The following is a 288,358-nucleotide window of genomic DNA, read 5'->3' as shown; positions in this document are numbered from 1 at the left end:
GTTTTCTGGTTGAGTGACCAAATGTCTCTTCACAGGCACTGGCTATAGAGGCCTGAAGGGAAGACCAAGCACTGTGGGCATTCAGCATCTCAGGGTCATCAAGGCACGCCAGATTGGCTGTAAGGCACTGGCTGTATAGGGCTCTCTTAGCTAGGTCTTTAAGTGCCCCGGCATTAACTTTTTTGCGGCACTGCTTCTGCTGTCCCCTCTGCTTGGGACAATGTTAATGTCGATAATGGATCGGATTAGGTGGTTGTCCGTCCAGCTGTCATCAGCTCCTGTTATGGCACGGGTGATGCGCACATCCCTGCGATCCCTGGCTCGGACAATGCCACAGTTGAGCAGGTGCCAGTGTTTGGAACAAGGGTGTTGCCACGATGCCTTGTATTTGTCCCTCTGGCGGAACAGGGTGTTGGTGATGATGAGTTCGTGTTCTAGACATTTTGTCAGGAGTAGGGTACCGCTGGAGTTGGCTTTTCCTAACACCTCTCTGCCAATCACGCCTCCCCAGAGGGCTGTGTCTTTGCCGACCCAGGCATTGAAGTCACCTAGGAGGATCAATTTGTCGCCCGTGGGGATGCGGGACAGGGATGTCTTGAGGTTGGAATAAAAACCCTCTTTAGTCTCATTCGTTGTATTGAGTGTTGGGGTGTATGTACTGATGACTGTGGCGCATTGGTTCCGGGATAGCATGAGAAATAGAGTCATGAGGCGTTCGTTAACCCCACAGGGGGAGTCTTTGAGGCAGTTGACCAGCTAATTTTTGATGGCGAAGCCAACTCTGTGGAGGCGGCATTCTTCCTCTGGTTTTTCTTTCCAGAAAAAGGTGTAACCTCCACCTTGTTCCTTGAGCTGGCCTTCCCCTGCCTGCCGGGTCTCGCTTAGGGCGGTGATGTCGATGTCAAAGCATCTAAGTTCCCGGGCAACTATGGCGGTGCGGCGTTCCGGCCTGTTGCTGTTGGAGTTGTCCATGAGGGCCCTGACATTCCAGGTCCCGAACTTCATGTGCGTGAGTTCTTTTAACGTGGGGTGGTCGCTGCACACAGGTAACCACACGGGCTTAGCTGAGCAAGGTCTTGGTCCAGTGGCAAGGGGGTCCAAGATGACTGGAGACCAGGCACTGCTCTATGAGCCTAATTGCCTACAGCGAAGTGTTGGCTGCAAGCTCGGCGCTGAGTAGCGCCCTTGATGGTAGGTGGCCCGAGGCTTGGTTGGAGGGCAGGCATTAGGAAGGTCAGCTGTCCGCTGGAGTTCCAAGGGATGTTTTAAAAGTTTCCTCCAAAGTTTTCCAAAGTTATTTAAAAGTTTCTCCAGAGGTTTCAAGGCAGAAATTCTCCCAAGTTGTTTAAAAGTTTTAAAGTTTTCCCAAATTGTTTAAAAAGTTACTCAGGTTGATTAAAAGTTTAAAAATAGATTAAATGTTGATTAAAATTTGGTTAAAAGTCAAAAATGTAAATCAGTAGTAGGTTACTCCTGTGGCACTGCTCCATGGGCGCCGCCAGCCCTCTGTTGTCCTGGGCCAACCCCGGAGTTCCTTCGGCCAGTTAAACGCCAGCCCTGGAGTCCCTTCGGCTGGTTAACGCCTGCCACAGAGTCCGTTCGGCCAACTCGGAGCCGGCCTCGGCAGCGACCCCGGAGTCCCAGTGGCCCAATCTGCAGAGTCGAAAGCAACTGGATGTAGTTTCCTGTGTTGTCCTGGGGAGTCGGTAAGGCCCTGAGGTCAGTGAGTCAGGAGGTCGGTGAGTTGTTAAGGCCCTGAGATCGGCGAGTCGGGAGGTCGGCAAGTTAGTAAGGTCCTGAGGTCGGCGAGTCGGTAAGGCCCTGAGGTCGGCGAGTCGGTAAGGCCCTGAGGTCGGCGAGTCGGGAGGTCGGCGAGTCGGTAAGGCCCTGAGGTCAGCGAGTCGGTAAGGCCCTGAGATCGGCGAGTCGGGAGTTCGGCGAGTCGGTAAGGCCCTGAGGTTAGCGAGTCGGTAAGGCCCTGAGGTCAGCGAGTCGGTAAGGCCCTGAGGTCGGCGAGTCGGGAGTTCGGCGAGTCGGTAAGGCCCTGAGGTCGGTGAGTCGGTAAGGCCCTGAGGTCAGCGAGTCGGTAAGGCCCTGAGGTCAGCGAGTCGGTAAGGCCCTGAGGTCGGCGAGTCGGTAAGGCCCTGAGATCGGCGAGTCGGGAGGTCAGCGAGTCGGTAAGGCCCTGAGGTCAGCGATTCGGTAAGGCCCTGAGCTTGGCGAGTCGGTAAGGCCCTGAGATCGGCGAGTCGGTAAGGCCCTGAGGTCAGCGAGTCGGTAAGGTCCTGAGATCGGCGAGTCAGGAGGTCAGCGAGTCGGTAAGGCCCTGAGGTCGATGATTCGGTAAGGCCCTGAGATCAGCGAGTCGGGAGGTCAGCGAGTCGGTAAGACCCTGAGGTCGGCGAGTCGGGAGGTCAGCGAGTCGGTAAGGCCCTGAGATCGGCGAGTCGGTAAGGCCCTGAGGTCGGCGAGTTGGGAGGTCAGCGAGTCGGTAAGGCCCTGAGATCGGCGCGTCGGTAAGGCCCTGAGATCGACGAGTCGGGAGGTCGGCGAGTCAGTAAAGCCCTGAGGTCGGCGCGTCGGTAAGGCCCTGAGGTCGGCGAGTCGGGAGGTCGGCGAGTCGGTAAGGCCCTGAGGTCAGCGAGTCGGTAAGGCCCTGAGATCGGCGAGTCGGGAGTTCGGCGAGTCGGTAAGGCCCTGAGGTTAGCGAGTTGGTAAGGCCCTGAGGTCAGCGAGTCGGTAAGGCCCTGAGGTCGGCGAGTCGGGAGTTCGGCGAGTCGGTAAGGCCCTGAGGTCGGTGAGTCGGTAAGGCCCTGAGGTCAGCGAGTCGGTAAGGCCCTGAGGTCAGCGAGTCGGTAAGGCCCTGAGGTCGGCGAGTCGGTAAGGCCCTGAGATCGGCGAGTCGGTAAGGCCCTGAGGTCAGCGAGTCGGTAAGGTCCTGAGATCGGCGAGTCAGGAGGTCAGCGAGTCGGTAAGGCCCTGAGGTCGATGATTCGGTAAGGCCCTGAGGTCAGCGAGTCGGTAAGGCCCTGAGGTCAGCGAGTCGGTAAGGCCCTGAGGTCGGCGAGTCGGTAAGGCCCTGAGATCGGCGAGTCGGTAAGGCCCTGAGATCGGCGAGTCGGTAAGGCCCTGAGGTCAGCGAGTCGGTAAGGTCCTGAGATCGGCGAGTCAGGAGGTCAGCGAGTCGGTAAGGCCCTGAGGTCGATGATTCGGTAAGGCCCTGAGATCAGCGAGTCGGGAGGTCAGCGAGTCGGTAAGACCCTGAGGTCGGCGAGTCGGGAGGTCAGCGAGTCGGTAAGGCCCTGAGATCGGCGAGTCGGTAAGGCCCTGAGGTCGGCGAGTTGGGAGGTCAGCGAGTCGGTAAGGCCCTGAGATCGGCGCGTCGGTAAGGCCCTGAGATCGACGAGTCGGGAGGTCGGCGAGTCAGTAAAGCCCTGAGGTCGGCGCGTCGGTAAGGCCCTGAGGTCGGCGAGTCGGGAGGTCAGCGAGTCGGTAAGGCCCTGAGATCGGCGCGTCGGTAAGGCCCTGAGATCGACGAGTCGGGAGGTCGGCGAGTCGATAAGGCCCTGAGGTCGGCGCGTCGGTAAGGCCCTGAGGTCGGCGAGTCGGGAGGTCGGCGAGTCGGTATGGTCCTGAGGTCGGCGAGTCGGGAGGTCGACGAGTCGGTAATGTCCTGAGGTCGGCGAGTCGGTAAGGCCCTGAGGTCGGCGAGTTGGTAAGGCCCTGAGGTCGGCGAGTCGGGAGGTCGGCGAGTCGGGAGGTCAGCGAGTCGGTAAGGCCCTGAGGTCGGTGAGTCGGTAAGGCCCTGAGGTCAGCGAGTCGGTAAGGCCCTGAGATCGGCGAGTCGGTAAGGCCCTGAGGTCGGTGAGTCGGTAAGGCCCTGAGGTCGGCGAGTCGGTAAGGCCCTGAGGTCGGTGAGTCGGTAAGGCCCTGAGATCGGCGAGTCGGGAGGTCGGCGAGTCGGTAAGGTCCTGAGGTCGGCGAGTCGGGAGGTCGGCGAGTTGGTAAGGTCTTGAGGTCGGCGAGTCGGTAAGGCCCTGAGGTCGGTGAGTCGGTAAGGCCCTGAGGTCAGCGAGTCGGTAAGGCCCTGAGATCGGCGAGTCGGTAAGGTCCTGAGGTCGGCGAGTCAGGAGGTCGGCGAGTCGGTAAGGCCCTGAGATCGGCGAGTCGGGAGGTCAGCGAGTCGGTAAGGCCCTGATGTCGGTGAGTCGGTAAGGCCCTGAGATCGGCGAGTCAGGAGGTCAGCGATTCGGTAAGGCCCTGAGGTCGGCGAGTCGGGAGGTCGGCGAGTCGGTAAGGCCCTGAGGTCGGCGAGTCAGGAGGTCAGCGAGTCGGTAAGGCCCTGAGGTCGGCGAGTCGGGAGATCGGCGAGTCGGTAAGGTCCTGAGGTCGGCAAGTCGGGAGGTCGGCGAGTTGGTAAGGTCTTGAGGTCGGCGAGTCGGTAAGGCCCTGAGATCGGCGAGTCGGTAAGGTCCTGAGGTCGGCGAGTCAGGAGGTCGGCGAGTCGGTAAGGCCCTGAGATCGGCGAGTCGGGAGGTCAGCGAGTCGGTAAGGCCCTGATGTCGGTGAGTCGGTAAGGCCCTGAGATCGGCGAGTCAGGAGGTCAGCGAGTCGGTAAGGCCCTGAGGTCGGCGAGTCGGGAGGTCGGCGAGTCGGTAAGGCCCTGAGGTCGGCGAGTCGGGAGGTCGGCGAGTCGGTAATGTCCTGAGGTCGGCGAGTCGGTAAGGCCCTGAGGTCGGCGAGTCAGGAGGTCAGCGAGTCGGTAAGGCCCTGAGGTCGGCGAGTCAGGAGGTCAGCGAGTCGGTAAGGCCCTGAGGTCGGCGAGTCAGGAGGTCAGCGAGTCGGTAAGGCCCTGAGGTCGGCGAGTCAGGAGGTCAGCGAGTCGGTAAGGCCCTGAGGTCGGCGAGTCAGGAGGTCGGCGAGTCGGTAATGTCCTGAGGTCGGCGAGTCGGTAAGGCCCTGAGGTCGGCGAGTTGGTAAGGCCCTGAGGTCGGCGAGTCGGGAGGTCGGCGAGTCGGGAGGTCAGCGAGTCGGTAAGGCCCTGAGGTCGGTGAGTCGGTAAGGCCCTGAGGTCAGCGAGTCGGTAAGGCCCTGAGATCGGCGAGTCGGTAAGGCCCTGAGGTCGGTGAGTCGGTAAGGCCCTGAGGTCGGTGAGTCGGTAAGGCCCTGAGGTCGGTGAGTCGGTAAGGCCCTGAGATCGGCGAGTCGGGAGGTCGGCGAGTCGGTAAGGCCCTGAGGTCAGTGAGTCGGTAAGGCCCTGAGGTCGGTGAGTCGGTAAGGCCCTGAGGTCGGTGAGTCGGTAAGGCCCTGAGGTCGGTGAGTCGGTAAGGTCCTGAGGTCGGCGAGTCGGGAGGTCGGCGAGTCGGTAAGGCCCTGAGGTCGGTGAGTCGGTAAGGCCCTGAGGTCGGTGAGTCGGTAAGGCCCTGAGGTCGGCGAGTCGGGAGGTCGGCGAGTTGGTAAGGTCTTGAGGTCGGCGAGTCGGTAAGGCCCTGAGATCGGCGAGTCGGTAAGGCCCTGAGGTCGGCGAGTCTGGAGGTCGGCGAGTCGGTAAGGCCCTGAGGTCGGCGAGTCGGTAAGGCCCTGAGATCGGCGAGTCGGGAGGTCAGCGAGTCGGTAAGGCCCTGAAATCGGCGAGTCGGTAAGGCCCTGAGGTCGGCGAGTCGGGAGGTCAGCGAGTCGGTAAGGCCCTGAGATTGGCGCGTCGGTAAGGCCCTGAGGTCGGCGAGTCGGGAGGTCGGCGAGTCGGTAAGGTCCTGAGGTCGGCGAGTCGGGAGGTCGGCGAGTCGGTAAGGTCCTGAGGTCGGCGAGTCGGGAGGTCAGCGAGTCGGTAAGGTCCTGAGGTCGGCGAGTCGGTAAGGTCCTGAGGTCGGCGAGTCGGGAGGTCAGCGAGTCGGTAAGGTCCTGAGGTCGGCGAGTCGGTAGGGCCCTGAGGTCGGCGAGTCGGGTGGTCGGCGAGTCGGTAAGGTCCTGAGGTCGGCGAGTCGGTAAGGCCCTGAGGTCGGCGAGTCGGTAAGGCCCTGAGGTCGGCGAGTCGGGAGGTCGGCGAGTCGGTAAGGCCCTGAGGTCGGTGAGTCGGTAAGGTCCTGAGGTCGGCGAGTCGGTAAGGCCCTGAGGTCGGCGAGTCGGTAAGGCCCTGAGATCGGCGAGTCGGGAGGTCGGCAAGTCGGTAAGGTCCTGAGGTCGGCGAGTCGGGAGGTCGGTGAGTTGGTAAGGTCTTGAGGTCGGCGAGTCGGTAAGGCCCTGAGATCGGCGAGTCGGTAAGGCCCTGAGATCGGCGAGTCGGGAGGTCGGCGAGTTGGTAAGGTCCTGAGGTCGGCGAGTCGGTAAGGCCCTGAGGTCGGTGAGTCGGTAAGGTCTTGAGGTCGGCGAGTCGATAAGGCCGTGAGGTCGGTGAGTTGGTAAGGTCTTGAGGTCGGCGAGTCGGTAAGGCCCTGAGGTCGGTGAGTTGGTAAGGTCTTGAGGTCGGCGAGTCGGTAAGGCCCTGAGATCGGCGAGTCGGTAAGGCCCTGAGATCGGCGAGTCGGGAGGTCGGCGAGTTGGTAAGGTCCTGAGGTCGGCGAGTCGATAAGGCCCTGAGGTCGGCGAGTCGGGAAGTCGGCGAGTCGGTAAGGCCCTGAGGTCGGTGAGTCGGTAAGGCCCTGAGGTCGGTGAGTCGGTAAGGCCCTGAGATCGGCGAGTCGGGAGGTCGGCGAGTCGGTAAGGCCCTGAGATCGGCGAGTCAGGAGGTCGGCGAGTCGGAAAGGTCCTGAGGTCGGCGAGTCGGGAGGTCAGCGAGTCGGTAAGGCCCTGAGGTCGGTGAGTCGGTAAGGCCCTGAGATCGGCGAGTCAGGAGGTCAGCGAGTCGGTAAGGCCCTGAGGTCGGTGAGTCGGTAAGGCCCTGAGGTCGGCGAGTCGGGAGGTCGGCGAGTTGGTAAGGTCTTGAGGTCGGCGAGTCGGTAAGGCCCTGAGATCGGCGAGTCGGTAAGGCCCTGAGGTCGGCGAGTCTGGAGGTCGGCGAGTCGGTAAGGCCCTGAGGTCGGCGAGTCGGTAAGGCCCTGAGATCGGCGAGTCGGGAGGTCAGCGAGTCGGTAAGGCCCTGAAATCGGCGAGTCGGTAAGGCCCTGAGGTCGGCGAGTCGGGAGGTCAGCGAGTCGGTAAGGCCCTGAGATTGGCGCGTCGGTAAGGCCCTGAGGTCGGCGAGTCGGGAGGTCGGCGAGTCGGTAAGGTCCTGAGGTCGGCGAGTCGGGAGGTCGGCGAGTCGGTAAGGTCCTGAGGTCGGCGAGTCGGGAGGTCAGCGAGTCGGTAAGGTCCTGAGGTCGGCGAGTCGGTAAGGTCCTGAGGTCGGCGAGTCGGGAGGTCAGCGAGTCGGTAAGGTCCTGAGGTCGGCGAGTCGGTAAGGCCCTGAGGTCGGCGAGTCGGGTGGTCGGCGAGTCGGTAAGGTCCTGAGGTCGGCGAGTCGGTAAGGCCCTGAGGTCGGCGAGTCGGTAAGGCCCTGAGGTCGGCGAGTCGGGAGGTCGGCGAGTCGGTAAGGCCCTGAGGTCGGTGAGTCGGTAAGGTCCTGAGGTCGGCGAGTCGGTAAGGCCCTGAGGTCGGCGAGTCGGTAAGGCCCTGAGATCGGCGAGTCGGGAGGTCGGCGAGTCGGTAAGGTCCTGAGGTCGGCGAGTCGGGAGGTCGGTGAGTTGGTAAGGTCTTGAGGTCGGCGAGTCGGTAAGGCCCTGAGATCGGCGAGTCGGTAAGGCCCTGAGATCGGCGAGTCGGGAGGTCGGCGAGTTGGTAAGGTCCTGAGGTCGGCGAGTCGGTAAGGCCCTGAGGTCGGTGAGTCGGTAAGGTCTTGAGGTCGGCGAGTCGATAAGGCCGTGAGGTCGGTGAGTTGGTAAGGTCTTGAGGTCGGCGAGTCGGTAAGGCCCTGAGGTCGGTGAGTTGGTAAGGTCTTGAGGTCGGCGAGTCGGTAAGGCCCTGAGATCGGCGAGTCGGTAAGGCCCTGAGATCGGCGAGTCGGGAGGTCGGCGAGTTGGTAAGGTCCTGAGGTCGGCGAGTCGATAAGGCCCTGAGGTCGGCGAGTCGGGAAGTCGGCGAGTCGGTAAGGCCCTGAGGTCGGTGAGTCGGTAAGGCCCTGAGGTCGGTGAGTCGGTAAGGCCCTGAGATCGGCGAGTCGGGAGGTCGGCGAGTCGGTAAGGCCCTGAGATCGGCGAGTCAGGAGGTCGGCGAGTCGGAAAGGTCCTGAGGTCGGCGAGTCGGGAGGTCAGCGAGTCGGTAAGGCCCTGAGGTCGGTGAGTCGGTAAGGCCCTGAGATCGGCGAGTCAGGAGGTCAGCGAGTCGGTAAGGCCCTGAGGTCAGCGAGTCAGGAGGTCAGGGAGTCGGTAAGGCCCTGAGGTCGGTGAGTCGGTAAGGTCCTGAGGTCGGCGAGTCGGGAGGTCAGCGAGTCGGTAAGGCCCTGAGGTCGGTGAGTCGGTAAGGTCCTGAGATCGGCGAGTCGGGAGGTCAGCGAGTCAGTAAGGCTCTGAGGTCGGTGAGTCGGTAAGGTCCTGAGGTCGGCGAGTCGGGAGGTCAGCGAGTCGGTAAGGCCCTGAGGTCGGTGAGTCGGTACGGTCCTGAGGTCGGCGAGTCGGGAGGTCAGCGAGTCGGTAATACCCTGAGGTCGGTGAGTCGGTAAGGCCCTGAGATCGGCGAGTCGGTAAGGCCCTGAGGTCGGTGAGTCGGTAAGGCCCTGAGGTCGGTGAGTCGGTAAGGCCCTGAGATCGGCGAGTCGGGAGGTCGGCGAGTCGGTAAGGTCCTGAGGTCTGCGAGTCGGTAAGGCCCTGAGGTCGTTGAGTAATTATAACAAACAATCATCATACATAACTTGCATGGTTATACATAACAAACGATATGGACTTATTTTGCCATATTTACAAATCAAACTTAACCACCGGTCTTCTGTTTGGATGAAGGGACCGAGTGTAATATAGTCATGTTTGTTGATGATACAAAGATAGGTGGGAAAGCCACTTGTGAGGAGGACACAACAAATCTGCAAAGGGATATAGACAGGCTAAATGAGTGGGCAGAAATTTGGCAGATGGAGTACAAAGTAGGAAAATGTGAAGTTTTCCACTTTGGCAGACAAAATAAAAAAGCAAATTATAATTTAAATGGAGAAAAATTGCAAAGTGCTGCAGTACAGAGGGACCTGGGGGTCTTTGTGCATGAAACACAAAAAGTTAGTATGCAGGTACAGCAAGTGATCAGGAAGGCAAATGGAATGTTGGCCTTTATTGCAAGGGGGATAGAGTATAAAAGCAGAGATGTCCTGCTACAACTGTACATGTATTGGTGAGGCCACACCTAGAGTATTGCGTACAGTTTTGGTCTCCGTATTTAAGGAAGGATATACTTCATTGGCGGCTGATCAGAGAAGGTTCACTAGGTTGATTCCGGAAATGAGGGGGTTGACTTAAGAAGATAAGTTGAGTAGGTTGGGCCTATACTCATTAGAGTTCAGAAGAATGAGAGGTGATCTTATCGAAACATATAAGATAATGAGGGTGCTCGACAAGGTAGATGCAGAGAGGATATTTCCACTCATAGGGAAAATTAAAACTTGGGGGCATAGTCTCAGAATAAGGGGCCGCCCATTTAAAACTGAGATGAGGAGAAATTTCTTCTCTCAACGGGTTGTAAATCTATGGAATTCTCCACCCCAGAGAGCTGTGAAGGTTGGGTCATTGAATATATTTAAGGTGGAGATAGACAGATGGGAGCGGGCAGGGAAGTGGAACTGAGTCCATGATCAGATCAGCAATGATCTTATTAAATGACGGAGCAGGCTCGAGAGGTCAAATGGCCTACTCCTATTTCTTATGTTCTTATGATAAGTTGGAAATAATTGAATTATTCCAACTTTCAACTCCTGTAGGTAAAATATGATCAATGTGAACAAACCTCACCTGTCCATGATCAAACGTCTTGACCAAATATGTGCGAGGACAAAATATCTTCACTACATTTCATGGTAACCACTTTAACCATTTATGGTGATGGTTCTTCACTTTCACCTGCTGATTTAATTTCATACTTCTCTCTCTTACTCGACCTCTCATGATTCTCTTTAGATAGGTCATAGTGAACTAACATGGTGCTCTCTACCAACTGGCTTTACATTCCTTAAATGCTGCGTCGCATTCTTCTGACCATTTCCAATGGACCTGTTTTTTCAACAGCTCATTCAATGGATGTAACACTGTAGCCAACTTTGGTAGGAACTTCCTGATAAGCTCATAATAAAGGATGAAACTGAGTACTGTGTACAATGAGCAAGTGTGACCTTAGCTCCTTGAATGAGATTCCTGAGTGCAGGTGGCATCAACAAAGTGTTTACCATGACAGCGCAAATTTACCACGCAATATTGAGATCAATGATCCTGTGTTTGTACTCAATTATGGAAATGATCCCAAATGGCTCGCTGGCACAGTCACAGCCAAAGAGGGGAATAGGGTGTTTCAGGTCAAATTGGCCAATAGACTAACGTACAGAAAACATTTGAACCAAATCAAAGGTACCTCGTGGGTGGCCTGCTTATATACCGTGCTCCCAAGGGATGCTGGGATCCCTTGGGACTCCAACAGGTAGGCCCTCTGGTGGTAGTGCAATACAGGTTGCAAGGGGTTAAATACATAACATCACTCCCCTGTGAAGTCAATAGTACACTTATTTACAAGGTGAAGCGATCTGGGGCTTTTTGCTCCCTTGTCGATCGCCTCGGTACAAATGCGGGTGTGGGTGAGTTGGTTAGTTCTTCACCGAGCTGCTGGGGATGGTGAGTTCGGCTTCGTGGTCAACCATGATGTCAGTTGCCTATTGTGTGTGTGTTGGAGGGTCAAAGTTGGTGGTGTCTTCTTCGGTTTGTTCATAGCTGTTGGTGAACCGCAAGTTGATTTGGTTCAAATGTTTTCTGTACGTTCGTCCATTGGCCAATTTGACCTGAAACACCCTATTCCCCTCTTTGGCTGTGACCGTGCCAGCGAGCCATTTGGGATCATTTCCATAATTGAGTACAAACACAGGATCATTGATCTCAATACTGCGTGGCAAATATGCGCAGTCATGGTACACACTTTGTTGATGCCGCCTGCCCTCCACGTCGTAAAGTCCTTACTCTACAGCATGAAACCACACGAGGCACATTCTGGGGACAAGGTCACTCTGTGACCTTGACTCTTTATTCACAGGACTCCAAAGACCATGACCCTGTGTGGGACCTCCCTTTTTATACCTGTGAGATCAGGTAAGGAGTGTCTCCCACAAGTTCACCCCTTGTGGTCAAGGTGTGCATCTGGGTTGAGTGTATACAGTAATACAGTGGTGTTACATTGTGGTTACATACATGACATCACCTCCCCCCAAAGTCTTATTGGGATCATAGGTTTAGTCTTTCACGTGGTCTACGCTCCCTCGTGGAGCGCCGCAGTTGGGGCTCTGGTTGTTGGTCACTGACGTGAATGTCTGTCACCTGTGGTGATTCCGGCCTGTCCGGGCTGACCTCACGGACTGTGCATTCTTCTGATTGCTCTTGTTGCTCGTTCACTGGCAGTGGTGTGAACTCCATCTCATGGTCTTCTTCAGGTTCCTCCGTGTCGATGCTTAACCTTTTTTTTTACTTAGTCCAGATGCTTACGTCATATCTGACCATTGTTGAGTTTTAACACGATGACCCTATTCCCCGCTTTGTCAATTAGAGTGCCCTCAAGCTATTTGGGCCTCATGGTGTGATTGAGGACGAATACAGGACCATTTATTTCTATACATCTCCCCCCTCGAAGTACGATCATGGTACTCGTTTTGTGACTTGTGCATGCCCTCAACTATATCGGTCAGGACTGGGTGAATGAGGGACAACCGAGTTTTGAGTGTCCATTTCATTAGTAGCACTGCGGGCGGGACCCTCGTGAGCGAGTGCAGTCGGGATCTATAGGCCAGCAGGCGACACAATATTGTAGGGAGGGTCGTTGAATCCTGAGCATACCTTGCTTAATGAATTGGACCACACGTTCCACCTGGCCATTGGAGGCCGTCTTGAACGGCGCAGTCCTGACGTGATTGATGCCATTGCCCGACATAAACTCTCGGAATTCGTAGCTTGTGAAACATGGGCTATTATCACTAACCAGGATGTCCGGCAAGCCATGGGTTGAAAGATCGCACGTAGGCTTTCCACAGTGGTGGATTACGTGCATGAATTCAGAATGATGCACTCGATCCATTTCGAGTACGCATCTACCACAATAAGGAACATCTTACCCATGAACAGACCCGCATAGTCAACATGAATGCGTGACCATGGCCTGGTGGGCCAGGGTCACGGGCTGAGCGGAGCCTCCCTGGGGGCATTACCCAGCTGGGCACATGTCGTGCACCTGCGAACACAGTGTTCCAGGTCTGAATCAATTTCAGGTCACCAAACGTGTGACCGGACAATGGCCTTCATCAGCACAATGCCTGGGTGCTCGCTGTGGAATTCCCTGATGAATGCCTCCCTGCCCTTCTGGGGCATAACTACCCGGCTTCCCCATAGTAGGGGAGCTCATCCATCCATCTGTGGAACGGTCTGACCTCCTCAGGGCATGCTCCGTGTGTGGGCGCCCAATCCCCAGTCAGGACACATTTCTTAATCAGGGATAGGAGGGGATCTCTGTTTGTCCAGCTTTTGATCTGGCGGGCTGTGATGGGGGAGCCTGCACTGTCAAAGGCATCGACAGCCATGACCATCTCGGCGCTTTGCTCCGCTGCCCCCTCAGTAGTGGCCAGTGGAAGCATGCTGAGCGCGTCAGCGCAATTTTCAGTGCCGGGCCGGTGCCGGGTGGAGTAGTCATAAGCCGCCAGTGTGAGAGCCCATCGGTGTATACGAGCTGATGCGTTGGCAATGATAGCCTTGCTGTCTGACAACAGGGATGTTGATGGCTTGTGGTCCGTCTCTAATTCAAACTTCCTACCAAAGAGGTACTGATGCAATTTTTTTACACCACAGACACATGCAAGCGCTTCCTTCTCGACCATCCCGTATCCCCCTTCTGCTTGAGAGAGCAACCTGGAGGGATAAGCCACCGTTTGTAGTTGACCCTCAGCATTGCCCTGCTGCAACACGCACCCAACCCCATAGGACGATGCATCACATGTCAGAACCAATTTTTTACAGGGGTCGTACAGGGACAACAACTTGTTTGAACAAAGTAGGTTTCGCGCCCGATCAAAAGCCTGTTCCTGACAGTCCCCGCAAAACCAATCAGAAACCTCACGCAGGAGCACGTGTAGTGGCTCCAACAACGTGCTCAAGTTGGGCAGAAAGTTCCCGAAATAGTTCAACAGTCCCAGGAATGAACGCAACTCCGATGTGTTGCAGGGCCTGGGTGCTTGTCGAATCACCTCTGTTTTGGATTCGGTAGGCCGAATCCCATCTGCAGCAATCCTCCTGCCCAGAAACTCAACCTCAGGAGCTAAAAACACACATTTAGACTTCTTGAGTCGCAGGCCTACCCGGTCCAGTCAGCGTAGCACCTCCTCCAGGTTGTGGAGGTGTTCCTCGGTGTCTCGACCCGTGATGAGGATGTCGTCCTGGAATACGATCGTTCCAGAAATGGATTTAAGCAGCCTTTCCATGTTTCATTGAAAAATCGCGGCCGCTGATCAAATGCCAAACGATCACCTGTTATAAGCGAACAGTCCCTTGTGTGTGGTCATGGTGGTCAGTAGTTTAGATTCGTCGGCCAGTTCCTGGGTCATAGAGGCTGAAGTGAGGTCCAACTTGGTGAATAACTTGCCGCCTGCCAGCATGGCGAAGAGGTCCTCCGCTCTTGGGAGCGGCTATTGATCTTGTAGGGACACCCGATTGATGGTGGCCTTGTAGTTGCCACAGATCCTGACAGAGCCATCCACTTTTAGGACGGGAACGATGGGGCTCATCCAGTCGCTGAATTCAACAGGCGAGATGATACCCTCTCTCAACAGCAGGTCCAATTCGCTCTCGATCTTTATCCGCATCACATACGGCACCGCTCTGGCTTTGTGATGCACTGGCCTGGCGTCCGGGGTGATGTGTATCACTACCTTAGTGCCTTTGAAAGTCCCGATGCCAGGTTGGAATAGTGAATCGAATTGTTGAAGGACTTGTGAGCACGAACTTCGCTCCACAGATGACATTGCGTGAACGTGCCCCCATTTCCAGTTCATCTCGGCTAACCAGCTCCTCCCCAACAGCACGGGACCATTGCCCGGGACAATCCAGAGCGGCAGCCGGTTCACTAACCCATTGTGTGTGACAGCCATCATTGCACTGCCTAGCACCGGAATGATTTCTTTAGTGTAAGTCCGTAATTGTGTCTCAATACAGGCTAATTTGGGTCTACTGGCTTTAAGTGGCCATAGCTTCACAAATTGCTGAATGCCCATGAGTGACTGGCTGGCCCCAGTGTCCAGCTCCATGCGTACTAGGATACCGTTTAATAAAACCCTCATCATCATTGGTGGCGTTTTGGTGTATGAACTGTGAATATTCGCCACATGGACCCGCTGAACCTCGGCATCCATCGATTTGCCCCAAAAGTCATCCTGCCTCAAAGAACTCTCTTCTGGTCCATCCACCTCATATATTCGTCTGGTTGCAGACTTCCTGCACATTCGAGCTAAGTGGCTACTGAGATTGCAGTTCCTGCAGACAAACTGTTGAAATCTGTAAGATCTAGCTGAGTGTTTTCCCCCACGCCTCCAGCATGAGTTAAAGTTTTCATTGTTAGGAACAAAGGGACTATGGCCAGGCATTCCATGCTGACTGTCCCTTTGACTGCTCTTAAGTACCCTATTGGTGGGTGTCAATGGCCCCATCCCGGGCCACATTGTCCACTGTGATGCCATGAATGCCCGTTCAGCCTGCCATTGTCTCTGTTGAAGTCCTACTCTGGGGTCTATTGCTGCCTGGGGAGAGTCGGACTGCCCCTGCCTGCCTGTGGGGCTTTGAGTCGTATTGATGATGTTGGCTTCCTGATCCACCGCCGCGTTAGAGGCAGAATTACGCGTATATTATTTTCGTCTCTTCCTCCCCCCCCATGAAAGTTTGAGTTATCAACGCCGACGCTTCCAAGGTCAAATCCTTGATCTCAATTAATTTGCGGAAAATTCCCGCATGACCGAAGCCCTCGATAAAGAAGTCCCTTAGCATCTCTCCACTGTAGGCGTCTGTGAACTTACAGAGGCTGGCCAAACGCCGGAGGTCCGCTACGAAGTCCGGTATGCTCTGTCCTTCACGACGTCGGTGGATGTAGAATTTGTGTCGGGCCATATGTATGCTACTTGCCGGTTTGAGGTGCTCCCCGATCAATTTGCTAAGTTCTTCAAAGGTTTTGTCCGCCGACTTTTCAGGTGCTAGTAAGTCCTTCATGAGCGCTTAAGTCTTTGTCCGCAGCTGGTCAAAAGATGAGCCCTTCGCTTGTCGGCCGCTGCATCCCCCAGCCATTCTTTCATAACGAAGCTTTGCTGAAGCCTCTCGACAAAATTGTCCCAGTCTTCCCCAACACAGTACCGTTCCTCTGTGCTACCGGTGGCCATTCTTGTGGGTCGTGAATTCCCATTTCTCGTCGTCAATGTAAAGTACTTACTCTGCAGTATGAGACCATACGAGGCACATTCTGGGGACAAGGTCACTCTGTGACCTTAACTCTTTATTCACAAGACTCCAAAGACCATGACCCTGCGTGGGACCTCCCTTTTTATACCTGTGAGATCAGGTAAGAAGTGTCTCCCACAAGTTCACCCCTTGTGGTCAAGGTGTGCATCTGTGTTGAGTGTATACAGTAATACAGTGGTGTTACATTGTGGTTACATACATGACACACGTGATCATGGAGATCAGCATGGACAAGTGAGAGTCTTGTTTTGAGTGTCCTTTTCATGAGCCGCTCGGCTGGGGGAACTCTGGTGAGTGAATGAGGTCTGGTGCGGTAGCTGAGCAACACTCGGGACAGCCAGGTCTGCAGGGAGCCTTCTGACACACGTTTCAAGCTTTGCTTGATTGTCTGAACTGCCCGTTCTGCCTGGCTTTTGGATGCGAGTTTGAACGGGACAGATGTGACGTGCTTGATCCCATTGCGGGTAATGAATTCCTTGAATTCAGCACTGGTGAAACACGGCCCACTGTCACTAACCAGGACATCAGGCAGGCCGTGCATGGCAAACATGGTTTGTAGGCTTTCAATAGTGGCCATGGACGTGCTTACAGACATTATCACACATTCAATCCATTTTGAGTAAGCATCCACGACAACTGTAATGTCCTTGTTCAATGGCACAAAACCCACACGAGGCACATTCTCTGGACAAGGTCACTCTATGACCTGAACCTTTATTCACAGGACCAAGAAGTGATGACCCTGCATGGGACCTCCCTTTATATACCTGGATGACCAGGTAAGGAGTGTCTCCCACAAGTTCACCCCCTGTGTCAAGATGTGCATTGCTTAAGTATATACAGTATTGCAGTGGTGTTACATAGAGGTTACATACATGACATCACCTTCCCCCCAAAGTCTTATTGGGATCATAGGTTAAGTCTTTCAGGTGGTCTACGCTCCCTCGTGGAGCGCCGCAGTTGGGGCTCTGGTTGTTGAGCCTTGGCATGAGTGTCTGTCTTCTGTGGTGATTCCGGCCTGTCCAGGCTGACTGCCGGGACTATGCATGCTGCTGAATGTTCTTGTTGCTCGTCTACTGGTGGTGGTGTGAGCACCATTTCATGATCTTCCTCGGGTTCCTCAGTGTCAATGTTGAACCTTTTTTTTACTTGGTCCAGATACTTACGGCATATCTGCCCATTGTTAAGTTTAACCACGATGACTCTGTTCCCCTCTTTTCGATTACAGTACCCTCAAGCCATTTGGGCCCCACGGCGTGATTGAGGACAAATACAGCGTCATTTATTTCTATACATCTCCCCCTTGAATTTCGGTCATGGTACTCGTTTTGGGACTGGCGCTTGCCCTCAACTAGGACTGGGTAAATGAGGGACAACCGAGTTTTGAGTGTTCGTTTCATGAGTAGCTCAGCGGGCGGGACCCCCGTGAGTGAGTGCGGTCGGGACCTATAGGCCAGCAGGAGGCGCGATAGGCGGCATTGAAGGGAGGGTCCTTGAATTCTGAGCATGCCTTGTTTAATGATTTGGACTGCACGTTCCGCCTGCCCATTGGAGGCCGGCTTGAACGGTGCTGTCCTGACAAGGTTGATGCCATTGCCCGACATGAACTCCTGGAATTCGTAGCTTGTGAAACATGGGCCATTATCGCTAACAAGGATGTCCGGCAAGCCGTGGGTTGCAAAGACCACACGAAGACTCTCCATAATGGTGGATGTCGTGCACGAATTCAAAATGATGCACTCAATCAATTTCGAGTACGCATCTACCACAATGAGAAACATTTTTCCCATGAACGGGCCCACGTAGTCTACATGAATACGTGACCATGGCCTAGTGGGCCAGGGCCAGGGGCTGAGCGGGGCCTCCCTGGGGGCATTATCCAGCTGGGCACACGTTGTGCACCTGCGAACACAGTGTTCCAGGTCTGAATCAATTCCAGGCCACCAAACATGTGACCGGGCAATGGCCTTCCTCAGAACGATGCCTGGAGTTCCCTGATGAATGCCTCCCTGCCACTCTGGGGCATGACTACCCGGCTGCCCCATAGAAGGCATTCAGCTTGGATGGAGAGCTCATCCATCCGCCTGTGAAATGGTCTGACCTCCTCAGGGCATGCTCCGTGTGCAGGCACCCAATCCCCAGTCAGGACACATTTCTTAATCAGAGATAGGAGGGGATCTCTGTTTGTCCAGTTTTGATCTGGCGGGCTGTGATGGGGAAGCCTGCGCTGTCAAAAGCATCAACGGCCATGACCATCTCAGCGCTTTGTTCCGCTGCCCCCTCGGTGGTGGCCAGTGGAAGCCTGCTGAGCGCGTCAGTGCATTTCTCGGTGCCAGGCCGGTGCCGGATGGAGTAGTCATAAGCAGCCAGCGTGAGAGCCCATTGCTGTATGCGGGCTGACGCGTTGGCATTGACAGCCTTGCTGTCTGACAACAGGGATGTTAACGGCTTGTGGTCTGTTTCTAATTCGAACCTCCTGCCAAAAAGGTACTGATGCATTTTTTTTACACCATAGACAAATGCGAGTGTCTCCTTTTCAACCATCCCATATCCCCGTTCTGCTTGAGAGAGCAACCTGGAAGCATAAGCCACAGGTTGTAGTTGGCCCTCAGCATTACTCTGCTGCAACACGCACCCAACCCCATAGGACGATGCATCACATGTCAGAACCAGTTTCTTACAGGGTCGTAGAGGGTCAATAACTTATTTGAACAAAGTAGGTTCCACACCTGATTGAAAGCCCGTTCTTGACAGTCCTCCCAAAACCAATCACAACCCTTACGCAGGAGCATGTGTACCGGCTCCAACAATGTGCTTAAATTCGGCAGAAAGTTCCCGAAATAGTTCAAGAGTCCCAGAAATGAACACAACTCCGATGTGTTGCCGGGCCTGGGCGCTCGTCGAATCACCTCTGTTTTGGATTCGCTGGGCCGAATCCCATCTGCAGCAACCCTCCTGCCCAGGAACTCAACCTCAGGAGCTAAAAACACACATTTAGACTTCTTGAGTCACAGGCCTACCCGGTCCAGTGGGCATAGTACCCCCTCCAGGTTGTGGAGGTGTTCCTCAGTGTCACGACCCATGATGTGGATGTCGTCCTGAAATACGATTGTTCCAGGAATGGATTTGAGCAGGCTTTTCATGTTCTTTTGAAAAATCGCGGCCGCTGATCGAATGCCAAACGGTCACCTGTTGTAAACGAACAGTCCCTTGTGCGTAGTGATGGTGGTCAGTAGTTTAGATTCATCAGCCAGTTCTTGGGTCATGTAGGCTGAAATGAGATCGAACTTGGTGAACAGCTTGCTGCCTGCCAGCATGGTGAAAAGATCCTCCGCTCTCGGGAGCGGATATTGGTCTTGTAGGGACACCCGATTGATAGTGGCCTTGTCGTTGCCACAGATCCTGACAGAACCATCTGCTTTTAGGACGGGAACGATGGGGCTCACCCATTCACTGAATTCAACGGGCGAGATGATGCCCTCTCTCAGCAAACGGTCCAATTCGCTCTCAATTTTCTCCCGCATCACATACGGCACCGCTCTGGCTTTGTGGTGCACTGGTCTGGCGTCCGGGGTGATGCGTATCACTACTTTGGTACTTTTGAATGTCCCGACGCCAGGTTGGAATAGTGACTCAAATTGTTGTAGGACCTGTGAGCACGAACTTCGCTCCACAGATGACATTGCGTGCACATCCCCCCATTTCCAGTTCATCTCAGCTAACCAGCTCCTTCCCAACAGTGCGGGATCATTGTCCGGGACAATCCAGAGTGGCAGCCGGTTCACTGATCCATTGTGTGTGACCGCCAACATTGCACTGCCTAGTACTGGAATGATTTCTTTGGTATACATCCGTAGTTGTGTCTCTAGTTTGGGTCTACTGGCTTTGAGTGGCCTTAGCTTTTCAAATTGTTGAACGCTCATGAGTGACTGGCTGGCCCCCGTGTCCCACTCCATGCGTACAGGGATGCCGTTTAATAAAACCTTCATCATCATTGGTGCGTTTTGGTATATGAGCTGTGAATGTGTGCCACATGAACCTGCTGAACTTCAGCGTCCATTGATTTGCCCCAAGAGTCAATCCTGCCTCACAGACCCCTCTTCTGTTCCATCCGCATCGTAAATTAGCCTGGTTACAGACTTCCTGCACATTCGAGCTAAATAGCCACTGAGGTTGCAATTTCTGCAGACAAATTGTTGAAACCTGCAAGTCCTGGCAGAGTGTTTGCCCCCACAGCTCCAGCATGAGCTGAGATTCCCATTGTTGTGAACAAAGGAGCTATGCCCCGGCATTCCTCACTGATTGTCCCTTTGACTGCCCTTGAGTACCCTGTTAGTGGGTGTCAATGGCCCCATCCTGGACCGTATTGTCCACTGTGATGGCGTAAATGTCCGTTCACCCTGCCATTGTCTCTGTTGAAAACCTACTCTGGGGTCTATTGCTGCCTGGGATGTGTCAAACTGTCCTTGCCTGCCTGCAGAGCTCTGAGTCACGCTTATGATATTGACTCCCTGATCCCCCACCGCGTTGGAGGCAGAATTGCGCGCATATATTATTTTGGTTTCCTCCTCCCCTGCCATGAAAATCTGAGCCATCAACGCCGCCGCTTCCAAAGTCAAGTCCTTGGTCTCAATTAACTTTCGGAAAATCCCCGCATGACCGATGCCCTCAATAAAGAAATCCCTTAACATCTCCCCCTCTGTAAACTTAGAGGCTGGCCAAACGCTGGAGGTCCGTAACGAAGTCTGGTATGCTCTGTCCTTCACGCCGTCGGTGGGTATAGAATCTGTGTTGGGCCATGTGTATGCTGCTCGCCGATTTGAGGTGCTCACCGATTAGTTTACTGAGCTCTTCAAAGGTTTTGTTTGCCGGCTTTTCGGGTGCTAGTAGGTCCTTCATGAGCGCGTAAGTCCTAGGTCCGCAGCTGGTCAGCAGATGTGCCCTTCGCTTGTCGGCCACTGCATCTCCCAGCCATTCTTTCATGACAAAGCTTTGCTGGAGCCTCTCAATGAAATCGTCCAAGTCCTCACCAACACAGTACCATTCCTCTGTGCTACCGGTGGCCATTCTCATGGGTCGCTGATTCCCGTTTCTCATTGCCAATGTAATGTCCTTGCTCAATGGCACAAAACCCACACGAGGCACATTGTCTGGACAAGGTCACTATGATCTGAACCTTTATTCACAGGACCAAGAAGTGATGACCCTGTGTGGGACCTCCCTTTATATACCTGGATGACCAGGTAAGGAGTGTCTCCCACAAGTTCACCCCCTGTGGTCAAGGTGTGCATTGCTTAAATATATACAGTATTGCAGTGGTGTTACATTGAGGTTACATACATGACAACAACCAAAAACATTTTGCCTAGAAATGAGCCCGCATAGTCCACGTGGATCCTTGACTATGGTTTGGAGGGCCACGACCACAAACTTAACGGTGCCTCTCTGGGTGCATTGCTCAGCTGAGAACAAGTGTTGCACTGGTGCACACATGACTCTAAATCTGAGTCGATGCCGGGCCACCATACATGGGATCTGGCTATGGCTTTCATCATTACAGTGTCTGGGTGGGTGCAGTGCAGTTCACAAATGAACGTATCTCTGCCTTTCTTGGGCAAGACCACGCGATTGCCCACAACAGACAGTCCGCCTGCAGGGACATTTCGTCTTTGCGCCTGTGGAATGCCTTCATCGCCTTCTGCTTCTCCATTGGGACGCTGGACCAGCTCCCATGGAGGACACAGTTTTTTTTAACCAGGGTCAGTAAAGGATCCTGGCTGGTCCAGATCCTGACCTGGCGGGCCTTGACGGGGGACTTCTCGTTCTCGAATGCATTCATTACTATGAGCAAGTCCACTGGCTGTGCCATTTCCACCCCGGTGGTGGGCAATGGCAGCCAACTGAGAGCATCTGCGCAGTTCTCTGTGTCTGGTCTGTGGCGGATTAAATAGTTGTATGTCGACAGCGTGAACGCCCATCTTTGGATGCAGAGGCATTGGTGTTAATCCCTTTGCTCTCAGAGAACAGCAATATGAGCGGCTTGTGGTTAGTTTCAAGCTCAAACTTGAAGCCAAACAAGTACTGGTGCATTTATTTCACCCCGTAAATGCACGCCAGAGCCTCTTTTTCAATTATGCTGTAGACCCTTTCGGCCTTGGACAAACTCCTGGATGCAAGATCCCCGATTCGTTAGCCTGTTGTAACACATACCCGACCCCGTATGACGACGCATCGCAAGCTAGCACTAAACTTTTACAAGGGTTATACAGGACAAGCAATTTGTTTGCATACAACAGATTTCTGGCTTTCTTAAAGGCAGCCTCTCGTGAATTCCCCCATACCCAGTCGTCTCCCTTGCGCAGTAGAGCATGTAGGGGTTCTAGCAGGGTGCTTAACCCAGGTCAGAAATTATTGAAATAGTTAAGGAGTCCCAGGAACGACCGCAGCTCCATCACGTTCTATGGTCTTGGCGCGTTCTTGATGGCCTCCATCTTGACGTCGGTGGGTCTGATGCCATCTGCTGTGATGCTTCTTCCCAAGAGCTCGACCTCCTGCGCCAGGAAAACACACTTCGAGCATTTCAACCTGAGCCCCACGCGATCCAACCGACTAAGAACCTCTTCCCTGCAAGTGTTCGATGGTGTCCCAACCTGTAACAAGTATGTCGTCCTGGAAAATCACGGTGCGGGGAATCGACTTTAGCAGGCTCTCCATGTTCCGTTGGAAGATTGCTGTGGCCGACCGAATCCCAAACAGGCATCTGCTATAGATGAACAGACCTTTGTGCGTGTTGATGCAGGTGAGGCCTTTCGAAGACTTCTCCAGCTCTTGCGTCATGTAGGCCGAGATCAGGTCCAGCTTGGTGAATGGCTTCCCTCCAACCAGGGTCGCAAATAGGTCATCTGCCTTGGGTAGCGGGTACTGGTCCTGTAGCGAAAAATGGTTAATCGTTACTTTATAGTCCCCACAAATTCTGACCGTGCTGTCCTCTTTAAGTACCAGGACAATCAGACTAGCCCATTCGTTGAATTACACCGGCATGATGATGCCTTCTCGCTGCAGCCTGTCCAGCTCGATTTCCACTTTCTCACGCATCATATACAGTACCATCCGTGCCTTGTGGTGGATGGGTTGCATACCGGGAACCAAATGGATCTGTATTTTCGCCCCCGAGAAGCTTCCAATGCCTGGCTCGAACTACGATGGAAATTTGCTCAGAACCTGGGCACATGAGGCATTGTCGACGGATGAAAGCGCTCGGATGTCATTACAGTTCCAGCGGATTTTTCCCAGCCAGCTTCTGCCAAACACTGTGGGGCCATCCCCTGGCACAACCCACAGCGGGAGTTTGTGTACTGCTCCCTTTCAGGAGACTTTGACTTCTGCACTGCCAATTACAGGGATTAGTTCCTTGGTGTAAGCCCTTAGTTTGGTGTGAATGGGGCTGAGCTTGGGCCTGTGTGCCTTGTTGCACCACAGCCTGTCGAAGGTCTTTTTACTCATTATGGACTGACTCGCACCCGTGTCCAGTTCCATCAATACTGGAATTCCATTCAGTTCAACTTTCAACATTATTGGTGGACATTTCGTGGTGAATGTGTGAACCCTGTACACTTCTGCCTCCTCGGTACAAGTTTCCAATTCAGTCTGATCCACAGTGGATCGATCTTCCTCTGCAACATGGTTTGCAGGCTTTGCAGGGTTTGCAGCTCGCCTGCACATTCGCTGGAGGTGTCCCATTGTTCTGCAGCCGTTGCACGCATAGTGCTTGAAGCAGCATTGATGGGGCCGATGATCACCTCTACAGCACCAACAAGGTGTTAACTGCCTCGCATTAACGATTGATGGCGGACTCTGGGTCATCTGAGGTCGTGCAGCAGCAGCCGGTGTGTACGTTCTGCCATGTATATTTCTGCTCGAAAACGATGTTACTTTGTTCATAGTACTGGCCAAAACTTCTTTGATCTGTGAAATCTGTTTGTTGTTGCCGCTGGTGGACATAAATGCCAGGGCTATCATTATGGCTTTACTTAGATTCGGAGTTTCAATGGTTAACAGTTTGCGAAGGATTGCCTCATGGCCAATGCCCAGTACAAAATAGTCTCTAAGCATTTGTTCTAGGAATCCCTCAAATTCACAATGTACTGCAAGGCGCCTTAGTTTGGCGACATAGCTCGCCACTTCCTTGCCCTCCGACTGTTGACACGTGTAGAACTGATGTCTCGCCTTCAAAATGCTTTCCTTAGGATTTAGGTGCTCCCGGACCAGCGTACACAATTCTTCATAGGATTTAGCTGTTGGTTTTGCTGGAGCTAGGAGATTCTTTATGAGGCCATAGGTTGTTGCCCCACAGAAAGTTAGGAGGATCGCCCTTCGTTTGGCAGTGTTCTTGTCCCCTTCCAGCTCATTGGCCATGAAGTATTGGTTGAGTCTCTCCACAAAGGCTTCCCAATCGTCCCCTTCTGAGAACTTCTCCAAGATACCAACTGTTCTTTGCATTTTCGCACGGTTGTTCGTTACCTCATTGCCAATTGATAAGCTCATAATAAAGGATGAAACTGAGTACTGTGTACAATGAGCAAGTGTGACCTTAGCTCCTTTAATGAGACTCCACTCATGGGTGGCCTGCTTATGTACCAAGCTCCCAAGGGATGCTGGGATCCCTTGGGACTCCAACAGGTAGGCCCTCTGCTGGTAGTGTAATACAGATTGCAAGGGGTTAAATACATAACACTTCCCATAATAGTTCAAAAGATCCAAAACTGATCGAAGTTCAGCGACATTCTTAGGAGTGGGTGCATTTCTGATTGCATCCAGCTTTCCCTTGGTTGGATGTAAACCATCATTGTCTACTCTGTGCCCTAATTACTCCATTGAGTTTTGAAATAACTCACACTTGCGAGCAGTCACTTGTAATTTGTGCTTCTCTAGCCATTTGAGGACTTCATTCAATATGTTATTATGGATTTGCCTGTTTGATGCTGAAATTAATATGTCATCTAAATAACATACTATCCCTTCAATACCTTGCAAAATCTGATTCATTACCCCTTGGAATATGGCGGGGGTGGAAGACACTCCAAATGGTAGCCTATTAAATTGATATAGCCCTAGATGAGTATTTATAGTCAAGCATGATTTGGACTCCTCATCTAGTTCCAGTTATAAGTAGGCATTTGTATAATCCAACTTTGAGAACATCTGACCATCTGTCAGCGTTGTGAACAAATCTTCTACATTTGGCAATGTTTTGGGTAGATTACCCTCTAGAACCTGGTTTATGGTTACTTTATAATCACCACACAACCTTACCTTACCATCTGACTTAGGTACAACAACAATGGATGTAGCCCAATTACATAGGCCCTGAAATTCCGGTCGGAAGCTTCTATCGGACGAACACCGTTGACCAGAGAATTTTTCTGAAAGTACCTGGTGGCCCCGGTGGAGCATGATGTTCCGTTGGGGAGGCCTTCTCTTCCCGCGCAGCGAAGCGTGCTCCCATCCTCATGTTTCCCACACAGAGGATGCAGTCACGTGTGACTGCTCAACAATCAGGTAAAGTATTCTCAATAAATAGCAATGAGAACTCCACATCTACGAGTTCTCATTGCTATTAATTGAGAAAAAAACTAAACACAATAACACCAAATAAAAAATAAAAAACACATGTGGAAAGTATTTTTATCTAAGCTGATACCATACGGTATTTGTGTGCCTTTTGATTAAAATGGAGTCCTGGCCCTTCCAGAACTTTCTGCATTTTAGCAGTCAGCTTGCATAAACAGCTAAATCTGCTGTGAGATGGCTGATGGCCATCAGACAGCTAGGAGACAAGTCATGCTGAGACAAGTAACCCCCATGGTGCTCTCCTATTGTCTACACTACAGGAGTTCCATGTCACCCCACCCTTATCTTCTAGCCATTATCTCTTTCCGAGACCTCATCCATTTGATGCAAATAGATAAACTGACCAGGAAATTGAAACAATCCTGACACAATACAAGACAGGTGATAGCCCATTACCTATGACTCATGGAGTAATGGCCGTTTGGCTTTCTGATAACCCTGACAAAAGGAAATATCTGGACACCATGTCAGGACCAGGATATAGTAATTAACTCTTTATCTGTATTCACTGACTGTGAGACAGAGCAATACACAGGGAGAGGCCAGAACTTTGGTTTTACTGTATAAATATCTTGTTAAACTGAACCATTTCGGAGGTGTTCATTTAGCCCTTGACTGAGTGAAACCTACCCCTTGCGAGCAAGTAAATTAAAAAGGAAACTTCTACCGGAGCTGTAAGTGTCGGAGTCATTCTTTTCGGAGGTCGAGATTTCGACAGTTATTGGAGGTTCCACCGAGATGCATACTCTCTGTTCTGTGAGTAAAACGGATACAGGCATAGTGCCTCTCCAGTGAAAGGCTTCGGTGGCCAAACAAGGTGAGCCTTTGCTCACAAGAGGTTTCTTCACTGTTGAATCGCAGATGTAATCTGTTGTCCACAGCTGAGGTACTGCATCTACAAGACTCGGCATTTAAAAGTTAAAGGTATTTTTTTTTATAACCATTTCTTTCTCAGCTCGCCAGCAGAAGAGAACAGGTTCTGGAAAAAACCTCGAGACAGCCCGGGGAAGGTTTCAGTAGGTAAAGGAGCGCTAGTCGATCGAAAAGGGTTCCAGGTTCTTATGTGATAAGATTTTTATTGTTTTTAATTCGGAAGGGGTTCTTATGTGATAAGACTATTAAAAAAAAAAGAAAAAAGAAAGCGCTAATCGATCGAAGGTTCTTATGTGATAAGATCTTTTATTGTTTTTAATTCGGAAGGGGTTCTTATGTGATAAGACTATAAAAAAAAAGAGCGCAATCGATCAAAGTTTGGGTACGGAACCTTAAGTTTTATCAGTTTTTATTAGGATAAGTTAAGGACTCGGTCTGTAGTGGCGTACAACGCAGACTGAGAATTTGTTTAGAGGTTATGATTTGTGTACTCACGGGAATATTGTTTGTTGTCCTTGTATTACTGTTGGGTGCAATACCTTTATGAGTCATTGCCATTAGAGAAACGGGAAGAGTCACGAGGGAAAGTTGTGATTCGAAAAAAAAAAAACACAAGGATTGATTAGGAAAAGAAACAGTAACTGATTGATCAACTACGATTGGTTCATGCCAACATATCTCACACACCCAGACTGAGCCCGAATTAAGAGCCTTTTCAGGCCACGTAACGGCCAGGAGAAGTGGGCGTAGAGAACTCGGTTGGCCGAAAGGATTGTGAGATCAGAAACTGTGGAAAAATCTTAAATCATCCAGAATGGGGGCTGGAGCAAGTAAACCACCACCAAAAGGGACCCCAGCCCATTTTATGCTCCAGAATTGTGGTCAGTCTTCAATTGACCACCTAAGAGAATGGGTAAAATGGACTAAGGGTGAAAACAGGCCATTTCCACCCGATGGTTCATTCAATTTAGAGAGAATAACCTGTCTAGAAGAATGCCTTATAGACAGAGACCCAGGTAGAAGAGGGAAAAAAAAAAAGTGAATTGGTCAGCGTTTGGAGATTGGAAAAGGGAAGCTGAGGAACGACACGAGAAGAGCCTAAGAGTTAGCAAGCAGTGTACTAGAGGGAGAAAGCAGGGGGATGAACGGGTAGAGCAGGTGAATCGCCCTCGACATAACAAACACCCATCCGTTATGGTTGCTAAAGAGACAAAGGCACACTCACCTAGGGCTCCGGAGGGTTGGGATAAGGATGAGGATGAGGACTGGGATGAGGATTGGACTCCCTACAGCCATCGACCACCGCCGTATGTTCCATCTCCGGGGGGTGCTCCAGGCCAAGGAGGAGACGATCCTCGGGCCGGAGTACAGGGAAACGGGGTAACACCCGCTCCCAACAATACAGGTGCGGCTGCAGGAAATATAAGTCAGTCACAAGGGAATCAATACCGTGACGGCCCTGCAGGTGGCACACGAAGTCTTACCCGTGGACCAGAGCCCGTTGCCCTGGAGCCATCATCATCTGCATACCCAGTAAGACTTTTTCCCAGTCCACTCTCTGGGGGGGCTCCGGTCCCTATTTATCGACCATGGTCACCAAGTGAATTAAGAATAATTGTGGAAGGATTGGCAGACCCCAAAACCAATATTGAAAAGGCCATAGACCAGTTAAAAGTAATCATCTTGTGCCACGAACCCAGTAGATTAGATGGTCAAATCTTATTGAAAGCATGGTTAAAGGACACAAAATTTGCCGAACTTGAGATAAAATTCAAAGATTTTAAAACCCATCGAGAGGCTCCGGATGCAGATCCCAGCACGAAGCCAGGAGAGGGGTTCTGGGGAAGATGTTGGGAAGCCTTACATTCGGTGTTCCCGAGGAAAATGAATTGGTCCAAAATTATGGAAACTACACAAAGAAAGGAGGAGGATGTTGAGGATTATGTAGAAAGAGTGCGAGAGATCATGAACCAATGTTCAGGCATGAAAATGGAGGAGGTAGAAGCTCCTATGATCAGCGCCGTGGTAAACGGGCTACGACCCGAACTCAGAGATCCCTTTAAACTAGTTTGTCTCGGATGGCGACAGGAATCGCTATCCAAGGTTGTATCTATGTTAAAGGACATACAAGAGCGAAATAGAGAATCTAGAAGCAAGGTCACCATGTTTGTAGGACAAGCAGCTCCAATAACACCCACCCCAGCGACACCGTCCTACGCCCCCCCCCAGGTTGGAGGAAGAGGGCGAGCCAGAGGAGGATATTACAGGGGAAGAGGGAGAGGAGGTGCAGGGCAGGAACAATATGATACCTGTCACAATTGTGGTCAGATTGGACACTGGGCTAGAACTTGCCGGGCAAAACAGCAACAACCAAATCATGATTGGACTCAACAGGCAGGTAATAGAGCACACCCTCCCCCTTCAGAACCCAACCCGTATGTGACCCAAGTCCAGGTACATGCTAGACCTCAGACTAATTTCTCTGTGCAAGATCCATTTGGATCACAGAATCAAAAGCAATTCGGCCAACAACCAAATTGCCCGTATAATGATCAATGACGCCCAATCCCAGACCCGAGTGCTGCGAACAAACAGCTACCCGTCGTTTCGTTAAATGCCATAGGAGAACCTGAAGTAAAAATACGAATACAAGGAAAGGATATCCCATTCCTAGTGGATACTGGTGCCACCTATTCGGTCCTTTCAAGGGAGGATACGAGGGGAATTCCCACTTCCACTAATCAAACCTCAGTGATTGGACTATCTGGACACGCACAGCAAATGTTTTTCTCCAACCCTATCAATGTACAATTAGAGGATTACGAAGATAGTCATTCATTCCTACTGTCTAAGTGAATCTGTGTGGACCTGTTATGTAAAATGAATGCCACGATCCTCTGTTCCCCAGCTGGTCTGGAGGTTCGAGTCCCCATAGATAAATGTGGCGCATATCCACTACTTCAACCCACAACTCCCATATTGTATGCCTGGAAAAATTTGGACCCCACACTAAGCAAAACTCTATCCTATTTGGTTGGTTCATATTGGTGTGTAACAAGGTTAATCACAGACTACCTCAAATCTCAAACCTTGGGCAAGTGGTACGAAACATTACACTGCACAGCATATTGTGACAACACGGGATCAGACGCTACAGCACAAATCTTTTATCAACCATTCCTGCACCAGAAACATCAATTGATGATCGAAAAAAATCTTTATCGGACCCGAAGGGATAGCGGCAGGGGTTGAATTATCCTCCCACAGTCAGAGCTTGTTTAGGGTTAAAGGGAGCGTTCCACACTGCACCCTTGCGGTTGCAGGCACGTATAAATCCCAGGATTTAGGACGAATGGTTAAAAGAATGCAAGGATCCCCAGTACAAGAGGAATGGCACACACGTAATGGAACTTTGGGGCAACATGAAAGGGGGGGAGGCTATTCGGTCAAGTTGAATGGGAAAATATACTTCGATGCTGTCTTAGAAGAAAGGATGCTCTCAGCCACAAGCTTCCCAGTACGACAAAGCACAGCAGAGCTTCTTGCTAAAGTTCCAGAACAACTATGGTCTACACACGCTAATGAAGTAGGAAGGATGCTCACCGCACAACCCTATAAGGTAGCGATCAATTCAACCGCCCCGCTCCCCAAGAAGCCTCAATACCCCTTGTCCCCAGCCGCAGAACAAGGTATTGAGCCAGTCATTAAGTCCCTGCTGGCCCAGGGAGTAATCGTTCCAACTAGAAGTCCATGTAACACACCGATCTTTCCGGTGCAGAAGCCCAATAGTGACAAATGGAGATTTGTCCAAGACCTACGAGCCGTGAATCATTCGGTATTCCCAACTTATCCAGTGGTACCCAACCCGGCAATTATACTTGCCAGTATTCCGGCATCCTCAACGTATTACACAGTAGTTGATCTGTGTTCAGCATTTTTCTCAATACCCATTCACCCAGAGTCTCAATTCCTGTTTGCCTTCACGTATAAAGGACGCCAATATACGTGGACAAGACTCCCGCAGGGATTTACCGAGAGCCCTACCATATTCTCACAATGCCTAAAGAGGGATCTGGAAGATGTAATTTTACCAGCAGGTTCTACACTTGTGCAGTATGTTGACGACTTATTGCTCGCCTCACCCTCCAAATTGGCCTGCGAAACGGACTCCCTTGTGTTATTAAAAGCTCTGGCCTCGAAAGGACACAAGGTGTCAAAGGCAAAGTTACAATTTGTCTCAGAAAAGGTTCGGTATCTAGGGCACGAATTGGTCAGAGATACGAGACAATTGACACAAGACCGAGTAAAAGCAATCTGCTCTGCCCCACTACCAGTAACCAAGAGAGAAATGAAACACCTCCTCGGCATGACAGGATACTGCCGGCAATGGATTATGAGTTATTCCGAGATTGTTAGACCACTGTTAGACATGTCCATGCCCGCACTACCAGAGAAGTTGATTTGGAATGAGGTATCCCGGAATGCTTTTCAGAACCTCAAACAGTCCCTCACTTCAGCACCCGCCTTGGGATTACCAGATTACACTAAGCTATTCAACTTATTTGTGCATCACAAGTCGGGTTTTGCACAATCTGTTTTGACTCAGTTACATGGGGACAGGCAGCGACCGGTAGCGTATTTCAGTACCCAACTAGACCCAGTGGCACGCGGACTACCAGGATGTCTTCCTTCGTTGGCAGCAGCTTATTATGCTATGCAACAGGCTCAGACAATAACTCTAAATCATCAGACCATTTCGGAGGTGTTCATTTAGCCCTTGACTGAGTGAAACCTACCCCTTGCGAGCAAGTAAATTAAAAAGGAAACTTCTACCGGAGCTGTAAGTGTCGGAGTCATTCTTTTCGGAGGTCGAGATTTCGACACACACCTCACATGATTAAAATTAATTGCAATTAAAGTTAATAAATATCTTAGAGAAAAAATGTTTGTCTGAGTTTTTTTTAAGTTTTTTTAATTATGGTATAAAATAAATTTAACGTAGTGGGCAGGGTTTTTTCAAACAAAATCTTTTTTAAATTTTACTTTTTAATGTTTTAAGTGTGTTTTTAAACGCTTTAACCTGCAGGTAATTCACCTTGGTTGTCTGATGACGGGAAATGGTACAAAATTCTCGGGAATATTGGTTGGCCACATCTATTGACATAGCTGTCTGACAAGCTAAATCAAAAGAAAAGTCAAGTTATGAGTTGTCAACAACATTCTTCTGATCGCTTCATTTGTCATCCCACAAACAAAGCAGTTACTCAATGCTCAGTCTTGAAAGTTTCCGAAATGACAGTGAATAGATAGCTTCTTTAATGCTACAACATACTCACTGATACTTTTGTCAATGAATTCATTTTGTATTCCGAAACAATAACTTTCAGCAATTTCCAGGGGTTCAGGACTGTAGTGCTGTTGTCCATAAGCGATGTGTCCTTTGGCTTCACAGGAACAATCACATTTTTCAGGGTTTCATACACCTCGGGGGCTGCTTCAGTCAAGAAAATAGCCCATTTTCTTTCCAACACCACTCAGTTACGATTTTCATCATCAGGGACTTCGATGATACTATTCACGGTGAAAAACATTTCTAGCCACTCCACATACACTCCGAAAGTTTCATGGTTGCGATGGAATTCATCCAAGCGCCCTATTATTCCCATAGGCACAGCCTTCTGAACTCTGGCAGTTCAGCCAAGTGAGCTTGTAATTTACCTTGGATTTTTAACTGTTCTGCAAACAAAGGACCTCTCTAGTCTCTCTGTTGTTTGGCTGGAATCATCCACCAACAAAATTTCAGCAAGGGCATCCAGGAATCCTATCCTTCATCGCCAATGTGATATATTCTTTATGACCTCACAAAAAACACAGACTCCAAGATGGCTGTTAACTCAGGAACTTTCAAGTGACCTGTCACCTGATGTCTTTATTGCATTTACAGCAATGGCTGCATTACCACAGTAGTCCACTAGGTGGAGCAGTAAGTAGTCCACTAGATGGAACTATATTACAGTATACATCTCCCAAAACAACAGTAACATTCCCAGGCTATCATGTAATAAAAATCATATTTAACTTATTCAGTCACCATAAATCAATGGCCCTGATTTTATGCTTAACCTAGCATAACATCCCTATTTTTATCAGAAGTGGGAGATCTGATGGTAATATGATTAAAAATGGTTTGTGTGTGCACATATCCTATCACATCACACTTCATATGTTACATTTAATTATAGGCACATTTATTCTAGGCAAATTCCTTGCAGCTAAATTTCTTTCAACAATCTTTAAAAAGGAGAGAGAAATCTAGTGATTGGGAACATACAGAGAAACTGCACTAACAGAAATATGTTATTAACACAGAAAATCAATGACTGATGCTGATAAAAATTCAAGTGCTGGTGAGTAGAGAAATTGACTTGGAGTCATGTTCTAATGTGAAAAAGCATGGGATATTGCACCACAACAAATTACTTGGCCTAATTATAATACTTTTTGGGCTAGAAATTCGGTATCGCCCATTTTGAGATGTTAATCCTGTCAGGGCGGTAACTATAGTGTCCCCTGAAAGTTTGCGCCACCTACTTGGAAATTAGGTTTCTGCGCACCAAGAGGGAAAGGGAGCGCTAAATCAGATGTTGCATAATTCTCTTAGGGTGGTGGAACCGAAAATCACAGCGGTAACTTTCCAGAGCGAATGCACTTGCTGCAAAGGTCGCGATACATCCCGTGGACAGACAATTCTTAAAGGCGTGGCAAGATAAGTATGCACATCCGCAGTTCCAACTTCTCAGTCTACTCAGAGCAGGAAAATGGAGAAGGAAGCAAGTCGACAGCGTGCCCATCGCTTCTTGCCCACGACCATCGAGGCATTAGTGGAGGCAGTGCAGAGGCAGTGGAATGTATTGCAACCTTCCATTGGAAGGAGGCCTGCTCCTAGAGTCTTCATGAGGCTTTGGAGGGAGGTGGCCCAGTACGTCTCCGCCAGGAACATGGTGGCCAAAACTGTGACACAATGTTGCAAGAAATTCAGCTACCTCACTCGGGTCATGAGGGTAAGTACCCTTTCTATTAAAATTACAATGTCATAATGTGAACCTCACTGTCTCACACAATGTCAAGTCTTTGCAGTACCTGCTCCTTCACTATGTGTACAAGGCCATGGTCTTCAATGGTGAAGACATCATTAAAGTTCAGGATCAGTTCAGCAGCCATGCCCTGGCCATTCAATCGTCACTGACCTTCTTGTTCCCGACTCAGCCTGACACCTCGCACTACCATTTCACTCTTGATATGTGTTCGCAAAATTTCAGCCTCTTCCTTCATCTTAGATGGTTGTCACCTGATCCCACCATTCACACAGCCACTCTGTGCAGCCACGCAAATACAAATGGAGATCTGCCATGTGGTAGCGGTTGGCAAAGCTGAGCCCCCTGGGGACAGAGATGGTATGTTAAGGCCCGTTGCGTTTTATGTGAGACCCTTTACCCTTGATACCACATGCCTTATCCCTTTTACATATAAATATCCAATCACACCTCCTTCTTCCCTTCCTACCCCCTTCCCTGCTGCTAACCACAATTCTGTTGCTTTGTGCTAATAGATGATGAGCCAGAAGCACAACAGTCTGTCTGTGAGGCATCCATCTCCATCGGCAGTAGGGATGAGGAGGAAGGGGAAGAAATTGTTGCGACAGAGCGGGAAACTCCATCAGCTGAATCGAGTGGGGACACCACCTCAGTGGAAGACACGCCATTCCTGGGCTTTATAAAGCCTGAGGGTCTTGGCCCCAGTGGCTTGCAGCAACGCCCGGTGTGAGGGGAAGTTCAGGGGCCAGCTCCCCAGAGGGTGAGTCAGCCCATGAGTCCTGCTCAGACACTCAGATGTGAACCTGGACTTGGAGGCTATGTCGAGGGACTCAACAAGTGACAGTGGAGTCCCAGAGGTGATGGTGCATGCCATGGTTGAAGTGGGAACAGCTATCATATCACAGACCAAAACCACGCAAGGTCTTTGTGATGTGATACAGTCACTGTTGCTGGCATCATCTCTCAGACTGCTGTGTTTTAGATTCAGTGTGCTGTGAGTCAGTCTCAGATTGATGCCATGCAAACACTGACTGCTGCCATCCTCTCTGTGTTCTGGAGCGTGGACAGGTACAGCAGGAGCAGCTCGGTCGGGATGAAGGAGCGGCGAGGTCGGGACGAAGGAATGGCGAGATCACATGGAATATTGTGTACAGTTTTGGTCTCCTAATCTGAGGAAGGACGTTCTTGCTATTGAGGGAGTGCAGCGAAGGTTCACCAAACTGATTCCAGGGATGGCTGGACTGTCATAGGAGGAAAGACTGGATCAACAGGGCCTTTGTTTACTGGAGTTTAGAAGGATGAGAGGAGATCTCATTGAAACGTATAAGATCCTGATGGGACTGGACAGGTTAGATGTGGGAAAAATGTTCCCGATGTTGGGGAAGTCCAGAACCAGGGGACATAGTCTTAGGATAAGGGGTAGGCCATTTAGGACTGAGATGAGGAGAAACTTCTTCACTCAGAGAGTTGTTAACCTGTGGAATTCCCTGCCGCAGAGAGTTGTTGATGCCAGTTCATTGGATATATTCAAGAGGGAGTTAGATATGGCCCTTACGGCTAAGGGGATCAAGGGGTATGGAGAGAAAGCAGAAAAGAGGTACTGAGGGAATGATCAGCCATGATCTTATTGAATGGCGGTGCAGGCTCGAAGGGCCAAATGGCCTACTCCTGCACCTATTTTCTATGTTTCTATGTTTCTATGTTTCTATGAAGGAGCGGCAAGTGTTCGTAGAGCGACGTGATCGCGGCCCGGGAGAGGTGTGAGTTGGGGCCCAGAAGAGCCGAGGACCCAGGGGCAGCACAGGCCAACCCACATTGTGATATGTGTGGGCACTAGGTCTGGACAGCAGAGCTGGTCCCCAGTTGTCTTGGTTGATCCTTGCCGCTGGACCAAGACCTAGCTTTGTCAAGCCTGTGTGGTGGCTGGTGTGCAATGGCCACCACACGTTAAAAAATTCACGGACGGGCATCTTTCACCCTTCAAGATGTAGTTCGGGATCTGGAATATTAGGTCCTTCATTGAAACCCTATGAACTCATCCCTTTTTGGCGTGGAAGCAAGTCATCCTTGATTCGAGGGACAACCTATAATGATGTGTTTCCCACAGTCCAACGGGGAAGTGATGGTGCTGAAGCCGGCTAGTAATGTGCTCCCATTGCTCTGGATGATGAGGCTCTGCCCTGGGGGAGTGGTAGTGGGCCGCTGGAAATAGAAGGTGCTGTCCTTGCTCAAGATGACAGCATTCCAGCTCCCATCACTGCCACTTCGCCTTTGTGTCTGCCGTGGTCTACACCCCAGCTATCCAAGACTGCTGCCGCGATGCTGAGGCAGTGCATTTCGCAGCTGGGTCTTCCAGGCCCAGGGCTGGTCCAGGACATCCTGCTAGGCCCGTCCTTACTGTCTCCCTTACACACAAAGCAGCGCTCAAGCAGCCTTGCTGCAGGCACTGCAGCCCCATTAAGGAGGAGCAGTAGGCATGGGAGAGTGGTTGAGGAAAGGGGTGGCCAATCGCAGAGCAAGTCTCAATAAAGGCTTTGGCCACCATGGACAGATGTCATCATCCTGTAAATATCATTGTAAATCTCTCCATTGTCATGTATCTCACACTACTGTATATAACTGTATCTTACCATGCTATACATGACTGTAACTCAATATGACCTGTAACCACAAGCATACTTTACCACCAGGGGTGCACTTGCAGGAGACACTGCATACCTGTTCCACACAGGTATATAAAGGCAGGTCTCAGGCAAGTGTGGCACTCGAGAGCTGTGAAATAAAGGTGCAGGTCCAGAGTGACCTTGACTTCAGCATGTGCCTCGTGTAAGTCTGTACTGTAGGGTCAGGACTTTACAGTGGCGACGAGTTACGGGATCACAGAATCCACAGAATGGCTACCAACGGCTCAGATGAGAAATACAATGCTGGAGACAATTGGGAGGACTTTATAGAAAGGCTCCAGCAAAGCTTTGTAACCAAAGACTGGTTGGGCGACAATAAGGCAGACAAGAGAAGAGCCCATCTCTTGACCAGCTGAGGCTCGAAAACATACGCCTTAATGAAGGATCTGCTGGCACCCGAGAAACCAGCAAGCAAGTCATTTGAGGAGTTGAGCACACTGGTGAGAGACCACCTGAAGCCAGTGAGCAGCCTACACATGGCCAGACACAGGTTCTACAACTACAGACGCTGTGTGGGCCAGAGCATACCCAACTTTGTGGCGGAACTTCGGAGGCTGGCTACTTTATGTGAGTTCTCCGATGAACTGAGGAAAGAAGTACTGAGAGACTTTTTTACTAAAGGAATAGGCCATGCAGGCATATTCCGAAAGCTTATAGAGACCAAGAACTTGACCCTAGAGACAGCAGTACTGGTCGCACAGACATTCTTGGCAGGAGAAGAAGAAACGAGGTTGATCTATACTGCGGGTATGACAACTAATGAAACATCGGAACAAGGGGTTCACATTGTGAAACAAGCTGCTACCCCCACACACAGACAAAGGCAGGAAAGCAGGCCTTCAACAGCAGGCAGTGGCGCCAGAAGCCATCAAGAGCCACATGAACGGCCGTTCACACCTCATCAACCCACAATGCGAGCAATCAACTACAGACTGAGAGAAGCTCAAGAGAGATCAGCCAGACACAGCTCATCCTTCGGAAACAATGGAAGCGGTCTGTGCTCGAGATGTGGGGGAAGGCACTCAACAAGGGGGTGTTGATTTCAGCATGCCGTTTGCAGAAACTGCAACTATACAGGGCATCTGGCTCGCATGTGCAGAAAAACAGCAGCTCGGCTGGTATACGAATCGAAAGGGTCGGAAAACGGACCAGAAGATGGTGGGGACAGTGCCCGGGACACCGAGGTACAGCGGGTCAACACGACCAATGTCCACTGTTCTTACAACAAGACGCCTCCAATAATGATGAGGGTCCTACTCAACGGGATACCCATCAACATGGAACTGGACACGGGAGCTAGTCAATCTCTCATGAGCGTCCAACAATTTGAACAGCTGTGGCCGCACAAAAGCAACAGACCAAAACTCACAAGGATCTACACCAAACTAAGGACCTATACCAAAGAAATCGTCCCAGTCCTTGGCAGCGCCATGCTCTCAGTCACACACAAAGGGACAGTGAACCGACTTCCCCTGTGGATTGTCCCCGGGGATCTCCCAGCACTGTTGGGGAGAAGCTGGCTGGCAAAACTAAACTGGAAATGGGATGATGTTCACGCTAGCTCATTGAATGTATTCAAGTCACAGATAAATAGATTTTTAACCAATAAGGGAATTAAGGGTTACGGGGAGAGGGCGGGTAAGTGGAGCTGAGTCCACGGCCAGATCAGCCGTGATCTTATTGAATGGCGGAGCAGGCTCGAGGGGCTAGATGGCCTACTCCTGTTCCTAATTCTTATGTTCTTATGTTCTTATGTTCTTATGTTCTTATGTAAAATCTACATCACACAGAATGTCAGACCGATCCATCACAAGGCTAGAGCTGTACCCTATGTGATGAGGGAAAAGATTGAACACAAACTGGACCGGCTTCTGCGGGAAGGCATTATATCACCTGTGGAATTTAGCAACTGGGCAAGTCCCATCATCCCCGTCATGAAACCTGATGGATCCGTACGAATCTGTGGGGATTACGTCTACCATAAACAGAGTCTCCCTACAGGACCAATACCCACTGCCCAGAGCGGAGGACCTATTTGCCACGTTGGCTGGAGGAAAACTTTTCTCGAAACTAGATCTCACATCTGCGAATATGACGCAAGAACTGACCGAAGAGTCTAAGCTACTCACCACCATCAACACACATCGAGGCCTTTTCATGTACAATCGATGCCCATGCGGCATCAGGTCGGCAGCTGCTATATTCCAGCGCAACATGGAGAGTCTGCTCAAGTCCATCCCGGGGACGGTTGTGTTTCAAGACAACATACTCATCACGGGCAGGGACACCGACTCCCATCTCCGCAATCTTGAGGAAGTACTAAGTTGATTGGATCGGGTAGGCCTAAGAGTTAAGAAATCCAAGTGTCTGTTTCTCGCGCCAGAGATTGAATTTTTGGGCAGAAGGATTGCCGCTGATGGAATCTGCCCAACAGAATCCAAAACCGAAGCAATTCATCTGGCACCCAAGCCCCGGAATGTCTCGGAACTGCGCGCCTTTCTCGGGCTACTCACATACTTTGGGAACTTTATGCAGAACTTGAGCACGCTGCTGGAGCCTCTCCACGTGCTACTCAGAAAGGGGTGCGATTGGTTTTGGGGGGACGCCCAAGAACGCGCCTTCAATAAGGCACGCAACCTTCTATGTTTCAACAGTGTTTTAGCCTTTTTTGACCCAGGTAAAAAGCTAGTTCTTACATGTGATGGGTCAGCGTACGGGGTCGGGTGCGTTTTACAGCACATCAATGATGCGGGTAAATTACAACCCATTGCTTATGCCTCTAGGTCACTTTCGCGGACGGAGCACGGTTACGGTATGGTTGAGAAGGAGGCGCTCACGTGCGTGTACGGTGTCAAAAAGATGCACCAATACCTTTTCGGGGCCAAGTTCGCGTTAGAAACTGACCACAAGCCCCTCACGTCCCTGCTATCCGAGAGCAAGGCAATAAACGCCAACGCCTCGGCGCGCATTCAGCGGTGGGCACTCATGCTGGCATCTTACGATTACACGATAAGGCACAGACCAGGCACAGACAACTGTGCCGACGCGCTTAGCAGGCTACCCCTGGCGACCACGGAAGGATCCGATGAACAGGACTGTGAGATGGTCATGGCAATCAATGCCTTTGAGTCCACAGGTTCGCCCATGACGGCTCGCCAAATCAGAGCCTGGACGACCAGCGACCCCACGTTATCCTTAGTCAAAAGATGTGTTTTAACTGGTGACTGGGCAGAGGCTCGCGATGCCTGCCCCAAGGAGATCAAACCTTTCCATAGGCGCATGCATGAACTATCACTACAGGCAGACTGCCTGATGTGGGGCAGCCGAGTAGTTATGCCCTTGTGAGGCAGAGAGGCGTTTGTCCGGGAGCTCCACCGCGAGCACCCGGGGATCATTCTCATGAAGGCCATAGCCAGATCCCACGTCTGGTGGCTTGGCATTGATGCGGACTTGGAGCTCTGCATCCGGCAGTGCACCATTTGTGCCCAACTCAGTAATGCCCACTGGGAGGCCCCCCTAAGCCCCTGGCCCTGGCCCACCAAACCGTGGTCGCGGGTGCATGTAGACTATGTGGGCCCATTCATAGGCAAAATGTTCCTCGTGGTCGTCAATGCATTTTCAAAGTGGATCGAGTGCACCATTTTAAACTCGAGCACCACCTCCACCACTGTGGAGAGCCTTAGAACGCACGGAATTCCTGACCTATTGGTCAGTGATAATGGTCCGTGCTTCACCAGCGCAGAATTTCAAGATTTTATAGTTGACTACGGCATAAATCACGTTAAGACGGCACCGTTCAAGCCGGCCTCCAATGGCCAGGTGGAGCGAGCAGTGCAAATTGTTAAACAAGGCATGCTTAAAATCCAAGGTCCCACGCTGCAGAGCCGCCTGTCGTGACTGCTGCTGGCATACAGATCTCGTCCGCATTCGTTGACTGGGGTTCCCCCCACGCAACTATTGATGAAACGAATCTTAAAGACTCAGCTCTCGTTAATCCTCCCAGACATGCATGAAATTGTTGAGGCTAAGTGTCAAAATCTAACTGAGTACCATGACCGAAATTCGAGGGGGAGGTGGAATAAGATAGGAGACAAAGTGTTTGTGCTAAACTATGGTAGGAGTCCCAAATGGCTTGCAGGGACAGTATTAGGCAAGGAAGGAAACAGGCTACTGGTTGTACAAATGGAAAATGGCCAAACCTGCCAGAGGCATGTCGACCAAGTAAAAGGTAGATTCACCAACAACACTGCAGAACCAGAGGCCGACTACAATGTGGAACTCACACCACACCTGGTGGACAGACAGAGGGAACAACCTGAGGAAAGGGCAGTCTCAAAAGACAGCCCAGGCGAGATACCAGCAATCATACTGAACAAAACAGACAGCCCAGGCGAGATACCAGCAATCACACCGAAAGAAAAACAGGCACCAAGGCAAACAACTGAACCACAACTAAGACGCTCCAAGCGAGAGCGAAGACCACCTGAGAGACTGAATCTATAAAGACAATAAGACATTGGGGGAGGGTGATGTCATGTATCTCACACTACTGTATATAACTGTATCTTACCATGCTGTATACATGACTGTAACTAGATGTGACCTGTAACCACAAGCATACTTTACCACCAGGGGTGCACTTTCAGGAGACACTGCATACCTGTTCCACACAGGTATATAAAGGCAGGTCTCAGGCAAGTGTGGCACTCAAGAGCTGTGAAGTAAAGGTGCAGGTCCAGAGTGATCTTGACTTCAGCATGTGCCTCGTGTAAGTCTGTACTACAGGGTCAGGACTTTACATCGTTGCTGTTGGTTGACATCTGCTATTGATGTATGGGTCTGGGCCTAATATGGCACATGGAAGCTGGTGTGGAATTACAAATGCGTCATCATCGTCATCATAGGCAGTCCCTCGGAATCGAGGAAGGCTTGCTTCCACTCTAAAAATGTGTACTTAGGTGACTGAACAGTCCAATACGAGAACCACAGTCCCTGCCACAGGTGGGACAGACAGTTGTTGAGGGAAAGAGAGGGTGGAACTGGTTTGCCGCACACTCTTTCCGCTGCCTGCGCTTGATTTCTGCATGTTCTCAACGATGAGACTCAAGGTGCTCAGCGCCCTCCCGGATGCACTTCCTCCACTTAGGGCGGTCTTTGGCCAGGGACTCCCAGGTGTCAGTGGGGATGTTGCATTTTATCAGGGAGGCTTTGAGGGTGTCCTTGTAACGTTTCCTCTGCCCACCTTTGTCTCGTTTGCCACGAAGGAGTTCTAAGTTCCGAAATGGCAAGGGCATTTGTACACATATTGCTGAGTTTGATTTTGTGTTATGATGTTTTAAGGGGCATTGGTTACATTTCTTATTCGTTGCAGGTGAGGGGTTTTTGGTGTGCTGTTTGAGGCGAGACTTTTGATGCAATTATTAAAATGTTAATTTGACCATTTGGATTCCCGTCTTGTGTATTAATGTGGAATTTCACTAAGATGTGCCATTATCGTAGCACATAGCCCGGTCAATATCAGCTGCATTTGTCAGTTTCCTCCATTCAAGAGAAGCGATGCTATGAGCCGCTTACATGTGGCCCTCGCAGCGGCAGCATTGCCACAGTGCCTCCTCCATGGCTGTTGCTGCTCCTCCTCATCTGGCTGGCCATTCAGGACCTCGGCAGGCTCCTCTTCCTCAGCTTCTTAAGGTAGGGCTGCAATTCCCACTGGCAATGCCTGGGCCCTCTTTATGGCCAAGTTGTGCAGCATGCAGCACACCACAATAAATAGCGACACCTGTTGAGGGTATTGTTGAAGGCTGCCTCCAGAACGGTCCAGCCATCAGAAATGCTGCTTCAGTGCACTTATTGTCTGCTCGGTTATGTTGCGGGTGGCTGCATGGCTATCGTTGTAACAATGCTCCGCTTGGGGTTGCGGAGTGGGGTTCCTATGGTATGATTAAAAGAATTTGAATTAAAAAAATTAATTGAGTTCCCCTGTTGTCAAGGTCAATATTTATTCCTTAACCAATATCATTAAAAAACATTTTGTTTGTGGGACCTTGCTGTGTGCAAATTGGTGTTTGCCTACATTACCACAGTGACTACACTTCAAAAAGTACTTAATTGGCTCTGAAGCATTTTGGAATGTCCTGAGGTAGTGAATACCACTATCTAAATGCATGTCCTTTTCCTTTCCTTTCAATAGGAAACTATTTTCACCATGGTAAGGATTATTGCTTAGTTGTACAGCCTAATCAAATAATTCATTTGAACATTGCAGCAAAAATGTGAAATAAATATAAGAATGCAGAACAAGTAATTCAACATATGTCTTCCGATTTAGGCTATAAACCAAGGCCCAGTCTATCTTCTTAGGTGGATATAAAAGATCCCATGATACTATTTGAAAAAGAGCAGGGCACATTTATTGATGTCCTCACTAATATTTATCCCTCAATAACATCACTAAAAAAAGATTTTCTCGTCATTTATCTCATTGCTAGTTGTGGAACCTTGCTGTGTGCAAACTGACTGCCACGTTTGCCTACCATCATCATAGGCAATCCCTCGGAATCAAGGAAGACGTGTTTTCACTCTAAAAATGAGTTCTTAGGTGGCTGAACAGTCCAATATGAGATACACAGTCCCTGTCACAGGTGGGACAGACAGTGGTTGAAGGAAAGGGTGGATGGAACTGGTTTGCTGCACGCTCTTTCCGCTGCCTGCGCTTGATTTCTGCATGCTCTAAGCGACGATACTCGAGGAGCTCAGTGCCCTCCCGGATGCACTTCCTTCACTTAGGCTGGTCTTTGGCTAGGGACTCCCAGGTGTCAGTGGGGATGTCGCACTTTATCAGGGAAGCTTTGAGAGTGTCCTTGCAACGTTTCCTCTTCCCGCCTTTGGCTCGGTTGCCGTGGACGAGTTCTGAGTAGAGCGCTTGCTTTGGGAGTCTCATGTCTGGCATGCGAACTATGTGGCCTGCCCAGCGGAGCTGATCAAGTGTGGTCAGTGCTTCAATACTGGGGATGTTAGCCTGGACGGGGATGCTAATGTTTGTGCGTCTGTCCTCCCAGGAAATTTGTAGGGTCTTGCGGAGACATCGTTGGTGGTATTTCTCCTGCGACTTGAGGTGTGTACTGTACATGATCCACGTCTCTGAGCCAGACAGGAGGGCGGGTATTACTATGGCCCTGTAGACCATGAGCTTGATGACAGTTTTGAGGGCTTCAAACACTCTTTCCCTCAGGCGGCCAAAGGCTACACTGGCGCACTGGAGGCGGTGTTGGATCTCGTCGTCAATGCCTGCTCTTGTTGATAAGAGGCATAAACGACCCCGGACTAAAGTTGCTGAAATTCGCATTTTGTGCTGCAAATGTTTGTGCAATACATCCCTTACCGATGCACCCCTGGCACAGATATAAAGGCCGAAAGTTCAACCTAAAAACGGTAGTGCAGCAAAAATGTTAAGTTTCACGTATCGTGACCGTTTTCGCCGAAAAACCACGAAGGGTGAAAACCCGGCCCCAATTGTCTTAAGATATCAATTTTAACTGAGCTTTCTGGAATACTTGAGGAATACAAATTAACTACTAATATAGTTTGAGCTTGAGTTTATTAATGAATGGAGTTATTGAGCTTAAAAGCTTAGAAACAAAATATTTTCACCTGTATTCGTATCTCCATTTCAGATTGTTTAATCTATCGCCAACATTTATTGTCAAACCAACCTTAAAGATCTTTGATCGTTCACTTTTGAAAATATGTTACCCTTCTATGAGGGTATGTGCCATCTATTTTTCTTTGTTTTTGTTGTGAGCTCCTTTGGGTCATGAACCTCCCAGAGACCAGGTCAGATGACTTGGTCAGGCAAGTGGGGTCTGATAGAAATTACATAATCCAATTTTGTGAACCGATTTAAAATTAGAACAGAATAACTTTTATCTTAGAGATAAAATCATCTCCAAAAATGTAAGCAATTCAAAAATGTGCAAATGTGTCATGGAATTAAATCATGTTCAACTCAGATGCTTGAGATTTAAAACACAACCAGTTGTAGAAACAGCAGCTTGGCCATGAAACTCCTGCTCCTATCATATGAAAATATCTAAGTATTCCACAGGGAATATCATAGGCGGTCCCTCGAACAAGGATGACTTGCTTCCACACCAAAAGGGATGAGTTCACTGATGTTTCAATGGAGGACCCGATATTCGAATCCTGAACTCCAGGGGTGGAAGATAGCTGTGGGTGGATTTTTTTAATGTGTGGTGACCATTGCACATCAGCCACCACACGGGCTTGACAGAGCTAGGCCTTTATCCAGTGGCAAGGGTAAACCAGGACCTGGAGACCTGCTCTGCTGCACGGACCTAGTGCACACACTTATCACAGTGTAGGCTGGTCCGTGCTGTCCCTGGGCCCCGCACCCTCATTTGCCGCACCTCCTGCATGATCTCTCGCCACGATTTCTCGCCGCTGATCCCTTACCGCTCCTCCGCCACGATCTCTCGCCGTTCCTCCTCCACAAGCATTTGCCGCACTTCTACCACGATCTCTCACCGCACCTCCACACCAAACTTTGTGGCACCTCCGCCACGATCTCTCGCCACTCATCTCTTGGAAAGATAATAATGTGTCCAAAGCACAACTTGTGCAAATGTCCTGAATATAACGTTCAACATAAAAAGTGTACTTTCTGAAAGTTGTATTCTACTGCACCACCTCATCAATCATATTTATGGAATCTCATTTCAAGAAGCCAAAAATATGTTTTGTAATGCTCCTTGCAGCATGATGTCTCACAGCAGTTTTCATTTACTGGAGCCTGTGATAAAGGAATGAGTCACCAGCATTTGTATTTATCGTCATCAGTTCAGAAAGTCACAAGACAATGAATGAATTTAGGAAAATTGTCTTACTTGTACCTTTTGGAACGATAAGGGTGGATGTACTGATCTAACAACCATTGCACGTTGATCTTCAAATTGAATCTATTTCAGCTTCAAAATGATAAAAAAGAAAATGCTTTGTGTGACACACAACCATCATTAAAACCTCTGTTTACAGGAGTTTGGAAATGACAAAACTACTTGCATTTATATAATGCCTTTACCTTGTAGATGTCCCAGTAGCATAACGGATGATGAGCAGCAGTTGAGAAGAATTTGGAGAGATGATTGAATGCATGGTAGAAAAAGAACAAGATGGTAGGGGATTAGGGGAAAAGAGTTCCAGAGTATTAGGGCAATAGCAGAACAGGAGTAGGGCACGGATGGCAGTACAAGTAAGTCGAAACAAATACAGTCCTTAGTGAAGATGTCACTCCAAATTCATTCAGACCTGTGCAAAAAGAAAAAAGAAGAAAAATAGGAAGAGCGTTTTAATATGTACATATTAAAAACAGAAAATGCTGGAAATCTCAGCGGGTCAGACAGCATCTGTGGAGAGAAACAGAGTTAATGTTTCAGGTCGATGATCCGTCGTCAGAGCTGGCAAAAGTTTGAAATTAACAGTTTCTTAAGGAGCACTGAAAGGGGAGGGGAGGAAAGAACAAAAGGGAAGGTCTGTGATAGGGTGGAAGAGAGGAGAGATTTGAGAGACAAAAGGGATAATGGGCTGACTTGAGATGGTAATGGAAGAAGTTAGAAAAAGATGAGTCTAGATAGGGTGTGAATGGCGGAATAATTACCAGCTGTCACGGGAAACAGAGAGACAAAAAATATAAACGATCGATGGGGGGGGGGGGGGATTACAAAAAAGGAGGAAAGGGAGCAAAATACGGGCAGAGGTTACGATCTAAAATTGTTGAACTCGATGTTGAGTCCAGAAGGCTGTAAAGTGCCTAAACGAAAGATGAGGTGCTGTTCCTCAAGCTTGCATTGAGCTTCATTGGAACAGTGCAGGAGGCCGAGGGTGGAGAGGTAAGAGCGGAGAATTAAAGTGACGGGCGACCGGAATCTCAGGGTCACACTTACGGACTGAATAGAGGTGTTTCGCAAAGCGCTCACCCAATCTACACTTACATCGTGAGCAGCGAATACAGTACAGGGTATACTAAATTGAAAGAAGTACAAATCGCTGTTTCACCTGGAAGGAATATTTGGGGCTCTGGACAGTGGGAAGGTATTGTGTTCTTAACACAGATGAGACAGCACACAGGGAGGTTAAAGTAACAGTGACCTCAGTCTTTAATAAGACACTCCAGAGTGAGGAACAGGCCTTAGGGGCCTTAGGGATGCTGGGATCCCTTTGGACTTCAGGGGATGAGCTCCCTGGTGGCGGAACATGGGAGTGCATGCTTTACATTTACACAACATCACTCCCCCACCAAAGTCAAAGTGAAAACTATTTACAAGGTGAGGCGGTCGGGAGCCTTTCTTTCCCTGGTGGACCGCCTCGATACAAATGTCTGTTCTGGCGTGTTGGCTGTGCCCTCGCTGGGCTGGCATATTGTTGGCCCTGCAGGGCTGCTGAGTGAGCCTGGCCTTGCTGGGCTGTTGGGCATGATGGGTTCGATTTCCTGGTCCGGTGGGGTATTGATCCTTTGGGTGTGTGTTGTGGGCTCGAAAAAGGTGGTGTCTGCTGTGGGTTGTTCAAGGCAGTCTGTGAACCGCAGCCTCGTTTGGTCCAGGTGCTTTCTGCAAATTTGTCCATTGTCTAGTTTGACTACAAACACCCGATTCCCTTCTTTAGCTATCACCGTGCCCACGATCCACTTAGGACCATGTCCATAGTTTAGCACATACACAGGGTCATTCAGATCAACTTCCCGTGACACAGTGGCACGACCATCGTTTACATTTTGTTGCTGATGCCTGCTCTCTACCTGATCATGCAGGTTGGGGTGAACCAGCGAGAGTCTGGTTTTAAGTGTCATTTTCATGAGTAGCTCAGCCGGGGGCACCCCTGTGAGCGAGTGGGGTCTTGTGCGGTAGCTGAGCAGTACTCGGGACAGGTGGGTTTGGAGTGAGCCTTCTGTGACTCGTTTAAGGCTCTGTTTGATGGTTTGTACTGCCTGCTCTGCCTGCCCATTGGAGGCTGGTTTAAACGGGGCCGAGGTAACATGTTTGATCCCATTGCGGGTCATGAATTCTTTAAATTCGGCACTGGCCAGTATGTCAGGCAGGCCGTGGATGGCAAACATGGCCCTCAAGCTTTCAATGGTGGCGGTGGCAGTGCTTCCCGACATTATTTCACATTCAATCCATTTTGAAAAAGCATCCACCACCACCAGGAACATTTTACCAAGAAACGGGCCCGCATAGTCGACATGGATCCTCGATCATGGTCTGGAGGGCCAGGACCACAAACTTAGTGGTGCCTCTCTGGGCGCGTTGCTCAACTGAGTACACACGCTGCATTGCCGTACACAGGACTCTAAGTCAGAGTCGATACCGGGGCCCCACACGTAGGATCTGGCTATCGCTTTCATGATTACTATACCCGAGTGTGTGCTATGGAGATCCGAGATGAACGTCTCCCTGCCCTTTTTGGGTAGCACTACGCGGTTACCCCACAACAGGTGGTCAGCCTGAATGGACAGCTCGTCCTTTCGCCGCTGGAACGGCTTGATTGGCTCTTGCATTTCAACGGGGATGCTGGCCCAGCTCCCATGCAGTACACAGTTTTTTTACTAGGGGACAGCAGAGGATCTTGGCTGGTCCAAGTCCTAATCTGGCGGGACGTGACAGATGATTTATCATTTTCAAACGCTTCCATGACCATCAACAAGTCTGCGGGCTGCGCCACCATCAACAAGTTTGCAGGCTGCGCCATTTCCACCCCCGTGGTGGGCAATGGTAGCCGACTGAGAGCATCCGCACAGTTCTCGGTGCCTGGCCTGTGGCGGATGATATAGCTATACGCTGATAGCGCGAGTGCCCACCTTTGTATGCGGGCTGAGGCATTAGTATTTATCCCCTTGTTTTCACCGAACAGGGATTCGAGGGGCTTGTGTGGTGACGCGTCACATGCTAGCACAAGTCTTTTACACGGGTTATACAATACAAGCAGCTTGTTGGAGCATAAAATGTTTCTAGCTTTCTCAAAAGCAATGACTTGGTTTTTTTCCCCATACCCAGTTCTCACCTTTGCGCAATAACATATGTAGGTGCTCTAAAAGGATGCTTAACCCCGGTAGGAAGTTACCAAAATAGTTGAGGAGTCCCAGGAACGACCGCAGCTCTGTGACGTTCTGTGGCCTGGGCGTGTTCCTGATAGCCTCTGTCTTGGGGTCTGTGGGCCGAATACCGAATGCCATCCGCCGCGATCTTTCTCCCCAAAAACTACACTTTTGTTGCCACAAAGACACATTTCGACCTCTTCCGTCGCAGCCCTACGCGATCCAGTCGCTGGAGGACCTGCCCCCAGGTTTTGTAGGTGCTCGGCGGTGTCCCGACCCTTGACCAATATGTCGTCCTGAAATACCACCGTATGTGGTACTGACTTGAGTAGGCTCTCCATGTTTCTCTGGAAGATCGCTGCAGCCGACCGAATTCAAAACGGGCATCTGTTGTAGATGAACAGTCCCTTGTGTGTGTTGATGCAGGTGAGGCCCTTCGAAGACTCCTCCAGCTCCTGTGTCATGTAGGCTGAAGTCAGGTCGAGCTTGGTGAATGTCTTGCCTTCTGCCAGCGTCGTAAATAGGTCGTCTGCCTTAGGTAGCGGGTATTGGTCCTGTAGCGAGAAACGATTAATAGTTACTTTATAATCGCCGCAAATCCTGACCATGCCATCACTTTTGAGTACTGGAACAATCGGGCTGGCCCACTTGCTGAATTCCACTGGGGAGATGATGTCCTCGCATTGCAGCCTGTCCAGCTCGATTTCCACTCTCTCCCTCATCATGTGAGGTACCGCTCGCGCCTTGTGGTGAATGGGTCATGCCTCTGGGAACAAGTGGATCCGTACCATTGTCCCAGAAAAGTTTCCAATGCCTGGCTCAAAAAGGGAAGGAAATTTGTTAAGAACCTGGGTACATGAGGCCTCATCGACATGTGATAGCGCTCAGATGTCATCCCAGTTCCAGCGGACTTTGCCCAGCCAGCTCCTTCCAAGCAGTGTGGGGCCATCGCCCGGGACAATCCAGAGTAGCAGTTCGTGCACCGTGCCCTCGTAGGTGACCTTGACCATGGCGCTGCCCAGGACAGTGATAAGCTCTTTGGTGTACGTTCTCAGTTTCATGTGGATGGGGCTCAGGGCTGGTCTGAATGCCTTGTTGCACCACAGTTTCTCAAACATCTTTTTTACACTTTAGCGCCAGTGTCCAGTTCCATGGCTACGGGTAAGCCACTCAATTTTACATTTAGCATTATAGGTGGACATTTCGTCGAAAATGTGTGCACCCTGTGTACTTCAGCATCTGCCTCTTCTCTCTGAGGCTCGAAACTGCTTTGATCCACTATGGACCGATCTTCTTCTGCCATGTGGTGGTTAGTAGGTTTTGCAGAGCTTGCAGCTCGTTTGCAAGTCGTTGGAGGTGCCCCATTGTTCCACAGCTCTTGCAAACATACCCTTTGAAGCGGCATGAATAGGCTGAATGGATGCCTCCAGAACGCCAACAAGGTGTGAATTGCCTTGCATTCATCCTTTGTTGGGGACTCTGAGTCACCTGAGGCCTGCTGGCAGTTGCAGACTCGTGGGTTCTGCCCTGTACATTTCTGCTCGCAAACACAGTTCCAGTTAATTTATGTACATTGCTAGCACTTGTGTGCTGAGAGATTTGTTTGGTGTTATCACTGGTGGACATAAACGCCTGTGTTTTGCAATGGCCTTACTGAGGGTCGGTGTCTGTACAGTCAAAAGTTTTCATAGGATGGTCTCGTGGCCAATGCCCAGAACAAAAATTCTCTGAGCATTTGTCCAGGTAGTCATCAAACCCACATTGTCCTGCAAGTCGCCTTAGCTCGGCGACGTAACTCGCCACTTCCTGACCTTCCGATCGATGGCACGTGTAGAACTGATACCTCGCCATCAGCACGCTCTCCCTCGGGTTAAGATGCTCCCGAACCAGTGTACACAGCTCCTCATACGACTTATCTGTGGGTTTCATCGGAGCCAGAAGATTCTTCATGAGGTTGTAGGTCGGTGCCCCGCAGACTGTGAGGAGGACTGCTCTCGGTTTTGGAGTGCTTCCTTCTCCGTCCAGCTCGTTGGCTATAAAGTACTGGTCTAGCCATTCGACATAGGCTTCCCAGTCCTCACCCTCCGAGAACTTCTCCAGGATGCCCATAGTTTGCTGCATCTTTGCGTTGGATTCGTATTCTCGTCGCCAGTTATTGTGTTCCTAACATAGATGAGGCTGCACACAGGGAGGTTAAAGTAACAGTGACCTCAGACTTTAATAAGACACTCCAGAGTGAGGAACAGGCCTTAGGGGCCGGCTTATATACAGTGCTCCCAAGGGATGCTGGGATCCCTTGGGACTTCAGGGGATGAGCTCCCTGGTGGCAGAACATGGGAGTGCATGCTTTACAGATATACAACAGAAGGGAGGAGGTAAAAAGGCAGGTGTTGCATCTCCTACGCGTGCACAGGAAGCTGCGGTGGGAAGGGGAGGGGTGCTGGGGGTGGACTTCAGAATGTACCAGGGTGTCGCGGAGGTACATAATATACATGTTATTCGATAATATACTCGCTGGAAATGGGCATGTATTTCAATGTAATGTATGTGCAATCTTTTACTCTCGGGAAGTTAGGGAAGCCTGTAAGTGCATGGATATTCTGTTTCCTAGTGCTACATGTTTGTGTTGGGAAAACAGAAATTGCAAACTGGCACCCTAAGCACAGCTGTTATCATATGATCTGCACATTTGCAAGGGATGGGCTTCCAGGGGCCTGTAATAACATATGTAGGAAATCCCAGAATTGTAGAAAGTGAAAGTTGTTAAGTATGGAATAACTCCACGAGGCTAAGTATGGTGAGCTAGTTCAGGCATGACCTTACTCCAGTTTATTTATTCTCAAAGTGAGGATTCAACATTATATACATGGCTTGCACATGTCTGCCAGTGACGCCCTCCGGTGGCAGGTAAAACCCAGTTAACATACATAACAAAAGTAGCTGTCGCATTTGCCTCCACTCGCAAGACCCTCCAGATCAGTCTTCCGTTCCTCAGAAAAACATCAGAGCCAATATGCTTGCACTGGGAGAAATCTCTTCCTCTATCTCATCTCACAATTGTTTGCTTACATCTATTTGGAAGAAATGAAAGTTAAACATACTTCTCTGTACTTTATTCTTGAATGCCATTTGAAACCTGATTTGACAGACATGATTGACAGGCACCAACACACCATCTATGCCAGGGAGCAAGGGCTCAGAAGTTCATACCTATCATCTCCACGGATGAGTTCCCGCTCTCGCCTGTGTCACTTTGGGGAACAGAAACCAGAAGGAAAATTCACTGAACAATTTCAGACTTCTAGAAAAATATTATCCAGAATGTTTGGTAACTTTGATAGTAGAACATTGTAATACAAGTTATTTTTATACATGTGTGTGTGTGTGTGTGTGTGTGGAGGGTCCGTCGGACTATCAAGTTAAACATAACCTCCTTGGAGTTAGTGGGGGCAGCAAATGGGTGTTTCTTGTGGGTGATGGCAGTATGAATAATGCCTCTGAATCCGTTCAACCTGTTGACAATGTGTTCCAGAACAGAAAAATGTAGAGGGACTGAAATTAGACACGCCCTAAACTGGAACCTACTGCAAGTTGGGACGGAATAGAGCCAGCGCTTGTGGAGTTAGGCTGGAAGTTCGGCTCTGCGGAAAAGAAGTAACGTTCTGTGCTCGAGTCGCAGTACATATCCTCCAACATGTGGCAGCGCAACAAAAGAAAAGGTGGAGGGTCCAGAAAGGTAAATGTGAGGGAATCGGTCGCTGGTAGTTAAGCAGCTCGGCTCGGCCCGGATTGTCAGCTCGGAGAGTCCAGGCCGAGCCGAGCGTCCCTCGCTGCTCCCAGTTGTGTTTTGCTTAAATGTATCTTCAGAACGAAGTTTGCAAGTTTATCTTTCCTGTAATTACGTTGAGAAGAAATCCGCCGCGGGGCGCTAGCTATTAATGAGAAACACCACCGGCATTTGGGTGAGCGGGCAGTTGGGGGAATAAATTATGTGAACTGACATTTCGCCTGGATTCCCCGCCCGGCCCGGCACCCGCCCCGCCGTCTCCTGGTGCTTTGGGCAGTGGAGCTGCGCCCCTCTGGGTCTGACTGACGGAGGGAGTGTCCGAGGGATGTTCAGTACACGACTTGCACTGATCCGGAAGGACTGAGAAGCTGCGTCCCTTTCTTCCAGGTAACCCTGGCTGAAACAGTGTTGAATATTAAATATTGCTGGGGGAGAAAATAGTTCCGTAGCCATTGCTGGGACTGTTTTGACACAGGCCGGCTGGAGAACTGCAGCTGTGCTTTGAGCTTTGGCACAGCCAGTATATTCGGGGCAAACGCTTTCAATGTTGGCTGGTTGAGAGGATTCCGTACAGCTGGGCGTCATTTTCGACCTCGCCATGTAGACGTGCACATGATGCCGCAGTATTTTTGTAACCGGATTTTCCCGTCGATTGTCTCAATTCTATGATTCTATGTTGGGCTGATAAAATCGTTTGCGAAACACTTCCGCGAAGTTGTGTCACCCGTTTCAGTTGCCGTGTGTTGTATAGGAAGTGAAATGGATCTTTTCCAAAGGTATTTGATCAGTGCTATCCGTGGGCCTGACTAAAAGAGGAACTTTGTGACTTAGAGCCTCACGCTCAAGCATTCCATGTTCTCTGACACTGTACCTCATTGGTTATCATTTGACCAGATCATAATATCAACAACTGTTTTAATTTTCAGGTATTGTTATCCCTGTGGTGAGAAATATAAGCGCCCAAAGGCTAACTTAAAAAAAAATACTCTTTGGATGTGTCCAGCCTTTATTGCCCAACCCTCGTTGTCTTGAGAAGGCAGTGGTGGTCAACAAGTAACTAGCTGGACTACTTAAGAGGGCAGTTAAGAGTTAAGTTGGTGTGGGACTGGGTAAGGATGACAGATTTCTGTACCTAAAGATCATGAGTGAACCAGTTGGTCTGCAATGTCAATCTTAAATTTTTGTATGTCTTGGATGAAACATGATGCTTTTTGGAAGGAGAGGAGGGAGAAGGAGGCAGTGTCTCTTTTTTTAAAAGTTTAGTTCTGTAGTCGTCGTGCTGCCAGTAAAAGTAGTAGCAAGGCTGTATCTAATTTGTGGACACAACGCATGTAGGTTGTGAAGACATAGATGGGTGATAAAAAGAGGGAGGACTAAAAAGCATCAGGACATAAAAAGGATACAAGACCAAGAACAATATATTCAAAGACTGATGACGGACAATTGTTTCATTTTAGAAGATTTAAATGCAAATGGGCCTTGAAAAGATGGACCCGACTGGCCTGATGGTAGTGCACCTTATTTTATGTTTACAACATGGAGTGTCATTGAGGAATAAAACTCTAAGAGCTCTGATACCTTATGATTTATTCATACACAAAGACAAAGTTTGATACTTATAAGCCTTTAGTAAATCCTGCATGCCATCAAGTTGAAATATAATTGTATAACCATAGAATGTGAAACATAGAAACATAGAAAATAGGTGCAGGAGTAGGCCATTCGGCCCTTCTAGACTGCACCGCCATTCAATGAGTTCATGGCTGAACCTGCAACTTCAGTACCCCATTCCTGCTTTCTCACCATACCCCTTGATTCCCCTAGTAGTAAGGACTTCATCTAACTCCTTTTTGAATATATTTAGTGAATTGGCCTCAACAACTTTCTGTGGTAGAGAATTCCACAGGTTCACCACTCTCTGGGTGAAGAAATTTCTCCTCATCTCGGTCCTAAATGGCTTCTCCCTTATCCTTAGACTGTGTCCCCTGGTTCTGGACTCCCCCAACATTGGGAACATTCTTCCTGCATCTAACCTGTCTAACCCCGTCAGAATTTTAAACGTTTCTATGAGGTTCCCTCTCATTCTTCTGAACTCCAGTGAATACAAGCCCAGTTGATCCAGTCTTTCTTGATAGGTCAGTCCCGCCATCCTGGGAATCAGTCTGGTGAACCTTCGCTGCACTCCCTCAATAGCAAGAATGTCCTTCCTCAGGTTAGGAGACCAAAACTGTACACAATACTCCAGGTGTGGCCTCACCAAGGCCCTGTACAATTGTAGCAACACCTCCCTGCCCCTGTACTCAAATCCCCTCGCTATGAAGGCCAACATGCCATTTGCTTTCTTAACTGCCTGCTGTACCTGCATGCCAACCTTCAATGACTGATGTACCATGACACCCAGGTCTCTTTGCAACTCCCCTTTTCCTAATCTGTCACCATTCAGATAATATCTGTCTCTCTGTTTTTACCACCAAAGTGGATAACCTCACATTTATCCACATTATACTTCATCTGCCATGCATTTGGCCACTCATCTAACCTATCCAAGTCGCTCTGCAGCCTCATAGCATCCTCCTCGCAGCTCACACTGTCACCCAACTTAGTGTCATCCGCAAATTTGGAGATACTACATTTAATCCCCTCGTCTAAATCATTAATGTACAGTGCAAACAGCTGGGGCCCCAGCACAGAACCTTGCGGTACCCCACTAGTCACTGCCTGCCATTCTGAAAAGTCCCCATTTACTCCTACTCTTTGCTTCCTGTCTGACAACCAGTTCTCAATCCATGTCAGCACACTACCCCCAATCCCATGTGCTTTAACTTTGCACATTAATCTCTTGTGTGGGACCTTGTCGAAAGCCTTCTGAAAGTCCAAATATACCACATCAACTGGTTCTCCCTTGTCCACTCTACTGGAAACATCCTCACAAAATTCCAGAAGATTTGTCAAGCATGATTTCCCTTTCACAAATCCATGCTGACTTGGACCGATCATATTACCTCTTTCCAAATGCACTGCTATGACATCCTTAATAATTGATTCCATCATTTTACCCACTACCGATGTCAGGCTGACCGGTCTATAATTCCCTGTTTTCTCTCTCCCTCCTTTTTTAAAAAGTGGGGTTACATTGGCTACCCTCCACTCGATAGGAACTGATCCAGAGTCAATGGAATGTTGGAAAATGACTGTCAATGCATCCACTATTTCCAAGGCCACCTCCTTAAGTACTCTGGAATGCAGTCCATCAGGCCCTGGGGATTTATCGGCCTTCAATCCCATCAATTTCCCCAACACAATTTCCCGACTAATAAGGATTTCCTTCAGTTCCTCCTCCTTACTAGACCCTCCGACCCCTTTTATATCCGGAAGGTTGTTTGTGTCCTCCTCAGTGAATACCGAACCAAAGTACTTGTTCAATTGGTCCGCCATTTCTTTGTTCCCCGTTATGACTTCCCCTGATTCTGACTGCAGGGGACCTACGTTTGTCTTTACTAACCTTTTTCTCTTTACATATCTATAGAAACTTTTGCAATCCGTCTTAATGTTCCCTGCAAGCTTCTTCTCGTACTCCATTTTCCCTGCCCTAATCAAACCCTTTGTCCTCCTCTGCTGAGTTCTAAATTTCTTCCAGTCCCCGGGTTCGCTGCTATTTCTGGCCAATTTGTATGCCACTTCCTTGGCTTTAATGCTATCCCTGATTTCCCTTGATAGCCACGGTTGAGCCACCTTCCCTTTTTTATTTTTACGCCAGACAGGAATGTACAATTGTTGTAGTTCATCCATGCGGTCTCTAAATGTCTGCCATTGCCCATCCACAGTCAACCCATTCAGTATCATTCGCCAATCTATCCTAGCCAATTCACGCCTCATACCTTCAAAGTTACCCTTCTTTAAGTTCTGGACCATGGTCTCTCAATTAACTGTTTCATTCTCCATCCTAATGCAGAATTCCACCATATTATGGTCACTGTTCCCCAAGGGGCCTCGCACAACGAGATTGCTAATTAATCCTCTCTCATTACACAACACCCAGTCTAAGATGGCCTCCCCCCTAGTTGGTTCCTCGACATATTGGTCTAAAAAACCATCCCTTATGCACTCCAGGAAATCCTCCTCCACCGTATTGCTTCCAGTTTGGTTAACCCAATCTATGTGCATATTAAAGTCACCCATTATAACTGCTGCACCTTTATTGCACACACCCCTAATTTCATGTTTGATGCCCTCCCCAACATCACTGCTACTGTTTGGAGGTCTGTACACAACTCCCACTAACGTTTTTTGCCCTTTGGTATTCTGCAGCTCTACCCATATAGATTCCACATCATCCAAGCTAATGTCCTTCCAAACTATTGCCTTAATTTGCTCCTTAACCAGCAATGCTACCCCACCTCCTTTTCCTTTTATTCTATCTTTCCTGAATGTTGAATACCCCTGGATGTTGAGTTCCCAGCCCTGATCATCCTGGAGCCACGTCTCCGTAATCCCAATCACATCAAATTTGTTAACATCTATTTGCACAGTTAATTCATCCACCTTATTGCGGATACTCCTTGCATTAAAACACAAAGCCTTCAGGCTTGTTTTTTTAACACCCTTTGTCCTTTTAGAATTTTGCTGTACAGTGGCCCTTTTTGTTCTTTGCCTTGGGTTTCTCTGCCCTCCACTTTTCCTCATCTCCTTTCTGTCTTTTGCTTTTGCCTCCTTTTTGTTTCCCTCTGTCTCCCTGCATTGGTTCCCATCCCCCTGCCATATTAGTTTAAATCCTCCCCAACAGCACTAGCAAACACTCTCCCTAGGACATTGGTTCCGGTCCTGCCCAGGTGCACACGGTCCGGTTTGTACTGATCCCACCTCCCCCATAACCGGTTCCAATGCCCCAGGAATTTGAATCCCTCCCTGCTGCACCACTGCTCAAGCCACGTATTCATCTGCGCTATCCTGCGATTCCTACTCTGACTATCACGTGGCACTGGTAGCAATCCCGAGATTACTACTTTTGAGGTCCTGACAGCTGTTGAAATTGTGTTTCACATTAAGCCATTTGCCATCTCAGATTGTAGGAATCACACGCAGTGTGGAGCATTGGTGGTTCAGTGGTAGAATTCTTGCCCCTTGTGTGAGTGAACCAGATTGAAATCCCAGCCAAATGCAGAGTAGAAATGGAGTTTACTTCACTTCTAATGCCTGGTTACATATTCACCGATGCTTGCCTTTCATTATATGGTTATCAACTGCAGGAGAGATACACTTGAGTGGTGCAATATTAGTTGGATATACTTTGAGGGAGTGCAATATTTTAGTTAAGAGAGCACTCCAAAAAAACGTGTTCAGTTATTGACACTCCACTGTTGTGGGTAAACTTTGTGGGAAGTTAAAGCACTTTCAGTTTTTAGTTTTCTTTAGTGTCTGTGATTTTGTTTTGTAGCCATTGTGTCTATTACAGTCTTTGGGTATGTATTATGGGTGTTGGCCTTGGCTCACTGCTAGCACATTTGCCTCTGAGTCAGAAGATTATGAAGTCAAGCCCCATTCCAGAGACTTGAGTACAAATATTAGACTAACACCTCAGTGCAGTACCGAGGGAGTTGTTGGCTTTCAAATGTGACGTTAAACCAAGGCTGTCATTCTGCTCAGGTGGACCATTTAAAGAAGATCTCGAGAGTAGGCCTTGCTAACATTTATTCCTCAACCAACACCACTTACCATTTTACCAACAACCCCCCTCATAGAAAGGTCAAAGTACACATGCATATGCTGTGCAAATATGACATAAGGAGCGTGCGGCAAACCAGGCTCCCTGCCCACCCTTTCCCTCAACGACTATCTGTCCAACCTGTGACAGAGACTGTGGTTCTCGTATTGGACTGTACAGCCATGTAAGAACTAATGCTAAGAGTGGAAGCAAGTCTTCCTCGATTCCGAGGGACTGCCTATGATAACATATTAGACAACACTGCTATTTAAAAGTGATAACTGCCATTTTCACCAATCTGTTCTGGCCTCAGCCAAATGAATACCTCCACCGTTGGCTTTTAGTCTGTAGCTCCCAGTTTCCAGATAATGGGAGATTACCCCTGTGCATCTTTGCTTCAACTCGGGTTTGTTTCAGCTCCCGCTTTGTGTGATTGTTCTGGATCCCTGACCCTGTTCTCCATTTATTGAGTAATTGTGACACTCCCTCCCCCACCCACCCCAATGTTTCAATGACATTTTGTTTTTCCTCCCCTGCATAGTTTGCAGTTCCATAACATTCTGAAAATGAACATTGGAGTCCTGTAATGGTGCACGTTGATGAAAGAGTAACTACAACAAATGGAGATGAGATTTAGTATTGGCCTTTTCCTAAGGCTCACAAATACAACGTCCCACTCCCAAGGGAGAAGGATAACTTGTTTTGGCAGTATATATGAAAATATGAACGTAGTTCTTCATCCCTAATACAAGCACTACTGGTTTTGCTGCTTTGAAAGGTGTCTTGTATTTGCATTTCTATTCAAGGTATGTCTCATTTGTATTTAGGATGACTGTGGAGTTTTGTTTACTCTTTTTGTACTAGCTTATCTCCTCTCTCAATTTTCTCCCTGTTTTGTAAGCCCTGCACCTTTACTCCTTTCCCTGCTCCTTCATATCCAAGAATAAAAAAGGCCTACAGCATTAAAATCCAGCAAGGTGTTTGGAAAGCAACAAAGTGCCAGCTTTCAGATGTGTTGTTTGATCTTTTGAAGGTGATGTTAAACTGAGTTTGTCCTGTCAGGTGATCATAAAGATTCCATGGCACAATTCAAAGAAGAGCAGGAGAATCCTTCTGTGTCCTGGCCAATATTTATCCTTCAATCAGCATCACCAAAAACAGAAGCCAGAATTTTGCCAGAGCTCAGCAGATGGGATCGGTGACGAATTGGCAGTGAAATTTGATTTGATTGACAGCGGGTCAGGAACCCGCTGTCAAATCGCAGATACTTGTCTTTCCCAATGTTGGGTCTTGAGTGGCCATTGAATCAGCTGATGAATGACAGAAATGTAGTATAAAAAGCTGCCACTCCACAGTCATCCTAAATACAAATGAGACATACCATTAACAGAAATGCAAATACAAGACACCACCTTTCAAAGCAGAGGCTGTTGTTTTCTCCCTTTGGGACACAGATTGAGCTTTATGCAAGCTCCAAGTGTTTGGAGCAAACTCTGCAGCAAATGACACCTCATTGCAGCAACCTCTCACCATTGACAGATTGTTTCTGTTATCTTAACTTCCAACTTCATCAGCATGGGTACTGTTTTGTATTTAACCCCTTGTAACCTGCATCACACCTGTCCACCAGAGGGCCTACCTGTTGGAGTCCCAAGAGATCCCAGCATCCCTTGGGAGCACAGTATATAAGCAGGCCACCCACGAGGTGCCTGCACTCTGGAACTACAATAAAGGAGCTAAGGTCACACTTGCACATTACACACGCTACTCGGTCTGACCATTTATTATGAGCATAACAGGTACCATTTACACTCTCACATTGATTCTCAGAATCTGAGCATGATGAGCCCCAACACTAGCAGCACCAGGCACACCAGCAGCACCTACAACAACACCGAACTTTTCCGCAATCACCTGATGCTGTACACGACAGAGGGCATCAGCACCTGACTACATTGCTGCCTGGGCGGCTAGAAATGGCTTCACCATGGCCAGATTTACTTCACTTAATGCTGTATACCCTGGCTGCCACATGATGTGCCAGGTTGGTACCACCCTATACCAACACCATAAAGCATCCCTACAATGCCCAGGCCATTCCTTTCATGCTCATGAGCATTGGGGGCGGGGTACCATTATGTCTGCATTCACTGCAACTCACTGAACACAAAGTGTTGAAAGTAAAGGTTTCAATGTTTGTCACCGCATTATAGAAACTTTACATGAACACTGCATAAAACACTGAAGTGCCTACCCTTGTGTGTTGTTAGTTGATATGATTGCACTAGGATGAGGGTGAGTGTAAAGGGGTGGCTAGTGGGATGGGTAGAGGTCCAAGGTATGTTGGTGTGAGTAAGGATGTGCAAGAGCAGGGTTGGGAAAGCAGAGTGATGGGGATGTGATGAGAGGCACAGCAGGATGAGGATGAGTGTAACTTTGTACAAACGTTTTGTGATCTACTGAGATCATTGAAACGTTTGCGACACTGCACCCAGGTCCTCCTGACCACATCCCTGCTTGTGCCCTCCTGTGCAACGTGCAACCAGGCTGTGTTGATCTCCTGGGTAGGTCTCTTATGCCCATGGGAAGGGAAGAGAACCTCCCTGCGTGCTGCAGCTCCCTCCGTAAGGATATGGAGGGAGTCATGGGAGAGCCTGGCTGCAGCCATGAGCCTGTGTGCAGCCCTGCACCTCTGTGCAGCGCTTGTCAGTAAGGCTATAGAACACTGACAGCACAAATGTCAAAATAAATTTGGACATGGTCCCTTTTAAGGAAACAGGCTGATAGCATATCATCAAATGACATCATCAGACCCGCTTCCTCTAATTGGCTGGGAAATGCCAGGCTTAACACGCGCCATCAAGGTAAATTAATTTCAAACAGCGGCATGGAGCCAGCAGCAAGGTCGGGACGCTCCGAGCCTGCCGAGGTCAGTAAAATTAGGGCCAGCCTATCTGGTCATTTAAGAACATAAGAAATAGGAGCAGGAGTCGTCGGCCATTTGGCCCCTCGAGCCTGCTCTGCCATTCAATAAGATCATGGCGGCTCTTTAATACTTCCCTGCACTATTTCCATATCCCTTGATTCCCTTAATATTCAAAAATCTATCAATCTCTGTCCTGAATATACTCAAGTACTGAGCCTCCACAGCCTCCTGGGGTAGAGAATTCCAAAGATTCACCATCCTTTGAAAGAATTTTTTCTCATCTCAGTCATATTCAAAAAGGAGTTAGATGAGGTCCTTACTGCTAGGGGGATCAAGGGGTATGGCGAGAAAGCAGGAATGGGGTACTGAAGTTGAATGTTCAGCCATGAACTCATTGAATGGCGGTGCAGGCTAGAAGGGCCGAATGGCCTACTCCTGCACCTATTTTCTATGTTTCTATGTAAATGGCCAACCACTTATTCTGAGCCCTGGTTCTAGACTCCCCATCTCAGGGGCAACATCCTCCCTGCAACTACCCTGTCAAGCCCTGTAAGAATTTTGTATGTTTTAATGAGACCACTGCATTCTTCTAAACTCTAGAATATAGGCCAAGTCTACTCATTCTCTCTTCATAAGACAATCCCCCATCTCAGGAATCAGTCTGGTAAACTTTCATTGCACTCCTTCTATGGCAAGTATATTCTTGGGTAAGGAGACCAAACCTGTACACAATACTCCAGGTGTGGTTTCACCAGGACCCTATATAATTGTAGTTAGATGTCTTTACTCTTGTACTCAAATCCTTTTGTAATAAAGGCCAACATATAATTTTCTTTCCTAATTGCTTGCTGCACATTCATGTTAACTTTCAGTGATTCGTGTACAAGGCCACCCAGGTCCCACTGAACACCGACATTTCTCAATCTCTCACCATTTAAAAAAATATTCTGATTTTCTTATTTACTACTACTTTATGTCATCCAAAAGTTGATGCATCTGACAATGCAATGCTTCCTCTACTGTACTGAGCTGTAGTGTCAGCCTAGATTGCATGCTCAAGTTGGAGAAAGAGGCTTGAACCCAAAATCTCTGAACAAAAGGTGAGAGAGTGCTGAGCCAAGGCTGAAGGGGAGAAATTCAGTTGTTTAGCACCATCATTAGCACCAGAGAGGGGCGCTAAAGGGCCACCTACCACACGAGCTCCGTGCTATGACAGCCTGCCGCGAACTTCATTGGTAGTTTAGCGGCGGCGCTGTCATTTATTGCGACGCAATCTAGCGCCACCACTTGATGACGTCAAGAGTGTGCAACGCCCCCTTCGCGACGTGTTTCTGAAATTGACTGCTTTCGCCTGCCGCAGCGCCTGGCGCTACTCCCGACAGCAGGAAGCAGACGGTGTACAGAGGATCCCGGAGCGATATCGCAGGGAATGACGAGGTAAGTGTTCAGAGTCAAATTTTTAACAATGACTTGCTTCTCTTGCCTGCGGAAGGTTGTTGGTAGCCTCCCTTCCATTTTTGGCAGGTTTCACATGGCCGACCTCACCACCTCTTTAGATGCTAGGATCCTAACACCTCACGTTGAGAAACGCTACTGCCCCGCGATGGGCCTTTAGCCCCCGAAGAGGATTGTGCAATGCTTCCCTTAGCGCTCCACTCTCCTCTTGGGGCGATACAACTGAATATCCCACTTTGAGGTGGTAGACATCGTCTGGCGCTAAAGGTAGCACCCAAGCAGCGTCACCGCCTCAAAGTGGGCAATACCGAATTTCTAGTCCTAACAATCTCAAATATGTTGTAATTTGCTAACTTAAAACATGTGTGTGGCAGTGCCTGTTCTTGTGAATGTGGAATAGTCTGTTCAGTCACATTAGAATATACTAATACAGTCATCCAAGAATAGAATTCTAGTATGCTGTCAAATGAAAATCATATTACATAAAGTTTTCCGAGCACAATCCATCTTCTTGGGAAGCTGATTATTAGACACTTCTAATGTTTGTTTTTGTAAGCTGTATACTATACACTACCAGATATTTTAAACAATTAAAATCCGTTCACTTCTGTAAGCATCAGTTTTCATAGTAGCTATTGCTACTGATTCTCATTATAAAGACAGAGGGAACTAGAGAGCAGTGTATTTATAGCTGTATTCCCCATGCCAATATTTTAAAATTTGTTAGAGGTAGTTCAGCAAAAAACGCCCATATCATCAGCCTGACCCATCAGCAATGATTTTTCTAATTTTTTTTTGAGTGCGCAGTGGTCCATTCACGTTTCTGCGCGTGCGTGGTGTTTCCATTTAAAAAGCTGGTGAGCTGGCTGCGCAGGACCTGCAGACCACTGCACGGCTGTGCAGTTTAACAGAAACATTGCCTACCAGTGACACTTTTAACACAAAATTATGCTTACTGAGATATGATAATTTTTGCTGAAAATGAAAAACATCTATCCCAGACGCTCTGCCTTCAATCCAAAGAAATGGGCAAGTTTGAAAAGAGGAACAATGGGGTTAAAAGAAATCTAATTAATATTTTTTTTGGAGGAGGAAAAACTTTAAATGATTGTATCATCTTGGTTACAAAGACAATGGGAACAGAAGAGCAATATAATTAGAGCTGTAATCCCCAAAGTTTAAAAAGTTCTGTCTGGTGTGCTGAGTGAATTCCTTTACAGAGTAGCTGAAGTGAGATTAATGCTTACTAACTGTATCTCACTAAAGATTTGCTACTTTTTTTTTGTGTAGATTTTATTTTTAAAATGTGTCCAGTGATTCCTGATGGTTCAATGAGGAAACATGTCATGTGGTGTGACATTCAGCCATACACCAAGAAGATCCCAAGTCTGTGCTGAATTAGCTAATTTTGGTTTGGTTGGTGGTAGTTATGCTCCAATTAGATTCAATGCCACTAAGCTAAGGAGGGAAAAATCAGCTAGGATTCTGCTCCTGACGATAATACAGTGACCTCTACTGGAAAGTAAATATGCAGAAGTCAGATGAGGCTAAGACTGGAATTAGATATAATGCTATTCTCATGAGACCCCACCCTATATTTTAATAGCATGTCACCCTTGTGTATTGACTCATGCGTGAGGAATGACTGCTTGGAAAGTACTGAGAGCTGCCAGCACCCCAGTAATGACCTATGCCTTCAAGAGTGGAGTGGCTGAAAAAATTGAGGATGAAGAAGAGAGGGGGGCAGAGCGGGTGGGGGGGGGGGAATTTGCTTTGTGATAGTTTTGAAAATTGTTCAGTGATCAGTGTCTGTTCACATTGTGCTGATATCTGAATTCAGTCCCAGCAAAACTATCTAATGGCCTGAAATTGTGTTCCCTTACACCAGCTCAGAGGGAGCGGAAAATTCAGATTTTGATTCCTACACTGATTTTGCGCTCTGGCCAGGTTTTGAACTGGGGGTTGAATGAAGCTTGTGCTGCTCCATCATGCAGGGTTCATTATAATATGTATTGGAGTGTCCCAGGGTGTGATCCTTTCTTGCCACTGGCACAATGTTGTTCCGGTGTGCCAAGTAAAGCTGGAACAGAGGCCAAAACTGCAGGCATTGCAACTGCTATGAGATCATGAAAGATAAACTCCTTGCCTTTTGATTCTAAAATTGCTGGACTTGTTGCTTGCTCTGTAATTTGCCAGTTTATTTTTTGGCTTTTTCTTTTGGAGTTTGCAAAAGTCTTTTAGAATTTGTGTTCCGTTCTTTTAATTTGGATTGGAGCATCTGTTGTTTTTATTTTTAGTAGAACTTTATTTCTGCACTCCAATCGTGCGGGCACCCTGCCTGTCTTAGCCAACTAGAACCTCATTTGTTAATTTCTACGGCTCGTCATGAGACTGAGGATGAGGAGGAATTTGTTGTAGGTGCATGTGCATCACAGGGACTGTCCAAAGGTGTACAGTACCAGGCACAGTTTTTTTGTAGATGTCAGAAAGCTGAGCCTCACCAGGAAAGTAGTTTGCAGAGCTGTGCCATCTCTAAAGGAAGACCTGAGGACACTTTTTACAGGAATGGCACCTCTGTCTATGATGGTTGTTGGACTGCTTGCTTGTTCAAATTCGCCTTGTTACTTTAACCACCAGAGTGCGCGCAGATTCAGCTGCAGCAATGCAAAATCAGGTCCTTTTTGAGACGTCATATTTCACGATTCCAGTATAAGTGCTGCATACAAAGACTCACGTGCCATTTTTACCTTCTGATCTCTCCATTCCATGCATACTACCAATAAATCATAGTACATTAAAAATACATGCAGGTGTCAACAGAATAACGATATGAATCCAACAAACATACACTTAACTCCTCAATCATTTTATTACCTTGGTTACATTGCCCTTATAAATTCTTCCAGTTTTATTACCATGACCTGATCCCCGACCTGATAGACAGGAAGGTCAACCTTCTGAGCTGTGGAGATACATATGTGTCTTAAACCCCCTTGCACAATCCCATGCTCAGCAGGAAATTGTTTTAACTCCTCGTGCGCTGGTTTCGTAGATTGTCCAGGGCATCGAGATACTCGGTAATGTGGACTCTTGTTCCCACAATGGTTAAGGTGACAACAACCTTTTGTATGCAGCCAGCTCCATCCGAGGTGTAACAGGATACATCTGCCAGATCAGGTAGTATGCAATGCATTGTTGCATCCATCAGGTCACCGAGGCTATGTTTAAAAGGGCAAATTAGTTTATCACATCCACTAAGGAAGAGGAGAAGCAGCTGGAGAGGACAGGAAGGTAGCAAGAATACCCCAGGTTTAAGGCCTAATCAGTGCCACTCGGAACATTGACTTCATCTACTTAATCCAATGGCATTTATCAATAGGAAATAATTCTGTTCAATTAATATGATGCTTGTTTGTGACTACCAGCATCTTATCATGCAAGGTATCCAAAAAAACAGTCACGACTCTTTTATTCTGAGACAGGCAATAGTACCACCCTTGTTGGCGAGAAAGACCGCCATGGAGGAATGGCTGCTGGGAGACCAGGCATACTCAATGGAGCCATGTGAAACTCAGGAAGACTAGCGGAAAGAAGATTTGGTGAGGTCCATTCTGCCACCAGGGTAAATCAAGCAGACCATTAGCCTGTTGAAGCAGAGGGTGGCTTGACCCATCCACCTCCACGGAGGTGTGTGGGGGACCTGACCCATCCACCTCCATGGCACGAACCTGGTATTGCAGTACTTCCAGGAACGGTGCAGTGGCTCTAGGCCTTTTGGCTAAGAGCATTGGCGCAGAGTGATCCTTGAATGGGCCCAAGGTGACCTCTGGCGTTGGTGATTTGACAAAGAATTGGAACGATTGGCTACGAATTTCAAAAAAAAAAAAAAAAAATTAGCCTGTTGAAGCAGAGATTCTGTTGCCTGGATCGGTCAAACCAAACCCCCCCCCCCCCCCCCCCCCACCCCAGGTTGTCCAAAATTGGCATGTGTTGCATGCTTTTGTCGTTTGCAGAGGCGTTGCTCTGTAACATTCCATATGAGTATGCGTGTGATTGATTTACACTGATGTGTCCTGGCTTGGTACCAGATTTCCTCTTAGTGCTGCGTGCAGATCACTGTTAGACTGCCCATAAAGTCCTTGTCCTTCCTGAGCTGCTGTTTAGGTGCTATCTGACTTAAGGAACAGGCTGGTGTCACACATGTGTCACATGCGAATTTGCAAAACATTTTTCTGAAGCTGGACAAAAAATACTAAAGGATGTAAGATAACTTGCAGGATATTAAACGGAATGCAATGATGTATTCGGTTACATCCTTGCATCGTAAATCATGCCCACTGCCATGTGAACTTTGGTCAACAACAAATCTTTGGATCAGGTTGTTCAAAAACTTCAAACCCAGTGAGTGTCCCACCAATCATTTGGTTTTAAGACAGATAAATGAAAGATTGAGAAACAAAAAAAAATCCTAAAATGGTTTGTGCATAGAAACTGCATTTGTAACCATTTGTTCTGGTTGTGAGCTTGTGTGAAGACAGGAGGATTTCAAATGGCTATTTACAAACAGGCACTAAATCAGCTTATTGCTTTATTCTTGGGAAACCTTTAGAAAGGAAATCTGTACAGAATTGCTTCTGGAAGAATTTGTTACTGATTTTATTCCAAGAAATGCCTGGATTAAATGGGTTTACAAAGTTTAAGCAGATTTGTTTTCTTTGGGAATAAATCAGGCTTTTAAACCTTTTGTTTGGAATCTTAAGTGATCAGAGCAGCAAGGCTGTCCAAATGGCAACAAAGGGGTCAAGTTTCGACCTGAGTTGCTCCTACGTTTTTGGAGCAACTGGTTTAGAATGAAGTATCTTAGAAATTACAATTCTCAGCATTTAGTTTGCTCCAGTTCTAGTCAGTTAGAACAGTTTCATTTTGGAACAGATTTTTGTTTTCAAAAGGGGGCGTGTACAGCCACTTACGCCTGTTTTGAAAGTTTAGGCAGCGAAAACTTACTCCAAACTAACTTAGAATGGAGTAAGTGTAGATTTTTGTACGCTCAGAAAAACCTTGCCTACACTTTAGAAATCAGGCGTAGGTTACAAATCAGGCGTCGGGAACGAGGGGCAGGGGGGAAGGTGGTGAAGGGAAGTAATTAAATTCTACAAGCATTCAACAGTCTTATACAAATAAAGAGCCATCCTGAATAAAAAATTATAAACAAAGCAAAGACATAATATTGAATATTCCTACCTGTGTGAAGCAACAGCAGCCTTCGAGCTGCGGTGCTTCAGGCAGGCCGTCCATGTATTTAACAGGGACGGCGTCAGTGACTCGACGGCAACCCAACAACAACGGCAGCAAGCAGCCTTCGAGCTGCGGTGCTTCAGGCAGGCATTCCTTCCATGTTGGAGACGGGCGACGTCAGTGGCTCGACGGCAGCCGAAGACACAGCAAGCAGCCTTCGAGCTGCGAAGGAAGCTGAGGCCATTCGGCCACGGGATAGGGGGTGGCGGCAGTGGCTGACGGCGGCTGAAGACACAGCAAGCAGCCTTCGAGCTGCGAAGGAGGCTGAGGCCATTCGGCCACGGGATAGGAGCGGCAGCAGTGGCTGATGGTGGCCGAAGACACAGCAAGCAGCCTTCGAGCTGCGAGGGTAACTGAGGCCATTCGGCCAGGGACAGGGAGCGGCAGCCAGATAGCCAGTTTGAAAATTAAATTTGTAATTGCAGAATGGGTGCTGCATTGTCAACACCACGTATTATGCAATAGTTCACCAGCAATTCACTGCATAGGAGAGAATTGATTAGAGCTCACCGCACCAGGAACGTCATAGCCCGTAGGCTGATGGGCAGGAGACCTTACCCACGTCGGCAATATTGAGCCAGGCGCTCGTATCTGGACATAAATGAGGCTGATTGTATCAAAAGGCTGCATTTCCGCAGAGAAGTTGTCGTTGAGATCTGTGATATGCTGAGATCAGATTTGCAGCCCAGAAGCAGAACGCCAACTGCCTTGTCTGTTGAAGCGGAGGTCACAGCTGCACTTGCCTTCTATGCCTCGGGATCGTTTCAGGCTACAACTGGAGATATGTGCGCCATCTCTCAACGTGCAATACATGCCTGCGTTTACCAGGTCACGGCTGCACTGTATGCGCGGAGGAATGACTTCATCAAGTTCCCAATGACCGCACAAGCGATCCATGAGAGGGCTGTGGGCTTCTTCAGGATTGTCGGCTTCCCAAAGGTACAGGGCTGCATTGATTGTACCCACATCGCCTTGCGAGCACCTGTGGAAGATTCCGAGCAGTACAGGAATAGAAAAGGTTTCCACTCTATCAATGTGCAGCTCGTGTATGACGAAAAGCAGTGCATCATGTCAGTCGATGCGAGATACCCTGGCAGCACCCATGATGCGTTCATCCTACGTGACAGCGTTATATCTGACATGTTTGAGCAGCAGCCAGAAGGGCAGAGCTGGCTACTGGGAGACAAAGGGTATGGCCTGACCACCTGGCTCATGACGCCCCTACGTGTGACACGGATGGAAGCTGACAGTCAATACAACATGGCGCACATTGCGACTCGCAGCATCATTGAGAGGACCATTGGTATATTGAAACAGCGTTTCCGATGCCTGGACCATTCCGGAGGCCACTTGCAATACTCTCCTGAGATTGTCGGTCAGTTCACTGTTGTGTGCTGCATGCTCCATAACTTAGCCATCATGAGGCAGCAGGAGCTGGTAGTGGAACCCGAAGACCCACATGAGGGTCCAGTGCCTGATGATAGTAGTTTGGAAGAGCAGGATGAGGATGATGACGACGATCAGGAAAGCATGCAAGTGCCTGGTGCCGGAACACGAGGTTGGAGGAGGGCCATTAATGATTGCTCGAGCCCTGCGCCGGCAGCTCATCCGTGAACGCTTCAATTACTGATGCCCGAGGGCTCTGCGACCACTGTTGCGCATGGACATGTTTATTCTTTGGAGTTGTTCCTACGTTGTGTTGTGTTAATGGAAGATGATTCAGTTTTAATGAAAAAATATTTTATTGAAAAGTTAACGTCACTAATAAAATATTTGTTGTATCAAACTTTACTTTTTAATATGACTCTTGAAGATCACTTATAAACTTGTAAAGTTACAAAACAATTTCAATGTGAAAAATCTTACACTCTTAAGATCACTTAAACTTCAAGATCACTTTTAGGTGCAAAATTAAATAAGATACAAAAAGTGAGAGCATTTACACTATAAGATCATTTAAAAACCCTAAGATCACTTTTAAGTTGTAAAGTTACAAAACTTACAAAACAATTTCAATGTGAAAAACGCTACTGCAGCTACATCAAGAACAAGAACAAAAGCAGCAAAGAAAGGCTGCAACAATGTCTCATCCACATCTCAGTGAATGTTCACTTCTTCATGGGGATGTCATTTGATTGGCTGGGCTGTGTGCCCTTATTGCAGCAGCTATCTCCATGAGGGCCTGTGCCGTCACTTGCATGCCCTCCCTGACGGCCTGTTCCATCGATTGCATTCCCTCGGACATTTCCTCCCTAAGTTCCCATGTCATTACTGCTATTTCTCCCGTCAGGACCGTCGTCTCTTCACCCACTGCACTGACGCTGCCGATGAGTGATCGGGTAAGCTCATTGGTCTCCATACCCAATGCCACAACCTGAGCCGCATCTGTTGCACGCTGCATCTCAGGAGAGCATGTCTCCAATCTCCTTCTCCTCTGCCTGGATCTGCCTCGTGGCACCACTACACTGGGAGGCGCGGGCAGGGACAGTGGGGCGCTCGGTGTTCCAGACGGCAGCACTCGAATGCGAGCCGTGGGCTGGGATGGTGGGTGAATGGGTGTAAACTGCTCCATTATATCACCAGCACAACTGGGACCCGCAACGTCGGAATCAAAACCATGGAAGGTGGAACCAGAACCTATGCAAGGGGTTGAAACTCTGATGCCCCTTAATGGGGGCTCATAAACATTAAATTAGAAGCTCTCCCCTGTAGACATTTCAGTCATCGCCGCCATCATCCAGTCTGGATCGTCCGCATCTGGTTGTACTGGTTCTTGTTCTGTATCTTCAGGATCCTCCGGGTTGGCAGCAGCATCATCATCATCATCATCATGTTCTGCAAAATACATCAGAACAGTCAAATGTTTAACAGCAAGGGAGGGAGTAGGATGGGTGGCATGAATACTCTCACACATAGCAGGCCAGGCAGCAGGATGATTTGAAGGGCCACGATGCATTTTCAGGACTTGCCCTCTTCCTCGCGTGCGGGCCCAGCTTGTGCTGTACTGATTGCTTTTCTCCATGTACGACTCATCATGACAGCTATCTCTATTCCAAGGATGTCAGTGGATGCAGATTGGGCATGGCTCCTCCTGTTCGAGTTGCTTCCTTTTTGTTGTGGGCCAATTTCTTCTGCAAAGAGTAAAAGATAACTTTTTACTGAGTGTGTCTTTCTGCAGGGTGGGACATACACATAGTCACATTACAATTACGATTACATAAAAAAAATGAAAATATTACTTACACTAACTACTTGACCAAGGTCATGCCATTTCTTTTTACACTGGCTTCCAGATCTCCTGGTATGCACCACTGCGCAGTAATCTTCTGCAACTTGGTTCCAGCGTTTCTTCATTTCTTTAGGTGGCACTTTTATGCGACCTCTGTTGCTGGTATCTAGCTCCTGCCATCTCTGCTCAATGACGTTGACTAATATCTGCACTTCCTCAAGCAAGAAATTCTTTGTTCTTGGTGTACGTTGTTCCATTGTTGTATTGAATTGACACACTCTTTTATTTTTCAAAACACACAGTCCTTAATTTGTATGCACCTATGCAGCACCTGTTCTGGAAGTTTAGCAGTGAAAAGCAGCACTCACTGATTTCAGCAGGTGATTTCTTCAACAGTGCTGCTAAAAGCACTTCTTCAGACACCAAAAAATCACCAAAATTCAATCCCAAGCCTTTCCAGAGGTCCATGAGACAAATCAGCACTTTTCTTCAGTTCCTTTAAAAATGGCCGAGTGCCAATGTTTATGTGTTACTGCGCGTGCGCTCCAATGCGCATGCGCGTGCGCTCCAATGCGCATGCGCGTGCGCTCCAATGCGCACGCGCAGGGCTGCCGGCACGACGTTCTCTCATTTGACTTGGCCCCGCCCCCCTGCACTTGCAGAATCGCTGCGACTCTGTGGCTCCGCCCCTTGCTGATGTCTGCGCGCTGCACCGAGCTCCGAGGGACCTGAGAATTGCAAGGTACATTTTAGTCACGCTTTTAGGCGTGAAAAACGGGCGGCCATGTCGGGGCTGCGCCGTTCTAGGCGCGGCCCGAAACTTGACCCCAAAGTGTTTAACAGTCATATGTTTGCATCTGTACAACAGAGGAGCTATGCAATTCTGTGAGGTATTCAATGCAGAAAGGAAAGTGTACAATAAATTACTATGGGGAAAGATGACGCCTATGAGTTTTGAGAATTAACCTCCATTTAACTAATGGAGATGGTAACAAAATTAATTTTGATTGTTTCAAATGGTAGATGAATTAAGTGGCAGATATGAGTTGATCAGACCAGGAGAAAGTAGTTGACAGTTTCATGATATTGAAATTTGGTATTTGCAAGCCAAAGATTAAGTTAATCTTGTTTATCATTCTGTTTTGTTTTGTACCTATAATTATATAGCCTGTGACTTGCCTTGTTTTATTTGGATGTATGGAACAAGTGGCATAATTTCAATATACTGCATACCCCATTATTGATTTATAGCTGAGTACTGTAGTTGTAATAAAAATAACACCCGTGATTCTTGCAAGCATTTTCAAATATTTGTGTGGTAATAAGTTGGGTTCCCAAATCAGTATTTAAGGTTATAATTACAAATACTCTTCATAATTACGTGACATTTTTAAATAACATTTGAGTAGGCTGGAGACCACTGAAACTTAGCCAAAGTAATAAGACAGGGCTTTATATTGCAGTTCCACAATTGGTAAGTTCATGATCTCAGCTGGGCAGGGGAACTGCAGAATGGCTACCACTAATTGGCTAATAATTAATTTGAATTTTTATAATAACCATGAATGGTGAAGTAGCCATTTGTTGTGGCATCATTCTTGAAAACAAAATCCTATTTGTATAATATTGGCACTGCAGACTACTTTAACGTATTGAAACAATAGATATTGAAATGAAGAAATACAGACGTGTTGCCAGTCCTTCGGATGTGTGATGGGTCGGGGATCAGTCTCATTTCATTTTAAAAAAAAGACTCTTAACCTGTGGGAATTTGTAGCTTATCAATATTGTAGCCACCTTAAATGTTTTTGCTGTGCTTTTAACTCTGCATGAAAAAGGTTTGAACAAGTTTGCCAGTACAATATAGTTGATTACCAATATATTTATCTCTGGTAATAAACCGTTGCCAAGTCCACCCATGTAACAAAAATCAGTTGGTATTTATCATTGGGCCACCAATTCTTATACATATGTCTATAGCATTTGCCATACTGGTAGGTGGCATTTGACACCTGTGAATCCCTGGCCAAAGACCACCCTAAGTGGAGGAAGAGCATCCGGGAGGGTGCTGAGCACCTCGAGTCTAGTCGCCGAGAGCATGCAGAAAACAAGCGCAGGCAGTGGAAGGAGCGTGCGGCAAGCCAGACTCCCCACCCACCCTTTCCTTCAATGACTGTCTGTCCCACCTGTGACAGAGACTGTGGGCCCAAGTTTCCACATGATTCGCACCTGATTTTTAGGAGCAACTGGTGGAGAACGGACTATTTTAGAAATCGCAATTCTCCACATTTTTTTTTCTGCAGTTCTAGTCAGGTAGAACAGTTCTAGTTTAGAACAGAATTTTTTCTTCAAAAGGGGGCGGGTCCGGCCACTGACGCCTGATTTGAAAGTTTCCACAGTGAAAATGTACTCCAAACTAAAGTAGAATGGAGCCAGTGAAGATTTTTGTAGAACTGAAAAAACCTGTTCTACACATTAAAAAATCAGGCGCAGGTTACAAATTAGGCGTCCAGAACGAGGTGGGGGGGAAGGGAACTCATTAAATTTGACAATAAATCCTTATTTATACTTCTACAAATATTATACAAATAAATCCAACCTGAATAAACATTTATAAGCCAAGAAAAGATTAAATAAACCATCTTCCTACCTGTGTGAAAGTGCTTCAGCCAGGGAGAATTCTGCAGCTGTTCGTGCTGCTGAGCGAGGGAGGGAGAGAGAGAGAGAGAGAGGGGGGCGGGAGGGAGGGAGGGAGGGGGAGGGGAGGGAGAGAGAGAGAGAGAGAGAGGGAGGGAGGGAGGGGGTCGGGAAGAGAGGGGGGTGTCGGGGAACAGGAGCGGGTGTCGGGTTGGGGGGGGAGCGGGTGTCGGGTCGGGGCGGCGGGAGTCGGGTCGGCGGGGGGAGCGGGCCTCGGGTCGGGTCGGGGCGGGGGAGGTGGGGAGCGGGTCTCGGGGCGGGGGGAGGGGAGCGGGTCTCGGTCGGGACGGGGGGGAGCGGGTGTCGGGGGGGGGGGGGGGAAGAGCGGGTGTCGGGGCGGGGGGGAGAGCGGGTGTCTGGGTGGGGGGGGGGAAGCGAGTGTCGGGTCGGGTCGGGCGGGGAGCAGGAGCTGGCCGTGGGAGGAGCCTCATTCACGCAGCCCCAGTGAGGCCATTGGGCCAGGGCTAGGGGCTGCATGCTTCGGGCCCCTCCCACACAGTTTGGCACCTGGAGCTACTGCACTTGCGTGCTGACTGTAACGCACATGTGCAGAGGTCCCGGCACTGTTTTCAGCGCCGGGACCTGGTTCCGCCCCCCCCCACAGCTCGTGCTGGCTGCGCCGAGGGCCACAGGACCTGTAAGTCAGTGGAGAATACCGAGGATTTTTTTAGGCGCGAAAAACGGGCGCTCAGCTCGGAGGGGAGCCTGTTTTTTTTCTTGTGGAAACTTGGGCCCTGTAATTCCAATATTGGACCATACAGTCACTTGAGAATCACTTTTACAGTGGAAGCAAGTCTTTCTCGATTTCAAGGGACTGCCTATGATGATGATGGCAAAGGTGATATGAACAAGACGGTCATGTTTTGGTTATGTCCTGCAGGGGTGCAGATTGCCTTGCTGGCTATCTGTGAGCTGCTGTTTGTCATTTGAAACCTCTTTGTGATTGACAGCTTCGTTGTGAGTAATTCATTATTGATCTTGTCTTATTGCAGACATCACAACAAAGAGAGATATTAAGTCTTGTGTGCAATCTCTCAGATCCCACAAGCCTGGTTCAAAATAAGATTCTTAATTCAGAGGTCTGCTGGAGCTTCAAGATATTTATCACTCAGAAACAGGATCTATAAATTCAGTCTAATTTTGTAATCAAATGAAATCTGCTATTTGCTCTTGGTTCTAAATCTTATTTCTTAATAAATTTTATTTATAGTTGTAGCTTCAGAGTTACTTGTTTGACAGGTAAAGGAGCATACAGTGAGATCTTATGCATACCGTAATAATAAAATACATTTCTTTCATGCATACGGTCATATTTTAGCTCCTAGAAGTAAAGGTTTATGGAAGCAGAATTTTGTATTAAGCATGAGGGTGAGCTTGAATTGTAACAAAAGCCTTGTTCATTTCTGTATTTGGACTGCAACTTTAATTATCTCAGGAAAATTATGTCAAGATTTCCAGGCAAAAATTCCTTGGTTATCAATGAAATTAATAGCTAAATAATAACAGGACTGAAATGCAAATCACTATTTTGTGTTAACTAAACCATGTATGCTGTATGCATGCATTTCTAATATTGGAAGTAATGGGGGGAGGGGGATGGGGAGAAAATGCATTAGTCTGGCTGTGCTTTATCTGATCTGGAATACTTGGTTGTGATGCATGGCCATAGTGGAAAAGTATTCCATTCCCCTGCATTGACATCAGTCACCTTGATGAGCACATTTATTTTAAAAACCTACATGGTAACATGACTCTCTAACTTATGTAGCGCCAATGAGAATTGTAATGACCACTTGTTCTCTGCATAGTCTACAGAGCTGAACCAATTGGTAATACAGGTACAAATAAATGGGAAGCAATGTATTCAGAAAACCAATTTAAATATGCATCACAACAGTGAATATTGTGTTCTAAATGATGGCATTAAATAATTGTCTGATATGCAAATTAAATTATTGATACTTGAGCTTTACATTGTTCAGTATGAAATGTTTTTTGAGAAGTTTGAATAAAAAGGGAAGAAACTTTGTATTTGGATCAAAATTTTTTCCTGTACTCTGCATTTGTAATGTTCTGGGCAATAAAAACTATAACAACTGTCAAACGTGACTTTCACTCACCAGCATTTCCCTATTTTAATAAATCTTTACATCTTATTACTAAACTTACCGTTGTTAGCATGTTTAAAATATCACAATGTCCCTCTTTGTTTCCTAAATCATTCAGTGGGGAAGTTGTGCTATACGTTAACAAGAAAATTCTATTTGCAATATAAGCACTGTCTTGGTTACTGCTTGCTGCTTCCCAGCTTTCAGAATGGCTGGTGCAATGCCCATACATTGAGGTCGATTTTCACTTGATTCGTCTGGTGTTAATAGGATGTTAGAAGCCTCAAATTAGGGTCAGTAGCCATACTGTTCCATTAACCCTGATGATGTGGCCGGCTCAATATTGAACGGGGCCGACCTCTGGGGATTCATAGTGCCTGCCTGTTTCAGGTGACTGGAATCATATCTGCACAAGATGGTCATAATTGTTGGAGGTCAGTTACTGCAGCCAAGATTCTTCTTTGGCCCAATAATCTTCAACTGCTTTATCAATGACCTTCCCTTCAAAATAAAGTCAGGAGTGGGGCTGTTTGCTAATAGTGTCTGTTCATTTTCCAACTCTTATGATGAAGCACCCCATGCCAGCCTACAGCAGGACTTGGATAATATCCAGGTTTGGGCTGACCAGTGGCAGGTAATATTTGTGGCACACAAGTGCTAGGCAATGACCATCTGGAACAAAAAAAATGCCCAACCACCCCCCCCCAGCTGACTTTAAATGCTACCAACATCGCAACGTTGTCCTACCATCAATATTTTGGGGGAGTCACCAGTGAGCTGAAGCTTCACTAGACCAACACTATCAACACGGTGGAAACCGTAGGGCAGAAACTGGGTACTAAGACAACTGACCCATCAAAGCCTCTCCATTATCTGTTAGGCTCAGTCAGGAGTGTGGTGGAATACACACTACACGTGTGGATAGGTGCAGTTGCAACACTTGGAGCTCAGCACCATCCAGGACAAGACAGTTTGTTTGATCAGCTTACATTACTGAATATGACTGATGTGATTCTCTTCTAAATATGTGCCTGTACGTTGAAATCAATTCATCTTTCTCCAGTAAGTGGAATCACTAGTTCCAGAACTTTATAAGACATTGTAGCTCTTGAAAAAGCCATTGTTGTGGTTCTAGAAAGCCTTGTGGTGTTGTGAAGTGAAACTGGAAATCCCAGTGACTCACTGTGCTTCATTTCATAGCCTGATATAGCACAGGAGGCCATTTGGCCCATTATGCTGGCTCTTTTAAAGAGCTAGCAAATTAGTCCCAGTCCTCTGCTCCTTCCCCATAGCCCTGTAATTGTTTTCCTTTTCAAATATGTATCCAATTCCCTTTTGAAAGTTACTATTTAACCTGGTTCCACCACCTTTTCAGGCAATGCATTCCAGATCATAACATTGCATAAAATAATTCTCTCATCTTCCTTCTGGTCCTTTTGCCAATTTCTTAAATCTGTGTCCTTCGGTTACTGATCTTCCTGCTAGTGGAAAGTTTCTCCTTATTCACCATATCAAAATGGCTCATCATTTTGAACACCTATTAAATCTCCCCTTAACCTTCTTTGTTTAGTTTGAATACTGTACTTTCTGTACTCGCCCAAGAAACTCAGCAGTTAATTTGCATTGCTTTTTATATTTTTGTGCCTTGCATTTACAAATATATAGTCGATTGGCTGTAAGTAAAATGTTTCTAATGCACATGACTCGATCTGAAAGGTGTGCCTGGAAATTGTTTAAGTAACTAAATTCCATTTTGATTCAGGGAGAAAAAAAGACTGATTTGGGTACATCGTCAAAGCAAGGAGTCAGCATGAGTGCTCAAGCATCAGAGGTAAGAAACATAATAATACACTTGTTGACTATGCAGCAGAGCTAATAGGAGGTGAGGGCAGAATCTTCAATTCCAGCCGCACCGGGAGGCTGGCTCTTTGACACGCAAACAATAGATGACTGGTTGAAATGAAAAATGGGTATTTTTGCATGATCTTGTAAATTCAGATTTTCAGTTCTACATTGGGAAACATTTACCAACTGAGCCACCAAAGCATGGAAAATCTATTTATTAAAAACACTTTGTATTTCCTAGTCAAGGTGATGGTCAAGAGATTAGTGTGCAAAATTAAGGCACATAGTATTGGGGATAATGTATTGGCATGGATAGAGAACTGGTTGGCAGACAGGAAGCAAAGAGTGGGAATAAACAGGTCCTTCTCAAAATGGCAGGCAGTGACTAGTGGGGTGCCGCAGGGTTCAATACTGGCACCCCAGCCATTTACAATATACATTAATGATTTAGACGAAGGAATTGAATGTAATATTTCCAAGTTTGCAGATGACACTAAGCTGGGTGCGAGGAGGATGCTAAGAGGCTGCAGGGTAACTTGGACAGATTAGCTGAATGGGCAAATGCATGGCAGATGTAGTATAATGTGGATAAATGTGAGGTTATCCTCTTTGGTGGCAAAGGGAGATTATTATCTGAATGGTGACAGATTGGGAAAACGGGAGGTGCAACGAGACCTGGGTGTCATGTTACATCAGTCATTGAAGGCTGGCATGCAGGTACAGCAGGCAGTAAAGAAAGAAAATGGCATGCTGGCCTTCATAGCGAGAGGATTTGAGTATAGGAGCAGGGAGGTCTTGCTGCAGTTGTACAGGGCCTTGGTGAGACCATACCTGGAGTATTGTGTGCAGTTTTGGTCTCCTAATCTGAGGAAGGACGTTCTTGCTACTGAGGGAGTGCAGCGAAGGTTCACCAGACTGATTCCCTGGCTGGCAGGACTGACATATGAGAAAAGACTGGATCGGCTAAGCTTATACTCACTGGAATTTAGAAGAATGAGAGGGGAGTTCATAGAAAAGTATAAAATTCTGACGGGACTGGACAGGTTAGATGCAGGAAGAAAGTTCCCGATGTTGGGGAAGTCCAGAACCAGGGGTCACAGTCTAAGGATAAGGGGTAAGCCATTTAGGACCGAGATGAGAAGAAACTTTTTCATCCAGAGAGTTGTGAACCTGTGGAATTCTCTACCACAGAAAGTGGACATATTCAAAAGGGAGTTAGATGTGGCCCTTAAGACTAAAGGGATCAGGGGGTAGGGAGAGAAGGCTGGGGTGGGGTACTGAGGTTGAATGATCAGCCATGATCATATTGAATGGCGATGCAGGCTCGAAGGGCCGAATGGCCTGCTCCTGCTCCTGCTCCTATTTTCTATGTTTCTATGTTTAGCATCTGTGGTTGTCAGCTTTTTTTCCAGGTGATAGTTGGGAAAATGTGAATGGTGCAGTTGTGCATGTTATTTTACGTTTAAATATATCTTACAGGATGTATTCCTTCCAGCTATCCTGTGATCATGGACAATGAGGTTATGGATTTTACTGGCTCGTTCTCAGAAAAATAACTTTGTTTTCTGTAGCATTATCCAGTTTGAGCACTAAACATTATGCTGGTTTTAAAAAAAACTGAAGCATCCAATTAGAATATATCCAAGTGAGATACCTGCTTTATGTAAAGGAGGTTTCTGCACTAATTAACTGCTTCCTCAGAAATCGTTGAACCACTGAGAACCAGTGACTTGTTGCGAAATAAAAACAGAAAATGCTGGAAATGCTCAGCAGATCAAGCAGCATCTGTGGAGAGAAAAACAGGGTTAACGTTTCCGGTCGATAATCTTTCGGCAGAACTGAAAAAGGTTAGAGATGTAACAAGTTTTAAGCAAGTGCAGGGGAAGGGAAGAAAGGACAAAAGGGACGGGATGTGATGGGGTGGAAGGCAGGAAAGATTAAAAGACAAAAGGGATGATGGTGCGAGGCAAAAGGAGATGGCAATGGTGCACGTTATGGAACAAAAGTTCAGTCAGTCATAGGCGGTCCCTCGAAATGAGGATGACTTGCTTCCACACCAAAAAAGGATGAGTTCACAGGTGTTTCAATGAAGGACCCGAACTACATCCTCAAGGGTGGAAGATGCCTGTGTGTGGATTTTTTTTAACATGTGGTGGCCGTTGCACACCAGCCACCACACAGGCTTGACAGAGCTAGGTCTTGGTCCAGTGGCAAGGATTACCCAAGACAACTGGAGATGAGCTCTGCTGCACAGACCTAGTGCACACACATATCGCATTGTGGGCTGGCCCGTGCTGCCCCTTGGGCCCTGGTCCCGAACTCTCGCCTCCCCTGGGCCCCGGTCACATCCCTCTCCAATCTCTCACCGCTCCTTTGCCCCGACCTCGCCGCTCCTGCTGTATCTGCCCATGCTCCAATCACCGACCTGGACCTTGATGACGTCACTCTTCACGGCCGTCGCCCTCCTGCACCAGCTCACGCTGCTCCCTGGAATAGTATACCTCCACGCCGCTCCTTTTATGGCCCCGACCTGCCGCTGGTGTTCTCACACTGCTGCCTGAGGCCTCCACACTGCTCCTTTTGCAGCCAGACTAGGGACTTGTACACTTTTCTTTTGATGTAAAAACACTTCTATTGAAAAAAACAACGCACAGTCTTAACTTAATAAGCAGTAGGATGACGGCTTGTGATATATTATCCAGCTCTCCCCTCCCCCACCCCACCCCCGCCTCACCTGTGGTTTTCACGCGTAACCCTCAGCTTAAACTGACAATAATTTTAAATTGCATTTAAATTGCCGATACACCAGAACGAGTGTAAATAAAGCATTCCTGAGGAAAATTCCATGGAATGCTTATAAGAAGGTAAACGCCCATTGTCAGGATGCCAAAAACCAGAGAAATGGTTGCCAAGCCCTCACATGAGGAGAAAGAAGAGATAAGTTTAAAGAAACATCTTAAAGGAGAAGAGAGGCAGAGAGATGGAGCTGTTTCGGGGAAGGCCCCCTGATAGTTGAAGGCGCAGCTGCAAATGATGATGGGGAAGAAGGAAATGGAGGATGCACATTAGGTCAGAATTGGAGGAACACCGGCCTAGGTAGTTGAGGTGTTAGCGCTGGCCGCTAAGGCCTGTTTCAGCCTCTCTTTTGCGCTGAGCAGCAGTGCTGCCAATGTCTGCACTCACTAGGGAAATGTAGATTATGCAGATCGTGATGTCAGTAAGTGCAGTTCTTACCTGACACCCGATCTGCCATTTTGGAGTTTGCCGTTCAATGTACCGGACTGTGTTAATCACAACCAGCTGATCAAGCGTTCAAAAGCAGAAAGAAGCCTCCACAGCGCTATTTAAAGGGATCATCAGCAACAACTTGCAGCTGACATGTTTGTTCAGTTTGACTGGCTTTGTGTAACCTTCTGCAATTTTAGCAGCTTTCTAAACTTATTTCAAGTTCTTAAGGTGACGAAGTGTTGGTGCAAGTGGAGAATGCCTTCATTCTAATTTAAAGGTTTCTGCTCACAACAGCTTACACAGTCATGGGGGCTCTACTGCATTCCCCCACTTGTTCCAGTATCTTCGGAAGAATGAGCGGAGGCAGCATAAAACAGGAGAAGATGCTCACCCAGGAGGAGGAGGGCCAGGAGGGCTCTCAACAGGAAGTCTTACCCACCTAGGGTCTTCAGAGAACACTTCCCTTAAATCCACTTAACTTCCCGATTGTGCAGCGTGCCATCAACTTCACATACGTGGCTTTGCGGGCACTGTATACCAATCCTAAAATGTTCCATAACCGCAAAGGTTACCACTCAATGTGCAGTTGTTGTGCGACCATGCCCAGCGCATCCTGATGGCCAATGCTTGCTAACCTGGCAGGAGTCATGATGCCTTCATCCTGCGCCAGTCCGATGCGCCAGCAATCTTTTCAGCCATCACGTCAAACTCGAAGGTGGCTGCTCGGAGACTAGGGCTAGCCGCTCTACACCTGGCTAATGACTTCCCTCAACAACCCCAAAACTCATGTCCAGCACTCATATAATGAGAGCCATGCGGCCACCAGGATCATCATCGAGCAAACTATCAGGCTGCTGAAGCAACGGTTCCGCTGTCTTGACCGCTTGGGAGGAGAACTCCAGTACTCGGCAGAGGGGGTGTTCATTTTGTGGTGGTCTGTTGCATGCTTCACAACTTAGCCATCATGAGGTGCAGGCCTTGCCAGCAGCGATTGCAGGACCACTGCAGGAAGAAGAGGAGGAATGGAGGAGGCTGCCAGCAAATTGCCACTTGGCACGGGCTATCTGTGAATGCCTCATCAGACTTCAATTCGAGTGAATGGAACCCCAGATCCCCCTTGCTCACCAAATCCCTCACCATCTCACCATCATACCATCCCTCTGTCACAGAATATCACAGCGTCTTCCTGGGCACAAAACTGAAATTGGAGCCACTACAAAATAAACATTCCAAACAAATTAATAAATTGCTAACTATTCCGTTTACATTAAATATAAGAACATAAGAAATAGGAGCTGTAGTAGGCCATTTGGCCCTTCTAGCCTGCTCCGCCATTCAACACAAGCCTGGCTTATCTACCTCAACTCCACCTTTCTGCACTATCCCCATATCCTTTAATTCCCTTTGTCCCCAATAATTTATCGACCTCTGTCTTGAATATGCTCAGCGACTGAGCATCGACAGTTCTCTGGGGTAGAGAATTGCAAAGATTCATAGAAACATAGAAAATAGGTTCAGGAGTAGGCCCTTCGAGCCTGCACCACCATTCAATAAGGTCATGGCTGAACATTCCTTCAGTACCCCTTTCCTGCTTTCTCGCCATACCCCTTGATCCTCTTAGCCGTAAGGGCCATATCTAACTCCCTCTTGAATATATCCAATGAACTGGCATCAACAACTCTCTGCAGCAGGGAATTCCACAGGTTAACAACTCTGAGTGAAGAAGTTTCTCCTCATCTCAGTCCTAAATGGCCTACCCCTTATCCTAAGACTGTGTCCCCTGGTTCTGGACTTCCCCAACATTGGGAACATTCTACCCGCATCTAACCTGTCCAGTCCCGTCAGAATCTTGTATGTTTCTATGAGATCCCCCCTCATCCTTCTAAACTCCAACGTATAAAGGCCCAGTTGATCCAGTCTCTCTTCATATATCAGTCCTGCAATCCCGGGAATCAGTCTGGTGAACCTTCGCTGCACTCACTCAATAGCAAGAATGTCCTTCCTCAGATTAGGAGATTAAAACTGAACACCATATTCCAGGTGAGGCCTCAGCAAAGCCCTGTACAACTGCAGTAAGACCTCCCTGCTCCAATACTATAATCCCCTAGCTATGAAGGCCAATGTACCATTTGCCACCTTCACCGCCTGCTGTACCTGTATGCCAACTTTCAATGACTGATGAACCATGACACCCAGGTTTCGTTGCATCTCCCCTTTTCCTAATCTGCCGCCATTCATATAATATTCTGTCTTCGTGTTTTTGCCCCCAAAGTGGATAACCTCACATTTATCCACATTATACTGCATCTGCCATGCATTTGCCCACTGACCTAACCTGTCCAAATCATCCTGCAGCCTCTTAGCATCCTCCTCACAGCTCACACCGCCACCCAGTTTAGTGTCATCTGCAAACTTGCATATGTTACACTCAATTCTTTCATCCAAATCATTGATATATATTGTAAAGAGCAGGGGTCCCAGCACTGAGCCCTGTGGCACTCCACTAGTCACTGCCTGCCATTCTGAAAAGGACCCGTTTATCCCGACTCTCTGCTTCCTATCTGCCAACCAGTATATTACCCCCAATACCATGTGCTTTGATTTTGCACACCAATCTCTTGTGTGCGACCTTGTCAAAAGCCTTTTGAAAGTCCAAATACACCGCATCCACTGGTTCTCCCTTGTCCACTCTACGAGTTACATCCTCAAAAAATTCCAGAAGATTTGTCAAGCATGATTTCCCTTTCATAAATCCATGCTGACTTGGACTGATCCTGTCGCTGCTTTCCAAATGCGCTGCTATTTCATCCTTAATAATTGATTCCAACATTTTCCCCACCACTGATGTCAGGCTAACCGGTCTATAATTACCCGCTTTCTCTCTCCCTCCCTTTTTAAAAAGTGATGTTACATTAGCTACCCTCCAGTCCATAGGAACAGATCCAGAGTCGATAGACTGTTGGAAAATAATTACCAATGCATCCACTATTTCTAGGGCCACTTCCCTAAGTACTCTGGGATGCAGACTATCAGGCCCTGGGGATTTATTGGCCTTCAATCCCATCAATTTCCCTAACACAATTTCCCGCCTAAGAAGGATATCCTTCAGTTCCTCCTTCTCACGAGACCCTCGGTCCCCTCGTACTTCTGGAAGGTTATTTGTATCTTCCTTCATGAAGACAGAACCAAAGTATTTGTTCAATTGGTCTGCCATTTATTTGTTTCTCATTATAAATTCACCTGAATCCGACTGCAAGGGACCTACATTTGTCTTCACCAATCTTTTTCTCTTCACATATCTAAAGAAGCTTTTGCAGTCAGTTTTTATGTTCCCGGCAAGCTTCTTCTCGTACTCTATTTTCCCCCTCTTAATTAAACCCTTTGTCCTCCTCTGCTGAATTCTAAATTTCTCCCAGTCCTCAGGTTTGTTGCTTTTTCTGGCCAATTTATATGCCTCTTCCTTGGATTTAACACTATCCTTAATTTCCCTTGTTAGCCACGGTTGAGCCACCTTCCCCGTTTTATTTTTACTCCAGACAGGGATGTACAATTGCTGAAGTTCATCCATGTGATCTTTAAATGTTTGCCATTGCCTATCCACCGTCAACCCTTTAAGTATCATTTGCCAGTCTATTCTAGCCAATTCACGCCTCAAACCATCGAACCTTTTGAGTGAAGAAATTTCTCTTCATCTCAGTCCTAAATGGCCGCTCCCTTATTTTGAGACTGTGACCCTGTGTTCTCGATTCCCCAGCCGAAGAAACAATGCTTTAATCCTGTCAAGCCCCTTAAGAATTTTATATGTTTCAATTAGATCACCTCTCATTCATCTAAACACTAGGGAATATAGGCCTAGTCTACTCAATCTGTTGTCATAGGGCATTTCCCTCAACCCAGGAACCAGTCTAGTGAACCTTTGTTGCACATCCTCGAAGGCAAGTGTGTCTTTCCTTGGCTAAGAAGACCAGAACTGTACACAGTACTCCAGGTATGGCCTCACTAATGCCCTGTATAATTGTAGAAATACTTCTTTAATCTCATACTCTAATCCCTTTATTACAAATCACTCTTGTGCAAGCCCTTAGTGCCTGTTGTTGGTGTATCTTTTCCTACTCTATGCAGTGCTGCCCCGGTGGCCGCAACGTGGCTGGTAGAAGGCTGCAGGATGACCTTGAGCAGCTCTGGACCAAGAAGGCCTGGTTGTAGACTGCACCACCTCGGCATGGGCAGCAGCAGTCTGGACTGGTTGGCTGACGGGCAGCGATAAGGGCAATGGACGAGTCATGTCCAATGTCTCACCATGTGGAGATCTCACAGCTATACTACCCTCTACATTCCGCACAGTGCCAGTTTCTGAGCTAGTGTCTGTGAGTGTCAAATGAAGTGATGGTGTGCCGCCTTCTCCTTCACGCTCCTCATTACTTTGGGGACAGGCTGTGCGGGTGGCCGATCTTGGCCATCTGAAAGCAGAACGGTCATGGCGAGGGAAGTGGGAGGAAAGCTAGATATTCATGCATATACCATCAGTAGTTTGTAAGTGAGAAGAGATTGTGGGATGTGAGAAGAAGGATGAGGAATGAGCATACCATTATTGTTCCCAAGGGCTTCAACTTCACCCATTGCTTCAGCCTCGGTGACTTCACTTCCAATTAAGTCTCACTGTCTCCTCCAGTTGGCTCATGGCCTGTAAAGCAGCTCGGCTGCCTTCTGTATGCCTCATCGGAGAACCTTCTGGCTTGTTCTCTTTGCTGGTGCTCAAACATGTGTTCCAACTGCAATTTGAGCTTCAACTGCAATGACAATGATGTGCTGCTGCATCAAAGCACATCCCCTTTGAAGTAGAGAAAGACTGGGCCAAACATTACTGGCCATTAGTCTGAACCTGATATTGGGCCAGCTGTTGGCTGGTAATCCAATCAACAGCGTGTTTATCGCTGAAATTAGCACTGCAATCATGTAAATGAGCAGACAGAACAAATTTTGCGTGCTGCCTGGACCACTTTGAACGAGCGCAGCCAAATAGCACTGGGCCCTGACCCTGCCTATTTTCGGACCATATCCAATTTCATTGCCTCTAAGCTGTGTGGCCGCACAGCTGTTCGCCGGTCCCCCGCAGCCCCGGACCAGCATTTCCAATGTTGGGCATTATGAATGGGCCACACTGAACATTGGTTGTAGAGCTAAAGGAGATTACAGAGATGGGGATGGATGATGGTATGGAAAGATTTGAATCAAGGATGAGATTTTTAAAGTTGAAACATTGCCAGATCGGTCAGCGAGTACAGGGGTGATGGGTGAACGGGACGTGGTGCAAGTTAGGATACGGGCAGCAGAAATTTGGATGTAGGGAGGTGGAGACCGGCCAGAAGAGCATTAGAATAGTCTATAGAGAATAAAAGCATGAATGAGGGTTTCAGCAGTAGATGGGCTGAGGGCAGGGGTGGAGACGGATGATGATATGAAGATGGAAATAGGCAACCTTGGTCTTCCAGCCCCAGTTAACCTCCAGTAGTACCCCTCCACATCAGCATTCTTGGGCTAGGGCGGAGAACGCGATTCAGGTTCTTGCCCCAGTTAACCTCTAGCAGTATCTCTGCACATTAGTAGAGCTTTTGGCTCTTGTCTATTTGCAACTAGATTTTTGAAGTGGGATGTCAAATTATGAGTAAGGAGTGTGCATTCTATATCAGACAAATGGAAATGTTTGGTTTGGCTTGGGCTTTATACAAAGGGGCACGGAGTACAGGATTGTTTGGTAATGATCAATTTATACAAGACAGTGATTGAAATAAAATTAATTCAGGGGATGTGGGCGTCACTGGTAAGACCAGCATTTATTGGCCCGGAATTTGCAGTCAGTGATGAAGCGATGATCGTCACTGACCTTGAAGAAAACTGCCCACAAAGATTTTATGATCTCTATGGCAAAAACTTTGACTTTCTTGACATTAAATTGAGTGTTGCGCGGTCAAAAGGGCATCCCTAGCATAGAGCACCAGTGATCTATTCAAGCTGTCTAAACAGTCAATCACATTGAAGAATTCTTAGACAGAAAACCAGGCAATAAAAAGCACTGATTATCAATTTACTTTTAAATACAGATTGGGACATATTGGCTGCCCATAACCCTTGACTCCCTTATCCTTCAAGAATGTGTCTATCTCCACCTTAAATATATTCAATGACCCAGCCTCCACAGCGCTCTCGGGTAGAGAATTCCAAAGATTCACGACCATCTGAGAGAAGAAATTCCTCCTCATTTCCGTTTTAAATGGGCGACCCCTTATTCTGAAACTATGTTGACTTGTTCTAGACTCTCCTACGAGGGGAAACATCCTCTCTGCATCTACCTTGTCAAACCCCCTCAGTACCTTTATATGTTTCAATAAGATCACCTCTCCTTCTAAACACCACTGAGTATAGGCCCAACCTGCTCAAACTTTCTTCATAAAACAACCCCTTCATCCCAGGCATCAACCTCGTGAATCTTCTCTGAACTGCCTCGAATAACCTTCCTTTAAATAAGGAGACCGAGGGCTGAAATTGCCCCTTTCTATGAGGCCTTTGGCCGCCTGAGTCACGGTGTGGAATGGCCGCTGAGTCACGGCAGGTTGGCCGGCGTTCGTGGCATTGGCTTCATGAGTTTTTCTGGCGGTATGGATATCCGCCCCGCTCCCCCCACGTCAGCAGATCACGCACTGTCTCGGAACCGCGGAAGCTAAATTCAGCTCTCATCCTCTTCCGGCCACCTGTCGGTGCTAACGACAGGTTTTTGGGTCGGCACACAGCACTTACTCAAGACCGCCAGTGACATTTAAAGGCTTGCTGCATCTAGCAACTACTTGTCAGAGAGTTGCCTTGTTGACAGCGGGATTGATTGCTAGTGGGCAAGGCTCGCCAATCTCTACAACAGAGAGCCATGATTGAGGAGGCTGTGCTTGCAGAGGAGAACTAAATGGGGTCAGTGCGGGCAGCGGAGCGCTTCCTGCACATTGTGTGCGACAAGGAGGCATGCAGGAGAAGGCGGCACCGACTGCAGAGGCTGAGGAACATGCAGAAGGAGGGCCATGGAGACGGCGACAGAGCTGACCCCAGAGAGGTGCACCGGGCAGGACCTCAGGAAGGGCCTGCCGTCAGTAGGACGGTCAGGTACGCACACCGCGCCCCCGACACCACATATAGTGGGCGAGATGGACAGGAGGTTGAGGACCAACAAGAGCAGGAGGGAGAAGGCAATGAGGCAGCTGTCGGAAGAAGACGCCAACATAGACTTAGGGGCAGAAGGCCCGATCATGAAAGGGTCTACAGACAGCAGTTCTCATACATGGACCTGACAGATGATCAGTGTCTCCGGAGACTGCGATTCCGCAAGGACATCGTGACAGACCTGTGCAATTTCCTGCAGCCTCAAACAAGATTGAGGACATCTCTGACTGTCGTATCAAAGGTCACCATCACACTTAATTTCTATGCGCTGGAACTCTTCAAGCTGCAACAGCAGACATCTCGAACATCTCCCAGTTTGCCACACATAGCTCCATCCATCAGGTGACAGATGATCTGTATAAGAGGAGGAGGGACTACATATCCTTCCCGATGAGCAGGGAGAAGCAGTTGGAGCGGCAGACTGGATTTGTGAGGATTGCAGAGTTCCCCAGGGTTCAGGGCGCCATAGACTGCACCCACGTCACATTGAGGGCGCCACAGAGTAATCCCGAGATCTTCCGTAACCGCAAGGGAGACCACTCCCTCAATGTCCAGCTGGTGCGTGATCACCACTGCAAAATCATGGCAGTTGATGCCTGATATCCTGGTGGCAGCCACGATGCTTTCATCCTGCGCCAGACCAATGCGCCAGGCATCTTTGCTGGGCCAAACCAAGATTGCGGCTGGCTCCTTGGAGACAAGGGCTACCCATTCTGTACTTGGCTGCTGACTCCCCTTCGCAACCCCAGGGCTACAGCGCAGCAATCCTACAACTCTTTTTTTTTTAGAGTAAACAAATAAACATTAGGTCAAGTAACCCCCGATCTGGGGGACACTCCAAACATTTTGCAAGGCCCTTTTTTTTTTGTTTTTATTTGGTTTTTGTATTTTTGTAGATTTTTTTTGTGTTTTTTTTTGAGCTCCACTACTCTTTTTTTTTTTAGGGAGTACAAAATAAACATTAGATCGAGTGCCCAGCAATCCTACAATGACTCTCATTCAGCCACCAGGTGCATCATTGAGCAGACCATTAGAATCCTTAAACAAAGATTCCGATGCCTGGATCACTCAGGAGGAGCGTTGCAGTACTCGCCTGAGCGGGTGTTCCTATTCATCGTCGTGTGCTGCATGCTTCACAACCTGGCAATCATGAGGGCACAACCATTGGAGGACAAGGCAGCCGTACCACCTGAGGAGGAGGACCAGGAGGAGGAGGCACAGGAACACGATGAGCAGGAGGAGGAGGAGGAGGAGGAGGAGGAGGAGGTCGCACAGGAGGAGATCCAGGATGCAGGTCGGCGACCATGCGGGAGGCCACAGTGAAATGGGAGACCTGCACAGATATTGAAACACAAAATAAAACACAAAAAAAAAACACACACATTATCAGTTCTCACGCTTGTGCATTTCCTTATAACCCCTCTTAAACATACCTATTCTGGAACTATGCCGCAGTGTCTCCCCTGTGGCTGCATCATGGCTCTGGGAAGGCTGCTGTGTTTCAGGTGTAGAAGCTACAGATGTCTTTCTAGAAGACCCTCGACCAGCTCTAGCCCTGGAAGGGCCGGCTTCAGACTGGGCTGCATCCTCCTCGGTGCCTTCAGTCGGAATTGGCTGGCAGCAATGGCGGAGTGGCAGGTCTTGGCACGGGACTGCTGTGATCCTGAGAGAGCCCACATCAGGATCCTGGTCTGAGGAGCTTGAAACACTCCCCCGGGGCAGCACCTCACCATCCCCACCAATCTGCTGGAACACCGGGCGGTGGAGAGGCACAAGGCCCCCGGTGGACTGCGGTAGACCCAGTCAAGATGGCAGTAGTCAGATCTCAGCTGAAACTGCATGAGAGCAGACACAGTCTCGATGCCACCAGAGATGATAACAATAGGACACTCCGTGCCCTGTTGCCCAGAGTGCATGAGAGCATTCTGAGCTTCCAGCGCAGCGGCCATCCTCTCCAAAGCAGCACTCAGACGTTCGTTTCCTTGCGCCTGTGCTGTAATGGCAGCTGCCACATCGCCCACGACATGCCTCATCAAGGCTGGATCCGCACAGTCACTCTGGGAGTCCACCTTGGTCTACACAATGGCAATAATGGGTCCATGGTGTGCGCAGAGCTGTCCACAATGCGGGAGGCAGACTCCTCCACGCTCCTGACCACTTGCGACAGGTTCTCGGCCACTCTTGCCATTCCCCCAACATCTGCAAATGCATGGCCTCCACCCCTCTTTCATAAGCCCCATCATCGATGGCTCGTCTGAGTCCTCTGCAAGAGAACTCACGTGCGAACTCTCCCCCTGGAGAGATGGCACCCAAGGTTGCCTTTGCCCTTCACCATGCTGTAGCCCACTGGGCCTCAGTGCATCACCTAGTGCAGACCCCTCTGCTAAATCTAACTGACCCGACCACGTACTCCCAGTGTCTGAGCTGGTGCGTGGGAGTGTAGGAAACAATGACGTGGTGCTGGCAGCGACGTCCCCCTCTTCATCGCCCTCATCGGACATGCCGGTAATATGTGCACTGGGCTCAAGGGTCTCGTCTTGACGCTGGCTCTCATTCACCTCAAGGGTGTCCTCCTGACTGGCTCCCGGTCACCTCAAGGGTCTCGGTCTGACTCCGGCTCACACTCAGGTCTCCTCTGCAATCGTAAATGGCACAAGGTTTCTGTGACAGTGAGGTAGGGCATTGCACCATCCAGCAAGCAACTTGCACACAATCATAACCAATTGACTGGTAGGCGCTTGGAGTTTTAGGAAGAGATGGCATTAAAGGAAGGCCTTCACTTACCCATGCTGCCCCAGCAGGATCCACATGACCGGCGCCACAGGAAAGGCAGCATGTGGGCCCACTATGTTACTGAGCTGCTGGATATCGGCCTCGCCCCCACCAGTCCTCTGTTGTTCCAAACGGTTGAGAGAGATCTTGGCTTCCAAAGCAAAGAAGGGTTTCTGAGTAACAGTGTCATGAGGCCTCGGCAATTAGTGCAAGTGTGGGTCCAGTACATGCAGGTGTAACGCTGACCTGAAAGGGAGCCTCCATTGTGAGTATGCAGACACATATATATATATATATATATTATATTTTTATATATATATAATATATATATATATTTTATATATAATGTATGTACTGGCCTCAGCAATCAAATGGTGCTTCAGTGACTATATAGTGAAGGTGGGAAATAAGAGGTGATGGAAGGTGAGGAGTTGGGGGAACATGTACTCACTTTCATCAGTCGAATTATGTTGTTGAGCCTTTTGCGGCAGTGGGTGGCGGTGTGGTCATGAATGGAGGTCCCCGACACCTCCACGGCGATCTCTCTCCACCCAATCACAAAGACGGTACGACTGGGTCTGCCTGTGTCCGGATGGAGAACGTGCCTGCTTCCCTCCAAAGTTAAAGGGGAGAGCCGCTGCGAGCTCTGCATCTTTTTAAGTTAGGTCCACCAGGAAGGGTTTCAGCCGTGCTAGTGGCCTGGCACCCCAAGAGGGTGCCAGGCTGCCTGTTGGTGGCCCGGCCGAACCCGGGGGCATAACTTGGGCCGACCTGCCCAGTCTTAACAAAAAAATAAAATGGCGGCCGCGTCAGTGCCTTTAATGGCGGCCACACCGCCATTTCAAAAACAGTGCACCAACAGAAAAAGCTGTTGGGGCCAACGACCAGAAGACTTTTCCAACTGAATTTTGCTTCCGGGGCAAGACATCGGTGGTGCGTGTTTTGATGACGCACTTAGGAGGCTTCGGCCACAGCGGGACAGAAGTGGGGGGAGCGGGTCAGATATGGTCACCGCCGGAAAAACGTGAAGAATTTTGCGACCAGCGGCCATTTGACGAAAAACCGGCGGCCATTCGACCACGCTGTGTGGCCGCCGCTTTCCGGAGGCCAGAGGCCTTATTGGGAGGTTGAATTTTGGCCCCTTTGCATCCTCCTCACAACTTGCTTTCCCACCTATCTTTGTATCATCAGCAAATTTGGCTACATTACACTCTGTCCTTTCATCCAAGTCATTAATGTGGATTGTAAATAGTTGAGGCCCCAGCACTGATCCCTGTGGCACCCCACTAGTTACAGTTTGCCAACCTGAAAATGATGCATTTATCCCGACTCTCTGTTTTCTGTTAGTTAGCCAATCCTCTATCCATGCTAATATATGACCCCCACCCCGTAAGCTCTTATCTTCTGCAGTAACCTTTTATGTGGCAACTTATCGAATGCCTTCTGGAAATCCAAATACACGATGCACGATGTCTATTGGTTCCCCTTTATCTACCCTGCTCGTTACATCCTCAAAGAACTCCGGCAAATTTGTCAAACATGTTTTCCTTTTCATAAAACCATGCTGACTCTGCTTGACTGTATTATGATTTTCTAAATGTCCTGCTACTGTTTCCTTAATAATGGACTCCAGCATTTTCCCAATGACCGATGTTAGACTAACTGGCCTATGGTTTCCTGCTTTCTGTTTCACTCTCTTAAATAGGGGCATTACTTTTGCGGTCTTCCAATTCGCTGGGATCTCTTCAGAATCCAGGAAATTTTGGTAGATTACAAACTCTGCAGCCACTTCTTTTAAGACCCTAGAATGCAGGCCATCAAGTCCAGGGGACTTGCACACTTTTAGTCCCATTAGTTTGCCGAGTACTTTTTCTCGAGTGACGGTGATTGTTTTAAGTTTCCCCCCCCCCCCCCCCCAAACCCCCTTGATTATCAATTATTGGGAAGATTCAAAGTCGCTGCCATTTCCCTGTTTCCCATTAATCATTTCCCAGTCTCATGCTCCAAGGGATCAATGTTTACTTTAGCTAGTCTCTTCCTTTTGATATACCTGTAGAAGCTCTTATTCTCTGTTTCTTTATTTCTAGCTAGTTTACTCTCATAAACTATCTCCTCTCTCATTTTTTAGTCATCCTTTGCTGATTTCTAAAAACATTCCCAATCCTCTGGCCTTGCACTATTCTTCACAACCTTGTTAAATTGGATTTCTATATCTCAGATGGAAACCAGGAATGAAACTTTCTCTATTATCCTGGTCAGAATACTCTGAATTTCAAGTGTTGTTTCTGGTAATGTAAGACACGAACTCATTGAATGGCGGTGCAGGCTCGAAGGCCTACTCCTGCATCTATTTTCTATGTTTCTATGTTTCTAAGACTGAAGTTCACTCCTGCAGGTCAGAGTACATTATTATATTGGTGCTAATTGTGTCAATTGAATTGTCATGATTCAATTCAGTCTTTTCTAAAATCAATAGAGTAAAGGCAGAAATCTTAGAGCACACTGAGGGTGACTCTTTCAACAACAGGCTGAAAAAGTCCAACCTTTGTAGAACAAAAGAAAAAAATGTGTTTTGTAATTCTTTGATACAGGATTTCTGGACATGTATGGGTGTAGTCTGTGGAGGGAGTGTGGCTTTCGGTTGTGCGTGCATAATTTGCTCTTTGGAGCTGGTGTTAATTGGAGTTGTTTTTGTGTGACTTTCTGTTGCTATGGCTTTCAACTTTGAAACTGAGGTTGCTGCTGGAGGATCTAAAGGATCCATTAAACAAAGTGGATCTTCCTGATTTGCAGGCTGACTTTAAGTATCTCTACTTGTATTAATCATAAAACTCCACCCACCATTACGCATTATAGGAACTTCCAATAATTATTTGAGTCAATGCTTGAACTAATAAGGATTTACACCTTCTGATCAAGGTAGGACAAAGCATCTCCAGACTTTCTGTGAAGCTATTTGATTTTAATTTAGCTTTTAATGGTGCACTGATTTGAGGTAGATTTCTTTTGTTTTTAAAAACACATATTTTCTAATTGTTATGGAGAAAACTTTTGATTATTGGACTAACTTTGAGTACGAAGTCCATAAAGAATAGGGTCACTGTGGAGGTCTGATAATTGTTAATTTTATTGATGAAAATAAAATGATGTGGAGCAATGATTCGCAACTATGGAGTGCAAACTTAAATAGCTATGCATTTTTCTTGCTATAGAGTAACCTTTGGCCATTCTCCTGCATTGAAGCAGTTCCATTTTATAATTATTTCAATGGTCGCAAATTATCCTTGCATGAGCCTTTGAAGATGGTCACAACTCGGATTGCACCTTCAGAGATGCTGTGGGTTTCTAAACAATGTAAATGGGGACAAATGCAAAGGATACATGATGAGCTGCAAGATAATTTTTATGTATCTATCGATTGTATAATAGTCTCCCATGGCATTGTAAATGGGGAATGAAGACCAAACTGGAATTGACAGCTGTTGTCATTCAAAGAAGTGACAAAAAAATGGAATTTAAACAGTTTGTAATATGAATGTTATCTAGGCAATCTCACGTGATGTTACACCCAGGGAGTCGAGGCCAAATTTCGTCTTCAGGTGAAGTAGGATTAATGATTGGGCTATAGTTTGACCAGGACGCAAACCTAAATTTATGTCCATTTTAAATCATGCATTCCATTCTTATTTTTATACTATACTTGGATTTGAAATTTTCAGTTAAGCAGAAAAGCGTAGGGAAATGGGGGAAATAGAAAAGTAGAGTTGGTTTGTGTATAGGAGTTTCTCCGCAGTACAGGTTGACAAGCTGGGAGATGAAACACTGAGCTGCTACACGCCCACCAGTGGTGAGGTGGTGTAATTACAGCTTGACAAATTTACAGTCAGTTCACATTTTAAATGTGGACATAGCAATTTATTAATGGATTGTACACATTGTAAGATGTATATGCATAATATATGTCCTATTTAACAAGATGTAACTGAGTTATGGGCAGTGTTATGAGCAGGATATAAGTTCATATTCCTTGAGTATACATAGATTTTGTTTGTGCTTTGTAAAAGGTAAGTATTTTTGGTGAAAGAAATGTTTACTGAAAGAAAACAACAGATCATGGGAAATAATGCAATGAATTTACTTGCAGCAGAAGAGCAAGGTTCAACTTCAGTACATTGACTGAAATAAACTTACAGAATTTTACAACAGTACAGGAGTGACATCCAAAATCCGGAAACCTCGGGACCGAGGCCGTTCCGGATTCCGGGTATTTTCGGATTTTGGAACGTCTTTGCCTGGGCCGAGATATGTGGGGGGGGGGGTCGGGCCGCCGAAGGTTGGTCGGGGGGGGGGGGGTGGGGGGGCGGTCGGGCTGAAGCCGGGGAGGGTCGATTGGGCTGCCGAAGATCTGGGGGGGGGGCGGGGCGTGGGGGTCAGTTGGGCCAAGGCCAGGGGGGGTTGGTCGGGCTGGGGGGGGGGGGGGGGGGGGGGAGGGGAAAGAGGTCGGGCTTGGGGCGGGGGAGGGGTTCGGGCCGAGACCAGGGGGGTGGGTCGGTCAGGCCAGCGAAGGTTGGTCGGGGGGGGGGGGGGGAGGGGAAAGAGGTCGGGCTTGGGGCGGGGGAGGGGTTCGGGCCGAGACCAGGGGGGGTGGGTCGGTCAGGCCAGCGAAGGTTGGTCGGGGGGGGGGGGGGGGGGAGGGGAAAGAGGTCGGGCTTGGGGCGGGGGAGGGGTTCGGGCCGAGACCAGGGGGGTGGGTCGGTCAGGCCAGCGAAGGTTGGTCGGGGGGGGGGGGTTCGGTCGGGCCACGGGGGTAGGGGGAGAGATCGGGCGGCCAAGGCGGGGGAGTCCGGATTTTGGAACATTTTCCGGTTTCCGGACGACCCCACCACGGATCGGCCCGGTGTCCAGATTCCGGAACTCCGGATTTTGGACATCACACCTGTACATGCAAACAAATGTCACAAAGGCTATTCTGTGAATGAGGGAATGGTCACCCCAGTTGTAGAACAGAGAGAGATTGGGTGAGGACATTCAAGCAAGTTTAAATTAAATTGACATTGTTCATCTTTAAACTGCCCCAGACTCACTCTTTCTTTCATGCTTGCTTTCTATTTTCTCTCACTTATTCCATTTTCTTTTTCTCTCTCGTGGCATAAGTAACAATTTGGTGCTTGATAAGGCTGGATTTTAGGCTTTTCTGTTTTCGGGACGCAAGGATGGGAAACTGGTGAACTAAAGTGCCGGGCGCTCCGAGAGAGGCCTAGGGGGGCGGGGGGGGTGGAACCTTAAAAAGAATGCACAAATATTCCCAAAACATTGCCCACGCCACCGTAACACAAATTGCTAAAACAATTAAAAGAACAAACACTCGCACTTATCTTCGGAGCACTTTACTTTCCTCTGTGCCGCCGGCTATGCTGGACCACAATGATTTCCCAGGTAGTCATTGTGGGCGCACTTCTGGGCAGACGGATCGGGCAAATGTCCAAACAACTGCCGGTGTCGCAACCAGAGGCACAGCTCTTCCGGTGGTGCTGCTCAGCGCTGCCGCAAAACCCGATCGGAAGATCGCGACAGGGCGCAGGAGACCCAAACGCCGCCTTTCACGCCTCTCTGGGACGAAACCCGGAGCAAAAAGGACTGGAAAATCCAGGCGAAGGTATTTAGCTCAGGAGTTGTCTGCCTGAAGCAAATGTTTTAAAATATAATCTCTATTGAAGTGTGAAGTGGTTTTGGTAATCATCATCATCATCATCACAGGCAGACCTTCGGAATCGAGGAAGACTTGCTTCCACTCTAAAAATGAGTCCTTGGGTAGCTGAACAGTCCAATAAGAGAGTGACAGGTGGGACAGACAATTGTTGAGGGAAGGGGTGGGTGGACTGGTTTGCCGCACGCTCTTTCCACTGCCTGCGCTTGATTTCTGCATGCTCTTGGCGATGAGACTCGAGGTGCTCAGCTCCCTCCCGGATGCACTTTCTCCACTTAGGGCGGTCTTTGGACAGGGACTCCCAGGTGTCAGTGGGGATGTTGCACTTTATCAGGAAGGCTTTGAGGGCGTCCATGTAACGTTTCCTCTGCCCATCTTTGGCTCGTTTGCCGTGAAGGAGTTCTGAGTGGAGCGCTTGTTTTGGAGTCTCGTGCCTAGCATGTGAACAGTGTGGCCTGTGCAATGTGGTAATATCACTGAAATTTATGAGTCCTGTCTGTACCTTTGTTTAAAAAGCATGGGAATTATATAATTGTGCAAATTACATTTTGTAAATGTTATGATCTTTTGCCCTAAACCTTGATTTTCTAAAATGAGCTTCTTTCTGTGAAGGAGGGAAGATTTTCAAGTGCACTATTAATAGCAAAATCTCAAATATGTAAAGGAAACATAGTCCTGTACTATTGTGTTACTAAAGAACCATTAATATACTTAATTACAAATGTCACTAGAGTGTTAATAAAATGTGTTGCATCCCTGGAATGGGCTGTACCTTCAGTTGGCCTGACTCATTGATTTTTGTTTGCTATTCATGACTCATCCTTGTATAATCTGGGCAGCCCTCTTCTGAGACTCCAGTACACAAATGGTATTAGAATTTAATATGAGCGGTAGTACATTATGGAATTCTAGAAGCAGATTTGTTTTTCCAGTTCTTGGACAATGTGAATACACATTTATAAATATTGATTCATTCATGAATTTTCAAGTTGGACATTAGAATTGACAGGGTGATTTATTCTTTGTTTTTTAATAAACGTCAAACAGGTACTGCAAGTTTTCACTGTGCCTCAGGCAAAAGAAGATTGCTTTTGGATGTTGTGGATAATGGCAACTGACTGAACCATGGGCTAGAATTTGATCCTCTGCCCACCTTTGGCTCATTTGCCATGAAGGAGTTCGAGTAGAGCGCTTGCTTTGGGAATCTTGTGTCAGGCATGCGAATAATGTGGCCCGCCCAGTGGAGCTGATCAAATGTGGTCAGTGCATCAATGCTTGGGATGTTGGGCTGGTCGAGGACAGTAATGTTGGTGTGTCTGTCCTCCCAGGGGATTTGTAGGATCTTGCGGAGGCATTGTTGGTGGTATTTCTCCAACAACTTGAGGTGTCTACTGTACATGGTCCATGTCTCTGAGCCATACAGGAGGACGGGTATTACTACAGCCCTGTAGACCATGAGCTTGGCGGTAAATTTGAGGGCCTGGTCTTCAAACACTCTTTTCCTCAGGCGGCCGAAGGCTGCACTGACACACTGGAGGCGGTGTTGAATCTCGTCGTCAATGTCTGCTCTTGTTGATAAGAGGCTCCCGAGGTATGGGAAATGGTCCACGTTGTCCAGAAGGGCTGCACCGTGGATCTTGATGGCTGGGGGGCAGTGCTGTGCGGCGAGGACAGGCTGGTGGAGGACCTTTGTCTAACGGATGTTTAGCAAGCGCTCTACTCTGAACTCCTTCACGGCAAACGAGTCAAAGGTGGGCAGAGGAAACGTTACAGGGACACCTGAAAGCCTCCCTGAAAAAGTGCAGCATTCCCACTGACCCATGGGAGTCCCTGGCCAAAGACTGCCTTAAGTGGAGGAAGTGCATCCGGGAGGGCGCTGAGCACTTCGAGTCTCATCGCCAAGAGCATGCAGAAATCAAGCGCAGGCAGCGGAAAAAGTGTGCGGCAACCCTGTCCCACTCACCCTTTCCCTCAATGACTATCTGTGCCACCTGTGACAGGGGCTGTGGTTCTCATATTGGACTGTTCAGCCACCTAAGAACTCAAATTGTGTAAGAGTGGAAGCAAGCCTTCCTCGATTCTGAGGGACTGCCTGTGATGATGATGAGAATTTGATCAAAATTCGCCACTGCTGGATTGCCGCCAAAAAAACCGCTAAGATTATTAAATTAAGGCAGGCGGAAAATTGATCAAGAAATGGAAAAATTCCGCCCGGCAGGAAAAATCGGTCTTACATGCGGATTCTTGGCAGAAAACGCGATCCTGGTCAACTTGGGCGATGCTTACTCAAAATTTAGTCCGAGGCTGCGAGTTGGGCCTAGGGAGGGGGGAAGACACACACTAATTTTCCAAAAAGCAAAAAATCAAACATCGGAAAACATTCACATGACCCTTCTGCACTGAATCGCTACAAAATAATTTTAAAAAAATTTTCACTTACCATTTTTTGCAGGGTTTCTTACCTGCCGCTGATCAAATGGCTGCTCCGGCTGGTTTCTCGTGGCGTTTTTTTTCTTCCTCAGCTACGGAACCCCAGTGGTGGCGGTATTTTCAGTGTTGCACGCCAGCGGTCCACTCCCCAGCGGTATTTTGAAACCGCCGGCGGAACATTTTGACGAAACTTGCACCAGGCGGTTTTCAACTAAAAAATATGAACCGAGAAGCCGGGCAGAAATGGTGATCAAATTCCAGCCCCATGTCCCTCTCATTTCATTTCTATTTCACCAAAGCTCTAAAACTGAGGAATGTCCATGAGAAATTTTCTGACAGCTGTTGGTAACATTCATATTTTCAGTGCTACACACCTTTCCTTCCCAGTGCAAAATAGAAAGAATGGATAAATTGGATTTGACAGAAACGAAGAGAGGATTTTTTGAGAGAGTATGCTAATGACAGGAAGTAATAGGTTTTCAGTAGTTGGGTTTAATACAGCAGGATTTACAAATACTAATGCAATAGTTTTGTACTTTAAAGAAAATATTCATTGAAAATATGTTTCCACTTAACTAGTCCACCTAGTCATAATAAACATGTCACAACAAACTTACCCAGTTTCTCAAGCCTTCAGCCCCAGATTTCTAACTGACGCTCTATAGATTGCTAATAAGTTTGAAATGTACACTTTAATTTCAGTAAAGTATTTGTAACCATGCAATTTATCGATCCCTTCCATGAACTGCATCTCTTACCTCCCTCCCCACTCCTAATAATGCTTGAAGTATATCAAACAAGACTTTTAGCTCAATTATGTTGCAGAAGCTGATTATCTTGTAAAAAGGAAAATACAGTTGCTGACTGTAAAATGTAACATCCTTTGTGTCATGTATCCTACATGGTTACTGCTTGTACCATTACAAGGTGTGCCACCAGAGGGCACTGCAGTGGGAGACTTGTAGGTTACCTGTACAGGTGTGCCAAGCCTAGTATAAAAGGCAGGCCACCAGCTGTGATCCTCAGTCTGGAGTTACATTAAGTGGACTAAGGTCACGACAGTTCAAGTACAACACATTGTCTCGTGGAGTCATTATCAGAGCATCTGCAGACATAACACTTTGGGCTACAAAATTAGCCGCAGCAGTTTTCCTAGGGTGCCTCAGAACTGTTGTGGTTGCATTATTCTACTGCAGCAGGTGGCTGCATATGAGTGAGTGAAATACAAACAGAAAATGCTTGAAATCCTCATCAGGTCAGGCAGTATCTATGGAGAGAGAAATAGAGTTAACGTTTCAGGCCAATGACCTTTCTTGAGAACTGGAAAATGTTACAGATGTGACAAGTTTTAAGCAAGTGCTGGGCCAGGGAGGAGGGGAGGAAAGAACAAAAGGGAAGGCCTGTGAAAGCGTAGAATGCAGGAGTGGTTATAATGTAGCAGAGGAGTTGTTGTACCACACCAGCTAGGTCCTGATTTTGTGTACTGTGTGGTAACAGTGCTATTAGAACCTTACTAATATATTCCAACTTAGTTTGTTATTGATGACTCAGCAGCTTAGATTTCAAACTCAAATAGTTTTAAATTTGTCCTTCAAACTTGTCCGCCGTCACTAGCCATATTTCACTATTGGCAGGGCCACTGCTTTCGGTGATCATTTCAGAATTCTTACACGTTTTGGGATTGCCACTGGTTTATAGTGTCTGTGGCCCCAAGTTTCCACACGCGGCAAAACAGGCGCCCCTCCGAGCTGGGCGCCCGTTTTTCTCGCTGAAAACGGCGCCTGAAAAAAAACGCGCTATTCTCGAGCGCTTTGCAGCTCGATGTCTGCTTGGCCCGGTGCCGATTTTGTAAGTGAGAGGGGGTGGGTACAATTTAAATGAGTTTTTTTCGTGCCGGCAACCCTGCGCGTGCGCGTTGGAGTGTTCGCGCACGCGCAGTGTGAAGGAAACATTGGCACTCGGCCATTTTTGTAGTTCTTTGTAGCTGTTTAATTTTTGAACATTTTTTAATAAAAGCACATTGCCATCAGCACTGAGGCTACTTGCAGCAGTGAGAAGGCTGCAGGAAGCCTCAAAGTTGAGGCAGTTGTTTCCCGACGGCCTCCCCCCCCTGCCATCGGGAATGGCTGCTGAACTTGTGAGGCTTCCTGCAGCCTTCTCACTGTCTCCTTCCCCCCCCGCCCGCCGTCGGGAACGAACGGCTGCCTCAACTTGTGAGGCTTCCTGCAGCATTCTCCCTGGCTGAAGCACTTTCACACAGGTAGGAAGATGGTTTATTTAATCTTTTCTTGGCTTATAAATTTTTATTCAGGTTGGATTTATTTGTATAATATTTGTATAAGTATAAATAAGGATTTATTATAGAATTTAATGAGTTCCCTCCCCCCCCCACCTCGTTCTGGGCGCCTAATTTGTAACCTGCGCCTGATTTTTTAATGTGTAGAACAGGTTTTTTCAGTTCTACAAAAATCTTCACTTGCTCCATTCTACTTTAGTTTGGAGTACGTTTTCACTGTGGAAACTTTCAAATCAGGCGTCAGTGGCCGGACACGCCCCCTTTTGAAGAAAAAATTCTGTTCCAAAGTGAAACTGTTCTACCTGACTAGAACTGCAGAAAAAAAAATGTGGAGAATTGCGATTTCTAAGATAGTCCGTTCTCCACCAGTTGCTCCTAAAAATCAGGCGCAAATCATGTGGAAACTTGGGCCCCACAAACCAGTGGTAATCCCAAAATATGAACATAAATTAGCAGTAGGAAACAATGATGTGCCGAAGCCAGTTGTCGCGCCCCTATGACACACTGCTGAGAGCTTCTAACTTAGCACAGAGCAGTGATTGAAGCTCGGGGTTTCTTGGCCTATATGGCTCAGTTCTACATTGGACAGTGTATTTGCCATCTGCATCATCCTTTATACAACTTTTCTATACTTAACTAGTTGACTAATTTGCAGATTTAGCTCACTAGATTACGCATCTCTTGTCCAGATTAAAAAACCTGCCAAAAGCAGCCAAACCAGTATAAATGTGTTTGTTAAACAATTAGTGGTATTGACTGGTCATACAGTCTTCATTGTCAACAAAAACATAAATAGTACCTTTTAATAATAGCAAGACAATGCCACTGAACAAAGGGCATCAACATAAGCACATAATTATTCCTCCAATTGCTAATGTGAGTGAAAAAAAATCTGTGCAAGTATAAATTGGGAAAACCTAGTTCTGGTAGTGTGCAAGATATATATGGGACCTCAAGTATTTAAACTGTGAAGACCTGACACTGTATTTACTGCTCACTAACTTTAATACTATAGGTATAAGATAATAATACTACTTGTATATTACTGAGCAGTTTCAAATGAAGACAGGTCACTACTATGTGATTTGTTACTAATCTTGTCTTTATACTGGGTGACAAATTAATCAACAGTGGTAAGATCTGTTTCAACTAATAGTCAAAAGGGCATTGCTGGCTTGTAAAGGCAAGAAGATAAACCTCAAAATGGTGAACCTGACTTTAGTGTTACTAGCAGGCATAATTTAAACTTAAACTTAGTTCAGTAGATCGTACTGTCACCTTTTGAGTGAAAAAGCTGTGGGTTCAAGCTTCACTGTGGGCGTTTACATAATTTAGGTTAACATATCAGTGCAATACTGTAGGGGGCCTAAATGGCCCCTCTGGGAAAGGCCAGTTAGTGCTTCCGAGAGGTGGCTGGGGCGCACCGGCTGCTTTAAAGGGGAGGTGGTAGTACCGCAGCCGTCATCTTCTTTCTGTCGGCCGACTTTGCAGTCAGCCCGACAATGGCGGCCTCTGGTGTGACCGGGCCACCAACATGCAGACCGGCACCCCCTCCTGGGTGCCAGGCCACTGGCCCGGCCGACACCATCCCTCGTGGCCTAGTGAGTGCGACTAAAGAGGCTGCAGAGTTTGCAGTGGCCCTTCCTCCGAAGGTGATGCCAGCGACAGCTTCAGGGGTTGCATTCCAGACGGTAGGCCACTCGTGGGGCCACATTTAAAGGGGAGGTGTTGATTGGAACAAAATTGGCTGACTTACCGGTCGCGTCCTGCTGCCACAACACCCCACTCCCCAGTGGTTCAGATAGGGACCCGCAGAGTCGGCAGCTTGGGCCCTCCCCTTTGTTGAAGGGAGAGCCCTTCCTACGTGTCCCACCGCGTAGCACTGCGCCCCTCTCTGATTCTTTGCGCCCCGCAGAGCAAGTGGAGCGCTTAATTTTGCGCTCTACATGCTCTCGGGGCAGTAACCCAAATTTAGGTCGTGGGGCGGGAACTCCTGCCTCACGGCTGTTATTGTCCCCAAACAGGATGCTACACAATTTCCCCCCCTAATGGACTTTCATCACTGTTAAGCCAAAACTGTGAGATGGAGGATCTGCCTAACTCATTATGCAACTACCACTGACTTGTTTTACCTTTACTATAATATTTCTTATCGGGTGGGTAATCTACACTAAATGGAGACCATGCAGCAAGGGTAATGGGTGGAGACCGAGTAACCCCCCCCACTTGTAACATTACTCGTGCTGTGGAATGGAACTAAAATCAGCACCGAATTCTGCACCTAATCAAAGCTCATTTGCAATATTTGTGTTTAGTGAATCATGTAGCAGTGATGAAAGCCAAACACCATCTGCAGCAGACAAATAGTGTCATTTGTCTGTATTATATCACAAAGTTCTATTTGATCTTACTAATGATGTGGTGCAGAGGAAACTGCTTACAAAACAAAGTATAGTCTTGCTGCCTGACTGCTTTATGGCTAGCGGGTATTTATTTGACCAGCACAGACTTGTTGGAACAACATGCCTCTTTCATATTCACTCAGCTTACTCATCAAAGAGCAACAGTGGGACTTTCCTGGTTTGAATAGTTCAGTACAACACCATGCGATACCATTATCCACTGCGTTATTGGGGCGTGTACTACAGCAGTTAAAGACTCAACGTCTATTTTGCTCCCATAAATATTTGACAGGGTAGAGGAGATAAAGGAATGGTCCGCATATGTTGATACTACAATAAATAGACACATTAGGGTAGTAACTCTATAAAGACGAGGTAGACATTGAGGCTTTTAATCACTGGAATTCTCGTGTATATGATTAAAATACACTGAACAAAAAACACTGTGTTACTTTATGTGTTGCTTGAGAGCTTTGCAATGAAAGTGTTCCTGCAGTATGAAACAGAAACTTCAGGGGTAAGAACATTCGGAAATGTATACTTAACCACATGATAGGCATCTGCCTTTCTTAATCTTAGTTTTTAAAATGGTCAGAATTACAGGGAACTCCATGCATATTTATTTTAATGCAGTGGTGAGATGAGGGAAGGTGATTCTTCGTTCTACATCTGTTCCATGGTTTATCAATTGCTGAGTGGGCTTCCAAGGATTTATGATTAATTGATCTCCATTCAAGCCAGTCCCCCCATTTATATCCTGATCTGGCACTGCTCTCCATGGAAAATAATTCCTAGGGCCGGATTTTCATAATTTTTTTCGATCATTTAGCACCGGAATACCACCGGTGTTAAATTCACCAGTGATTTACCACCGGTGGTTAAAAAAAAAATGCTACCGATCTTTTTTTTCCGTTTTTATGACATCATTAAGTGTGCATCACCGAAATACCACCAAAAATGACTCCCAGAGGTGAATTCATCAATACCACCATTTTTACCACTGGCCTAAGTTACTACCGAGAAAAGTGCAGTCTTATCTGGTCTTATTTGATCACATCCAGTGCTACTGTCGCCATTTTAAAAAACGGAGCTGCAGTCCATTCCACTTGAGAGAAGGCTGAGCTTTACACAGACATCTTTTTGTGAGTTCAGAGTTAGATTTTAAGGTCATTTGAGTCTTTTAGTGGATTATTTGAGTAAATTGGAGGACAGTTTAAGGATAATTAAGAAATTTGCAGGACATTTAAAGGAATGGGGCCTAAAATATCTCTGCTAATATTGCTGACTACTTATATGATGCAGAATAGAGCTGGAAGAAGATTTATTCAAGAGCGTGTCCCATGGCCCCACAGTGTCCCAGTGTCCCCATCCCCTAAGGGATGCCATGGATGCCGCTGGGCCGGGCCGGCTGGCCAAAGGAACCAAGTCAGCAAGGGTGCAGGGGAGCAACGCACCCGGTGGGTGAGCTTTTTAAACACCTGGTGTAGGTAGTTGGGGGGTGGCGGGGAAGAGAGCATGCCATCCGGGCCTCGGAGGGAGCACCGGAGGCAGTGGGGAGAGGAGGAGGAGCGGCCAGCCTAAGGTAAGGCCATGTCGGGGAGAGGAGGAGCGGGCGGGTACTGATGACGCATGCGCAAAAATACCACCCATTTTACTTTCAGTGTTGCACGTTGAAAAATAAGAATGAAATACAGTTAGCCCTATCACTGGTTTTATTTTATGAAAATAGCATCTTTTGAGTGAGAGTGGTATTTCAGTGGTTTAAAAAAAAAACTTGATTTTTAAATACCACCGAAATACCACCGAAAAACCAATGGTAGGGCTAAATGATGAAAATCCAGCCCCTAAAATAAAATCCCTTTTTAACTGCACATGCACAATTCGGGATTTAAAAAAATTTAAATGATCACTGGTCAGAAAAAAAAGATATTTCAGTTTTAGCTGTTCTTCCAGGGATGCTAGAATTTCAAATTCAAAGCTGAAGTTGATTTGGCTTGGTTCTTTATTATGAAAGGGCAATGATTAATTGCTTACTGGAATAAAATTGGAAGAAGGAATAGAAATGTAGGAATATACAGGACTGGAAGTGACTATTATGATCCAACTGGTGGTTTGAAATTTCAACAAATAAAGCTCAAGCATGCATTAAGATTGTAACAGGTTAATAAAGCTCATCAGACACCACATCAAAGTAGGAGAATAGAATATCTGCAGAGATTGGGTCCGTGGAACAATTTCAACCTGCAGCTTTCCCTATTGTGTGTAGGTCTGAACAGTTATTTTTAGTCTCTGGCTTGAATGCAGTCAAACCACCTGTGTTAGGTGAATTTTTTCATAAGGTAGGTCTTGTAGGTTTACTCCCTGAAATAATTAACTAAGGGCGGAACATAATCATTTTTGTCAATCTGAACTCCCATCTAGGCAATGTTTACAGTAGGATTTCAGTGAAGTGAATGCTAAGCATGTGAGATTGTCATGCAATGCCTGTTTATATTGTATTTTTAAAAAGTCTCTATTTGTTTACATTCGGTGAGGTAAACTGCTTAAATAATGAAATTTTCATGGAATTCTATTACGTGATTTTGCTCCTGTAACCACTCAAAGAACTTTATTCCATCTAGTGAGAGACCCAATGTTGGGTCAGATAATGAGTTCAATTCTTAAATATTGGCCTGGAATTGGTGGTCGGGATGACGATGAACTGGCAGCATTTGCAATCATTCCACCTTTGAAACTGACTGCAACTTCGGGATTTGATCCATGCGCAGATGCATGCGGAAATCCTGAAGTTGCAATCTATCATTGACAACTCTGAAACAGGCTGCACTGTGCCTCCCGACAGAGCCAGAATCATCCAAATCGGGGAAACCGCTGAAAACTTCGGCTCTTCTGCAGGAATGATGTTGTTAAATTCCCCACTAACAGTTAGACACAAAGGGATTAGGTGTAACCGGGGTTTTGACAGCATTATTATTGCTAAACAAATGTTAAGGGCCTGGAAAACTAATTTTAATTTTGTGCAGTGTGAAATTTAACCAAGAAACTTAGTTTGTCCATCTTTCTTTCTGGGTTGACGTTTCCCCATGTAAGAACCCCAATCTTTGTTTTGCGCTCTCTAACATTTTTAAAAAGCTTACCCACTTTCTTGTTTGTGTCTGTGAGAATTCTGCATTTTGATTGGTTGCTCAGGCAGCCTGTTGACATCACAGCAGCTCACACTATGGGATTCCCACTATGCTACTTTGATTTGAATTGAATGTCGGAAAACCCAAAATTTTCGACACAGGGATCGCGAGATCCTAGTGCGAAGCATACTTCGGGGCCAGCGGTGAATACCTTCGCTTTACTGCTGACCACAAATTCTGGGCCAATGTTTAGTGGATGTCTTGTATTATTGGTAGAAATAAAGCTTGCCTGGTCAATGTGTATTAGCTTGGTGATTATAGTACTGAGTCATGCCATAAGATCAGCATAATAACTAAAGAAAGGGTAGGGCCTATTAGAGACTATGTGGGTAATCATTGTGTGGAGGCGGAAGATGTTGGTAAGGTTCTTAATGAATTCTGTGCGTCTGTTTTCACAAAGAAAAGGGGCAATGCAGATACTGCTATCAAGGAGGAGTGTGAAATTCTGGATGAAATAAACATAGTGAGAGAGGAGGTATTAAGGGGTTTAGCAGCTTTGAAAGTAGATAAGTCCCCAGGCTCGGATGAAATGCATCCCAGGCTGCCGAGCGAAGTAAAAGACAAAATAGCAGAGGCCTTGACCATCATTTTCCAGTCCGCTTTGGAATTGGGCATGGTGCCAGAGGACTGCTAATGTATCCTTGTTTAAGAAGGGAGAAAGGGATAGGCCAAGTAATTGCAGGCCTGTCAGCCTAACCTCAGTGGTGGGAAAATTATTGGAAAAAATCCTGAAAGACAGGATAAATCTACATTTGGAAAGGCAAGGATTAATTAGGGACAGTCAGCATGGATTTGTTAAGAGAAGATCGTGTTTGACTGACCTGAGAAGGTAACCAAGAGGGTTGATGAGGGTAATGAGTACGATGTAGTACATATGGACTTTAGCAAAGCTTTTGATAAGGTCCGAACATGACCGACTGGTCATGAAGGTTAAAGCCCATAGGATCCAGGGCAAAGTGGCTAGTTGGATCCAAAATTGGCTTGGAGGTAGGAAGCAAAGGGTAATAGTTGATGGATGTTTATGTGACTGGAAGGATGTTTCCAGTGGGGTTCCGCAAGGCTCAGTACTGGGTCACTTGCTTTTTGTGGTATATATCAATGATTTAGATTTGAATATAGGGAGTATGATTAAGAAGTATGCAGATGACACTAAAATTGGCTGTGTGGTTGATAACGAAGAGGAAAGTTATGGACTGCAGGAGGATATCAATCTACTGGTTAGGTGGGCAGAGCAGTGGCAAATGGAGTTTAATTCGGGGAAGTGTGAGGTAATGCACTTTCGGAGGGCTAATAAGGAAAGGGTATACACATTAAGCGCTAGTCCACTTAATAGTGTAGATGAAAAAAGGGACCTTGGAGTGCTTGTCTACAGATCCCTGAAAGTAGCAGGCCAGGTGGATAAGATGGTTAAGAAGGCATACGGAATGCTTGCCTTTATTGGTCGAGGCATAGAATACAAGAGCAGAGAGATTATGCTTAAATTGTATAATACTCTGTTTACGCCACAGCTCGAGTACTGCGTGCAGTTCTGGTCGCCGTATTATAGGAATGACGTGATTGCACTAGAGAGGGTGCATGCAGAGGAGATTTACTGGGATGCTGCTTGGAGTGGAGAATCTAAGCTAGGAGGACAGATTGGATAGGCTGGGTTTGTTCTCATTGGAACAGAGGAGGTTGAGAGGCGACCTCATTGAGGTGTACAAAATTTTGAGGAGCCTGGATAGAGTGGATAGCAAGGGCCTTTTTCCATTGGTGGAGGGAGCATAGTTTTAAGGTGGTTGGTGGAAGGTTCAGAGGGGGTTTGCGGGGGGGAGGTTTCTTCACGCAGAGGGTTGTGGGGTTCTGGAACTCACTGTCTGGAAGGGTGGTGGATGCAGAAACCGTCACCACATTTAAAAGGTGCTTGGATGGGCACTTAAAGTGCCATAACCTGCAGGGTTACAGACCTAGAGCAGGTAATTGGGATTAGACTGGATAACTTCTTGTTGGCTGGTGCAGATACGATGGTATGTACTGCAGGGAATCGAATACGGCCAGGGTGATCTCCTGGACTTGTTTCGATCGCCTGGATGGGTCGGAGAGGAATTTTCCCAGATTTTTTTTCCCGAATTGGCCTGGGGTTTTATCTAGGTTTTTTTGCCCCTCCCAGGAGATCACATGACTCCAGTTGGGATGGAATGTAGAATGTTTTAGCGTAAGGGGTGTCGCAGTTGTGTGAGGCGGACTGGTTGGGCTGGGTGCTCTTTACCTTTCCACCATTGTTCATAGGTTTATATGTAACTTTCAGGCCAGCTGTTTGAGGGCCGTGTGGCTCTTTGTCAGCCGGCACTGACAAGATGGGCTGATATGGCCTCCTTCTGCGCTGTCAATTTCTATGTTTCTATGTTAATCACTCCACTCCATAAAATAAAAACAAAAAATGCTATAAATACACAGCAGGTTAGCTAGCCTGTGAAGACGAAAGAGTTTCTGGCATTTGGAGAGTATTTGTTTATTTTGGCTGTGTTTACATAGAAACATAGAAACATAGAAACATAGAAAATAGGTGCAGGAGTAGGCCATTCGGCCCTTCTAGCCTGCACCGCCATTCAATGAGTTCATGGCTGAACATTCAACTTCAGTACCCCATTCCTGCTTTCTCGCCATACCCCTTGATCCCCCTAGCAGTAAGGACCTCATCTAACTCCTTTTTGAATATATTTAGTGAATTGGCCTCAACAACTTTCTGTGGTAGAGAATTCCACAGGTTCACCACTCTCTGGGTGAAGAAGTTCCTCCGCATCTCGGTCCTAAATGGCTTACCCCTTATCCTTAGACTGTGACCCCTGGTTCTGGACTTCCCCAACATTGGGAACATTCTTCCTGCATCTAACCTGTCTAACCCCGTCAGAATTTTATATGTTTCTATGAGGTCCCCTCTCATTCTTCTGAACTCCAGTGAATACAAGCCCAGTTGATCCAGTCTTTCTTGATAGGTCAGTCCCGCCATCCCGGGAATCAGTCTGGTGAACCTTCGCTGCACTCCCTCAATAGCAAGAATGTCCTTCCTCAGGTTAGGAGACCAAAACTGTACACAATACTCCAGGTGTGGCCTCACCAATGCCCTGTACAACTGTAGCAACACCTCCCTGCCCCTGTACTCAAATCCCCTTGCTATGAAGGCCAACATGCCATTTGCTTTCTTAACCGCCTGCTGCACCTGCATGCCAACCTTCAATGACTGATGTACCATGACACCCAGGTCTCTTTGCACCTCCCCTTTTCCTAATCTGTCACCATTCAGATAATAGTCTGTCTCTCTGTTTTTACCACCAAAGTGGATAACCTCACATTTATCCACATTATACTTCATCTGCCATGCATTTGCCCACTCACCTAACCTATCCAAGTCGCTCTGCAGCCTCACAGCATCCTCCTCGCAGCTCACACTGCCACCCAACTTAGTGTCATCCGCAAATTTGGAGATACTACATTTAATCCCCTCATCTAAATCATTAATGTACAGTGTAAACAGCTGGGGCCCCAGCACAGAACCTTGCGGTACCCCACTAGTCACTGCCTGCCATTCTGAAAAGTACCCATTTACTCCTACTCTTTGCTTCCTGTCTGACAACCAGTTCTCAATCCATGTCAGTACACTACCCCCAATCCCATGTGCTCTAACTTTGCACATCAATCTCTTGTGTGGGACCTTGTCGAACGCCTTCTGAAAGTCCAAATATACCACATCAACTGGTTCTCCCTTATCCACTCTACTGGAAACATCCTCAAAAAATTCCAGAAGATTTGTCAAGCATGATTTCCCTTTCACAAATCCATGCTGACTTGGACCTATCATGTCACCTCTTTCCAAATGCACTGCTATGACATCCTTAATAATTGATTCCATCATTTTACCCACTACCGATGTCAGGCTGACCGGTCTATAATTCCCTGTTTTCTCTCTCCCTCCTTTTTTAAAAAGTGGGGTTACATTGGCTACCCTCCACTCCATAGGAACTGATCCAGAGTCAATGGAATGTTGGAAAATGACTGTCAACGCATCCACTATTTCCAAGGCCACCTCCTTAAGTACTCTGGGATGCAGTCCATCAGGCCCTGGGGATTTATCGGCCTTCAATCCCATCAATTTCCCCAACACAATTTCCCGGCTAATAAGGATTTCCCTCAGTTCCTCCTCCTTACTAGACCCCCCGACCCCTTTTATAACCGGAAGGTTGTTCGTGTCCTCCTTCGTGAATACCGAACCAAAGTACTTGTTCAATTGGTCCGCCATTTCTTTGTTCCCCGTTATGACTTCCCCTGATTCTGACTGCAGGGGACCTACGTTTGTCTTTACTAACCTTTTTCTCTTTACATATCTATAGAAACTTTTGCAATCCGTCTTAATGTTCCCTGCAAGCTTCTTCTCATACTCCATTTTCCCTGCCCTAATCAAACCCTTTGTCCTCCTCTGCTGAGTTCCAAATTTCTCCCAGTCCCCAGGTTCGCTGCTATTTCTGGCCAATTTGTATGCCACTTCCTTGGCTTTAATACTATCCCTGATTTCCCTTGATAGCCACGGTTGAGCCACCTTCCCTTTTTTATTTCTATGCCAGACAGGAATGTACAATTGTTGTAGTTCATCCATGCGGTCTCTAAATGTCTGCCATTGCCCATCCACAGTCAACCCCTTAAGTATCATTCGCCAATCCATCTCAGCCAATTCACGCCTCATACCTTCAAAGTTAGCCTTCTTTAAGTTCTGGACCATGGTCTCTGAATTAACATTTTGACAGTATCCCAGTGAGATTAACGGAGATATTTAAAGTTATACAGGAACATGCATGAAAATTGTAGTAAAAGACAAATCACAAAATTTCAAAAAATAGCATCTTAATGCAAACTGGAGCTTTAACAGGATAATAAAGCTCATCAGACACCATAACAAAGTAAGAGAATAGATAATCTGCAGAGATTGGGTCTGTGGAAAAATTTCAACCTGCAGCTTTCCCTATTGTGTGTAGGTCTCAACAGTTATTTATAGTCTTTGATTTGAATGCAGTCAAACCACAGTCATAATGTAGGTCTTGTAGGTTTACTCCCTGAAATAATTAACTAAGGGCGGAACATAAATCATTTTTGTCAATCTGAACTCCCATCTAGGCAATGTTTACAGTAATACAATGTTTGCTCGCATTGCTTTTTTTTAAAGTCTCCATTTGTTTACATTCCGATAATGTAAACTGCTTAAATGATGAAATTTTCTTGGAATTCTATTACGTGAAATTGCTCCTGTAACCACTCAAAGAACTTTATTCCATCTAGTGAGAGACCCAATGTTGGGTCAGATAATGAGTTCAATTCTTAAATATTAGCCTAGAATTGGTGGTCGGGATCAAGGCGAACTGGCAGCATTTGCCGTCATTCCACCTTTGAAACTGACCGCAACTTCGGGATTTGGTGCATGCGCAGGTGCATGAGAAAATCCTGAAGTTGCAATCTATCATTGATGTAAGGGGAAAATGGGAAGGCTTCTCCTCCCACGAGCGGGCCCCCTGATATAGAGGGTCGATGCTCGCCCCAACCCGCGTAACAGTCCCCGGAGTTAGCAGACAGAGACGAATGGCAAGGTATAACGATCTTTTATTACGAACGTCCGGGAACACATCTCATCACAGCTGCCTGTGAGTGGAGATGCTCTCCGAACAGCACAATCATACAACTTTTATACATTTCAAAAACCCCTCCGTTCCCTGGTAAGACCTCCCTAGATCTCTAATTGTACTATCTTATCAGTGCTACGTCTCTAATTGGACTACCTTATTAGTGCTACTTTGGATTGACAGGCCAAGACCCTCGTGACCACCTTAGGCCGTGACTAGAATGACTTCATTAGGTCAGAATTTGTTGATTCTCCTTGATGCCCGTGAGTCTGCCTCGAACCGCTTCGCAAGGTCTTATCAATGTCTGTTTAGGTTCTCGCATCGTATCCTGTCGGAATATTATTGAATTGATAACTTCTGGAGCCATGGTATTGGAATGTACAAGGCCAAAGAGAGGCCTTTTACCTCCTTATGGGTCGGTGTAGGAACCAGCACTTTAACCCTTGTCCCGCTGGTACCCCTAATGCCAAATTTCTCTTACACTTCCCCCATCTCCCAAGCTTCGGGACTTCCTGAGACCTTTTCCACAGAGTTATATAAGGTAAGTCCTTCCTGTAGGACTGCTTAAATTTTCATCCCTTCTGGCCTTAATCATAGTGTGTGCCCTGACGTATCATTTGGCCTGTTTAATTCGTGCACATGTTAGCCCAACCAGTACCATCAGGACCAGGCCTTGTATTACTACAAGTGCATGTGATATAATTCTTATCCATGGGTGGATCTGAATATTAAGTCCAATGTTCCACAGTTTTGAGTACCAAGGCTGGTTGGCCAGCATTGCATTAGTGTCTCTTTGTAGGTTTGTCTATTTCTTCCATCAGCTGAATATTGCACCAATCGTTCCTCACTTAATTCGGGTATCTGTTTTTCTTGCGGTTCCCATACTGCCTCCTTGTACCCCTCTCGGAGGGTATCCGTGACCGTTCCGTGGATGATTTCCGTTGTCTCGGGATGTATGTGGTATCCATTTATGTCTATTTTTCCCATGGGCCTGAAACAGAAGTTAGGGTTGGTGATGACACAGTGGGTGACTCCTCCCCTGGTCTTAATTGTCGGGTTGGCTGCTGCTGTGCTCACGCACCAAATCTCCATTCCCTTGTGGAGCAGCGATTGTTTCGGAATCGTGTTCGAGAGGAGTGATACTCAGCATGCATCCGTTTGTTTGGTGAAATCTGCAATCATCATTCGTCATTCGTGGCATACCTCGACATTAAACCACTTGGTTAATTTTATAGCAGTCGGTTATGTCAATGCCTTTGGTACTATTGTTAATTTTAATCACTCGTCTGGCAGGCTGATAGTAACACAACCGTGTTTGGTTTCTTACTTCACCGATATTATCGATCTGGTATAAGGGGTCTCCCTTTGTTACATCATATTGTGGTGTGGACAACACAAAACTGATCACATTCACCCGCCCAGTAATACATCTGAATTTTGGCACCCATGCGTGACTATTCCTTCGTACCTCGCACGTGTTATTCATTTTTTTATCTAGAGTCCAATTGTTAAGTATGCTGTTCGGAATCCAATCTAGTATGTCCCCATTCTGGAGTTGCTCCAAGTTATGTTGTCCTTCACTTAATACAGGCCCCATACCCGGAGCAAACTATCTCGGCTTGTAATCGTTTACTTATGTCGATCCCCATTGCGTGGATGAAATTTATTGTCTTGGCATGCTTCTGTAATGTATGGGCCACCTATAACCGTTCCCCTTCCACGCCATCTCCCAACTGCGCTTGTAGGGCTTGGTTATCCATGTCCCTCCCCAGTAAACCCCTCAAGATTTACGTTAAGTTGTTAACCCGGTCATCTATTGCATACAGGTCTATGGAATTCATCGTCGTAACCCGTGCCGCATAACCCGTGCCTAGTGTTTCCAGTATTCCCCTTTTTGTTCGATCTTGTCCTGTTCCCTTTCTGACATTAAATCTCAGGGTAGTGGATTCCGGGCCTTCGAGGATCCGTTGTGTCAGGTTCTGGTATAGACTTATAGTTTCATTCCCACAGAAGCTAGGAAAAATGATATCCATTAGGTTTAGGTTAAGTAGTCGCTGACGCACCCCAAATTATATCCTTTCTTTAGATTTTTTTTATTACTAGCCCCCCTTTGGCTCCAGTCTTTATGGACGGGCTTATGGGGGGACTTGCGTGGTTGTGCTGGGAAGAGTTGTTGTCCCCAGGGTGGTTGTCAGGGCGCTGGTAGGGCTTCCCAGGGTCCCTTTGGGCATGTTTGGTGTCCCAGCCGGACCTTTATTGTCATCTTTCCTCCACACTCCATCCGCCCCCCTTTTTAGGTTGTATTCCTTCCTGATTGCGCTGTGCATGATCATACCGGCTTCTCCGTGTTGTTACCATGTCACGTTTCGGGACATACACCTTATATTCCAGAGACCTCCCTTGGTCTTCATCTTATCCCGCTGGCCAGTTTTCCTAAACATCCTGGGGTCCCACCCCCCTTTTGCTCCGTTCTGTTCCCACCCTTCTGTCTCTTGCGGGGTGGATTTGGCTGCTTCATTTACAGCTTCGTCCGCCCAGGCATGAGCTTCCAGAACTGAAATTCCATCCAGTTGGATTTCTGTGCCCTTCCCCTTTTGGTCCTTTGAACTTGCTCCTGTCCTCGGAATCTACTGGCGCACATGGCATCGGCAGCCTGCTGCATTACAACCTTATATAATACACTATACATAGCCATGCGTTAAAATAAGTTCTGTCCTTGCTCCAGTCCTTGGCTGCTGGGATGCATATTTCGGCAGTTAAATTAAACAAAGCTAGTTCATGTAGTTGTGTCTTTCCTGCGTGTGCTAGATCTCTCGTAGTCCATCTGCATTATCCAGTGCTTGCGTGGGCCTTAAGGTCCCCAGTATCCTGAGTCTCCAGAGTTGAAGTAGCCGCTACGGTCCCATCTCGGTGAGTGTTTTATCTGCAAATTTTAAACAGATAGCCTGGTCGTCACCAGGTGTTAGGTTCTGGTCTACTCATCTTTTATCCATGCATGTCGAGGTCACTCTGTGAAATCGGAGGTAAGGGTTAGGTTGGGTTTGTGGACTACACTTAACCACCATGGGGTACATTGGCTCTATTGCCATAGGTGATGGTGCTATGACTGCGCACTGCACTATCCGTCTGGTCCATTTGAAAAAAAAATCTCTTCCAGCTTATTTATCTTAGCTTTTAACTCTTGAATTTGTTTTGTTTGAGTATCTTTCTTTCATTTGTATCAGGTGAGTATTATTACATAGGCTAGTTCTATTTTATTTTTATTCTGCATATCCCACCATTTCCTCTATCTGTCAGGTGAGTCTTTATTAATTTGGATTTCTTAATAAAATAATGTCCAGTATAAAACAGCTGTCAATGGAAAGGGTTAACTCCTTTACAGGTTTGTAAGAAGGCCTGATGTCATTACTTGACTTTGCATAATCATCCAAAAAAAAATTTTTTAAGTCTTTGTGCCTTTAAAACTTGCTTAGAAATTAGGAATCCGTTAAAACAGCAGAAATCATTAGTAAAGCCGTCATAATAAAAGTCTTCCCATCAGGAAAGACAGCATTTTAGATTAAACTCCAATTTTTTCTTAACTTCTAATTCAAGTACTTGCCAAAGATTTTTTTTAATTGATTTAAAACGAGACCATACATTTTTAATCGCTATTTTGTTTACTGAAATCCAATTTTCACACAAACTGTATACATTCCAACATTTCGGGGTTTTTTACGGTCCTGTTCACCGGGCAAATCTTGTGTTTTATTTCTCTCTGATGACATTTAACGCAGGAACAAAAAACAAATGGAGGCTCCTCAGAGTTACAGAGCTCAGGGCAATGAAACTTTCAACAGATTTCTGAAGCAGTGTTGGGGGAGTGGTCACCTACTTGCTGCTGTTTATTCATTTCTCTGTGGCAGCAAGGATCCCTGGGCACATGAGTACTTCTTAAAAAAAGAAACAATTTCTCCCAATGTAGTCCATCAAAACCCCTTATAATTTTGAACACCTCTATTAAATCTTCCTTTAACCTTCTCTGCTCTGCGGAGAACAATTCTAGCTTCCTCAGTCTCTCCAGACAACTGAATTGCCTCAGCCCCGTTACCGTTCTAATAAATCACTTCTGCACCCTCTCCAAGGCCTTGATGTCCTTTCTAATGTGTGGTGCCCAGAATTGGATTGAATACGCTAGCTGAGGTCTAACCAGTGATTTATAAAGATTTAGCATAACTTCCTTGCTTTTGTATTCTACGCTTCTAATTATAAAGCCAAGAATCAAGTATTTTTTTTTAACAGCTTTATCAATTTGTCTTGCCAGCTTCAAAGATTTGTGTATGTACACCCCAGGTCTCTGTTCCCGCACCCCCATTAAAATTGTAATTTTTAGTTTATACTCTCAATCATTTTTCATTCCAAAATGCATGACTTTGCACTTCTCTGCATTAAATTTCATCTGTCATGTGCCTGCCCAGTTCACCAGTCCGTCTATGTCCTAATGAAGTTTGCTACTATCCTCCTCATTGTATGCTATATTTCCAAGCAATTTTTCATCTGCAAACTTAAAAATTATGTCCTCTATACCCAAGTCCAAGTCATTAATGTATATCAAAAAGAGCAGTGGTCCTAATACTGACCCCTGGGGGACACCACTATACTTCCCTTCAGTCCAAAAAAGAACCATTAACTACTACTCTCTTTTCTATCTTGCAGCCAGTTTCGTGTCCACACTGCCCCCTGCTCCTTTAAACCCGTGGGATTCAATTTTGCTAACTAGTCTATTTTGTTGTACTTTGTCAAGTGCCTTTTGAAAGTCCATATACACAACATCAACTGCACTACCTTCATCTTCTAAATAACCACCTGGAAATACTAGGGGACCGACGGTCCAGTGAGAAGGAGGAACTGAAGGAAATCCTTATTAGGCGAGAAATTGTGTTAGGGAAATTGATGGGATTGAAGGCCGATAAATCCCCGGGGTCTGATAGTCTGCATCCCAGAGTACTTAAGGAAGTAGCCCTACAAATAGTGGATGCATTGGTGATCATTTTCCAACAGTCTATCGACTTTGGATCGATTCCTATGGACTGGAGGGTAGCTAATGTAACACCACTTATTAAGAAAGGAGGGAGAGAGAAAACGGGTAATTATAGACTGGTTAGCCTCTCATCAGTAGTGGGAAAAATGTTGGAATCAATTATTAAAGATGAAATAGCAGCACATTTGGAAAGCAGTGACGGGATCAGTCCAAGTCAGCGTGGATTTATGAAAGGGAAATCCTGCTTGACAAATCTTCTTCTAGAATACTTTGAGGATGTAACTAGTAGAGTGGACAAGGGAGGAGAACCAGTGGATGCGGTGTATTTGGACTTTCAAAAGGCTTTTGACAAGGTCCCATACAAGAGATTGGTGTGCAAAATCAAAGCACATGGTATTGGGGGTAATTTACTGATGTGGATAGAGAACTGGTTGGCAGACAGGAAGCAGAGAGTCGGGATAAACGGGTAGTTTTCAGAATGACAGGCAGTGACGAGTGGAGTACCACAGGGCTCAGTGCTGGGACCCCAGCTCTTTACAATATACATCAATGATTTGGATGAAGGAATTGAGTGTAATATCTCTAAGTTTGCAGATGACACTAAACTGGGTGGCGGTGTGAACTGTGAGGGGGACGCTAAGAGGCTGCAGGGTGACTTAGGTTAGGTGAGCGGGCAAATGCATGGCAGATGCAGTATAATGTGGATAAATGTGAAGTTATCCACTTTGGGGGCAAAAACGCGAAGACAGAATATTATCTGAATGGTGGCAAAGTAGATTAGGAAAAGGGGAGGTGCAACAAGACCTGGGTGTCATGGTTCATCAGTCATTGGAAGTTGGCATACAGGTGCAGCAGGCGGTAAAGAAGACAAATGGTATGTTGGCCTTCATAGCTAGGGGATTTGAGTATAGGAGCAGGGAGGTCTTACTGCAGTTGTACAGGGCCTTGGTGAAGCCTCACCTGGAATATTGTGTTCAATTTTAGTCTCCTAATCTGAGGAAGGACGTTCTTGCTATTGAGGGAGTGCAGCGAACGTTCACTAGACTGATTCCCGGGATGGCAGGACTGACATATGATGAGAGACTGGATCGACTGGGCCTATATTCACTGGAGTTTAGAAAGATGAGAGGGGATCTCATAGAAACATATAAAATTCTGACAGGACTGGACAGGTTAGATGCGGCTAGAATGTTCCCGATGTTGGGGAAGTCCAGAACCAGGGGACATAGTCTAAGGATAAGGGGTAGGCCATTTAGGACTGAGATGAGGAGAAACTTCTTGACTCAGAGTTGTTAACCTGTGGAATTCCCTGCTGCAGAGAGTTGTTGAAGCCAGTTCATTGGATATATTAAAGAGGGAGTTAGATATGGACCTTACGGCTAAAGGGATCAAGAGGTATGGAGAGAAAGCAGGAAAGGGGTACTGAGGTGAATGATCAGCCATCTTATTGAATGGTGGTGCAGGCTCGAAGAGCCGAATGGCCTACTCCTGCACCTATTTTCTATGTTTCTATCAACCCTCTTTGTTATTTCATCAAAGAATGAGTTGACTGTTACTCAGGCACAATTTGCCTTTAACAAATCCACACTGGCTGTCATTTACTAACCCATATTCATCAAAGTGAGAATTGATTTTGTCCTGGACTATGGTCTCTCGAAGTTTCCCCACCACCCATGTTTGGCTGACTGCCTGACATGTATGTTATGGGCTGTGTTTCTATTTCAAGATTCCTTTCCAAAAAAATGCAGCTCTTTTGAAAACAGAAATGACGGTATTAGACAATTACATCGACCTAAATGGGAGTTCGTCATTGATTTCAGTTGTATTTTGCATTTGATGGAAAGAAAAATTAAATCTCAGAAAAATCTGATAGCACAATTCTAATTTTAGTTTTAATCATGCACCTTTAGCTTTTACTGATAGCAACAACAGGTGTAACTCTGCAACTATGAACAATATTGATCTCATTGGCCTAGCAAATCTGCAAGTGTCAGTAAAGAGGCACTCGAGCAGCTTTTCATTAAAACATATTTGTGTATGTTTCCAGTCCCACCTTTGTAGGCATCTATCTTATTTTCATCCATCTCAAAAGAGTAGATGCATTGCAGCAACTCAGGTCAGTGAGAATCCCTGTTGGAATGTTTGCTCTATGATTGCAGGCCATTTTCTTTTTCTTTTTAGAAATAACTTGATGGAAACTGGTTGGGAAAATGAAGCTTCTGGTTGGTCTCTATTCAGTCAGTGGCGCACTGCTGATGGAGAATAAATAAGCTAGAAGGGGATGAAATGAGATTACAGATTCTTTTTTTCTCCATTTGGTCTCTTGATATGGGCAACACTGGCATCTCTAGGTGCCCTGAGAAGATGATGATGCGCCGCCTTGTAGTTATTGATTTTACAACGGAGTGGCTTACTAAGCCACTTCAGAGGGCATTACAAGTCAACTACCATGGGACTGGAGTTAGGTGTAAGTCAGATCAAGTAGGGCAGGTGTCCTTTCCTGAAGGACATTAGTGAACCAGTTGGGTTTTCATAATCTGGCAGCTTTCACAATCACTGTTGCCTGGTGCAAGCACTCCATCCAAATATCGATGGTGGAGATGTTCCTAACAATCTCTACCACAGATATTTGGAGGGGGTCTATGAACTTGATGGGGGCAATCTTTGATTTCTATCTGAAACAAGTGAGAAGTTGGTGGAGTGGTTTGAATTATATTTGCCTTGTTTAAATGACAGAGTGTTAACTGTGAATGCCAAATGGACGCTCTTCTGCAGGTTGGGCTGATGGGAGGTGCCGGGGGTGGCGCGGTGTGGGGCAGGAGAAGGTACCACTCACAGTGGGCTAGAATGTTTTTGTCCCCATGAAAATAAACATTTAAAATGTATTCCTTTGTTTTTTGAGCAGCTTCCAGTGAAGAAAGAAATGCTGGCCAGAGCATCATGAGAAGTCCCTGCTCTTCTTCAATTAATGCTATGGGATTTTTGTATATCTACCTGAACAGGCAGGTTTAACTCCTCATCCAAAGGTCAGCATCTCTGCCAATGCAGCATAACCTCAGTACTACATTGAAATGTTGGCCTAGATTATGTGTTCACATCCATAATGGGGCCACAACCCAGAGGTTATGTGTGAGTCTTGGTCATAATCTTAGCCCATAATCTATGATGACACTCGGGAGTGCTGCACTGACGGAGATATTAAACTGAAGCCCCATCTGTCTTCTCAGGTGGCAATGAAAAATGTTCTAAGACGAGCTGGGGACTTCTTCTGGTGTCCTAGTCAACATTTATCCCTCAACCAACCTTGTCATGTATCTCATTGCTCTTTGTGGGACCTTGCTGTGCATAAATTAGCTATATGATAACTGACTATACTGCAAAAGTAGTTAATTTCCATGAGGTGCGTTGGGATGTCATGAGGATACGAAAAACGCTATAACATTGTAAGCTCGAGATGAGAGTGCTACCAACTGAGCCAAGCTGTCGCTTAAAGAGAAAAGTCAGATTAGCAGTTAGGATATAGACCCTTATCAGAACTGGAAACTGAGAGATAAGCAAACCCTTTCATGGGGCTGAATAAAATATGAAGCGGACGGGGCGGGGAGGGGAGGGAGGGAAGAGGGAAAAAGCAAATAGAGCGGTGTGGCATCTACTGCAGTAGCATGAGAAAATACCAGGGAATGCAACTGGAAGTGGGGTGATGGAAGAGCGAACAAGAGTGTTGCAGTGGGAAATGTCATGGATAGATTGATCCCTCCAGAAGAGAAAGATATGCTAAATAGTGCCAGGTGATCTGGCAGAGCAGAGGCTGGTGAGGAAGTTGAAAATCGGAGAGATTCAGTTGTTGCTGTGAAATTGGGGAGAGGGAGTGAATGCAGAATTGCAGGAAATGAAACAGATGAGGTCAAGGACTTGTTAACCATAGACAAGGAAAAACTTCCACTGAGGAAAATGGGGAATAATTCAGATTTTACTAGTTACGAGCAGATCTCGTGGTGTTGTACAAGGTAAGTTGGAGAATACAGTCTCTCACTTGTCTGTCTCTGTTGTCTCTATATTAATGTTTTTCTCTCTATTGCTAAGAATTTCCATGAAGCTGATCCTGGTTTTTCACAGCAACTTTGTCAGAAGTTCAGCAGAAACCCTGTTTTAATGTGTAAGTGGGGTTTTAGCTCAAAGGAAATTCCTGGTCTGTGTCTCACCTTTGCTTCTTCTGTGTCTCTCTTTCTCATCTCATCCGCTTCTCTCTCCCTAACTTTTTTTGCTTTTACCCCTACACACACTTGCTTTTCTGATTCATTTTTCTTCATTCCTTTTGGGTGGGTGGCATGGCTTTGTGAGGTGAAGAAAAGAACCACAAAATGCTATATTTTACAGAGAAGGTTTACAAAGAGAATTTGGCCCTCAACAGCTCCCTTCCCATCCTTAGCCCCCATCCCATCCTTAGCCCTCATCTTTCATTCATCTCCCCATTCCCTTGAACTATTGCCCATTTTGCGCTCAAAGCAAAGTTGAATTTTACCCACCATATTTTTGTAATCCTATTCAGGCAAAACATCAATATAATTAAAAGACTGTAGCAAGCTCGTGTCCTTAGCACCAAACTTTGCAGACGCATCGTGTACCTTGAGTATTTGCTAAACATATTCCAATCTGGATTCCCAACAACTGCCTGTATGTCAAACATTAGATGCGTTCCAACTGGGAAGGCGGGTAGGCAAATGTTTGAGGATGTCAACTCTGTTCTGAAAAACATGGCCGCATCTGATTGATAGGAAGCAGCTTTGCTGTTTAGCTCCAGCCCAGACTGCCTTATTCCTGTAGAGCTAAATGAGGACAAATTAGGTGCAAGAAGGCAACAGAAAAGTAGGATTTTTTTCCTTCAGGATATCGAAAGAATGAGTAAATATATATAATGTGAGCCATTTAAACATTGCAGGATTCTTGGATTTTGTATTTGGTTTGGTCAACCAAAAATATGTTTTTTTTAATCTCTTTTAATGTCTGAATTATGTATGACTATAGCTAGTACTCTGTCTGGCTTGCTAACAAATAGATTGTACAGGAACTGTTCATCAGTGCAGCTCGAAGGATTTGAAAAAGGAGACAGACAAAAAGCAAGAAACTAGACCAGTTAACCTAACATCTGTCATTGGGAAAATGCTGGAGTCCATTATTAAGGAAGCAGTAGCGGGACATTTGGAAAAGCATGATCCATCAAGCAGAGTCAGCATAGTTTTATGAAAGGGAAATCATGTTTGACAAACTAACGAGCAGGGTGGATAAGGGGGAACCAGTGGATGTGATGTATTTGGATTTCCAGAAGGCATTCAATAAGGTGCCACATAAAAGGTTACTGCACAAGATAAAAGTTCAAGGGGTTGGGGAGTAATATATTAGCACAGATAGAGGACTGGCTAACTAACAGAAAACAGAGTGTCGAAATAAATGGGTTATTTACCGGTTGGCAAACAGTGACTAGTGGGGGTGCCACAGGGATCGGTGCTGGGGCCTCAACTATTTACAATCTACATTAATGACTTGGATGAAGAGACCGAGTGTAATGTAGCCAAATTTGAAGATGATACAAAGATGGGTGGGAAAGCAAATTGTGAGGAGGACACACGAAATCTGCAAAGGGATGTAGACCGGCTAAATGAGTGGGCAAAAATTTGGCAGATGGAGTATAATGTGGGAAAATGTGAGGTTATCCACTTTGGCAGAAATAATAGAAAAACAAATTATAATTTAAATGGAGAAAAATTGCAAAGTGCTGCAGTACAGAGAGGCCTGGGGGTCCTTGTGCATGAAATACAAAACGTGAGTATGCAGGTACAGCAAGTAATCAGGAAAGCAAATGGAATGTTGGCCTTTATTGCAAGGGGGATTGAGTATAAAAGCAGAGAAGTCCTGCTACAACCGTACAGGGTATTGGTGAGGCCACACCTGGAGTACTGCGTACAATTTTGGTTTCTTTATTTCAGGAAGGATATACTTGCATTGGAGGCTGTTCAGGGAAGGTTCACTAGTTGATTCTGGAGATGAGTGAGTTGACTTATGAGGATAGGTTGAGTAGGTTGGGCCTATACACATTGGAGTTCAGAAGAATGAGAGGTGACCTTATTGAAACACATAACATAATGAGGGGGCTCGACAAGATGGGTGCAGAGAGGAAATTTCCACTCGTAGGGGAAACTAAAACTAGAATAAGGGGCCGCCCATTTAAAACTGAGGAGAAATTTCTTCTCTCGGGGTTGTAAATCTACGGAATTCTCTGCCTCCGAGATCTGTGGAGGCTGGGTCATTGAATATATTTAAGGCGGAGATAGACAGATTTTTGAGCGATAAGGGAGTAAAGGGTTATGGGGAGTGGGCAGTGAAGTGGAGCTGAGTCCATGATCAGGTCAGCCATGATTTTATTGAATGGTGGAGCAGGCTCGAGGGGTCAAGTGGCCTACTCTTGCTCCTATTTATTATGTTTATATAGAAAAGCACTGCAGCATTCTGTCAGCTCTGTTAAATGCATTTTATGTAATGTAAAACGGAGAGGTAAAATGTAAAATGCTGCAGAAATGAATAGGAATATTTTGAGATGTGCATTTGGATTTTTTTGTGGGTTAATGATTATATTGCGCAGTACTTTAAACTAGTTCTGAATGTCTTTGTTGGGAGTGCAATGTCAAATTATACAGCATTTTGTTCTGAGCCATTCTTTGTCTGCAGGGGCATGTAGCTTTATGTGCTGTACTCGATTGGACTGGCACTAGAATATGAGTCATACAGTACAGTCTTTTCTTGGAGGATACAAGAGAGCAATTACATAGTCTGCAGAGACACATCTAGGTGCACAATTGTGCTGTGTCTTGAGTGAGCATTCTATTTACCATTTTGTTTTGTATTCTGATAAGACCACATGCATCTAAAATTTGTTGGAGGTATTTAAACTGTTGGTTGCTTTTTTGTAAAGGGCACCTTCATTACTGAGACTGGTTCTGTTACACACAAATATGAATCTGATATCAGAGAGCAAACCTTCATGGTTGTACTTGGTCACTCTGCCGTGCGCTTTTTCCCATCCTGACGAACCCATTTCTGCTCTCAATTAATACCCACAAATATGTACTTCCAGGACAGGAATGGAAATCCTAGCTGCATGTTTGTAGTTTTCTTCCTTAATGCCTGCGCTGCTGGATTTATTTCCAATGCAGTATGTTTAGTTTGCATCAAAGCAGTGCTGCAGCACATTTTCCACCTATTTATTGAACTGCTCTTAGGAGTCATAATTTGCTGATGTGAAAATATAAATTTATTGTTTGCTTGGCATGGAAAGCTTTGACTTAATATAATCCACGTGTGTTCTATTTCTGTATCGTTGGACTACAATTGTACATGCAACAGATTAGTCTTTTAGCCCAACAAACAGTTCTGCGCTACTTCCCTTTACCTTCCATGAGCCCCACACCAAAAAAATGCTTCCAAATTTTATAATTCCAGTGGGAGTCTGGCGGAACTTACCAGAAAAAGGCAACTTGGTTACGGTCTTATATGGGGGTGGAACCCATGTCTGACCTTTACAAGGCCCATGATATTAAGGAAGTGGAGCTAAAACAAGGACTCCTTATGCTGTAAAATCTAGCTTCCCTGAATCAGTAGGGATCCAGTTTATTAGAGGAGTGCAGGCTTCCAGACTTGCACAGATGAACCCCACCTAGGAGCTCCATTGGGGAAAAAAAAAAGTTGCACAGGGAGCTGAAGGGGAATGCATAGTGGGGCTTTCGGGGGTGGAGGTGGTGGAAGCAACCTTCCTCCCTCCTTGATGGACAGGCACTACATTTTTCAGCTGCAGGAGCAGATGGGTGCTCAAGATGCACCTACAATGGTGCGGGCATTCACTGGCCCCATGTAAATTAGGTGCCCTCCCAGCTCCCACTGATCCCACAAACTTCTGCAGGGTGAGCATTAGAAGACACGAACAAGACGGTTACGCTGGAATTGTTCCCTGTTGACTTCAGGACCACAGTCTACAACCAACATGGATACCTCATTTAGCACAGATTCATTCAATGTGATTACAATTGAAATTCAGATTGCCAGATAGCAAGAAGGAAGAGGGCAGTGACCTGTTATGTCAGGTTTCCACCCTGACTATGCTGCCCTGGGATTTCCTGGGGAGCTGTAAATGAGCAGACATGTTCCAGCAATAAAAACAGAAAATGCTGGCAATGCTCAGTAGGTCAGACAGCATCTGTGGAGAGAGAAACCGAATTAATGGGGGAAAATTGTGGTCAGAGGCTTCCTTCATATAAACGCCTCCGACCAGAAAAAAATCTGCGAAAGTACTTGGTGGTCCTGGAGGTACGTAGGATCCCGGCCAGAGGCTGTGCAACGCATGTACGTACAAGCTGGAGTCACGTGGATCACCAATCACTATACATTGATAAAAATGGGAACTCCATTTGTACGAGTTTCTATTATTATCAATGAGAAAACCCCCTAAAACACCGAAACACAGAATAAATAAATAAAACACCTCATATATTTTAAATATAATTGAAATTAAATGTAATTAAATGTTTTAGAAAAAATATATTTTTTGGAATTTTTTTTAATGTGTTTTAATAGTGTTTAAAAATAAACTTACCCTAATGGACAGGGTTTTTAATATAAATATAAGTTTTAAAATTTATTTTTTACATGTTTTAAAACTCTTACGCTGGTAAAAGTAAGCTATGCGCCTGCTTTTACTAGGCATAAAAGTTTGAAGGACATTCACTGGGCATGAGTTGGGTAAATAGTCCAATCTCTCCCACGCGATGTCCTTTTCCCAGGGATGTGGAGGATCTGTCTTTAGAAATCTTAACAGATTTTAAAAAGTTGATTTTTTTACGCATGCGCATTGCGCCCCAAAAAACGGCTTTTGCGAGTTCTCGCCGGGTCCGTGCGTATTTCATACGGACCCAGCGAGTCTGGGACTTTCGGCCGATTATTTCAGGTCGATGACCTTTCGTTCGAACGATGACCTTTCGTTCTGATGAAAGGTCATGGACCTGAAACGTTAACTCTGTTTCTCTCTCCACAAATGCTCTCTGACTTTGAGTATTTCCAGCATTCTCTGTTTTTATTTCAGATTTCCAGCATCTGCAGTGTTTTGCTTTTTGTATACATGTTCCTGCACCTGCAATAGGCACAAGGACAGCATTAGTTTTGGAATATATGTAAGTGGCTTTGCCCTTGGTGGTTTCAAATCACGCCCCTTACAACAGTCCTAGACACCGGAATTATAGTAGTGATCAGAAATACACAGTTATAGCCAGATCTTTCGGTCTCAACCATCACAATGCTTTTATTCAAGTTAAAGCACACACCCGCACCCAGTAAACCACACCTTTGGTGGTGTAAAACAAACAAACAGTACAACGTACAACCCTGGCCCGTCTGAACAGGCCCCTAACGCGAAGTACCCACGACTAAAACACCCCTGCTCTGATTCAAAAGTGGACCACCGAATCTGTCCAACAGAATGTGTGTACACATGCAAAAACTTCCCCACTAAACCCCTAAGGCTTGGTTGGGACACACGACACCCTTTCACACTATGCGGTGGTCTTAAAGATGTGTGGGCTGGGATAAATGCTCATCAATTACCCCTCTGGCTTACTCGCTGCTTCTCCCATTGAGTGTATCTTCTGGTTCTGTACCAATCTGTGGTATTCAAATCCAGTCTCAAGGTCAGCTTCCCAGTCGAAATAGCGAGGCTCTCTTTGCTCATAGATGGTGTTTCTTTTCTCCGTCCCAGACGGAGTGCTCAGTCCTTGTGCGTTGAATGACGCAAACAGGTGTAGAAGAGGGGAGAGAGAGATGGCAGCCGAAACCTGCCACTCTTATACCTGCAAAATGCTGCTTCTCGCGCCAAAAGTTCAACTGTCCTTCCCCTGAGGCAGTGCAACTGAAAGAGCAAAATCATGTCTTCGGCCTGTTCCTTTGTTACTGGGCTGTTTCCTCGCTAAGGCTCCAACAGGTCTGGTTGTTCGAAAGGCTTCCTTTGTGTCTTGAGCACCAACCAATCTTGTTGATCTCTCACTGATTACATGAAAAAGGGCCCTCCCCATCAACCATCTTCCTGCCCACCTGATGTGCATTCCTGTGGGACTTGTTTGGACTTGTCCCACTTCAGTGCTGTCTGTCCTTGTGCAGTAACAGCCAAGTTCCAAAACTTAAAATTCAAAAGAATAAGTCCAAAAGTTTATGCTTTTGCTGTCGATGTTTTCGCCGAATTCTTACATAGAGTGGGAGGGATGTTCTTGCTTCACTTTCTGCTTTGCTCCCGATGTTGGGGAAGTCCAGAACCAGGGGTCACAGTCCAAGGATAAGGGGTAAGCCATTTAGGACCGAGATGAGGAGAAACTTCTTCACTCAGAGAATTGTGAACCTATGGAATTCTCTACCACAGAAAGTTGTTGAGGCCAGTGCGTTCAAAAGGGAGTTAGATGTGGCCCTTGCGTCTAAAGGGATCAAAGGGTATGGAGAGAAAGCAAAAATTGGGTACTGAAGTTGCATGATCAGCCATCATCATATTGAATGGTGGTGCAGGCTCGAAGGGCCGAATGGCCTGCTCCCGCACCTATTTTCTATGTTTCTATGTTCCTATGTTTAGCAAAGAACGTATTGCTTCAGCAATTAACCTTTCATTTACCGCAAACTTGACAGGTTGTTGTTGCTCTGCAGGTTCTTTAATGTAACAGAGCCTGTTGGGAACTATGGGCCCAAGTTTCCACAAGAAAAAAAACGGGCGCCCCTCCGAGCTGTGGCACTCGGCGCAGCCGGCACGAGCTGTGGGGGGGCGGAGCCAGGTCCCTGCGCTGAAAACAGTGCCGGGACCTCTGCACATGCGCGCTACAGTCGGCACGCAAGTGCAGTAGCTCCAGGCGCCGAACTGTGTGGGAAGCACGCAGCCCCTAGCCCTGGCCCAATGGCCTCACTGGGGCTGCGTGAATGAGGCTCCTCCCACGGCCAGTTCCTGCTCCCCGCCCGACCAGACCCGACACTCGCTCCCCCCCCCGCCGACCAGACCCTACCCGACCCGACACCCGCTCCCCCCCGCCCCGACCGAGACCCGAGACCCGCTTCCCCCCCCACGCCCCGTCCCGACACCCACTCTCTTCCCCCCCCCCTCCCCCGACAGAGACCCGAGACCCGCTCCCCGCCCCCCCCCCCCGCCCGCCCCGACCCGAGGCCCGCTCTCCCCCCCCCCCCCCCCGACCCAACACCCGCTCCCCCGACCCCCCCTCCCCTCCCCCCCTCTCTCTCCCTCCCTCCCTCCCGCCCCCCTCTCTCTCTCTCTCTCTCCCTCCCTCGCTCAGCAGCACGAACAGCTGCAGAATTCTCCCTGGCTGAAGCACTTTCACACAGGTAGGAAGATGGTTTATTTAATCTTTTCTTGGCTTATAAATGTTTATTCAGGTTGGATTTATTTGTATAATATTTGTAGAAGTATAAATAAGGATTTATTGTCAAATTTAATGAGTTCCCTTCCCCCCCACCTCGTTCTGGACGCCTAATTTGTAACCTGCGCCTGATTTTTTAATGTGTAGAACAGGTTTTTTCAGTTCTACAAAAATCTTCACTGGCGCCATTCTACTTTAGTTTGGAGTACATTTTCACTGTGGAAACTTTCAAATCAGGCGTCAGTGGCCGGACACGCCCCCTTTTGAAGAAAAAATTCTGTTCTAAACTAGAACTGTTCTACCTGACTAGAACTGCAGAAAAAAAAATGTGGAGAATTGCGATTTCTAAAATAGTCCGTTCTCCACCAGTTGCTCCTAAAAATCAGGTGCGAATCATGTGGAAACTTGGGCCCAATGTGTGTATTCATGTGTAAAGTGTCTGCACAGATATGATAAATGTCATCAGTGCTCGTTTACTAGTTTTGTTTTTCTAGTTTCTTGGTGATATTTTAGGTGTTCTGGAAACTATCTTCGTACATTTCCATGCCACTAAACCAGTGTTGTCCAATACATTAGCTACAAGATGTGGCTAATTACATTTTTGTTTAGGTAAATAAAATCTGAGTAATAGATACTGTCTTTGGGTATGTGATATGAAACTTTCTTTTTTCCCTTCCCTACAGGAAAAAACAAAGATTGGTCAGCTTGCTAAGGCAGAAGGTTCTAAACCAATAAGCTCAACTAGTAAGGTACGTTTAGCTACACTATAATTATTGCGTAGTAAAATGGGATTTTGGCAAGTAATGTCATAACAATATATACTTAAATGACTTTTGATCTCATTCCAATGATTGGGAGGGGCATTATTCAAGTTTTAAAATGTCAAGAAGGATTAATGATATAAGCACACTTTTTAGCTTTGACGACAAGCATAGCATAAGAGGACACAGGTTTCAAGTTAAGACTGAGGCAATACTAAACATTTCTCCTCACACTTGTACGTGTGATATAGAATGAAGTAGCTCCCATCAAAAGCAGTTGTAATTCAGATGATTAACTTAAGATGATGTGGTTAGGATCTGGATTGCACTGCCTGAAAGGGTGGTGGAGGCAGACTCAATCACTGCTTTCAAAAGGGAGTTGGATAAGTACCTGAAAGAAAACAAATGCAAGGCTATGGGGAAAGGGTGGGGGAGTGGGACTAGTTGAAATGCTCTTGCAGAAAGCCTGTATGGGCTCGACAGGCCGAATGGCCTCCTTCCGTGCTGTAACCATTCTATGATTCAAACTCCTTTTCAAAGGAGCTGAATTATTGTCTTTCTGGAGATAGTATTTGTGATTTATATGAGGTTCTCCTGCTGGTGTGGAGCTTTGCTAGTAAGAAGCACAGCTCGCAGAACTAGCCTTATAAAATCTAGCCCCATCTTCAACCTGCACTCCTGTCTAATGAGGCTCCATGCCTTACAAAACTACTCCAGTATAGTGAAGTCACCAAGTACTCCACAGAACATAATGTTTTGGATTTTCTGATTGATTGTAAAATTTAGACTAATGGGGCCCAAGTTTCCACATGATTTGCGCCTGATTTTTAGGAGCAACTGGTGGAGAACAGACTATCTTAGAAATCGCAATTCTCCACATTTTTTTTTCCTGCAGTTCTAGTCAGGTGGAACAGTTCTACTTTGGAACAGAATTTTTTCTTCAAAAGGGGGCGGGTCCGGCCACTGACGCCTGATTTGAAAGTTTCCACAGTGAAAACGTACTCCAAACTAAAGTAGAATGGAGCAAGTGAAGATTTTTGTAGAACTGAAAAAACCTGTTCTACACATTAAAAAATCAGGCGCAGATTACAAATTAGGCGTCCAGAACGAGGTGGGGGGGGAGGGAGGGGAAGGGAAGTCATTAAATTCTACAATAAATCCTTATTTATACTTCTATAAATATTATACAAATAAATCCAACCTGAATAAACATTTATAAGCAAAGAAAAGATTAAATAAACCATCTTCCTACCTGTATGAAAGTGCTTCAGCCATCGTTCGCTCCCGCGGGGGGTGGGGAAGGAAACCGCCGTTTGTTGCCGCGGAGGGGAGGGAGGGGAAGGAGACAGTGAGAAGGGAAACCTCAGTGCTGATGGCAATGTGCTTTTATTACAAAATTTTCAAAAATTAAACAGCTACAAAGAACTACAAAAATGGCCGAGTGCCAATGTTTCCTTCACACTGCGCGTGCGCGAACGCTCCAACGCGCACGCGCAGCGTTGCCGGCAGGAGAAAAACTAATTTAAATAGTACCCGCCCCCTCCCACTTACAAAATTGGCACGAGTGTAGGCTCCGCCCCCCTGGGCGCCGCGCCAAACAGACAAGGAGCTGCAAAGCGCTCGAGGATAGCGCGTTTTTTTTCTGCCGCTGTTTTAGGCGCGTAAAACGGGCGCCCAGCTCGGAGGGGCGCCCGTTTTTTATCCTGTGGAAACTTGGGCCCATAGTTTCTAGGCTTTCAGGCCAAGACGAATAATTTAAGGATAGCAGGGAGCTGTGAGGTTGTTGAATAATCTGGGCTTTTTGTTGATTTTATTTATGGACCCAAGAGAATTTACGTAGAACTTTGCCTCTGCATACTAAATAAATGGAGTAAAGTTCATGATAGTGTAGCTTGTATGTGGTCTATGGAAGATAGAGGCTTGAGGGCCTGCAGGGCCCTTTCTTGTTCCATGTTTTCTCATGCTGCTTCAGCCAATGAGTGAAGTCAAATTTAGATAAAATATTTTATTTTGATTTTAATTTTGCTTGGTACATTTAAGGGTCATAAAATCTTTTTATCGGTTATATATTATATTTGTCAACAAATGATAAAATATGTTTGTATTTTGAAACTAGTATTTAAAATTACTTTCACTTTGTTGAACTTCAAAACATTCCGCAAATTAAGCATGTAGCGTTGCATTTTCCAAAATTGCTTTGAAATTGGTTTTGTTTCCAATGTTATAATGTTACATTGATTGAAATGACCCAGTTACTTGTCAGTCCTTGTTGCTTGAAGTTATCATTGTTCACAATGATTAGTTTTATAATTGTAACTGTAAGTAGTTTCCCATGGGTGTTTTCGATGCACCTCCACGTTACAATAATTCACGACCTGGGAGTGATTACTGTACTGAACAAATGCAACGGACAAATACCTCGGTCTCAACCGGCAATGCTTTTATTAAAGCTACTCCAACACAGCAAAACAAGTGAACACAGTAATGATATAATACCATACAATACCCTGGCGCATCTAAACCGCCTCTGTCGCGAAGTACCCAACGTCTAAACCCTCTGCTCGGATCCACAGTGTACACCCCTATGGTCCTTGCAGCAAAACCTCTCCACGAAAACCCTTACTAAGGCTTGGTTGGGAGAACCCACTACACCTCCTCACACAGTGGCTATCTTCAAGATGTGTGGGCAGGGATGATGCTCACCGATCCGTTGGCTTACTCACTGCATCTCCCGGTGAAAACGTGTCTCTTCTGGTTCCGTACTGGTTTTTTCTCTCCGTCCCACACAGAGTGCTCAGTTCTTGTAGAGGCGAAGCAAGCGAGAGCAAAGAGAGAGAGAGAGATGTGGCCACACAGCCCCTTTTATATGCAAAAACTGTTTGCCTTTTCTGGCCCAATAAAGATTTTCCTTGTTTTGAGGCTTCCTGTTTTGAGTCCAGTGATGGTTTTTCGCTTCCAACCGGTCTGGGGCTTAATGGCTTTTGATTGTTCTGGTTTCCCGCTTCTCGGGGTTATATCATCCAGGTAATGGCTTGATCACTGACCAGTTCATCTGATCTAACTCTGACGAGTTCACATTGATTAACAATGGACCCTCCATTTGCCCATGACCTGTGGTGAGTTATCCTGGCCATTGTCTTCCCAGACCACCCCTGCCCATCAGGTGTGGATTTCAAGTATCACATGGAAAAGTACCTGGGCCCCTCCCACAAACAGGCTTCCAGTTTTTTCTGCAGTGAGAAAATATTAAAACGCAATGTCCAGATAATGTCCAACAATACTTGGGGAGCTGATACCTACATAACCTCTCCTTGATGTGTAATACTCCACCACAGCCAGTGGTTGCTAGGTGGATGAGTTCAATGTTATTCAGCATATTAGTACCCGTTATCTCTTGCATATGACTCTTTACGCTTCCTGTCTGCTTGCATGTCAACTCATGAGATTTAAGTGTGGGTGTGTTCTGTATTGAGCTTAAGAGCTGAGCTCCACACCAGCTGAATATTAGCTGCATTCTTTGGACCAGAAATTGCGATCGTTGGCTTCCCGCAGGCGGATGCCTCGGACCGCAATAATTTCTACAAAAGTACTTGGTGGTCCGGAGGTTTGATGACTTGTTGTCCTGGGGCCCGATGCGAAGGTCAGCATAGCGGCCCACATATCCCAGGATCGTACGGGTTTCGTGGGCCAGCCCATCAGAGTAGAGGAATCCCCATTCATACGAATGTGAGTTCCATATGTACGGAACTGCTGTAAGTATGAATGGGAATACCCCCAAAAAAACACAAACACTGAAAATAAATTTTTTTTTTAATATTTAAAATTAATTAAAATGCAATTTAATTCACTATTTTAGACAAAATTTTAATTTAAAAAAAAATATGTGTTAACAGGGCTGAAAATAAACTTACCTTAATGGACAGGGTTTTTAATATATATGAGTGATAACATTTTATTTTTCTATTTTTTAAAAAGTCTTACGCAGGTAAAAGCAGGCCTTACAAATAGCCCAACTCTCTGCCCATGGAGGCCCTTTCCTTTGCATGTGCGCGATCCGTCAAATGAATTTTTGACAGATCGCAAGTGCCAGGATTAGGCGCATGCGCTTCGCTGACCTAAACCCGCAACTTATGAGGACCCCACGGGCACGTGCACACTTCGTATGTGCCAGTGGAGAGCGCAATTTCAGGCCCTTTGTTTTTATTTTTCCTTCTTTCTCTTCTCTTCTGAAGAGAATTAACTGTTGCGAGGATGAAATTTCACACACCCTCCAGTACCTTGTACAAATGTCTGTCCTTCATACATGTGACGACAGTGGAATCCACCTGAGACATCATAGTGAAGTCTGATCCTATCCTCATGTGACATCTGTGGGGTAATTTTTTCCTTCACTGCTTGGATGGTAAAACGGCAGAGTAGATTACTCTGCCTATTATAGAATCTGCCCAATTTCCATTTTTTGATTTCAGTATCCACATACTTTGCCAGAGGTCACTGAGCTTACTGATTATTGCCACGTGCAATAATTCCACACAAGACAACCAGCAACAAGTATGTGAGTTGCATCTCAGCTGTCATGTCAAGTCACAGGAAAAGAGGCATTTGTGATCTACACTGTTGTGACATTTTACTTAAATGGATGAGTCCCCAGATAGTTTAAGAAATATGGTTAGGGATTTATCAGCTGATGTTCAGTTCAATTGGGGAAATAATGTTTTAATTATAGTATGTCAAAGATGGGTATTTACTGCTCATCTGTTCATGTGCTTTTATCACATGACAGACATTAATAAAACTGTGGCTAATAATACTTTAATTCTTTTGCATGTAAATGTAGAATATGCTTCTGAGCCATACAGGAGGGCGGGTACTACTACAGCCCTGTGGACCATGACCTTGGTGGTAGTTTTGAGGGCCTGGTCTTCAAACACTGCTTTCCTCAGGCGGCCGAAGACTGCACTAGCACACTGGAGGCGGTGTTGGCTCTCGTTGTCAATGCTTTCTCTTGTTGATAGGAGGCTCCCGGGATACGGGAAGTGGTCCACGTTGTCCAGGGTCACGCCGTGGATCTTGATGACTGGGGAGCGGCAGTGTTATGCGGCGAGGATAGGCTGATGGAGGACCTTTGTCTTAATGATGTATAGCGTAAGGCCCATGCTTTCGTACGCTTCAGTAAATATATCGACTATGTCCTGTTGTTTAGCCTCTGTGTGTGCGCAGACGCAAGCGTCGTCCGCGTACTGTAGCTCGACTACAGAGATTGTGGTGGTCCTTGACCTGGCCTGGAGACGGAAAAGGTTGAACCTGTTCCCACTGGTTCTGTAGTTTAATTCCACTCCAGCGGGGAGCTTGTCGACTGTGAGGTGGAGCATGGCAGCGAGGAAGATTGAGAAGAGTGTCAGATCGAAGAAGGCCATGTATAAGGGCTGGCGCTGTTCTCTGTATTTTTCCTGCAGCTGTCGCGCTGCAAAAACCATGTCCGTTGTGCCCCGTAGGGGACAAAATCCGCACTGCGACTCTTGAGGAGCACTATGTGTGACCTGGCTACACTAACTTCATCCTGCATGTTTAGAGAAATCCAACTGCTCATACAAGGGATTACACTGAGCATTAAGCAGGGTTTATTTGTATCAGGAAAAACTTTTGGGCCGTTGTTACTTGCACAAATCAATGGGAATCAGGGGAAAACTCTCCACTGGCTGGAGTCATACCTAGCACAAAGGAAGATGGTTGTGGTGGTTGGAGGTCAAACATCTCAGCCCCAGGACATCGCTACATGAGTTCCCCAGGACAGTATCCTAGGCCCAATCATCTTCAGCAGCTTCATCAATGACCGTCCCTCCATCATAAGGTCAGAAGTGGGGATGTTCGCTGATGACTGCAGAATGTTCAATTCCATTCACAAACTTCTCAGCTAATGAAGCAGTCCATGCCCGAATGCAGCAAGACCTGGACAACATTCAGGCTTGGGTTGATAAATGGCAAATGACATTTGCACCACACAAGTGCCAGACAATGACCATCTCCAGTAAGAGAGAGTCTAACCACTGCCCCTTGACATTGAATGACATTACCATTGTCGAATCCCCATCATCAACATCCTGGATGTCACCATTGACCAGAAAGTTAATTGGACCAACCACATAAATACTATGGCTACAAGAATGGTCAGAGGTTGGGTCTTCTGTGGTGAGTGACTCACCTGACCCGCTAAAGCCATTCCACCATCTACAAGGCACAAGTCAGGAGTGATGGAATACTCTCCACTTGCCTGGATGAGTGCAGCTGCAACACTCGAAGTTCTACACCATCCAGGACAAATGATGCACTGCAGCAATTCACCAAGGCTCCTTGGACAGAAACTCCCAAACCAGCGACTTCTACCACCTAGAAAGACAAGAGCAGCAGGGGCATGGGAACACCATCAACTCCAAATTCCCTGACAAGTCACACACCATTCTGACTTGGAATCATCATTCCTTTATCAATGGGTCAAAATCCTGGAACACCCTCCTAATAGCATTGTGGGAGCACCTTCAATGCACTCACTGCAGCGGTTCAAGAAGGTGACTCATTACCACGTTCTCAAGGGCAATTAGAGAAGGGCAATAATTGCTAGCCTAGCCAGCGACGCCACATCCTGTGAATAAATAAATAAAAAGAATCACCAGTGGATAAAATGTGAAATAAGCCACAAGTTTCAGATAATGTACTCCTCCTTCCATCTGACTTGTATTTTTCTCATTTCTGTTGCAAAATTTAGTGAAACAACTGTAGATTCAACTATCAAGGAGGTTTAGTTCACTCTGACTTTTTACCTGTAACTGTTAAGTATGGAAGAACTCCACAAGAGTACTGTGAGCTAAAACTGATGTGAACTTAGTCTCTTTAATACAACTCTAGAGTGCCTAAGCAGCATGGCAGACGACTTTTTATACTCCCTTGCACGAGGTGCGCCGATAACCCTTGGGCCTCCAACAGTTGCGCCCTCTGGTGACAAGTCTTACACAGTTACAATGTTTACATATGTAACAGTAACTGTCCTCTGATTCTACAATTTGCCCAACAAAATGAATAATGTTAAGTACTACATGTTGTCCCACATAACTAGTGGGGGGCATTCTACTTTTGTGTGCACCTATTTAGGTGTGATCGGCAGAGAGGGGGTAGGAAAAACCATCTCCAACGGTCCCCTCCTCCTGACTAAATGCTTAGAACATGGTCTGGTCATAACCAACATCTTGTTTCATCAGAGAGATAAGTACAAGGCCTCATAGCAACACCCTTGTTCCAAGCACTGGCATCTGCTGGACTATGTCATCATCCGAGCGAGGGACCGCAAGGACGTCCACATGACCCGCGCCATCACAGGAGCTGACGACTGCTGGATTGACCACCGCCTAATCCGCTCTGTCATTTCCATCCATGTAGCCCCAAAACAGTGGCAGCAACAAAACTCTGCCACAGGAAAATCAACGCTGGGGCACTCAAAGATCCTGCTCAGAAAGCCCTATTCAGTCAGTGCCTCACAACCATCCTGATGACTTCCAGTGAACCGGAGATGCAGAGTGTCCACAGTGCCTGGTCTGCCCTCAAGGCCTCTGTAATCAGCACCTCCTGAAGAGACGCTTGGTCTCTCCAGTAGGAAACATCGATTGGTTCAATGAGAGCGACTAGGAGATCCAGGAGCTAATAAGCCACAAACACAAGGCATTTTTGAACTGGAAACAGCAACACAACTCGAGAGCAAGAAAGCCGACGACCACGACGTGTGTGGATTTTTTAGCGCAATCAAGACCACCTACGCCCCAAACACCCAAGGTCCTACCCCACTGAGGGCCCAGCACAGAGAGGTGCTCATCAAGGATAGAGAGGCAATCAGTGTCCGCTGGAAGGATCACTTCGAAGATCCCCTTAACCGAGACTCTGTCTTCGATGTGAGTGCCTTTGACTCCATCCCGCAGCATGCTACCCGCCACCATCTCGGCACAATCCCAGCCCGGCATGAGGTTGAAAAGGCCATCCGACAACTGAAGAACAATAAAGCCACGGGAGCAGATGGAATCCCCGCTGAAGCACTATAGCATGGTGGAGAAGTACTATTGGCAAATTCATTAACTCATTTCTCGTATTTGGAAGGAGGAGAGCATGCCAGGGGATCTTGGAAACCCATCTTGGAAACCCAAATTGTGACCATCTTCAAAAAAGGTGACCAGTCCGATTGCTGTAATTACAGAGGAGTTTTCCTGTTATCAGCCACATGGAAAGTCTTCGCAAGAATCCTCCTCAATCGCCTTCTCCCAGTGGCTGAAGAGCTCCTCCTCCCAGAGTTGCAATGCGGATTCCGCCCACTAAGGAGCACAATGGACACGATCTTCACCGCGCGTCAAATTCAAGAAAAATGCAGGGAGCAGCACCACCCTCTGTACATGGCCGCCTTTGACCTCACAAAGGAATTTGACACTGTCAACCGTGAGGGATTATGCAGTGTCCTCCTGAAATTCGGCTGCCCTCAAAAGTTTGTCACCATCCTCCGCCTGCTTCATGATGACATGCAAGCTTTGATCCTGACCAACGGATCCATCACAAACCCAATACACATGCGGACTGGGGTCAAGCAAGGCTGTATCATCGCACCAACACTCTTCTTGATCTTCCTTGCTGCAATGCTCCATCCCGCCTTCAATAAGCTCCCCACTGGAGTGGAATTAATCTACAGAACAAACAGGAAATTGTTCAACATCTGTCGCCTCCAGTCCAGATCCAAGGTGATCCCATCCTCTGTCATTGAATTACAGTATGCAGATGACGCTTGCGTTTGCGCACATTCAGAGGTCGAACTCCAAACCATCGTCAACATCTTCACCGAAGCGTACGAGAGCACGGGCCTTACACTAAACATCCGTAAGACAATGGTTCTCTACCAACAGTACTCTCCCCTCCCCCCGCCACCCCCCCTGCCGATTATCAAGATCCATGACAAACAAGGCCCTGGATAACATGGACCATTTCCCATACCTCGGGAGCCTACTGTCAACAAGGGCAGACGTTGATGATGAAGTCCAACACCGCCTTCAGTGTGCCAGTGCAGCCTTCGGTCGCCTGAGGAAAAGAGGTTTTGAAGAACAGGATCTCAAACCCGGCACCAAAATCATGGTCTACAGAGCAGTATTGATATCCAGTCTCCTATATGCTTCAGAGACTTGGACTATGTACAACAGGCACTTCAAAGCATTGGAGAAGTACCACCAACGCTGCCTCCACAAGATCCTGCAAATCCATTGGCAGGATAGGCGCACCAACGTCCGTGCTCTCGCTCAGGCCTACATCCCCAGCATCGAAGCACTGACCATGCTCAATTAGCTCTGATGGATGGGCCACATCGTCCACATGCCCGATACCAGACCCCCAAAACAATTGCTCTATTCGCAGCTCCGACGCGGCAAGCGAGTTCCAGGTGGGCAGAGAAAATGCTTCAAGGACACCCTCAAAGTCTCCTTGGAAAAAGTGCAATATTCCCACCGACACCTGGGAATTCCTGGCCCAAGACTGCTCAAAGTGGAGGAGAAGCATCCGGGAAGGTGCTGAACACCTTGAGTATCTGTGCCGGGTGCAAGCGGAAGCCAAGTGCAAACAGCGGAAGGAACGCACGACAACCCAATCACCCCAACCACCCATCCCTTCAACCATCGTCTGCCCCACCTGTGACAGAGACTGTAGGTCCCACATTGGAATCTTCAGTCACCTGAGAATTCATTAGTGTGGAAGCAAGTTGTCCTCGAGTCTGAGGGACCGCCTAAGAGCGAAGAGAGACATTTTAACATCTACTGCACCTTAAAAGTACTGGAAGATCTTGTTATTTCTGTTGAGGTTTGTATGTTTTCAGCAGGAAACCAAAACTGCACTTTATAACATTACAAGTATTAAAATCTACCCTTCTAATAACACTGAAAGGATATGTTAAAACTGGGAATCTGAGATGTCCTGAGAATCAATTAAACAGAAAAATAACACAACTAGTACATTATCATCATCATCCTTGGGATCGAGGAAGACTTGCTTCCACTCTTAGCATGAGTTCTTTGGTACAGTCCAATACGAGAACAAAGGTGGGATTTATAGTCGTTGAGGGAAAGGGTGGGCAGGGAGCCTGGTTTGCCGCACGCCCCTTCCTCTGCCTACGCTTGATTTCTGCATGCTCTCGGCGACGATACTCGAGGAGCTCAGCGTCCTCCCGGATGCACTTCCTTCACTTAGGGTGATCTATGGCCAAGGACTCCCAGATGTCAGTGGGAATGTCGCACTTTATCAGGGAGGCTTTGAGGGTGTCCTTGTAACGTTTCCTCTGCCTGCCTTTGGCTCGTTTGCTGTGGCCGAGTTCTGAGTAGAGCACTTGCTTTGGGAGTCTCGTGTCTGGCATGCGAACTATGTGGCCTGCCCAGCGGAGCTGATCAAGTGTGGTCAGTGCTTCAATGCTGGGGATGTTGGCCTGGACAAGGACGCTAATGTTTGTGTCTATCCTCCCAGGGGATTTGCAGGATCTTGTGGAGACATCGCTGGTGGTATTTCTCCAGCGACTTGAGGTGTCTACTGTACATGGTCCACGTCTCTAAGCCATACAGGAGGGCGATTATTACTACGGCCCTGTAGACCATGAGCTAGGTGACAGTTTTGAGGAATCTTCAAACACTCTTTTCCTCAGGTGGCCGAAATAGCATTCCACTATTAACAAATTTACAGTTGAATGCAAGAAATCTAGATGTTAATATTGTTTTAATTGCTTATCCAATTTCTGCATAATTATCAGTGCATTGACTGTGGAAGATTGTTAGCTTGAGACTAGGGTCTGGGAGGCTGAACTTAAGCCGTTGTTTCCCACCATGAGTGACCGCTTTATTTGTTGTATATACTCCATTTAATTGATGAAAGACTTGTCTTTAACACACCTGGCAGGAAGTCTCTGGGGTAGGGAAGGTGATTGACAGCTGTATGCTCAGGCAAGGGTACAGCTTGGGGCCCTCACTTGGTTCAGTATATCACTGTACCACAGCCTTTGTGGAGTTGAGCTTGTGGAGCTCCGTAGCTTAGTATGAATAACCACCAATAAGAATTAGAGTATGGATGCTAATCAAGGTTTAGTATTATCACAGACGTGTTTGTGTGTAGGTGTGGTTGTGTGTGTGTGTGTGTGTGTGTGTGTGTGTGTGTGTGTGTGTCTTGTGAGTGAACATCGGTGGCAGGTCAGGGCCATAAAAGGAGCGGCGAGCGGTGGCCATGGGCAGCGTGGAGGCATGCCACTTCAAGGTACAGCACGAGCTGGTGCAGGAGGGCGACGGCTGTGAAGAGTGGCATCATCAAGACCCAGGTCGGTGATTGGAGCGTGGGCAGATACAGCAGGGGCGGCAAGAGATTGTGGAGGGATGTGATCGGGGCCCAGGGGAGGCGTGAGCTCGGGGCCCAGGGGCAGCACGGGCCAGCCCACACTGCGAATACATGTGCGCGCTAGGTCTGTGCAGCAGAGCTGGTCTCTATTCGTCTTGGGTAATCCTTTTCACTGGACCAAGACCTAGCTCTGTTAAGCCCGTGTGGTGGCTGGTGTGCAACAGCCATCACACGTTTAAAAAAAATCCACGTACAGGCATCTTCCACCCTTCAGGATGTAGTTCGGGTCCTGTGAAATCCGTTTTTTTGGCGTGTAAGCAAGTCATCCTTGTTTTGAGGGACTGCCTATGATGATGATGAGTATTATCACCAGATTTAGCAAAGTGTCATGTCATTTGTTATTTTTGTATCCAAAGAAGTTGAAAGTTCTGTAACAATAATGGAAGCTGCTGTATTGTTTACTGCTATTGCTTATCTCTTACGTTTAATAAATCCATTTTGTAGTTTATGGCCCAAATCATGGTCAGAATAGAGTTTTCATTCTTGCACTTTCCAAAGTTTAGGAGTTCACGAGAGGGCTTGTGTCATATCCAGGATATCAGTGACCAGAGTTTCTGTTTGATATTGAACAATGTTACAATACCAGATATTGTGTGTATAAATTACACTTAACGTTTATGGGGAGCGAGGGTTCGCTTACGGGAATGGCCTTTGCAGCAGAGCAAAGAAGAAATATCTCAGTAAAGCCCAAATCATAACAGTGACCAAGGGTGCTCTTACTAAAGGGGTAGAACAACATTTTTTGTTCATCCTTGCAAAAGGAATATAATTAGTCATAGATTATTTTTGTTAATGACTTTTTATGTTTTCTGTGATAAAGGAATGATAGTCCAAACTTGTAAGGTCCTCTCACTTATGTGCAGCTTTCCAAAATCCAGTACCTTGATTATAAAGCTGGAAACTTCTTACAGAGCTTGTTCATAATCTATATACATTTCTCTCAGATTCATGGATGTGAACCACAAAACCCATCCGGTGAAGAATTTGCTTGACAGTGGGCGGAGCAGGAGCAGGAGGAGGGGATGAAGTGCTGTAAAATAGCTGTGCTGCAGAATGTGATCTTGTCAGCGAGGTGTGCATTTACTTGTTGGGAAGGGTGTGGCACTGTGAGCATTTAGTGAAAAGCTCGTTTCTGAGAGTGGAGGACAGTAGCTACGCCGCCAAGGATATGAAAGCTAATGCTGCAGATAGGGATTGGGAAAAGAAGTGAATGTTTTGAAAGAGAAAAGTAAATTAGTGTTACAATGCAAGGTTTCCACATCTTGCTTCGGAGTTTGTGGTTAATCATCCTGTAAAGAACCCATGCATTTCAAGCTTAAAGGTATGAAGAGTTAGTTTATACTTTCTTACTCTAGTTAAATTTCTAGGCATTCTCCATAATCAAGTAGCTGCTCTATTACTTAAGCATTTTGTTAAATTCACATTCATTAAGTGGTTAATGTACTGTCAGTTCTGGATGTTAAATCTGTCATATTTGTTGTCATCTTGGGGTTGAGGTTCTTGACAATAATTTTAGTGAAAAAGCCAGCACGAGTACAAAATGGGAAATCTTGTTTCGTATTCACAGCAGCATTTTCATCAAATCTAAACAATAAGAGGAATCTCACCCTTATTGTTATAGATATTTGTTACTGTGACGTGGGTGTGGTATTCTGTAGAAACTGACTTTCATTTGTTCAGACATGTTGGTGAAATACTTCATTTATAATGTGAGCAAATTGTGATCAGTAACAAGGCCCAATATGAAATTCTGCTAGGCTGAAATAAAAGTTCACTGCAGGAAAATTCTATGCTATTATCCTTCAGATGGATTGCAGGTAAGGGATTAATTTGATTTGGGTCTAGATATCTCCTGAACAACAATACATTTGTATAATATTGGCTTGATAAGTAATCATACACAGCAACTCTTGAAAATATCAATACAAGATATATACACGCACACAACTACTGAAAAAATGTGTCTTTGATAAGAATCCAGAAAAAAGCAGATTTTGCACAGATGATTTTTGTTCTTTCAGCACATAACCAGCTCACATTCAAGAACTGCTATGTATGTTTTTTTTTTAAATTTCAAAATATACTTTATTCATATAAAAATTTGTACAGTACATTCAAAAGCAGTTCAGTACACTTAGCTGCGGTCAGCAATCCCATACAATACATTTGGGTGCTGACGGCAGTTCCGTTCGATACATTCCCTTGCTTTTCAGTTCAAGTACAATACGGGATACATTGTAGTACATTCAACAAATTACATTACCTGTGTCACTATACAGTACGCGGAATGAGTGACGGTACATTTACATTTTTCTTTTAAACGTGCATTACGAAACAGACCTTGCATTGTACATGGCACTTATGGGTACTTATCAAGCAGCACTATACAAATGTATTCTTGCTCAGAAGATGACCAGACCCAAACCAAATTATCCCCTTACTTGCAACTCATCTTAAATATGATGGCATAGAATAGAGCAGTTGCCTGTTTTTTTTTTCCTGCTGATGCCATGGTTCGTAACATGCAATCCACGTCAATCCTTCATCTTTTTGGCTCCACTATCAATATTCCAATAACTTTCTTCCTGTGTTTTTACCACCTGGCTCAATGTCCCTATATTCCCTTCAGCAACCCAGCCCAAACTGATCTAACCTGTTTTTTGTGCTCCATTCAGCGACCTGCGCTGCCACACCTAGGAGTCCTCCCTCCCATTTTCTTCTGACTCACTCAGTATAGCCCCGAGTCCACATTCAGTCCTTCCCGAACCATTGGATTTCACTTCAGCTGTTGCTATGTTTGGCTCTTCAAAGTTGCTTGCTCATTGTATTAGTGATCTTGTGACTGAACATAGCTCACAATTATTGTCAACAAGCATAATAGGGGACCCAAACGCAGCAAGATCCAAACGGACCACTCAGCTATCTACTCGTCTTGACAGATTTATGGCCTGCCTAATCTTAGTGTCTCTTGGCTGGCTTCCATGATTGCAGTGAATGGTCCCTGCTTAATGTGCCTGACCACCCTGACTGTTGCCAGTTGACCAGCCCATCTACAAGTACCCACCTGCTCACATCCTCACTCAGCCCAAGGGGCTCTCAGCCCACCTTACCTAATTGCTTCCTTGCTCACTCGGCTGTCCAGAATGCATCCTAACCCACCAGCTTGACCGCCCACCTACTTCGAGTGCTTCCCAGCCTGCCTTCCCTTAATGCTTCCTGGTCCATATGCTCACAAGCCTTCTCAATGAGAGTTAAAAGTGAGTGAGACGAAGAAGGAGAATGAAAGATAGCATGAAGTAAGAGAAAGCAAAACTTGAAGGAAGTCATTTGAAAGTGAAAAACGGAGAATGAAAGAAAGCAAGAATTGAAGGATGAGAGCAAAAGACGGAGCAGTGAAGCAGAATGAGAATTTAAGGATAGTGACAGAAATAGATAGGTTACTTACCTTGGCTGGAGTCATTGGGATCTGAATGCAGTCCAACAATACATTATGATAAATGCAAAAAACTGTGGATGCTAAAAATCTGAAATGAAAACAGAAAATGATGGGAACACTCAGCAGGTTAACAGAGTTTACGTTTCAGGTCAATGACCTATCACGAGGTCTACAGATGCTGCCTGACCTGCTGACTGTTTCTAGCATTTTCTATTTTTAATGCATTTTAATAAATGTGATGTAATCTTGAGGTAAGGCTAATGACTCTAATGCCACAGATTTGAATTATCAATAACTTTGGGCCCAAAACTTGCTGAAAAATAATGGCCTGTGAATGACGCACGCTATTATTAATGTGCAAATCGCCCAGCAACTTGTGGCAAGGAAGAGCTAGCCCGTGAATTGCAAATCACCACAAGTTGCTGGCCAATTTGCGCTGCTCCACCGTTACCTTCACGAAAATGGCAACTCATCCTTAACCTCCCGCGAGTTTCATGAAGTTGCTGCATTTACACATTAATTGCCCATTAAATTCACCACAGAACGTTTAAGCCTAGTAATTAATAGTAGAAGTACATTTTTAACGACATGATAATTATCAATCAACCTCTCTTGCCCAGAAAGCGAACAGTTTAAAAATTTGGAGTCCCATTCATTCAAGTGGTGAATTTTAAATGTTAATTTTTTTTTACTATTTCTTTCGGTCCCTTTTTTCTCTGTCTTTTAATCCAACCTTTCTTTCCTTCTCTTTATTTTTTTGTTCTTTACCTGATTTGACATTGAATTCACTCACTCGAATTCGCCCTCCTTCCCAGCCCTTCCTCTTGTTTATTTCTTAATCATTAAATCTCATTGGTTAAACAGATACTCTGTTGGTCCTGTCGTTCATCAATGACCCAGATGCCCTCTTGTCCTCAGCACACTGAAACCAGCTTGCACTTTCAGCAGCTTTCTGGGCAATTTTTTTTTGAAGTGAGTGGTCCAGGAACATGTCTAACTAATGGTACATGCCAGGAGATGCCTCGTTCCAGCAAATTCTGGGCCTTTGGTTTTTTGAAGGTAGGAGGTGCAAACAGGTAAGATTACCACAGTGCCATTTAAGTTGAAAAAAAAATGGAGAAGTTGAAATAAATCAAGAAATTGTGGTTAGGTGTCACCAAGTTTGGGTAGACAGATGGGGGAAAAAAGAGACGGTTAACCACTTCGGGTTGCTGGGCAACCTTGAAGTAGTAACAGCAAATAGCACAAAACCTGTTTTTCATTTCCTACTTTCCACAGGAGAAAACAAGCCATGTAAACCCATGGCCTGGAAATTTCTCCATTGTGAAGGTGTTTCAGGAATGCTGTTTGCGCAACTACGGAGGAATTTAGGATTTGACCCAATTTTGCTAAGTCTCTACCATTTTTTTTGTTAGTAAAAAATTTCACAAGAAACACCTGCCTTCCTTTTTATGAACATAAGGAAATCATGGAACAATGACAGGATGATATCATCCATCCCAAATCTCATTATTTCTGCTGGACTTGCCCCCATCCCTCCTCTTTACTGGCCCTGGGTGCCCAGAGCACCTTGTACAAATCTCCTTTCCAATTTCTACAGGGCTCCTGCCCATTTATCTGCCCGCTGCCTCTTCTAGTGCTGAAACAGTAGACCTGCTAATTTCACAGCCCTGTACAGGTGGGCTCGCTATTGGTGGAGGGAATCCCGCTGGGAGCCTGCCATGCATGGGTGATAAATCTCAACCCAGGGTTCTGGCCATGTTGGAATGGTGGATGGAAGTCCTGCCCTGCTGGAACCTCGCAGCTGAAAGGAAAATCCTCACAGTAGTCTCTGAACGTAGCTATCGATCTCTTTTTCTGCTATAGCTTCTGTTCAGGGTATACCACCATCATCATCATCATGGACAGTCCCTCGGAACCAAGGAAGACTTGCTTCCACTCTTAAAATGAGTCCTTAGGTGGCTGGACAGTCCAATACGAGAACCACAATCCCTGTCATAGGTGGGACAGATAGTCGTTGAGGGAAGGGGTGGGTGGGACTGGTTTGCTACACGCTCTTTCCGCTGCCTGCGCTTGATTTCTGCATGCTCTCGGTGATGAGACTTGAGGTGCTCAGCGCCCTCCCGGATGCACTTCTTCCATTTAGGGCGGTCTTTGGCCAGGGACTCCCAGGTGTCAGTGGGGATGTGCAGGAAGCTGACTCACATCAGTTAGTTTTCTATGCATACTGGTGTTCATCTGATGCACTGTTAAGCAAGGGTGTCCAGCATTAATTTTGCATGTTGCCCCCCAGCAGCATCATAAGAGAGTGATACATTTTTACCATATGGCTGGCTTTTTTTTTACTGACATCAACTGTATCTTGGGAATGTGTCTAATTTGTACCTGAATGATCTGCTCTTTGAAGACCTTTCATTGCTCATTTACTGTTTACCTATCTTTTCCTATTTCAACTTACTGAAATGAGCCCTCCTCCAGTTGAGTATTTTCACATTTGATTGTACCTTGTCCTTTTCCATAACTACTGTAAACCTAATGATATTGTGATAATTGTGTTTCCCAAATGCTCACCACTGAAATATGTTCCACTTGGCCCACTTCATTCCCTCGAACCAGATCTAGCACTGCTTCCTTCCTCGTAGGGTGGGAAACACACTGATCAAGAAAGTTCACTTGTACACATTTCATGAACTTCTCCTCCCCCTTTGCCCTTTGCACTGTTACTATTTCAATCTATATTTAGGTAACTGAAGTCCTCCATTATCACTATTCTATAGTTCATGCATTTTTCTGAAAGTTGCCTGAAAATTTGCTTCTCTACCTCCTTCCCACTGTTTAGTGGCCTATAGTAAACACCAAGCAGCTTAATAGCTTCTCGGTTGCTTAACTCTACCCAAATAGACACTCTTTTTGAACCTTCAAGTATGTCATCCCTTTCAAGTGCTGTAATACTGCCATCACCTCGTCCTCTTTTTCCTTCGCTATCTTTTCTGAATATTTTGCAGCCAGGAATATTAATTTCTCAATCCTGCCATGTTTGAGCCAGGTCTCTGTTATTGCCTCTGTCATAATCCCATGTGGTATTTGTGCCTGACTTCAAGCTGCATCATCATCATCATAGGCGGTCCCACGAAACAAGGATGACTTGCTTCCACAGCAAAAAAGGATGAGTTCACAGGTGTTTCAATGAAGGACCCGAACTACATCCTCAAGGGTGGAAGATGCCTGTGTGTGGATTTTTTTTAATATGTGGTGGCCGTTGCACACCAGCCACCACACGGGCTTGTCAGAGCTGGGTCTTGGTCCAGTGGCAAGGATTACCCAAGATGACTGGAGACGAGCTCTGCTGCACGGGCCTAATGCACACACACACATCGCAGTGTGGGCTGGCCCGTGCTGCCCCTTGGGCCCCTGGCTCCGAACTCGCACCTCCCCTGGGCCCCGATCACGTCCCTCTACAGTCTCTCTCCGCTCCTTTGCCCCGACCTCGCTGCTCCTGCTGTATCTGCCCACGCTCCAATCACCGACCTGGACCTTGATGACGTCACTCTTCGCTGCTATCGCCCTCCTGCACCAGCTCACGCTGCTCCCTGGAATAGTATACCTCCACGCTGCTCCTTTTATGGCCCCGACCTGCCGCTGGTGTTCTCACGCAGGTCGGGGTCTTGATGCAGCTTCCATATATTTATGTGCACATATATTTATGACCACAACACTTTAAGGGGAGTATCGCATTCGAAAAGTTTTTTGTTTGTGTTGCAAAGCTGTGTGATTTCAAAGTTTCAGTGTCAACTAGCCAGGGAAATAGGCTATATTAAATTACAATAAGTAGACTTCTATTTATAGTCTGTGACCTTGACGTTTCATGAGCTGCTTGCAATTTCTTGCTGTAACTTTGGCGCAAGATTGGCGGAAACCCTGCAGAACCAGGCTATTTTTAGCCATTTACACCGTTTCTCCAGGGGTTCTGCGTTCTTATGTTAGATAACCGTTGTAAAATATTCCAGGTGTATGTTTAAAGTGCAATATTTATATGATGTATTTTCCAAGAACAGAGAAATAAATATTAATGGGGAGGTAAGAGGGTGCAGGGCCGACTGAAAATGGCCAAAAAACCTGGCCTGTATGTTTTGCCCATCTTAATGGTAGGGACCCATTAACATATTGTAGTGCAGACTCCCACCCAGCAGCTGGTCAAATGGACAGCCTAGCCAGACGACAGGAAGGACTACTCGCAACAGATGGTCACAGCTGGGGATCCTTGGGGTCGGTCCCCAGTTCTGGGAAGAAAGCTCCGGTCGGGAAGAGGATGGTCAGCGATCGGGAGGTGGGGCGGTCCAATTAAAGGAGTGGCTGCTGAAGTTAAATGCCAAAGAAAATCTAGTTTAATAAATAGTATCCAGGGTTAGGGGGAGGTTCCCTAATCAATATGAAACTGGGCACCCTCCTAGAGTTGTCACTTTGGTTGGAGGCATTCCTGGAGGTTGGCAATGTGGCACCCGCAATTGCTGCAGTTTTCAAGTGTTTTTGCACCCACCTTATAAAAGTTTGGTCCACTATAGTTCAGTGCCTTTGCACACAGTTTCTTCTTAAACCTGTACTTAAGTTGACTTCTTGCTGCTTTCAGTAACTCTGGTGACTTTTTGACATATTTGTGAAAGTCAGCAGAAGACGTACTGTCGATCAGCTGCACCGTAACACTGCTTTTACAAGACTTCCATTTTACCAGTTCCTTTCTTTGCTCCAAAGCTGAGTCAGCAAGTTGAAAACCCTTTTGCAGTATGCATTTGAGACTGGGATTGAAAGTGTGAAAGATGCAAATTTAAAAATGTGGCTGTTTTCACCTTGTGGTCCTCATTTGAAAACTTTTCTCAATTTTTTTGACCCTAGAAATTATAGTTCCTCTAATTTGCTGTAAAATACAGTAGTCATCATATAGCTTGTATGTAGTCATCATATATCAATCTCAACGTGAAGACCTTCAGCCAGTTTCTCTCTATCAGACCATTTCACTGCGTCGTCCAATGAGAGGATTGACATTTGTTTGAAAACAGATGTCTCGAAATCATACCATTTCTCAGGGTATGTAATGCCATGTCTTTTATGCTTCCTCATTAGAAACATAGAAATTAGGTGCAGGAGTAGGCCATTCGGCCCTTCGAGCCTGCACCGCCATTCAATAAGATAATGGCTGATCATTCAACCTCAGTACTCCTTTCCTGCTTTCTCTCCATACCCCTTGATCCCTTTGGCCATATCTAACTCCCTCTTGAATATATCCAACGAACTGGCCTCAACAACTTTCTGTGGTAGAGAATTCCACAGGTTAACAACTCTCTGAGTGAAGAAGTTTCTCCTCATCTCGGTCCTAAATGGCTTACCCCTTATTCTTAGACTGTGACCCCTTCGTGGGTCACAGTCTAAGAATAAGGGGTAAGCCAGTCTAAGAACATAAGAACATAAGAATTAGGAACAGGAGTAGGCCATCTAGCCCCTCGAGCCTGCTCTGCCATTCAACAAGATCATGGCTGATTTGGCCGTGGACTAATAAGGAGTAGCCTCTTTGCTAGTGTGACATTTGCATAAAATATCTTGAGTTGAATGTCCAATTTGTCCTCTTTCCTACTCGACAGTTTAGAACAAAGAACTTCCATGACACTATGTAGCTCTGTGCAAGTGGCAGTGTTGCATTCTAGCTTTTTGAGTGCTTCATGACGTATTACCATAAAGTTATGTAGTAAGTAATACACGGGTGTGCATCGCCTCTCCTTGTGACACTGGCAGTAGTTTTAACTCGCACCTGACCCATATGCCCCGAAGCGCGCCCTGCGATGACCACCTGGGAAAACAGAACAGTCCAGACCTGCCTGCGGCGGTGATGTAGATAAACTGCAAAATAGCTAAGTTCCAGTGTTTATTCTTTTACTTTTTTGTAGCCATTTGTGTTGTGGTGTGGGCAATGTTTTGTGAATGTTTTTTTGAATTTCTTTCTTTCTCCCTCTTGAGGCCTCTCTTGGAACACTCCCAGCCCCGCACTTTAGTTGGCGAAGTTCCCGTTTTTGCGCCGCGAAAGTCGTACAATGCCTCCCTTTGCGCTGCACCACTGACGCAGGGCCCAGATGGCAAAAATTACTCCACACAGCGCAAACGTTACCCGGGCGGCAACTTTCCTGCCTTGCCTCCGTTTTCTCCCTGAAAACGGCAAAACGGAAAATCCAGCCCAAAGATTTCATGCTGTTTTTAAAAGTTTTGAATGACATGGCACTGTATACAACCTGAATCATTTTGACATTCGGTAATTTCAGCTTCTGATAAAGTGACTTGTGTTTCCCAACTATGAGAGAGGCACGATCAGCTACAAAAGACAAAACACAGTTTATACTTAGGCTGTTCTCTTCTAAAATGTTCGAAAGGCGTGCAGCAATGGCATCACTTGTCTCATTGTTATCATGGTAATAATCAAGTAAGCCATGGACCCCTTCTGTCCTTAAAAAAAAATATCGAGCAACTACAGGGAAAAACTTCTTATTTCCCTTATTTGAGACATTCATTCCAACTGAGAAAAAAATGTGCTCATTAAAGATCTCAAACTAAAAGTTCCTACGATTTCAAAACTAAAACATTCTCAGTGATATTGCTTGCTTTCATGCATCCATGACTTTTTTGCAATTTCTGAATCTAGTAGAAACTTTGGAAGCAATTTATTATCACAGCCTTGACTTAAGTCACACCATGGTAAACTCCTCCTATTTCTGCTGCTGTCACGAGATTTTCCTGAGATGTGTCCTTTGTTGAAAAAAATATGTAATATGAAATGTTTCTTCCTGATTTTTCACTGCATCTTTGCGTCTTGCACATTCTACAATAATGACAACGGCTCTTCTCCATATTTAATTGTTGATGACACAGGTACATTCATCTGTGAATTCATCGATTTTGTGAAGCCAATTTTTAGACTTCGGATTATTCTTACTCCAGTTTTCATTGTAAGTAAAATAATACTTGTTTTTAAAGGTACCTTCAGAGCTACGTGAAGGGTCACTGCCAAAATTCTCCATTGAAAACTGGCTGAGTGCAGAATGCTGCTATTGCATTCTTATGCTTGGTTCTATGATAAAGTGAAATATTACTGACTTTACAATAGCATCGCCGTTAGTTGCGCTCATGGTGCAGTGAATGTACAATCTCACCAATGAGACAGTTAAGAGATTTTTCTCCCGGTCCCATAACTTAACTTTGAGTTGCCAATGCACAAAAAAATAAATGCAGCCAGATAAAAGCAGAGTAATTGCTCTGCACTGTACTGTCACTGCAAGGAGATGTTTTTCTTTATCTTCAAGAAGTTGCAGACATCCGTGACTCAGATCCTTGCAAAAATTCTTTCTCGATGTAGATTCACCTGCCTCCACACCAGTCTCGACTCATTCTCCGTCTTTCAATGTGCTGGTGCTGCTCCAGGCTTGTGCTCTTGGCCCACCCAGGCAGTAGCTCTGCTCGAGCCGAGCTCCGTCCAACCCAAAATATAAGCTTCCGGAACAACAACAACGTGTATTTGTATAGTTCCTTTAACATAGTAAAACATCTCGAGGCGCTTCACAGGAATGTTATCAAAGAAAATTTGACACCGAGCCACATGAGATATATGGGGAGATGACCAAAAGCTTGATCAGAGGTCGGTTTTAAGGAGCGTCTTAAAGGAGGAAAGAGAGGCGGAGAGGTTTGGGGAGGGAGTTCCAAAAGGGTCTTAGGGTCTTGGCAACAGAAGGCATGACCGCCAATGGTGGAGTGAATTAAATAGGGGATGCTCAAAAGGACAGAATTAGAGGAGTGCAGATATGTCAGAGAGTTGTAGGGCTGGAGGGATTTCAGCCCTACAACATTGGTATAGACTGTTAATGGGTTGAGATGTCTTTGACCCTTTTTACAGGCATAAAACCGAAACAACAAGGGCCAGTTTCAGGGACCAATGTCCTGCATATCCCAAGGACACCTGACAAACATCCAACCCGAAATTTGGACGGACCATTTTGCAGACGTCCGAGGCGATTGCCTAAAACAGGCATTAGGCCCCTCATTAGCATATGCAATGGTCTAACGACTGTTTGAGCATCCCTTTGGGAAATTGGGCTGCTCTGAGCAGAGCAGGCGCTCCTCCTCTACCCAAGTATTCCTGTCTTGTCTTGAGTTTCCTGCTATTACAGCAGCTGATATTTAGCTGTTGCCATGCAGCAGTTGCAGGCTATCCCTGGTACTCATTTAAAAATGGTGACGTGTATTTGTTTGGAGGGGCTTGTGTGTGTTTCTGATTTAAGGAAGCATTCAAACTAGACCTGGGCTGAATGTTATACAAAAACAATGGTTCCTTTGCAGCAACAATGATAAGTTGTTTTAAAAGTGCGAACATTGTAGCAGACAAAGGGGCCGAATTTGCCCCTTTATATAGCCCCGTTAGCATCTCTGGGGGGGTGCTAATGGGGCACAATTACATTTTCACCCAGGCTGGGGGGGCGCTATTGTCTCCCGGGAAATTACCCCGGAGGTTTGGGGGATGCTATCCCAGCTGCGCTACGCGTTAACTCCCTGGGCTGGCGCACGCGGTGAAGTCATCACCGTGCGCACCGACCCCTTTGCGTTCCGCGGGCCGCGAGGCTAGCGCAAGCGGATGTCGATGCCAGTTTCGCAGGGCACGAAGTTAGCAGACATCCGTCGCCTGGGCACCCCTTTTGGGAGGAGGCCTTATATGCCACGGCCACCATTTCTATTTTTTGGACGACTCTTGCGTTAACCCGACAATGGCGGCTGTAATGTATGCACCTTTGAGTATGCTCACAGGTTTGTAGAGCACTGTGAGAGGCTTAGCCAGTCACATGATGTTCACAACTCAATAAAACCCAGATTGTGTCTAGGTCATCCACGATGAGTTATGCTGTTGTGAGCCTAGTGGATGAACTGGTAATGTGTCGAGTGATTGTTAAACCTTTGCTATTTAAAAACTAGTTGGTTTATTAACAACGTGTTGCTATGAATTCTAAAGTAAAGAACCCATGAAACAAATACATTACAGCGGCCCTCGTGTTGACTGCGCCGCCATCATGCAGCCCGGCACTTTGTTATAGGTGCCGGGCTGTTGGCCTGGTTGATCGCCTCCCTGGTGGCCCAGTGGCAGCCACCAAAAAAGGGCCTGCAAAGTGCACAGTGGTCCTCCCCTTTCATTGAAGGGAAGGGATGTTGTAGCGCTACGCAGAGGATCCACATAGCGCTGCGCTCCTGAGCGCGATGCTGGACTCAGCGCTGTGTTACAGCCCCGCAAGCGCCCCTCCAAGGAACTGGAGCGCCTGAGACAGCACTCTGCCTCCTTTGAGGGGCGCACAGGTCCAATTCCATGTCTGAGGTGAGACTTCCGTGCCAGGCGATTTAAAAAGCCCAAGCTCCGGAAAGTTACTGCCCGCAATCGGGGCGAAGGGCAATTTCGTCCCCAAATTGTCTGCAAGTGTTCTTTATTTTACCACTGAAATGCAGTGTTTTTGCATCTAGTTGAATGTTTGCACTTTCCAGTTGTTGGCTGGTTCACATATATTTGTGTAACTCCTCAAATTCACACAACCATCTTAATATATTTCTTTGTTGTGAAATTATATCATTGTGGAAAACTATTGAAGTCTGCTGAAAATTGAATTCTGACTCGTGCTTGCCACCATTGTTGCATGCAATAACACTCTGAATACAACTCCAGGAAGATACTGCTTTTAAAAACTAATTTTCTTTTTTTTCCCTGTTCTAGTCTTCAGAAAAGCCAGGATTGGCAACATCTCACAAGTCAGCAGATTCAAGCAAGGTAGAAACATTCTGCAATCATTGAATGCATCATTTAAATTGTTGCAACATCTTGTTATAACATGTTGGCTCTAATCAGCATCTTTCTAAAAGAAAACACGTATTTAAACAGTCCTTTTCATCAGGTAGGGTGACTTTTACACAGTGCATTTTACAAGCGATGGTTTCTTTGACCACGACAATTGCAGTTCAGGTCCTGCTTGTCCCATGCTGCCCAGTTATCCAGGTATAGTTCCCAACCACACCCCCACCCCGAACACCCCATTCTCTGTTCTCTTTAAAAGGATCAGTGCAGGTTCTTTTTTTAAACAAAAATCCCATCTTTGGGCATCCAGGCTGCACCCTTGATGGAATGCACTTGCACTCTTATTTAATGGCGTGGCTCACAAATTGGGAGCAGCTTGGCCTGGACAGGCAAAGTGAACTTCAGGCATACTGTGTCTGTCAAGGACCAGAGCAGAAAGGGGACTATGAAAATTGCCCCTGTAAACTTTATTTCACTCACATTCTTTGCAATGTATTTGGGTTCAGCAATACTTTGTCCCCATATCTAACACGTGGTTTTTTTTATATAAAGAGATTTCTTCTGGCGATTATGTAAATATTTTATATTGTATCTTCAGTAACTTGCGATCTCGATCTACGTATATCTTAATGTCAAAATGTTTACATTCTTTCATAAGGGTAAACCCACTGTCAAAATGGATGCTGCTGGCAGCAAAATAACCCAGCCAGCTAAGGTAAACGTCAATCTGTTTTATGTAACGAAACCATTGAAAGGTCAAAGCTCTACAAGCATCATATTTATAGTAATCTAAAAAATCATTATAAACAATGTACTGATGGTTTATTGAACTAAAAGTTTTCTTCAGTGTTCTGCATCAATGCTAATACCACTTCTAAATATTTTCCAAATTGCTGAGCATTTCAGCTTGACGTACAATTGTGCTTAAAAAATCCACTTGACCTCCAAAAAATTATTTTAGGAAAATAAGGAATGACCACACAATGGGCTCAACTTTCGCCAGTGATTTGCACCGTTTTTTGACGAAGGCCGTTTTTTATTGGCCTAAGTTTTTAAAAAACCCACAATTTCCCCGATCACTTTGCACCAGCGTAACTCAGTTAGTTACAATTTTTTTAGGTACGTTTTTTTTCAGCCTAAGGGGGCATTGTTATGTCTTTAGATGCTCTAACAATGATTCCACGAGGCAGTGTGTTGTACTTGAACTGTAGTAACCTTAGTCCTTTATTAGTTAACTCCAGAGTGAGGATCACACCTGGTGGCCTGCCTTTTATACTAGGTCAGGCACACCTGTACAGGTAACCTACGAGTCTCCCATTGCTGTGCCCGCTGGTGGCACACCTTGTGATAGTACCAACAGTGGCCATGTAAGATACATGACATCACTCCCCCCTGAACCCTCAGTGCAAATCGCCTCTGCATTAACTATGCTCTGGGCTTAGCTCTATATGGATTCTGTCAGGTAGACCTCTGGTGGGCCGGCTCAACCTTGGGTGGGTAGTTGGTGCAGTAGCGTGCTGGTGGTTGCTGTTTGTGTGTGTGTTCCTGACCACTTCATTCTCCCCCCTACCCACGTTGGTGTGGCGGAGGCTCCTGGCATTTATGTACCTACAAGTTCAGGTAAGTGGGTTTTGCATTTCTCTTTTTTCTTTTGTGGTTCCGTGGTGTAACAAGAGCATTGGATGCCTTGTCGATGCGGTGACCAGTGCATCAGGATGGCTAGTTCCCGAGCTGCTGGGTGGTGTCCCTGCAGTCTGGTGGCGGTTCAGTGCCTAGTGCTGGCAGTGGGAAGTTGGTTGGCTCGCATAACTTGCTCGCGGGGCTGTTGCCATGATCCCTACCGGCAGGCAGGTTCACAGATGTCTGTGACCTCCCCCGTCCTTTCTCTACACCCTGGGTCCCAGCTGCTCCCTGAGGAGCTATCATCTAGCAGTGCACAGGGAACTGCTGACTCGGTGGCCTGAGCATCGCTTGCTTCGTGATCCTGGCTGGTGCTTGTTTCCTCTGGGGAAACATTGGCGGGTGACCCTACATCTAGGGGTATGGCCCTGGTGCAGTCTGCTCCTTCAGGCTTGTGGCTGTTGGGGCCATCGGTTGCCTGAGAGATGGAGCCGACCCAGGGCATGGTCTCACTACCGTTGCCGTTGCCCTGCTGAGGTTGCTTGCCTTGCAGCTCATGTGTGTTGGCTGTTTGTGGCCACAATTTGTGGTGCCTGACTCTGGTCCCTGGGATGCAGGTTACAGCATTGGGTAGCCTGCTGGACCTGTGTGCACCCGATGGGTGTCTGCTCGCTGCATGCAGTGGGAATCCTGCATTGCACAGCTTTTCCTTGCTTATGATGGACACTCTAGGAGTCCGAATACGATCGCGCGACTTTTCCTCGCTAGTTGTATATGCATAGTTCATATCATCAATTACGCATCTTACATGGTCAGTTACACATTTTACAAGATCCGTTGCACTTTTACTCTCTAACTTACAATACTTGTTACATTGCTTAATTGTGTGGAACTGTCCCTTTAATTGTAGTGGTTTGCAGGCCTCCTTTAAGAGAGCCTTGCTTGCTTTATTCCAATCCGCTTCTCCGCTTGGTGCCGCGTGTTGCTCCATCAGCGCTGCACCTCGTGGTCTGGTCGCGACCATCTTTGTCTGCAGCGTATCGCCTCGTGGTTTGGACGCCATCTTTTCTTCATCCACGATGTCGACCACGGTGATCCTATTCTCCCTGGGTTCTGCCTCCGCAGTGGGGGAGTCCGATTTTCTTCCTCCAGTGTCCTGCCCCTAGAGCCTGGAAGGTGCATTCGGGTCGTCTCAGCTGGATCATCTCCACGCTGTCGAGCTGAGCAGTCTGTGTCTCGGGTGCCGTGCTGGTCAGTTCATCGGTTCCGGGTCCATCCTCAGCTGAGGGCTTGCTTTTCCTCTGAGCGCAGAGGGCTTCGATCGCTGGAGGGGTGAAATCTTCCCACTTCCACTGGACCTTTTCCTTCCATCTTCTGCCGAGCAGCATTGGTCCATCACCTGCAATAATCCACAGGGGCAACTTGTGTACCGCTCCATCATGGAGTACTTTTACATTCACACCACCAACGACTGGGATGATTTCATTGGTGTAGGTGCTCAGTTTTGCCTGAACCGGGACCAACTCTGGTCGTTCAGCCAGATTGTCCCATAGCCTCTCAAATGCTCCTTGATTCATCACTGATTGGCTCGCCCCCGTGTCCACTTCCATGAAGACTGGAGCGCCATTTATCTCGACTTCCATCCTCAACGGGGAACACTCGGTGGTGCAGATAAACATGCTATATACCACATCGTGGGGCTGGGCTGCCTTTCTGTCTAATGATTCGTAATTCACATTAGATTCATGGCCATCTGCAGACTCCTCATCGACACAGTGAGTCCTATTTCCCTTATACATTCGCTGGAGGTGGCCCTTTGTGCCGCAGGCTTTGCAGAGTAGCCCCCCTTGACGGACTCTGAGTTAAGGGACTCGGGGAGGGGCGGTGGGGGGGGCCTGTTCCCTCTCCCCTGAGAGGGTGCGCTCTCTACAGCCCAGCTCCTGAACGGCGCCACTCTGTGCACAGTACCTGCCGGGTTTGAGTTCTGAGGATGAGACATCTGCCTAGAGCCGCAGGTCGAGGTCATGAGTGCCAGGCTCACAGAGATGGTATCCACTGACAGTAGCTTATGAAGAAGGCCCTTATGGCCAATGCCAATGACAAAAATTTCCCGCAGCGCTTCGTTGAGGTGGGTGCCGAACTCGCACGGTGCCACCAGCCTCCTGAGGTCTGCGGCGTACTTTGCGATTTTCTGGCCTTCTGGCCGTCGGTGGGTATAGAACCGGTGTCTGGCTGTGAGGATGCTCTCCTTGGGCTTGAGTTGCTCCTGGATCAGGGTTACAGGTTCCTTGTACGACTTGGTCATTGTCTTCGCTGATGCCAGCAAGTCCCTGACAAAGCCATAGATGTTGGGCCCACAACTGGTCAGTAGGATAGCAGTGTATATCAGCCAGCACGGCCGGTTCGTCTCCTGCCAGGTCGTTTGCTGTAAAAAAGCGTTCTAGCCTCTCCACAAAGGTGCCCCAATCATCTCAATCGGCAAACTGCTGCAACGTACCAAGGGTCGCCATTTTCATGTGAAAGTTCATATTCTCGTCGCCAGTTGTTATGTCTTTAGATGCTCAAACAATGACTCCACGAGGCAATGTGTTGTACTTGAACTGTAGTGACCTTAGTCCTTTATTAGACCAGGCACATCTGTACAGGTAACCTACGAGTCTCCCACTGCTGTGCCCTCTGGTGGCACACCTTGATATGTAACTTACATGGCTACTGTTGGTACTATGACAGGTGTAACCCTGCCAATTCTGGCCAGTTAGGCACGCTTGGCCAGCTGAGAATTACTCCAGTTCTTCTTAGACCAGCCTGTGTGGCCTCTGCAGAAAAACCTTCTGGAGAGTTAAGGAAATCGGCGCAGGTAAGTGCAACAGATGCCCGGACAGCAGCAGCAGGAGAGGTAAGAGAAAGGGGAAAGCCTTTCGGTATAGTTCGGTGCGGGGACCAAGAGGGAGGAGGCCATTCAGCCTGGGATGGGGCGGGGCAGTGGACTGGGAGGCCACTCGGGGTCAAGGTCGGGCGATGGAGCGGACCGGCAAGCCACTCGAGGCTCGGGGTAGGCTAGAGAAGCAGACCGGCAAGCCCTTCGGCCAGGTCTAGGGTCGGGGGTGCGGGACTGGCAAGAGACTCACGGCTAGGGTCGGGGGAGCGGGACCGGCAAGCCACTCTGGGCTCGGAGCGGGCTAGGGAAGCAGACTGACGAGCCCTTCGGCCTGGGATAGGGGCAGGGATTGGCACCAGCATTGGGAGGGGGCAGTGGGGTGGGGGGGGGACTTCAATAATTGGAGGTAAGTTGCTGCCATGTATTTTAATGTGTTGCGAGCTGGCTGTATGTTTCATTTTGCAGCCTCAGCCAGCATTGTGTTCTTGGTTACCGTGGCAACTGATCTTTTTTGGCACAGATCAAGGCTCCACCCCAAAACAGAAGGACCGGTTAGGCTGCGCCAAAATGAAGAAATCAAACGGGGAAACTTAGAACATTTTTTTTTGGCGTAGCTCTTCAAGTACGCCAAAAAACGCTTCGGGGAAAATTGGACCCGAAGTTAGCAATCTCAGTCACAGAGTGTGGGAAGTAAAGCAATTGGACATTGTTGTAAGAACTGATGCTTTTCTGGGCTTTTATTAAAATCTCTTTTTAGGGTCAGTTACAGGGATCTTGTATGCTGTGACTTTTGCTATTTTTCTATACTTTCTGACGGCCTTTACAACCAGTGAAAACACATTCTACACCAAAAAGTAGTCATCTGCTTGCAGGCTAAACTTGTCTTTTCTTGAAGGGGAGATCTTGGATGCTGTCGTCAGTTCTAAATTCAAATAGCTCAAGAGCAGGCCAATGCAATGCTTTCAGACCTAATGTGGCAAAAATTGCATATTTTATTTGTGGTTTTAAATAATTTAAAATTGAAGGATGCTCCTTGACGACATGCAGGAATGAGCTAAGATGATGGCTATCCCTTTTGGTAGGGAAGGAGGCAGCGTGTTTTCAATGTTAATCTTTAGCTGCTGTCCACCAGCAACGTTTGGCAGACTGATTGTTCCAACTTCAAACTGCTCCAAACACTTAATTAGCATATTTATTCATTTCTTTGAAAGGCGATAATTTTTCCTCAACAGTGTAAAATTTTGAATTCTGTCATAGTTACGTTTTTTGGAGAAAGTTTAAGATTTCATGACAGACAGAAATATTATATGTATTCATCATGGTAAAATGGTAGTCCAATATGTAATATCTGATTCGTGTAATGTGTCAAGTTAGTTTTATACTGTGAAGTATAAAAGTCACAGGGAGAAGATACAAAATCCCAAGCCATCAACCCATTGTTTATTGAGATGTTAAGACAGTTAAAATTCTATTTTCTAAAGATAATCTTAAAAACAATTGCTTCTAAATTAAAATTAATCCAGTGCATAAGTGTTACAGTCGATGACTTCTAGGCGGTAGAGGTCACGGGTTTGGGAGGAGCTGCCGAACAAGCCTTGGCGAGTTGCTGCAGTGCATCTTGTAGATGGTACACACTGCAGCCACGGTGCGCCAGTGGTGGAGGGTGTGAATGTTTATGGTGGTGGATGGGATGCCAATCAAGTAGGCTACTTTGTCCTGAATGGTGTAGAGCATCTTGAGTGTTGTTGGAGCTGCACTCATCCAGGCAAATGGAGAGTATTCCATCACACTCCTGACTTGTGGCTTGTAGATGATGGAAAGGCTTTGGGGATCACTCGTCGCAGAATACCTCTCGTGTAGCCACAGTATTTATATGGCTGGTCCAGTTAAGTTTCGGGTCAATGGTGACCCTCAGGATATTGATGGTGGGGAATTCAGTGATGGTAATGTCATTAAATGTCAAGGGGCGTTGGTTAGACTCTCTCTTGTTGGAGATAGTCATTGCTTGGCACTTGTATAACGCAAATATTACTTGCCACTTATCAGCCCAAGTCTGGATGTCGTCCAAGTCTTGCTGCATTCAGGCATGGACTGCTTCGTTATCTGAGGAGTTGTGAATGGAATTGAACACTGTGCATTCATCAGTGAACATCCCCACTTCTGACCTTAGATTGGAGAGAAGTTCATTGATGAAGCAGCTGAAGATGGTTGGGCCTAGGACACTGCCCTAAGGAACTGCTGCAGCGATGTCCTGAGGCTGAGATTATTGACCTCCACAAACCACAACCATTTTCTGTTCTATTACGTATAGCTCTAGCCATTGGAGAGTATTCCCCTTGATTCCCTAGATTTCAATTTTACTGGGGCTCCTTGATGCCACACTCGGTCAAATGCTACATTGATATCAAGGGCAGTCGCTCTCACCTCACCTCTGGAACTCAGTTCATTTTTTCATGTTTGGACCAAGGCTGTAATGAGGTCTGGAGCTGAGTGGTCCTGGCAGAACACAAACTGAGCATCGGTGAACAGGTTATTGATGAGTAAATGTCGCTTCATAGCACTTTGCTGATGATTGAGAGTTGACTAATGGGTTGGTAATGACAGGATTGGTTTTGTCCTGATTTTTGTGACAGGATATACCTGAGCAGTTTTCCACATTGTTGGATTGATCTTCTCTTCTTAGGCAGTCTCTTGGAGTCAAGGATAACTTCCTTCCATACTAATAAGTTCTCAGGTGACTGAAGAGTCCAATGCAGGACCTACAGTCTCTGTCACAGGTGGGGCCGACGGTGGTTGGAGGGACGGGTGGGTGGGGTGCTTGGGTTTTCGTGCGCTCCTTCCACTGTTTGCGCTTGGCTTCCGCGTACTCCCAGCGAAGAGAATCAAGGTGTTCGGTGCCTTCCTGGATGCTTGTCCTCCACTTTGAGCAGGTATTCTTGGGTGTCGATGGCGATGTTACACTTTTTCAAGGCGGCTTTGAGGGTGTCCTTGAAGCGTTTCCTCCGCCCACCTGGGGCTCGCTTACCATGTCTGAGCTCTGAGTAGAGCGTTTGCTTGGGGAGTCTAGTATCGGGCATGCGAAAGATGTGGTTCGTCCATCGGAGCTGATCGAACGTGGTCAATGCTTCGATGCTGGGAACGTTGGCCTGAACGAGAACGCTGACGTTGGTGCGCCTATCCTGCCAATGGATTTGCAGGATCTTGTGGAGGCAGCGTTGGTGGTACTTCTCCAGTGCTTTGAGGTGCCTGCTGTAAATAGTCCATGTCTTTGAAGCTTATAGGAGGGCAGGTATCACTACTGCTCTGTAGACCATGAGCTTGGTGCCGGGTTTGAGGTCCTGGTCTTCAAACACCCTCTAGCTCAGGCAACCAAAGGCTGCACTGGCACAAGGAAATTAGATGTGGCCCTCACGACTAAAGGGATCACGGGGTATGGAGAGAAAGCAAGAATGGGGTACTGAAAAATGCATGATCAGCCATGATCATGTTGAATGGTGCTGCAGGCTCGAAGGACCGAATGGCCTACTCCTGCACCTATTTTCTATGTTTCTATGTCCTTGCAGTGCCTCGCTTAGATGATGATGTAGTCTAGCAGATGCCAGTGCTTGGAATGAGGGTGTTGCCATGAGGCTTTGTACTTGTCTCTCGGATGGAACAAGGTATTGGTTATGATGAGACCACGTTCTAAGCATTTAGTCAGGAGGAAGGTACCGTTGGAGTTGGTTTTCCATACCCCCCTCTCTGCCGATCACACCTCCCCAGAGGTCTGTGTCTTTTCCAACACTGGCATTAAAGTCGCCAAGGAGGATCGTTGGGTAGATGCCAGTGTTGTAGCTGTACTGGAACAGCTTGGCTAGATGCGCGGCTCATTGTGCAGCACAAGTCTTCAGCACAACAGCTGTTGTTGTCGAGGCCCATAACCTTTGCTGTATCCAGTGCACTCAGCTGTCTCTTGATATCACGTGGAGTGAATCGAATTGGCTGAAGACTGGCTTCTGTGATGTTGGAGGCCGAGGTGAAACATCCATTTTGTACTTCTGGCTGAAGATAGTTGCGAATGCTTCAGCCTTGTCTTTTTCACTCACATGCTTGGGGATGTTCATGGAGCCTCCTCCTCCCATTAGTTATTTAATTGTCCACAAGCATTCGCAACTGGATGTGGCAGAACTGCAGAGCTTTGATCTGATCTGTTGGTTGTGGGATCGCTTAGCTCTGTCCGTTGTTTAGCATGTATGTAGTGCTGTGTTGTAGCTTCACCAGGTGGGCACCTCATTTTAATGTTCACTTTGTGCTGCTCCTGGCATGCATAACTACACTCCTCATTCAGTCAGGGTTGGTTACCTGGATGATGGTAATGGTAGTGTGAGGGGTTTATCGGTCCAGGAGTTTACAGATTGTGGTGGAACACAATCTGCTACTGCCGATTGCCCATAGTGTTTCATGGAAGCCCAGATTTGAGCTGCTAGATGTGTTCTGTGTCTATCCCATTTAGCCCAGTGGTAGTGTCACACAACACGATGGAGTGTGAAGACAGGACTTTGTCTCCACAAGGACTGTGTGGTGACCAATACTGTCATGGACAGATGCATCTGCGACAGGTAAATTGGTGAGGACAAGGTCAAGTAGGTTTTTCCCTCTTGTTTCTCTCACGACCTGCCGCAGGCCCTGTCCAGCAGCTATGTCCGGCTCGGTCAGTAGTGGTGCCACTGAGCCACTCTTGCTGATGGATGTTGAAGTCACCCACCCAGAGTACGTTCCGTGTCCTTGTTACTAAGTGCTGTTCAATATGGAGGAGTACTGATTCATAGCTAAGGGAGGTGGTATCAGTCCATGTTTGACCCGATGCCATAAGACTTCATGAGGTCAGAATCAATGTTGAGGACTCCCAGGGCCACACCCTCCAATTGTATACTATTGTGCCACCACCTCTGTCCTGCCAGTGGGACAGGACATGCCCAGGGATGGTGATTGAGGAGTTTGGGATGTTGGCTGAAATGTATGATTCCATGAGTATGACTATGTCAGGCTATTGCTTGACAAGACAGCTCTCCCAATTTTGGCACAAGTCCTCAAATGTTAGTGAGAAGGACTTTGCAGGGTTGAGTGGGCTGGGTGTGCCGTTGTCGTGTCTGGTGCCTAGGTCGATGCTCGGTGGTCCGTCTGGTTTTATTCTTAGTGTACTTCTTTGTAGCAGTGTGATACAACTGAGTAACTTGCTAGACTAATTCAGAGGGCAGTTAAGAGTCAACCACATTGCTGTGGGTCTGGAGTCATATGTAGGCCAGATCAGGTAAGGACGGCAGATTTCCTTCCCAAGGAAATGAGTGATCCAGATGGGTTTTTACGACAAGTCGGTAGTTTCATGATCCCTATTACTGATGCTGACTTTTTATTCTAGATTTATTTAATTAACTGAATTTAAACTCCCTAGCTGCTGTGGTGGGATTTGAACTCGTGTCTCTGGATCGTTAATCCAGGCCTCTGGATTACTAGTCCAGTAACATAACCATTTTTTATAAATACATAAAGAGCAAGAGGATAACTAAAGAAAGAATCAGGCCTATTAGAGACTTAAAAGGTAACCTGTGTATGAGGTGGAAGACGTGGGTATGGTTTTTAATGAATACTTTGCATCTGTCTTCACAAAAGAGAGGGACAATGCAGACATTGAGTTAAGGAGGAGTGTGAAATATTAGATTAGATAAATATAGTGACAGAGGAAATATTATGGGATTTAGCATCTTTGAATGTAGATAAATTGGTAGGCCCAGATGAAATGTATCCCAGGCTGTTCAGAGAAGCAAGGGAGGAAATAGTGGAGACTCTGACCATCATTTTCCAATCTCTGGGTACAGGTGTGGTTCCGGAGGACTGCTAACATGGTACCGTTGTTTAAAAAGGGAGAAAGTGATAGACCGAGTAATTACAGGCCAGTCAGCCCAACCTCGGTGGTGGGAAAAGTATTGGAACAAATTCTAAGGGGCAGTATTAATCGTCACGCAGAAAGACACACATTAATCAAGAACAGTCAACATGGTTTGTTAAGGGCAGGTCATGTCTAGCTAACTTGATTGAATTTTTTGAGGAGGTAACAAGGAGTGTCGATGAGGGTAGAGTGTTTGATGTAGTCTACATAGATTTTAGTAAGACCTTTGACAAGGTCCCACATGGCAGACTGGTCAGAAAAGTAAAAGCCCTTGGGATCCAAGGGAAAATGGCAAATAGGCTCAGAGGCAGGACAAAGAGTAATGGTCGACGGGTGTTTTTGTGACTGGAAGGCCGTTTCCAGTGGGGTTCTGCAGGGCTCAATACTTGCTTTTTGTGGTATATATCAATGATTTAGACTTCACTGTAGGAGGCATGATTAAGAAGCTTGAAGATGGTACAAAAATTTGCTGTGTGATTGATATTGAGAAAGAAAGCTGTAGACTGCAGGAAGATATCAATGGACTGATCAAGTGGACAGAAAAGTGGCAAATGGAATTCAATCCAGAGAAGTGTGAGATAATGCATTAGCGGATAGCTGACAAGACAAGGGTAGGATACTGGGAAGTGTAGAGGGACAGGACCTTAGAGTACATGTCCACAGATCCCTGACGGGTAGATAAAGTGGTTAAGAAGACTTGCAGGATACTTGCCTTTATTAACTGAGGCATAGAATATAAGAGCATGGAGGTTATGATTGAACTGTATAAAACACTAGTTAGGCCAGAGTGAGAGTACTGCATACAGTTCTGGTCACCACATTACAGGAAAGATGTGATTGCACTATAGAGGGTACAGGGGGCGATTTGCGAAGATGTTGCCAGGAGTGGAGAATTTTAGCTATGAGGAAAGATTGGATAGGCTGTGGTTGTTTTCTTTGGCGCAGAGGAGGTTGAGGGATGACTTAATTTAGGTGTATAAAATTATGAGGGGCCTAGATTGTGTAAAGTCCTTACAGCATGAAACCACACGAGGCACATTCTGGGAACAAGGTCACTCTGTGACCTTAACTCTTTATTCACAGGACTCCAAGTGATGACCCTGCATGGGACCTCCCTTTTTATACCTGTGTGATCAGGTAAGGAGTGTCTCCCACAAGTTCACCCCTTGTGGTCAAGGTGTGCACCTAGGTTGAGTGTATACAGTAATACAGTGGTATTACATTGTGGTTACATACATGACAGACAGAGTGGATAGAAAGGACCTATTTCCCTTCACAGAGGGGTCAACAACCAGGGGGCATAGATTTAAAGTACTTGGTAGAAGGATTAGAGAGGAGTTGAGGATAAATGTTTTCACCCAGAGGGTGGTGGTGGTCTGGAATGCACTGCCTGAAAGGGTGGTAGAGGCAGAAACCCTCATCACTTTTTTAAAAGTGCTTGGATATGCACTTGAAGTGCTGTAACCGTCAGGGCTACAGATCAAGAGCTGGAAAGTGGCATTAGGCTGGATAGCTCTATTTTGGTCGGTACCCTTGGGTGGTTGAATGTAACACAAAGACAAAACTGCGTTTCAATTTTTGCATCAGGCATAACACTAATTTATCAGAAGCTGCCTGTTACAAACTACGCCTTCAATTGCCTGGCAGATGGTAGAGGGTCCTTCTGAGTGACCTGTACCTCAATTGAAGACTCAGCTGCTTGCCAAGCCTGATCACCATGGCCAGTTTCCTCTTCATTTACTGGCACAGTAATGATCAGTCCTTTTAGGATGGCAAAATTGTGCAGTGTACAGCAGATCACAACAATACAGGAGGTCTAGCTGCACTTTGGAGTGGTGCGCCAGACCTGTCCAGGCACCTGAAGCATGCCTTTAGCATCCCAATAGTCTGCTTGATCACTGTCCTCTTAGTCTTATCGGCCTCATTATGGTGTCATTCATATGTCGGATCACCAATCCATCAGGATTAGCGTGGAGACTCCAGGAATTAAAATTGCTCCTGGACACTGCTACAAGCAACCTGGGAGAAAAATCATAAGCGATGTTAAAAAAAATTATGGGGTGTAATTTATCCCTCAAAAAAGGTGGGTTGGGGTCAGATATTATAATTTTTAAAATCTCAAACCCGATCCCAACCCGCCTCCAACCCGCCCACTTCTGCGTTTAACGGAGGTGGGAAGCGAGATGGCAATTTGAATATATTATTGAGGCCATCAGCCTCTGATTTAACCTGCTGTGCAGATGTAACAGTGGCCAGCCAGGTTTCCTAGGCTTGGAGGCAAGTGAGGGCAGCTCTGCTTGTGGGCCAGGAGGAGCAGGATTGCTCCCCCCCGACTCCGCCCCCCCCTTCCCCCCCCCCCGCCTCCAAAGCTTCCTCCCCCAACAGATACCACTCCATGCAAAGACCCCTGAGGTTGGGGATCGAACCCCCTCAGGAATTTACCCCGCTCCCCCTGCAGGAACAGGGATTGGAACCCCCTCACCGCCCAATGCTCCCAATAGCAGCAGCAGGCTCCCTACCTACTCCTGCGACTTGCCCTGGAGTGTTTCACACCCAACTGAAAGCCTAACCTATCAATCAGGCTCACTTCTGGGCGGGGATCCTATTAAGGAGAAAAGTCGCATGCTGTGGAGTTAAAGCACCACAGCACGTGGGAAACCTGGACTTCTAAAACCCTCGTGCCCCCACCCTTTCCCCCCCCCCACTCCCCCATGCAATCTGCCCCTGTCATTATTGGGCCCCATGTGTCTTTTTCATTTTTACTTATTAGTTATAAAAGCACTGGAAATGGAGAAAATGGCTATTTGACTGGGTGAGGCAGTTGGAGACGGGAGGTCATGTGATGAAACCACCAGGAATACATCCAACCAGAGATGGCAAACCCTATTCCTGTGGTGTCCTAATTTCAAAATGATTCCATCAACCATAAACTGCAGAAGATATCCTTGATACCCATCAACCATCCAGCTATGTGACTTTGCTCATAGAATAGTGGTGGGGTTATTAACCGTCTTAATGCAAATCTATTTTTGTAGCTCTCAGAATAGCATGCATCCACATGCACCATGAGTTCATTGGAATTGTAATGCTGCTGCACATTCATGGAATTAAACCGACTTTGGTTGACAGAGTTGAATGCGAGCTGATAGGTTGGCCATAGGGCGATATGAGTCCTGTTGGTGGCACTTCGATCCTGAGGGAATCCAGCCAGTCTGTAAAAGTTGATAACTCTCGATCACTGATGTTCAAGGTCGAGAACTACATAGAATATACAGCCATTTGGCCCAATGAGTACATGCCAATGTTTATCCTTCCTCAACTAACTTTATCAGCATAACCTTCTATTCCCTTCCCCCTCATATGCCTTTCCAGCAATGCATCTATACTATCGCCTCAACCACTCCATGTGGTAGCAAGTTCCACATTCTCACCACTCTCTGGGTAAAGAAGTTTCTTCTAGATTGCCTATTTGATTTTTTGTTGACTATCTTATATTGATGACCTCTAGTTTTGATCTACACCACAAGTGGAATCACTCTCTGTGTGTCTACTCTATTATAAGGCAGGGGAAATTTAGAAATCAAAAGAGAAATGTCAAGACAATAGATTTTGGTAAAGGTAAGCAGAGGGCGACAGGAAGGGACAGAGTTTAATGGTAATAATGCATCAACGAATAAGGTGAAAGCAGGGAATAATGGTAAAAAGTTAAAATTAAATGTTCTTTTTCTGAATGCACAAAGCATTCTTAACAAGATAGACAAATTAGAGACACAAATAGAGATAAATGGGTTTGATCTAATAGCCATTACAGAGACGCGGTTGAAAGGTGACCAAGATTCAGAATTAAATATTCCAGGGTACTTTATGTTTCAAAAAGACAGGCAGGTTGGAAAAGGAGGAGGGGCGGTAGTTCTGACATAAGGACAGCAGTGAGAAAGGATCTTGGCTCGGAAGATCAGGAAGTAGAATCAGTGTGGATGGAGATAAGAAATAACAAGGGGCAGAAAACACTAATGGGAGTGGTTTATAGGCCGTCTAACAGTAGTTATTAGTCAAGAAATAATAGGAGCTTGTAACAAAGGTAATGCAATCACCAAGAAGGACTTTAATCTTCACGTAGACTGGGCATATCAAATTGGCAAAGGTAATCTGGAAGAAGAGTTCATGGAATGCATTCAATATAGTTTCCTTGAACAATACGTCATGGAACCAACCAGGGAACAGGCTATTTTAGATCTTGTATTGTGTAATGAGACAATGTTAATTAGTAATCTCATAGTAAAGGATTCCCTGGGGAAGAGTGACCACAATTTGATAGAATTTCACATTGAGATTGAGAGTGACATTCAGTCCGAAACTAGAGTCTTAAACTTCAATAAATCCACTTACATAGCAATGAGGGGCAAGTTGGCTATGGTAAATTGGGAAATTAGTTTAAAAGGTATAATGGTAGATAAGCAGTGGCAAACATTTAAAGAAATATTCCAAAATTCTCAATGAATATACATTCCATTGAGAAATAAAATCTCCACGGGAAAAGTGATCCAGCTGTGGCTAACTAAAGAAGTTAAGGATCATATTAGATTAAAAGAGGCGGTTTATAATGTTGTGAAGAATAAGAACATAACATAAGAAATGGAAGCAGGAGTAGGCTATTTGACCCTTCAAGCCTGCTGTGCCATTCAATAAGATCATGGCTGATCTTCAACCACAACTCCACCTTCCTACAATATCCCCATATCCCTTGATTCCTTTAGTATCCAAAAATCTATCCATCTTTGTCTTCAATATACTCAATAACTGAGCATCCCACAGCCCTCTGGGGTAGAGAATTCCAAAGATTCACAACCCTTTGAGTGAAGAAAGTACTCATCTTAGTTCTAAATGGCCGATCCCGATGTTGGGGAAGTCCAGAACTAGGGGACATAATCTAAGGATAAGGAGTAAGCCCTTTAGGACTGAGATGAGGAGAAACTTCTTCACTCAGAGAGTTGTTAACCTGTGGAATTCCCTACTGCAGAGAGTTGTTGATGCCAGTTCATTGGATATATTCAAGAGGGAGTTAGAAATGGCCCTTACGGCTAAAGGGATCAAGCAGTATGGAGAGAAAGCGGGAAAGGGGTTCTGAGGTGAATGATCAGCCATGATCTTATTGAATGGTGGTGCAGGCTTGAAGGGCCGAATGGCCTACTCCTGCACCTATTTTCTATGTTTCTATGATCCCTTCTGAGACTGTGCCCCCTAGTTCTAGACTCTCCAGCCAGGGGGAACATCCTCCCAACATCTAACCTGTTAAGCCCCTTAAGAATGTTATGTTTCAATGAGGTCACCTCATTCTTCTAAATTCTAGGGAATATAGGACTAGTTTACTTAATCTCTCCTCAGATTTAGCAAGCAGGTTATTGGTGAGTAGGTGTAATTTGATGAGACTATTGATTACTTCCTCGATCACTTTGTTCATGATTGTGAGGAGGCTCTCAGGGCAATTATTGATTAGGTTAAATTTGTCCAACTTTTTGTGGCTAGAACATACCTTCACAACTTTCAACATTGTCATAAATGCACTAGAAGAGCTTGATTAGGGGGAAGAGTAGTTCTGTGTGCAGATCTTCAGCACTACAGTCAAAATGTTACGAGGGTCCATTGACATTGCTGTGCCCAGTATAATCAGCTGCTTCTTAATGTCATGTGGACTAGACAGAATTGGTTCGATGCTGGCATCTATGATGGTGAGGTCCTTGGGAGGAGGTTGAGTCGGATCATCCACTTGGGCACTTTAGGCTGAAGACGCTTATAAACACTTCCAACATGTTTGGCCATGTAGATCAATATCTCATTAGCTTTGTTGTTTGCTGCTGTCCTTTGATTGGACATGTGGAGCATCAAATCTACTAAGATTCCTAGGTCTATTTCAGCTTCATTCTCAGCTCATTCTCCTTGTTTAGCCCACTCACATTTTGTTTGAACTCATTTTATAATTACTTGGCTCCCTTCTTTGATTGCACCCTCCCTGAATCCAAGTCATTGATGTAAATTAAAAATAGTAGTAATCCCGATATTGGACACTGATGTCACCCACTCAGAACTTTGCCCAGGCTGACATTATTCTTCCAATATTGCCAGTTGTTCTACCCTTCGAACTCTTTCTTATCCATATCTAAGTTTTGCCTTGAATCCCCATAGCTTTGATCTTTTTGTGTGGAACTTTACCAAATGTCTTGTGGCAATCTAAGTGCACAGCAGATTTAACCCACTGTCCACTTGGGTTATTACCACCTCAAATCAAAGTGGTTGGTCAGACAAGATTTCCCCTATCAATTCTTCCGCCCTGCCTGAAATGAAGCAACTCAAGGACAACAGACACCCAGCTGGAACATGTTACAATACAGAATCACACACAAAATTCGGGCAAGAGCCGCCAGGATTTAGGCAACAGCGGGATGGATTTTATTTACTGTAAAACGATGTAATTATTCATTTCGACTCCTTTGGGACGTATTGAGTGGTACTCGGAATGAGGAGGAGTAGCTTGTGAGTAGTTTATTAATGTGAAACAGTGCAATTACTTTGGAATTTTAAAACCTGCTGTATGTAGTGGGCGGCTCGAAATCCTAATGGTATGGTAGTAAGTAACAATTTCTTCTGAAATATCCGTGCAAGGATTTTATGCAGAATAAAAACATGCATTGAATGAGCTTTTACACAATACAGCCATTATAGAGGTGAGCCTGAGGATTGGGAGAGCTTTAGAAACCTGCCAAGGATGAAAAACAAACTGATAAAAAGAGAAACTAGAATATGAGAGTAAACTAGCAAGAAATATAAAAACAGATTTTAAGAGCTTCTACAAGTATGTAAAAAGGAAGAGAGTAGCAAAAGTAAGCCTTGGTCCCTTAGAGGCTGAGACAGGAGAAATTATTCTGGGTAATAAGGAAATGGCAAAAACATTAAACAAATATTATGTATCTGTCTTAACAGTAGAAGGCATTAAAAAGTGTACCAAAAATAGTGAGGAACCAAGGGGCTAATGAGAGTGAGGAACTTAAAGTAATTAATATCAGTAGAGAAAAAATACTTGGAAAAATTAATGGGACTAAAAGCTGAGAAATCCCCTGGACCTGATGGCCTACATTCTAGGGTTCTAAAAGAGGTGGCTGCAGAGATAGTGGATGCATTGTTATGATCTTCCAAAATTCTCCAAATTCTAGAGCGATACCAGCAGATTCGAAGGTAGCCACTGTAATCCTGCTGTTCAAGAAAAGAGGGAGAGAGAAAACCGGGAACTACAAGCCAGTTAGCCTGACATCAGTCGTCGGGAAAATGCTGGAATCCATTATTAAGGAAGTGGTCACAGGGCACTTGGAAAAACATAACATGATTAGACAGAATCAACATTGTTTTAAGGGGAAATCATGTTTTAAAAATTTGTTAGTTTTTTTGTGAGGATATAACTAGCAAGGTAGTATATTTAGATTTCCAAAAGGCATTCGATAAAAAGTTGTTACGCAAGATAATGGTTTATGGGGTTGGGGGTAGAGGATTGGTTAATGGACAGAAAACCGAGAGTAGGGATAAATGGGTCATTTTCAGGTTGGCAGGCTGTAACTATTGGGATACTGCAAGGATCGGTACTTGGGCCTCAGCTATTTACAATTTATATTAACGACTTAGATGAAGTGTAATGTATCCAAGTTTGCTGATGATACAAAGCTAGATGGGAAAGTAAGTTCTGAGGAGACAAAAAAAGCCTGCAAAGGGATTAGATGGAGTATAATGTGAGGGAATGTGAGGTTATTTCACTTTTGTAGGAAGAATAGAAAAACAGAATATTTTTTAAATGGTGAGAAACTATTAAATGTTGGTGCTCAGAGATTTAGGTGTCCTCGTACAGGAAACACAGAGTTTACATTCACATACAGCAAGCAATTAGGAAGGCAAATAGCATGTTGCCCTTGATTGCAAGGGGCTTGGAGTTCAAGTCTTGCTACAATTGTAAAGGGCTTTGGTGAGACCACACCTGGAGTATTGTGCACAGTTTTGGTCTCCTTATCTGAGGAAGGAGGTGGTGCAACGGAGGTTCACTAGATTGATTCCTAGAATGAGAGTTGTCCTATGAGGAGAGATTCAGTAGATTGGGCCTATGCTGTCTTGAGTTTAGAAGAATGAGAGGAGATCTCATTGAAACAAATAAGATTCTGAGAGGGATTGCCAGAGTAGACGCTGAGAGGTTGTTTCTCTTGGGTGGAGAGTCTAGAACTAGAGGGCATATTCTCAGGATAAGGGGTCAGTCATTTAAGAATGAGATGAGGAGGAATTTCTTCACTCAGAGGAATGTGAATCTTTGGAATTCTCTACCCCAAGAGCTGTGAATGCTCAGTCATTGAGTATATTCAAGGCTGAGATAGATAGATAGGGAACTCGAGGAATATGGGCTTTTGGGTGGGAAAGTGAAGTTGAGGTCGAAGATCAGCCTTGATATTGAATGGCGGAGCAGGCTCGAAGGGCCGTATTGCTTACTTCCTGCTCTTAATTCTTATTTTCTTAAACCCTTTCATAATTTTACAGACTTCGATTACGTCACCCCTCAGCCTTCTCTTTTAAAGAAAAAAGAGGTCCATCAGGAAAGATATGAACTGGGATGCTCGCCAAACAAGTCATCGATGACTTGGTTCATGCAGTGGTGGACTACCAATTGGCAATTATAGATAATGTCGCCTTATCTGGCCTGAAAGGAATCACTGCATCGAGGTTTAAAGGCATGGTTGCGTTTACTGCCACTGAAAATGCAATGCATTGCCTCGCAGAGGTGGGCTGGAAGCAGTTAGTATAACTCAGATATTGTCTCTGGAGGGAATCTCAGACTTCTCAAGCATTGACGAGTCAACAGATTCAAATAGGACCACTCGGGTCTGTACATTGGCGTTGTGGGTACCTTTGGATAAGGGCCCTCTCGTTCCTATTGTAATGGATCAGCCTTGCGACTCTCCCTGATCCTTCTCATATTCCTCCTCAAGAAACAAGCAGAAGTCTTCTGTAATACTTAGCTACATTTAACTTCTCTGGACCACTACATCCCTTTTATGCAGTCAATCTTTTCTGGAGCTAAGGCTTGGATTGTAGGAGAGAGATATGCTACAGACCAGCAAAAAGCACCTTCCTGCCCTCATTTTCATGCAGCAGGCGGGACAGTGGAATGTGAAAGAAAATTGTCTCGGTTCCTCAGGATAGGAAATCAACATAATGCCTCCCCAGTCCCACCCCATTTTCTCCTGTTGGCTGCCCCAGGACACACCAAAAATGGACTTTAAACCCATGTCTTTTCAAGAATTTGGCCACCTTTGCCAGGAGAAGTTTGCAGATAATATCACTCTAGGTTGATTCTGAGGGGGCAACTTGGAAAACACCAATGTTGGATAAAATACATAAATGAAGAAGGGGGAATAATGATTTAATCCAGACAAGTGTAAAGTACTGCACATAGGGAGCAAAAAAGAACTCCATTAATGGCAATTAAATAGCTAAGGATGAAGTTCAAAAAGGTCTACGTGCCATAGCAAATCGGCAGCTCATTTGAAACTTCAAAAATCGGATGGAGTATAAAACAGGCAGCCGATTCGCTCCCTCCTGATTATTGCTTCCACCCAAGATAAATTTCACCCCATTTCATAGAAAGACACCTTTTGTCAATCATGGATTTTTCATGACATCTGTTGTATAATTCTGCTTTTAATGCTTTTGGAATCTTTTCTTCAGGCCAAGACTACATCAGCTAAGCCAAGTGGAGCCACTGGAGGAAAAGACCAACAACCACAATCAGTAGCTACCCAACAGAGCAAAATGGGGCTGGGCCTATTCAGGCTGGCTCAACAGGTAATTTACATCGGAATTGACATCCTAGCTTAGACCTAGGGGGCTGAAATTGCCCCTTCCAATAAAGCCTCTGGTTGTCTGAAAGCGGTGGCCATGGGGCGGTGTGGAATGGCCACCGACTCTCCGCAGAGGGGCCGTCATTTTTGAACATTGCCCTCCTTTACTTTTGGAGTGGTACCCGGGACCGCTCCACTTGTTTTGCCGCCAAGGCGTGCACGCGCCAACCCCTTACCGGCAGGTGGGGACCCCCCTTGCAAAATTGCCTCGAGGGAGCGACCCCGCTGCAGATCGGTGCCCCCAACAGCTTTTTGTGTCGGTACACTCTGTGGCATGGCGGCCCGGTGGCCCTTAAAGGGGAGGGCGCACTGTCACGGCCACCATGTTATTTTTTTTTGTCAGCCGACTGCCAGGTCGGTCCAACAATTATGACGGCAGGTTCGGCCGTGCCGCCAACAGGCCGCCTGGCATCTCCTCTTGGGTGCCAGGCCACTGGTCCGGCCAAAATCCTCCGTGGTGGCCCAGTGTTTGCCACTAAAGTGGCTGCAGAGTTCGCAGTGGCTCACCCCTTTAACTGAAGGGGTGAGATGTTGTGACGCACCATTGCGAAGAGGTCATCAGCGCGGCACTGATGGAATGACAGCCTTGGATACTCCGCCCCACCCCCACTTCCACCCCGCTATTGACAGGCACTCCGCCCCCCTCCCCCACCCGCCCCCACGATGAGGCCACTTCCGCCACCACATTGGAAAAAAAACCTTGAATTGCAGAATTTCGACAGCTTAGGCCGCCCCAATGCATGGGCTAGCCAGAACACATCAAAATCAGTAGGTGCGTCTCGTTTCTGGCGGTGGGCAATTTCAGCCCCGAGGACTCCAAAAAATTATTTCAGGTGCTCTGCTTTGCAAAAGTTGATTAACCTTTTAAAGCAATTTTTGTGTAACTACCACCCTGTTGGTGCTTAAAAATGAGAGTGATAGCATGTTCAAAGTAGTGCAGGAAATGGAAGCGTTGACTTATCGCTGCGTTCCCACCTGTCCCAATTTTGAAGCGACTTCAATTTAGGTGGCCAGAGCTCCTGTGGAAATAGCTTCATTAATATTATTAATAGTTGCCAATTGGAGTCAAATGATGTGGTTACAACTCTCAACACTATTACCGTCTCTGTCCACATCGCCACTGCCACTGCCAGTTCCTACTTCCACCCACAAACCATGAGATGTACAAGTCGAGAGGTAGCTTTTTCCAGTGATATTTAAAGGGATCCTCAGCTGTTCTCGGGTAAAACTGTAGTAAGTTTTAAGAGACATTTTGCTCATGCTAGATTATGGTTTTTGCTACTTAAATGATTTCACAGTAGTTATAGTTGCTACAGAACACTCTGAACTCTTAAGGGGCTTCTGTTATTGCACTTGTTTCTTGATGGTGGTCTTCTGGGAATTCCATTCTGGCAAGAGGAATGACAGTTGTAGAACGGAGCAAACAAAGCTGCAGCTGGAGAGAGGCTTGCTTGCAGGAGTCTTTGTCTTCCCAACACAGTTGATAGGTCCAGGACAACATACCTGCAGTTCTCTGACGAGCAGTGCGTAATGAGGCTTTGTTACCATGGGAGATTGTGAGGATTTGTGTCGCCTCCCACAAGACCTGTAACAAACTGCCGCAGCCAGTACAGCACTGCCTGTTGCAGTTAAGGTCACTGTATTCCTAAACTATGTTGCCTCCGGCATTTTCAAAGCTGCCATAGGGGATATCAGTAACATCAGTCAGTCTACAGTACATGCTTGCATTAAGCAGTTGAGTAATGCCTCATTTGCACTTTCATCACTTTCCCCATGGATAACCGGAAGTAGCAGGATAGGGCTCTGGGGTTTGCACAGATTGCAGGCTTCCCCACAAATCCCAGGCATCATTGACTGTACCTGTGTTGCCCTGTGGGCTCTTTCGTATGATCCCACTGCCTTCATGCATGGCAAGGTCTTCCACTCCATTAATATCAAAATGGTATGTGATCACAAGCAGTGCATCATGCAGCCCTGTGTCTACTTTCCTGGCTGTTACCAGAACAATTTTTTATTGTGGCAATTCACCCCAGTCTTTCTGCCTCCCCCCCCCCCGCCCCCCCACCTCCATCTTTGCCACTGCACAGCAAGTGAGAGACTGGCTGCTTGACTCATGACACCTGTTAAGAACCTGAGCCCAACACCAAGCTGCTCCACAGTTAGATTTGTGACTCAACTAGAGCCATCATCGAGCAAGCCATTGGATTCCTCAAGCAACCATTCTGATGTCTGGACAGGTCTGGTGGCATCCTACAACACAGCCCACAAAGAGTGCAGGTATGATGGTGGTTTTCTAAATGCTGCATAATTTTGCTCTTCAATGGGGGACAACCCACGGAGCCACAATTGAACAAAGGACCTTCAGCACGGTGAGGGAGAGGACATGAAGACACAGAAGATGGCAATGAAGTAGGAGGATATCAATAGTTACCTCCAACCAAAGTTCGTCAGCAGCAGCTCATTGAAGATTGCTTCAGATGAACAACCTGTGATTGCCTTAACCGTCAATTGCCAACATTTCTCAGTTCTTGCATTCTCAAAAAAAATTGCATTTGTGCAAAGACCAACATTGCTAATTATGTCAACAAACATTGCAGGGTCACCAACTACTATAGGAACACTCTGCACGCAAAGGTTTCTAAAAGGATTATCAGGCTTACAGAAATGCCTACCCACTAATTATCAGCCTAGTATGCGCCCCTGGTCCCTAGTGCCTATTTTAAATGCTCTCTTAGCAACTTTAGGTCAGTCTTAGCTCAGTGGTAGCACTATCCCCTCTAAATCAGAAAGCTGTGGATTCAATTCCCACACCAGAGACTTGAGCACATAAGAACATAAGAACATAAGAAATAGGAGCAGAAGTAGGCCATTTGGCCCCTCGAGCCTGCTCCGCCATTTAATAAGATCATGAACTCAGCTCCAGTTCCCTGCCCGCTTCCCAAAATCCTTTATTCCCTTATCGCTCAAAAATCTGTCTACCTCCGCCTTAAATATATTCAATGACCCAGCCTCCACAACTCTCTGGGGCAGAGAATTCCACAGATTTACAACCCTCAGAGAAGAAATTTCTCCTCATCTCAGTTTTAAATGGGCGGCCCCTTATTCTGAGACTATGCCCCCTAGTTTTAGTTTCCCCTATGAGTGGAAATATCCTCTCTGCATCCACCTTGTTGAGCCCCCTCATTATCTTATATGTTTCGATTAGATCGTGCCTCATTCTTCTGAACTCCAATGAGTACAGGTCCAATCTACTCAACCTATCTTCATAAGTCAACCCCCTCATCACCAGAATCAACCTAGTGAACCTTCTCTGAACAGTCTCCAATGCAAGTATATCCTTCCTTAAATATGGAGACCAAAACTGTATGCAGTACTCTAGGTGTGGTCTCACCAATACCCTGTACAGTTGTAGAGGACTTCCCTGCTTTTTTTATACTCCATCCCCCTTGCAATAAAGGCCAACATTCCATTTGTCTTCCTGATTACTTGCTGTACTTTTTGTGTTTCATGCGCAAGCACCCCCAGGTCCCTCTGTAGTGCAGCACTTTGCAATTTTTCTCCATTTAAATTATAATTTGCTTTTCTATTTTTTCTGCCAAAGTGGATAACCTCACATTTTCCCACATTATACTCCAACTGCCAAATGTTTGCCCACTCACTTAGCCTGTCTATATCCTTTTGCAGATTTTTTGTGTGCTCCTCACAATTTGCTTTCCCACCCATCTTTGTATCATCAGCAAACTTGGCTACATTACACTCGGTCCCTTCATCCAAGTCATTAATATAGATTGTAAATAGTTGAAGCCCCAGCTCCGATCCCTGCGGCACCCCACTAGTTACTGTTTGCCAATCGTAAAATGACCCATTTATCCCATAATCTAGACTGACAGTTGAGTGCAGTACTGAGAGAGTGTTGCACTGTCAGAGGTACTGTATTTTGGATGTGATGTTAAACCGATGCCCTGTCTCCCTTCTCCGATGGGCGTAAAAGAACCCATGGCAATTTTCAAAGAAGAGCAGCAGAGTTCTGCTGGTATCCTGGACAATACTTATCCATCAACTGACATTACTTTAACAAATTATCCATGAGCAAGTACCCCACACAAGTTGGTAGTGGCAATGAATGGAAATGCAATGCACCACCTGTTTATCATGCTGATTATGTGCGAGTGAGAGAGTCAAGTAGAAAAGGAAAGAAAGATCCCTTCCTTATGGAAAAGTGCCTGACACCTTCATACAGCTGACATGTATAGCTCAACGATGTGAGGGATGATGACTCTTGAGGCACGATTCCTGGACGTGGAACATTGGTAGTGTACTTTAAAGTGAGAGTGATTAGAGACATGGAGCAGGTGAGAGGAATACATTAAACCAATCTATCATGTGTTATTTTTCCCAATGAATTACATTTTGTGGTTAAGCCACCTCCCCTCGTTCTTGTGCCACCCAAGAATGCTTACACTGTAACTGAGGAAAATGCAGGGGAGTAGGACTAATTGGATAGCTCTTGCAAAGAGCCAGCACATGCATGATGGCTCGAATGGCCTCTTTCTGTGCTGTATGATTCTATGCTCTGAGGATGTTTTTCAGCAGGGTATTATCTAAATTTTTTTTAAAGTTCTCTTTTTTTTTTACAAAGGAACCTCTTGTCGAAACATTTCCATCAAACATACCAGACACTTCAGTTCACCAAAACACTGACCGAAAGATTCAGGTACTAATTAATTTTAAATCTTTCATTAACATTTCAGTGGTCTTAATATAACTTGCATAAACAAATTTAAGAAATAAATATTTTTTATTTTTCCGAAATGTCTGACTGCAACACTCTTACTTGAAATTGTTTGTTTTGGAATTTCACTGTTTGTAGCTAGTCTCTGCAGTGTTTTGTGTAATAGAATGAAATTACCAATGAAACACTATTTAACTATTTAATTGATTCCTCCTGCAAAATTAATTATGTTCTGGACTATTTTGAAAATCTCAGTTGCATTTTGAAGTGTCACATTTGCAAAGTTGTAAGAGATCTGTAGAATAACTCTTCTTTTGTCGAGGAAGGGAAATTTTGAACCAACTTGTCTATTTTAATTGCTGAAATAACAGGGCCTTGATCTGGTGCAGGTATAGTGATTCATTGAAACAAAAATGTTACTGGAATGTCCGATTGGAAACTGATTAGCGAAGCAGAATCAGTGACCGTTCAGTACTAGACCATTTGATCTGGTAGAAGGGAATATGCTGGTGCCTTTGAGAATCATGTGTAGGACTTTGGCTGGATTGTGTAGTAATAAAAAAAAAACATGATCTGTCAATCCAAATGCAAAGATTGTGATTTTGCCCTTTGCATTCTTACTGTGAAAAGTGCAGTTTTTAATCCAGGTTAAATGGAGTTAACCAGCCTAGCTATAGTAGCTAGATTTGTCTAACTAAGCTTGCTTATAATTCAGTTTACAGTCTACTCCTTATAATTCAATCAATTTCTGCGCTAATAATTTGAGTTATCCAATAATTTGAATTAAGCAACATAAATAACACAACAGTGGGAATTTCTGCTAAAAATTGAATTAAGTGGCTTTGAATTAAAAGGCATTGTTTGTAATTTGCCATACTCAATCTGATGGCTCGTGGAAAGTCCTAAATTTGAATGAACTTTGTTTTTAAACCAAATGGCTGGAATTTTCTCCACCTTGGCGGGTCCGGTGTGGGCGGTGGCCAGGTCGGGTCCCGGCCCCATTGCTGGCTCCATCCTGTTGTTGAAAATGAACTTACCTTAATGGGGCCTATTAAGCCCACCAAGCACGTTACCCAGCCCAATAAGCTGGAGTGGGTCGGGTGATGTCATTCATGACACGTTTTCAGCTGGGATCTTTAAAGGGACCATGGCCACATTACATTTGAAGGTTAATGTAACATAGTGCTGTAAGTGCACTACATCATTGAAGTACTGCAGCCTTCGATCGCCTGAGGAAGAGAGTGTTTGAAGACCAGGACCTCAAATTCGGCGCCAAGCTCATGGTCTACAGAGCAGTAGTGATACCTGCCCTCCTATAAGCTTCACAGACATGGACTATGTACAGCAGGCACCTCAAAGCAGTGGAGAAGTACCACCAATGCTGCCTCTGCAAGATCCTGCAAATCTATTGGCAGGATAGGTTCACCAGCATCAGTGTGCTCGCTCAATCAGCTCCGATGGACTGGCCACATCGTCCGCATGCCCGATACTAGACTCCCAAAACAAGCACTCTACTCAGAGCTCTCCGACATAGCAAGCGAGTCCCAGGTGGGCAGAGGAAACGCTTCAAGGACACCCTCAAAGCCTCCTTGAAAAAGTGCAACATCCCCACTGACACCTGGGAATCCCTGGCCCAAGACAGCTCAAAGTGGAGGAGAAGTATCCGGGAAGGCGCCGAACACCTCGAGTCTCTTCGCCGGGAGCACACGGAAGCCAAAAGCAAACAGCGGAAGGAGTGCACGACAACCCAAGCACCCCACCCACCCGTCCCTTCAACCACTGTCTGCCCCACCTGTGACAGAGACTGTAGGTCCCGCATCGGACTCATCAGTCACCTGAAAATTCATTAGTGTGGAAGCAGTTCATCCTCGACTCCGAGGGACTGCCTAAGAGAAGACTGCAAACACATATGAACATAAGAAATAGGAGCAAGAGCAGGCCATTTGGTCCCTCGAGCGAGCTCCGCCATTCAATAAGATCATGGCTGATCAAACACTGACCATTACTGCACAGAGGCAGAGGGCTGCACCCAAGTTCTCTAATGACTCCCTTCATATGCTTATGGAGTCAGAGCATGTAGGGAGGTCCTGTTGCCTTCCAATGGGTGGAAGAGACCTCCCCAGAAGACCAAGACAGCCTGGTTGTAGATTGCAGAGGATGTCACAAGCAGGGATGTGGTCAGCAGGACCTGGGTGCAGTGCCGCAAACCTTTCAATGATCTCATTAGATCAAGAAACGTTAGCACAAAGCCACACTCAACTGCATCCTGCTGTGCCTCTCATCACATCCCCATCACTCTGCCTTCCCTAACTTACTCTTACACACCTTTACTCTCACCAACATACCTTGCACACCAACCCATCCCTCTCTCTCTTTCTATATTATCACATCCCCATCTCACTAGCCACCCCTCACACAAATCCTCAACCTAGTGCAATCATACCAACTAACAACACACAAGGGTAGCCACTTGGGTGTTTTATCTAATGTTTATGTAAAGTTTCTGTTAATGTGGTGTCAAACTTAAAGATCTTTATTTTCAACACTTTCCGGTCTTGGACAGATTTGTGTGCACCTTTGGAAGTGGCTTTGTGAGTTGCAGTGAATGGTGAGACATAACAGTAACCCCCCCCCCCCATCTCATCTACTCAATTGGCCAATGTAACCCCACTTTTTAAAAAAGGAGGGAGAGAGATAACAGGGAATTATAGACCGGTCAGCCTGACATCGGTAGTGGGTAAAATGATGGAATTAATTATTAAGGATGTCATAGCAGTGCATTTGGAAAGAGGTGACATGATAAGGTCCAAGTCAGCATGGATTTGTGAAAGGGAAATCATGCTTGACAAATCTGGAATTTTTTGAGGATGTTTCCAGTAGAGTGGACAAGGGAGAACCAGTTGATGTGGTATATTTGGACTTTCAGAAGGCGTTCGACAAGGTCCCACACAAGAGATTAATGTGCAAAGTTAAAGCACATGGGATTGGGGGTAGTGTGCTGACATGGATTGAGAACTGGTTGTCAGACAGGAAGCAAAGATTAGGAGTAAATGGGGACTTTTCAGAATGGCAGGCAGTGACTAGTGGGGTACCGCAAGGTTCTGTGCTGGGGCCCCAGCTGTTTACACTGTACATTAAAGATTTAGACGAGGGGATTAAATGTAGTATCTCCAAATTTGCGGATGACACGAAGTTGGGTGGCAGTGTGAGCTGCGAGGAGGATGCTATGAGGCTGCAGAGTGACTTGGATAGGTTAGGTGAGTGGGCAAATGCATGGCAGATGAAGTATAATGTGGATAAATGTGAGGTTATCCACTTTGGTGGTAAAAACAGAGAGACAGACTATTATCTGAATGGTGACAGATTAGGAAAAGGGGAGGTGCAAAGAGACCTGGGTGTCATGGTACATCAGTCATTGAAGGTTGGCATGCAGGTGCAGCAGGCGGTTAAGAAAGCAAATGGCATGTTGGCCTTCATAGTGAGGGGATTTGAGTACAGGGGCAGGGAGGTGTTGCTACAGTTGTACAGGACCTTGGTGAGGCCACACCTGGAGTATTGTGTACAGTTTTGGTCTCCTAACCTGAGGAAGGACATTCTTGCTATTGAGGGAGTGCAGCGAAGGTTCACCAGACTGATTCCCGGGATGGCGGGACTGACCTATCAAGAAAGACTGGATCAACTGGGCTTGTATTCACTGTAGTTCAGAAGAATGAGAGGGGACCTCATAGAAACGTTTAAAATTCTGACGGGGTTAGACAGGTTAGATGCAGGAAGAATGTTCCCAATGTTGGGGAAGTCCAGAACCAGGGTCCACAGTCTAAGGATAAGGGGTAAGCTATTTAGGACCGAGATGAGGAGGAACTTCTTCATCCAGAGAGTGGTGAACCTGTGGAATTCTCTGCCACAGAAAGTTGTTGAGGCCAATTCACTAAATATATTCAAAAAGGAGTTAGATGTAGTCCTTACTACTAGGGGAATCAAGGGGTATGGCGAGAAAGCAGGAATGGGGTACTGAAGTTGCATGTTCAGCCATGAACTCATTGAATGGCGGTGCAGGCTCGAAGGGCCGAATGGCCTACTCCTGCATCTATTTTCTATGTTTCTATGTCCCCTGCTGCTGCTGATTGGGTCGGCTCCATGATGACAGACGTGCTTGGGGGAAAGGCACGTGGGGGACGAGATGATAGCGGATTCCCGACCCGCATTCACAAATAACAACTTTCTCACCCAACCCGTCACCGATTGCACCCGCTACCACCCTGGAAAATTCCGGCCAATCATTTTGAGCATTAAACAATAACTTATTTTAATTGGATGAAAAATCTTAATCTTTCTATCTTACTTTAATAATTAATTTTGATTAAAATTACCACATTAAGGGTATTTTGCTGTGAGTTTTACATAATATACATTGTATACTGCTGTGTTAAATAAACTAGATGGAAAATTAACTCGTCTGACTGGGTAGATTAACCACTGACCTATATGAAAGTGATATAAAGAGCTATTTACTGTGTATGGTATGAAAAAGAAAAGTTCACATTTATTGATGATTATGAGGTATACAGGTACAACCTCCAAAATCCGGAAACCTTGGGACCAAGGCCGTTCCGGTTTTCCGGATTTCAGAACAGAAATCCGATGTCCCGAATCCGGAAACCCCAGGGCCGAGTTTCGGGTTTGACATCCCGAATCCGGACACCCCTCGGCCAAGTTTTGGGTATTTCCAGATTTCGGAGACCATCTGAAGTCCGAATCCGGAAACCCTTGTTCCAGGCAGACTCTCAGAATATTTTCAATGCGGTCCTTTGCCTGAAAAGCGAGTTAATGACAGTATTTCCATCTGGCACCAACAAGGCCTTACAGAGCTAACTGAGGACCGAGCGGGCACTGCGAAATGTTTGGAATTCTGGATCCAATCCGATCCGATCTGATTCGGTTCGGAACATTATCCGTTGGCAGAGCTCAGTCAGGATCACTAGGCCCAGAATAAAATATCTGGCCAGCAAGGAATCCTCACAGGTGTTATGGAGGACAATGGTGTTGGAGCCGACTTTCGATTTATAAAAAAAAATATATATATAGTAGTTGAATTCCATCACTAAAGATATGTGCGTGAAAGAGAGAGGTCCCATACAGCTAGCCCCATGAATCCCCCCGTCAACCCCCCCCCCCCAACAAGCCTCTACGTAGCCACAGCACGGATCAACAGAACCTGACGCCGCTGCCAGAGACACTACATCAGCCGAGACCACGCAGGTCAGAGGAGCCGGTTTTTACTGCACTCATTTGGAAATGATTTATTTAGTATCTTTTTGTTTAAACCTATGTTCATGCTGAGATTTAAAGTGCCCATTGTAGTTCATTAATCTTTGGAGTGCCTCGGCAAATGTGTTACTGTCCCATAAAAGTGATGACCGTGAATTGTGAATATAATTGTGGATTATCATTTAGCTTGACTACACATTTCTTTTCAGGTCCTTTGATTGTTTTCTTGAGTTTTTTCTAATGTTCCAATTAATAACTTTTTTTAAAAGAAATTAATTTTAGGGTCCAGTATTTTCCCCACTGATTTTTCTCCCATTTTTACAGTAATTTGAGCATGAAGTCACGTTAATAAAAAGTCCGGTTTTCGGAACATTCTGGTTTTTGGAACTCCGGATTTCGGAGGTTGAACCTGTAGTACCCTGTGTATTTAAGAAGATATGATGAGTTAAGAAGGTTAAGGTGAGATGTAATAGTGTTCAAATTTATGAAGGGTTTTGAAAGGGTAAATAAGAAGAAACTGTTTCTCCTGGCAGGAGGGATGGTAACTAGAGGACAAAGATTTAAGATAATTGGCAAAAGAATCAATGGAGAATTTAATTTTTTTTTACACACAAGTTGTTATGATCTATGATGCACGGCCTGAGAGGGTTATGGAACCAAATTCAATCATAACTTTCAAAAAGGAATTGGAGAGGTACTTGAAAGTGGGAAAAAAAAATGCAGGGCTATGGAGAATGAGCAAAGGAGTGGGACTAATTGCATAGCTCTTTCAAAGAGCCAGCACAGGCATGGTGTGCTGAATGGCCTCCTGTGTTGTATAAGCTTTTACTGTATGGGTGGGATTAATGGCCAGACTAGCCTGGTGCAGCAATGTGACCTTTATATAAAGAGAACAAAAAATAATTAAAAACTGGGTAGTAGTGGAATTATATTTTCACTACTGGATGTTGAAATAAGCAAGTGAACATCTCTCAGTGAGTTGAACCAAGTAACATCATTTGACTCTACAGTTGTTGCTGTTATCTAGTGAATATGTACCTCCACAGAACTTCTCCAACAGGAACAGTTATGGATTTGTCACTGTTCAGTCTTACTCTAACTCCTCAGAACACTAAGCAATCCCGCAACACCGATACAGAAAATGCCAACAGCGTGCCTTTCAAAGAGGATTTGCTTCAGAAGCATTTAGAAGATGTAATGAAGCTAGTAACTGACATGAAAAGTCAAATTATGAGTGAGATAACCCACATGATTGAAGAACAGATAAGCATCTTAAAGGCAACTATTGTCAAGTCTTTGGAAAGTGCCAGTGTTGACCAGAAGAAAGCAATAATTGCACCTCTGAAAAAAGTATCAGAAATTGAGGTAAGTCATGAAGGAAGAAAGAAAGACTTGCATTTATAAAGCACCTTTCTCAACCACTGGACATCTCAAATCGCTTTACAGCAAATGAAGTACTTTTGGAGTGTAGTCACTGTTGTAATGTGGGAAACGCGGCAGCCAATTTGCGCACAGCACGGCTCCTCCCACAAACAGCAATGTGATAATGACCAGATAATCTGTTTTTGTGATGTTGATTGAGGGATAAATGTTGGCCAGGACACTGGGGATAACTTCCCTGCTCTTCTTCGAAATAGTGCCATGGGAACTTTTACATCCACCTGAGAGAGCAGACAGGGCCTCGGTTTGACATCTCATCCGAAAGACGGCACCTCCGACAGTGCAGCACTCCCTCAGCACTGCACTGGAGTATCAGCCTAGATTTATGTGCTCAAGTCCCTGGAGTGCGACTTGAACCCACAACCTTCTGACTCCGAGGCGAGTGTGCTACCCACTGAGCCACAGCTGACACCAGAGGAGGTTTATTGCTGGATGAAGAAATAATTGTCGTCCGAATGTAAAGTTCTCTTTAGGCACTCTGGAATAATAATTTGATCTATTTGTTTTGAAAAATATATTTGAATATTTTAGTGAATTTTTGTCAGGCATTCTTCAGATAGAATATAATTGACACAATGAGACAAATCAACTCTCTTCCATTAGGCCTTGAAGGCTAGATGAGGAACTTGGTCGATATAAATATCTGAAGATACCAGTGCATCTACCAGGATGAAATGATAGAATCAATAGGCAGTCTAATTTGTGTGTCAGCTTCAAATGGATACTTCACATAGAAAATGTCCCTACCTATTGCCTTTGTGAGAAGAAGACTAGAAGAATTCAACATACTGAGGGCTAGAAATTGGCCCACTTATCACCATGGGTTTTCGCCGCGATCCAGTCTAAAAAATGGCGGTCACCACTCTAACGCCCTTCTGTGGCTGGGACTCTGCGACCGCCATTTTGGTGAAGGCCTTAGCACTTCAAATAGCAACGCTAGCCCTGGAGGTGCAAATTAAGAGAGGGTGATGTCAGTCGATTAACATCACTTCAGCAAACTTGGACCATAGCCCTGAGTTCACCGCTGGGTCCTAAGCTCACGATGAAAACCCAGGTTTCAGCACCTCTTAAAGGGATACACACATCTTTCAGGTAAATTTGCATTAAGCATCTGGACTGGATTTTTTTATTGAAGTAGTGGCTTGGTGCAATACATGTTAAAAGTTTTTAAGCGTATAGGTGGTCCTGCTGGAGACTTGCAAGGCCTTAGATGGTAAAGGAAAGCCTCTGAGAAAATTTAAAATTCTGAAGATACTCAGCAGGTCAGGCAACATCCATGGAGAGAGATACAGAGTTCATGTCTCAGGTCGAGATGCTGGCCTGATGAGTATTTCCAGCATTTTATGCTTTTATTTCAGATTTACAGTGCCTGCTCACAGAGGGAAGAGAAAGAACCAAAAGAAAGGATGCCCACCCAGACAGCCCTTTCTGACCAGCTTATCTGGGATCTAATCATCCGCCTGTGGTACCAGTGACATAATTCCAATTCCCCTTTCAACATTTGTCCCACACCTTACCTTCCCTCTGTTACTGACCATCACAGCGTCCTCTTGGCAGAAATCGACTCATCACCCTTATGCAATCTCTTAGTGATTGTCTTGTGTGTGCCTTTGCCTATCCTACTGATGTCGTGTACTGCCACCCCAGTGGCTGCAGCATGGCTGGTGGAAGGCTGCTGACTTTCAGTGGGGGCACTGCAAATGGCCTTGCTGGTCGACCTTGAGAAGTTGGGTGGCTGGGAGTGTCGAATCGAGTGACGATATTTCTCTTCCTTCTTCACTCTCCTCTCCCTCTTCTGGCTGGTCAGGCTGCATTTCTTGTACCTTCAGGAAGGCACAAAGGTGGAGTTGTCATGAGGGGGGGGGCAAGAGGTGCATGCCAGAAAGGGAATAACGTATGAAGATGCCAGTATCTTGTATCTTTCAAGCCCCGCTTCTGACCAAGAGCTCAGCCTTGCCCCTGCCAAGAATGGCCAGCACCATCTCCTCCAAGGGTGTGAGGTGATGCTCGTGATTGGTACAGATTGTTCATAGGTGACTGATGTGGAGGGAGTCGTGCATTGAGAAGTGTGAGGCTTGTGATGCAATTGATAGGAGACGGCTTTTTAATATGCATTCACTGACCTTAACCACTGGTCTGAGATCATGAAGCTTCTTTGAACACTAGAACCAGGTCATGGGGGTGACACTGCTGGCAGTGATGGCCTCAGTGACCTGGTCGCACAGGGTCTGGATGGCTTCCAGGCCCCTGTGGTTAGAGGATCTGTCTTGCAGTGTTGACCCTTGCACAAAGCTGGAGTGCTGCGTGCGAGACCCTGGGTGCCCCTTCCCTGGCTTGCCGGCCATTTGTGTTAGCACTGAAGCACTTTTCCCATTTTTTTTTTTAGGTGCGGAAGGGAATTCAGCTTTAAGTGCCGAAGACTTCCATTTGTGAATTCTTTTTAATGTTAATTTTGTTTTTCAGAAGGCAGTTGAGCTGCAAGGGCTAAAAACTGCATATTTTTACATCATTTCTATTATCATTTCAGAAGGCATTGCCTTTTTTAAAAAAATGACAATGCATTACCTTTTTAAGATCCCACAATACTTTGTGAAATCACAGCCTTGCTTTCAGAGGCTGTTGAAACAACAACGATGTTTGGGCACGCCACATTGGGGCCTGCCACCAGGAGGGTGTTAGACTGTGAGTTTAGTGCTGGGTTAATAATTAATTCCCAGCGCCAGTTTTCAGTCCCATCAACGCCACCATTTTCAGTGGCCATTAAACACCGGCTGGTGCGGCACTGGCAGCTTTTGTGGCAGCCACAAATTTCTAGGCCTGGGTTTCTAGAATCTTGGAATAACAGAAAGTAGTGAGGCACAGATCCTGAAGGTACAACTTTCTACTAGAAGGGACAACCTCATGGAATTAGGCCTAAAATGTAAAACCATCTGTTGAGATTTTCAAACTAGCCAGTACAATTGCTAGTTCGAGTGGGAACTATTCAATAAAACAGGGCTATTCTTAGTCATATGTAGAGGGTGTAGAAAGACTGGAAAACCTACTTACATGTAGTTCCCAGAGTACAGCGCCTTCCAAATTCAGATCATAAACATCAGTCGTGCTGTGAGCAGGAATTTAAATTTATAGTTGCCATTCTTTTTTGCTCTTTACGTTATCAAGTTTTCTAATCTCTTAATGTGATGATTGAGTTGACCTTATTCAGGAGCATTTATCTTTGTTTTGAAATTAAAATTTTGTATCATTTGTAGATAACGCTGAGGTGTTTCCAAATCACAGTGGTTTTCCACTACTGTCTCATAACTTATGTAAAACACAAGGGGCTGAAATTTCAAGATCCCAGGGGCTAGACTTTCCATATCACATCGCTGGGCTAGTGCCCATTTATCGCTCAAAAAGACCTGCTATCACCTATTTTGACTGAAAAGTGGAAAGTTGGACCGGGACATCGCCGGAAAATTGTCGGCCCAACTTTCGGCTCACATCGCCGAGATGATCGCTGAGATGCTCGCCCACACATCACCTGGCGCAACTTTCGGCACATCGCCCACACATCACTGGGCTGACCGCTTGCCGAGTACATCACTGGAGAAAAGTTGCTTTTCCTGGTCTTTCTCACAGAACTCGACCCTACAGATGCCATTTTGAACGTCTGAGGAAGTGAGGAGCCTGATTAAACAAAGGGCTTATAATTTGTGAGTTATTTAAGGGTCTTTTACTGATAGATCCACTCACATTTATACTTTTATTTATATATATATATATAATATTTATTTTAGTAGAAAGGGCATTTTAGTAGTAGAAAGGGCATTCATATCAACAGTGATAGTGATACAGTGATGGGGCCTGTAGCTTCTCTACCATTACTTGTAAGTGTTTAACTGCTGGTGGCTGAGGTTGAGTTAAGTGAAGGGTTTAGTGAAGGGGCCTGTTAAGTCCTGACTCTAATGTACTGACTTACATGAGACACATGCTAAAGTCAAGGTCACTCAGGACCTGCACCTTTAATTCCAGCTCTCCAGTGCTAGACTTGCCTGAGACCTCCCTTTATATACCTCAGTGGGACAGGTATGGAGTGTCTCCTGCAAGTGCACCCCTGGTGGTAAGGTATGCTTATTGTTACAGGTCATATCCAGTTCCAGTCATGTATAGCATGATAAGGTACAGTTATATACAGTAATGTGAGATACATGACGGGGCCAATCGAAGAGGTGGCAGACTAATGCGGAGGTGGAGGAGGCGAATGTACACCCTACGAACTTACAGGGAAAAGCAATCTTACCTCAACTTGTCTGATAACGCGTGCCTTAGGATGCTGCGCTTCCGAAAGGAGGTCATCGATGAGATATGCCAGCTCATCAGCTGCTAACTTTTGAGTCGATTTACTTCATCCCAAATTCCAAGGGCAGAGTCATTCCAGTAATCAGAGTAACTCGAGCTTGTAAAAGCACAATAGAAACATAGAAACATAGAAAATAGGTGCAGGAGTAGGCCATTCGGCCTTTCGAGCCAGCACCGCCATTCAATGAGCTCATGGCTGAACATGCAACTTCAGTACCCCATTCCTGCTTTCTCACCATACCCCTTGATCCCCCTAGTAGTAAGGACTACATCTAACTCCTTTTTGAATAGAGGTAATTCTTCCACCCCACCCTACCCCCCCACCTTCAACAAGGAAGTGGCAGAAAATTGGAGCGGCAAGACGCTGCTTCGATTGTGGTAGCTCGAGGGCCTTAATGGGCCGAAGAGTTAACATCAAAAAATTACTCCCCTCACAAGGGATAATGCTTTTGAAACTATATGCTAATTGATCTTCTCTGCAATTGAGGTCTGAGGCCTTTTAAGGCCCAATCTCAAACCCGCACCTGTTCTCAGTAGGCATGGCTTCCACTCAGTCTAGCCAGGCTGGAATTCCTGGAATAGCCCAAGAACCCCCCCCCCACCCCCGGACTCATCCCAATCATGCCTCCGAAGCTGGCTGTGGACATGGTAGGGGAGGTTGGGGGCAGTTAGAAATCGTGCATGAAATCAGGCCACAGGATAAACAGAGCAAGAAATTTTATTCAGTCCCAAATTTCAGCCCTACCAAGCTGACATTTTATTTCCCTCCAACACAGGAATTCTGGAGCCATTGGGGGAAAAATTCAGCTGCTTCGCGCTCCTGTAAACGCCTGGGGAGGGGCAACGAGGTGCTCAGGCAGGAGTGCTGAGGCGGGGCAAATCGCACGCCGCACGTCATATTCGCTGGCCCCATAGCGCCGGCGATAACAGTGCCTTGGCATCTTTTGCCATGTAGACCGTGCAACGCTCACTGGGCGCCCGATCTGCAAACTTCAGTAGCGTTTACCACCTTGCGCCGACAGCGCCAGGGAGCGGAGGCATGAACCAGTCAGCTGGCGGGGGCACTACTGAAGTACTTCTGTTCCAAAAGTCATTTATGCCTGGTAAATAGCGCAGGACGTATCCGCAGCAAGATAAATGCTGCTTCATCCCCAGAGTGTTGTGGGCCGTCAAAGGACTTTGCATTTCATCCCACAACAGATCGCCGTTCTGCACGCTCAGATTCATTGGGGGCTGGTGTGCAGACTCCAGTGACCCTCTCTTTTAATTGCTGGAAGGTGCTTTCGCCAATGCTCACTCCCGATTACACAACACCTCATTTTTGTCATTGCTTAGAGCCTGACGCCACTCACCTACATTAGCGCCTGATTTAGCACTCTGCTGCATTCTTTCAGCGCAGAGACTCAATTTCGTGGGCCTCAAGATTGATTAGAGTCTGGTGCTAAACTTACAACTTTTCAAAAGGGGAGCGCTACGGAATTTCTAGCCCTTTTGTGTTTTAGGATTTTGAGCCTCATCTACTCTGAATATGCGTGAATTAGAATTGACTATTAAAATTAAATGGCTCTTTTTTTTTAAAGTATGTTTTGATGGTGTGTCCTTGGTGATCTGAAACAACAATCGACCAAATCTTATTGGAGTGGGGCATCTCACGGCATGCACCATTAGTTAGAATTTTCTCTGCACCCTTCAACTTGAACTTTTTTTGCGCCATAACTTGCTGAAAGTGTGAGCTGATAACGGTAAGGTGAGGGCAACGGGGCATCTGGGACCTTATTGAATGGCTGGACCAACAGTGTTATTTCTTAACCAATGAGCTTTAAGGATTGATAAAGAAACAGAGGACTGGTTGAGAAGTAGGGTGAAATGGAATCAATCAGGTACAGCTAGAGAAATAAAGACAGGGAAAGATACATTAGCTGAGGTTGGAGGTTAAAGAAAATTGGATTAAGAAAGAGAGAGAGAGGGGGAAAAAAAGACAGAGGAAAAGTAAGAAAACAATGTAAAAATTTTAAATTTGTCAATGTAAAAATCTTAACAACAGTTTACTATGTGCAGGAATGAGATTGAACACTTCAAATTGTTCCCTTCTGGGGCAGATAGCTTGATTGGCATTGCAATTACAATTATCACAGCATTAAAATGTTACTTACGCTCTTAATTACTAGTCCTAACTTTCTGTAGTTAGTTAAATGGGCAATTAATGTGCATTTCCAGTGAGTTCTTAAAAATAACAGGGAGGCTAAGGACAAGATATCATTTGTATGAAACAAACGGAGAAGTGGTGTAAATCAACGAGCAATTTCCAGAGATTGGCAACACGCCATATGTCTTAATTCCCTGAATTTGCTGGCTGATATATGCATTAATAATGGCATGTGTCATTAATACACTTATTTTTCCAGCAAGATTCGGCCTAGCATCACAACTATGATAAGAATGAAAGTTTCTTTAACGTTTAGCCTTTAGTAGGTCCAAGCGGACTGGAACCTGTGTCAGCAGAATCTCTAGGAAAATGACACATGAAAATGACATTAGTTAAGCTGAAACGATAATTACTTCAGATTTCACTAGAAATATATGTAATTCTAAAAAAAATTGCAGCTATATTAAATACTGTCTAGGTCGTAGATTTATGCTTATGTAAATTGATAGTTTACTTCTGCCAAAATAACCTCTCACCATGATCGTGATTATCTGAGGAGGTGCTTACTTTAGCTCAGATTTCAGGCAGTGAACTAGATGGCTCTGCATTGCCCTTTAATTCTACTACCTAGCTTTGAGTTAATCTCAAATAGTTGGAAAAAGGTTCTCTTTCTCATAGCTGTAAGGATTCTAAGTGAAGTAAGTTTGGACAATTCAGGTCCTAATAGGTATCACTGTATAAGACAAAACTACCTATAGTTGCCACTGAATTGGCAGTCAAGGGCAGCAAGGATTCCTTAGCGCTATGTTTCTCAAACTGGGCTCTGTGGAGCTTGAGGCTTTTCAGGGAGTCCGTGACCAGAGGTAATTTCAAGCCTGCTCCTCTTAAACTGACACTGATTCAGTTCTTGCGAATTATTCTCAAAGACTGAGCCTGCCTCCTCACAGAGGCCCACAGCTCGCACTCACTTTGCAATGAACACACCCTCTCAGTCGAGCCGACTCCTCTCCCTACCACCGCCACCCTGTGCCATCCTCCCAACATGTGATCAGATTGCCTGTGGGGCCCTTCAAACATGAGCCTGAACATATTCATGCAAGCACATATAATCTCACAATGCAGCTGTTACAGAACATGCCAGTGGGACAGTATGGCAGTGAGTCATGCTCCCACCAGCATCCCAGCATGTGCATGGGTGATCGTGCCCTCACTCACCTTTACCAGCCTGCTGACAGCTTTAACAATTGTCCAGCATTAAGTGGTTAATAATGGCCATCTGTTGCTGTAGAGTACCCATAATTGGTGTGAGAAGCAGGCACACCCATCTCACTGATGTCTGTAAGTAAATATCTGTTTTCTTCAAAGCATTGTTAAAACACTGCTTACATGCAGCAGTTTCATATTATTAGTATTATATAGGATAACTTAGATTGGGGGGGGGGGGGTTGTCTGTGATTACTAATCCATTTGAAAAGGGATCCTTCAACCAAAAACGTTTGAGTGTGCAAATGGAAATGTGACACTGGTGTAGTAGGAGCTTTAGTTCTGAGATGATTTTGGGCAAAGGAAATGGAGCATGATCCTAGTCTATAATAACTGAGGAGTACTCGATGCTAACACTAGGTGCAAAAACGGAGAAAAATTATACTTACTGTTGCAGTTCCAACATTGTATTGACTTGCACAAAAATTGAATGTTACGAAAGCTGTAACTGTTGGGAAGTTATATATGCTTTAATCACTGACAATTAAAATGATATTAATTAACATGATTAGCAATAATTTAATTGAAATTGGTGCTTGTACCAGAACACAGTTTTTATTTGCTTTGAAGGAGTGAAATTATTTGACTAGTTTTCTATCCATTTGTCGTAAAAGGGTGGGTAAATCTAATCTTAAATGTCTTGGATGAAAGAGCTTGTGGGTTGCGTTTTTAAAATTAAAACTTTTTAAAAACTGAGTTTCAGAATGTGCAAGATTAAAGTGGTATACAGATAACTGATGTGTTCTAAAATTGTCCTTCAAGCCAGTTTAGTTAACTTCTGAACATAGATATATAGGGTCGATATTAACCACCGCAAGACAGGCAGGAGAGGGTCAGGGGCTGGTTAAATCAGCAAATTCTCAAAATCTGACCCTAACCCGCCACACACGCAGCAGTTTCCGTTTTAACTGTGGCATATATCGGCGGGTCTTCATAACCTGCTTTGGAGAGGAGGGTCCATCATTATAATATTTAAATAAGGTTCCATTCCTGAGATTTTGGCTGCAATTTGAAATTACAGGGTGCTGCCTCCTGCATGGGTTTCCTGGGGTTACGGAATCTACTTAGTGACGCAAGATTAAACGATACTTCATGGGGATAGTTAAAGGTCAGCAATTCCGAAAGGCTCATTGCTCAGAGCTACTCTCTCAGATCCTCGGGGAAAGGGTTTAATGAGAGTATTTGTTGGGAGAAACTATTTGTACAGAGAACATCAGGTTTGCTGCTTTAGATTGGACTTGGGACAAGAAAGATTATCAGCATCCACAGCAGTAAGGATGTGCTGTGGAGGAAGCTGCAGGTGCACAACAGAGAGGGAAGCAACAGAGGAGTGCAGCTCGCAGGAGGCACTACCCACTGAACAGGATCTGCTGACGGTGGCTCAGCTTCCTTGATCTTTCAGAAGAGCAGTGCTTCCAAATTTTCACGTCCGGTGGTGGCAGACATCTGCAGCCTCCTAGAAGAAGACCTGCTGCCTGCTGGACCTGTTGACCATGGATTACCAGTGGCTGTGAAAATCACCACCGGCCTCAATTATTTTGCCTTTGGTTCATTCCAGGGTGCTACCAGAGACACAGTGATGGTCTGGCAATTTGCTGCATATAAATGCATAAGGCAGGTAGCAGATGGATTGTTTGCCAGGATTGGGAGTTATGTAAACTTCTCTTGTAATGATAATAGCCAGAATAAGTGGGCATTCGGATTTGGGTCTCTGGCTGGCTTCCCACAGGTGCAGGGTGCCACACATGTGGCAATCTTGAGTACCACAAGATCAACCAGGAGCATTCGTCAACTGCAAGGGATTTCATTTCATTAATGTTCAGCTGGTGTGCAACAAGAAAAGGTTCATGCAGCTCTGCGCCATATTCCCCAGGAACTGCTATGATGCTTTTATCCTGAGGCAATGGGTGAGATGTGGAAATGCTTTGAAGGGACTTTCATCTCCCTTATCGCGATCATCCCTCTCCTGGGCCAGTGGCACATCACCAGGAGAGCAGCTTGGAGCAGATCAGTGAAACCTTGTAAGACCATAGCTCATGTATCTGTCAACCTTTTTAAGGCGGCAGAAATGTTGGCATCTATAGTTTGCACGGCCGTCATCAGAGTGTGCCACGATTCAGCTTCCAGGGAGAAGGCCACTCACTCAATGGAAGATATCCTTGCAATGGCCTGCCTGTAACATCAATCCACAAATGTTTGAGCTGCACTCCTCCATGCTCTGAGAGATTGTGAAAAGTGCGCCTGGCAGGCCTGCCTGTACCTCAAACATTTGCTGCTGACCTTTTATCATTCTCCATTTCATTGATGGCCATTCAGATTCAGCATCACTGACGAGTTAACCCCCGCCCCCCTGTCCAGTTGATCAGAGCTTGGAGAGGGCTGTGCCCTCCAACACAGACTCTCCACAACTGTCCCTGCCACCACTCTCTATTCATGCTCACTTGTGATGTGCGATTCACTAAGTGACATCCCACCAAGTGCACATTTCTGCACTGATGTCTGGTTTACATGTGTTCTTGATGGTGCACCCTCAGAAGGAATGTGCTGTGAGGAATCGGCATCTGCAAAGGGCATGGGCTGCTGTTCTTTGCATGATTGACCTGGAGGAGAGAAGAGACGGATATGATTTAGTCATGGTAATGTACACATGTTGAAATGTGCATTGTTAAGGTTATCATATTTCATTTGGTACTGAAATCAAGTCAGCATGACTGTGAGTCGGAGATACTTGATGCTGTCATCATTCAGTAGTGAAGTCCAAGTCTTGCCATCCCTGATGCTCAGGGACGCTAACATGTTGCTTATCACTAGTGCTTCCAGCTTTCTATTTGCTAGCTCCACAATCAGTGGTGATCCACCTCCAATCCTCTCTCTCTCCTCAACATTTTGGGCTCTTTTCTCTTGCAAGGGGGCACGTTAGACCTATGAGTGCCTGTAAAGCATGTGTGCATCCGATGGATGCAGTGCATTCGGTGAGGGTGACAATCAGACAGATGCTTCACAGGCGGCACTTGCAGAATGCTACTTGAGGACTTGTGCTGAGAATCAGGTGACCTGACTGAGGTGAGATCACAATACATGAAGATTGGGGTGAGTGGCAGTGATGGAAGAAGGGAGAGGTGGGGAAGTGCTTTCAAATGGAATGATAGGTGCTACTAAAACTTAAGTGGCTGTGAGAAGTGATGTGATGTGATGTAGTACGCTTGAATAGACAGAGTGGGGTGGGTTGGTATGCAATACAGGGTGTAGATGAATCTGCAACTTTGGTCATCTTTCCTGACCTGGTTCGGTGATTAAACCAATTCCATGTCCTCATCACAACACTCCTGCTGAACACCTCTTCAACCACCTCCAGCCATGCTTTCTTCATTATGGCATCAGGTTTTTTTTTCATTACTAGGAAATAGCACCTCCTTCCTAGCCGCTACTGCACCCAGCAGTACTTCAAGGGACGCCTTATTAAATCAAAGTGCAGCCTTTTCTCTCTCTGATTCCATTCTGACATTCACTTGACTTAATTCAATGCACACTCCAAATTGCATCTGTGCAGTGGCCCTTTAAATAGTCGAGATGAAATCGTGACATGTGGGTCTGCATCACCCCCGCTCACGGACATTGCATATTGCATATGTGAAACCAGATAGGAAAATTATAATGAGGCATCCCTATTGAAATCGGACATTCACACGATCTTCCGTGTTCCTCGCCCGCTATCGCCCACCTTAACCACCACCAAATCCTGGATCTGTGCTAATATAATGCCATAACTTCAAATGCATTTGCTGCATTTTATTGATTTTTTTGTATATATATATACTTTAAAAAATACTCAATGTATAAATGAGCAAGTAGAGAGCCATTCCATCGTGACTTACGTTGCACCACTTTGAACGATTGGGTACAATTACAGATTGTGTAATTGGAATCATCAGATTAGCAGACTGTGGTTAATAGTATGCCTAGGGATCCCTCGTAGGACCTTTTCAGTTTTCCATTTATATAAATAATTTGGACAAAGCCACAAAGGAAATTTATGTAAAAATTTGCTGATACTAAAATAAGAGGCAGGACAAATGGTGGGTGTTGTGGAAAAATATTTCCGAGACTGTATAATATATAAAGAGAGGTTTATTAAATCGGAGACAAAGCTTTGGGAGAAGTGTTAAAGACCCCTGTCTTTGAACCACGACTCAATTTGGTATCTCCAGTGAGGTTCTTTTATCTTACAAATTACGTCACTTTACATCACATGTTTTAGCACTTGTCTTTAAGTCTAATCATTGCATTACAAGGTTTACAAAGCTTTTCATCCAAGGCTGAGTTCTTTTGATATAAACCAGCCTGCATTGTGACAGGGCATTATAAACAAGGGCAGGCTCTTTGGCACCGGTATAGACAAACATCCCACTTAATTATCTCTCCAGTTGTTCATTATCTCACTTTCCTATCTCCATAACTCAAGGCCAGCATACCTTGAAGTCTAACTTTTTTTATATATAAAGCATAATGCATCAGTATTGTCCCTTACAAAATTCATTAAAGGGGAAAATAAAAACAAATGTTTGGTCCCGTATACTAGTCAAGTATATGTCCAAAAATCCGCTCCAACAATATTCCCCCTTTTGGTCCTGGAGGATGTTCACGAAATCCAGTTGACCACAATGATAGTAGCATGGTGTCATATATTCGTCCTTTGGGGTATGTTACTTCCCTGATGTTCCGTATGTCCACCTTGCCTGTAGCTCGAGGCTACCCTTCAAAGATAGTGGTCAGTGTCATTGTTGTCTGTTTCTTCATCCTTGGTGTCTTCAGGTATTTCCATCAGGTGTGCTTCTTCTTCAGCGATAACTTTACAGCAGATATTAAAACACCCGATAATCACACAGCAAGTAATTATTATTACAACCAGAATAATTACTCCATGCATAAGATAGGACCCCCAGAATCCCCCTAACAGCCAGTCAAACCAGCCAGATCCTCCTGCTGTCGTGGATAACTTCTTTACCTCCCTTCTTATGTGATCAGCGAGGTTGGTTATGTTTTCTGAATTATCGGGAATGTAAGTGCAACATTCAGCTCCAATTAAGGCACATTGTGCATATGGCTAACATTTCAGCCGTTATGCCCTCCATTGCTTCAGCAGTGTCGTTAACTATCTGTTCCAGTACCCTCTCTAGGTTACGTAATTCATCCATGGTGCGTCCTATCCCGAATGGGAGCATCATGACCCCAAATAGCCTCTCTACCAGGGTAAGATCTCGTCTTAGTCGACCTGGTGTCTGTACTTCTGCTAAAGTACGTACCCGTCTGACAAAAGGGGACCACATATCCCAAATAACAGGACCCCCTCCAGTTCTGAGGCAACCAGGGGTAGGCCTTATGCCGCACACAAAATAAGTGCCATTGTATGCTGTTAGATTCGATCCCAATCTCTCAGCCCCCGTTGCCACCTAATCTTAGGGTCCCAGTCCTGGCTACTTGTCTGATTCTTCAAACCCTCTATTTCAAAGAACCCCTGGTTTGTTGTTTCGCTGGCTATTATGTTCCACCTGGTGAGGTTAAAGTATCCTGCTACAAAACCTGTTTCCTCACCAGTCAGGTTTCTAGTGAAACAAATGTCAGCGGTGGGCCTTCCAACTCCTGAAATTCATTAAAGGGGAAAATAAAAACAAATAAATAAAAACAAATGTTTGGTCCCGTATACTAGTCAAGTATATGTCCAAAAGTCCGCTCCAACAGTGGGGAAGAATGCAGGAGGTTAGTGGAATGGGCGGATATGTGGCAGATACAGTTGCAATGAAGAGAAATGTGAAGCAGCAGAATGTGGGAAAAAGAAAAGTGAAATTCAGTATACACTAAACAGTAAGAGCCTGAAATTCCAGGGGTCGGGAGGAATGGAACTGTGTGATCCCAGTTGAGCCAGAGGGGGAAGTGGATGCAATTCAGAGTTGAACCTGGATCCACTAAATTTCTACCTTATTTGTCCAGCATAGAAAAATACATCTCCATAGCTGCCTCCCCCATTTTGGCAGCAGAAATGAGAGTTGAAAAATTTTCTGACCTTACAAGTTGCACTGTATTTGCAATAGAAAACTCCAGTACTATGTGCTTGTAGAATAATATAAATTGTTGTCCAGTTAATCTTAATATTGTAGTGAAAACAATCAGAGATTAGTAACTTTCAAAGTCCGTGCTGTAAACTGCAGTGGTTTACAGATTGCAGTCGATCCCCTTCCCTTAAGATTTGACATCTTATTCCATTTCACAGAGTTCTGAAAGATATTGCTTGTGTGCTTGATCTCAAATTTAATGTAAGTTTACAACTGAGATAAAGGGCCCAAGTTTCCGATATCCGTTAGAACGGCACACCTCCGAGAGGCCCACCTATTTTGTGGAATGAAAAGCACGCCAAAACCTTACCTCGCGATTCTCCGAGTGCAGCAGGCCTGTTCAGTAGTCAACGCGACGCAGCACAACAGCAGGGGGGCGGAGCTACAGCCCTGGGCCAAAAAGAGTGCCGGCAGCTGCGCACGTGCGCAGTAGCTCCTGGCCCCCAGATTCTGTGTGCGTGGCTGCTGGCTGTGTGGGAGGGGCCCGAAGCACGCCGAATCCCTGGCCGAATGGGCTCCTGCAGAGTGCTGATTTCCAGCCTGTAGCATACAGCCCCTAGCCCAGACCGGGCTCCCGGTGCTCCCGAACGGGTAGGTGAGGGAGGAGCTTTTTATTTTTTATTGATTGATCTAGTGAATGATTTATTTATTTATTGATTTATTGACTTATTTATCATTTATTATTGATGATGGTTCTTTATTTTTAAAAATGGCATATGTAATGCTTTGCAAAATCTCCTAACTTCCCTCTAACTTCCCTTCCCGCCCCCCCACCCCCCTCCAATCTCTGGCTTATCTGCGCCTAATTCTAAAGTGTACGTAAGGTTTTTCTGAGCGTACAAAAGTCGACACTTACTCCTTCCTAAGTTAGTTTGGAGTAACTTGCAGGTGCCTAGACTTGCAAAAAAGGCGTAAGTGACTGGTAACGCCCCCTTTTTGAAAAGAAAAACTGAACTAAAACAAAACTAAACTAACTCACTAGAACTGGAGCAAACTAAATGTCGACAATTGCGATATCTAAAATACTCCAAACTAAACTAGCTGCTCCAAAAAAAAAAAAAATAGGAGCAACTCCACCCGAAACTTGGGCCCAATATATTTAAGGTCTTACAATAAAAGTGGTAAAAATTGATTTGGAAATGAAATTGTTGAATACAAACAAGTGAAACTGAAATAATTGTCATGTTCTTTTCTTTCTTGTAAAGGGAAATCTGAAAACTTCGGCAGCTAAATCAGTTTCTGCAAGTCAAAGTGATGGAAAGGTAAGTGGAAAAAAGAGTAAAATGGGAATTATATGGCAACTGAAAATGACACCAAAGGAATTGCACAAACAAACTGACTTGGGACACCTAATCAGCTCATTCATCAAATACCTTTCTGTTATCATCACAGAGCAGTTCTTAACTCCATTATCCCAACCTGTGCTTCCCAAGTTCCCAAAATTCATCATTCAATTGAGTAAAATCATCCCAAGTGTATTTCCTGTCAAAATAAGAGCTTGAATATGGTCTGTCCAAATGGGGAAGCCAACATCAAAATCTGAGCCAATTGTGTACTTATGCAAGGTCTTACAATAAAGGTGGTAGAAATTGTTCTGGAAACCCGCAAAGGCAGGATTTTCGGCTTTGCTCATTTCGGAGGCAGGTTGGTGAAGTTTGCGCCTCAGTCAGCAAAATTTGGCAGCTGGGCCCTGGGTGTGGGGCGGAGCACTGCGGGAGGCATTGCACACCTCTTTTGCATCGCTAGGCCGGGTGAGCAAGCAAAAATCCCAAGCCGAACAGTCGGTCTCGGAGCGCATTAAGAGATGCCTGCGGAGGGAAAAAAAAAACCACAAAAAACATTCCCAATAAATAACTCACGCCACCTCAAAATACATCGCAAAAAAAAAAGAAAGTAAAAAAATTTTCACACTGACGTCAACAGACAGTTACTTACCTCACTGCAGCTGCTGCAGCTCGGACCAGCCGCTTTCACAGGCGCTCTACACAGCGCTACGGATCGGACGGTAATGCTCCGTCCCCCGCTGAAACCGGGACTGAAAATCCCGGCGGGGCGCTGGAAGCAGGCCGCCCGCCCAGAAGAGTTTAGCGCCTCCGTTGACTCCCCTCCGGGGCGAACACAGAGACATGTACAAGCCAAAAATCCAGCACCTTTATGTAGCTGAGGACAAACAAGTGAAACTGAAATAATTTAAATGATCATTTCTGTCTTGCAAAGGCACCTCTGAAAGCTTCGACAGCGAAATCAGTTTCTGCAAGTCAAAGTAGTGGAAAGGTAAGTGAAAAAAGAGTAAAATGTGAATTATTTAGCAACCACCAATGACAGCAAAGGAATTGCACAAACACTGATTTCGGACACCTCAGATCATTCATCAAATACCTTTCAGATATCATCACAGAGTGATTCTTAACTCCATTGCCCCAACCTGTGTTTCCCATGTTTGCAAAATTTATCATTCAATTCAGCAAAATCATCTCACACTTTATCCAGATGCAGGCCTCAAGGATAATCCCATCACACCCTTCCAGAAGCAGAAGTAACACTCAACAACGCTCCCAGTCTTTTATTCCAAACATCATCACAACAGTTTGATCTTTGCCTTCCCCACATGTGTGAAAAACAGATTCATTCACAAAAACAGATTTTATATTCTCCAACCAGAGGTTGGAGAAACTAACGTCACAATTATCCTACTGCCCACACCCAGTGTCGTTGCTCACAGTTGCTTGGGTTGTTTGTTCAGTAAATATTTCGCTGCTGTCAGAATATGTTTCAGATGAGGTGTGTCAGAAAATGAAAACATGTCTTTTATTTTGAAAGGATCTCGATGCACTTGACCTGCTTGCACAAACACTCCCATCAGAAGCACCAGACAATTCAGCTCCGAAATACACTGGCCCTGCAGTGAAGGTACAAATGAAAATTGTCTCTTAATACTTTCAGTCTTTGAATAAGATTACTGTATTACTGCATTATATGTCCTTCTGTTTCTTGGTGGAGCTATAATACACATGGAATTGGGCTGTTGGTAGCACTGTCTTGTCCCGGGTCCAACAACGACTTGAAGTGATATAGCGCACTTAACGCAGTAAAACTTCTCGAGGCGCTTCACAGGAGCGTTATCAAACAATATTTGACATTGAGCCACATAAGGAGCTATTGGGGCAGATGACCAACAGCTTGGTTAATGATTTTAAGGAGCATCTTAAAGGAGGAAAGAGAGGTATCGAGGCAGTGGCTGAGGGAGGGAGTTTCAGAGCCTTCCCTTTCAACTGCTATTGACTTTTACAGCAAGCTTTTTCAGTGCCTAGAATAATTTCCAAAATGTTGACTTGATTCACTTAGATTCCGGTTATCATTTTACTGAAGCACAGAATCTGGACATTCAATCTCAATATTTCTGTGAATTTTGGTTTTGAATAATTTTATTTCTCATATTTTCAGGAATCAGATGCTACTAAGAAGAAAGCTGAACGAGTGGGAGAAACTGAAGGATCAATACCACCTGATTACAGATTTAACGAGAAAGCTGATCCTAAGGTTCAGTCCAACAATCACTTTGAGCCAAGTCAATAAATGTCTCAATAATTTTGTATTTTCAAAATCTGTCCATATACAGAACTTCAACAATTTTTTTCACAGCTGTCTAATGTAAAAAAAAACACTTACATTGTGTTGCAATGATAGAAATGATGCTGATATCACAGGTCATAAGGAATCTGACAATTACAAAATAGAAATTGCTGAATAAATTCAACTGAAACCAGTGCACACCAATGCCCTCCTGCTACATAATAACAAAATGCCTTTGCAGTGTAACTTATTGATCAAATGAGGTTCACGCTGACATCAAGCGTAAATGTGCTCTAGAATGCTAAAGTAGTTTGCCATATTTCAGTTGCTGTTTTACTAGCGGCTTTAAATTCTAAATAATTCTGATGCCCCCAAAGAAGAATCTGATGAAGTTTGTTTCTTGCAACAGGATAAAGGTAAACTGGCCTCTCCCTCCACTCATCAAGGAGCAAAACCAAAGGTAACAGAGAAGGTAAAGCTCAAATATTTTTGTTTATGAAGGAGTATTTACTTCCCTGCAGTAAAACTCTTCAGGTCACCATTCCATAAACCACTGACATTTATACCCTTATTAAGTTAAAGGCAGTGGTGGAAGTTTGTTGAAGGATAACTCTTCACTTAATGCCAGGGTTATGATCAGAGTGATACTCCAGTTATTGCCAGAGTTTGGAGGACCCCACACTTTCGCATTCTAAGGTTTGGAAAAACAAAAATGGTGAGTGTGTGTGGCTTCCTTCTTACTGCTGGGCAGGCGGATAAGAGAAACATAAAAGTACTTGCAGCATAAAAAATGTCCGAGATGAGAAAAGGGAATTTCACTCGTCAAAAACTCATGGTTAAACTCAGTTCCGTTTAGGGAAAATGACATCTCATTATTTCACTGTCGTACATATTTAGTAAGGTACTGACCATTATTCTTGCTATTCGCTCTTCGATTTCCAGTATTAGCGGCGATGTTTTATGTAAACATAAAGTACAGGTCTAACAGTATAACTGTACAGGTCATCAGAAGGACGGAACTATGAGATTATCCACCACTGTCTCTTGCATGTTCCAGAAGTGGGATTGACAGAGGTCACCTCTCCATCCTTTCCATTGGGTAACATGACATGTGAGAACCTAAAGAGACGGAGGGAAAGTGTGCAGTTAAAGGCCATCCCTGCTAATGAATCTTTTTCTTAATTTGTGCTTCAAATATTGAGGACTTGAGACCTTAGTATCTGTGTTCTTGAAGTATCTTTGAGAAGGTTTAGCTACATTTATCGTATTGTTTTCACAGAATATGACCGAAGATGACATCCTGGAGTCTCTATCGACAGACTTTGTCCACAGCTCTCCAGTGAAACTTTCACAATGTTCAGTTGCACCTTCTCACTCTGCACCACCACTGTCTATGCAGCAACAGGTATGGCTCCTATCTTACACTGTTCGCAACTGAAGGTGGAGTGGGTTGGGAATTCTTAGGGCCACTTCCTGCTTCTGGATTTGCAATCTGATTGGTGTTGTGACCAATCAGAGCAAATGGTTAACAGGGAACAATAAGGAAAGAAAAAGGGTCGACTTTGACATTGTTTGATAGTGTAAAATGGGTGGTAGTGAATCGGCAACCCGTTTCACATCTTTCACAATTTTTCTTTCCTTTGACTTCAATGGAAAAAAATTGGTAGCGTTATAGAAAAGTCTGCTAATTCGCAAGCACTCTACATTGCCACCCTCAATAATTTAGTGATAAAGATGCAATATTTGTTTCGTAGAAGCAACAAAATATATCTTGTAAATTGCGCTTTTTTTCGGTGGATTTTTTATCCTCCAATCAGGGCACACATTTCCTCAGGCTGATTCCACTCTATTTTCTTCTCTTAGATATCTCTGAGGCTAGAAATTAATTGGGAATGGCCTCCTCCTAGATTCATAGCACCAACACTGTTAACTTCATCGGAGAGAGGCACAGCGGGGAGCAAATAACACGCTTACTGTTCCTCTCACTTTGCTTGGTTGAAACCCGGCAGCTAAACCGGGCCACCTTCCGGTTCTCACCCTAGCCGACATTATATGAAGTTAGCTCGATTACCATTGGACTAGTGATCACCTGCAGCAGTACAGCTGGGTCTCAGGCATCCACCTCCCCCATGCTGTTGTAACCTGTTGTGTGCCAGCTGCCTTCACCCCGAATAATGGGGGCCAATAGTTACATTTGGTAATGCTCTTTCCACATCTTTGGAGATCCTGTCCACTTCTCCACCCTGTATTACTTTGCTGCAGTGGTGCCCAATCCTGTCCTTCTGCAGGCCAGAATGCCTCAAGTGACTGTGTATCAGCTTCTAGTTTTCAGTCTTATAGCATGCCATATATGTGCTGGGGAAGTGTGAACTCACAGCATAGGCACTCCTTGCACCAGCTTTTCTCCGGCTAACAAAACTCACTTTTTTGAGAGTGGCTACATGTTCCGTCCCGAATAAGGCCAAGTGGGCATTCGCAGTCGAGATCGGGACACGGCATATCCAAATTTATATGAAAAATAAGCCTGAATCACGTATTTATGTTTTAGATGTTACAAGCTTTCACTATAAATGGTCAGGTACAGTGGCATCTTGTGTCTCAATGACACCAGATTGGATATAACTTGGTTTTACTTGCGAAGACATCGCTCATCATCATCATAGGCGGTTCCTCGAATTGAGGATGACTTGCTTCCACGCCAAAAAAGGATGAGTTCACAGGTGTTTGAATGAAGGATCTAATATTCCAGGTCCTGAACTACATCCTGAACGGTGGAAGATGCCTGTGTGTGAATTTTTTTAACGTGTGGTGGCTGTTGCACACCAGCCACCACACGGGCTTGACAGAGCTAGGTCTTGGTCCAGTGGCAAGGGTTATCCACGACGACTGGAGACCTGCTCTACTACACAAACCTAGTGCTCACACACAACGTGCTGCCCCTGGGCCCCTGGCCCACAACTCCTGCTTCTCGTGGGCCCCGATCTCAACCCTCCACAGTCTCTTGCCGCTCCTTCGTCCCGATCTCGCCGCTCCTGCTGTATCTGCCCATGCTCCAATCACCTAGAGTGGGACTTGAACCCACAACCTTCTGACTCAGAGGTGCATGCTACCCACTGAGCCACAGCGAAGACATCTCGCACTCATTCTAATCTCAAGTGTGAAATGTCTGTTGTCTTGCCACCATCAGAATGGGATAATGACGTTGCTACCGCCGTACAAAGCAAAATAAGTGAAGGATTGTTTCACAGCTCTTCACTTGAATTTACTGAGGCCATTTTTGCAGATGAGGCATGAAGTGAAGTGTTGAGGCAGTGAGTTGGGAACATGATTGGGACTAGAAGTGGAATGGGAATTTAAAATATCAAATTGCGATTTTCGGACCTGCCAGAATATAAGGAATGGCAGCTAATTGCTTTACCAGTGTCGCAAGTGTATTTCCTGTCAAAATAAGAGCTTGAATATGGTCTGTTCAAATGGAGAAGCCAATATCAAAATCTGAGGCAATTGTGTGCTTATGGAAAGATAAAAATTGCTGTCCAGTTTAATCTTAATACTGTAGTGTAAAATCAATCAAAGCAATTAGTAACTTTCATAGTCCATGCTGTAAACAGCAGTGGTTTACAGATTGCAGTGAATCCCCTTTCCTTCAGATTTGTCAACTGGTTGACATCTTAATCCATTTCACAGAGTTCTGAAAGACATTGCTTGTGTGCTTGATCTCAAATGTAATTTAAGATTACAACTGATATAATATCACATTTATGGTCTTACAATAATGTGGTAGAAATTGTTCTGGAAACCCGCGGGGGCAGGATTTTCGGCTTTGCTGATTTCGGAGGAAGGGCGATGAAGTTTGAGCCCGGAAACCGTTTGCACCTCAGTCAGCAAAATTTGGCAGCTGGGCCCTGGGTTTGGGGCGGAGCACTGAGGGAGACATTGCACGCCTGTCTTGGGTCGTAGGCTGGCTGAGCAAGCAACAATCCCGAGCCGAACAGCCGGCCTAGGAGCGCTCTGGGAGAGGCCTGGGGAGGAGAAAAACACCTGAAAAAAACCAGGAAAAACATTCCCAATAAATAACTCACGCCGCCTCAAAATTCATTGCAAAAAAAATAAAGTAAAAACAATCACACTGACATCAACAGGCAGTTACTTACCTCACTGCAGCTGCTGCAGCTCGGACCAGCCACTTTCACAGGCGCTCTACACAGCGCTACGGATCGGACAGTAATGCTCCGTCCCCCGCTGAAACCAGCACTGAAAATCCCGGCGGGGCGCTGGAAGCAGGCTGCCCGCACAGAAGAGTTTAGCGCCTCCGTTGACTCCCCGCCGGGGCGAACACAGAGACATGTACAAGCCGAAAATCTAGCCCCTTATGTAGCTGAGGACAAACAAGTGAAACTGAAATAATTGAAATTATCATTTCTGTCTTGCAAAGGCACCTCTGAAAGCTTCGACAGCGAAATCAGTTTCTGCAAGTCAAAGTAGTGGAAAGGTAAGTGGAAAAAAAGAGTAAAATGTGAATTATTTAGCAACTGCCAATGACAGCAAAGGAATTGCACAAACAAACTGATTTCGGACACCTCAGATCATTCATCAAATACCCTTCAGATATCATCACAGAGTGATTCTTAACTCCATTGCCCCAACCTGTGTTTCCCATATTTGCAAAATTTATCATTCAATTCAGCAAAATCATCTCACACTTTATCCAGATGCAGGCCTCAAGGATAATCCCATCACACCCTTCCAGAAGCAGAAGTAACACTCAACAACGCTCCCAGTCTTTTATTCCAAACATCATCACAACGGTTTGATCTTTGCCTTCCCCACATGTGTGAAAAACAGATTCATTCACAAAAATAGATTTTATATTCTCCAACCAGAGGTTGGAGAAACTAACGTCACAATTATCCTACTGCCCACACCCAGTGTCGTTGCTCACAATTGCTTGGGTTGTTTGTTCAGTAAATATTTCGCTGCTGTCAGAATATGTTTCAGATGAGGTGTGTCAGAAAATGAAAACATGTCTTTTATTTTGAAAGGATCTCGATGCACTTGACCTGCTTGCACAAACACTCCCATCAGAAGCACCAGACAATTCAGCTCCGAAATACACTGGCCCTGCAGTGAAGGTACAAATGACAATTGTCTCTTAATACTTTCAGTCTTTGAATAAGATTACTGTATTACTGCATTATATGTCCTTCTGTTTCTTGGTGGAGCTATAATACACATGGAATTGGGCTGTTGGTAGCACTGTCTTGTCCCGGGTCCAACAACGACTTGAAGTGATATAGCGCACTTAACGCAGTAAAACGTCTCAAGGCGCTTCACAGGAGCGTTATCAAACAATATTTGACATTGAGCCACACAAGGAGCTATTGGAGCAGATGACCAACAGCTTGGTTAATGATTTTAAGGAGCATCTTAAAGGAGGAAAGAGAGGTATCGAGGCAGTGGCTGAGGGAGGGAGTTTCAGAGCCTTCCCTTTCAACTGCTATTGACTTTTACAGCAAGCTTTTTCAGTGCCTAGAATAATTTCCAAAATGTTGACTTGATTCACTTAGATTCCAGTTATCATTTTACTGAAGCACAGAATCTGGACATTCAATCTCAATATTTCTGTGAATTTTGGTTTTGAATAATTTTATTTCTCATATTTTCAGGAATCAGATGCTACTAAGAAGAAAGCTGAACGAGTGGGAGAAACTGAAGGATCAATACCACCTGATTACAGATTTAACGAGAAAGCTGATCCTAAGGTTCAGTCCAACAATCACTTTGAGCCAAGTCAATAAATGTCTCAATAATTTTGTATTTTTTAAATCTGTCCATATACAGAACTTCGACAATTTTTTTCACAGCTGTCTAATGTAATGAAAAAACACTTACATTGTGTTGCAATGATAGAAATGATGCAGATATCACAGGTCATAAGGAATCTGACAATTACAAAATAGAAATTGCTGTATAAATTAAACTGAAACCAGTGCACACCAATGCTCTCCGTTGATTAATCCTGCTACATAATCACGAAATGCCTTTGCATTGTAACTTATTGATCAAATGAGGTTCACGCTGACGTCAAGCGTCAATGTGCTCTAGAATGCTGAAGTAGTTTGCCATATTTCAGTTGCTGTATTACCAGCGGCTTTGAATTCTAAATAATTCTGATGCCCCCAAAGAAGAATCTGATGAAGTTTGTTTCTTGCAACAGGATAAAGGTAAACTGGCCTCTCCCTCCACTCATCAAGGAGCAAAACCAAAGGTAACAGAGAAGGTAAAGCTCAAATATTTTTGTTCATGAAGGAGTATTTGGTTCCCTGCAATAAAACGCTTCAGGTCACCATTCCATAAACCACTGACAATTTATGCCCTTATTATATTAAAGGCAGTGGTGGAAGTTTGTTGAAGGATAACTCTTCACTTAATGCCAGGGTTATGATCAGAGTGATACTCCAGTTATTGCCAGAGTTTGGAGGACCCCACACTTTCGCATTCTAAGGTTTGGAAAAACAAAAATGGTGAGTGTGTGTGGCTTCCTTCTTACTGCTGGGCAGGCGGATAAGAGAAACATAAAAGTACTTGCAGCATAAAAAATGTCCGAGATGAGAAAAGGGAATTTCACTCGTCAAAAACTCATGGTTAAACTCAATTCCGTTTAGTGAAAATGACAGCTTATTATTTCACTGTCGTACATATTTAGTAAGGTACTGACAATTATTTTTGCTATTCTCTCTCCGATTACCAGTGTTAGCAGCGATGTTTCGTGTCAACATAAAGTACAGGTCTAACAGTATAACTGTACAAGTCATTAGAAGGACGGAACTATGAGATTATCCACCACTGTCTCTTGCATGTTCCAGAAGTGGGATTGACAGAGGTCACCTTTCCATCCTTTCCATTGGGAACATGACATGTGAGAACTTAAAGAGACGGAGCGAAAGTGCAGTTATAGGCCATCCCTGCTAATGAATCTTTTTCTTAATTTGTGCTTCAAATATTGAGGACTTGAGACCTTTGTATCTGTGTTCTTGAAGTATCTTTGAGAAGGTTTAACTACATTTATCGTATTGTTTTCACAGAATATGACCGAAGATGACATCCTGGAGTCTCTATCGACAGACTTTGTCCACAGCTCTCCAGTGAAACTTTCACAATGTTCAGTTGCACCTTCTCACTCTGCACCACCACTGTCTATGCAGCAACAGGTATGGCTCCTATCTTACACTGTTCGCAACTGAAGGTGGAGTGGGTTGGGAATTCTTAGGGCCACTTCCTGCTTCTGGATTTGCAATCTGATTGGTCACGTCACCAATCAGAGCAAATGGTTAACGGAACAATAAGGAAAGAAAAAGGGTCGACTTTGACATTGTGTTTGATAATGTAAAATGGGTGGTAGTGAATCGGCAGCCCGTTTCACATCTTTCACAATTTTTCTTTCCTTTGACTTCAATGGAAAAAAAATTTAGCGTTATTAAACAGTCTGCTAATTCACAACCACTCTACATTGCCACCCTCAATCATTTAGTTATAAAGATGCAATATTTGTTTACGAGGAGCAACAAAATATAACTTGTAAATTGTGCTTTTTTTCTGTGGATTTTTTATCCTCCAATCAGGGCACTCATTTCCTCGGGCTGATTCCACTCTATTTTCTTCTCTTAGATATCTTTGAGGTTAGAAATTAATTGGGAATGGCCTCTTCCTAGATTCATAGCACTAACACTGTGAACTTCATCGGGGAGAAAATAACGACACGCTTACTGTTCCTCTCACTTTGCTTGGTTGAAACCCGGCAGCTAAACCGGGCCACTTTCCGGTTCTCACCCTAGCCGACATTATATGAAGTTAGCTCGATTACCATGGGACAAGTGATCACATTGGAGTTCAGAAAGATGAGAGGGGATCTCATAGAAACGTATAAGATTCTAACGGGACGGGACAGGTTAGATGCGGGAAGAATGTTCCCGATGTTGGGGAAGTACAGAACCAGAGGACACAGTCTTAGGATAAGGGGTAGGCCATTTAGGACTGAGATGAGGAGAAACTTCTTCACTCAGAGAGTTGTTAACCTGCGGAATTCCCTGCCGCAGAGAGTCGTTGATGCCAGTTCATTGGATATATTCAAGAGGGAGTTAGATGTGGCCCTTACGGCTAAAGTGATCAAGAGGTATGGAGAGAAAGCGGGGAAGGGGTACTGAGGTGAATGATCAGCCATGATCATATTGAATGGTGGTGCATGCTCGAAGGGCCGAATGGCCAACTCCTGCACCTATTTTCTATTTTTCTATGTTTCAATGCAGCAGTACAGCTCGGTCTCAGGCATCCACCTCCCCCATGCTGTTGTAACCTGTTCTGTGCCAGCTGCCTTCGCCCCAAATAATGGAGGCCAAAAGTTAAGTTTGGTAATGCTCTTTCCACATCTTTGTAGATCCTGTCCACTTCTCCACCCTGTATTACTTTGCTGCAGTGGTGCCCAATCTTGTCCTTCTGCAGGCCAGAATGCCTCACGTGACTCTGTGCATCAGCTTTCAGTTTTCAGTCTTATAGCATGCCATATATGTGCTGGGGAAGTGTGAACTCACAGCATAGGCACTCCTTGCCCCAGCTTTTCTCCGGCTAACAAAACTCGCTTTTTTGGGAGTGGCTACATGTTCCGTCCCGAATAAGGCCAAGTGGGCATTCGCAGTCGAGATCGGGACACGGCATATCCAAATTTATATGAAAAATAAGCCTGAATCACGTATTTATGTTTTAGATGTTACAAGCTTTCACTATAAATGGTCAGGTACAGTGGCATCTTGGGTCTCAATGACACCAGATTGGATATAACTTGGTTTTACTTGCAAAGACATCTCATCATCATCATATGCAGTCCCTCAAAACAATGATGACTCGCTCTGCGCCAAAAAAGGATGAGTTCATCGGTGTTTCAATGAGGGACCTAATATTCCAGATCCTGAACTACATCCTGAAGGGTGGAAGATGCCTGTGCGTGGATTTTTTTAACGTGTGGTGGCCGTTTTACAGGTCTCGGCGAGGTCTTAGTGCACTGGCAAGGGTTATCCAAGATGACTGGAGACCTGCTCTGCTGCACACACCTAGTGCTCATACATATCACAATGCGGGCTGGCCCTGGGCCCCTAGCCCAGAACTCCTGCTTCTCATGAGCTCCGATCACATCCCTCCACAGTCTCTTGCTGTTCCTTCACCCCGATCTCTTCGCTCCTGCTGTATCTGCCCACACTCCAATCACCTGGAGTGGGATTGAACCCACAACCTTATGACTCAGTGAGAGTGCTACCTACTGAGCCACAGCGAAGACATCTAGCACTCATTCTAATCCCAAGTGTGTTGTCATGCCAGCATCAGAATGGGATAATGACATTGCTACTGCGGTATAAAGCGAAATAAGTGAAGGATTGTTTCACAGCTCTTCACTTGAATTTACTGAAGCCATTTTTGCAGATGAGGCATGAAGTAAAGTGTTGAGGCAGTGAGTTGGGAACATGATTGGGACTAAAAGTGGAATGGGAATTTAAAATATCAAATTGCAGTTTTCGGACCTGCCAGAATATAAGGAATGGCTGTTAATTGCTTTACCACTGTCGCAAGTATATTTCCTATCAAAATAAGAGTTTGAATATGATCTGTTCAAATGGAGAAGCCAACATCAAAATCTGAGGGAATTGTGTGCTTATGGAATAATACAAAGTGCTGTCCAGTTTAATCTTAATACTGTAGTGTAAAATCAATCAAAGCAATTAGTAACTTTCATAGTCCATGCTGTAAACAGCAGTGGTTTACAGATTGCAGTGAATCCCCTTTCCTTCAGATTTGTCAACTGGTTGACATCTTAATCCATTTCACAGAGTTCTGAAAGATATTGCTTGTGTGCTTGAACTCAAATGTAATTTAAGATTACAACTGATATATCACATTTCTGGTCTTAAAGTAAAGTCGTAGAAATTGTTCTGGAAACCCGCGGGGGCAGGATTTTCGGCTTTGCTGATTTCGGAGGAAGGGCGATGAAGTTTGTGCCCGAAAACAGTTTGCGCCTCAGTCAGCAAAATTTGGCAGCTGGGCCCTGGGTTTGGGGCGGAGCACTGAGGGAGACATTGCACGCCTGTCTTGGGTCGTAGGTTGAGCAAGTGACAATCCCGAGCCGAACAGCTGGCCAAGGAGCGGCTCTAAGAGAGGCCTGGGGAGGAGAAAAAAATCCTGAAAAAACCCAGGAAAAACATTCCCAATAAATAACTCGCACCACCTCAAAATACATCGCGAAAAAAATAAAGTAAAAAACAATCACACTGACGTCAACAGACAGTTACTTACCTCACTGCAGCTGCTACAGCTCGGACCAGCCCCTTTCACAGGCGCTCTACACAGCGCTACGGATCGGACGGTAATGCTCCGTCCCCCTCTGAAACCGGGACTGAAAATCCCGGCGGGGCGCTGGAAGCAGGCTGCCCGCACAGAAGAGTTTAGCGCCTCCGTTGACACCCCTCCGGGGCGAACACAGAGACATGTACAAGCCAAAAATCCAGCCCATTATGTAGCTGAGGACAAACAAGTGAAACTGAAATAATTGAAATGATCATTTCTGTCTTGCAAAGGCACCTCTGAAACCTTCGACAGCGAAATCAGTTTCTGCAAGTCAAAGTAGTGGAAAGGTAAGTGAAAAAAGAGTAAAATGTGAATTATTTAGCAACCACCAATGACAGCAGAGGAATTGCACAAACAAACTGATTTCGGACACCTCAGATCATTCATCAAATACCTTTCAGATATCATCACAGAGTGATTCTTAACTCCATTGCCCCAACCTGTGTTTCCCATGTTTGCAAAATTCATCATTCAATTCAGCAAAATCATCTCACACTTTATCCAGATGCAGGCCTCAAGGATAATCCCATCACACCCTTCCAGAAGCAGAAGTAACACTCAACAACGCTCCCAGTCTTTTATTCCAAACATCAGCACAACGGTTTGATCTTTGCCTTCCCCACATGTGTGAAAAACAGATTCATTCACAAAAACAGATTTTATATTCTCCAACCGGAGGTTGTAGAAACTAACGTCACAATTATCTTACTGCCCACGCCCAGTGTCGTTGCTCACAATTGCTTGGGTTGTTTTTTCAGTAAATATTTCGCTGCTGTCAGAATATGTTTCAGATGAGGTGTGTCAGAAAATGAAAACATGTCTTTTATTTTGAAAGGATCTCGATGCACTTGACCTGCTTGCACAAACACTCCCATCAGAAGCACCGGACAATTCAGCTCCGAAATACACTGGCCCTGCAGTGAAGGTACAAATGAAAATTGTCTCTTAATACTTTGTCTTTGAATAAGATTACTGTATTACTGCATTATATGTCCTTCTGTTTCTTGGTGGAGCTATAATACACATGGAATTGGGCTGTTGGTAGCACTGTCTTGTCCCGATCCAACAACGACTTGAAGTGATATAGCGCACTTAACGCAGTAAAACGTCTCAAGGCGCTTCACAGGAGCGTTATCAAACAATATTTGACATTGAGCCACATGAGCTATTGGAGCAGATGACCAACAGCTTGGTTAATGATTTTAAGCAATATCTTGAAGGAGGAAAGAGAGGTATCGAGGCAGTGGCTGAGGGAGGGAGTTTCAGAGCCTTCCCTTTCAACTGCTATTGACTTTTACAGCAAGCTTTTTCAGTGCCTTGAATAATTTCCAAAATGTTGACTTGATTCACTTAATTCCAGTTATCATTTTACTGAAGCACAGAATCTGGACATTCAATCTCAATATTTCTGTGAATTTTGGTTTTGAATAATTTTATTTCTCATATTTTCAGGAATCAGATGCTACTAAGAAGAAAGCTGAACGAGTGGGAGAAACTGAAGGATCAATACCACCTGATTACAGATTTAACGAGAAAGCTGATCCTAAGGTTCAGTCCAACAATCACTTTGAGCCAAGTCAATAAATGTCTCAATAATTTTGTATTTTTAAAATCTATCCATATACAGAACATCGACAATTTTTTTCACAGCTGTCTAATGTAATGAAAAAACGCTTACATTGTCTTGCAACGGTAGAAATGATGCAGATATCACAGGTCATAAGGACTCTGACAATTACAAAATAAAAATTGCTGAATAAATTCAACTGAAACCAGTGCACACCAATGCCCTCCGTTGATTAATCCCGCTACATAATCACAAAATGCCTTTGCAGTGTAACTTATTGAACAAATGAGGTTCACGCTGACGTCAAACGTCAATGTGCTGTAGAATGCTGAAGTAGTTTGCCATATTTCAGTTGCTGTTTTACCAGCGGCTTTGAATTATAAATAATTCTGATTCCCAAAAAAGAATCTGATGAAGTTTGTTTCTTGCAACAGGATAAAGGCAAACTGGCCTCTCCCTCCACTCATCAAGGAACAAAACCAAAGGTAACAGAGAAGGTAAAGCTCAAATATTTTTGTTTATGAAGGAGTATTTACTTCCCTGCAGTAAAACTCTTCAGGTCACCATTCCATAAACCACTGACAATTTATGCCCTTATTATATTAAAGGCAGTGGTGGAAGTTTGTTGAAGGATAACTCTTCACTTAATGCCAGGGTTATGATCAGAGTGATACTCCAGTTATTGCCAGAGTTTGGAGGACCCCAAACTCTCACATTCTAAGGTTTGGAAAAACAAATATGGTGAGTGTGTGTGGCTTCCTTCTTACTGCTGGGCAGGCGGATAAGATAAACATAAAAGTACTTGCAACATGAAAAATATCCGAGATGAGAAAAGGGAATTTCACTCGTCAAAAACTCATGGTTAAACTCAATTCCGTTTAGAGAAAATGACATCTCATTATTTCACTGTTGTATATATTTAGTAAGGTGCTGACCATTATTCTTGCTATTCTCTCTGCGATTACCAGTGTTAGCGGCGATGTTTTATGTAAACATAAAGTACAGGTCTAACAGTATAACTGTACAGGTCATCAGAAGGACAGAACTGTGCGATTATCCACCACTGTCTCTTGCATGTTCCAGAAGTGGGTTTGACAGAGGTCACCCCTCCATCCTTTCCATTGGGTAACATGACATGTGAGAACCTAAAGAGATGGAGGGAAAGTGCAGTTATAGGCTATCCCCGCTAATGAATCGTTTTTTTAATTTGTGCTTCAATATTGAGGACTTGAGACCTTTGTATCTGTGTTCTTGAAGTATCTTTGAGAAGGTTTAACTCCATTTTATTGTATTGTTTTCACAGAATATGACCGAAGATGACATCCTGGAGTCTCTATCGACAGACTTTGTCCACAGCTCTCCAGTGAAACTTTCACAATGTTCAGTTGCACCTTCTCACTCTGCACCACCACTGTCTATGCAGCAACAGGTATGGCTCCTATCTTACACTGTTCGCAACTGAAGGTGGAGTGGATTGGGAATTCTAAGGGCCACTTCCTGCTTCTGGATTTGCAATCTGATTGGTCACGTGACCAATCAGAGCAAATGGTTAACAGGGAACAATAAGGAAAGAAAAAGGGTCGACTTTGACACTGTTTGATAATGTAAAATGGGTGGTAGTGAATCGGCAGCCCGTTTCACATCTTTCACAATTTTTCTTTCCTTTGACTTTAATGGAAAAATGATTTGGGTTTTCAAACAATCTGCTAATTCACAACCACTCTACATTGCCACCCTCAATCATTTAGTTATTAAGATGCAATATTTGTTTACTAGAAGCAACAAAATATATCTTGTAAATTCTGCTTTTTTTCTGTGGATTTTTTATCCTCCAATCAGGGTTAAGGGAAAACTGGAAGGATTCTCCTACCACGAGTGGGCCCCCTGATATAGAGGGTCGACGCTCGCCCCAACCCACGTAACAGTTCTCGAAGTTAGCAAACAGAGACGGATAGCAAGGTGTAACAATCTCTAATTACGAACGTCCGGGAACACCTCTCATCACAGCCGCCTGTGAGTGGAGATGCTCCTCGTGTAGCAAAATCACACATCATTTATACATTTCACAAACCCCTTCACCCCCCGGTACGACCCTCACCGATCTCTAGTTGGGCTACCTTAGCAGTAATACTTTGGATTGACAGACCCCAAGGCAGCCTTGGACTCTACTAAGATGACTTAATCAAGTTAAAATTTGCTGATTCTCCTTGGTCTCTGTGAGTCTGCCTCGAGCCTCTTCACAAGGTCTTATCAATGTCTGTTTAGGTTCTCGCATCGTATCCTGTCGGAATATTATCTAATGTCCTGGTACAGATTGAATGAATAACATCTGAAGCCTTGGTACTGGAATGTGCAAGGCCGAAGAGGGGCCTTTTACCTCCTTATGGGTCGGTGCAGGAACCAGCACTTTAACCCTTGTCCCGCTGGTACCTCGAATGCCAAATTTCTCTTACAAGGGCACACATTTCCTCAGTCTGATTCCACTCTATTTTCTCCTCTTGGATATCTTTGAGGCTAGAAATTAATTGGGAATGGCCTCCTCCTAGATTGATAGCACCAACACTGTTAACTTCATCGGAGAGGGGCACAGCGGGGAGCAAATAACGACACACTTACTGTTCCTCTCACTTTGCTTGGTTGAAACCCGGCAGCTAAACCGGGCTACCTTCCGGTTCTCACCCTAGCCGACATTATATGAAGTTAGCTCAATTAGCATTGGACTAGTGATCACCTGCAGCAGTACAGCTGGGTCTCAGGCATCCACCTCCCCCATGCTATTGTAACCTGTTGTGTGCCAGCTGCCTTCACCCCGAATAATGGAGGCCAATAGTTACATTTGGTAATGCTCTTTCCACATCTTTGGAGATCCTGTCCACTTCTCCACCCTGTATTACTTTGCTGCAGTGGTGCCCAATCCTGTCCTTCTGCAGGCCAGAATGCCTCAAGTGACTGTGTATCAGCTTCTAGTTTTCAATCTTATAGCATGCCATATATGTGCTGGGGAAGTGTGAACTCACAGCATAGGCACTCCTTGCACCAGCTTTTCTCCGGCTAACAAAACTCACTTTTTTGGGAGTAGCTACATGTTCCGTCCCGAATAAGGCCAAGTGGGCATTCGCAGTCAAGATCAGGACACGGCATATCCAAATTTATATGAAAAATAAGCCTTAATCGCATATATTTATGTTTTAGATGTTACAAGCTTTCCCTATAAATGGTCAGGTACAGTGGCATTTTGGGTCTCAATGACACCAGATTGGACATAACTTGGTTTTACTTGCGAAGACATCTCTCATCATCATCATAGGCGGTTTCTCGAAACGAGGATGACTTGCTTCTACGCCAAAAAAGGATGAGTTCACAGGTGTTTCAATGAAGGATCTAGTATTCCAGGTCCTGAACGAAAGCCTGAAGGTTGGAAGATGCCTGTGCGTGGATTTTTTTAACGTGTGGTGGCAGTTGCACACCAGCCACCACACGGGCTTGACAGAGCTAGGTCTTGGTCCAGTGGCAAGGGTTATCCAAGACAACTGGAGACCTGCTCTGCTACACACACCTAGTGCTCACACATATCGCAGTGTGGGCTGGCCTGTGCTGCCCCTGGGCCCCTGGCCCTGAACTCCTGCTTCTCGAGAACCCCGATCACAACCCTCCACAGACTCTTGCCGCTCTTTCGCCCTGATCTCGCCGCTCCTGCTGTATCTGCCCATGCTCCAATCACCTGGAGTGGGACTTGACCCCACAACCTTCTGACTCAGAGGTGAGAGTGCTACCCACTGAGCCACAGCGAAGACATCTCGCACTCATTCTAATCTCAAGTGTGAAATGTCTGTTGTCTTGCCACCATCAGAATGGGATAATGACGTTGCTACTGCCGTACAAAGCAAAATAAGTGAAGGATTGTTTCACAGCTCTTCACTTGAATTTACTGAAGACATTTTTGCAGATGAGGAATGAAGTAAAGTGTTGAGGCAGTGAGTTGGGAACATAATTGGGACTAAAAGTGGAATGGGAATTTAAAATATCAAATTGCGGTTTTCGGACCTACCAGAATATAAGGAATGGCAACTAATTGCTTTTCCACTGTCGCAAGTGTATTTCCTGTCAAAATAAGAGTTTGAATATGGTCTGTCCAAATGGAGAAGCCAACATCAAAATCAGAGGCAATTGTGTGCTTATGGAAAGATAAAAATTGCTGTCCAGTTTAATCTTAATACTGTAGTGTAAAATCAATCAAAGCAATTAGTAACTTTCATAGTCCATGCTGTAAACAGCAGTGGTTTACAGATTGCAGTGAATCCCCTTTCCTTCAGATTTGTCAACTGGTTGACATCTTAATCCATTTCACAGAGTTCTGAAAGATATTGCTTGTGTGCTTGATCTCAAATGTAATTTAAGATTACAACTGATATAATATCACATTTATGGTCTTAAAATAAAGTGGTAGAAATTGTTCTGGAAAACCGCGGGGCAGGATTTTCGGCTTTGCTCATTTCGGAGGAAGGGCTATGAAGTTTGAGCCCGGAAACAGTTTGCGCCTCACTCAGTAAAATTTGGCAGCTGAGCCCTGGGTTTGGGGCGGAGCACTGAGGGAGACATTGCACGCCTGTCTTGGGTCGTAGGCCGACTGAGCAAGCAACAATCCCGAGCCGAACAGCCGGCCTAGGAGCGCTCGAGAGGCTGCGGAGGGAAAAACATCTGAAAAAAACCCAGGAAAAACATTCCCAATAAATTACATCGCAAAAAAAATAAAGTAAAAAAAAACACACTGACGTCAACAGGCAGTTACTTACCTCACTGCAGCTGCTACAGCTCGGACCAGCCCCTTTCACAGGCGCTCTACACAGAGCTACGGATCGGACGGTAATGCTCCATCCCCCACTGAAACCGGGACTGAAAATCCCGGCGGGGCGCTGGAAGCAAGCCGCCCGCCCAGAAAAGTTTAGCGCCTCCGTTGACACCCCTCCGGGGCGAACACACAAACATGTACAAGCCAAAAATCCAGCCCCTTATGTAGCTGAGGACAAACAAGTGAAACTGAAATAATTGAAATGATAATTTCTGTCTTGCAAAGGCACCTCTGAAAGCTTCGACAGCGAAATCAGTTTCTGCAAGTCAAAGTAGTGGTAAGGTAAGTGAAAAAAGAGTAAAATGTGAATTATTTAGCAACTGCCAATGACAGCAGAGGAATCGCACAAACAAACTGATTCAGGACACCTCAGATCATTCATCAAATGCCTTTCAGATATCATCACAGAGTGGTTCTTAACTCCATTGCCCCAACCTGTGTTTCCCATGTTTGCAAAATTTAACATTCAATTCAGCAAAATCATCTCACACTTTATCCAAATGCAGACCTCAAGGATAATCCCATCACACCCTTCCAGAAACAGACGCAACACTCAACAACGCTCCCAGTCTTTTATTCCAAACATCATCACAATGGTTTGATCTTTGCCTGCACTGTGCTTCCCCACATGTGTGAAAAACAGATTAATTCACCAAAACAGATTTTATATACTCCAACCGGAGGTTGTAGAAACTAACGTCACAATTATCCTACTGCCCACGCCCAGTGTCGTTGCTCACAGTTGCTTGGGTTGTTTTTTCAGTAAATATTTCGCTGCTGTCAGAATATGTTTCAGATGAGGTGTGTCAGAAAATGAAAACATGTCTTTTATTTTGAAAGGATCTCGATGCACTTGACCTGCTTGCACAAACACTCCCATCAGAAGCACCAGACAATTCAGCTCCGAAATACACTGGCCCTGCAGTGAAGGTACAAATGAAAATTGTCTCTTAATACTTTGTCTTTGAATAAGATTACTGTATTACTGCATTATATGTCCTTCTGTTTCTTGGTGGAGCTATAATACACATGGAATTGGGCTGTTGGTAACACTGTCTTGTCCCGAGTCCAACGACGACTTGAAGTGATATAGCGCACTTAACGCAGTAAAACATCTCCAGGCGCTTCACAGGAGCGTTATCAAACAATATTTGACATTGAGCCACATAAGGAGCTATTGGAGCAGATGACCAACAGCTTGGTTAATGATTTTAAGCAACATCTTGAAGGAGGAAAGAGAGGTATCGAGGCAGTGGCTGAGGGAGGGAGTTTCAGAGCCTTCCCTTTCAACTGCTATTGACTTTTACAGCAAGCTTTTTCAGTGCCTTGAATAATTTCCAAAATGTTGACTTGATTCACTTAATTCCAGTTATCATTTTACTGAAGCACAGAATCTGGACATTCAATCTCAATATTTCTGTGAATTTTGGTTTTGAACTATTTTATTTCTCATATTTTCAGGAATCAGATGCTACTAAGAAGAAAGCTGAACGAGTGGGAGAAACTGAAGGATCAATACCACCTGATTACAGATTTAACGAGAAAGCTGATCCTCAGGTTCAGTCCAACAATCACTTTGAGCCAAGTCAATAAATGTCTCAATAATTTTGTATTTTCAAAATCTGTCCATATACAAAACATAGAGAATTTTTTTCACAGCTGTCTAACGTAATGAAAAAACGCTTATATTGTGTTGCAATGATAGAAATGATGCAGATATCACAGGTCATAAGGACTCTGACAATTACAAAATAGAAATTGCTGAATAAATTCAACTGAAACCAGTGCACACCAATGCCCTCCGTTGATTAATCCTGCTACATAATCACGAAATGCCTTTGCAGTGTAACTTATTGATCAAATAAGGATCACGCTGACGTCAAGCGTCAATGTGCTCTAGAATGCTGAAGTAGTTTGCCATATTTCAGTTGCTGTTTTACCAGCGGCTTTGAATTATAAATAATTCTGATGCCCCCAAAGAAGAATCTGATGAAGTTTGTTTCTTGCAACAGGATAAAGGTAAACTGGCCTCTCCCTCCACTCATCAAGGAGCAAAACCAAAGGTAACAGAGAAGGTAAAGCTCAAATATTTTTGTTCATGAAGGAGTATTTACTTCCCTGCAGTAAAACTCTTCAGGTCACCATTCCATAAACCACTGACATTTATACCCTTATTAAGTTAAAGGCAGTGGTGGAAGTTTGTTGAAGGATAACTCTTCACTTAATGCCAGGGTTATGATCAGAGTGATACTCCAGTTATTGCCCGAGTTTGGAGGACCCCAAACTCTCTCATTCTAAGGTTTGGAAAAACAAAAATGGTGAGTGTGTGTGGCTTCCTTCTTACTGCTGGGCAGGCGGATAAGAGAAACATAAAAGTACTCTCAACATAAAAAATGTCCGAGATGAGAAAAGGGAATTTCACTCGTCAAAAACTCATGGTTAAACTCAATTCCATTGAGAGAAAATGACATCTCATTATTTCACTGTCGTACATATTTAGTACGGTACTGAGCATTATTCTTGCTATTCTCTCTGCAATTTCCAGTGTTAGCGGCGATGTTTTATGTAAACATAAAGTACAGGTCTAACAGTATAACTGTACAGGTCATCAGAAGGACAGAACTATGAGATTATCCACCACTGTCTCTTGCATGTTCCAGAAGTGGGATTGACAGAGGTCACCTCTCCGTCCTTTCCATTGGGTAACATGACATGTGAGAACCTAAAGAGATGGAGGGAAAGTGCATATATACTCCATCCCTGCTAATGAATCTTTTTTTAAATTTGTGCTTCAATATTGAGGATTTGAGGCCTTTGTATCTGTGTTCTTGAAGTATCTTTGAGAAGATTTAGCGACATTTATCGTATTGTTTTCACAGAATATGACCGAAGATGACATCCTGGAGTCTCTATCGACAGACTTTGTCCACAGCTCTCCAGTGAAACTTTCACAATGTTCAGTTGCACCTTCTCACTCTGCACCACCACTGTCTATGCAGCAACAGGTATGGCTCCTTACTTACACTGTTCGCAACTGAAGGTGGAGTGGGTTGGGAATTATTAGGACCACTTCCTGCTTCTGGATTTGCAATCTGATTGGTCACGTGACCAATCAGAGCAAATGGTTAACAGGGAACCATAAGGAAAGAAAAAAGGTCGACTTTGACCCTGTGTTAATGTAAAATGGGTGGTCGTGAATCGGCAACCCTCAATCATTTCGTTATAAAGATGCAATATTTGTTTACTAGAAGCAACAAAATATATCTTGTAAATTGTGCTTTTTTTCTGTGGATTTTTTATCCTCCAATCAGGGCACACATTTCCTCAGGCTGATTCCACTCTATTTTCTTCTCTTAGATATCTTTGAGGCTAGAAATTAATTGGGAATGGCCTCCTCCTAGATTCATAGCACCAACACTGTTAACTTCATCGGAGAGAGGCACAGCGGGGAGCAAATAACAACACGCTTACTGTTCCTCTCACTTTGCTTGGTTGAAACCCGGCAGCTAAACCGGGCTACCTTCTGGTTCTCATCCTAGCTGACATTATATGAAGTTAGCTCGATTAGCATTGGACTAGTGATCACCTGCAGCAGTACAGCTGGGTCTCAGGCACCCACCTCCCCCATGCTGTTGTAACCTGTTGTGTGCCAGCTGCCTTCACCCCGAATAATGGGGGCCAATAGTTACATTTGGTAATGCTCTTTCCACATCTTTGGAGATCCTGTCCTCTTTTTTACCCTGTATTACTTTGCTGCAGTGGTGCCCAATCCTGTCCTTCTGCAGGCCAGAATACCTCAAGTGACTGTGTGTCAGCTTCTAGTTTTCAGTCTTATAGCATGCCATATATGTGCTGAGAAAGTGTGAACTCACAGCATCGGCACTTCTTGCTCCAGCTTTTCTCCGGCTAACAAAATTTGCTTTTTTGGAAGTGGCTACATGTTCCATCCTGAATTTGGCCAAGTGGACATTCGCATTCGAGATCGGGACACGGCATATCCAAATGTATATGAAAAATAAGCCTTAATCGTGTATTAATGTTTTAGATGTTACAAGCTTTCCCTATAAATGGTCAGGTACAGTGGCATTTTGGGTCTCAATGACACCAGATTGGATATAACTTGATTTTACTTACAAAGACTCATCATAATCATCATCATCATCATCATAGTCGGCCAATCGAAACGAGGATGACTTGCTTCTACGCCAAAAAAGGATGAGTTCACAGGTGTTTCAATGAAGGATCTACTCTTCTAGGTCCTGAAGGGTGGAAGATGCCTGTGCATGGATTTTTTTAACGTGCACACCAGCCACCACACGGGCTTGACAGAGCTAGGTCTTTCCAGTGGCAAGGGTTATCCTAGACGACTGAAGACCTGCTCTGCTGCATACACCTAGTGCTCACTCATATTGTAGTGTGAGCTGGCCCTCGGCCGCTAACCCCAAACTCCTGCTTCTCGTGGGCCCCGATCACATCCCTCCACAGTCTCTTGCCACTCCTTTGCCCCGATCTCGCAGCTCCTGCTGTATCTGCCCATGCTCCAATCACCTGGACTGGGACTTGACCCCACAACCTTCTGACTCAGAGGTGAGAGTGCTACCCACTGAGCCACAGCGAAGACATCTCGCACTCATTCTAATCTCAAGTGTGAAATGTCTGTTGTCTTGCCAGCATCAGAATGGGATAATGACGTTGCTACCGCCGTATAAAGCAAAATAAGTGAAGGATTGTTTCACAGCTCTTCACTTGAATTTACTGAGGCCATTTTTACAGATGAGGCATGAAGTAAAGTGTTGAGGCAGTGAGTTGGGAACATGATTGGGACTAAAAGTGGAATGGGAATTTAAAATATCAAATTGCGGTTTTCGGAATATAAGGAATGGCAGCTTTACCACTGCTTTACCAGTGTCGCAAGTGTATTTCCTGTCAAAATAAGAGTTTGAATATGGTCTGTTCAAATGGAGAAGCCAACATCAAAATCTGAGGCAATTGTGTGCTTATGAAAGAATAAAAATTGCTGTCCAGTTTGATTTTACACCACAGAATTAAGATTAATCAAAGCAACTAGTAACTTTCATAGTCCATGCTGTAAACCACAGTGGTTTACAGATTGCAGTGAATCCCCTTTCCTTCAAATTTGTCAACTGGTTGACACCTTAATCCATTTCACAGAGTTCTGAAAGATATTGCTTATGTGCTTTATCGCAAATGTAATTGAAGATTACAACTGATATAATATCACATTTATGGTCTTATAATAAAGTGGTCGAAATAGTTATGGAAACCAGTGGGGCAGGATTTTCGGCTTTGCTCATTTCGAAGGAAGGGCAATGAAGTTGCGCCCGGAAACAGTTTGTGTTTCAGTCAGTAAAATTTGGCAGCTGGGCCCTGGGTTTGGGGCGGAGCACTGAGGGAGACATTGCACGCCTGTCTTGGGTCGTAGGCCGGCTGAGCAAGTGACAATCCCAAGCCGAACAGCCGGCCTAGGAGTGCTTTAGAGGCCTGGGAAGGGGGAAAAAAAACCTGAAAAAAGCCACGAAAAACATTCCCAATAAATAACTCGCGCCATCTCAAAATACATCGCAAAATAAATAATGTAAAAAAAACAATCACACTGACGTCAACAGGCAGTTACTTACCTCACTGCAGCTGCTACAGCTCGGACCAGCCCCTTTCACAGGCGCTCTACACAGCGCTACGGATCGGACGGTAATGCTCCGTCCCCCGCTGAAACCAGCACTGAAAATCCCGGCGGGGCGCTGGAAGCAGGCTGCCCACACAGAAGAGTTTAGCGCCTCCGTTGACTCCCCTCCGGGGCGAACACAGAGACATGTACAAGCCGAAAATCCAGCCCCTTATGTAGCTGAGGACAAACAAATGAAACTGAAATAATTGAAATGATCATTTCTGTCTTGCAAAGGCACCTCTGAAAGCTTCGACAGCGAAATCAGTTTCTGCAAGTCAAAGTAGTGGTAAGGTAAGTGAAAAAAGAGTAAAATGTGAATTATTTAGCAACTGCCAATGACAGCAGAGGAATTGCACAAACAAACTGATTGAGGACACCTCAGATCATTCATCAAATACCCTTCAGATATCATCACAGAGTGGTTCTTAACTCCATTGCCCCAACCTGTGTTTCCCAGGTTTGTAAAATTCATCATTCAATTCAGCAAAATCATGTCACACTTTGTCCAAATGCAGGCCTCCAGGATAATCCCATCACACCCCTCCAGAAACAGACGGAACACTCAACAACACTCCCAGTCTTTTATTCCAAACATCATCACAACGGTTTGATCTTTGCCTTTCCCACATGTGTGAAAAACAGATTAATTTTCAAAAACAGATTTTATATTCTCCAACCTAACTAAAGTCACAATTAGAAACATAGAAACATAGAAAATAGGTGCAGAAGTAGGACATTCTGCCCTTCGAGCCTGCACCACCATTCGATAAGATCATGGCTGATCATTCCCTCAGTACCCCTTTCCTGCTTTCTCTCCATACCCCTTGATCCCTTTAGCCGTAAGGGCCATATCTAACTCCCTCTTGAATATATACAATGAACTGGGATCAACGACTCTCTGCGGCAGAGAATTCCACAGGTTAACAAATCTCTGAGTGAAGAAGTTTCTCCTCATCTCAGTCCTAAATGGCCTACCCCTTATCCTAAGACTCTGTCCCCTGGCTCGCGACTTCCCCAACATCGGGAACAATCTACCCGCATCTAACCTGTCCTGTCCCGTCACAATCTTGTATGTTTATACGAAATCCCCTCTCATCCTTCTAAACTCCAATGTATAAAGGCCAAGTTGATCCAGTCTCTCCTCATATGTCAGTCTGGCCATCCCAGGAATCAATCTAGTGAACCTTCGCTGCACTCCCTCAATAGCTAGAACGTCCTTCCTCAGATTAGGAGACCAAAATTGAACACACTATTCCAGATGAGGCCTCAGCAAGGTCCTATACAACTGCAGTAAGACCTCCCTGCTCTTATACTCAAATCCCCTAGCTATGAAGGCCAACATACCATTTGCCTTCTTCACTGCCTGCTGTACCTGTATGCCAACTTTCAATGATTGATGAACCATGACACCCAGGTCTCGTTGCACCTCCCCTTTTCCTACTCTGCCACCATTCAGATAATAGTCTGTCTTTGCGTTTTTGTCCCAAAGTGAATAACCTCACATTTATCCACAATATACTGCATCTGCCATGAATTTGCCCACTCACCTAATCTGTCCAAGTCACCCTGCAGCCTCTTAGCGTCCCCCTCACAGCTCACACCGCCACCCAGTTTAGTGTCATCTGCAAACTTGCAGATATTACACTCAATTCCTTCATCCAAATCATTGATGTATATTGTAAAGAGCTGGGGTCCCAGTACTGAGCCCTGTGGCACTCCACTAGTCACTGCCTGTCATTTTGATAATGACCCGTTTATCCCGACTCTCTGCTTCCTGTCTGCCAACCAGTTCTCTATCCACGTCAGTATATTGCCCCCAATACCATGTGCTTTGATTTTGCACACCAATCTCTTCTGTGGAACCTTGTTAAAATCCTTTTGAAAGTCCAAATACACCACATCCACTAGTTCTCCCTTGTCTACTCTACTAGTTACATCCTCAAAAAATTCCAGAAGATTTGTCAAGCTTGATTTCCCCTTCATAATCCATGCTGACTTGGACCGATCCTGTCACTGCTTTCCAAATGCGCTGCTATTTCATCCTTAATAATTGATTCCAACATTTTCCCCACCACTGATGTCGGGCTAACCGATCTATAATTACCCGCTTTCTCTCTCCCTCCCTTTTTAAAAAGTGGTATTACATTAGCTACCCTCCAGTCCAAAGGAACTGATCCCCGAGTCGACAGACTGCTGGAAAATGATCACCAATGCATCCACTATTTCTAGGGCCACTTCCTTAAGTACTCTGGGATGCAGACTATCAGGCCCTGGGCATTAATCGGGCTTCAATCTCATTAATTTCCCTAACACAATTTCCCACCTACTAAGGATATCCTTCAGTTCCTACTTCTCACGAGACCCTCGGACCCCTAGTACTTTCGGAAGGTTATTTGTGTCTTCCTTCGTGAAGACAGAACCAAAATATTTGTTCAATTGGTCTGCCATTTCTTCATTCCCCATTATAAATTCACCTGAATCTGACTGCAAGGGACCTACTTTTGTCTTTTTCTCTTCACATTTCTATAGAAGCTTTTGCAGTCAGTTTTTATGTTCCCGGCAAGCTTCTTCTCGTACTCTATTTTCCCCATCTTAGTTAAACCCTTTGTTATCCTCTGCTGAATTCTAAATTTCTCCCAGTCCTCAGGTTTGCTGCTTTTTCTGGCCAATGGAATACAATGTCGGAAAGTGTGAGGTCATCCACCTTGGGGGGAAAAAAAACAGTAAAAGGGAATATTATTTGAATGGGGAGAAATTACAACATGCTGCGGTGCAGAGGGAGCTGGGGGTCTTTGTGCATAAATCCCAAAAAGTTAGTTTGCAGGTGCAGCAGGTAATCAGGAAGGCGAATGGAATGTTGGCCTTCATTGCGAGAGGGATGGAGTACAAAAGCAGGGAGGTCCTGCTGCAACTGTATAGGGTATTGGTGAGGCCGCACCTGGAATACTGCGTGCAGTTTTGGTCACCTTACTTAAGGAAGGATATACTAGCTTTGGAGGGGGTACAGAGACGATTCACTTGGCTGATTCCGGAGATGAGGGGGTTACCTTATGATGATAGATTGAGTAGACTGGGTCTTTACTCGTTGGGAGTTCAGAAGGATGAGGGGTGATCTTATTAGAAACATTTAAAATAATGAAAGGGATAGACAAGATAGAGGCAGAGAGGTTGTTTCCACTGGTTGGGGAGACTAGAACTAGGGATTACACAGCCTCAAAATACGGGGGAGCCAATTTAAAACCGAGTTGAGAAGGAATTTCTTCTCCCAGAGGGTTGTGAATCTGTGGAATTCTCTGCCCAAGAAAGCAGTTGAGGCTAGCTCATTGAATGTATTCAAGTCACAGATAGATAGATTTTTAACCAATAAGGGAATTAAGGGTTACGGGGAGCGGGCGGGTAAGTGGAGCTGAGTCCACGGCCAGATCAGCCATGATCTTGTTGAATGGCGGAGCAGACTCGAGGGGCAAGATGGCCTACTCCTGTTCCTAATTCTTATGTTCAATTTATATGCCTCGTCCTTTGATTCAACACTATTCTTAATTTCCCTTGTTAGCCACGGTTGAGTCACCTTCCCCATTTTATTTTTACTCCAGACAGGGATGTACAATTGCTGAAGTTCATCCATGTGATCTTTAAATGTTTGCCATTGCCTATCCACTGTCAACCCTTTAAGTATCATTTGCCAGTCTATTCTAGCCAATTCACGACTCAAACCATCGAAGTTACCTTTCCTTAAGTTCAGGACCCTAGTTTCTGAATTAACTGTGTCACTCTCCATCCTAATAAAGAATTCTACCATGTTATGGTCACTCTTCCCCAAGGGGTCTCGCACAACAAGATTGCTAATTAGTCCTTTCTCATTACACATTACCCCATCGAGGATGGCCAGCTCCCTGGTTGGTTCCTCGACATATTGGCCGAGAAAACCATCTCTAATACATTCCAGGAAATCCTCCTCCACCGCATTGCTACCGGTTTGGTTAGCCCAATCAATATGTACATTAAAGTCACCTGTGATAATTGCTGTACCTTCATTGCATGCATCACTTATTTCTTATTTCTTGTCCCCAACCTTACTACTACTGTTTGGTGCTTTATACACAACTCCCACTAGCGTTTTCTGCCCCTTGGTATTCCGCAGCTCCACCCGTACCGATTCCACATCATCCAAGCTAATGTCCTTTCTTACTATTGCATTAATTTTCTCTTTAACCAGCAATGCCACCCCGCCTCCTTTTCCTTTCTGTCGATCCTTCCTAAATGTTGAATACCCCTGGATGTTATTCTACTGCCCACACCCAGTGTCGTTGCTCACAGTTGCTTGGGTTGTTTTTTCAGTAAATATTTCGCTGTTGTCAGAATATGTTTCAGATGAGGTGTGTCAGAAAATGAAAACATGTCTTTTATTTTGAAAGGATCTCGATGCACTTGACCTGCTTGCACAAACACTCCCATCAGAAGCACCGGACAATTCAGCTCCGAAATACACTGGCCCTGCAGTGAAGGTACAAATGAAAATTGTCTCTTAATACTTTCAGTCTTTGAATAAGATTACTGTATTACTGCATTATATGTCCTTCTGTTTCTTGGTGGAGCTATAATACACATGGAATTGGGCTGTTGGTAACACTGTCTTGTCCCGAGTCCAACAACGACTTGAAGTGATATAGCACACTTAACCAGTAAAACGTTTCAAGGCGTTTCACAGGAGCGTTATCAAACAATATTTGACATTGAGCCACATAAGGAGCTATTGGGGCAGATGACCAACAGCTTGGTTTATGATTTTAAGGAGCATCTTGAAGGAGGAAAGAGAGGTATCGAGGCAGTGGCTGAGGGAGGGAGTTTCAGAGCCTTCCCTTTCAACTGCTATTGACTTTTACAGCAAGCTTTTTCAGTGCCTAGAATAATTTCCAAAATGATGACTTGATTCACTAAGATTCCAGTTATCATTTTACTGAAGGACAGAATCTGGACATTCAATCTCAATATTTCTGTGAATTTTGGTTTTGAATAATTTTATTTCTCATATTTTCAGGAATCGGATGCTACTAAGAAGAAAGCTGAACGAGTGGGAGAAACTGAAGGATCAATACCACCTGATTACAGATTTAACGAGAAAGCTGATCCTAAGGTTCAGTCCAACAATCACTTTGAGCCAAGTCAATAAATGTCTCAATAATTTTGTATTTTCAAAATCTGTCCATATACAAAACATAAAGAATTTTTTTCACAGCTGTCTAATCTTAAAAAAAACACTTACCATTTTATTGCAATGATAGAAATGATACTGATATCACAGGTCATAAGGAATCTGTCAATTACAAAATAGAAATTGCTGAATAAATTCAACTGAAACCAGTGCATACCAATGCCCTCCGTTGATTAATCCTGCTACATAATCACAAAATGCCTTTGCAGTGTAACTTATTGAACAAATGAGGTTCACGCTGACGTCAAGCGTCAATGTGCTCTAGAATGCTGAAGTAGTTTGCCATATTTCAGTTGCTGTTTTACCAGCGGTTTTGAATTCTAAATAATTCTGATGCCCCCAAAGAAGAATCTGATGAAGTTTGTTTCTTGCAACAGGATAAAGGTAAACTGGCCTCTCCCTCCACTCATCAAGGAGCAAAACCAAAGGTAACAGAGAAGGTAAAGCTCAAATATTTTTGTTTATGAAGCAGTATTTACTTCCCTGCAGTAAAACACTTCAGGTCACCATTCCATAAACCACTGACAATTTATGCCCTTATTATATTAAAGGCAGTGGTGGAAGTTTGTTGAAGGATAACTCTTCACTTAATGCCAGGGTTATGATCAGAGTGATACTCCAGTTATTGCCAGAGTTTAGAGGACCCCAAACTCTCACATTCTAAGGTTTGGAAAAACAAATATGGTGAGTGTGTGTGGCTTCCTTCTTACTGCTGGGCAGGCGGATAAGAGAAACATAAAAGTACTTGCAGCATAAAAAATGTCCGAGATGAGAAAAGGGAATTTCACTCGTCAAAAACTCATGGTTCAACTCAATTCCGTTTAGAGAAAATGACATCTCATTATTTCACTGTTGTATATATTTAGTAAGGTACTGACCATTATTCTTGCTATTCTCTCTGCGATTTCCAGTGTTAGCGCCGATATTTTAAGTAAACATAAAGTACAGGTCACTAGAAGGACAGAACTGAGATTATCCACCACTGTCTCTTGCATGTTCCAGAAGTGGGATTGACAGAGGTCACCTCTCCATCCTTTCCACTGGGGAACATGACATGTGAGAACCGAAAGAGACTGAGGGAAAGTGTGCAGTTAAAGGCCATCACTTCTAATGAATCTTTTTCTTAATTTGTGCTTCAATCTTGAGGACTTGAGGCCTTTGTATCTGTGTTCTTGAAGTATCTTTGAGGAGGTTTAACAACATTTATCGTATTGTTTTCACAGAATATGACCGAAGATGACATCCTGGAGTCTCTGTCGACAGACTTTGTCCACAGCTCTCCAGTGAAACTTTCACAATGTTCAGTTGCACCTTCTCACTCTGCACCACCACTGTCTATGCAGCAACAGGTATGGCTCCTATTTTACACTGTTCGCAACTGAAGGTGGAGTGGATTGGGAATTCTTAGGGCCACTTCCTGCTTCTGGATTTGCAATCTGATTGGTGTTGTGACCAATCAGAGCAAATGGTTAACAGGGAACAATAAGGAAAGAAAAAGGGTCGATTTTGTCATTGTGTTTGATAATGTAAAATGGGTGGTAGTGAATCGGCAACCCGTTTCACATCTTTCACAATTTTTCTTTCCTTTGACTTCAATGGAAGAAAATTGGTAGCGTTATAAAACAGTCTGCTGATTCGCAACCACTCTACATTGCCACCCTCAATCATTTAGTTCTAAAGATGCAACATTTGTTTAGTAGAAGCAACAAAATACATCTTATAAATTGTACATTTTTTCTGTGGATTTTTTTATCCTCCAATCAGGGCACACATTTCCTCGGGCTGATTCTGCTCTATTATTTCCTCTTGGATATCTCTGAGGCTAGAAATTAATTGGGAATGGCCTCCTCCTAGATTCATAGCACCAACACTGTTAACTTCCTCGGAGAGAGGCACAGCGGGGAGCATATAACGACACGCTTACTGTTCCTCTCACTTTGCTTGGTTGAAACCCGGCAGCTAAACCGGGCCACCTTCCGGTTCTCACCCTAGCCGACATTATATGAAGTTAGCTCGATTACCATTGGACTAGTGATCACCTGCAGCAGTACAGCTGGGTCTCAGGCATCCACCTCCCCCGTCCTGTTGTAACCTATTGTGTGCCAGCTGCCTTCACCCCGAATAATGGAGGCCAATAGTTACATTTGGTAATGCTCTTTCCACATCTTTGGAGATCCTGTCCATTTCTCTACCCTGTATTACTTTGCTGCAGTGGTGCCCAATCCTGTCCTTCTGCAGGCCAGAATGCCTCAAGTGACTGTGCATCAGCTTCTAGTTTTCAGTCTTACAGCATGCCATATATGTGCTGGGGAAGTGTGAACTCACAGCATAGGCACTCCTTCCACCAGCTTTTCTCCGGTTAACAAAACTCGCTTTTTTTGAGAGTGGCTACATGTTCCGTCCCGAATAAGGCCAAGTGGGCATTCGCAGTCGAGATCGGGACACGGCATATCCAAATTTATATGAAAAATAAGCCTTAATCGCATATATTTATGTTTTAGATGTTACAAGCTTTCACTATAAATGGTCAGGTACAGTGGCATCTTGTGTCTCAATGACACCAGATTGGATATAACTTGATTTTACTTGCGAAGACATCTCTCATCATCATCATAGGCGGTTCCTCGAAACGAGGATGACTTGCTTCTACGCCAAAAAAGGATGAGTTCACAGGTGTTTCAATGAAGGATCTAATATTCCAGGTCCTGAACTACATCCTGAAGGGTGGAAAATGCCTGTTCGTGGATTTTTTAACGTGTGGTGGCCGTTGCACACCAGCCACCACACGGGTTTGACAGAGCTAGGTCTTGGTCCAGTGGCAAGGGTTATCCAAGACGACTGGAGACCTGCTCTGCTACACACACCTAGTGCTCACACATATCGCAGTGTGGGCGGGCCCTGGGCCCCTGGCCCTGAACTCGTGCTTCTCGTGGGCCCCGATCACATCCGCCACTTCGCCCCGATCTCGTCGCTCCTGCTGTATCTGCCCACGCTCCAATCACCTGGAGTGGGACTTGAACCCACAACCTTCTGACTCAGAGGTGAGAGTGCTACCCACTGAGCCACAGCGAAGACATCTCGCACTCATTCTAATCTCAAGTGTGAAATGTCTGTTGTCTTGCCACCATCAGAATGGGATAATGACGTTGCTACTGCCCGTACAAAGCAAAATAAGTGAAGGATTGTTTCACAGCTCTTCACTTGAATTTACTGAAGCCATTTTTGCAGATGAGGCATGAAGTAAAGTGTTGAGGCAATGAGTTGGGAACATGATTGGGACTATAAGTGGAATGGGAATTTAAAATATCAAATTGCGGTTTTCGGACCTGCCAGAATATAAGAAATGGTAGCTAATTTCTTTTCCACTGTCGCAAGTATATTTCCTGTCAAAATAAGAGCTTGAATATGATCTGTCCAAATGGAGAAGCCAACATCAAAATCTGAGGCAATTGTGTGCTTATGGAATAATAGAAATTGCTGTCCAGTTTAATCTTAATATTGTAGTGTAAAATCAATCAAAGCAATTAGTAACTTTCATAGTCCGTGCTGTAAACCACAGTGGTTTACAGATTGCAGATTTTGTAATCCATTTCACAGAGTTCTGAAAGATATGCTTGTGTGCTTGATCTCAAATATAATTTAAGATTACAACATGATATAATATCACATTTATGGTCTTACAATAAAGTGGTAGAAAATAGAAACACAGAAAATAGGGGCAGGAGTAGGCCATTCGGCCCTTCGAGCCTGCACCACCATTCAATATGACCATCGCTGATCATTCTCCTCAGTACCCCTTTCCCGCTTTCTCTCCATACCCCTTGATCCCTTTAGCCGTAAGGGCCACATCTAACTCCCTCGTGAATATATCCAATGAACTGGGATCAACGACTCTCTGCGGCAGGGAACTCCACAGGTTAACAACTCTCTGAGTGAAGAAGTTTCTCCTCATCTCAGTCCTAAATGCCCTACCCCTTATCCTAAGACTGTGTCCCCTGGTTCTGGACTTCCCCAACATCGGGAACATTCTTCCCGCATCTAACCTGTCATATCCCGTCAGAATCTTATACGTTTCTATGAGATCCCCTCTCATCCTTCTGAACTCCAGTGTTTCAAGGCCCAGTGAATCCAATCTCTCCTCATATGTCAGTCCAGCCATCCCTGAAATCAGTCTGGTGAACCTTCGCTGCACTCCCTCAATAGCAAGAACATCCTTCCTCAGATTAGAAGACCAAAACTGAACACAATATTCCAGGTGAGGCCTCACCAAGGCCCTGTACAACTGCAGTAAGACCTTCCTGCTCCAATACTCAAATCCCCTAGCTATGAAGGCCAACATGCCATTTGCCTTGTTCACCGCCTGCTGTACCTGCATGCCAACTTTCAATGACTGATGAACCATGACACCCAGGTCTCGTTGCACCTCCCCTTTTCCTAATCTATCACCATTCAGGTAATATTCTGCCTTCGTGTTTTTGCCCCCAAAGTGGATAACCTCACATTTATCCACATTATACCGAATCTGCCATGCATTTGCCCATTCTCCTAACCTGTCCAAATCACCCTGCAGCCTCTTAGCATCCTTCCTCACAGCTCATACCGCCACCCAGTTTAGTGTCATCTGCAGACTTGGAGATATTACCCTAAATTCCTTCATCGAAATCATTAATGTATATTGTGAAGAGCTGGGGTCCCAGCACTGAGCCCTGCGGTACTCCACTAGTCACTGCTTGCCATTCTGAAAAGGACCCGTTTATCCCATCTCTCTGCTTCCTGCCTGCCAACCAATTCTCTATCCACGCCAGTACATTACCCCCAATACCATGTGCCTTGATCTTGTACACCAATCTCTTATGTGGCACCTTGTCAAAGGCCTTTTGAAAGTCCAAATACACCACATCCACTAGTTCTCTCTTGTCCACTCTACTAGTTACATTCTCAAAAAATTCCAGAAGATTGGTCAAGCATGATTTCCCTTTCATAAATCCATGCTGACTTGGACCGATCCTGTCACGACTTTCCAAATGCGCTGCAATTTCATCCTTAATAGATTCCAACATTTTCCCCACTACTGATGTCAGGCTAACTGATCTATAATTAACTGTCTTCTCTCTCCCTCCTTTTTTAAAAAGTGGTGTTACATTAGCTACCCTCCAGTCCATAGGAACTGATGCAGAGTCGATAGACTGTTGGAAAATGATTACGAATACATCCACTATTTCTAGGGCCACCTCCTTAAGTACTCTGGGATGCAGACAATCAGGCCCTGGGAATTTACCGGCCTTCAATCCCATCAATTTCCCCAACACAATTTCCCGCCTAATAAGGATATCCTTCAGATCCTCCTTTTCACTAGACCCTCGGTCCCCTCGTACATCCGGAAGGTCATTTGTTTCTTCCTTCGTGAAGACAGAACCGAAGTATTTGTTCAATTGGTCTGCCATTTCTTTGTTCCCCATTATTACTTCATCTGAGTCCGACTGCAAGAGACCTACGTTGGTTTACACTAATCTATTTCTCTTCACATATCTATAGAAGCTTTTGCAGTCACTTTTTATGTTCTCGGCAAGCTTCCTCTCATACTCTATTTTCTCCTCCTAATTAAACCCTTTGTCCTCTTCTGCTGAATTCTAAATTTCTTCCAGTCCTCAGGTTTGCTACTTTTTCTGGCCAACTTATCTGCCCCTTCCTTGGATCGAACGCTGTCCTTAATTTCCCTTGTTAGCCACGGTTGAGCCACCTTCCCTGTTTTATTTTTACTCCAGACAGGAATGTACAACTGTTGAAGTTCATCCATGTGATCTATAAATGTTTGCCATTGCCTATCCACCGTCAACCTTTTAAGTATCATTTGCCAATCTATTCTAGCCAATTCATGCCTCATGCCATTGAAGTTAGCTTTCCTTAAGTTTAGGACCCTAGTTTCTGAATTAACTGTGTCACTCTCAATCTTAAGAATTCTACCACATTATGGTCACTCTTCCCCAAGGGGCCTTGCACAACAAGATTGCTAATTAGTCCCTTTTCATTACACATCACCCAGTCTAGGATGGCCAGCTCTTGAGTCGGTTCCTCCACATATTGGTCAAGAAAACCATCCCTAATACACTCCAGGAAATCCTCCTCTACCGCATTGCTACCAGTTTGGTTAACCCAATCTGTATGTAAATTACAATCGCCCATGATAACTGCTGTACCTTTATAGCACGCAAGCCTTATTTCTTGTTTTATGCTTTCCCCAACCTCTACTCATGTTTGGTGGCCTATACACAACTCTCACCAGTGTTTTCTGTCCTTTGGTATTCCGCAGCTCCACCCATTCCGATTCCACATCATCCAAGCTAATGTCCTTCCTTATTATTGCATTAATTTCATCCTTGACCAGCAACGCCACCCCGCCTCCTTTTCCTCTCTGTCTATCCTTCCTAAATGCTGAATACCCCTGGATGTTGAGTTCCCAGCCTTGGTCACTCTGAAAACCCGCGGGGCAGGATTTTCGGCTTTGCTCATTTCGGAGGAAGGGCGATGAAGTTTGCGCCTCAGTCAGTAAAATTTGGCAGCTGGGCCCTGGGTTTGAGGCGAAGGACTGAGGGAGACATTGCACACCTGTCTTGGGTCGTAGGCTGGCTGAGCAAGTGAAAATCCCGAGCCGAACAGCCGGCCAAGGAGCGCTCCAAGAGAGGCCTGGGGAGGAGAAAAAAATCCTGAAAAAAAAACCCACAAAAAACATTCCCAATAAATAACTCACGCCACCTCAAAATACATCGCTAAAAAAAAAAATTAACATTACTTACCTCACTGCAGCTGCTACAGCTCGGACCAGCCGCTTTCACAGGCGGTCCCAGCACGGTGCTCTACACAGCGCTACAGATCAGACGGTAATGCTCCATGCTCCGCCAAAACCGGCACCGAAAATGCCGGCGGGGCGCTGGAAGCAGGCCGCCCGCCCAGAAGAGTTTAGCGCCTCCGTTGACACCCCTCCGGGGCGAACACAGAGACATGTACAAGCTGAAAATCCAGCCCCTTATGTAGCTGAGGACAAACAAGTGAAACTGAAATAATTGAAATGATCATTTCTGTCTTGCAAAGGCACCTCTGAAAACTTCGACAGCGAAATCAGTTTCTGCAAGTCAAAGTAGTGGAAAGGTAAGTGGGAAAAAAAAGAGTAAAATGTGAATTATTTCGCAACTGCCAATGACAGCAAAGGAATTGCACAAACAAACTGATTTAGGACACCTCAGATCATTCATCAAATACCTTTCAGATATCATCACAGTGGTTCTTAACTCCATTGCCCCAACCTGTGTTTCCCATTATTTGCAAAATTCATCATTCAATTCAGCAAAATCATCTCACACTTTATCCAAATGCAGACCTCAAGGATAATCCCTCTCGCCCTTCCAGAAACAGACGCAACACTCAACAACGCTCCCAGTCTTTTATTCCAAACATCATCACAACGGTTTGATCTTTGCCTGCACTGTCCTTCCCTACACGTGTGAAAAACAGATTAATTCACCAAAACAGATTTTATATACTCCAACCAGAGTTGTAGAAACTAACATCACAATTATCCTACTGCCCATGTCCAGTGTCGTTGCTCACAGTTGCTTGGGTTGTTTGTTCAGTAAATATTTCGCTGCTGTCAGAATATGTTTCAGATGAGGTGTGTCAGAAAATGAAAACATGTCTTTTATTTTGAAAGGACCTCGATGCACTTGACCTGCTTGCACAAACACTCCCATCAGAAGCACCAGACAATTCAGCTCCGAAATACACTGGCCCTGCAGTGAAGGTACAAATGAAAATTGTCTCTTAATACTTTCAGTCTTTGAATTGCAAGGGGGATAGAGTATAAAAACAGAGAAGTTCTGCTACAGCTGTACAGGGTATTGGTGAGGCCACACCTGGAGTACTGTGTACAGTTTTGGTCTCTGTCTGTAATGAAGGATATACTTGCATTGGAGGCTGTTCAGAGAAGGTTCACTAGGTAGATTCCGGAGATGAGAGGGTTGACTTATGAAGATAGGTTGGGCCTATACACATTGGAGTTCAGAAGAATGAGAGGTGATCTTATTGAAACATATAAGATAGTAAGGGAGCTTGACAAGATGGATGCAGAGAGAATATTTCCACTCGTGGGGGAAACTAAAACGAGGGGACATAGTCTCAGAATAAGGGGTTGCCCATTTAAAACTGAGATGAGGAGGAATTTCTTCTCTGAGGGTTGTAAGTCTATGGAATTCTCTGCCCCAGGGAGCAGTAGAGGCTGGGTCATTGAATATATTTAAGGCTGGGATCGACAGATTTTTGAGCGACAAGGGAGTAAAGGGTTATGGGGAGCGGGCAGGGACATGGTGCTGAATCCATGATCAGATCAGCCATGATCTTATTGAATGGTGGAGCAGGCTCTAGGGGCCCAATGGCATACTCCTTCTCCTATTTCATATGTTCTTATGAATAAGATTACTGTATTACTGCATTATATGTCCTTCTGTTTCTTGGTGGAGCTATAATACACATGGAATTGGGCTGTTGGTAGCACTGTCTTGTCCCGATCCAACAACGACTTGAAGTGATATAGCGCACTTAACACAGTAAAACGTCTCAAGGCGCTTCACAGGAGTGTTATCAAACAATATTTGACATTGAGCCACATAAGGAGGTATTCAGGCAGATGACCAACAGCTTGGTTTATGATTTTAAGCAGCATCTTGAAGGAGGAAAGAGAGGTATCGAGGCAGTGGCTGAGGGAGGAAGTTTCAGAGCCTTCCCTTTCAACTGCTATTGACTTTTACAGCAAGCTTTTTCAGTGCCTTGAATAATTTCCAAAATGATGACTTGATTCACTTAGATTCCAGTTATCATTTTACTGAAGCACAGAATCTGGACATTCAATCTCAATATTTCTGTGAATTTTGGTTTTGAATAATTTTATTTCTCATATTTTCAGGAATCAGATGCTACTAAGAAGAAAGCTGAACGAGTGGGAGAAACTGAAGGATCAATACCACCTGATTACAGATTTAACGAGAAAGCTGATCCTAAGGTTCAGTCCAACAATCACTTTGAGCCAAGTCAATAAATGTCTCAATAATTTTGTAGTTTCAAAATCTATCCATATACAAAACATAGAGAATTTTTTTCACAGCTGTCAAAAAAAAACACTTACCATTTTATTGCAATGATAGAAATGATGCTGATATCACAGGTCATAAGGAATCTGACAATTACAAAATAGAAATTGCTGAATAAATTCAACTGAAACCAGTGCACACCAATGCCCTCCGTTGATTAATCCTGCTACATAATCACGAAATTTGCAGTGTAACTTATTGATCAAATGACGTCAAGCGTCAATGTGCTCTAGAATGCTGAAGTAGTTTGCCATATTTCAGTTGTTGTTTTACCAGCGGCTTTGAATACTAAATAATTCTGATGCCCCCAAAGAAGAATCTGATCAAGTTTGTTTCTTGCAACAGGGTAAAGGTAAACTGGCCTCTCCCTCCACTCATCAAGGAGCAAAACCAAAGGTAACAGAGAAGGTAAAGCTCAAATATTTTTGTTTATGAAGGAGTATTTACTTCCCTGCAGTAAAACTCTTCAGGTCACCATTCCATAAACCACTGACATTTATGCCCTTATTAAGTTAAAGGCAGTGGTGGAAGTTTGTTGAAGGATAACTCTTCACTTAATGCCAGGGTTATGATCAGAGTGATACTCCAGTTATTGCCAGAGTTTGGAGGACCCCATACTCTCTCATTCTAAGGTTTGGAAAAACAAAAATGGTGAGTGTGTGTGGCTTCCTTCTTACTGCTGGGCAGGCGGATAAGAGAAACATAAAAGTACTTGCAACATAAAGAATGTCCGAGATGAGAAAAGGGAATTTCACTCGTCAAAAACTCATGGTTAAACTCGGTTCCATTGAGAGAAAATGACATCTCATTATTTCACTGTCGTACATATTTAGTAAGGTACTGAGCATTATTCTTGCTATTCGCTCTGCGATTTCCAGTGTTAGCAGCGATGTTTCATGTAAACATAAAGTACAGGTCTAATAGTATAACTGTACAGGTCATCAGAAGGACAGAACTATGAGATTATCCACCACTGTCTCTTGCATGTTCCAGAAGAGGTCACCTCAACATCCTTTCCATTGGGTAACATGACATGTGAGAACCTAAAGAGACGGAGGGAAAGTGTGCAGTTAAAGGCCATCACTGCAATTGAATCTTTTTCTTAATTTGTGCTTCAATATTGAGGACTTGAGGCCTTTGTATCTGTATTCTTGAAGTATCTTTTGAGGAGGTTTAACTACATTTATCGTATTGTTTTCACAGAATATGACCGAAGATGACATCCTGGAGTCGCTGTCGACAGACTTTGTCCACAGCTCTCCAGTGAAACTTTCACAATGTTCAGTTGCACCTTCTCACTCTGCACCACCACTGTCTATGCAGCAACAGGTATGGCTCCTATTTTACACTGTTCGCAACTGAAGGTGGAGTGAGTTGGGAATTTTTAGGGACATTTCCTGCTTCTGGATTTGCAATCTGATTGGTGATGTGACCAAATGGGTTAACAGGGAAAAATAAGTAAAAGAAAAAGGTAAAATGGGTGGTAGTGAATCGGCAACCCGTTTCACATCTTTCACAATTTTTCTTTCCTTTGATTTCATTGGAAAAAAAATTGGTAGCGTTATGAAACAGTCTGCTAATTCACAACCACTCTACATTGCCACCCTCAATCATTTAGTTATAAAGATGCAATATTTGTTTCGTAGAAGCAACAAAATATATCTTGTAAATTGTACTTTTTTTCTGTGGATTTTTCATCCTCCAATCAGGGCACACATTTCCTCGGGCTGATACCACTCTATTTTTTCCTCTTGGATATCTCTGAGGCTAGAAATTAATTGGGAATGGCCTCCTCCTAGATTCATAGCACCAACACTGTTAACTTCCTCGGAGAGAGGCACAGCGGGGAGCATATAACGACACGCTTACTGTTCCTCTCACTTTGCTTGGTTGAAACCTGGCAGCTAAACCGGGCCATCTTCCGGTTCTCACCCTAGCCGACATTATATGAAGTTAGCTCGATTAGCATTGGACAAGTGATCACCTGCAGCAGTACAGCTAGGTCTCAGGCATCCACCTCTCCCATGCTGTTGTAACCTGTTCTGTGCCAGCTGCCTTCACCCCAAATAATGGAGGCCAATAGTTACATTTGGTAATGCTCTTTCCACATCTTTGGAGATCCTGTCCATTTCTCTACCCTGTATTACTTTGCTGCAGTGGTGCCCAATCCTGTCCTTCTGCACGCCAGAATGCCTCATGTGACTCTGTGCATCAGCTTCTAGTTTTCAGTCTTACAGCATGCCATATATGTGCTGGGGAAGTGTGAACTCACAGCATAGACACTCCTTGCACCAGCTTTTCTCTGGCTAACAAAACTCGCTTTTTTTGAGTGGCTACATGTTCCGTCCCGAATAAGGCCAAGTGGGCATTCGCAGTCGAGATCGGGACACGGCATATCCAAATTTATATGAAAAATAAGCCTTAATCGCATATTTATGTTTTAGATGTTACAAGCTTTCGCTACAAATGGTCAGGTACAGTGGCATTTTGGGTCTCAATAACACCAGATTGGATATAACTTGATTTTACTTGCAAAGACATCTCTCATCATCATCATATGCAGTCCCTCGAAACGAGGATGACTTGCTTCTACGCCAAAAAAGGATGAGTTCACAGGTGTTTCAATGAAGGATCTAATATTCCAGATCCTGAACTACATCCTGAAGGGTGGAAGATGCCTGTTCGTGGATTCTTTTAACGTGTGGTGGCCGTTGCACACCAGCCACCACACGGGCTTGACAGAGCTAGGTCTTGGTCCAGTGGCAAGGGTTATCCAAGACGACTGGAGACCTGCTCTGCTGCACGGACCTAGTGCTCACACATATCGCAGTGTGGGCGGGCCCTGGGCCCCTGGCCCTGAACTCCTGCTTCTCATGGACACCGATCACATCCGCCACTTCGCCCCGATCTCGCTGCTCCTGCTGTATCTGCCCACGCTCCAATCACCTGGAGTGGGACTTGAACCCACAACCTTCTGACTCAGAGGTGAGAGTGCTACCCACTGAGCCACAGCGAAGACATCTCGCACTCATTCTAATCTCAAGTGTGAAATGTCTGTTGTCTTGCCACCATCAGAATGGGATAATGACGTTGCTACCGCCGTACAAAGCAAAATAAGTGAAGGATTGTTTCACAGCTCTTCACTTGAATTTACTGAAGCCATTTGTGCAGATGAGGCATGAAGTAAAGTGTTGAGGCAGTGAGTTGGGAACATGATTGGGACTAGAAGTGGAATGGGAAATTAAAATATCAAATTGCGGTTTTCGGACCTGCCAGAATATAAGGAATGGTAGCTAGTTGCTTTACCACTGTCGCAAGTGTATTTCCTGTCAAAATAAGAGTTTGAATATGGTCTGTTCAAATGGAGAAGCCAACATCAAAATCTGAGGCAATTGTGTGCTTATGGAATAATAAAAATTGCTGTCCAGTTTAATCTTAATATAGTGATGTAAAATCAGTCAAAGCAATTAGTAACTTTCATAGTCCATGCTGTAAACAGCAGTGGTTTACAGATTGCAGTGAATCCCCTTTCTTCAGATTTGTCAACTGGTTGACATCTTAATCCATTTCACAGAGTTCTGAAAGATATTGCTTGTGTGCTTGATCTCAAATGTAATTTAAGATTACAACTGATATAATATCATATTTACGGTCTTATAATAAAGTGGTAGAAATTGTTCTGAAAACCCGCGGGGGCAGGATTTTTGGCTTTGCTCATTTCGGAGGAAGGGCGATGAAGTTTGCGCCTCAGTCAGTAAAATTTGGCAGCTGGGCCCTGGGTTTGAGGCGGAGCACTGAGAGAGACATTGCACGCCTGTCTTGGGTCGTAGGCCGGCTGAGCAAGCGACAATCCCAAGCCGAACAGCCAGCCTAGGAGCGCTCTAAGAGAGGCCTGGGGAGGAGAAAAAAATCCAGAAAAAACCCCACAAAAAACATTCCCAATAAATAACTCACGCCGCCTCAAGATACATCACAAAAAAAAAATTTACATTACTTACCTCACTGCAGCTGCTACAGCTCGGACCAGCCACTTTCACAGGCGCTCTACACAGCGCTACGGATCGGACGGTAATGCTCCGTCCCCCTCTGAAACCAGGACTGAAAATCCCGGCGGGGCGCTGGAAGCAGGCTGCCCACACAGAAAAGTTTAGCGCCTCCGTTGACTCCCCTCCGGGGCGAACACAGAGACATGTACAAGCCAAAAATCCAGCCCCTTATGTAGCTGAGGACAAACAAGTGAAACTGAAATAATTGAAATGATCATTTCTGTCTTGCAAAGGCACCTCTGAAAGCTTCGACAGCGAAATCAGTTTCTGCAAGTCAAAGTAGTGGAAAGGTAAGTGGGGAAAAAAGATTAAAATGTGAATTATTTAGCAACCACCAATGACAGCAAAGGAATTGCACAAACAAACTGATTTAGGACACCTCAGATCATTCATCAAATACCTTTCAGATGATCATCACAGAGTGATTCTTAACTCCATTGCCCCAACCTGTGTTTCCCATGTTTGCAATATTCATCATTCAATTCAGCAAAATCATCTCACACTTTATCCAGATGCAGGCCTCAAGGATAATCCCATCACACCCTTCCAGAAGCAGAAGTAACACTCAACAACGCTCCCAGTCTTTTATTCCAAACATCATCACAACGGTTTGATCTTTGCCTTCCCCACATGTGTGGAAAACAGATTCATTCACAAAAACAGATTTTATATTCTCCAACCGGAGGTTGTAGAAACTAACGTCACAATTAGCTTACTGCCCACGCCCAGTGTCGTTGCTCACAATTGCTTGGGTTGTTTTTTCAGTAAATATTTCGCTGCTGTCAGAATATGTTTCAGATGAGGTGTGTCAGAAAATGAAAACATGTCTTTTATTTTGAAAGGATCTCGATGCACTTGACCTGCTTGCACAAACACTCCCATCAGAAGCACCAGACAATTCAGCTCCGAAATACACTGGCCCTGCAGTGAAGGTACAAATGAAAATTGTCTCTTAATACTTTGTCTTTGAATAAGATTACTGTATTACTGCATTATATGTCCTTCTGTTTCTTGGTGGAGCTATAATACACATGGAATTGGGCTGTTGGTAGCACTGTCTTGTCCCGAGTCCAACAACGACTTGAAGTGATATAGCGCACTTAACGCAGTAAAACGTCTCAAGGCGCTTCACAGGAGTGTTATCAAACAATATTTGACATTGAGCCACATAAGGAGCTATTGGAGCAGATGACCAACAGCTTGGTTAATGATTTTAAGCAACATCTTGAAGGAGGAAAGAGAGGTATTGAGGCAGTGGCTGAGGGAGGGAGTTTCAGAGCCTTCCCTTTCAACTGCTATTGACTTTTACAGCAAGCTTTTTCAGTGCCTTGAATAATTTCCAAAATGTTGACTTGATTCACTTAATTCCAGTTATCATTTTACGGAAGCACAGAATCTGGACATTCAATCTCAATATTTCTGTGAATTTTGCTTTTGAATAATTTTATTTCTCATATTTTCAGGAATCAGATGCTACTAAGAAGAAAGCTGAACGAGTGGGAGAAACTGAAGGATCAATACCACCTGATTACAGATTTAACGAGAAAGCTGATCCTAAGGTTCAGTCCAACAATCACTTTGAGCCAAGTCAATAAATGTCTCAATAATTTTGTATTTTCAAAATCTGTCTATATACAAAACATAGAGAATTTTTGTCACAGCTGTCTAATGTAAAAAAAAACACTTAACATTTTATTGCAATGATACAAATGATGCTGATATCACAGGTCATAAGGAATCTGACAATTACAAAATAGAAATTGCTGAATAAATTCAACTGAAACCAGTGCACACCAATGCTCTCCGTTGATTAATCCTGCTACATAATCACGAAATTTGCAGTGTAACTTATTGATCAAATGAGGTTCACGCTGACGTCAAGCGTCAATGTGCTCTAGAATGCTGAAGTAGTTTGCCATATTTCAGTTGCTGTTTTACCAGCGGCTTTGAATTATAAATAATTCTGATGCCCCCAAAGAAGAATCTGATGAAGTTTGTTTCTTGCAACAGGATAAAGGTAAACTGGCCTCTCCCTCCACTCATCAAGGAGCAAAACCAAAGGTATCAGAGAAGGTAAAGCTCAAATATTTTTGTTTATGAAGGAGTATTTACTTCCCTGCAGTAAAACTCTTCAGGTCACCATTCCATAAACCACTGACAATTTATGCGCTTATTATATTAAAGGCAGTGGTGGAAGTTTGTTGAAGGATAACTCTTCACTTAATGCCAGGGTTATGATCAGAGTGATACTCCAGTTATTGCCAGAGTTTGGAGGACCCCACACTTTCGCATTCTAAGGTTTGGAAAAACAAAAATGGTGAGTGTGTGTGGCTTCCTTCTTACTGCTGGGCAGGCGGATAAGAGAAACATAAAAGTACTTGCAACATAAAGAATGTCCGAGATGAGAAAAGGGAATTTCACTCGTCAAAAACTCATGGTTAAACTCGGTTCCATTGAGAGAAAATGACATCTCATTATTTCACTGTCGTACATATTTAGTAAGGTACTGACCATTATTCTTGCTATTCGCTCTGCGATTTCCGGTGTTAGCAGCGATGTTTCATGTAAACATAAAGTACAGGTCTAACAGTATAACTGTACAGGTCATCAGAAGGACAGAACTAAGATTATCCACCACTGTCTCTTGCATGTTCCAGAAGTGGGATTGACAGAGGTCACCCCTCCATCTTTTCCATTGGGTAACATGACATGTGAGAACCTAAAGAGATGGAGGGAACATGTGCAGAAAAAGGCCATCCCTGCTAATTAATCTTGTTCTTAATTTGTGCTTCAAATATTGAGGACTTGAGGCCTTTGTATCTGTGTTCTTGAAGTATCTTTGAGAAGGTTTAGCTACATTTACCGTATTGTTTTCACAGAATATGACCGAAGATGACATCCTGGAGTCTCTGTCGACAGACTTTGTCCACAGCTCTCCAGTGAAACTTTCACAATGTTCAGTTGCACCTTCTCACTCTGCACCACCACTGTCTATGCAGCAACAGGTATGGCTCCTTACTTACACTGTTCGCAACTGAAGGTGGAGTGGGTTGGGAATTCTTAGGGCCACTTCCTGCTTCTGGATTTGCAATCTGATTGGTCACGTCACCAATCAGAGCAAATGGTTAACAGGGAACAATAAGGAAAGAAAAAAGGGTCGATTTTGACACTGTTTGATAGTGTAAAATGGGTGGTAGTGAATCGGCAGCCCGTTTCACATCTTTCACAATTTTTCTTTCCTTTGACTTCAATGAAAAAAAACATTGGTAGCGTTATAAAACAGTCTGCTGATTCACAACCACTCTGCATTGCCACCCTCAATCATTTAGTTATAAAGATGCAATATTTGTTTCGTAGAAGCAACAAAATATATCTTATAAATTTTCCTTTTTTTCTGTGGATTTTTTATCCTCCAATCAGGGCACAAATTTCCTTGGGCCGATTCCATTCCATTTTCTCCTCTTAGATATCTCTGAGGCTAGAAATTAATTGGGAATGGCCTCCTCCTAGATTCATAGCACCAACACTGTTAACTTCATCGGAGAGAGGCACAGCGGGGAGCAAATAACAACACACTTACTGTTCCTCTCACTTTGCTTGGTTGAAACCCGGCAGCTAAACCGGGCCTCCTTCCGGTTCTCACCCTAGCCGACATTATATGAAGTTAGCTCGATTACCATTGGACTAGTGATCATCTGCAGCAGTACAGCTAGGTCTCACGCATCCACCTCCCCCGTCCTGTTGTAACCTGTTGTGTGCCAGCTGCCTTCACCCCGCATAATGGGGGTCAATAGTTACATTTGGTAATGCTCTTTCCACATCTTTTGTCAGTGGTTTTGCCCTTGGTCGTTTCGAATCACCCCACTTACAACAGTTCTAGACACCAGAATTATAGTAGTGAACCGAAATACACAGTTATAGCTAGGTCTTTCGGACATAATTATCCTGCTGCACATGCCCAGTGTCATTGCTCACAGTTGCTGGTGTTGTTTTTCAGTAAATATTTCGCTGCTGTCAGAATATGTTTCAGATGAGGTGTGTCAGAAAATGAAAACATGCCCTTTTATTTTGAAAGGATCTCGATGCACTTGACCTGCTTGCACAAACACTCCCATCAGAAGCACCGGACAATTCAGCTCCGAAATACACTGGCCCTGCAGTGAAGGTACAAATGAAAATGTTGTTCTTCTCCTTTCAGTCTTTGAATAAGATTCCTGTGACTTTGTGGAGCTAATATACATCTGTTCATGCAGCAGAGCTTGTCTCCAGTCGTCTTAGTTAACCCTTGCCACTGGACCAAGACCTAGCTCTGTCAAGCCCGTGTGGTGGCTGGTGTGTAACGGCCACCACACATTAACAAAATCCTCGCACAGGCATCTTCCATCCTTCAATATGTAGTTCGCGACCTGAAATATTAGGTCCTTCATTGAAACACCTGTGAACTTATTCCTTTTTGGTGTGGAAGCAAGTCATCCTCGATACGAGGGACCGCCTAAGTGAGAGAGAGAACGAGCAGATGTGAAATCGGTTTGTTGTTAACGCTGTAATTCCCCCAGTCTAGTGACATCAGTGTGTAACAGTAATGGTACTGCCTGCTGTTCTTTCTTCCCCTATTACCTATTTTTTTTTTAAGCTCATTAGAATGCCTGCTTTTCTTTGCTCGAAAGTTGACACTTTCCTGAGTGTCCTACATTAACAACATCTTGCATTTATATAGCATTTTTAATGTTGAAAAACATCTGAAGGTGCTGCAGAGAGCTGCAATAAAAAAACATGGAGACCAAGCCAAAGAAGGAGATACTAGGATTGGTCACAAAAGCTTGGTCAGAGAGTTGCATTTTAGCGAGGAATTCTTAAAGGTGCACAGGGAGTTAGAGTTGGGGTTGTTTAGGGAGGGAATACCAGATCATGGGGCTAGACAACTGTAGCCACAGCCATAATGATAGGGCAAAGAGAATGTTGATGCTGAGAGAATGATGTGGAGGTGATGAGAAAAGCCAATACTGGAGATACACTGCCTATGATCGGGTAGGCAGGAGTGGAAAAGAGCTTGGGTAGTTCCACAGACAACAGAGGAGACGCATTGGAGGAGGAGGCCGCTCAACCATATCAAATGCTGCAGAGGTCAAGGAGGGATAATGCATCATAATCACAGTCACAAGGATGGATGTCTTTGTGACTTTGGCTAAGGTTTCTTTGATGGGGCAGAAACCTGATTGTCAAGATTCAAAAATGAATCTGGGGAAAGATTAGTGCAGATTTGGGAGGTGACAATACATTCAAGGACTGGAGAGGGAAGGTTGGTTACAGTTGTTAAAGATGGGATAGTAGTTTGCAACAGCAGCGGGTTTGAGATGTATTTTTTCAGGAGGGATGATGATGATAAATGTTTTTGGACTGAACTTGAGGTTGAAGGCACCCCTTACAATGTTACAATGCCAGGAAGGAACTTGCGTGGTCAGCAGTTTAATGGGAATCAGGTCAAGTCAGCATGAGGTGGATCTCATAGAAAAGGTGAGCTTGGAGAGTGCACGAGGGGAGAAACTAGACATAGATGTGGGTCCAGGGCTTTGGCAGGAAGGAACCTAGAGTTGGCTTGGTGAGCAAGGGTAAGGTGAGGTCGCAACAGAGGCAGCTGAATGGCTGATTTAAATCTTATCGATAAAGAAAGAAGGAAAGAACTTGCATTTATATAGCACCTTTCACGACCTTAGGAAGTTCCAAAGTACTTTACAGCCAATGAAGTGTAGCCACTGTTGTAATGTCAGAAATGCAGCAGCAAATTTTCAAACAGCTATAAGATAAATGACCAGTTAATCTGGTTTATTAATGTTGATTGAGAGATGCACCGCACCGCACCGCTCTTCAAATATTGCCATGGAATCTTTTACATCCACCTAAGAAGCAGACTTAGATTAGCATCTCATCCAAAAAGGCACCTCCAGAAGTGCATCACTCCCTCAGTTCTTCACTGTAGTGTTAGTCTCAATTATGTGTTCAAGTTGCTGGAGTGGGACTTCAGCACACAACCTTCTGACCCAGAGGCATGAACCAAGGATGGCATCCTATTCATGAGCTCATTGCACTTGTTGGAGGTGATGGTGGAAGGGAATAGTGGAGGAAAAAGGCCAGTGGTTATCTTTGCTCTCCTGGATGATGCTGGACAGTAAGGCTTGATAGTGCTCGATCAATGGTGCAGCCATATCCAGTGATGGATGACTAATCCTGTTGTAAGCTAGATATGCTCAATTCTACACCACGTGGACTTGATGGAGGATGGGGATCAGACCAGAAGGAACGATGAGGATGTGAGCGAGTAAAGGATTTGCTGCAGGCAAGGGCATCAAATTAATCAGCTTGTAAGCTCTCAATCTTATTGATAGAAATGCGTGAATGTTGCCTCCCTTTAGCCCTGGAGTCTCATTGACATGCTCGGGCTACACATGTCACAATCTCCAGGTATAATTCTATTCATAACAACCTAGTATAGATTTTTTACAGGCACCACAGCAGATTTACAGTAAATTTGATTACCTAAATGCTGATTTCATTTAGTTAGCATTACCAAAAATTTCTTGAAGCACAATATATGGATATTTGTAAATTTAGATTTTAAAAAAATATATTTTTTTGTCATATTTTCAGGAATCAGATGCTACCAAGAAGAAAGCTGAACGAGTGGGAGAAACTGAAGAATCGATACCGCCTGCATACAGATTTACAGAACAAATTGATCCTAAGGTGCAGGGCAACTATTAGTTTGCATTAAGTCAATAATTGTTTCAATATTTTACTATTTTCAAAATATTTCTATATACAGAACAGCTAGAAAAATGTTAAACTTAAAAATACTTTTGTAATTATGGTACAACAGCAGAAATGATTCTAAAATCACAGTAATTATAAAAGTATAAATCCTGAATAGTTAAACTAAAGTTAGTACACTCCAATACTCTCCATTGATTTAATCCAACTATATAATAATTAAATGCTGTGATTATTCAGCTTACTGATCAAATGAGGTTTACACTAGTGTGTGCACACCCCATTTACACTGGAGTGATTTCTTTTTGGAAGACTGGAGTAATTTACAATATTTGTGTTGTTGCTTTACCAACTGCTTTCAATTCTAAATAATTCTGTTGGCGCTAAGACAAATCTGATTGATTTAAATGTATTTTTTGCAACAGGATAAAGGTAAACTGGCCTTTCCCTCCACTGGTCCAGTAGAAAAACCAAAGGCAACAGAGAAGGTAAAACTCAAATGATTTTATTCTTGAAGGAGATTTTGGAACCCGATAGGAAAACTCTTGAAAACACTATTCCGTCCGTGTGTCAGTGCCTTTTGTGAACTTATATTAAAGGCAGTGGTGGAAGTTTGTTAAAGGATACCAACTGACTCAGTGCCAGGGTTAGGAGGAGCAGTGATACTCCAGTTAATGCCCAACATTGCAGGACCCCACACTCTCAGATTCTGAGTTTTGGCAGAAACAAAATGATTAGTGTGTCTTTCATCCTTCTTACTGTCGGGCAGGAGAAGAGAAACATGAAGGTACTTAGAACATAAAAAATCTGAGCAGAGAAAAGATAATTCATCCCATCACTTCTTCTACCCCCTGAGATGCCCCTTTAGAGAGAGAGGGCCTTGTGAGGACTCCTCTCCATCCGTTTTGGCCCCCAGCACTTAGCAGCTAAAGGCCCCAGTCTTAACCGAGGCTTTAGTGGAACATAGATTTCAATCTTCAGAGTGACTTTGCACCTTTAAGTTTCTTCGATGGCTCTTCTAGTGCTTCAGTACCATCGATATTTTGCTGTCTGCACTGATAGCGACTCTCTTGGCAGTGTGAATCCCACCAGGAAATCACACCAAGCAAGCAACTTTCAGGGAGGTGGACATTCCCCCCAGAAATGAGTTTCCCAGCCCAATTCTCATCTTTAATGTGGTCAGCAACTAAGTTTGTTTAAGAGTATGTGAAAAGGATATGGCATTTCAGGGCTGATTTGACAGAGGAAGCCTTGTTTATGCTATCTATATGTTTTGTAATGCAACTTGTATGTGGAAATGGATGAATGACAAAACATTGGTTTCATTTCCCTTCATTTTTAACTGTCATTTAATCCTTTGCCTGTTCATTTTTGCTAAAGGCTTCTAATGAGTGAGCTGACTATTCCAAAAACTCTAAGAATTTGTGTCTCTTCCACTCCCCCACCCCCCAATTTTAGCACTCCTTTAATTGTTTCTGTCCCTTTAAATTTCACTTACACCACTTTGTCTTGAGATTTTGGACAGTGAGGGGGCGGTCTTTAGATTCAAACTGCTCTTTGTCATCCACTCCCACTTTAGCTTCTTTTGTAATAGTTAGTAAAGGAACACCCACTCTGCTGTTCCACATCTGTATCAGTTGGTTCAGGGCGACATTGGTAGAAGTTATCTGCTGCTAATGGAAGTGGTGCATGGCTTGTGAGGACCTAAAAGGAAGAATTTTTTTAAGAAAACAGGGCGGTAAAGAGAGACACAAGCCATTTTTTAAAATGTTGCCATAGTATTGTGGAGTTGAAGCATTTGTATGCTTCAATTAACTTGATTTTACTCAGTGTATCTCAAATCTGTTTTATCTGAATTATGTTTAAGATTGATTAAATGGGTCATGTTTACTGACAGTTACTGACAAAGTCCGATCTGGTAGAAGCTCTGTCATCAGATTTCGACACCTGTTCTTCAGCTTCACATTCTGTGACACAGGTCTCCAAGGAGAAAGAGGTATGGTTTATTTCTACCCTTGTATGTGTATTGAACTGCAAAATCCTTTTTCGGAAAAATGTTTCATTCTTTAAATGACCCATTAAACAATCTAATATGTTCTGTATCTGTAATTAAAATTAGTACACTCCAATACTCTCCATTGATTAAATGCTGTGGTTATTCAGCTTACTGAACCAATGAGGTTTACACTAGTGTGTGCACAAAACATTTACACTGGAGTGATTTCTCTTTGGAAGACAGGAGTAATTTACAATATATTTGTGTTGTTGCTTTACCAGTTGCTTTCAATTCTAAATAATTCTGTTGGCGCTAAGACAAATCTGATTTAAATGTATTTTTTGCAACAGGATAAAGGTAAACAGGCCTTTCCCTCCACTGGTCCAGGAGCAAAACCAAAGGCAACAGAGAAGGTAAAACTCAAATGATTTTCTTCTTGAAGGAGATTTTGGAACCTGATAGGAGAACTCTTGAAAACACTATTCCATCCGTGTGTCAGTGACCCTCGAACTTATATTAAAGGCAGTGGTGGAAGTTTGTTAAAGGATACCAACTGACTCAGTGCCAGGGTTACGATGAGCAGTGATACTCCAGTTAATGCCCAACATTGCAGGACCCCACACTCTCAGATTCTGAGTTTTGGAAGAAACAAAATGATTAGTGTGTCTTTCATCCTGCTTACTGTCGGGCAGGAGAAGAGAAACATGAAGGTACTTAGAACATAAAAAATCTGAGCAGAGAAAAGATAATTCATCCCATCACTTCTTCTACCCCCTGAGATGCCCCTTTAGAGAGAGAGGGCCTTGTGAGGACTCCTCTCCATCCGTTTTGGCCCCCAGCACTTAGCAGCTAAAGGCCCCAGTCTTAACCGAGGCTTTAGTGGGACATAGATTTCAATCTTCAGAGTGGCTTTGCACCTTTAAGTTTCTTCGATGGCTCTTCTAGTGCTTCAGTACCATCGATATTTTGCTGTCTGCACTGATAGCGACTCTCTTGGCAGTGTGAATCCCACCAGGAAATCACAGCAAGCAAGCAACTTTCAGGGAGGTGGACATTCCCCCCAGAAATGAGTTTCCCAGCCCAATTCTCATCTTTAATGTGGTCAGCAACTAAGTTTGTTTAAGAGTATGTGAAAAGGATGTGGCATTTCAGGGCTGATTTGACAGAGGAAGCCTTGTTTATGCTATCTATATGTTTTGTAATGCAACTTGTATGTGGAAATGGATGAATGACAAAACATTGGTTTCATTTCCCTTCATTTTTAGCTGTCATTTAATCCTTTGCCTGTTCATTTTTGCTAAAGGCTTCTAATGAGTGAGCTGACAATTTAAAAACTCTTAAGAATTCGTGTCTCTTCCACTCCCCCCACCCCCCAATTTTAGCACTCCTTTAATTGTTTCTGTCCCTTTAAATTTCACTTACACCACTTTGTCTTGAGATTTCGGACAGTGAGGGGGCGGTCTTTAGATTCAAACTGCTCTTTGTCATCCACTCCCACTTTAGCTTCTTTTGTAATAGTTAGTAAAGGAACACCCACTCTGCTGTTCCACATCTGTATCAGTTGGCTCAGGGCGACATTGGTAGAAGTTATCTGCTGCTAATGGAAATGGTGCATGGCTTGTGAGGACCTAAAAGGAAGAATTTTTTTAAGAAAACAGGGCGGTAAAGAGAGACACAAGCCATTTTTTAAAATGTTGCCATAGTATTGTGGAGTTGAAGCATTTGTATGCTTCAATTAACTTGATTTTACTCAGTGTATCTCAAATCTGTTTTATCTGAATTATGTTTAAGATTGATTAAATGGGTCATGTTTACTGACAGTTACAGACAAAGTCCGATCTGGTAGAAGCTCTGTCATCAGATTTCGACACCTGTTCTTCAGCTTCACATTCTGTGACACAGGTCTCCAAGGAGAAAGAGGTATGGTTTATTTCTACCCGTGTATGTGTATTGAACTGCAAAATCCTTTTTCGTAAAAATGTTTCATTCTTTAAATGACCCATTAAACAATCTAATATGTTCTGTATTTGTAATTAAAATTAGTACACTCCAATACTCTCCATTGATTAAATGCTGTGGTTATTCAGCTTACTGAACCAATGAGGATTACACTAGTGTGTGCACAAAACATTTACACTGGAGTGATTTCTCTTTGGAAGACTGGAGTAATTTACAATATATTTGTGTTGTTGCTTTGCCAGTTGCTTTCAATTCTAAATAATTCTGTTGGCGCTAAGACAAATCTGATTTAAATGTATTTTTTGCAACAGGATAAAGGTAAACAGGCCTTTCCCTCCACTGGTCCAGGAGCAAAACCAAAGGCAACAGAGAAGGTAAAACTCAAATGATTTTCTTCTTGAAGGAGAATTTGGAACCCGATAGGAGAACTCTTGAAAACACTATTCCAGGCGTGTGTCAGTGACCCTCGAACTTATATTAAAGGCAGTGGTGGAAGTTTGTTAAAGGATACCAACTGACTCAGTGCCAGGGTTACGATGAGCAGTGATACTCCAGTTAATGCCCAACATTGCAGGACCCCACACTCTCAGATTCTGAGTTTTGGAAGAAACAAAATGATTAGTGTGTCTTCCATCCTGCTTACTGTCGGGCAGGAGAAGAGAAACATGAAGGTACTTAGAACATAAAAAATCTGAGCAGAGAAAAGATAATTCATCCCATCACTTCTTCTACCCCCTGAGATGCCCCTTTAGAGAGAGAGGGCCTTGTGAGGACTCCTCTCCATCCGTTTTGGCCCCCAGCACTTAGCATCTAAAGGCCCCAGTCTTAACCGAGGCTTTAGTGGGACATAGATTTCAATCTTCAGAGTGGCTTTGCACCTTTAAGTTTCTTCGATGGCTCTTCTAGTGCTTCAGTACCATCGATATTTTGCTGTCTGCACTGATAGCGACTCTCTTGGCAGTGTGAATCCCACCAGGAAATCACACTAAGCAAGCAACTTCCCCCAGAAATGAGTTTCCCAGCCCAATTCTCATCTTTAATGCGGTCAGCAACTAAGTTTGTTTAAGAGTATGTGAAAAGGATATGGCATTTCAGGGCTGATTTGACAGAGGAAGCCTTGTTTATGCTATCTATTGGAGAATCATTTGTTTTATAATGCAACTTGTATGTGGAAATGGATGAATGACAAAACATTGGTTTCATTTCCCTTCATTTTTAACTGTCATTTAATCCCTTGCCTGTTCATTTTTGTGAAAGGCTTCTAATGAGTGAGCTGACTATTTTAACTTTTGACAAGGTTCCACGCAAGATTAGTGTGCAAAATTAAAGCACATGGTATTAGGGTAATGTATTGATGTGGATAGAAAACTGGTTGGCAGACAGGAAAAAAAGAGTAGGAATAAACGGGTCCTTTTCAGAACGGCAGGCAGTGACTAGTGGGGTCCCGCAAGGTTCAGTCCTGGGCCCACAGCTATTTACAATATACATTAATGATTTGGACAAAGGAATTGAATGTAATATCTCCAAGTTTGCAGATGACGCTAAGCTGGGTGGCGGTGTGATCTGTGAGAAGGATGCTAAGAGGCTGCAGGGTGATTGGACAGGTTAGGTGAATATACTGCATCTGCCATGCATTTGCCCAATGTGGATAAATGTGAGGTTATCCATTTTGGTGGCAAAAACAGGAAGAAAGATTTTCTGAATGGTGACAGATTAGGAAAAGGGGAGGTGCAACGAGACCTGGGTGTCATGGTACATCAGTCATTGAAGGTAGGCATGCAGGTACAGCAGGCAGTAAAGAAAGCAAATGGTAGAGTATTTGAGTATAGGAGCAGGGAGGTCTTACTGCAGTTGTACAGGGCCTTGGTGAGACCACACCTTGAGTACTGTGTGCAGTTTTGGTCTCCTAATCTGAGGAAGGCCTTGCTTGCTATTGAGGGAGTGCAGCAAAGGTTCACCAGACTAATTCCCGGGATGGCAGGACTGACATATGAAGAAAGACTGGATTGACTAGGCTTATATTCACCGGAATTTAGAAGAATGAGAGGAGATTTCATAAAAACATATAAAATTCTGACGGGATTGGACAGGTTAGATGCAGGAAGAATGTTCCCAATACTGGGGAAGTCCAGAACCAGGGGTCACAGGATAAAGGGGTAAGCCATTTAGGACCAAGATGAGGAGAATCTTCTTCACTGAGAGTTGTGAACCAGTGGAATTGTCTACCACAGAAAGTTGTCAAGGCCATTTCATTAGATATATACAAAAGGGTGATAGATGTGGTCCTTATTGCTAAAGGGATCAAAGGGTATGGAGAGAAAGCAGCAATGGGGTACTGAAGTTGCATGATCAGCTATGATCATATTGAATGGTGGTGCAGGCTCGAAGGGCCGAATGGCCTGATCCTGCACCTATTTTCTATGTTTCTAAAGACTCTGAGAATTCTTGTCTCCTCCACTCACTGCACCGCCCCCCCCCCCCCCCTACAATTTTGGCACTCCTTTAATTGTTCCTGTCCCTTTAAATTTCACTTACACTGCTTTGTCTTGAGATTTCGGACAGGGAGGGGGTGGTCTTTAGATTCAAAGTGCTCTTTTTCATCCACTCCCACTTTAGCTTATTTTGTAATAGTTAGTAAATGAACACCCACTCTGCTATTCCAGATGCTGTATCAGTTGGCTCAGGGTGACATTGGTAGAAGTTACCTGTTGCTAATGGAAATGGTGCATGGCTTGTAAGGACCTAAAAGGAAAAAACTTTTTAAAAAAAACAAGGAGGTAAAGAGAGACACAAGCCATGCTACCTTTTTAAAATGTTGCCATAGTATTGTGACATAAGCATTTTTATGCTTAAATTAGCTTGATTTCACTCAATGTATCTCAGATCTGTTTTATCTGAATTATGTTTGAGATTGATTAAATAGGTCATGTTTACTGACAGTTACTGACAAAGTCCGATCTGGTAGAAGGTCTGTCACCAGATTTCGACACCTGTTCTTCAGCTTCACATTCTGTGGCACATGTCTCCGAGGTGAAAGAGGTATGGTTTATTTCTACCTGTGTGTATATGTATTCCATGTATTGAACTGAAAAATTATTTTTCTGAAAAATCTTTCATTCTTTAAATGACACATTAAACAATCTATTATGTTCTGTACTTGCATGTGATTAAAATAGTTCTTAGATATATTAAAATATATTTAAATAAATGCTTATTTTCATTATTGTCAAAAGCTGTGCTGGATTTCTAAGACTCCAGAATTTACCTGGACAAACAACATGCTATGAAATTACTTTTATTCCTTTAGTGCTTTATGTATGGATGTGTGTAATTATCTCCTATTTAATACCATAGAATATATTTTCATCATTAACCTAATTTGCTTTGCCCCTGGAAGCTCCCTGATCCAGAATCAGTGGATGGAAAATCATGTGCTGCATTTCCCAAGCTGTACTGTTTGTGGGTACTGCTGCCTGCTCAGGCCCTAGATTGTAGAATCGCTCCTCACAGTTCTCGAGCAGATTTCCCATGTCTCCTACAACATAGAAACAGGAGTAGGCCATTCAGTTCCTCAAGCCTGTTCCGCCATTCAATAGGATCATGGCTGATCTGTATCTCAGTTCCATTTACCAAGGACCAAGGAAGCTGACAGCACTTTGCATAAATTTGATGACCTACAGATTGGATCAGCTCGGTCTTTTGAAACATTTTTTCTCTTTGTTCCTGGCGTACCTCGCTGTTGATTTCTTAGTACCAGGACTAATATGTATATGTACACAGATACACACTGGTGTTTTAATACTGGAATAGCCCTGCCTACAAATCACAATCTCTCACTCGAGCAAAAAATAAAAGAATTATAAATAACAGAATATACAGCACAGAAGGAGGCCATTTTGTCTATTGTGCCTGTGCCAATGCTAGCTTTTCAGCTGAAACTATTTACCTCATTGCACTTGGAGTAAAGAAACACCTAGGTGCAGCCAAGAGAGAAATGTCGGGCCCTCACATACCTGTAACAAAGCCTGCCCAATTTTTCATCCATTAATTTAAATGGGCAGATAATCAGGCAAGTTTCACTGATGGACTGGTGATTCTCCTTGTCCAATTTTCCTTTATGTCAAGTACAATAACCTGGAAATCTGCCCATCTTCGTAAATCCAGGAAGGGAAAAGTAGCACCTGAATCCTGGCACCAGTAATATCTCTCAACCAACTGTGAATAAATTGGGAGAAATTCATCCAATAGTGTGGATTCCTAGGATCCCATAGAAACATTGAAAATAGGTGCAGGAGTAAGCCATTCGGTCCTTCAAGCCTGCACCGCCATCAATATGATCATGGCTGATCATGCAACGTCAGTACCCCACTCCCGCCTTCTCTCCATACCCCCTGATCCTTTTAGCCGTAAGGGCTACATCTAACTCCCTCTTGAATATATCCAATGAACTGGACTCAACATCTTTCTGTGGTAGAGAATTCCACAGGCTCATCACTATCTGGGTGAAAACGTTTCTCCTCATCTCGGTCCTATATGGCTTACCCCTTATCCTTGGACTGTGACCCCTGGTTTTGGACTTCCCCAACATCGGGAACGTTCTTCCTGCATCTAACCTGTCCAGTCCCGTCAGAATTTTATATGCTTCTATGAGATCTCCTCTCATTCTTCTAAATTCCAGTGGATATAAGCCTAGTCGATCCAGTCTTTCTTCATATGTCAGTCCTGCCATCCCAGGAATTAGTCTGGTGAACCTTTACTGCACTCCCTCAATAGCAAGCAAGTCCTTCCTCAGATTAGGAGACCAAAACTGCACACAGTACTCAAGGTGTGGTCTCACCAAGGCCCTGTACAACTGCAGTAAGACCTCCCTGCTCCTATACTCAAATACTCTACCATTTGCTTTCTTTACTGCCTGCTGTACCTGCATGCCTACCTTCAATGACTGATGATCCATGACACCCAGGTCTCGTTGCACCTCCCCTTTTCCTAATCTGTTACCATTCAGAAAATCTTTCTTCCTGTTTTTGCCACCAAAATGGATAACCTCACATTTATCCACATTGGGCAAATGCATGGCAGATGCAGTATATTCACCTAACCTGTCCAAGTCACCCTGCAGCCTCTTAGCATCCTCCTCACAGCTCACACTGCCACCCAGCTTAATGTCATCTGCAAACTTGGAGATATTACACTCAGTTCCTTCGTCCAACTCAGCACTGAAGCTTGCGGCACCTCACTAGTCACTGCCTGCCATTCTGAAAAGGACCCATTTATTCCCACTCTTTGCTTCCTGTCTGTCAACTAGTTCTCTATCCACGTCAATGCATTAACTTCAATACCATGTGCCTTAATTTTGTACACTAATCTCTTGTGTGAGACTTTGTCAAAAGCTTTTTGAAAGTCCAAATACACCACATCCACTGGTTCTCCCTTATCCACTCTACTAGTTACATCCTCAAAAAAACTCTAGAAGATTTGTCAAGCCTGATTTCCTTTCCATAAATCAATGCTGGCTTGGACTGATCCTGTCACTGCTTTCCAAATGTGCTGCTATTACATCTTTAATAATTGATTCCAGCATTTTCCCCACCACCAGTGTCAGGCTAACCGGTTTATAATTCCCTGTTTTCTCTCTCCCTCCTTTTTTAAAAAGTGGTGGTACATTAGCTACCCTCCAATCCATAGGTACTGATCCAGAGTCCATGGAATTTTGGAAAATGACCACCAAATGCATCTACTATTTATAGGGCCACTTCCTTAAGTGCTCTGGGATGCAGACTATCAGGCCCTGGGGATTTATCCGTCTTCAATCCCATCAATTTCCCTAACACAATTTCCTGACTAATAAGGATTTTCCTCAGCTCCTCCTTCTCGCTAGACCCTTGGTCCCCTAGTATTTTTGGGAGGTTATTCGTGTCTTCCTTAGTGAAGACAGAACCAAAATATTTGTTCAATAGTTTTCAAGCTGGTCTGAAGTTGCGACCCCACTTGTTTTAAAAGAAACAATTTATGATTACTTTCCTCATTGGGCCTTCCTCCTTGCTCGGCTGGCCTGCTGAAGTCGCCAATTCAGTGGTTTCCATGCTAGTAATAAAATTAGCATTAAGTTTAGTCATTTTCTTAGAGTGGCTGAGGACTTTCATTCAAAGTATTCCTCTAGAATTCTGTTTTAATATTCATTGTGAATTAACATTTGCTTTACTGGATAAAATGGCACTTTCAAGACATCTGTGCAGAGTAGCCTACATTTTCTGAATCCATGCTATTTTTTTAAATTGTATGTTCTTCCTGAAGTCTAATTGAATTCATTTTCTTAATAAAAATTAAATATCTCAAAAATATATCCATGCTATGAATTATAGCATTATCCATCTTGAGCACATGCATGTCACTGAACAAAGCAAACTGCATCAGAGGAGGAGTGTGATATTCTGGATGAAATAAATATAGTGAGAGGAAGTATTAAGGGGTTTAGCAGATTTGAAAGGGCCGGATGAAATGCATCCCAGGCTGTTGAGCGAAGCAAAAAGAGGAAATAGCAGAGGCCTTGACCATCATTTTCTAGTCCTCATTCGATCTGGGCATGGTGCTGGAGGATTGGAGGACTGCTAATTTAGTACCCTTTTTTAAGAAGGGAAAAAGGGATCGGCCGAGGACATTTGTCTTACTGATGTTTAGCGTAAGGCCCATTCTTTCATCCGCTTCAGTAAATGCGTCGACTCATATAACTTTGTATATGACTTTGTATAAAATTGACTGCCAAGATGCAGCACTGCGGTCTTGCATCATTATTTTTTTGCCCCATGTAAAATAATGAGAGCCAAAATACACATAAAAGCCAAAATGTATCTTCCTGCTTCCTGCACAGAAAGCTCTGAATAGAAACAAGCTGTTTTATATTTTAACCAACAATGATATTTTATTGCAAGATTTGTTTCACCTTACTTATTCTTTTAAAACAGAAAAAAGATCCCTCTGCTACAAAGAAATCCCGTAAATATTAAAGGCTGCAAAACAGGTAATCAAAAATATGAAATGTTCAGAGTAAGTTCTTAAAATCTCTTAGTTTTTCCTCATTTGTTCAACGTCCATGTACAAATAGGATATTCATACCTTCCCAGATTAAGAGGCAAAGAAAACCCACTAGAGATTCAAGCTGTGGCACCTACAACTAAGACAGGTGATTGTGCTCCACTGCCACTGCATTTGAGACTGCACCTAGAGAGAGAGGGAGGGGATCAGAGAGAGAGATCAGGGAGCAGAGGATCAGAGAGAGAGAGGCACCAGGCATACCTTATAATGAGGTACAAGCCTAGTGAGGCTACAACACAAAACTACTTACATGCTAAACAAAAAAAGCGGCATTCTATAGCCAGAGTTACATAGTCCCATAATGTCCAGTTGCGAATGATGGTAGATAATCAAGCAACTAAATGGGAAGAGGAGGCTCCATTAACAATGGTGCAGCCCAAATCATAAGTGCAAGAGACGAGGCTGAAAGTTTGCAAGCATCTTTAGTCAGAAGTGCTAGGTGGACGATCCTACTTTACACTCCCCTGGTCCCCACCATCCGAGATGCCAGTGTCCAGCCAATCAAGTTCACTCCATGTGACAAGCAAATTCTAGTCCTTGCTTAGACCAGAGAAATACAATATTCATCCTGTCTATTCAGTAATTACAGACCTTCACCAATAATTTCCATGCGGCTTCTCCTGATCCCCTCCATAATTTCAGAGGAAGCTCCGGAGAAATAGCATAGGTGGCAGTTTATGCCATTTCTCCAGGGTATCCGCCAACATTGTGGCAGGAGATCGGGACATTCTGCGGAAATTCTCCCTCTTAGTATTTACTGGATTTAATTTTATATTTTAAACTAATGGTTTGTTTTCTTCCACTGCAGGTCCTGGTTTAAAAGCTGACCACTGTGCAAATTATTTTTTTTCATTGGGAATGTACCTCTGTATAAATATCTGTGGTTTCCTTTCAATTTTCTAAAGAGCTGCTGCAACACAATTTATGGGAATGTAATGTATTGAAAAGGCAACATTGAGCATAATAGAAATTCTAATTCAACTTTCTAATTCTAGCTTTATATTGCTATGAAACATTAAATGCTCTCTGGATGTTCTCAAACTGTATTTACATGTTTAAAAACTGAAAACTTTTTTCTAAGTGGGAAGGATGCTATATTTGTAGGAAATGTTTACCACTAAAATATTTTACAGCACAAAAAAAAGTTAGTTACATTTTTGATGTTGTGTGGCAATTGCCACAGTGTATTAGGCTGTACAGTTCTTGTGTTTTCAGTCTGAGTCAGAAAATGTCTAAAGACTTTGCAGCGTTATCAACACCGACTCCATCCCTCTCTCTGGAAACTGTTTAAGGCTGAACCAGACTGTTCACAACCTTGGTGTTATATTCAACCCCAAGATGCGCTTCCGACCACATATTCGCTCCATCACCAAGACCGCCTACTTCCACCTCTAACATCACCTGACTCCGCCCATGCCTCTGCTCATCTGCTGCTGAAACCCTCATCCATGCCTTTGCTACCTCTAGACTTGACTATTCTGTTGCTCTCCTGGCCGGCCTCCCATCTTCCACCCGACATAAACTATAGTTCATCCAAAACTCAGCTGCCCGTGTCCTAACTCGTACCAAGTCTCATTTACCCATCAACCCTTTGCTCGCTGACCAACATTGGTTCCTGGTTAAAAAAACGCCTCGATGTTAAAACTCTCATCCTTGTTTTCGAGTCCCTCCATGGCCTCGCCACTCCCTATCTCTGTAACCTCTTCCAGCCCTACAACCCTCCGAGATCTCTGCGCTCCTCCAATTCTGGCCTCTTTCCCATCCCCGATTTTAAATCGTTCCACCATTGTCAGCTATGCTTTCAGCTGCCTCGGCCCTGAGCTCTGTAATTCCCTCCCGAAACATCTCCGCCTCCTTTTAAGGTGCACCTTACAACCTACATCTTTGACCTAGCTTTTAGTCACCTGTCCTGATATCTCCTTATGTGGCTCGGTGTCAAATTTAGTTTGATAACGCTCCTGTGAAGCACCTTGGAATGTTTTACTACATTTAAAGTGGTATAAGTTGTTGAATAGTAAAATGTTTACTTTGACTGTAAAGGCCTGATATAGCTGTCCAGATATTCTATATTTTTCCTGTTGCTGCACCACATAAAGCATTTTGTTTGGAACACAACTGTTCAAGTATTCTTATGGATTATGGCTTTGGGTGTATTATAGAACCTGAATCACGTGGGTAAAAAAAGAATCTGAAAATAAAATGCAATGAACTTATAAAAAGTGTGGTTGTGGTTTTATTTGTATATTGAGTTAATTTAGGAAAGGAATTCCAGCACAAGAAAAAATCTTTTTTAAACATTTACAGCACAAACTTTGAGACCAGCACCATTGATATGCTCTGGCATCGTTTAAAAACAGTATCCGAGAGATCTGGGTCCACGACTTGTCAGCTGAGGATGACTATCTCCTGACCTTCCAGTTAATGTCTTCCTGATCATCTTTGTTTTTTATCTCAAAGACTGGAGAATTTGATCGAGACAATGAATTTCTATTAAAACTCTATATGAGTTCAATAAATATCTTATATTCTCCACATTGATTCAGTTCAGGAGTGGAATGAGTGAATATATGGGCTCAATTTTCCCGGGTCAATTAGTGCCGTTTTTTTGGGCATACTTATTTTTTTCCAAGTTTCCCCCTGTGATCTGCGCTGGCGTAACTGACTTATTCACGATTTTTGTAAGCCAGTTTTTTTTTTTTACGCTCCCTCATGTCTGCGCCGGTTTTTATAATTTTTCATAGTTTGGCCAACATTTTTTCCTCTTAAGTCAGTGTATCTGGCCACTCCCGAAAAACCTTCTGGGCACTTAAGAAAACCAGCGCACATTGTGAAATCGGTGCTGAAAGTCGCCATTGTTTTTAAATCGAAGATTTTGGAGGGAGTCAAGAAAACTGTCAAAATCAATAATAAAGTTCAATTTTTTTTTTACCTGTCAACGTAGTAAATGTTGGATTTCAGAAGTTTTCTCTTTTTTTTTTACTCACTCACACACCACCACCGAACGTCTTGAAACAGGGCTGCAGGGTTGTAGCTTTGCCGGCAGAATCGGCCCCACGCCCGGACACAGGGGCTCGGGGCTCAGCTAGAAAACAAGCTGTGGGGGGGAGGGGAGAGAGAGAGAGCGCAAGGTGCCGATTGGAAGGCTTCTAAAGACTGCAATGAGTGGGAGGAGGGAGGGGGGAGAGATAAGGGGAGAAGTTACAAGACTGCAATTAGTTGGCTGGAAAACAAGCCCGGGGGGGGGGCGAGGTGCCAATCGGAAGGTTTCTGCACTGAGCCCACAGTGAGTACGGAGGAGGGGGGTGGGGAGAAGTCACAAGACCTTGGATGTGGTCCATCCATACAGACCTTGGGGGGGAGAGAGAACTATGAACCTGTCTTGCCTGCTTTCCTACTGTTTTGAGCTGCTTTCAAAGGTAAAATTTAAGTAAGGGGGCTATACCTTGTGTGAACCTTCTGCATCATGGTGCTACGTTAGAGACAATTGATTCGACGTCATCGCATCAGAAACATCAGAACCCGTAGGGTGCTGGGCAGGAGGCCTTGCCCATCTCGGGTATATCGAGACAGGCGTGCATACCTCCACCTGAGTGATGCAGACTGTGTCAGAAGGCTGCATTTCTGCAAAGAAGTTGTAACTGAAATCTGGGAGTTGGTCAAAGCAGACCTGCAACCTGGAAGCATCAGGAGGACTGCTTTGTCAGTTGAAGTGAAGGTTACAGGTGCACTTTCATTCTATGCCTCCGGCTCATTTCAAGTTACAGCTGGGGATGTGTGTGCCATCTCTCAACATGCAATACATGTCTGCATTCACCAGGTGACAGCTGCACTGTATGCACGGAGGAATTATTTCATAAAGTTCACCGTGACCGCCCAGACAATGCGTCACTGGGCTGTGGGCTTCTCCAGGATTGCTGGCTTCCCAAAGGTACAGAGCTGCATTGATTGTACCCACGTCGCCTTGCGAGCACCTTTGGAGGACTCCAATATGTACAGGAACAGAAAAGGCTTCCACTCCATTAATGTACAGCCCGTGTGTGACGTCATGCATCATATCATGTCAGTCAATGCAAGATACCCTGGGAGCACCCATGATGTGATCATCCTATGCAACAGTGTTATATCTGCCATGTTTCAGCAGCAGCCAGAAAGGCAGAGCTGGCTACTGGGAGACAAAGGGTACGGCCTTGCCACCTGGCTCATAATGCCCCTAGTTCTGCAAATGGTTAGCAACAGAGGAGGGAGCAGGATGGGTGGCATGAGTAGGCTCACACATCGAAGGCCAGGCAGCAGGCTGGTTTGAAGGACCATGATGAATTTGCAGGACTTACCCCCTCCCTCGAGTGTGGGTCCAGCTTGTGCAGTACTGATTGCTTTTTTCCAGGCAGGACCCATCAAAGCAGCGACCCTCTCTTCCAAGGGTATCAATGGGTGCAGAGTTGCTGGGCCTCCTCCTGTTCGAGTTCTTTCACTTTTATTATGTGCCACCTTCCTCTGCAAAGATGAAAACCTAATTTTTTAAAGAGGGTGTCTTTCTGCTGGGTGGGACATACGGATGGTCATATTTACAATTGCAATTCCAGTTAATAAATGAAAATATTACTTACACTAACTAGTTGACCAAGGTCCTGCCACTACTTTTTACTGGCCTCCAGATCTCGTGGTGGTCACCATTGCACAGTAATCTTCTGCAACTTGGTTCCAGCGTTTCTTCATTTCTTTCGGTGGAACTTTTATGTGATCTCTGCTGGTGTCCAGCTCCTGCCTTCTGTTCCCAATCACAGTAACTAGTGCCTCCACATCTTCCTGCAAGAAATTCTTGGTCCTTGCACCACGTTGCATCTTGTATTGCTGCAGATCCAATTTTCCCAATGCTCTCACACAGCACTCCTCCTCACACACACAACTGGCTCTTTAAAAATTGCCGATTGCCAACACAAAGCTGTACTGCGCATGCGCGTCCATTGCAACGACGTCAAACATAACTTTTTTTTCTGCGCAGACAGCAGGCTCCACCCACCAAGGTGACTGGACACGCTGCACGGCGCCAAATTCGAATTCTAGATCGAGGAAACGTTGGCAAATTATTTCTGGCCTAGAAAAATAGGCGTAACTCTGGCAATATGATAGAAAATGGGCTTGGGCAAAAATGAGCCCTAAAAACTATAATAGCAAAAAACATCCTTTGTTTTGAACCTAACTTGGAAGTAACTGCATACTTTACAAAATTATTCAATATTCTTAGCCAGTTTCCCCCTTGCAGGAATTTGGAACTTTCCTTCTTACCCATACAGCATCAGAGGGATTGGGAACTTTCCTTCTCGCCGATACAGGGTCACTGGGATTGGGAACTTTCCTTCTCGCCGATACAGGGTCACTGGGATTGGGAACTTGCTTTGTGAGCAAGCATAGACACGAACCTGCAGCGCTTTGGAACAGTGTGTTGGAAAATGCTATGGTTGCTCTACTGAGACTCATTGCTCGAAAACTGAAAGCACTGATTTTCTTCACTGGCTGTAGATACGGTTTGTGCACAAAATAATAAATTAGTGATCAGAGCTTTATGGCAAATTGAAACCAATTTCACTATACCAAAAGTATTCATTTTTATTTTATGATAGCTTTCATTTAGTGTTTAAATATTCAAATGCTGAAGAACTGGACAAAAAGCATTAAAAGCTGTATCAAACACAACTTTGCATGCAATTATTGATCTGATTACTGATAAAAGTAAATTAATTTTACAGGTTTAAGCAACAAAAGTAATAGATCAGCCAATGATCACACAAATAGAAGCTCAACATTGTTAATGATGAAAACAGTTTTATTTTCACACTTAGGAAATCCATTGCTAACAAATAAAATCCAAAGAAATCATCTTACACAACAAAGAAAAAGAATTGTATTTATACTGTACTTTCCACAACCTCAGGCCATCCCAAGTGCTTTACAATCAATTTTGAAGGGTAGTCACTGTTGTAATGTAGGAAACACAGCAGCCAATTTGCACACAAGCTCCCACAAACAGCAAGATGATGATGCCCAGATATTCTATTTTCAGACTGATTATCTGCAAGAACATTTTTGTATCCTGTACATGCACGCCATGGACTCCACCCCTATTTGCACATGCGCACTCGATCTAGTCACGCAGTATGATATATGAGGAAACAAAATGGTTTCGAACCACGTTGCCAAGCTTGGAGCTGGTGCCGCTTGAGCCTGCTACTGAGGCTTTTGGGTTATCTATCGAAAATCAATGATGAAATTAAAGGAACCTCCAGGACTTTTGCCTAGAATATCGCTGTGATTATCTACATGAACATTTTCTTGGGCGGGGAGAAAGACTGGAGCAGAGATGGAGAGAGACTGGGGCAGAGAGAGAGAGAGAGAGAGAGCGCGACTGAGGCTAAGAGTGAGAGAGACTGGGGCAGAGAGAGAGAGAGAGACTGGGGCAGAGAGAGAGAGAGAGAGATTGGGGCAGAGATGTAGAGAGACTGAGGCAGAGAAGGAGAGAGACTGAAGCAGAGAAAGAGAGACTGGGGCAAAGAAAGAGAGACTGGAGCAGAGAAAGAGAGGGAGAGACTGGGGCAGAGATGGAGAGAGAGAGACTGGGGCAGAGAAAGAGAGAGAGGCTGGGGCTGTTATGTCTGTAATGTACTTATGAATGACTCCACGAGGCAATGTGTTGTACTCAGACTGTAGTGACCTTGGTCCTTTATTCCAAACTCCAGAATGAGGCACAAGCATGGTATACAGCCTTTTAGACTGGGCCCTGCCACCAGGACAGGAAATCCCCGGTCTCCACCAGTTGCACCCTCTAGTGGTGCCAGCATATATACACACAGTGTAAATCTTATTGAAAGTACATCAGGTAAACAAGTCTCCATCTTATGTAACGACACAGTGACTACACAGAGAGTACATCCATAGTCTGCATACACAACAGAGGCAAAGAAAGAGAGAGACTGGGGCAGAGAGAGAGACTGGAGCAGAGAAAGAGAGAGAGAGTGAAGCAGAGAGAGAGAGAGAGACTGAAGCAGAGAGAGAGACTGGAGCAGAAAAGGAGAGAGACTGAGGCAGAGATGGAGAGAGACTGAGGCAAAGATGGAGAGATTGGGACAGAGAGAGAGAGAGACTGGGGCTGAGAAGGAGAGACTGGGGCAGAGAGGGAGAGAGACTGGGGCAGAGAGGGAGCGAGAGACTGGGGCAGAGAAGGAGAGAGAGACTGGGGCAGAGAGAGAGAGAGTGTCTGGGGCAGAGAAGGAGAGAGAGACTTGGGCAGAGAAGGAGAGAGAGACTGGGGCAGGGAGGGAGAGAGACTAGAGCAGAGATGGAGAGGGACGAGAGCAGAGATGGAGAGATTGGGGCAGAGAAAGAGAGAAAAACTGGGGCAGAGAGAGACTGGGGCAGAGGGAGAGAAAAACTGGGGCAGAGAGAGAGAGAGACTGGGGCAGAGGGAGAGAGAGACTGGGGCAGAGAGAGAGAGAGAGACTGGGGCAGAGAGAGAGAGAGACTGGGGCAGAGAGAGAGAGAGAGACTGGGGCAGAGAAGGAGAGAGAGACTTGGGCAGAGAGGGAGAGAGAGACTGGGGCAGAGAGAGAGAGAGAGACTGGGGCAGAGAAGGAGAGAGAGACTGGGGCAGAGAAGGAGAGAGAGACTGGGGCAGAGAAGGAGAGAGAGACTTGGGCAGAGAAGGAGAGAGAGACTGGGGCAGAGAAGGAGAGAGAGACTGGGGCAGAGAGAGAGAGAGACTGGGGCAGAGAAGGAGAGAGAGACTGGGGCAGAGAAGGAGAGAGAGACTTGGGCAGAGAAGGAGAGAGAGATTGGGGCAGAGAGGGAGAGAGACTAGAGCAGAGATGGAGAGATTGGGGCAGAGAGAGAGAGAGAGAGAGACTGGGGCAGAGAAAGCGAGAGACTGGAGCAGAGATGGAGAGAGACGAGAGCAGAGATGGAGAGATTGGGGCAGAGAGAGAGAGAGACTGGGGCAGAGAAAGAGAGAAAAACTGGGGCAGAGAGAGAGAGAGACTGGGGCAGAGGGAGAGAGAGACTGGGGCAGAGAGAGAGAGAGACTGGGGCAGAGAAGGAGAGAGAGACTTGGGCAGAGAAGGAGAGAGAGACTGGGGCAGAGAGGGAGAGAGACTAGAGCAGAGATGGAGAGACTGGGGCAGAGAAAGAGAGAAAAACTGGGGCAGAGAGAGAGAGAGACTGGGGCAGAGGGAGAGAGACTGGGGCAGAGAGAGAGAGATTGGGGCAGAGAGAATGAGAGACTGGGGAGAGGGAGGGAACATGGGGAGAGGAGGTCAGGAACTCAGTTGAGGGGGGGATAAAGAACACAGTGGGGATGGAGAAGAATGTGATCAAGCTATAAAGGAAGGGGGGGTGGGGGGAGAGTTGAGAGCGAGATGTGATCCAGAGGGTAAGACGAATCATATTCTTCCTGTTGCGTTTAGAATAACTCCACAAGACTGTATATCTTAAGCCCAAACTGTTGTGACCTTGGTCTCTTTATTGTAACTCCAGAGTGAGGAGGCAGCATGGTAGTCTGCCTTTTATACCTGCTGCCTAGGGTGTACAGGTGTAAGAGAAATTTGGCATTAGGGGTACCAGCGGGACAAGGGTTAAAGTGCTGGTTCCTGCACCGACCCATAAGGAGGTAAAAGGCCTCTCATCGGCCTTGTACCAAGGCTCCAGAAGTTATCAATTCAATAATATTCCGACAGGATACGATGTGAGAACCTAAACAGACATTGAAAAGACCTTGCGAAGAGGCTCGAGGCAGACTCACGGGCACCAAGGAGAATCAACAAATTCTGACCTAATGAAGTCATTCTAGTCACAGCCTAAGGTGGTCACGAGGGTCTTGGCCTGTCAATCCAAAGTAACACTAATAAGGTAGTCCAATTAGAGAAGTAGCACTGATAAGGCAGTCCAATTAGAGATCTAGGGAGGTCTTACCAGGGAACGGAGGGGTTTTTGAAATGTATAAAAGTTGTATGATTGTGCTGTTCGGGGAGCATCTCCACTCACAGGCAGCTGTGATAAGAGGTGTTCCCGGAAGTTCGTAATAAAAGATCGTTATACCTTGCCATTCGTTTCTGTCTGCTAACTCCAGGGGCTGTTACGCGGGTTGGGGCGAGCGTCGACCCTCTATATCAGGGGGCCCGCTCGTGGGAGGAGAAGCCTTCCCATTTTCCCCTTACAACAGGTGACCCTCGGGTCTCCCACATGTGCACCCCCTGGTGTCAAGTGTTACACATTGGTCATGTTTACATACAAAACATCATTCCCCCTAAAGTCTATGTACAAGTTATTTACAAGTTGAGGTGATCTGGGGCTCTGCATTCCTGGGTTGATCGCCTGAGTTGAAGTCCTGGCATGGGTGAGTCGGTCGGATCTTTGCTGCACTGCGGTGTGGCTGGTATGATCGGATTGTCGGGCATTGTGGGTTCATCCTTGTGGTCGACCACGAGGTCGATTGCTGGTTGGGTGTGTGTGGGTGGATCAATGATGGTAATGTCCTCTTCAAACTGTTCTTGGTTGTCAGTGAACTGCAGTTTGGTCTGATCCAAGTGCTTTCTGTACTTGGATCAGACATACCCAACCAGCAATCGACCTCGCGGTCAACCACGAGGATGAACCCACCATGCCCGACAGTCCGATCAGACCAGCCACACCGCAGTGCAGCAAAGATCCGACCGACTCACCCATGCCAGGACTTCAACTCAGGCGATCAACCCCGGAATGCAGAGCCCCAGATCACCTCAATTTGTCTGTTCAAAAGTTTGATAACAAACACTCTATTCCCCTCCTTGGCTAACACAGTGCCTGCAACCCATTTGGGACCATGACCATAATTAAGAACAAACACAGGGTCATTAACTTCAATGTCACGTGATACAGCTGCGCGATCGTGTTATGTTATGCCGGTGACGCCGGGTTTCTACATGATCATTGAGATCCAGGTGGACTAAGGAGAGTCTGGTTTTGAGTGTTCCCTTCATTAACAATTCTGCAGGGAGGGTGGGGGGAGTGGGGTCGCGTGCAGTAGCTGAGCAGAATCCGAGAGAGCCGGGTCTGCAGGGAACCATCCGTCACAGGTTTCAAGCTCTGCTTGATGGTTTGGACGGCCCATTCCGCTTGACCGTTGGATGCGGGCTTAAACGGCGCAGACCTGACATGCTTGGTTCCATTGCGGGTCATGAACTCGTTGAATTCCGAGCTGGTGAAGCATGGTCCATTATCACTAACAAGAACGTTGGGCAAACCATGGATGGCGAACATGGCCCGGAGGCTTTCAATGGTGGCAGTGGACGTACATGACGATATTATTGTACATTCAATCCATTTAGAGTAAGCGTCCACTGCTACTAGGAATATCTTTCCTAGAAAGGGGCCAGCAAAATCAATGTGGACCCCGGAACACGGTTTGGAGGGCCGTGAACACAGACTCAGTGGGGCCTCCCTTGGTGCATTGCTCAACTGTGGGCAAGTGTTACATTGGTGTACGCATGACTCCAACTCCGAGTCAATGCTGGGCCACCAAACGTGCGACCTGGTGATAGCCTTCATCATGACTATGCCTAGGTGGGTACTGTGAAGGTCACGTATAAATGTTTCCCTGCCTTATTTTGGCAAAATTACATGATTCCCCCATAGGAGGCTGTCCGAATGGATGGACATTTCGTCCTTGCGTTGGTGGAATGGCTTAATTTTGTCTTGCAATTCCCCTGGGACTGCCGACCAGCTCCCATTGAAGACACAGCTTTTTACGAGTGATAGCACCTGTGGTGTCCCTGCACCTTGCTACTGAATCACACGAGGCATGTATTACAGACACGGTCACTGCGTGACCTTCCTTTATTCCCAGGACCAAGAAGTGGTCAGTAGATGCGCCCTCCGATTGTCAGCCGCTGTCGCTCCCAACCAGTCATTCGTGACGAAACTCTGCTGGAGTCTCTCAATGAAGTCGTCCCAATCCTCATCCACACAGTAACATTCCTCTGTGCTACCGGTGGCCATCGTCGTGGTTCGGTGATTCCCGTTTCTCGTCGGCAAATGCGGTGTCTCTGCACCTTGCTACTGAATCACACGAGGCATGTATTGCAGACATGGTCACTGCATGACCTTTCTTTATTCCCAGGACCAAGAAGTGATGACCCTGCGTGGGACCTCCCTTTAAGTACCTGAGTGCCCAGGTGAGGAGTGTCTCCCACAAGTTCATCCCCTGTAGTCAAGATGTGCATGTCCAGGACATATATACAGTGTACAGTGTGGTTGCATGAAGGTTACAGTTGTATGAAGGTTGCATACATGACATCACCTCCCCCTTCACGTCTTTTTGTGTCAAAGGTTAAGTCTTTCAGGTGGTCGACGCTCTCTCGTGGAGTGCCGCCGTTGGGGCTCTGGTGGCTGAGCCCTTCGCATGCATCTCTGTCACCTGAGGTGATTCCTTCTGTCCAGGCTGGCCGCAGGGACTATGCATGTTGGTGAATGTCCTTGCTGCTCGCCCACTGGCAGTGGTGTAGGTAACATCTCATGCTCTTCCTCAGGTTCCTCAGTGTCTATGCTGAATCTTTTCTTTACTTAGTCCAAGTATTTTCGACATATCTGCCCATTGTTGAGTCTGACCACTTTGACCCTATTCCCCAATTGTCGATTACAGTGCCCTCAAGCCACTTGGGTCAGAACAAATACGGGGTCATCAATTTCTATACACCTCCCCCTTGCATTACAATCATGGCACTCAGTTTGGGACTGGCGCTTGCTCTCAATAATGTCTGCCAGGGCTGGATGAATGAGGGACAGCCGCGTTTTAAGTGCAGCAGCAAAGAGTGGCATTCGTGAGTTTGGTAAGTGGGTGAGTTTTAAGGGCAAGTGGGGGTGGCAGGTGCTGTTTTGTCTTGTTTTTCCTATCAGTGCTGACATTAGAGCAGCTGATAAGGAGTGCAAGAGTAGGAGACAGAGGCCCAGAGACCAGCCCAAGCAGCTGCAGACAAAGATAGACGGATGCAAAATCGAGAGGTGACATCACAGCCAAGCAGGTAAGTGATTGGCTGTTCGACTGGTAAGTATAACTCTCTTTTAGGCTGACTTTTTGATTGGTTTAATTGGCAGCGAACAACTAAGTAGCTGTTTGGTGTTTAAGTAAATTTTAGTAAGTAAATTAACATAAGGGTTAAGTCATGGCAGGAGAGCTCGGACCCATGTCATGCTCCTCCTGTACTATGTGGGAAGTCAGGGACACCTCCTGACTACTATGTGTGCGGGAAGTGTGTCCAGCTGCAGCTCCTGACAGACCCCATGACGGCACTGGAGCTGTGGATGCACTCTGAAGCATGCACGATGCTGAGAATGTTGTGGATAGCACATTTAGTGAATTGGTCACACCGCAGGTAAGGGTTAGGACAGATAGTGAATGGGTGACCAAGAGACAAGGCAAGAGCAGGAAGGTAGTGCAGGATACCCCTGTGGTCATCTCCCTCCAAAACACATATACCGTTTTGGATACTGTTCGGGGAGATGACTTACCAGGGGAAGGCACCAGCAGCCAGGTTCATGGCACCATGGGTGGCTCTGCTGCACAGAAGGGCGGGAAAAAGAGTGGGAGAGCTATAGTAATAAGGGACTCTATTGTAAGGGGAATAGATAGGAGTTTCTGCGGCCGCAACCAAGACTCCAGGATGGTATGTTGCCTCCCTGGTGCAAGTGTCAAGGATGTCTCGGAGCGGCTGTAGAGCATTCTGGAGAGGGGTTGGGGGGGTAAACAGCCAGTTGTCGTGGTACATGTAGGTACCAACGACATAGGTAAGAAGCGGGAAGAAGTCCTACAAGCTGAATTTAGGGAGCTAGGAGTTAAATTAAAAAGTAGGACCTCAAAGGTAGTAATCTCTGGATTGCTACCAGTGCCACGTGCTAATCAGAGTAGAGGGAGCAGGATAGTTAGAATAAATACGTGGCTTGAGCAGTGGTGCAAGAGGGAGGGATTCAAATTCCTGGGACAATGGGACCAGTTCTGGGGGAAGTGCGACCTGTACAAAAGGGACAGTCTGCACTTGGGCAGGACTGGAACTGATGTCCTGGGGATAACATTTGCTAATGCAGTTTGGGAGTGTTTAAACTAATATGGCAGGGGGATGGGAACCTATGCAGTGAGACAGGGCAAAGTAATATGGAGTCAAAAACAGATGGTAGAAAGGTAAAAAGCAATAGCGGAAGGCCAAGTAAACAAAGGCAAGAAACAAAAAGGGCCACACTACATCATAATTCTAAAAGGACAAAGGGTGTTAAAAAAACAAGCCTGAAGGCTTTGTGTCTTAATGCAAGGAGTATCCGTAATAAGGTGGATGAATTAACTGTGCAAATAGATGTTAACAGATATGATGTGATTGGGATTACAGAGACGTGGCTCCAGGATGATCAGGGCTGGGAACTCAACATCTAAGGGTATTCAACATTCAGGAAGGATAGAATAAAAGGAAAAGGAGGTGGGATAGCATTGCTGGTTAAAGAGATTAATGCAATAGTTAGGAAGGACATTAGCTTGGATGATGTGGAATCTATATGGATAGAGCTGCAGAACACCAAAGGGAAAAAACGTTAGTGGGAGTTTTGACCTCCAAGGACTAGTAGTGATGTTGGGGAGGGCATCAGACAGGAAATTAGGGGTGCATGCAATAAAGGTGCAGCAGTTATCATGGGTGACTTTAATATGCATAGATTGGGCTAACCAAACTGGAAGTAATACGGTGGAGGAGGATTTCCTGGAGTGCATAAGGGATGGTTTTCTAGACCAATATGTCGAGGAACCAACTAGGGGGGAGGCCATCTTAGACTGGGTGTTGTGTAATGAGAGAGGATTAATTAGCAATTTCGTTGTGCGAGGCCCCTTGGGGAAGAGTGACCATAATATGGTGGAATTCTACATTAGGATGGAGAATGAAACAGTTAATTCAGAGACCATGGTCCAGAACTTAAAGAAGGGTAACTTTGAAGGTATGAGGCGTGAATTGGCTAGGATAGATTGGCGAATGATACTTAAGGGGTTGACAGTGGATGGGCAATGGCAGACATTTAGAGACCGCATGGATGAACTACAACAATTGTACATCCCTGCCTGGCGTAAAAATAAAAAAGGGAAGGTGCTCAACCGTGGCTATCAAGGGAAATCAGGGATAGTATTAAAGCCAAGGAAGTGGCATACAAATTGGCCAGAAATAGCAGCGAACCCGGGGACTGGGAGAAATTTAGAACTCAGCAGAGGAGGACAAAGGGTTTGATTAGGGCAGGGAAAATCGAGTACGAGAGGAAGCTTGCAGGGAACATTAAAACGGACTGCAAAACCTTCTATAGATATGTAAAGAGAAAAAGGTTAGTAAAGACAAACGTAGGTCCCCTGCAGTCAGAATCAGGGGAAGTCATAACGGGGAACAAAGAAATGGCAGACGAATTGAACAAGTACTTTGGTTCGGTATTCACGAAGGAGGACACAAACAACCTTCCGGATATAAAAGGGGTCAGAGGGTCTAGTGAGAAGGAGGAACTGAGGGAAATCCTTATTAGTCGGGAAATTGTGTTGGGGAAATTGATGGGATTGAAGGCCGATAAATCTGGTCTGCATCCCAGAGTACTTAAGGAGGTGGCCTTGGAAATAGCGGATGCATTGACAGTCATTTTCCAACATTCCATAGACCCTGGATCAGTTCCTATTGAGTGGAGGGTAGCCAAAGTAACCCCACTTTTTAAAAAAGGAGGGAGAGAGAAAACAGGGAATTATAGACCGGTCAGCCTGACATCGGTCGTGGGTAAAATGATGGAATCAATTATTAAGGATGTCATAGCAGCGCATTTGGAAAGAGGTGACATGATAAGTCCAAGTTAGCATGGATTTGTGAATAGAAATCATGCTTGACAAATCTTCTGGAATTTTTTGAGGATGTTTCCAGTAGAGTGGACAAGGAAGAACCAGTTGATGTGGTATATTTGTACTTTCAGAAGGCTTTCGACAAGTTCCCACACAAGAGATTAATGTGCAAAGTTAAAGCACATGGGATTGGGGGTAGTGTACTGACGTGGATTGAGAACTGGTTGGCAGACAGGAAGCAATGAGTAGGAGTAAATGGGTACTTTTCAGAATGGCAGGCAGTGACTAGTGGGGTACCGCAAGGTTCTGTGTTGGGGCCCCAGCTGTTTACATTGTACATTAATGATTTAGACGAGGGGATTAAATGTAGTATCTCCAAATTTGCAGATGACACTAAGTTGGGTGGCAGTGTGAGCTGCGAGGAGGATACTATGAGGGTGCAGAGTGACTTGGATAGGTTAGGTGAGTGGGCAAATGCATGGCAGATGAAGTATAATGTGGATAAATGTGAGGTTATCCACTTTGGTGGTAAAAACAGAGAGACAGACTATTATCTGAATGGTGACAGATTAGGAAAAGGGGAGGTGCAACAAGACCTGGGTGTCATGGTACATCAGTCATTGAAGGTTGGCATGCAGGTACAGCAGGCGGTTAAGAAAGCAAATGGCATATTGGCCTTCATAGCGAGGGGATTTGAGTACAGGGGCAGGGAGGTGTTACTACAGTTGTACAGGGCCTTGGTGAGGCCACACCTGGAGTATTGTGTACAGTTTTGGTCTCCTAACTTAAGGAAGGACATTTTTGCTATTGAGGGAGTGCAGCGAAGGTTCACCAGACTGATTCCCGGGATGGCGGGACTGACATATCAAGAAAGACTGGATCAACTGGGCTTGTATTCACTGGAGTTCAGAAGAATGAGAGGGGATCTCATAGAAACGTTTAAAATTCTGATGGGTTTAGACAGGTTAGATGCAGGAAGAATGTTCCCAATGTTGGGGAAGTCCAGAACCAGGGGTCACAGTCTAAGGATAAGGGGTAAGCCATTTAGGACCGAAATGAGGAGAAACTTCTTCACCCAGAGAGTGGTGAACCTGTGGAATTCTCTACCACAGAAAGTTGTTGAGGCCAATTCACTAAATATATTCAAAAAGGCGTTAGATGTAGTCCTTACTACTAGGGAATCAAGGGGTATGGCGAGAAAGCAGGAATGTGGTACTGAGGTTGCATGTTCAGCCATGAACTCATTGAATGGCGGTGCAGGCTTGAAGGGCCAAATGGCCTACTCCTGCACCTATTTTCTATTTTTCTATGTTTCTAAGCGTGCGATTCATGAGTAATTCCACTGGCGGGACTCCAGTGAGTGAATGCGGGCGGGACCTGTAGGCCAGCAGGAGGCACGATAGGCGGTGCTGAAGTGTGGGTCCTTGGATACCGAGCATGCCCTGTTTTATGACTTGGACCACATGTTCCGCCTGGCCATTGGAAGCCGGCTTGGACACCGCTGTCCGGACGTGTTTGATGCCATTACCCGACATAAACTCCTGGAATTCATGGCTGGTGAAGCACGGGCCATTGTCGCTGACCAGAATGTCCGGCAAGCCGTGGGTCATGAAAACCGTGCACAGACTCTCCACTGTGGTGGATGTCATGCACGAGTTTAATATGATACACTCGATTCATTTCGAGTATGCATCGACAACGATCAGGAACATTTTTCCCATGAACGGGCCCGCGTAGTCTACGTGAACACGTGACCATAGCCTGGTGGGCCAGGGCCACGGACTGAAGGGGGCCTCCCTGGAGGCATTGCCCAGCTCGGGCAACTGTGAACCCAGTGTTCCAGGTCTGAGTCAATTCCCGACCACCATACATGTGTCCAGGCAATGGCCTTCATTAGCATGATGCCTAGGTGCTCGCTGTGGAGTTACCTGATGAATGCTTCCCTTCCTTTCTCGGGCATGACTACCCGGCTGCCCCATAGCAGGCAGTCAGCTTGGATGGAGAGCTCATCCATCCGTCTGTGAAATGGTCTGAACTCCTCGGGGCACACCCCGCGTGCGGCCGCCCAATCCCCAGTTCTTTTCTTTATCATGGACAGGAGGGGGTCTCTGTTGGTCCAGATTTTGATCTGGCGGGCTGTGATGAGAGAGCCTGCAGTTTCGAAAGCCTCAACGGCCATGACCATCTCAGCGCTTTGCTCCGCTGCCCCCTCAGTGGTGGCCAATGGGAGCCTGCTGAGCATGTCAGCGCAATTTTCAGTGCCTGGCCGATGCCGTATGGTATAGTCATACGCAGCTAGCGTGAGAGCCCATCGCTGTATGCGAGCTGATGCATTGGCATTGACAGCCTTGCTGTCGGACAGCAGGGATGTTAACGGCTTGTGGTCCATTAATAGCTTGAACTGCCTACCGAAAAGGTACTGGTGCATCTTTTTCACACTGTAACCACAAGCATGAGTGCTTCCTTTTCGACCATGCCGTATCCACGCTCTGCCTGGGAGAGTGACCTGGAGGCATAAGCCACCGGTTGGAGTCGGTCATCATCATTACTCTGCTGCACCACGCACCCAATCCGATAGGATGATGCATCACACGTTAAAACCAGTTTTTTACAGGGGTCGTACAAGGTCAACAGCTTGTTAGAACAAAGGAGGTTCCGCGCTCTATTGAAAGCCCGTTCTTGACCGTCCCCCCAAAACCATTCACAACCTTTACGCAAGAGCATGTGTAACGACTCCAACAATGTGCTTAAGTTCAGCAGAAAGTTCCCAAAATAGTTCAAAAGTCCCAGAAATGAACGCAACTCCAATGTGTTGCCGGGCCTGGGCACACAACGGATCGCCTCTGTTTTAGCTTCGGTGGGCCGAATCCCATCTGTGGCAACTCCCTGCCTAAAAACTCAACCTCTGGGGCCAAAAACACACACTTGGGCTTTTTCAACCGCAAGCCTACTCGGTAGCACCTCCCCCAGGTTTTGGAGGTGTTCCTTGGTGTCTCGACCCATTATTAGGATGTAGTCTTGTATTATGATCGTTCCAGGAATGGATTTAAGCAAGCTTTCCATGTTCCTCTGAAAGATAGCGACCGCCGAACGAATGCCAAATGGACACCTGTTGTAGATAAATAGCCCCTTGTGCCTCATGATGGTGGTTGGAAGCTTGGATTCTTCAGCCAGTTCCTGAGTCATGTAGGCCGAAGTGAGGTCCAACTTGGTGAACAGTTTGCCACCTGCCAGCATGGCAAAGAGGTCCTCCACTCTCGGAAGCGGGTATTGGTCCTGCAGTGTCACTCGGTTGATGGTGGCCTTGTAGTCGCCACAAATCCTGACCGAGCCATCCGCTTTGAGAACAGGAACGATGGGGCTTGCCCAGTCACTGAATTCAACTGCTGAGATTATGCCCTCTCTTCGCAACCTGTCCAATTCACTTTCAATTTTCTCACGCATCACATATGGCACCGCTCTGGCTTTGTGGCGCACTGGTCTGGCGTCCGGGGTGATGCGTATCACTACTTTGTGCCCTTGAAAGTCCCGACACCTGGTTGAAACAGTGCCCTGAATTTCTGTAGGACCTGTGAGCATGAGCTACACTCCACAGATGAAATGGTATGCACATCCCCCCATTTCCAGTTCATCTCGGCTAGCCAGCTCCTCCCCAAAAGTGCAGGGCCGTTTCCCGGGACAATCCAGAGTGGCAGCCGGTTCTCAGATCCATTATGTGTTACCACCAAGTTTGCATTGCCTAGCACTGGGATGATCTCTTTGGTGTACGTCCGTAACTGCATGTCAATGCGTTCCAGTTTGGGCCTGCTAGCTCTGTGTGGCCATAGTCTCTCAAATTGTTGGACGCTCATAAGGGACTGGCTGGCTCCTATGTCCAGCTCCATGTGCACCGGGATGCCATTCAATAAAACTTTCATCATCATGGGTGGCATTTTGGTATATGAGCTGTGGACGTCAGCCACATGAACCCGCTGAACTTCAGCATCCATGGCTTTGCCCCAAGCATCTTCCTGCATTGCAGACCCCTCGTCTGGTTCCTCTGTCTCATAGATTAGCCTCGCTACAGCCTTCCTGCACATTCTGGCCAAGTGTCCACTGATGTTGCAATTCCTACAGATAAATTGCTGGAATCTGCAGCTTTTCGCAGTATGTCTACCCCCACACCTCCAGCATGAACTGAGGTTGTTGTTAACAAAAGGGCTGTTACCAGGCATTCCTCTCTGATTTTCCCTTTGGTTGTTTCTAAGCGCTCTGATGGTGGGTGTCAATGGTCCCATCACGGGACGTATTGTTCCTCGAGATGGTGTGAATTGCCAATCCCCTTTCCATTGTCTCTGTTGTGGGCCCACCCTAGCGTCTGTTGCTGCCTGGCCAGTTTCAAAATACCCTTGCCTGCCTGCGGGGTCCTGAGTCGCGTTCACAATGTTAACCCCCTGGTCCATCGCCACGATGGAACCAGAGCTGCGCGCGTAAATTAGCTTGGTCTCCTCTTCCCCTACCATGAAGGTCTGAGCCATCAATACCGCCCCTTCTAAAGTCAAGTCCTTGGTCTCTATGAGTTTCCTGAAAATCCCGGCATGACTAATGCCCTCAATGAAGAAATCCCTTAACGTCTCCCCCCTGCAGGTGTCTGTGAACACAGAGGCTGGCCAAGCGCTGCAGGTCCGCAACGAAGTCAGAGATGTTTTGTCCCTCCCGACGCCGGTGTGTGTAGAACCGGTGCCGGGCCATGTGTACGCTACTTGTTGGTTTGACATGCTCACTGATCAGCTGGCTGAGCTCTTCGAAGGACTTGTCCGCCAACTTCTCGGGTGCAAGCAGGTCTTTCATCAGCACATACGTCTTTGGGCCACAGCTGGTCAGTAGATGCGCCCTCCGATTGTCAGCCGCTGTCGCTCCCAACCAGTCATTCGTGACGAAACTCTGCTGGAGTCTCTCAATGAAGTCGTTCCAATCCTCATCCACACAGTAATATTCCTCTGTGCTACCGGTGGCTATCGTCGTGGTTCGGTGATTCCCGTTTCTCGTCGGCAAATGCGGTGTCTCTGCACCTTGCTAATGAATCACACGAGGCAAGTATTGCAGACACGGTCACTGCCTGACCTTTCTTTATTCCCAGGACCAAGAAGTGATGACCCTGCGTGGGATCTCCCTTTAAGTACCTGAGCGCCCAGGTGAGGAGTGTCTCTCACAAGTTCACCCCCTGTGGTCAAGGTGTGCATGTCCAGGACATATATACAGTGTACAGTGTGGTTGCATGAAGATTACAGTTACATGAAGGTTACAGTTGTATGAAGGTTGCATACATGACAGCACCAGGTCCTGGCTGGTCCAGGTCCTGATCTGGCGAGCCGTGACGGGTGACCCCTCGCTCTCAAAAGCATCCATTACAAGGAGCAAGTCTGCGGGTTGCGCCATTTCCACTCCGGTGGTGGGCAATGGTAGCCGACTGAGGGCATCCGCACAGTTCTCAGTGCCTGGTCTGTGGCGGATTACATAATCATATGCAGATAACATTAGTCCCCATCTCTGGATGCGGCATGAAGCATTGGTGTTAATACCTTTGCTTTGTGAGAACAACAAAATGAGTGGCTTGTGGTCGGTTTCGAGCTCGAACGGGAGCCCAAATAGGTATTGGTGCATTTTCTTAACCCCATATACTCATGCTAATGTTTCTTTTTCAACTTTACTGCAGGCTCTTTCAGATTTAGATAAGCTTCTGGATACATATGCAACTGGTTGCAGTTTGCCTGACCCATTCGTTTGCTATAACACACAACCGACCTCGTACGAAGATGCATCACGAGCTAGTACTAAACGTTTACATGATCATACAATACAAGTAACTTGTTGGAACATAGCAGGTTTCTGGCCTTGTTAAAGGCTGTCTCTTGAGCTTTCCCCCAAACCCAGTCATCCACCTTGCATAGCAATAAATGCAATGGTTCCAGCAAAGTGCTCAACCCCGGTAGAAAGTTACCAAAATAGTTGAGTCCCAGGAACAAATGCAGCTCCATCACATTCTGTGGTCCGGGTGCATTCTTGATGGCCTCCATCTTGGAGTCCGTGGGTCTGATGCCGTCTGCCGCAATCTTTCTCCCCAGAAATTCGACCTCTGGCACCAGGAAAATGCACTTGGAGCGTTTCAACCCGAGTCCCACTCTGTCCAGTCGCTTGAGAACCTCTTCCAGGTTGTGCAAGTTTTTGATGATGTTGCGGCCAGTGATCAGGATCTCATCTGGGAACACCGCGGTGCGCAGAACTAATTTCAGCAGACCCTCCATGTTCCTCTGGAAGATATCCGCCGCCGAACGAATCACAAAGGGGCATCTGTGGTCTATTGATGCACTTCAATTTTTTCGAAGGTTCAGCCACCTCCTGTGTCATGTAAGCAGAGGTTAGATCCAGCTTGGTGAACGACTTTCCCCCTGCTAGTGTTGCGAAAAGGTCATCCGCTTTGGGTAGTGAGTATTGGTCCTGTAACAAGACTTGGTTGATCATTACCTTGTAGTCCCCGCAGATTCTGTCCTTCCCATCGCTCATCAACTGCGGCACAATTGGACTGGCCCACTCGTTGAACTCGACTGATGATATGATCCCCTCTCGTTGGAGTCTGTCCAGCTCGATCTCGACATTCTCTCGCATCATGTATGGAACCGCTCGGGCCTTGTGATGAATGGTTCATGCATCAGGGACTAGATGGATCTGCACTTTGGCGCCTGTGAAGTTGCCGATGCCTGGCTCGAATAACGACGGTAATTTGTTTAGCACTTGGGTGCAAGAGGCGTCATCCACCAAAGACAGTGCTTTGATTTTGTCCCAGTTCCATTGGATCTTTCCTAGCGAATGTGCAGACGTGCTGCGACTCACCACGTGGCAGAGTTGGCAGAAGCTGTCCGATCCGGCGCGGATCACGCTGAATGAGTAAGAGAGGCAACTCAACCCGAGGCTGAAGAGGAAGCGTTGGGTCATCGCCTGGTACAATCCATAGTGGTAAATCATGCACAACTGCATCGTACGATAACTTCACTGCTGCACTGCCAATGACTGGTATGAGCTCTTTGGTGTAAGTGCTTGGCGTGGATTGGACTTAGTTTTGGCGTTTGCGCCTTGTTACCCCACAGTTTCTCAAAAGCCTTCTGGCTCGTAATTGACTGGAAACTGGAATGCCGTTTAATTTGACTTTTAACATTATTGGAGAGTTTTTGGTGGTGAAGGTGTGTACCCCATACACTTCCTCTTCAGCTTCGGGTTGAGTTGCCTCTCTTACTCGTTCAGCGTGATCCGTGCCGGATCGGACATCTTCTGCCGACTCTGCCACGTGGTGAGTCGCCCACGTTTGCACATTCGCTGGAGGTGCCCCATTGTTTCGCAGCCCTTGCACACGTAGTGCTTGAATCGACATTGATGGACGCGATGATCACCCCTGCAGTGCCTACACGTTGCTAATGGATTCGCATTCACGCCCCACGGCAGACTTTGAGTCATCCTAGGTCTGGCCTCTGCGGGTGTGTAAGCCCTGCCATGTACAGTTCTACCTGCAGAAGGCATTATTTTATGCCTAGTACTTGCCGGTGAGTTCCGATGCTGCAAAGATATCTGTTTAGTGTTATCGTTCGTGGACACGAAAGCCTGGACTATCGTGATGTCCTTGCTCAGATCTAGGGATTCGGCAGACAGCAGTTTGCGAAGAATGACCTTGATACATCCTTACTATACAGTATAAATGCACATGAGGCCCATACTTGAGAGAAGGTCACTCTGTGGCCAGTTACGTTTATTACCAAGACCTCAAGTGATGAAGGTGGGTGGAGCTTCCCCTTTTATACCTGAAAGTCGAGGTTAGGAGTGTCGCCCACAAGTTCACCCCCTTGTGGTCAATGTTCTCAAGGTGTACAACTTAGGTCAGCTTATACATGGGTTACACTGATAGTTGAATACATGACATCACCTCCCCCCCAAAGTCTTATTGGGATCACAGGTTAAGTCTCTCTGGTGGTTTACGCTCCCTTGTAGAGCGCCTGAGTTGGGGCTCCTGGTTGTTGGGCGCTGGCCTGAGTGTCTGCTCTTTGCGGTGCCTCAGGCCTGTCTGGGCTGCCCACAGTGACTGTGCTCTCCTCCTCTTGGTTCCGTTGTTCGGTCACCTGTGGTGGAGTAAACTCTACGTCGTGTTCTTCCTCTGCTTCTTCTATGGGGTTGCTAAACCTCCTTTTAGTTTGATCCATGTGTTTGCGGCAGATTTGTCCGTTGGTAAGTTTAACTACCAAAACCCTATTCCCCTCTTTGGCAATCACAGTGCCAGCAAGCCATTTGGGCCCTACAGCATAATTAAGGACAAAAACAGGGTCATTGACATCAATACATCGCGCCCTCGCATTCCTGTCGTGGTAGTCACATTGTGACTGACGCCTGCTCTCAACAATTTCTTTCATAGTGGGGTGTATAAGGGATAACCTGGTTTTGAGCATCCTTTTCATTAGCAGCTCTGCGGGTGGAACCCTTGTGAGTGAGTGTGGTCGGGATCTATTGGCCAACAGGAGGCGTGATAAGCGGCTTTGTAGGTAACTCCTTTGGATTCTGAGCATCCCCTGTTTGATTATCTGCACTGTTCGTTCCGCCTGACCGCTTGAGGCAGGCTTGAACGGTGCCGTTCTGACATGGTTGATTCCATTGCCTGCCATGAAGTCCTCGAATTCAGTGCTGGTGAAGCATGGGCCATTGTCGCTGACCAAGACATCCGGTAGACCATGGGCGGCGAACATTGCCCGTAGACTTTCTACCGTGGCAGAGGATGTGCTTGAATTTAAAATTGCACACTCAATCCATTTGGAGTAGGCGTCCACTACAACCAAAAACATTTTTCCCATGAAAGGACCTGCATAGTCCACATGGATGCGTAACCATGGCTTGGCGGGCCAGGCCCAGGGGCAAAGGGGGGCTTCCCTGGGTGCGTTGCCCAGCTGAGCACACGTGTTGCACTTGCGAACACAAAGTTCCAGGTCTGTATCTATCCTTGGCCACCAAACGTGTGACCTGGCAATTGCCTTCATCATGACAATGTCCGGGTGCTCATTGTGAAGTTCTCTGATAAACACCTCTCTGCCCATCTGGGGCATGACTACTCGGTTTCCCCACAGTAGGCAATCGGCCTGAATCGAGAGTTCATCCTTGCGCCTATGAAATGGTTTAAATTCCTCAGGGTAGGCCCCGTAAATGGCTGCCCAGTCCCCATTCCTGAACGAAAGACAGTAGCGGGTCTTTATTTATCCAGACTTTAATCTGACGGGCTGTCACAGGTGAGCCTTCGCTTCCGAAAGCTTCAACAGCCATGACCATCTCAGCATCATGCTCAGTTGCCCCCTCAGTGGTGGCTAGTGGGAGCCTGCTGAGTGCATCGGGGCAGTTTTCAGTGCCGGTCTGTGCCGAATTGTGTAGACGGAGGCGGCTAACGTGAGTGCCCACCTCTGTATGCGGGCCGATGCATTCGCATTTATGTTGTCGGCCAAAAGAAACGTTAGGGGTTTGTGATCTGTCTCCAGCTCAAATTTCCTGCCAAACAGGTACTGGTGCATTTTTTTTATTGCATATACACATGCTAGTGCTTCCTTTTCTACCATCCCATAGCCCCTTTCTGCCTGGGACAGACTTCTGGAGGCATTAGCTACCGGCTGTAACTGACCTTTGGCATTCACATGCTGCAACACACACCCAACACCAGAGGATGATGCATCGCACGTCAAAACAAGTTTCTTACACAGGTCATATAAAGTTAACAGATTGTTGGAGCATAACAAATTGCGTGCTCTATCAAAAGCCCTTTCCTGGCTGTCCCCCCAGACCCGATCACGACCTTTGCATAGGAGCACGTGTAACGGCTCTAAAAAGCATGCTCAATTTGGGAAGAAAGTTAACAAAATAGTTCAGGAGCCGCAGGAACGAACGCAGCTCCATCATGTTACTGGGTCTGGGTGCTCTCTGGATCACTTCCGTTTTGGACGCAGTGCATCCGATCTCATCTGCTGCTACCCTCCTCCCCAGGAATTCTACCTCTGGAGCTAAGAAGACGCACTTCGCCTTTTTCAGTCGCAGCCCTACCCAGTCCAGTCTGCGTAGCACCTCTTCCAGGTTGTGGAGGTGTTCTTCAGTATCGCGATCCGTGATGAGGATGTCGTCTTGAAAAACCACCGTCCTTGGAATCGACTTGAGGAGACTTTTCATATTTTGTTGAAAGATCGTGGCAGTCGAACAAATCCCGAAATGACATCTGTTATACTCAAACAACCCGTGTGTCGTGATGGTGGTCAGCTTCTTCGACTCACTCGCCAGCTCCTGGGTCATGTAAGCTGAGGTCAGGTTGAATTTTGAAAAAAGTTTGCCACCGGATAGCATCGCAAAGAGGTCCTCCGCTCTCGGTAGCGGGTACTGGTCTTGGAGTGACACCCGATTAATGGTGGTCTTGTAATCGCCACATATCCTGACCGACCCATCCGCCTTGAGCACCGGCACAATCGGGCTCGCCCAGTCACTGAATTCGACTGGTGAGATGATGCCTTCCCTCAGCAGGCAGTCAAATTCGCATTCCATCTTTTCCCGCATCACGTACGGCACCGCTCTGGCCTCGTAGTGTACTGGCCTGGCGTCCAGGTTTATGTGAATCACTACCTTGGCCCCCATGAAAGTGCCGATGCCGGGTTGAAATAATGAGTTAAATTTGTCCAGGACCTGTGAGCATGATACTCGCTCCACAGAAGAAATTGCATTGACATTGCCCCATTTCCAGTTCATGACAGCAAGCCAACTCCTCCCCAGTAGCGCGGGACCATCCCCGGGAAAATCCAGAGTGGCAATCTGTTCTCCGAATCTTTGTGGGTCACGACTACCGTGGCGCTGCCTAGCACCGGAATTATCTCCTTTGTATATGTCCATAGCTGTGCGTCAATCGGCAATAATTTTGGCCTCCTGGCCTTGGACACCCACAACCTTTCGAACTGTTTGATACTCATCAGGGACTGGCTGGCCCCCGTGTCTAGCTCCATTAATACTGGGATGCCCTTGAGGAGCACTTTCATCATTATTGGTGGCGTCCTGGTATATGAACTGTATATGTGCTCCACATGAACTCGCTGAACTTCAGCTTCCAGTGATTTCCCCCACTATTCATTTGGCCTCGTAGGGCTTACATCGGGCCCGTCCTCCTCATACATCAACCTGGCTGCAGGCTTCCTGCACATATGCGCCAAGTGACCACTGACAGTTTCTGCAGGTATATTGCTGATACCTGCAAGCTCTGGCTGGGTGCTTGCCTCCACATCTCCAGCATGAGCTGGAGGCCCCACTGTTGGAAACAAAAGGTCCATTACCAGTCGATCGTCTCTGACTGTCTCTGTAACTGTCATTAACAGGTGTTGATGGCCCCATTGTCCATTGCGATGGCATGAATCGACATTCAGCTAGCCATTGTCTCTGTTGAATTCCCCCTTTGGGTTCGACTACATGCTGGGGCATGTCCGATTGCCCTTGTCTGCCTAGAGATGTGTGCGCCACATTAACAGTGTTGACTCCCTGGTCGTTTGCAGCATTTGAGCCAAGATTTTTGTCACACATCATTCTGGTCTCTTCCTCCCGAGATAAATGTCTGGGCTATCAGAGCCACCACTTCCAAGGTCAAGTCTTTGGTCT

General features: G+C 45.6%; 1 protein-coding gene across 24 annotated transcripts; it reads left to right on the top strand.

The window, feature by feature from the left end:
- Nucleotides 1-51,283: 51,283 nt before the first annotated feature.
- On the top strand, nt 51,284-264,029 carry cast (calpastatin). 24 transcript variants are annotated; one of them, XM_070884588.1, is made up of 54 exons: nt 51,287-51,347; nt 51,552-51,755; nt 76,980-77,048; nt 129,081-129,146; nt 153,818-153,871; nt 174,073-174,189; nt 178,885-178,959; nt 185,353-185,610; nt 200,751-200,807; nt 201,763-201,819; nt 202,366-202,455; nt 202,990-203,085; nt 203,528-203,590; nt 204,398-204,523; nt 207,554-207,610; nt 208,161-208,250; nt 208,785-208,880; nt 209,336-209,398; nt 210,204-210,329; nt 213,738-213,794; nt 214,343-214,432; nt 214,960-215,055; nt 215,509-215,571; nt 216,378-216,503; nt 220,149-220,205; nt 220,764-220,853; nt 221,385-221,480; nt 221,936-221,986; nt 222,803-222,928; nt 225,844-225,900; nt 230,025-230,114; nt 230,648-230,743; nt 231,199-231,261; nt 232,045-232,170; nt 237,911-237,967; nt 238,527-238,616; nt 239,775-239,870; nt 240,304-240,366; nt 241,162-241,287; nt 244,238-244,294; nt 244,847-244,936; nt 245,468-245,563; nt 246,015-246,077; nt 246,884-247,009; nt 248,080-248,169; nt 250,650-250,745; nt 251,195-251,257; nt 252,667-252,765; nt 253,116-253,178; nt 254,587-254,685; nt 255,036-255,098; nt 257,665-257,763; nt 261,687-261,742; nt 262,625-264,029. In XM_070884588.1, exons 2-53 carry the CDS (start codon nt 51,714-51,716, stop codon nt 261,726-261,728), a joined length of 4,464 nt encoding a protein of 1,487 aa, XP_070740689.1. In that variant the 5' UTR covers nt 51,287-51,347; nt 51,552-51,713; the 3' UTR covers nt 261,729-261,742; nt 262,625-264,029. The 24 variants fall into 24 exon arrangements, with proteins under 24 accessions (XP_070740823.1, XP_070740819.1, XP_070740727.1 ...); XM_070884581.1 differs by having other exon boundaries at nt 221,936-221,998; nt 240,304-240,354; XM_070884575.1 differs by having other exon boundaries at nt 221,936-221,998; nt 246,015-246,065.
- Nucleotides 264,030-288,358: the final 24,329 nt, after the last annotated feature.

Source organism: Pristiophorus japonicus, chromosome 1, assembly GCF_044704955.1.
Source record: "Pristiophorus japonicus isolate sPriJap1 chromosome 1, sPriJap1.hap1, whole genome shotgun sequence".
Classification (NCBI taxonomy): domain Eukaryota; kingdom Metazoa; phylum Chordata; class Chondrichthyes; family Pristiophoridae; genus Pristiophorus; species Pristiophorus japonicus.
This window is presented reverse-complemented; position numbering and strand designations above follow the sequence as displayed.

Excerpts from the sequence above, each read along its gene's own strand:
- cast (XM_070884560.1), top strand. The coding sequence starts at position 51,714 with ATGTGGCAGCGCAACAAAAGAAAAGGTGGAGGGTCCAGAAAG. Across the intron at positions 77,049-129,080 it reads TGAGTGCTCAAGCATCAGAG|GAAAAAACAAAGATTGGTCA; the intron begins GTAAGAAACATA and ends CCTTCCCTACAG. Across the intron at positions 250,746-251,194 it reads CAGAACAAATTGATCCTAAG|GATAAAGGTAAACTGGCCTT; the intron begins GTGCAGGGCAAC and ends TTTTTGCAACAG.